We start from the raw sequence: 258,334 nt of genomic DNA, 5'->3' as shown, positions 1-258,334 counted from the left end.
GGTAGTGCCAGGACCAGGCGTCTTTACAGCCCTGTAACTGCCCTGTGACCGGTATTTCTACCAGTATTTAGCTGGGAATCAGTGGCTCCTTGCTCTGTACCCATACGCACAAATTGCTGAGCCCCTGGAGGTGGGAGATGTGGCTCCACGTGCTTCCAGCGAGGTGGTTGAGCTGGAGGCTCAGCTGTCTCATTCAATAGCTGTTACCCACTGTGGCTTGGAAACCTCCAATATTGCTGCTGCCGCCCGCACCACCCCCGTGTGGCCTCAGCGCAGACTTGTGCTGTGGCTGTGTATGTATATGTGTATGGCTATGGCTGTAGTTGACATATGTGCAGTAATGTGACAGATCAGCCCCAGCCAACTCTTAACGCAGGGCTCAGCGGTGAGTTCAGCACCTGAACATACATCCTGGGCTGCTCCGTCGGGGCTGAACCTCACAGCCCGTGCCAAAGTCTCCGGTTCCCCCCATGTATCACGGGCGCACCGTTGCTGGGCAGAGCTTGTGTTCTGAACTCACCCGGTGCCCTTCAGAAGGGGAGATTTTCTGCAGGTGAGCAGGGGAAGGGTCGGCTTTGGCTGGGTTCCTTCCCAAGCTGGCTGTTTTGCCCGTGGTCACATTGGTCAGAAGCAGCCGGGCTGTGGATGGAGTTGGCTGGTTAGTGAGCAACAGCCCCAAAACAAAGCTGCCTCGGAATTGTCAGGGTTTGTGTCCCCTCTCTTGCTTTGATGTCTTTCAGTATCAGATAATTAGTTCTTATAAAGACGTATACGTGTCGTGAACTTGTTAGAATTTTTCAGGTTCTTTTTTTTCTTCCCTTTTAAACCCAAGTGATCAAAATGAGAGACATCTCCAGATGTGCTCCGTGTTAACATGAGGAGAGCGGCAAACCCTGGGGGAGGTCAGGGGTGTATGCCTTTCCATCAGCCAGGGGTTTTTTATCATACAGCATTTTATCCTCTGTAAAGTTCAACAGCGGCACTAATACCTGATTACCAGATTTGTGTCAAAAAAATGAAAGGAGATTAGAAAAATGAAGTGTGGCGTAGGAGTGTAAATGGTCCTTTATGTTGGACTGTGAGAACCCAGGGGCACCTGAGCATTTTATTTACTTTTTTATGTTAATAAGGAGGCTATTTTAGAAAGAGAGTCCTTGTAGTTGGTAATAGAGGAGTTTGTGCTGATCAAAAAGTTCCTGTGAAAACCAGAGGGTTGGGCTCAAGGACGGAGATGTTTTGTTATTCAGGTGCTGGGAGAACTCGTCTGGGGTTTAAAGATGGCCACGTGCACCACGAGTGGGCCTGTCCTTGGCCAACATCTCCAAGAAGTTCCTGCAGGTCAGCTGAGGAATGTTTCCAGAAAACAACAAATATGTGAAGAATATTAACGGTGAGATAATTTTGAATTTGTAAGAACCAACATTTGCGTGGAGAATGCAATGGTAAGAGTTACAATCTTGAAAGAGTAGCACACGCTGGGACTGCTGTGCCCAATTGCAATTAACCCATGGTGCCAACGTTGCAGCTACAGAGTTTTACAACAAGCTGCTCATTCGGCATCTGCAGGTGGAGAATTATTAGCAGGAAATTTCACTGTAGCCTTGGTATAAAAAGAAAATTGATAGTGAGGAGAAGCAGCCTGTGCCTGTGCAGCGCTGCCATGCCCTTGTCTCTCACCATCTGCACCTCCTGCCTGCCTTTTGGGTTTCGTTGTGGTATTTTTAGCCCTTTTTCTTCCCTTATAGCCTTGCTACTGTTGGCAATCCCTCTTGAAAATGCTGACAAGAAAGCAGGAGCCTTTTTTGTTTTAAAGGCGCTGAAGTCCCATCGGCCGGGGCTCGGGGATGCCCATGGAGCTGGGGCTTCCCCTTGGTTCAGAACAATTTATCGAGCAGCTACAGGGAGAGGTGACCTGTGGACACCGTTCATTTTCTGCAAGATGAAAAAGTCCAGCAGCCATCAGTTCCTGTAGCTCAAGAGGCTGCAACCCGCCAGGGGACCTGAAGGAAAGTGAAATGTCAGACGAGAATGGCAACTGGGGGAGTGCCGAGGGGCTGGCGCTCACCTGCATCCTGCTGGAGGGAACAAAGCCGGTCCCCAGGGCCAGGGCGAGCCGGAGGCAGGTGAGGTCCTAAAATGCTGGATTTAAGCACAAATCACTAAAACACCACCTTAACGGGAGGCTTCGTTACATTTTGTTTTCTTTCTCTGAGTTTTCACGCAGCAGTTGTATAAATCCTGCTGGCTCTCGTGGTAAATTCCTCTGGAGCCAACAGGTGCCTCTGCCCTGACGAAACACTCGTACACATCCAAACCCCTTCCCCTGTTTCCCCAAACCTGGTTTTCTGCTTCAGCTGTGCCCCCAGCTAAGGAGAGGGAGGGAAACAGCTCCGGTCCTTTCCGTAGAGGTCTGTTCTGCCCAGGCACCGTGTAGGTTCCCCTCCAAGGTCTGGGTGACGTTCCCGCTCCGGAGCCACGGAGGGAAGCGATGGGGCGGGATGGGCTCAGCATCCTCCCGCTCGCTTCAGCTTCTACCACCACCCGTGGTCTTGAGGCCACAGCGGTAGAAGATGACAGTCAAATTAGCTTCTTTGTATTAAATATTTTTCTCCTACTGAAAACCATGAGGGGATTAAATGCCAAAAAGCAAAGCTGCTAAGCTCTTCAGCTTTTCTTCTTGTTTTTACTGTGCACCTCGCTATACTCGCATAATTACAGACATCCGTGAAATTAAAGCTGCAAATTGCTGATGTAAGAGAGTGGAGGAGCTGTGCGATGTTAAAATTACTGTGATATGACATTTCCCCGTCCTTAAAGGAGCAGCGAGTGATCAGTGAGGAAGAAAAATCCTGCTCAAACTCTGCTGATGACTGTGTTAATTGTGTTGGGAAATTAAAGGTGAGCTCTCGGGGATCACTGCAGCTGGTACCACTGGAGTTTGCAAGTGTGCAGGGGATGCTGCCCTCAGCAAGAAAGAAATTCCCATACTTGCTCCAGAGGCTTTAAAATGTTTTCTTCACAAATTTACCTCTAATTTTTTAGTATAGTCCCACATTTGACAAATTTCCAAACCAATTCATTTGCTGCTGTTAATAATTCTTTTTGTGGTTTTACTGTTAATGGGCTGGTACAAAATTCAGCAGAAGGGTATTTCTTTTTAATCTAAGAATGTTTTAAAAGGGTTTTCTTGGGGATGGGGGAAAGGGGGTGGTTCACCACTACTTAAAAAGCAGTCAAACATGAGCCTTTTCCTAGCATGCTCCGAACTGGAAAAGAGCTGAGTTATCCTTTTTTTAATACAAGCCACCTTATAGCGCAAGGTAGAGAAATCGATAGGCTCTCACCCAGGTTATCAGAAACGCTGAAAATATTTATCATTAAATAGTGGTGATCTAAACAAAAAGTAACACCTTCAGCCCTTGAGATTAAAAGTGGATTTACTTTCTTTTTCCCCAGTATCACGCCGTCGGAGCTGTGGGCAAGTGCTGTGTAAAAATTGCTTGATAGAGATGCAGCATGGAAAAAGTAAAGTTTTTAAAGGGCATTCAGAAGACAAAGTAATTAAATAAATAATAAGGGGGGGGGGGACACAACAAAAAACAACAACCAAAAAAGCCTCGCCTTTAAAGTCACTGATTTATAAGTTGCATTTTAAATTGATGCTGCCAACCAAAACTTCAGACTGTTAGCCCAGAGCAACGTGCCCTTGGTCTGGTTTAACGCCCTTTGAATTCTGCTGTTTTACCAGCTTTAGCTAAAGCTGTTCCTTTTTAGGCTGCTATTCCAAGAATATAACTCGCGCATTCAGGCACCTGGCATTTCGTCCTCTTCCTCTGTTATTTCAAGGAAGCTGCAAAGAACAGGGTTAATTTGCTGATCTCTCTTACTGCTCTCAGAGGCCATCAGGGCTGGAGTCCCCTGGCTGGTGGCACTCCTCAGTGGGGGTCCAGCACCAGGTTTTGGCACACACGCTCCGCTCCGTCCTCCAAGTGTGTGCTTCGATTTCGGCAGCTTTCCCCCTGCACTCAGCATCTGCAGGACGAGGACATTCCCTGATTTTCATTCCAATGGGCAAAGCTGGTTTTTTTTATTGGCCACAGAAAATCGGATTTCTTTAAAATGTAAATTTTGAATACAGTTATATTTTTATCTTTCATCCCTGAGGTATCACAGGCTTTACAAACCCTTTTTAATCTCGGATTGATTGATGTCAATGGGAGTTTTCCACCGGCTTCAATAGATCTTGGACTGGTCCCAGGGTGCAGTGATGCAACGATGGCTGGGAGGGAATGCAGCAGCTGTTAAACCTCATGAGGTGATGCTCTAGGACAAGCAGAGATGCTTCATCGGGATAAATAAAATAGAGGTAGCTCGTGGGTAGGCATCTGTGGACCCTTGAAGTGCTAAGAGGTTGGAGAGGGGTCTGGGCAAAGAGCCTGGATCCCGTTGTTGATACCACCTCCAAGGTTGTCACCTGCGGCCCCCAAGCGCGAGATGGGCTGGAGGACTGAGGCTCAGCAGAAGTGGGGTGCCTGGGGCCTCGGGAGGGCACAGGGATACTGGGGGGAGTTGGGGTGGGCTCCGAGGGCTGTCTGTGGGCTCTGAGATGAGGGATGCTGGCTGAGAAGGGATGAACTGTTTGATGCTCATCTCACAGTTGCGTTGCGTGGCAGGAGAAAATGGAATCTGGAATTGCTGGGGCAGAAAAAGAGAGAAGTGGGTCCAGACCTCGGGAGGAGGGATGGGGGGGGGGGGGGGGTCACTCCACAGAGGAGGGTGGGAAACAGCTCTGGCATTGCCCCATGTGCAGAGCCAGGGCAGGGGCTGTCAGGCCCCCAGTACAGGCTGGGGGTGCCCTGGAATCTCCTCTTTTCCAACCACTGTTTGTAAAGAAGGTGTTTCTCCCACCAGGATTTAATTATACCCTGTTAAATATCTCTGCCCTGTGTTTGCACAGCTAGCTAAAGCAGCGATGCCGGTATGTGTGGGGCACGTACTTGTATTTGCTCAGGGACTGGCTTATAGAAATATCCTAATATGTGGTGTAATATAGACATAAATCACATCACTTTTTTTGAAACGTGCTTGATCAGTCCGTGCTACAGATCCCCCCGCTCCCCCCATTCATAATGATCTGTCTGTCTGCGGTGCGAGATTAATAGTAGCCAGTTGGAGAACATTAAGTTGATATTACCTGGAAAGAGAGCAGACACCATTTGAATTAAGGATTTTAATGGGATTGACATTCCTACTTTATGGGGGAAAGGGTGACCGACTGCTTGAGCCCGTGGCAAAGCCCCTGGTGCATGGATTGGCATGAAATGGTGGCAAGGTGGGGGCCCTTGTGCTCTGCTCAGCGAGCTGGTGGCTCAGCCCCAGCGCCAGGACGGCACCGAAGGGCTGAATGGTGGCACAGCACCATGCAATGCTGCAGGTGGGGGGGGGCACAGCCCCCCGGGCTGGCTGACCCCCGGGATCTCACACGCACGGGACTAACAGGTACCTGCACCCATACAGCCCTGCGGGAAGGGCTGAGATGTTTTCTTGGAAAGATCTGGAAGCTGAGGGGTGAGACCCCGAGAAACGCTTTAGAGCCACCCTCCTCCGCTCACACGCGGCCTCTCGGTGCAGGAATCAGCCTCCCGCTCCTGGCTGCTCGTCACTTCCCAGCGCGGCTCTGAGGACCTTTGCCGAGGGTAACCCCACGACAAGCCCATGTCCTCTACTTGTCCTGCTCTGAACTGTGCCGCTGCAGCTTTTTCTCCCAAGCTGGGTGCTAAAAATACTTTACAGGTAAACCCTGGGGTGGATCCTGCCACCGATTCATCCTCCTCCTGCTTCCTCTTTCCCAGACAATTTCCCGCGCAGCTGAGCTGGTTGTTTATCCCAGTGGACACGTGGTATCGATCACTCCGTTTTACAAAGGGAGGGGAAACACAGCCCCTTTCGTCTTCTCCTTGCGTAGGCTGATCTCCTTGTCCGGTTTGGATTTGATGACGGGAGGGGTTTTAATCCAGAAGGATTGGAAATCTTTACCTGATCAAAGAATGCCCCTGCACGGCGCAGGGCTTCGGGCTGTGGCTGCAACAAGCAGGTGGGAAAACAGGGAAGCAGAAGGGATGCCCAGCTCTGGAACCGGTCTCAGGTGTTTTGGGGGATGTAATTGCAAAACGAGCTCCTCCTGTGGCATAAACCCTGGCACAGGCTGGCTGTGGCCATCTCTTCAACCGATTTCCAAACTTGTGTATTTGTTTTAATTCCCCCCCCCCCCCCCCCCCCCTTTCTGCTTCTTCATTAACTCGGTCACTTCTGAGCGTGAACACCCGAGCTGTCAGACTGAGGCCGTTTAGCAGGTTAGGTGAGCTGTGAAAAGCAGATTTGCACAATTTGCAGATTGCTCGTTGAGGTGAGAGCTAATGCTGCTGACTCACGAGCTGATCTGATGCTGCTGGCAACCCTTCCGCAGCCTCTGGCTATTTCTATCCAGCCCTTCACCCCCCTCAGGTTTTGGCAACATCTGAAGTTTATTCCAAGAACAGAAGTTTTCAGGATCCAGCAAAGCCACCTGTTTTGCCCTCGAATGGTGCAAGTACACCATCGCCTCTTCCAGGCCCTGGCCACAAACGTGCTTTTAAGTGGCCTGGCTTGGGCTAGCGATTAGTATTCAGGCAGGAGCGGCGGCTGCGGCGGGAGCGGGGGGAACGCCTCGGCTCCATCTTTATTCATACCCGAGCAGCGTGCGCGCTCCCCGGCTTTGGGCTGTGCCGTGCCAGAGGCACCTGCTCTGGCTGAGCCGCGGAGGACCTCTCGGGTGCTCAGACGCTGCTGGTTCATAGCATTTCTGGATCATTCCTGAGCTCAGGCTCTCACCCAGCCTGGCAGGGGCAGGAACTCTGCCGGCTCCAGGCTGGCGCCGGTGCTGGGTGGCAGCTGGCACCTCCCTGGGGGCCACTCGCCTTTCCCTCCCTGTCCAGCCGCCTCCTGCCTGTCCTCATCTCCACGTGCTGGCATAAACCCGCCTCCAGGTACGAGCTTTGTGTGGTTCCCGTCGATCCCTTGGAAATCTGTGGCGGCAGCCGGGCAGGGCAGAAGGGCTCCCCCACCCTGAGCATCGCTCCTGTCAACCTTCAGCTCCAGGGCTGCCCACACGGGGCAAAACCCCTTGTTCTTCCACCCAAGGGCCTTTGTTCTGCGCTTGGTGCAGAAATGGCACCCCTTTTTTTAATCCCACTTCTCACTGTGGTTTGCATCCTTCTCCCAGAGGAAGAAAACCACCTTTGTTGCTCTGGAGGTTTAGCGATGTGTCCCAGGGTGAAGCTTGCCCCCACTGTGTCCCCGGGCTGGGGTGTGTTGGAGAAGGGGGTGAGGGGCACGCTGCTCTCGGGGGGCAGGTTTCTCCCTGCCCCCCTGCCTGGAGGCACCGCAGGGTCCTCGGCAGCCACAAGGCAAACGTCGTGGGAGCTCCATCCTCGCGCTGCCCAGGGGAAGGCAGTGATAGATTAATCTGAACAAAGATTAATCAATAATTTATGCTGGTGTTTTCACTCACCTGGGGCTCAGACAGACTTTGATATGATCTGATGGGGTCAGACCCACCTTGCTTTAATTAAAAGCGATGCTGAAAATTAAAAGGAAAACCTATTGGCTACTGGAACTGAAATCAATCTATGATCAGTAAAGAGAGACTGATTAAAGAGGTGATGCCCAGGAACGAAAGGACAGATTCAGCAGGCGCTTTCTGAAGGCCAGATTAGCGGGACATATTGAATGTAAATACACCTATTGGCGTTTTGTCATGGCGTGGCCTTTAGCAGCGAGCTGTTTGCGTGCGGTGATAAATGGCTTTGCACCAGGGAAGGTGCGGCGGGACTTCAGGGCTGCGCTGGCGGCTCTCCCGGAGCATCGTGGGGGTGTTGGCTGGGGATGGAGGGGAGTGGGGGGAGCCGGAGCAGCGTCAACAGGAGAGCTGAGCCCCAGGTACTCACCCTTGCTGTGTGGGGTACAGGTGGGTTAAGGCAGCAGGAAATTCAGTTTGCCTGGGTTTTTTGGCAGCGAGCTGCCTGCCAGCAGGCTCGTGCAAAGCAAGCTCGTGCAAAGCAGGCTTGTGCAAAGACTCATGCAGGACCCCAGGTATGGCAGGGGATGGGCTCTGCAGCCCACTCCTGTGCATGCTCCTGCCTTTCTCTCCAACTGCCAAGCTGTCGTTGGGCTTTGCAGAGGCAGAGCTGCAGGGGCATTGCAGAACACGCTCCAGACTGAGAGCAGGAGGGTGGTTAATGATGGACCCAGCGCTCTACGGGGACTAATTAAGCAGCATTGCATCCGCCTGGGTAAATGGAGATGCTCTAGCAGGAGAGATGCTGTAGGAATGTGATTGAAACCAGAGCTCTGACAGCACAAGACCTGGGGTGGGGAAAACAGAGAGAGCAAAGCCAGTGCTTTCAGGAGGAGGGGTCTTCACCCTGGGAATGGGGCAGCATTTCAGGGGGCCCCAGGTGAGTTAAGGCTGGTCTGAGGAGCTCGTGGGAAGGGGAGCAGTTTTGGGAGCAGATACTGCACTGGGCTCTGCTGCTGTCAGTGAAGATGTAAAATGTCCTGAAATTCAGAAGTGATGCAGGGGAGGGATGCTTTCCTCTCACCTACCCTACCTCCAAGGTAACCGGGCAAGGCACCGAGTTAGCACCTCACTAGAACATGAGCAAGAGCCAGCCCTGTGCAACCTCTCCTGCGAGAGTTGGTCTCGCTGGTGTGACGAGGGAAGAGCCTGGAATCACTCCCGGTCACGATTCAAATCCTGGAGCATCCCTGCATGCAGGGATGTTGCCCATCTCTCTTTGCAGGGCTGGATTTTTCCTCTGAAAAGCAAAGAGAAAAACAAGCTGAAGTGTTTCCTTTCCCTCCATCCCACCCTCTGCACACCAGACAGGGGGGGCGAGCAGTATTTTTCCAGTCCCCGTGTGCCCTTATCCTCTGCTGTCCTCCGCATCTGCAGCTCCGCGAAAGCCACCTGCAGAGCCCTGAAGGGACAAGGGACGGTGGGGATAGGGTCGGGGATGGCTCCTGCCCTTGGCTGCTGCAATTGCTCTTTTTTAACTTCCCTGTCACTTGGCTGGGGGAAGGAGAAGCAGTGGAGGCAGGGGCTGGCGGCAGCACCAGGGTTCAGGAGTTTCAGAAGCTGCAGGTGGGAGATGGACTCGGCGTGGGCCAGGCAGAGCCGGGAGTGAAGCGCCCTCCAGTAGCGCTGCTGGTGGGCACCGGCTTTGGGGGTGAGGGGAGAAGCCTCCCTGGGAACAAGGTGACTTACATGCCTTAAAATAAGCTTTTGACATCAATTATTAATATTGCAGGGTCTTGGAAGGAGCTCAGAAATGGGGCATGTGTGCGGGGCTCCTGCAGGCACCGGCGCTGTGGCTGCACGGGGATGGGGACAGGGATGGGGACGGGGACAGGACAGGGACCAGGGATGGGGACGGGACCAGGGATGGGGACGGGAATGGTGCGAGGACAGGGATGGGGACAGGACAGAAATGGGGATGGGGGACGGAGATGGGGATGGGGACAGGATAGAAATGGGGATCGGGATGGAGATGGGGGCAGGACGGGGAGGGAAGCGGCTGAGGTGCGGCACGCGAGCTGACGGACCCCCAGCTGCTCGGGGGTTTGGATGCTGCTTCCTTCCCTGCCTGCCTTCCCAGGGCTTTGATTCCTCACTGACAGCATGCTGAAGGATTGATCTGAGCAGGGATAAATAATTCATGAGCTTTTTGGGTTTTTTGAGCAGCTGTGAATTTTGAGACGCGAGCTCTGCGCAGCAGACGCTGTTGGGACTAAAAGAACAGTTTGAGGAGAAAGCTGTATATTTTTGTTGTTATTGTTGTCTGTTGCCATTTATAATTTCTAATCTCCTCTTTTTTTTTTTTTTTTTCTCCTTCTGTAATTTTTTTTAATGCCTCCCCCCCAAGGCCTGTTTTGTTCCCCTGGCTCTCAGTGGCAGAGGCAGTATCCCAGCAGGAGTGGGTGGCTCCAGCAGCCACGCTGTGCCGGGGCAGGGTCCCACATCTCGGTGCTGGGTGAAGCTGTAACCTCTGCCTGACTGCCGGGAGCTGCTCCCCAGGAGCACCCCTAGCTCCCCTGTGCCTATGCAGCACCTCAGAGCCACCTTTGACCACCGGCAGCTGCAAAGCCCGAGCTGCTCCATGACCTGAAGTTCAGGGGTTTGGAGAATGCCTCGGTTTCTGCCTCACCATCACCAGCTCCTCTGCTGCTGTCTGCTCCTGATGGGCAGCGCATGGATCCCCTTGGAAAACAAGGGCCGGAGTGGCTCTGGGCACAGGTGGGGGAGGGGATGATTGGAGCTGTGGGCAAAAAACACTTGGGGAGGCTCCAGGGGAGCTGAGGACCTTTCCCTGGTGGTGTCCAGGCAGGAGCAGGGGCGTGATGCTGGAAAAGCTGGACTGCAGCTGCCCTGGGAGCATCTGCCTGGCTGCTCGGGGGGCGGCACAAAACCCGTGCCAAGGTCGGACACGGGAAGGAGAGAAAGGGGCTTTCAGTGCTGTGCACCCCCACCCAACACCCGCACGCTGGCTGCGGCAGCTCCCGGGAAGGGAGAATGTGGTTCGAAAGATTTCATAAGGGAAAATTAATGATAAAAATATTCTGTTGCAAGTCAGGCAGAAGTCGTAGACTCGCATTGCTGCAGTGTTTTACAGCCGGGCTCACAGCAGAGGCAGGCGGTGCGGGGAGGATCCTGCTGCTGCCTCCGAATCTGGGGGGGACCCGCTAATGCTCATCCAAATCAGGGAAACCATTGATGTAGAGAAGTTTATTTAGGAAACCAAGAGCAGGAGGCAGCCCCTGCCCTGCTGAGGTAGGTGCCAGCCCTCTGGAAGCCCTGAGGGCAGCGTGAACCAGTGCTGCCACCAGCCCGCCATGGAGGAGGAGGGAGGTGAGACAGGAGCCCTTCGCCTCCTGCCCCCACATCACCCCAAGGCACCGGCCAGCCCAGAAAGCCCCTTCCCGGGGAGGGGGTTTGCAGCTGGGGGCTCCTGTAGCCCCATGGAGCTGAGACTGGAGATGCCTCCATCGGAGCCCCCCGTGCTCCGTGCAGCCCAGGTCCTCTCCAGGGGTGCAGGGACAGCCCCTCGCTCTGCCCCGGCAAGGGGCTGGGGCCGCAGCCCCGCTGGCTCCACAAGCCCCTTTCTGTCACTCCAGGGTGGGATTGTCTTTGTCACTCCCAGCAGCTCTGGTTTGGCAGAACAGCAAAACTGGTGCAAAACGTCCATTGGGTGGTGGTGGGGGGGTGCTGGGGGTTTTGTGCCGCTTCACTCGACTCCTCCAGGTTTTCATCGTGTTCACTGTACAGCGAGAAGAGCTGAAGCCTGCTCCTCAGGGGGACATTCCCAAGGACTTCGGGGTCACCTTTCCCAGCAAATCTGGTGGGTCCTCAGCTCCCGGGAGCTGGTGGGCATCTCACTTCTGCGTTTCCCAAGAGGAGCGGGTGCCCACACCAACACAGGCGCCTTGGGCTAAGCCTCATCACGGATAAGCGGCTTCAGGCTGATGGAAAGTATTCATGAACTTGGGCTGGATTAGATGAGGAGCTGATGAATGGGGGGGTTGGGTTTTGTGTCTAAATGTTTCTTCATAATACTTAAAAAATGGAGTACCTTGACTCTTTGTTTTGAAATGATGTTAAAATAACTAAATCTAGCCGACATCAATTTTATAAAGAGGGGGAACATCTAAGCACTGTGAGAAATCAGGTTTGGTGGTGAAACATTTCTAGTACTTTTTTATTTATTTTTTTTTTTATTTCTGTTTTGACAAGGAAAGAGGGACTGGGGGGGGGGGGGGGTGGGGGGGTGGTGGTGGATTTGAATAGGTTTTTCCTTTTTTTTTTTTTTTTTTTTCTGAAGGCCACAGCAGTTTTTATCACCTTGCCTTTTGCCGGGTGGGTGGATGTGGTACGGGACAGCAAAGCAGTATTTGCTATTTCATTCTCGGCCTGTTACATACAGAAGGAAGATATTTAAACAACAGTAAGTTATCTCCACCGTGCCATGTGCACTAAGGCTTCCCTGCCTTGTCCTCTGCAGCGCGGCCACCCTAGCACCTTCCTGCAGACCTCGGCTTCCCCTCGCTGGCCAGCAAAGTGACACAGAAGACACCCGCATCAGACACGTGGCTGGTTAATCAGCTAGCTAATTAATCAGTCTCCGGGATCCAGCTGCCAACCCAGTTTAGCTGGGCTTTGTTTCTCTCTTTGGCAGCTTAATGATGTGCACAACAACTTTTCCTTTGCACTGGGAGACAGACCCACAGCAGCAAAAACTTTACGTCAAGAGCTTGATCTGCTCAGTCACACCCGCCTGCCACAAAGGAGGCACAGCTGCGCCGAGAGAAGGAGATAAACACTTGAAGCACGGGATGAAGGAGGCTTCAAACATCTCTGCTGCCTGCAAAATAGATTTCTGCTTCCAACTCCCTTTCTGAAAGCCACAGAGATCACAGGGAGATGCTCAGAACAGGTGGAAATCTGTGGCGAGACATTACTTATTCATAAAATAATGTGTAATCATTCCTGTAAAGCGCTGGGGTTGGAAGGGTCATGGTAATTCAGATGAATCCTCTTCTCCATTTCCATTTCAGGAGTCGGGGAGCCTGGTGCCGAGCGGGACGAGGCTCCCTTGGTGCCGGGAGGAGCAGGGCACTCACCTCTCTTGCAGCTGGAAGAACACAGGGAAAGCTCAGGAAGGGTTTTTCTTGGAAAAAGCTGTTTGAAACATGGTCCCCATTGATGGGGTGAAGGGCAGAGCAGCTGCCCGCTCTGTCCCGCTGCAGAGAGGGCAAAGCGAGCACCTTGTCCTGGAGCTGTACCTACGGGGTCTGCGCAGCATCACTCTGCGCCGCTGCCACACCAGCTGTGTGACCAGGTGCCTCGGAGCTGCCTCCTTGGAGCTTGACAGCCAAAATCAGGAGGGAGCAGGACTCTGTCCCGCGTTTCCTGGGGTACCTGTAGGAGCCGAGAGATGCTGCAGGATGCACGTGGTCCCTGGGTGTGCTCCTCTCCCCCCACCGCTGCTGCAAGCGCCGGGGCAGGGACACTGGCCACAGGCTGTCCATCCATCCCATGGGCAGTGCGATCCCTGTGCTCCAGCTCTTCCTCGGACAAGTTCCTCCTCTTCAAAATTGGTGGCAAGAAAGCCAGTGGGAAATGAGGCATCTTGTGAAAGCAGGAAACCTGTTTCATTAATCGATAGGAGATCAAATGCTCCTCGCCGGAGCACTGCGGTGCAATTACAGTTATGAGATTCGCGGGTAGTTATCACATCACTGCTAATTAATTTGCTGTGTTAGTGTATCCAGCAAAAGGCTGAACACAGAGTGCCGGCAAGGAGTCTTCTGCAATAATTCACTCAATGTAGAAAACGAACTGTAATGAGAGCTGATGGACAGCATCGACGTGGAGGACTTCATCCCATGTGGGAACAGGGCTGGATCCAAGGCTGGAGCTGGCAGCTTCCCTGCACCACATCCCCAACACCGGCGAGGAAGCAAGGAAACCCCTTCTTTGCCAAATCTGTGCCAGTTATTTGGGAAAGCAGAATTTATTTGCTGTTAGCACTTTTTACTTTGGAAACGCTTCATCAACCTGACCAACGCATTGCTGTCAGTCAGACACCAGCACCTCCATCCCGCAGGCGGGGAAGGCACAGTGGTGAAGGTGGGTTCCCCACATCCCCCCCGTGCAGCAAGGGTGCTGGGGATCCCCACACACTCCCAGCATTGTCCAGCCCATGCTGGTTTCTGGCATGGTCACCCAAGATGGGCACTGGGTCTCCATGCCTGAATGCCACCTCCTGGGGACAGCTGTCCTGCGCAAGGTCACCTGTGCTGCACACGCAAATCCTCGAGCATCCCGGCTCCTTGGAACTCCCACTGCACATCAGATTTTTATAATCAAAAAAAAAAAAAATAGGAGACAACTGGTCCTGGATGCTCAAAGGATGCCTGAGAAGAGACTCTCCTGACAATCCCGCTCTTGCACACGCGGCCATGACCTCTCTGGGGGTCCGGTCCCGGGCAAGACCCTCAGCTGGCTGCTGGCACTGGCTCCTCCCGAACAGCCCCAGGTGCTTAATGGAGCCTTGGAAAAGCACCCGGTCTTCTCCTGCCCCATGCCAGGATTTCATATCTTGCAGTCAAATGTTAGCGCTGGTGCTGTGTGCTGGGTTGCATTCCTAGTGCTCCTGCCCTCCCTGGGGCTGCGGGTTACTTCTCAACCTGAATGCAGAGGATACACAGGGGCTCCCATGCAAATCAGTCCAGACAAAAGCCTGAAAGTCCCAGAAGGGACTGAGATACTTCCAGGGATGGGGCTGGAGCGAGGCTCGAGGTGATTGTTACCCTGGGCCGTTGTGCAGCAGCTATCCCAGGTCTCTGGATGAAGCTGCTCCTTCCACGCACTCCTAGAGGCTCGTCCTTGGTCCTTCGATCAACTGAAACACTTTCTGCATCCCCTTGGATGCCAGTAGCAGAGCTGTGATGAGCTGGAGCCCAGGTCCAGGACAAACCCAGACTGTTCTGCAAAGCCAGGCCCTGGGGACTCGCCATCCCCTCGCTGTGACCCGCCGTCCGTTCAGGACCAGGCTGGACCAGGCTCGCTGCCACAGGTTGCCTCCTCACCTTGGGTAGGTCATTCACAAGGTGGGACCTGGGGTGACTCAGGCTGAATGGGGCCTCAGGAGCAGCCTGGGCTCCTCTCCCCTTCTTTTGTGTGCAAAACTTACAGAGAAAAAAAAACAACCCACCACCAAAACCCAACAAATCAAACCCAACTAGTTCGTCAGCTTTATTTGGATGGAGGCCTAAAACGCAGTCTGGCGAGGCCTCGCACGGCGCAGATGGAAATCCTATATGGAGCTACTGACTCACGGCACTAAAAAAAAAAAACCAAAAAAAACCCCCACCTGTTAGTCAACGTTCAAAAGGGTTGGAACTCCCAAAGAGACCCTCCATGGTGCCCACGGGGGATGCTCCGCTTGGGGACCACTATGGGCCATGGACCGTGCCCCAGCAGCTGCATCCCCTGGCGATGCTCCGGGGCTGATGGGTGTCAAGCGCTCGAAGCCCCAGTGGGGGAATGAGGTGGATGCCATCGACCAGGGTTTTCACCTCCCCCTCTGCTGTTTACTGATTTCCCATCCCTCCTCAGCACGCTGCACTTTTTAATCCATCCAGGTCATGGCCCGCTTGAGCGAGGCCAGTCATGGGGTCAGCACTAACGATATGCTAATGAAGCTGGGGCAATCAATTCCCCCTAATCAGGCTATTGATCCCCACTGCAGGTGTTTCTGATCTTGGGCTGTGCAGGAGCAGCATCCAATTTTAACATGGAGGGGCTCTTTGAAGCTGCTTGTTGCAGCTGGACTGGACTTGGAGGAGACTTACAAGGATTATAATTTAAAAAAAAATATTAAAAAAAAATTAGAAAGAGGGTTTGGGGATTAGAACATCCTTTTGAATCCAAGTGCTTATTTTTGGTCTGGTAATGAATAAAAGCTTGATGGCAGCGGTGAGGCCGGGCACACAGGGTCTGGTCCAGGTGGAGGGGAGAGGGATGCTGCAACACCCAGAGCCCAGGGGAGGGGGAAGGCTCCTCCCTGCTCAGCTTTGTGCTATCGATGAGGTCTTGCAGATCTGGCATTTCACACATGCCCATGTGCACCCTCACGTCTGCCCTGGCGATTCCCATGCCTCCCGGTGGCAGCCCCAGCACCTTCCTCACAGGTGTCCCACGTGCAGGTCCCTTCCTCTGCCGTGGGGCACATTGCCTCTCAGGACACTGGGAAGACAATTCCAGTGCTGCCTGAGCAGAGCTGTCCCCAAAGGGACTCCAGAAAGGTAAGAGGTGTCTGGGGGTTTCTCTGCTGCTGTGGGGCTGACAGAGCCTAGTACATGGAGGTGCTTGGAGGGACGGACACAGCCTGTCCTGCACCCACTGCAGCACCCAGGGATGCATGAGGATAGCATCCATGGGGCAGATCCCAGATCTCCTCTTTAGTCAGTGCCTTTTTCCTGCAAGAAGAGCAGCATCTGCTTCCCCATTCCCTTCTCTTTCCTCCATGGCCAGTGAAACGGGACCATCAGGGCGTTTGTTCCCAGCCCTCTTCCCCGCCCCCCCCCCAGGAGCACCTTTGCCAGCATGAAGCTTTTGGGAGCGTTCACACCATTGCTGTCTGTGCCACGGCGTTTGAATCGATGGGGAGAGGCTCTCCAGGATGGGCTTTGCCGTGCAGACATGCAAGTGAGTAGCAAAGCCTCTCCTGCATTATGATTTCCCCTTATTAGTCATGCATCTTTGGGGTGTTTACATGCCTCTCTGATTTAGTTGAGGCAATTGCTTTTAAGGACTGATTATTTATGGATCTATAGTATACGGTGCCAGCAGGAATAAATTTCCCCATCCAGATCAGTTATTTTCCCAGCACAACGCACTCCCCTCGAAACAGACGCACCCACCCTCTCCTCACCCAGCCCAGGCAAGCGGCGGCAGGCACCCACCGGCACAGCCCAGCCCAGTGCAGCTCCCACCGCTGCCTCCAGCTGCTCCACCACATCGGCTCGCCTGGCCGGGGTTTCCCATGTGCTCCTCCCCAAAGGGGTTTGCTGGAGGTGCCCGCCACAAAATAGTGGGTTTTTAGTGGCTTTTAGGTCTCCTGTCTCCCATAGCATCCACAAGCAGATGCACAACAGAACAAGTCAGGGTGTTTGATCCCCCATAATATTTTGTGTTTGAGCCCTCTAATATTTTTTTAGTGTCAACTGGTTTTGGCTCAGGAAATATCTGGAGCCTGGTGTGGTTTGCCCCATCTCTTTGAGCTCCTCATCCACGCCCCTCTTCAGCCTACATGAGGTTTTCTTTCCCACCTGCAACACCCTTGGGTAAGGATTTCAGCAGCTTGGCTGACCCCTTCATGGAAAATCCCATTTCACCACCTCTTCCTTGCAAAGGGGAGTTACAACCCCGCTGCATTGCCCACAGCCTCCTCTCTGCACCTGGAAAAAGAGGCAGCAACGGGAGGGTGGCTTTGCTGCCTGCAAACATGCACACGCTTCGTGGTCGCTGGGTTTCAGCATCTCATTGCATCTGGAAAGGCTAGAACTAAAGCGATGTGGGTGTCATGTCACATGATCCCAGTGTGGGTGGATGGATGTGCATCCACCCTGGTCCTGCAGCGCACAGCTTTAATGGGAAACGCTCTTACACCCAACCCAAACTGCTCCTCCGTGGCCTCACAGGGATGCACAGCCCTGCTCCACCAGGTGAGACAAGTACGTAGCAGGGCCAGACCCGTTCCTCGGCCCCGGCTAGGACTGCCGGCACTGCTGCCTGGCAGGCTCGTTAGGTTAATTAGAGGTGTTGGCATTATGTTTTTGCTTTGGGCAAAACCCTCTCTGCAAAGCAGCCTTGCCACAGATGAACCCAGGCTGTGCTCAGAGCCCTCTGCAGATCCACACGGACGAGTTAACTGGGGCTCAGATCTGGTATTCCCACTGGATTGTGGCCGGTTACTCTAAGGGAAGTAAAATATGGATCAAAAGACCAAAAAATGCACTTAAAAAATGACCAGCATCTCTGAAGTGACAGCGCCTGCAAGCAGAAGGAGCAAACCAATCTCCGGAGGAAAAAGTGCTGGCAGCACCGGGAAGAGATTGGGAGCAAGGGGCAGCCAGGGGGTCCCGCAAACGAGATGATTGAGGAGCCGCTGGCTCGAGTGGCTGAGCCGGCAGCTGAGGTGGTGGCGGCGCTCAGGGCCCATTAGGAAGTCATCAGTATTGCCCACGGCACGGCTGTGCCAGCACCTGGTGCTCAGCATCGCCGGCGGTGCTTACCCTGTGTTGGGGTGGGGGTGGCAGGGGGGTGTTTGTGTTATTGAGGGGCTGGGTGTAGGCAGAGGGATGAATCCTGTTGGACACGGGTTTTGGCAGTTCAGTTGGTTCTGCACCTTTTTTTCTTCTGATAGACCTGTCAATCCAAACATTATCGTTAATTAGAGCGTATGTCCAGACTCAGCTAATGCAGCGTGAGCGGCCGGCTGGCCTGTTGTTAATTCTGCTCGTGGTAGAGGCCAGGGCTGATCCGATTACAGATCTGGCATCCTCACCGGCACAGCCCACACCAAGGGCTTGTGCCTGCCATGCTCGGGTACCTGTAATCATCAGCTGCTCCAGGTCCTGCCAGTGTAACACGGCAGCTCCTGCCAGCGCTGCCGCTGCTGAGTCAGCAGGTTCTTTATTCTGGCTGAGTCAGCAAAAGCACCATCCCACACACACCCCACCGGTGCCGGGCTGAGCCCTAGGGAGCACGGGTGTTGTTTCGGAGGGGGAACACCTGCAGGCACCCCCTGGCAAATGAAGCAGCGGGTGCAATGTTGTTTCTACCAGTTTGATGCCATCTGCAGCCAGATGCTGATCCCAGCATAGCACCAGCACAGAGGTGAGCAGACCAGAATTTGGCCCCACAGGCAGCCTCGACAGCAGGCTGTGCCTTGGCTGGTGCTGTTGGGGCAGTTTTGGTCCCATAACCACAGCCCTGGGTTTACCGCTGCCTTGCTGGGCTCTGAGGTCCTCAGCCACAGACGTGGGGGTGCCACTCCACCAGAAGCTGTAGGGCTTTGCAGGCCAAAGCTACATCCCCACCTGGGGTGTGGGTTCCCCAAACACGGGGGTCACTGCAGCCATTGAGCTTTCCCAGCCTGCTGGGTTCACCTGCACGGAGCTGCAGCCCCGGCTCAGCCCCTGCCCTGGCCAGAAGGAACGGGGTGTTTGGGATGCTAGAGCTGGGCACTGTCACCTCCCCTCCAGCAGCCCCCTGTGCCAGCCCCTCCTTGTGTCACTCCCCACCCACTTCCCTCCAGCATCCTTCTCCCAGGACCGGCGTGCCCCTGGTCCTGGCTGCAGCCTACTGTCACAGCTACCGCCCGGAGCTGGCGTCATCCCTCAAGGTCAGGAGGAGCTTTGGGGTTATCTCTGTGCTCTCCCCAGGCTCCACTTTCCCACCAACGTGCTCCCTTCATCAGCCAGAAAACTGTCTTTTCTTAACACTTACTAAGCCCTAATTTTCATCTTACTCATTACTACCAAGTCATTAAGCTGGTAAGGAATTAAATAAGGTGAAATGAAAAGAACTGAAAGAAGACTGAAGGGTTTGGGGTGGTTGGGTTTTTTTTTAAAAAAGACCAGAAAATAATCTCCCAGGATTAAGCAGGTGAGAGCGACTAACCCTGCGGAAGGGCACGTAAGACTTAGAGATGAGGTTGCTAATTAAGAAGAGGCACTGGTGGACCCCGAGGGGCATCCGTCCGCTCCTGCCTGCCCACCGAGGTGACAGCGAGGACAGCTGGGCACGGCAGCTCCTGGATGGCCAGGCGGCTCCTCCTCAGCCTCTCTGCTCAAATAAAAGATGCTGCAGCGAGAAACAGGCAGGGGGCTAGTGGACATTTGTGAGGCTTCCAGAAAAGGTCTCTGCTGAAGTCGCTGCTGTCGGTGCTGGACTGAGGCCCTGAGCTAATAAATACATATATGGGGGTGTGTGCGGTGTATATTTAAGGATGTTATTTAATATATGAATATGTTAAGTATAAGCATACTAATATATGGGTATGTTTAGGGTATGTATTTAAATATATGTCTGTATATGAAAAGCCATTGCTTTCAGAAAACAATTTTCAGCCTGCAGGGTTATCGACCAGCCCTGGCTGGGTGTTTTCTCCAAGGATGGCTCTGTCAGCCACGCTTATGTACACATGGCGTTTATCAAATGATTTGAAATCAAACGTGGTAAGTGTCTGTCCGTCTGTCTGTCGCCACCCTCCTCTCCATGCACTTGACCTCCAGCTGCCTGCATGCCCCCAGGGCTCCTGGCACAGCCCCGGGCCCCCTCCTTGCTCTGGGATGGGGCTTGGGTTTCCCTGGTGAAAGCCCAGGAGGTGTTCGCAGCCCAGCTTTGGGGCAACCTGAGCTTCTCTGTAGGTGACCTGAGCATCCCATCCCTTGGGTAGGTCATTTCACCCCCATTCCCAAACCCATCCCTGCCCAGGCTCCGCAGCCACCAGGCAAACCGGCGGGATCCGCTGCCACCCAGGCATGTCACACCAGCGAGTGGCTTTTTTATTTTTATTGTATCCTAGACTGAATTAAAATAACAGTTACATAGAACAATGTCAGACCTGCCAAAGGAATCCCAACTCTCTGGTGACTTCATTAGCGCCAGTGCCTCCAGTCAGCAAAGTCACGGGGCTTTATTAGTGCAAGGTGGGTTTTCGTCTCTCACCCTTGCACATGCAGAACCCTCATTAGTGAGGAAGACAGAGCAGAGCACTTACAAGTCCCGTTAAGCATCCATCCCAGCTTGTTTAATCTTCTTTCCTGACACGCTGCCCCACCACCTCCAGTTTCACCAGCAGAGCGAGCCCTGCCACAGCCACGGGGATTTGGGACCCAGCGCCGTGGTGCTGTGTCCTGCCAGGGACTTGGGTCACCCCCTGCTCCACCTGCCCGGCCACGGGGACCCCACCGATGTCTCCAGCCCCACGTTAGGGCTGTGCTCACATCTCTCATCAGCACGGAGCTGGCCGGCCTCTGGTAGAGCCGTTCCTGCTGGGAATTTCCCAGTTCTCCAGCAATGGGAGGTAAGGAGACCACAAGAAAAGGTGCATGTAGAATACCTCTCTTCCTGGTCTGAACTGGTGTTACTGGTCTTCAACCCTCCCAGGCGGGAAGGTCCGAGTTCCCAGCGTGCTGGTTTAGCAGTACCCAGTGGGCTGGGGGTTGTTCCCACCCCGCCGCTTGCATCCCTACTTCACATTCAACACATCCCTGGCTGAATTGCGACCCTGCCGGTCTCCCATTCATTTTGATGCATTCAGGATTGTAAGAGGCTGTTATTTTATGATGGATTAACGACGCTGTATTTGCTTTTAGCCTGTTTTATGGTGCCCCAAGTGCCTTGGCTATAACTCTTCTGTTTATTTGTTTTATTATCCCAGCAGGCTGCTCATGGAGATTACTGCGAAAACACCCGCTTTCCCCACCGCGTGCTCTCCCAGGGAGGCTGGCGGAGATCTCCCACCCCAGGTGACGCAGGGGCCCATGGCTCAGCCTGCCCATGCCCGGGGAATGCTGCTTTGAAGCTGGGCGATGCAGGGTGGGTGGGCTGCTTGCGAGGCAGGGGGGCTGCCTGGGGAGGGAGGGATGGGGTGCAGGAAGCCGTAGCTGCTTTAACTCAGTATTTTTCTCAATGCATCCACCCACGCGTGCGCAGGGCTTGGGGTGGGCACCACCCTGGGGCACGAGGAGCTGAGCAAGGAGCCAAGTGCTTGGGAGAGGAGGTGCAGAGCCACCGCTGCTGCAGGGAGGTCACATCCATCTCCCCTTCATCCTTGCTGCTGGGGACGTTCTCCATCCTCACCAGGGTACAGCTGTGCTGCTTCTGAGGCAAGCCGTGCAGGTGGGTAAGTTTGGCTGGAAAGCAAACACAGGCTGAGGGCTCTCCCCGTCCTTGGGGATGACCCTGGGGGTAGCCCCAGCCCCGTACCTGCTCCCCAGCCCGGGGGCTCCTCTCCCACCTCCCTCCCTGGCGGCTCCAGCACCATCTCACCTCCCCTCACCTTTCCTCCCCAGGGGTTGGTGTATTTTCGCTGAAGTACCCGAGCGCTAATAACTTACATTAGTGTCTCTGGCTGACGGCTGCCCGCACCAAGGGCCAGATCCCAGTTCAGCTGAAAGCCCAGCTGCTAATTTCCAGTGGCAAAGATCAACTGGGAGCTTCAGGGGTTAGAGCAGTGGGTGGAGGGGGAAACAAGAAATGAAAGGGGAAGATAAACATAGAAGTCATACAAAATAAATAGCTGGAAGTAACTCCATTAAATCAGATGTTTTTTAAAGGAAATATTAAAATATTAACTATGTAATGAAGTATTTATTAATTAAAAAGGAAGCCAAGCCGCATTAAGCGCAGCAAAGCCTTAATCATGCAAATTCTTGTTTAGCTCAGCTGCCAGTGCAATGGACTTTGTATCTGGTTTGCCAGGGCCTTGGGCTCAGGTCTCTCGAAGGGACGGGGAAGCAGATTCCCGCTGAAGTTAAAAGGAGCAAAATCCCCTCGGTGTCCCTGTTTTCCTGCTCTCCCCAGGTAAGAGCTGCTCATGTTGGCTCTTCCAGTGGCTCCTTCTGGCAGAGCCTGGCAGCTGCCCAGGAGCTAGGCTGGCAGCGGGGCAGCAGGGGAGGGCAGGGGCGATGGTTTCCCCAGCTGTGCATCGCTACCGTTCCCCCAGCCTTTTGGCAATTCCTCCTTCGGTGACATCCAGGTACGCTGGGACCCATGCACTGTTGTCCTTGACCTCCCGAACCACAGGAGCTGGGTGTGGAGGTGAATCACTGAGTCATGGGCTGGGATCTCTTAGCAACTGGTTTGAGGGAGCCCTCAGTGTCCTCCTGCAAGGAGCCGATGCTGCCAGAGCTGTGACTTTTGTGGCGATGCTGGAGCCAGCCCCAGGGTCACATTGAGCTCTCCCAGCCCTGTCCCGGGCAGTGCGAGCTGTCTGGTGCCTCTGACAAACTCATCTGTCATGGAGAGAGGGCCATCGGCTGTGAGATGCCACAGAAGAGAGAGAATTAAAGAGGGAGAGAGAAAGAGCAATCAATACATTATTTAACAGCGGGAATGCAAATGACAAAAAATTAATGAGGCCTCTCCCCCCACCCCATACCCCTCCCCCAGTCCTCCTTTGCTGTAAGATTGCTGACAAATTCTCTGGAAAATATCAAAACAGCCGGAGGGTGTAACCTGCCAGAGTGATGCACCATTATCTATTATTGATGGAAACCTTGACAAGTTCCCTTTAAAAAAGGAGAGAGAAAGGGAGGGAGAGAAGGGGGGGTGGAAATTGCATCTAATCTTTGTTTTAAAGCTACAGTTGCTCATTTTCTCTTCCCTGAGGGCGGCCGAGCAGCAGAAGTTGTCACCACGGTGTCACCGTCATCGCGCTGTGATGCTCTGGGCTGGGGATGATGGCAGGGAACAGGCACTGGGGTGCCAGCGGGTGTAGGGAGGAAGGGTATTTGTCTCTCCTCCCATTACCCCTGTAAAGAGTCTTTTAGTCTTTTAAGCCTCATTTAAAGATGAAATAGGGCTCAACTGGCAGAGACACACTGGGGATTGTGTCTGGTGAGGAGCGAAGTTAGGGTCCCGGGGTAGGAAGGAGGGAGCAGATCAAAGCAGTAAATCCAGGAGGAGAGGCTGGCTGTGGGACAGCAGGAGGAGGAATTCCTGGTAGAAAAAGTGACTAGAAGAAAAAAATATCCAGCAAGTCCCTGAAGTATATCAAAACCACTCCTGAGCGGCAGAGAGGCAAGAGGCCATGGTGACCAGCACAGAGCCACTATCAAACACGCCGGCAAGTGACACACTGCAGGGATTAATACTTTATAAATGTCACTGGCCTCCTGACAGGCTCCTGTATAATCCTTTTCTTTGGCCTCTTACGGCAAACCAGCCAAGCCCTCCGAACAAACCAGGTGGAGCAGGTGGTCCCCACTGCTCCTGTTATCCCATCGCCCCAAGCCAGGCACCAGCTGTCCCTCCTCCTGCCGGTGCCACCCTCACATCCCCCTGCCATGCGGGAGGCACCTGGGTGGCTTTGGCTGTCCCCCGTCGCCCTGGGGATGCTGTTTGCTGCAGGGCAGTGGGGCAAGCTGGTGCAGCTGATGCCACAGGAGCCCCCCAGCACGCCAAGCATCCTTCCCTCCATCCCTGAGTCCTCCTCGAGTAGCCACCTGGCTCTGGATTTATACTCTGCATTCCTTTTTCTGCCAGGCTCATATTTACACACCTTGCTGCCGACCAGGCGTGCAGCTTTAGGGAGGGAAAGCTGTCGGCGTGTCGCACATGTGTGCAGGAGCCGTGGGCTTCTCTGCCATACGTGTGCCTGTGTTTCAGCGTGCCTCAGTTTCCCAAGGCACACGCGAGAGAGTCATAGGCACTCACCTTGAGATCCAGGGATGAAGGGCACAGCGTAGGTGCCAAGTATTATTATTCACTGTTGCTTTTTTTATGGGTCCTCAAATGTGTTTCTGTCATCTCACAGCCAAGTCCCTCAAGGACGCTTACGGATCTATTCCAGGCAGATGCTGAAATCCAGCTCCCGTTTCCCCATCAGCAGCTCTGGGCCTGTCCTCGGGCTATTTAGCGCCAGGCTGTTGGAGGCGTAGGAAACACCCCCGGAGGTTTGTTTCCTCACCCCACTGTCCTGTCTTCAACGGAGACCATGCCGAGACCTCGAAGGTACGAAACCCTGGACAGGACAGTTTGTATCTTGCCTCATTTAATCCTGGCAAACGCTGGTGGTCCGGTTTCTGCCCACTGGCGTCGTGGGTCCTGCTGAGCTCCACGTTCCAGTAAAAGCCAGTGGCAGGGAGCCCTGCGGTTCTGCCTGCTCTTGGGCTGAAAGGTGTCCCCTCTCCTTGGATTGGATGTCTCCTGTTTTGCTGCTGCAGGGGCCAACTTTTGCTCTCAGGCACTTCCCCTACACCAGCTGTTGCTTTGTATGCCTCTGCCATGCCCTCCTTATCTTCACCTCTATCCCACCCCCTCTTCTTCTTAAACTAAATAGTCCTAAATCTTTTTAATCTCTTCTCATGGATTATTGATACTATTTGTTGCACTTCTTTGGATCTTTTCCATTTCTGCTCTGTCTTTGCTGAGATGAGGGGGTGATGACAGCAGGCTCCTGCTGAAGGTGAAGTTTGTAAAGTCAACATCTTTAGGTTTGCTGCCTTTCCCAGCGTTGCCCAAACCCGCTGGCTGTGGGGAAGGGGCTGCTTCTGCCCATTGCTTTGCACGTTCCTGGACCTGCCCACAGCAAAACACTCAGGCTGCTTCCCTGAGAGCTTATTGCTCAGGAAGACACCATCCACCAGCAGAAGGATCTGTGGGTTTTTTCCATGTGTTTGCATTGGAGTTGTCAACAGCAGTTGAGATCCGCAGTCAGGTTGCCCAGCCCCTGCTCTTTTTTTGAGTTCTCCTTAGCATTGCTCAGCCATCACTGGGACTCAGGCAGCTATTTTGAGTCATCCCCCCTGCTCCAAGGTCTTGCTGCTGCACGGTTCAAAGCCTCTCCGGACCCTCCGGACACAGACACAATGCTGCTGCTCCACATGGTGCCTTAGCATCATCCCTGCGTGACGGGGAGCAGTCGCGTTCCCCCTCCTCAGCTTGCTCCTGCCCGGCCTCCCCCGAGCTCCAGCTCCCTCCCAGCACATCCTCAGCCTCAGCAGCTTCTCCCGTTTGCAAATCCGAGCCCACCGGGGAGGATGCAGGCAGTGCACAGGCTCCCATCTAACTGGGGAGGTGGCCCAATTTATACAAAATTATTTGGGTCTTTGGGAGATCTTGTGAGCTGGGGCGGTGTCAGGCAATGCTCCCATTGCCTGCGCTGTGTGTCCTGCTGTGGGGGTGTCCCAGGGGGGAAAGCCCCTTTGCCAAGGTGTCCCCACATGTTCTGCTCACCTGGATACTTTATTAGTTGAATCAGATCATTTTTTGGTTATTAGAAGGTCACTGGTCTATGATTCCCTGATTTTATCCCTTGGGTCCCCTTCAAGTTGGAGTTTGGGGGTTACTGCTTTTACAGCTTGCTGGGGGGAGGCGGGGGGGTGCTAATGAGAAGTTTATTTTCTTCTTGTCACAGCTGCAAGGAAATGTGTCTTAACGTCCATCTGAAATTTGCTGCATACCGGATTTTCTGCCATCCAGACCACAGCTGTGTCAGTTTTATCAGCAAAGGAGATAAACTCCTTCCCCATTTAAGCTGGGGAGAAACCAGGATTTGGCCCTGTGATAACAGTAAGGAAGGCTGAGGGACCTGCAGGGGTGCAGGGGCTGCTCTCACTGAGAAGCTCATCTGTGCCTCTTCTCCCAGGCCGGAGATGCAGGAGCACCAGGGTCAGCTGCGCCCACTCATCGCCTCCTCGATGGACCACGGTGCCACCCCACAGAGCTGCAGCCCAGGGGACACGGGCCAGCCCGGGGAGCCAGCAGGCTGGGGTTGTCACAGCTCCCTGGGCAGCCTGGCTGCTTTGAGGTGCTCCAGTTAGATGGGCAGAGGCAAAGGGGGGGACAATTGAGGTTCGTGGGCTTTGTGCCTGCTCCTGAGTGCCTGGAGCTTCCTTGGTTAATGGGGACAGGACTGTGACTGCGATTTCGACCCCTCTACCTCACCACACCTTTCACTTTCTCTTCTTATTCTTTGGTTAAATTCAGCCATCCCTAAGCACACGGGAGACATCCCCCAAATACTCCAGCCTGCAGGGAAGCACTGAAGACCGAAAGAAGCAAAACAAGATCATGAAGGTGGTAACGGCAATTAGAGAGGCAATTGCTGAGATGGGGCTGCCAAAGAATTAAGAAGCTCTGGCTCCTGCAGTGGAACCCTCAGCCCAGGTAGCCAGGCACAGAGCTGACAAGGAAACCAGCGTTTCATGGAGCTGAAGGTCACCCTTGGGCCAGCTGTAAGGGGACAGAGGGCAGCTGCCACAGTCACCGTGCTGCTGGAAATGTCATGTCCAGCCAGAGCATTAGTTTTGCTGTTCCATTGTCTGTTCTGCTAAAGAAAGCTTTGTTGGCAAATGGACTTCATGGGAAGTTTATCTCCCTGCTGCTAACTTTGTACAAAAAAAGAGAGAGAAAAAAAAAAAGAAAAAGAAAAAAGCAGTAATAAAAAGAATCCAGCATAAATTCCCAGGCAGAATCAGGAGGTCAAGTTAAAAAAAAAAAAAAAAAAAAAAAAAAAAAAAGGAGGAAAAAGCTACACTAAACAACCCATCAGCCCCAGCCTGACGACGAAGAGAAGTGCTCTGGGCTGAGAAATAATGGTTTGAAGTTTGCATCATTATCAGGGCTACGTGCCCCACATTTACAATGCTGTCTGAAATGTATGCAAGCTGGGACTTGGGCAGTGTAATGGAAGCAGCGTGGGGGTGGGCCAGTCCCTCTTGCAGGGACAGAGGAGCCAAAAGAGAGACCTGCACAAGACATTGCAGCTCATCACCCCACACGCTTCGGAGAGCGACCTCCAAGGGGTTGGGTGAGAATCGTTGGTTCAGCTTTGTACCAGCTGCCAGGCCAGCTCTGCTCTCTGAAATGAGGCCCAGAGGGGTCTGTGCCTGCCTTGTCTAATGGCAAAGGTGAAAGGGCCCTTTTACAAAAGGGGAAACTGAGGCACGGAGAGGCCTGCCTGCCCCAAGTTAGCCTTCTACATTGAAAGCGATGCCCTTCCACAAGCAACCGAGTCCCCCCTCTCCCGTGCACATCCTCTGTGCCGGTGCTGTTCCCTGTTCAGAGGGAGTGCTGTGTTTCCCGAGCCGGGGTCGTGTGATCTTCAGGATTCAGCACATCTCCATCCTGACCCACCACAGCCTGGTTTATTCAGTGCTGGGCTCCCCATGTGGGTTTGCCAACACGGCTTGTTCCTGCCCTACAAGACCCCTGCTATTTCAAACCACAGCCCTCTGCATCTCACCCAGCTCCCTCAGGTTCCTCTCCCCTGTCCTTCCAGAACCGTTCCATCTGCTGTCAGCTGTACGGACCGTATGGTGCTTCAGGAACATGGGCAGGTGACACTTTGGCTTGGGCACAAGGTCTCCCCACCTGGGATTGGCAGAGGGAGGAAATCAGAGCTGGGCTGTCACATCCGATTACATTTTTCTCTGGGTGACCTCTGTTTCCCTAACGCAATTTTTATTATTTGACTTTGGAATATTGATTTTTATTTCCTTTTTTGATTCATTTTGGTTTCACTGTCTCCTGCAGGGAGTGACTTGAGTCACCTTCAACTTCTGCTTGCTCTGTAGTGTGAGGCAGGAAGGGTCACTTGTCCGTGGAAAATGACCTGGAAGAAAAGCAAGGTTTTAACGAGTGCTTGTGTACAGGCTGGGGTTTGTTTATGACGCTCTGAATTGGGCCCTTCTGTCCTGTCCCTCCTGAAGCCCCTTCAGGCTACGTGGTGACTCCTCTTCCTCTCCAGGAGGTTCTTCATGGAGGTGGACAATGAAGCAGGTGTGGATGTGGAGCTCCTCTGATCTTTGCGGGCAGCAGGACCAGCTTCTGATCGAAAGGGTTTGCCACAGAAGTGTGTCCATCTCCTTGTGTCACTTCTTCAGCAGTGACCTTTAATGATGCTTCAGATGAAGGAAAAATTCAGTTGTACCAGGCAGACTAAGATAAATTTCCCACAGACCTGATGCACCGGTGGCCTGTGCTGTGATATGACGAACTTCCCCCTCTGCTTTCTCGATACATACAGGTCGGTCAAAGTTAAGAGCTGCTGGCTGGGGTCAAACACACAGGTGCTGTTTTCTGTGGGTTGGGCAACTTCTCTTTCTGTTTCATTGCCATCGGACCACTGCAACACACGGAAACGCCGCCCAGCCCATCCTCTTCACAACAGCAGCAGCTGGCGGTCTGTGAAAAGTCTCCACATTTTCTTTTCCTCCTCCTCCCAATCCCACCCTACCCCCCAGCCCCCTGTTTAGTTCTGTAGCTCCGGCTTCAGTGCCTGTCTGACTTCTGTGATGCAGAGTGGCACTAGCTGATGTTCAAGCCATCCTATGGGGATGGATTTGGGACCATCTGTGTCTGTGGGAAGGTGCCCTCAGACTTTCCAAGCGGAAAGGACTGCCTAGGATATACCATCCCCTGGGCTCTGAAAGCAAAGAGGGGTCTTCCTACCTTTCCTGTCCTCAGCAACGCAGACGCCAGAGTCAGAAGGGAGCCCACAGCATGCAAGGCAGGACAGGCTCTAGAGTCCCTGCTTGCAGCTGCTTTTGCTCTTCGGGGACAGCAAGGATGGACACACGATTTGGTCAGCGAAGTCAGCAGCTGAGCTCCAACCATGCACGGCAAAGATCTTCATTGAATTACCTGCCACTATCCCAAATAAACCCCGCGAGGATGAGCTATTGCTGCGAACCTGCGCGCACAGTGAGGTGAAGGGACCACCAGCCACCTGACCACCAGGGAAGTGCTGAAAGAAACACCTTGGGGCACCAGCTGGCTTGTTAGCCTCTCCCTTCGGTGTTAGTCAATATATATTTTTGTGGTGATTCACATGCTTATTTTTTCACTGTGAAATATAGTCCCCAGCAGAGGGATAAGATTAAGCCAGAGAAAGAACATTTATAGCCTCTCCTCCTTCCACTCTCACCTTCCTAATTACTTTAAATATACAAGGGGGTTGTCAAAAGCTGTTAATCTCTCTCTTTCTCAGTTTTTCTTTTTAATAATCCCAGGGCCTGAAGCTCTTATCAGCCTTCCTCCTCAGACCCACCTTATCCTCCTGTGGCAGCATGAGGCCAAAAAAATTTTTTGTATTTACCTCCTTTCACAAAAGACCAAGAGAGGGGCATCAAAAAGCTTCACTTTAAGACCACCTAGGTCCAGTGAGCTCAGCATCACTGGGTTTCTGCTCTCCTGTCGCGTGGCTGTCTGTGTTTTACAGATGGGAAGCCCTGGACCAGGGAGCAACACATCCCCAGCAGCCGGAGGATCCCGGTCCTGGACCCCTGAATCCGGCACCGAGCCCAGGGCCGGGGCGTGTTCATGGGGCTTGGCAGCCGGTGGGGATTTGGGGTGAGATTTCCCATGTTTGGTTGTGGTGCCTCATCCCTTCATCTCAACCAAACTAAAAGTTTGTGACCGAGCAGGGAAGGGACAGAGGTGTTTCGGGACTGGGATGTCCCACCTGCAGGCAGAGATGCACCCACTCACTGCCCAGCCCGGGGTCCCCCTACCTCCTGCTCCCCCTTTTTGCGCTCAGGTGCTCAGAGGACGGCGTGTGCCTTTGGTGAACATCCTCACGGCTGCTCCCTCGGGATAACCCGTGCCATGTTTGCCTCCTCCTGGCACCGGAGACTGCTTGGCTCGGGCTTGGCGGGGTGTCAGCGCGCCCCCCCCAGCCCCATGTGCCGGCATATGCTGCCCCCTAGAGGCAGCACCCAAACTTCCCTTTTTTTAAAGGAAAAAGCTAGGAGAGAGCAAATCCTGTCAATCATGTCTCGGAGTGGCCGAGCCAGAGAAGATCCTCGACCCTTCCTCGACCCCCCCCCCCCTGCCTGGGGCTCGGTAGGGTGAGACCCCCGCGGAGGACCAGCTCGTGAGAGGGGGGAACCCCGTCCCCATCTGCCCAGACCACCAGCTCACCAAGTAACAGATTGTCCCCCACCCCGGCACACGGAGCTCCAAGGTCTGTCCCGCAGTGGGGACCACCAGCCAGGTACCGCGTGCTGTGGCACCCAAAAACCCGCAAAACACTGAGGCTGCCTCAAGGAGGTGAAAGTGGGGATGTACCCAACACCAACGTCTCCCATTTGTGCTTTTTTGCTGATAGGAATTTTGATGCAGCCCACATCACGTATGTATTTTTTCAGGGGACTGGTACAGAAGTTTTGCCCTCGCCAGCTGCAGCTCCCAGCTCCATCCCCTTCTGCGTCGCTCTTCTGAGTCTCTCACCCAGAGCCTGTCCCCCATGATCATGCTGCCTCTTCTCCTTCCTTGAACAATTCCTCTCCTTCCCATACACTGGCATCTCAGTACTATTTTTTCCACCACCGAAGACCTCAGAGGAGTTGCATCCATTAACAGGAGGTGAGAATCTTGTCCTTATGCTTTAGTCGCTTCCACTGATGATTTTTTTTTCATCTCTTCCCAGTTGCAAAGCTGTCCATGCTGAGGGCTGAGCCTGCGTGGTGGCAGAGGCACATCGGGTCACTGTGGTGTATCTTACGCTTGGGGATCCTCATGTACTGAACAAGGTGTTTACAGGGAGCTGATTGTGTCTTCACCAAATCGCAACCACACCGACCAGCAACGCTGCCAAGGCCAGTGCAGGTCTGGAAGGCATCGTGCGAGAAAGCAGTTGGCTGAATTGTGTTTCCTTCTGTAATCCTAGTTGTTCTTTGCTAGTGCAGCCTCCTTGGATAGCTGTGTTTGGGGGTGAAGAGCCGTTGCCTCCGGGCATTCCTGCAGGGACGGACGGTGCATCACCCCAGCCCCGGCCCCACAAGCCCGAGGAGAGCAGGAGAGCAAGGGCTGGGGTGGGAGAAGCCGCCTGGGAGAGGGAAGGCACTAGAGGGCAGGAGAGCTCTTTGCCAACTGCATGTCTCCATCCTTCTGTTGGCATTTCTTGCACAATTTCCCCTGTTCAGTGGGTCAGCTGTAAAGTTCGGTGCCTCGTTGCAGGAAACGACCCTCTGTTGTCCTTCCTGAGCTGCTGCCAGCACAGGTGAGCAAGGCTGGAGCCAGACTCAGCTGGAGGGGTTTGCGTGCCTGGACTGAGCACTTTCAAGGGCTGCTGGCAGGATTGCTGCCAGGTAGCTTCTCCTGGCGAAGAAACATTTGGGGAAGCGGGCGCCAGTGGGTGGTCCCCTTCTTGCACGCCTCTTGCTGCAAGGTGGACTTCAGCACCGCACTCTCATCCGATAGCAAAGCAGGCGCATTGGTATGAAGGCAGGACATACTCATTTCTCCTCTTCTTGATGTAACATCAGCACTTGGAAAACTGGCTCTTGGCAGGGTGCTTCGGTTTCACTCCCTCTTGAAGGGATCCAGCTACTGTCCTCCCCTTTCTCCCCAGTGCACAGCAAGGGAGATCCCCGCAGGATCTCACATGAAAAGTCCCATCTCTTCACAGCTCTCCTCCTGCTCTCCTGGCCCTGGCTCTGTCCATAACACCACATTCACACTGATGCAGTCAGCTCGGGGGCATTTTTCCGCAGCCTACTCAATGGGATATTTAGAAGCATCAGGTTTTCCCAGCGTTGTGAGTTACATCTTAATGCAGAAAGCGCAAGAGAAACTCCAGCATCCCCCGAAGGCAATACATCATGGGCACGATGGGGCTTTTTATATCGGAGACTATGAAAAGACCTTCCAATTTAGTAGCTGTTCTGTTCGTATCACACATTATTGCACACACACTCCTTCTTCCTTGCCCAAGTCTGAAAACGGCGGGTGTAAGAATAGCAGCTTCTTACTTCATCTGTCTGCTTCCTGTGTGTACTCACAGCAGGGGCTGCTCGCATTAGCATCTTCCACTACAGCTCCTACTTACTTTGCTCACTAATACCAGTGAGTCAGCACAGCTTAGCGTGGCTACAAGCCAGCCACCTTTTACATCTGTGTGAGAGAAGAATCTGTCCCTCAGTGTGTTCTGTTTAGTTTTATTAAGCAGACGCAGTCAGGGTCTCTCCTAAAGCTTCTAACAAAATATATAAATAAAATTAAGGCAAGAAAAATGCATACCCTCCCTCTTAAGAGATTTCCTCCTATAGCTTGTGCCCAGCCCCAGGTGTGTGAGATGTTTAAACCAGCTGATGAAGTCACTGTAAAAGTTGTGTGTAAAACTTACAAGCCCAGCAGCCTGGTGGATTATTTATTTGATGGAGGAGGAAGCAGACGGCTCGCCGGGCTCGCGGAGTTATTGCTCCGCAGCACAGGGCACCACCTGCCAGACAAGGCACCGCCGTGACATTTGTCCCTAATTAAGTTGTAGCAATAAGATAATTTTCAAATAGGACCATAAGCCTTTTATTGTTGCCCAGGGAGGGCCGTGGCCACCAGCTCTGCGGTCACTTCCAGCGGGAGGGAGACCACTGCCCCGGGGGGCTGCCCGTGGCCCCCGAGCTGAGGATGGGGGGCGGGGGGCCGCGGGGGCTTCCCCTGGGGCACCCGTGGGTGCTGTGGGCGCTCCGTGGCGGCAGCACCCCCGTCCTGTCCCACTGAAAAACTGTGTCGGGGTCTCTGCCAGCTCCCCCCGCCCCGGTCTCCTGTAGTTTTGCTGCGGACCCCCGGGAGGGACAGGCCGGGCCGGAGCGGCCCACCGGCGCTCCCGGCCCCCCCGCGAAGCCGCGGACGGAGGCGGGCACCGGGGAGGCAGAGCCCCCAGGGCCCAGGGCTGCCCCCGGGCCGCCCCTAGGGCCGCCCCCAGCCCCTCGCTGCAGGCCCCGGGCCCAGGGGCTGGGCCCGCAGCCGGTGCCGAGCGTCCCCGCCACCGCCGCTCGGGGCCGCGCGGCTTCCCGGGCCCCGCTCCGGGGGCCAGGCCGAGGGTTTCCCTCAGGAAACCGGCGGCCCCTGCCGGCGCCCCGGGGGTCCCTGCCCGCCGCCCGGGGCGCCGCCCGCCGCCCTGCCCGCCCGCTGCCGGCCCCGCCCGGCGGGCTGTGGCGGCGGGTGCCCGGCGCGGCCGGCAGGCGGCGCTGCGGCCCGGGGCGGCGCGTGTGCGTGTGCGGCGGGAGCCCCGGGCCGCCTCTTCCCCTCGCGGCCCGGCGCGGCGGAGCGCAGCGCAGCGCACGGAGCGGGCAGGGGGGCGGGCGCTGCCGGCGCCGCCGCCGCCGCCGCCGAGCCCCACAGGCCGCCGCCGCAGCGCCTCTCGCGGATCGCGGCCGGCCGGCCCGGCAGCAGGCGGCGGCGGCTGGCAGCTCCGCGCCGCGGCCGCTCGCAGCCGCCTACCTGTGCGGCCGGGCCCCGAGCGCCTCAGCCCGGCTCCGACATGTCCGGCAAGATCGAGAAAGCAGGTGAGCGGGGCCGGGAGGCCGGGGGGAGCCCGGCGGGGCGGCCGCGCTCGCCGCCCGCCTCTCAGCGCCGCCCCGCCGCCACCGCGGCCCGCCGGGGCTGTGCCGGAGCTGCCGGCCGGGGCCTGGCGTGGCCCGGCGGGGCCGGGGGCGGCGGGCAGGGCCCCCGCGGCGGGCGGGAGGCGGCCCGGGCCGGCGCGGGGCTCCTGTCAGGCGGCGCGGCCGAAGGCGCGGCGGGGGGATGCTGTGCCCGGGGCTCCGCGCTGCCCGCGGCCGCTCCTGCGCTGCCCGGCCGCCGGCTGGCTCGGGCTTTTTGTCTCTTCCTCCGCTTTTTCCTCCTGCTCCAGCGGCTCCCCTCCCCTCCCTTTTTTTTTATTTTATTTTTATTTTTAATCTATTTGCCCGCACCCCAGCCGTTCTTCCCCTGTAGCGAAGCATCAGCAAAGCCGGGGCGCTGCAACGCTTTGGGGCCTACACGCATCGATGAATTACAACTTCTCCAACTTTCCTCTTCTGGCGTTTGGGCAGGACCGGGACAGATGAGGCCGCGGGCAAATGTCAGAGGGAACGTGCTCGGTTTTCCCTGCTCCTGCCAAGCTCTCCCCTCTGCCTGGGGTGCTCGCCTGGAGCCAGAGCCGGGGGAGCTGCTTTCACCAGGAATCGCTCGAGCACAGATCATATTGTCTCTCTGTGCTTCTGGAGTCGTGTCTGGTTCTCAGTTGTCACTTTAGATGCTTGAATTGCCCCTGTTTTGCCGTGTAGCGGGAGTAGGACGTTTAAGATTCAGTTAGTGCTTTGCAAATCAAGCAGTGAAGTTAGTTTAATTATGTTGCCTTTCATTAGCAGGGAAAAATCAACGCTGTTTTTGTGGTTTTCGTTGTAAGAAGCTAGGCAGTTCCCTACTGGGGAGCACAGGGTAGCACTCTGAGTCGGGATGCATTCAGGCTTTCCAGGACAGTGGCCACCGATTGAGGAAAGATTCCTGTTTCAAAGGAGTCAAGTTGGCAGCAGTGCTTTCTGGGTTTGATCATTCCATCCCGGTTTGTTCTGGCTTCTGTGCTGCGCTGTATACAGATCTGTTCTCCCGTGACATGGGTTCTGGAGCAGCCTCCAGGGAGAAGCAGACTGGCTGCCTGGCAGCCGGCTTTCAGTGCAGTATGTAGGCATGTTTCCAGCTCTTAGCGCTGAGTTACTGTCTAACAAGTGTGCATCGCATCATGGGACAAATGTTATTCCAGAAATATCATAGGTTAATCTGGTGCACGATCCCTTACACAGTATCGCAACATAACGCTTTGCTTTGAGATTCTGGCTATGTCTTTTCAATGCTTACTGGTGTATCGCTGCAACTGTTTGTCCGGGAAGCGGGTAACTGAGTAAGGAAGGTGCTAGCAGCATATACAGATGTGGGGCCAACTCTAAAATAATTGCCACTTGTTTATGCTAGAGGTGAATTTGGCTTGGGATTTTAGTAAATGCTGATAGTGCTGTAGACAGTAATTACAGATGTATAAATAAGTGATCACATTTTGTTTATTCGCGTGCAGTAAATAACCCTGTGAGAATAGTAAATATAACTCCACACCAGCGAAGCAGCGTGAAGAGTTCAAACGCGGGAAGATGACTCTGTAGACACACACAAACGCAGCGCGGTTCCATAAACAATAGAACAGAAAGGCCAAAAATACCATACAAAAAGCATACGCTGCGCAACCTAGAGACCCGGCCTTGCAACACACTGAACTCCCATTGAAGAACTCAAGACATCATGCAGGATACGTCCCCAGGTCAGTGCTGTATAACTGTACAGTTTTGAAGATGCAATGGGTGAAGCCTTGATGCAGAGGCATTCTTTCTAGTGGGCGTGTATCGTAGTGATGATTTGCTGAATGACAGAAACTGTAAATCTGGGAGACTGTCCTCTTTCAACTGCTTTTACCTTCGTTTCTTTAGGAAGGGTGTTTAAAAAAAATAAAATCTAGTCCAAATGTAAACTGGAGGAGAAGAGACGGGGGCAGGGAGGGAAGGAGGGCTAGAAGCCAGCTGTTCCAGTGCAGTACAGTCTTGATCACTTGTTTCTGAGTATTTGAACTTCTGATTGACACAGTGTGGTTAACAGCATCACCAAATAAACATAGTCTGTAATACCGCAATAATTCTGGGATAGTATTTGTCAAAATATATACGGTAGCAGAACAAAGGGTGCAGAGTCATGACAAATGCGGTGAGGTCTAAGGTCTGCGTATTTGTGTACATTTGAATTTGTTTTGTTCTAATGGGAACGGAAATACATGCAAACCCCATTATGCTGTAAATAAAATAGGGTATTGCCTGATGACAAGCCATCTTGACAGACCTTGGAATGAGCTTGGGCTTTGGTTTGAACTCTTAGGTCTGCCTAGTCAGGCTGCTGGGGAAAAAAAAAGTGTTACCTTATAGGGTGAGATCCCTAGAGATCTTGCATACATCTGCTCCCTGGGTCCTTAAATGAAACACCTTGTTGACACTTCATAAAAAACAATAATAAATGATTAGAGATAACAGCTACCATACTGTCAACCAAGGAAGAGCGGACAAGGCTCCCTCCGGAGCCTCTCAGTACTGTTGTTTAATCAACAGAAGGGTCACTGTAGAGCAATTCAGAGCACTGCTTTGGAGTGAAGAGGAGCCATCTGGTAAATAAAGAATAAGACGGTGTATTTTGTTTTCACTAGTATAAGACCCCCTGTTTTGTTCGCTCCAGCCAGAAGACTTCCAAATACTTTTTCAAAGCAGGACAGGCATAGACTTGAAGAGAAGGAATGACATCCAGTGTTGGTGTTTTTTTACTCTAGAACTGTGACTCTTTGTCTTCACTTTCAGAAAATTTTTGCTCTCATGCTAGTTAGTCTTACAGTTTTGATCTAAAATCCAAAATAAGGATGTCAAGAAAGAGTGGAGAAGGTCGCGGGTTCTGCCTGGGTTTCCTGTTACCATGGCAATATGTGAGTTCCTGTATTTATTTACCTGATGGATTAGGTGCTCCAGGGAATTGAACTATTCTGCATCGTTCAGGGACAATAAGGGAGCAGTTAGACACCATCAGGTCTAAAACAAAAGGTCTTCCATGAAGCAGGTCTGTTCAAGAATGCCCTTTATTAAAACCAAAGAACATATGGGTGCCATACTTTGAAGATTTATTCTACTTGATGTTTTCAATCTTAATCTTGTAATTTCTTGCAGCGTTTTCATATCCCTTGTAAGCTTGCTTTTTAAATAGCTGTCTGCTAAAGGTTGTTTGAGATAACTGTTTCAAGTGTTAGCTACCTGGAGTGCAGTCAGTTATCTCTATTCTGCTCAGGACTCAACTGAATATATTTATTCCATGCAGACTGAAAACGCTGTTGTCTTCACTTTTTACTCATAAACATTTGCCTGATAAACAAATTTACCTCTGAAGTCTCATCCTGTAGTATTGGTGGTATAAACATCTACAGGTAATCCCAGGAGAACTCTGTCCTTAAGGAAAATGGCAAAACAGAAGAAACAATTCAGGAGGCCAGATTATTCCCATTTTATCGGAATTAATGTTTGTCCAGTGTCCTCCATGCCAAGTTACGTGATTCTGAATTGTGCATCAGACACATGTTTTTCTATTAATGTGAAGTTTCCTGGGGATCTCATTTTTGGGGAGGATATATTTTGAACTGTCATCATCTCTTGGATCATTCTATGGAAATCATCCTGCATATTTTTTACACCTGTAGAGTTTTATGCAGTTTCCCTTTGTCTTAAGTTATGCTTAGGTGAGTTACTAGGGAGAACTCTTTCTCGGTTGAGATGTGTATTCACCACTGTACCGTGCTTTTCAGTGTGAGGGCTTTCAAATTAGAAGTTTTGCAGGTGACCAGTATAAGTGCTGCTCTACTGGAGGTTTTCAAACAAAGTAAAAACTGTCTCTGAAATGTCTTGTCCAGGGATCTGACAATTAAACTCTGTTCTAAAGACTCACCTCACAACCCTAAAGGCAATTCAGTTCCAATTCTTCTTTACTTGGGCTTTTAGCACCTACTGCATTCATTGCTGCATGCTACTGGGATAGTGACATTGCATGTATGTTCTATCGTAACTTGTTTAAAAAGCATCAACAATTCAGTCTGGTTTTGTGTAGAGGCAAAATACAGGCACAAGATGAGCATTATTTAGTTTCCTGCAAAGTGGCACAAAGAGCAGAATTTTGCATTTTTTTATAAGTCATTGTAGGCTTGACAGGTGTTCCGTTGTATAGCTTCAAGACCGGAGTGTTCAGAAATGTAGCCTGTGGGATAACTGCTGCAAGATTGAGATGGTCATAGCAGTTGTAAGAAGGAAGTGGACAAAGAGGGGAGAAAAAAAGACAGCTGAAGCCTACTGGAATGTGAAGCAGCTGGGTTGTGCCTTAGTCAGTGAAAAAGCAGAAACTGGAAACAATTGCTAAATTTATTTTCAGTGCAAGCAGTCGTTTTCCTTGAACCGCAATGACTAAATATATCTATTGGTGTGATTTTTATGTGGTGGTAACTCTTACTGGCTCTTGCTAACCTCCTGGCAAGCAGAGAGATGAGTGGAAGTTCGCTGTCAGTCAAATGTCCCTCATCTAGGTCTGTTGCCTCACTTGCAGAGAATATTTCCTGTTTTTAAGGGACTTGTAGGCTGTTAGCATGGCTTGTTGCAATATATTGCATGAGTGGAAGAAACCTGGGTATTTGTTTATAGGGAAGGGAATCAACCTGTAACTACTTTTTCATGTTTCCTTAGGGTTTTGTTCATCATTTTGCAAGTTTTGAATTGTAGTTGACACCTCAGCTGATATCTGAATAGTTCTATCTATAGATGCAGATAGATGCTGATGCAAATAATGTGGGTCTTTTAGGAAAAAAAAAATACATTAACACCTTATTTATTCCAAAGTTGAAAGCCTGTGGACAGAATTGGCAAAATGAACCTTGCTGTTGCCTTACGAATTCTTTTGAAAGGAGAGCATTTGATTCGGAAGCTTACAGCATTTTAATTGCAGGTGGAGCAACATGAAGTGTTAACTTTCTAGAATTCATTTTATAGAAACTAGAGAGATGTTACACCTTTCCTTGGCAGAGGCATTTGATGGCTGATCAGATTTGATTCAAGCACTCGGTCATTATGTGCGTTACAGGAGATGTCTAGGTAGTTCTCAGCTGAGCTACTGAGAGGTGGTAGCTGGGATTGTTTGTTGCCATAGCATCAAATTTGGAAGATCCTTGTACCCCAGCAAAGGTAAGACAATAGATAGCATCTCCTGTCTTCGTGCTAGGCTTGCTTCAGAAACTATGTAGTATATTGGAAACAACAAATGACATGTCAGACCTACAAGTAAGATGATTTAATAGCCGCCTTCCTCTCTCCTGCTCACCACACCTGTCATTTTGCATAGTTTGGATACGTGCAGAAGATATAACTTGTTCCATTTTCCATCCCAACATTTTTCTGCTGAAATTAGAGATCTGGAGTTTTGGGGTCTTCTGCCACTTTGCAGAGCTGTTGACCTCTGTGTCCTGTTGCTTAGCACTGAAATGAATCCTTCCAGCCTTTATTCTTCCTGTGGCGACTTTACCTTATCTGGACAAGAACCTGCGCGTGGAGAGGGATCCTTCAGCCTCTCAAATATGTGATTCAATTAATTAAAACTTATTGTGCTGTAAGTGTCTGAATATTTGGGAAATTCTTTGGTGTTACATCTGTCTTTTTTTCTTTATTAACACTAGGATTCAGCCATTGTCACGGAAGCGACATGGAAGGAGTATTAAAATCACCTAGCTGTTGCAAGAATATTGGCTTTGTTACTTGTCAATTTTGTCTAAATAACCAAAGCTTGGCTTTCATGGTGTTCAGCTGAGAAATGCTGTAGAACATAATGGGATGAGGGGATAGTAATGGAGTGTGTCATTTTCAGTGCTTTAGTAGAGATTAGAGGAGGAAAACTAGATTTATTCACCTTTGCAAGTTTGAATTTGCAGCCCCAGAACTGTGAGGTGTATGAAAAGGTGGCCAGAGAAGGAAAAAGGGACACAATTGGAGAAGCTGATGGAATGGTTGGGAAGACCAGAAAAGAAGTGAGAGGATGCCCAACCCACAGATGTTAGAAGAGGAGGCAATGGTGGGCTAAGTAGCGTGCAAGTAGAGCAGATAGGAAAAGGGCAGACTGATGACAAAAAGGGAAAGTAGGCAAGGGGGAGGCTCCCGGCAGCTTTCACGGAAGTCTGTTCCAAGGCAAAGAGAAATAAGATGAATTTCAGCCATCCGGAAAAGCTGCAGGAATCCTGCAGGTTGGGACGTGCTGCCAAAAGAATGTTCTGCAATTCTGCTATTCACGTTACTGCAGCCTGACAAATTTGCAGCTGTATTACCTGACCTGTAGCATCCCTCCTTAAAAATACATCTCCGATCTCTTCTTGTGGTGCGTGATGTTGATACTGATAGAGCAAACAATTTTATCTATGTGAAGGAGAAATGATGTCCCCACGTATTCTGTGAAGTAACCTGAGAAAGTCGATGGATGAGATTATTTTTATTTTGCATTTTTTTTTATTTTTATATATACTGTGTTTATTTGCATTTCATATTTCAGTTAAAGCTCTTCAGCTTTGAAACAGTCTTTTGATGTGAAATCCGTTTGCTGTTTTAGTTGCTACCATAGCTCACGTTCTGTGGAGTTTGTAAGATAATGTTTTCATGTTGAAAGCAAGGAAGAAGTGAATAGAAACAAGTTTAAGAATAAGATGGTCTGTATCAGAGCGTTCACTTAGTGTTGAGGGTGATAAGATATTGACAGTATTTGGGAGAATCGGTTCTCCTACACTTGCTTTCTATTTTACCATATTTAGGAGAGTAATCTAAAAGACTTGAGAATTGCCGAGAGCTATGTGGATTTTCTAAGCGTTGGCTAGCACTTTGGTTTCATGTTTCTTTCTTTTGGTTCCCCTTTTACGCCACTGAGAGGGTCGACTGAGCATGGATGGCACCCGGAGATTTCTTAATTATGGGGCTGAGGCTCTTTGAATTAAGCAAATGCATGATTTGCATTATATTACTTTACCTGGGTGATGATCTCTGCTGCTTTGTGTAGAGCTTTTCTGCTATCATGAAAATACTGTGCATTTCGTGATTCAAGTTAACATCTTGGTGTGGCCATGAGTGCCTCTAAAGAAATATTAATTCATTCTGCTGAGGGAGGAAGGTTAACGCTTGCTGGCACTCGCATGCTCTCATTCTTTCTCTCTGAAGGCTTCCTGTGGGGATGCCCTTTGTTGCGAACTTAACATATTCACTGAAGCAGTCCCATTTATATTCTAAACAAGATCTTTAATTTCGTCCCTCACATGTACAAAAATCTTGGGTTTTGAAAGAAAATAGATGAGAATTTTCTTTTTAGACTTCTGGAAAGAAAGGAAAAAAAATCAGTAGAGGTTAAAATCAAAGTTACCCATAGCTGGTAAAGCTGGACTAAGTGGGTGCAGCAGCTTGGTTGGTTGATTAAACCTTCATCAGATTTTACCAAGAGACTGACTATGTAGTTCTGCATCTGTTAAACTGTAGTTTGCGGGTAGTCTTTAATAATTAAAATGGGAGCAAAAGGAGTGTGTTCACAACGTACAGCATGACTTGTTCTATCCCCTGCCTTTTGATGTTTTTATTGTGCTTCCCAGTCTACCAATCTGGCCTATCCATACTGCCCAAGAGTGGTGAAGTAGCTTCAGGAATTAGTTCCATATTTAGAAAGTTTCCTTTACGAACCAAACATCATGTAATGAAGGGCACCCAGGGAAATCAATATTTTAGTTCTGGTTGTATAGTACATTCCAATCAATTCTAGATAGCAGTGCTCAGTGAATCTGTCTGACAGTGGGCTTCAGTTAGCAGGGCAATACTCTTTAAAACACGATTTTCCTTGGGTGATAGATTATCCTTTCATTTTGTGCTCTAGCTGTATTACCTTAAGTTTGTCAATTTGAGTGTTGGGAGATAAAGTGCGGATGGTTCCCATCCACGTTTTGCTTAACAGTTAAGTCTTGCATTTCATTGTTGGGAGTGATATATGCTGCAACTTTGATATACGAAGAAATTAAATATCCCTGTTTGGATATATTTTTTCCATAGTAATTTTTTTAAGTGTCTGTTTTCTGCTTTTCTAATTAGAAGAAGCTTTAAACTGAGTTATATCCAAGAATAATAGGTTTAAGGAGCTAGGGAGGTCTATCAATAGGTTTAGTAGAGCTCATCTATGAATTTACAGAGACTTACAGAAAATTTAGTGTATTGGCTCGCGCAGGAGGTGGTTTGTCTGTATAAGTATCCTTGCAAAGGTCACGTGAAATCATATGTTAAGTCTGATGCCAGATTTTTGATGGAGCATGGTAAGAGTGGTGCAGGGGTTGAGTTTACTCTTTTACTGCTTGGAATTGCTTTGCCAGAGCTACTATATGGGAGAAATTTGCAGTACCCAAAACCATTATGCATCTGAAAGTCACATGACTTTTTTTAAAAAAAAATCTTTTCTCTGTATGAGCAATATCTGGGAGAATGTACCTGACAGAAACTGAGGTGGCAAATTTCTCTTGTTTTCAGCTTAGTTTTTCTGTTTGCTCTGTGAATAGCTGTTCGCTTTTTGTCACTGGAAGTGGTGGCACTTCTGTCTCCTGCTCTGTCAGCCTGGTCTGTTGTAGTTTACAGAAGAAACATTTGTGAAAGCTGTAGAACCACCCTGTTAACATGTTTTAGTTAATATAGGGAATGATAAAGTACATTGTTTACAGTGAGCTGGCTCTCTCAAATATGGCCATTTTTGTGATGTTCAGCTGTACAGCATCCCTTTAAAGACCCACTGAGTCCTGATGCATAACTTGGTGTGCCTGCTCGGAACTAAGCTTGATTCTTATGTCAGTACCTCTCTTACTTAATCTGTAGCATCTTTTCATAAGGAAATAGTGATGGCTCATCCATCCTCTGCTAGAACTCTTGACCTATTGGCCAATTTCAGTCAACCTTTGGAGAGGAATCAATGCTAAAATGTGTTTAAATTTCTGCATGTTTTCTGGAGAAGACTGAGTAAAACAGAGGCACCAAAATAGCGCCTGCGTTACGGCAAAAGGGAAGATGGAGCTGTCCCATACTTTGTTTGGCAATCCAGTGTCAACTAGTACGTGTGTCATTTCAGAATTGCTAACACACATGGTGCTGCTTCTACAGAGGGGGTGCCAAGGGAGACGTGAGGAAGCTAGTTTTCTTCTGTTGGAAGCGGATTAGATAGTGTTTCACTAGTTTTACTGCTCATAGAAGATGACTTTTGAAATAAGACCTGGGTAATGTTTGCTGTTTGATGATTTAACTAAGGTTACGATCTTGTGCTTATTCAGTTGCATAGGCATTTTGTCTAAACTTGTCTCATTAGTTTATCCTGCACTGTAAAATTCACAGACGTGAGATAAATCTGACTGTATTTTGAAAAAATATGAGAAAAAAGTGCAGTGAGCTACACTAGTTTAACCTCAACTGGATTAATTGATGCAACAGCCTTCACGTATGGGCAGGATCTAAGAATGAACAGATATAAATCCTTTATTGCCTAGAAACTTCATTTCTTCACCAGCCCACTTGTGTTAGTTAAAAACTGATGGTGTCATTTAAGCTTTTGCCTCTCAATCTACCAAGGTAAGATAAATTCATAAAAGAGAGATTTATGGTGATTTGAGAATATCCTTGCCCAGAATTAGTCAATTTTGTGAAGCTGGGTCAAAATTGCACCTATACTGAAATAGATACAATTTTGCATATAGAAAATGTAATATATTCTTTATTTACATATAATTTTTGTTCTAATAATTTCTAGTCCCTCATGGATTCCAGCAGTTGTCAAACGGATTTAATACTGGTTATATTGGTTTGGAAATGCCCGTCTTTCAGCAGAGACAATAGGAAAAGCCTGTGGTGACTGACTAGCGTAGACCCTAACACCTAACGTTCACCCAGCTACGTTTGGGGGAGATGGGTCCCAGCCTCAGGCAGGTTTTTGTCCTGTTGGAAAGCTGTTCGAAGAGATTTTAGGTATTGCTTGAACTGTTGTTATGTGAAGCTGAATGCATTGATTTAGCAAACGGCTTGCTGCATCTGTGCTTGAGGCAGAGCTGCGGAAGACCTTTTTTTCACTGCCATCCTTGCTTTGGCATGGCTGTTCCTTGCAGCACTAAAGCAAATGTGCTGTTTGGCGGTGGTGTTCACCCCTCAGACCGCCTGACTCTCCAGCGACAAAACCAGGGTTAGAAGGCTCCTTGCCTCCAACAAAATCCCATCTCATGTCCAAGTCACTGCTGAGAACTAGTGAAAGAACCTTATGTACCACAAAGGGGATGCCTGCAAGAGCTCACTTAATATTAACCCCGTTGCTAGTGGCAGGTCTGTGAGCTGGCAGAATTTTTTATCTAATTTGCTGTTAGTTCCCAAAGAAGAAACAGACGCTAGACCTTTTAAAGTTGAATTTCTTTGCTTTCCCTTGTGCTGCACAGCCCAGGGAGACATGAGGTATTGCGTTCCATCAGCTGATGACTTGGCGTCAGGCTGAAAGGTAAAAACACTGATAAAAAAAGCTTTTCCTTTGCTGCTAGAACAAAGACTACTTGAATTGTGAACTGGTTGGCCTGGAACAGGGAATGCTGAGGAGCAAAATCCTTTGGAAAAAAGCAAGTATGTGTGTCTTCTGGGGACAGCTCAGAGGAGCCAATCGAGGGCAGTGAGGGGTGGGTTGCTCTTAAAAGCCAAAGTATCCTGGTAAAAACAGCAGAGCAAATAAACCCTTAAAAAGCATGCAAAGAGAGAATTTGCTTCTCGTGACTGACTGTATATTTCTAGGTAGTCTTTAAACAAAGATGGTTTTGCTTCTGTCTGTCTTGGGTGAAAGCACTTGTATAAATTCTTTAAATATGCATTGGCAGTTCTTACTCTTAGGTTTTACCCTGAATTACAGCCTTGTTCATTAGACCTCAAATCTGAGGTGTACATTTCACTGTAATACTTTTAGGGCTCCCTGGAGACATCAGGTATACCGCAAGTGATACACAGGAGAGCTCTGAGCTTCCATTTGGCTGGCAGCCTGGGGAGCGCCAAGGTTCAAGGGATCAAAACCATCGTTCAGACCAGACATTGGCACAACCAGCGTCGTTGCCTGGGGTTGCTGGAGTTGTTGTGGGTTTTTACTATATGCGTAAGGAAAAAATGCTTACCTGGCAGTTGACTGTAGTTATCTGTTTTCAGGTTTACCACCTGAATTTGTATTTTACATTTTTTGTTCCGGCTGAAGTTAACCTGACAGAGAAGGCAAAACAAAGGAAACATCTGAGGGATTGTTTGTGGCAGCTGGGCAAATGAGTTTGTCTATAAATCCTGAAAGTCTCTGGCAACAAGGTGTGTAAGACTGTTAGTAACAACAAAAATGGTGTTGAAAGGTTGTTGATCGCTTGCATCACTGTTTTGAAACTTCTGAAGTTGTAAGTATTTGGGGCTGGTATAAATAATAGCATCTAAGGTTACAGCTGTTGGTCATCCAGTCCGTTGGAGCTCCACTGGCAATATCCAAAAAAATATTCCCCCATCAAGTGAAAGCATAACTGGTTCTGAAATCATTCCCAGGGTGCATGTGCTGTTAACATGGCTGTTGATCAAGGTCCTGATCTGCGTCTGGCATCCAAAGTCGGTAACTCGTGCAAAACACCATTCTTGGCAATGTCACCAGTGCTGTGGCTTGTCCTGTGGGGAGAGTTAACAGGCTGTGGGTTTTGGTATTGCTATTATTTTCGTTCATTTTTATCATTTAATACTTCTCAGATGAGGTACTTCACATCTAAAAGCTTTGGCAACATGGTGTACTAAGTTTCAAATATTATAATGGAGAAAAAAAGCATGCTAAAAATACTAGTACTCAGTAGGATACATTTAACGAAATTGTTATTCAAAGCTCTTACATCCAGAAAAGTAACACTGGTTTGTGTTGGTGCTGCACACTACGATCTTAACCTTTGGGATGATAACAAAGCACAAAAACTGGCTCCTCCTGCAATCCTGTGCCCTTGAAGGAGTCATTTAGTTAAATTCCTTAATATTTTTGCAGCTGTGGTTGTGGTTTATTAACTGATGCTGCCTTGAAGAGGAGCCTGTGTCTGCAGCAGAGTTTTCATTACTCATCTGTCAATACTTGCAGAGTAAAACAAATGGGTCTGGGTAGAGAGGTTTCTGCTCTTCTGTGTAAATGGTTTCTTTTTCTCCATCTCTGCTACCTCTATCCTCTACCCAAGGAGAGGGTAGAGAATAGTTTTGATACAGTACATTGTTATACTGTATTGGATAGGAAGGCCTGCTTTGTCAGTCAGGATTATTTTAAGCTATGATGTTTAGATTTTATTAAATGGACTGGAGGGAATTAAAAACATCTCTCTTTCCCAAAACATTCTTACTTGTACAGCTGTAGACAGCCCTTTATCCTGAATCATACCAACAGAAGAATCTCCAGAATTTCTCTTTTGCAGGGGGTAAAATAGGATTTTTGACCAGTTCAACAATGTGCTTGTCAGGAGAAATCCAGGTGAGTTTGGTTTGGTTTGGTTTTTGGTTTTGCATAGGCCCTCAAAATTGAAAATTAGGTAAACGAAAATTATTATGTTGCTGTGTTTACTGATGCAAACTGCAAGTTTTGCAGTAATTGCCTTGGCTTCTGGGTGAATGCAGGAGGCATTCTGTGTCTGGATTTTGGGTTTTATTTGCATCATATTTGCAAGTGAAGGGCACACCTTACTCTGAAGCCCCTGCAGGACAGAGCTGTCTGCTCTGAGAGATGGAGATATAAATGAATTTCATGCTGGTACGTAGTATGGGCGAGTGAATGAACTGTTTTTATAGCAGATGAGCAGTCGTTATGAAATGCTTTGCTGGAACCGGGCAGGGCTGTAGCAAAAGGATCAGCTATAATAAGCAGGGGAGAAGGACTTGCAGAACCCAGGGTACTGACTCACTTAACCACACGCTTCTCTTGAGTTTCACGCTTGACTGTGACAAATATTGAACAGAATGTCAGCCAGGCTAGTGAGCAAGTGTGCTTAAGAGCCAAAAGTCAGTGCTGACCTCTTTCTGTGCACATGTATTTTGGGGGGAATACTGGAGTCCTTATCTCCTTTTCCTGTTGTGCATTCTGGTTTTGATTAGTTTTTATCCTACCCCAGAAAATCATGGTGGGGCAAAACCACATGGAGCAGTTCCCTCTGCAGGAAGAAGTAAAGAACTAAGGCCCAGCCCAGTGAAGGCGATTTATAACTTGAAGCCTTGCTTAGTGCCTCTGTTCCTTCGCTGGCAGAGTTGGCTGCTAAATTGGTGCCAGTTTCCTTAGCGTAGACCTGCCTGTTGTCATGGAGTTGCCATCAAATGTATTTTAAAGCCCGTGGGAGACTGTTCTGTATTACCGTGGCCTCCGGCAGGAGCAGAGGGAACCAGATCTCCACCAGACTGAGCTCTTGACTAGCTGCAACTGTGAGGACCTAGTTTGGAGATTAAAACTGATTAGTGGATAATTCCCCCAGAGTGAATAATCTCAGCCTGAAAAGATGAATTGCAGATGGTTTTGGATGAGAGAGACAGCAGGTTTAAAATGTCATTCTTCCAGTAACCTAAATCTGCTGACCTTACATGGCATTGCAGCGATCATTTCAGCTGAGTAAGAATGGGAGGAGAGGCTTGCTGGAGGTGTGTGGCCAGTGCTTCCTGCATTGGTCTGGCCCCCAAGCCCCCAGTGTTATATTTACCTGGTGGTTTGAAAGGGGTTTCACTCCGCAAGGTCAAGGAAAGCTTCCAAAATACAGAGAAGAGCCATTGTAAACTCCCGAAGTGAGGATTAGCATCTAATACGACTTTTTCAATTATTTTCAGCTTGGTTTACTTGTCTTTACCCGTCTTTCACCTTTGCAAAGGTAACAGTACATGTGTGTTTGCCTAGCTCTGCCTGGAAAGCTTGCAAAAAACAAGACTGAAACATAAAACCAAGTTAAGGACTGTATGAGCAAGCTATGTCAATAAAGACCATCATTTTGTGTAGCAGTGCAGCTTATCAAATTACTCCAGTGAGAGACTCCTTACAAATGCTTTTGTATTTTATCTGTTGACTCATCCATCTCAACACTTACAGTAACATTTCAGTACTGTCTTATAAAGCCTATGATTGAAACAAGGCTGTTCTTGGGCTGGTTAATCAACAGATGCAATTAATACAATGGTGTTTGTCCTGACAGCCTGTCCCACTGTGGTGGCATTGTAAGTGGCATTGCTACACGAGGGGTTCTCTGTGGTTGAGGACTCGCTGTACAGGCAGATCACTCAACATTTGAATTCAGCGTAAAGTCAACATGGAAAGAGTTTCAGACCTCTTCTCAGCTGGCAGTCTCACTGGTGCTACGAGCGATGTTAACAAAAGGGTAAATCATAATCCGCAGCACTTCTAATTTATTTAACAGTTTTAGAAAAGGCTGGGATTTTGCTCTGTTAGAGCGCACCAGAAGTGTAAAAGGAAGGCTCGGATGGATTTTCTTCTTGTGTGAGGCTAGGAAGGTGGTGAAGGAAATACAGTTTGGACTCAGATATTTATTCTTTTAGTAGAACAATGTCAGCCCCAGACCAGTGCTTCTTAGATGTGTTTTACCCTGGGAACCTGTACAAAACGTCTTCCCTTTCAGCTATTTCATTTTTAGCTGTATAGAGGGTGTAACCATTGTTTAAGGGAGTGTCGGTGGCATGTGGCCAGTTGATATCTAAACCCTATCATGAATTGTTTTAAAGAGAGTATGATTTTCTGTACTGAGATATATTGATGACTTTTTTCAAGGCAGGAAGTACATGCTGACTCCAGCAGTTGCCAGAGCAGCTGTTCATTATGAGTAAGCCATATGAAAAATCTTGTGAAAGCCTTAATATCAGTAGAAAGCAGCGCAAGCTTAAATGATTGGCACCAAAGTGTGGCTAAGCTGTATCAAGAACTGCTTTCATATTTTCAGTTGCTTAGAATTTTACATTGGAAAAACTTTCTGGTTCTTAAGGTATCAAAATCTGTAGGATAGTTTACAGAGAGGTATTTTAACTTCAGGCTAGTTAATATTTGTAAAGGCTTGTCTGGACACTCCCCAAACTCTTGCTCCAGGGTACAAATTTATTTGATTTATACCATGTTGAGTTGATGTAGCAGGTTCTGGCTCTGTAAGTAGGCATCTCAGCTGGCTCTGCGGCTTTTAGCATTTCCTAGCATTGTGCCACCAGTGTTGCTTAGACTGGGTTTCTACCAAGGCCCGTATTAGACAGAGCACACACTTGAAATGCCGTCAGCTCCCGGTCCTGAGGTCCCTAATCAGCGCGTTGGGACTTTTTGTTACAGTCTGTTTTTAATCACAGAGCTGACTTTTGTCAAGACTGATAAATATATTTCCATAGCTTTCCACCAAAAAATTTGCTTTGAATTAATGACATTTCAGTGAATTTCTGTAGTTAACAATTTCTGGAAAAAGAAATTATTATTTTGCTCCAAAACCCTCTGATCAGTGCCAGCTGCAGGCAGTGGAGGAGGTGCTGGGCTCCAGTGGGCTCTTCCTGAGTACAGGTGGCTCTAGCAGATCTGCTGACCTTTGGCTCACAAGAAAAAAAAAAAAAGGAGTATGCAAGAAGTGCTGTGCTCCGAATATGAACCTGGCTGGAAGCTGAGTATGCAGAGATAAGCTGCTGAAGGGGAAAACCCCCTCACCTATAGCTGACGTATGACACAAGTGAACCCACTGTGATAGTTTCCTAGCTCAGCTTCTGAGATACTTCCAACCCAGGTTCAGTTACCTCTTTTCCTTCTACGTTTGAACTCTGTATTTGGTGTTGTTGCTTGTTGTCTTTGATACCAGGATATGATTTCTTCTTTATCACCTCTCGCTGCCCTTTGTTTCTCTTAGTTTACCATTTTTTTCATGCATGCACTCATGTTGCTTGTAGTGCGTTCTGTCTAAGAGCCTGTGTCACAAGGTTCTGATTCAGCAGGGTTGTCCTGGAGATGTGTAAGGATGTGCCAGCAAATAGTGGTACGTATGTCACAGCAAAGGAACAAACATACACATCTTGCCCAAGCAGTAGAGCTTGGTTTGCTGCTGAATGTGGTCCTCAGGCCGTGGCTCATGAGGGTGGTAGCGATGGGGAACGTGGGACGTTCCAGCTTATTTTGAGAACAAGATTCAGTTTCCCTTGATGCTGTAATTTCATGAATCAAAAAGGAAAATGTGTCATACTTAGTCTTTATCTAGAGCTTTACATTTTTAGAGCTTTATGCAAGCATTTATGCTGTACTTTTGACTTCATGATGAGGGGTGATGGAAAGTGCCGTGAGAATACAGAGTACAGCTCCTGCCCTTGTTTCATTTACTGGTATGATTTAACTTGTTGGTTTGATCTTATGATGTCTGCTTTTCCATAAGCTTCTGTGGGCTTTTCAGTTTACCACCGGGGCTGTATAGCCAGTGAGCGGGTTGTTAGTTCGTGTTTGAGATTTCAGGAGGTAGTGGGAGCGGAAGACATAGTTTTGCATAGTGGTGGTGCCTCTCCATTTGTGAGAGGGTGCAGGTAATGTTGTGTGCACAGAGCATGCCACCTAGAGGAACAGAGCAGGCCGGCAAGGCTGTAGCCATGATTTGCTGGCAAAATTTAGGTAACTGTGCAAATGGCTATGTTGAGACCTTCTCCAGGCAGTGCCCTCTGTGGCCCTGCCTCTGGTACGTTCATCAAGTGAAGTGTGAGAAGGTCCATGCACTGGTAGCTTTCCATCAACTCTTCTCAACCAACATTTCTCAGCTTCTTACATGAGAGTACTGCTCATGCTTTAGCCTCCTGGTTGTGTTGATCCTAATCTTTCACAGAGGCTCAAGGATCTGAAACGAAGTTGTGGATCTCGCCTCCTGTTCTCTGGGAATTAGGATGAGGAATCTAGTACAAGGTGTGATTTGATGGACTAACAGTCTCCCAAGTCCTGTGCTTTTTCGGCTTGTATGTTGCAATTTCTTTTGTGGGAGACTAATAAATTTCCCAGAAGATTATCCTAATTTCCAGAGTCTTAAAGTCTGAGTTGTAATTAAACACTTAATTTGATGAGGGTTTTTAGATGTGTTGCTAGTCTACTGGCAGCTTGGGGAAACGCTTCCATCTTCAGCCCAGCTCCCCTTGTGTAGATTCAAGCTCAGAAAGCTGCTATATATTTAGAACCAGCAGAACTGCAGCCTGCCAGACAGGCCTCAGAAAACTGCTCCAAATCTATGCTTTCTGTGTAGATTAAAGCCAAATTTGAAAGAAGCCTGGCTTTTTTGAAAAAGCTGAAGTTAGGGTGATGGCAGTTTTTCATTAACAAATGGGCAGTGGGAAACTTTAATAATACGTTTATTACTTAGAGTTGCACTGAGTTCTCCCATAGCCACAAATAACAGTAATCAGTACATCCAGCAGGGAAGCAATTATTTTATTTCATGATCAATCGGAGACTTGTGATCATCCAGAGAGTCAGGGAGTTGTGTTGTCAGATAAGCACATGGCTTGACCACGTCTTTAGGACAGGAATTTATTTCTGATCCACATTAGTCTAATATGTGGTGGAATAAGTCATAACCATTGACTTGGGCTCGTAGGATTTAATACACAAATAATGACTGAGTAGAATTCTTCCGTGCTGTTTGAGGTTATGTGTTCTAGTTGCCTCTGATTAAGTTTGTATCATCTGCTGAAGTTTTTCTCTCTGCTATTTAAGTAAAACACCTTTTCTCCCCCCTCTCTCCTGTGCTTCAACTTTCATGCTTAAAACCTCAGGAACAATCTTGAAGACTTTATTACACCGTGCCTTTGAACTGACCCCCATGTATTTTCATCGAGACATTAGGATGGCCTTCCCATTTCCTTCTATTCTCAGTTTAAATGTTCCTGTTATGGGAATACTAAAAAAAACCCCTCAATTGCAATTAGTCATATTTTAAAAGAACCAGACTAAAGCCAGCAGGAAAAGCATCCTCTCAGTGTCAGTGTGCAAGGCCATGTGTTGGTGTGCCATTTCATCTCTTGCGTGCATTGACCACTCGTGTATTTGAGAGACCCGTTCCGTTCCGTGGCTCCCCCCATGTCTCTCTCCTTAACACGTGCCCCTTTTTGCTGATAACTTTCTGGCCTCCAGGCTACTGACAGCTGTTGTCCACTTGCTGCTAATTAAGAAAGCAGCATGAGTGATGGGAATGTGGATTGGAGAGATTGAACCCCCCTCTACTCGCAGCAAAGCGTTTCAACCTGATTAAAAAGAGTCTGACTGATGACTGATCGGCCTCTTTTTTCCTCCTCTGTCTGTTGAGCCTCTCCGTAGATAGCCTGTTTGCTATCAAAACTCGCATGTTAGGCGCTCTCTGTGCCTCCGTATTTTTTAGATCCTGTAACAATAAGCAATGTCAGAACAGATTTGCCATTGAAAAGATGGGCACGTGTGAAATTTAAGCTGCTATAAAGCCACATATTTAACATGCAAAGCGTTGTGTACATCTGTGCTCTTACTCAGAAATTCAAATGCAGGTCATATTTTTAAAATAAAAAGACATGTACTTTGTTGAAGATTTAGAACTAGCTATAAGAATCAAGATCATTATGAATTAATAGCACTGAAGTGGATAGACTGATGATTTCAAAGATTTTCCTTCTTTGTTTAAGGATTTTCCTTGTTTGGTTGGTTTCCTTGTTTTGATTTTCCTTGTTTTGCATCAGGTCCCAGTGGGTGGCGATTTATGTGCTACAGTTACAACGTGATTTTTATGATCCAGCAAGAGAATAGGTTTGAATCTGGAATTCCCTTTCTGGCCTGTGCTTCTGTGGAGGCAAAATGATAGGCTGAGGTTAAGATAATACAAGATTGTTGTTTTAATACGCAACCAGAAGACGTGAAGTCAAGGAAGAGTGATGGTAATTTGGTAAAAGAAGCCTCTTCCTGTAACGCTTGTGCTCTCTGGAGCTGTCTACCCCCAGGAATATTGCAACTCTCTGTATTTCAGATTAGACCTCCAAAATTCAATCTGAATTCTTATCTGCAGTAAGTGGGCTCTGTATAGCCCCTAGCATGCTTTGAAAGCAGTGTCGTTTGCTCTCATCTGGAATATCATTTCTCTTCTTCCTGTTGTGATTTTTCTCATACTTGACTGTTACCTTTTTACCTTGGAGATAATTGTTTCTTGATACAGTAATTCAGCACGGTCAGAGCTTCTCTTTAACAGCACTATGTATACACAGGCGTAAAATGTTTATTTACATTAAAAAATAATAATCACTGCCAGATTTGGCTCCTTAGGCGTGTGAAAATCCTTTTAAAATCCATGTCTACCACAGTATAATTGAACATGTCTAGGGTGAGGAGGACGTGCTTCTGACTGTATTTACCGGTGTTCACCTTGTATGCCCGTCGTTTTGCCACATGATCACTTTCTGAAAGGGGCTTTGGAGCATTTGACTTCAGCTTTTCAAATAAAGAAGTGGCTTATGTTTGTTTGAACAAGAGCTGCTCTGGCAGTCAGTGTTACCATATATTCACCTAAACACTTTCAATACTAAAATGGTAGGAAATGCAAAACACAGTGTGCTTATAATTAACTGAACTAGGCAGGCTCTTTGGGATGTGGGTGGTTCAGGGTGTGAAAGTGCTATAATGTCCTTGGGCAGCTTTCTGTTTTCACATGAAGAGAGCAGATGCTGACATGGTGCAAATAGAAAAGAAATCCTGTCACTAGACTGGCCCAGAGTCCCTGAGCTGTAGTCTGTAAATAAAGTGATTTATGGGTATTGTAGATGAAAATGATGTTTCTTTTTTCCCTCCAAGAAAAATATTATTTCCAAATAGATCATCTCATTATTGGCCTCTGGTTTGGCTAGTAATTTTATAAAATAAGCTTGGTAGAGTTAATGTTAGAAAATTAATGGGATGATTTCTCTACTAGTAAGAATTTATGGACACTCCAAATCTCCGTCTGTCTTGCTGTGGGAGGTAATTAAGAATATGAGGGAGTGGTTTCTTGGTTTGAAATGTTGAAAGCAACTGTAAGCATTCGTACTGTTACATCTGGAGAGCTTAATAGGGATGGTGAGCTGGGTCCTTTGCTGTGAACATTGGCTGTTTCTTTCACAGTAACCTGATTATTGCTTGGACAGCTTTGCCAAAACTGTTTACTGTCTGCTGCCTGTTGACTGGCAGTGTGTTTCAAGCCAATTACAGGAATATTACATGGCTTCAGGATCACAGTTAGTCCGTTTGTCCTTTAATGCCACTCACAGTGACATCAAGAATTGAGCTGCCATCATCCAGGTAGGTCCTCCACCCATACTGACATGGTCTTGTCTGTTCTGCATTAGCTTTTTATGTGACTGGTGGCAAGTATCACTTGCTCTGAATCCCCACCTCTTATCCATTTGTGCCATGAACTTCTGGCTGTGTAAAATGAAAAACCATCACACAGTCATTTCAGAGGCACTGAGATGGCAGTTTTGACATTAATGGGGCAAAAGAAACATTCTGCAAATTTGTATGTAAAAACTAGGTGCCCCTTTGGTGCTAGGTTAGGTTTTATTTAGACTATTGTCTAAATATAAGCCTAGAGCTTTGCTGCTAAGCCTCCAGTTGACTTCCCTTCCACTGGGTTTGTGAATGACAAAGTGTTTCAGTGGAGCTGGCACTTCTTTGTTGAGTTGTTTTGCAAATGCAGACCCGATTCTTAACAGTAGAGCACAAAACAGGAATTTCTGCTTTACAATGGGAAATGTTGGGTTTGTGTTGTTGGAGGAACAGGTTTAGTTCCTCTAATTTCCTGATTCCTTATTGTACCGCAGGAATATCCTTTAAATAAATAAAAATGACAAAATAAAATCACTCCTACCAACTGGGAAAGAAGAAATATACGCAAACAATTTTGAGAACAGGCTGCTGGATTGTAGGGAGCGTTCCTACAAGAAAAATCTCCTTGGAGGTTTGTCATCTACTCCTGTTTGTCAAAGATAGACTTTATCTTTTTATCATTGAGAAACAGCTTCCCATATATATGAGAATTCTCCCTAAATATCGCCCTTTACTGCCAATTTGGCTTCTAATTAGCTAAGTCCATTTCGAAAGTAGACAGTCTTATTCCAAAGTAAAACGGTGTGGGGAGTTAATAGGGAAGAACGTGCATGTTTCCAACCTTCACCTTGATTTGAATTAACTTTCCTGGTTGGAAAAGCCTTGTCATTATAAAGTCTGAGCTATAATGTTCTTGTGGCTTTGAATGTTGGTATGTTTTATCATGATAACTACTGGTGTATTGTAGTTTCAAGCAATCTCCCTGAAAGTGTAGATCCGTACAGATGCCAGAAAACCAGCTCAGCTCTTCTGCTCAGTTCTCTGCCAACAAACGGCAAATTAACTTGACTGTACTTGAAGTATTGAAGTGTTTTCTGTTTTGTTTTGCTGTTTGTTTTTTTTTTAGTTATATTGCAAAAGTGGTTTGAATCTCTGTTGGAAATGTCTTCTGTGAGGGGCATCTTTCAAAGTGTCCATGTGAGCAGGTTCAGTTTGTGACTGCTATATATAGTGGGTTTTTGTCAAATAGCAGCAATCAAGCTGTTATGGTGGTTTTGTACCTATGGCTTCAGTGTAATATCAGGGTAGACATTGAAATGGTATTGAATAAAGTCATATAGACTGTAAGAGCCTTCTGCAGAGGAACTCGGGACTCTCAACACATTTTAATGAAGCAAGTTGTCCCAAATCAAATGCCTTTTCCAAGATTTGTTTGAGACATCTTCCAGTTTTGCACTCTCTGCAATAGATACGTAGCCGGTTTTCAGGCTAATGAAGAATGATGGCACACTTAGTGTATTCAGACTTTTCTGACTGCAGAGTTGCCAAAAATGAAGCAGGAGAGATATCTTCCAGCTGTGATTCTTCTATAGAAATCAGCACTTTAGAAGTAGGTTGTAGCTGAGAGTTTGTTTGCTGAGCTTCAGAGTAGAGTTCATGAGTACACAGAGGAGAAAAAAGGAAAAATTTATTTGTTTGTTTGGGGAAGGAGGCAAATTGAGTTTATTGTGTAAATTTGTAAACGGTGCAGAAAGGAAAGGGAAGTTTCCCCCAAACACATGCTAAAACAAATGAAGTCCAAGCTCAGATTGGAAGTCTCCTTGTGAAGCTGTGCAGGGCTTCGTGGGAGAGTGCTGCTGCTGGGGAGCAGATGTTGCTGAGGCCCTGCAGTCAATGGCGGCACGTTCAGCTCCTCTCAGCCCTCTCCCACAACACACAGGTATTTCTGCTGAGCAGCACCCCATCTCCTTTTCTTCTTCCCCACCCACCCCACTTGCCAGGATATTGCAGATAACAGTATAGAAAATAGAAAGGGCTGTGAGGCTACCAGTCTGTTTGTTTGGGTTTTGTTTTTTGTTATTGCAGAGTCTCAGACCCCTAATCTCTCAGGTCTAAGTATTTTTTAGCTCATGTGGTATTAAATAGCAATTACAAAGCTATGGTTTTTACTAGGCTGCCACAAAGCTTAGTACTAGGTGCTTCTTATGCTGCAAAATAGTAAATGTGGATCATATGTACAAAGTCAGTTCTGTGTTTGTAATGTTATAGGTGGTTCTTTATTAGCTGAAAGATGGTTTACAGTGTTTCTTGTTGCTTTACTGCAGTGTAATTTATTGACTCGTTGGCTGGACCCAGCTGAAGACTCAAAATCCAACCGGGATGGAGCTTGGGCAGGGTGGTTGTGCATTACCATAATATTAAATATTAAAGCACACAAGGTCTAGGAGGTATTTACTCTTCTAATAATGGCACCAAAGGTATTTTTATAAACATCTTTTTCTGTCTTTCTGTAACCCAACTGCTATGACATACTAAATCTGCTGCAGAAACCAGTAAGTTATTGAACGTCTTTCAGAGTGAAAGAGCGTAAAGTTAATCACACTGAAGCTTTGACAAAGCGCTGGGCTTAGCCTGACCGAAGTCAGTGCTCCCTGGGCATGATGGAGCATCGCCCGACCCGACCCACAGCCCGCCCGGGGCTGCAAAACCCGCACCGCGTGTCCTGGGGCCTCATGGAGCTGAAGTTTCTTGTGACAGAGTAGCTGCTGTTTTCCAAATGGACCTCCTCAGCTCCCAAAGTATTGCTCAACGTACCACAAGCTGAAATTATTATTGATTCACCTTTCAGGTCTGGATGGCAGGATAGCCACACGATTGTATATTGTGTTGCAGCAACTTAAATAGCTTTGGCAGTTGTGGTTTTGCAGCTTTGTCAAAACCAAATTAAATATAAATACTGTACAAAATTATTTCTTATTTATAGAATCCTAAGGTTCTCTCTGCCACATAATCTGTGCGCTGGGCTTTCAAGCATGCTTTCTTTCATGGAGTGGATCGGTGGATCATGATTTTTGACTGCGTCTGTGTGGCACCCTGTACCTCCCTGGTACCAGGGGTGGCTCCTGGGCAGTGTCTCACTTTTGAAAACTGATGGGATACGATATGATAAGGGAAGGGGCTGTTCGTAAAAACAGCACTCAAGTAGCTGTTAATTCACCAAGATTTATTCGGTGATAAAGGAATTGTTTCAGCAAGATTGTAAAGAGATGCTGAGATAAGGTTCAACTTTGGTTTTGGTAAAACAGAGTCTCAGCATCGTTCCCTGTAGTTATCACCCCGTTGTAAGTTAGCCTTGAAGGTGTTTCTTCTTGAAATGCAGGCCAGCTTCCTGTATCAGTAGACTGGAAGCTCATTAAAAAATAGAAATGGATTCTTTGTAGGGCCCACTTTTGGTAATTTCCATTAAAGATAACAGTAACTGTTTAAACACAGATAGCCAGGGTGATATAAGAAATAACACGGCATACTAGCAAAGAATTTAGCTCCAAAGAAATTGAACTCAGCTATCCCCTTGTTAAGTAGGTTTCCAAACTTGTCATTAGGCTTGTAGCATTAAGCTACATAATATTCTGAAATAGCTAGGGAATAGCTGCTTTTTCTTCAGCGTTAACAAGTAGAATCTAGTGACTGTTTCCGTACTACTGGTGGCATGGATTCCTTCAGATTCTCTTTGTGTTTCTGCAGACATTTGTACACATCTGCCAGCGTTTGCTTCTGTAGAAGTTCATTATTGTTTGTTTTAAAGTCAGGATTTGCTGAAAAGATTGGGGAGAACTGCAGGTGTTTGTAGCAGTATGCCGTCTTCTTGAAACCTGTTGTCTGTAAGAGCGATCTAACCAGGAGATTTTAATTCAGGCATGAGGTGACAGGATAAGTTGGAAAGTTGTCACAAATAATTGTTTACTGCTAAAGTAACTTTTAATGTTTATATGCAGTAGAGTGAAAGGTAGACATCCCACTTGGACTCCATGAGCTACCTCACGTTTCCTGCCACGATGGTCTAGGGATGTGCTACATCCCCAGATGATCCTGCAGCTCACAAAGACGTAGCTCCCTCCTGGGCTGCTCGGTTCAATTAACATCTCAGTTTCCCCTTGCTGGAGGCACTGATGTTTCAAATTGTGCTTATAGAAGACTAAAATTTCCTACTGCCTGCAGGCAGGCAATAAAAGTGATGGTTTGGTTGCAGATCCTATCAGGTATAGAATAGGGTATGGAATTGAGGGTATGGCCTGCAGCTCCTTAACCCTTGACGCGAGCAGCACAACAATAATGGAAAAGCAGCTTCTGACCTGATTACATCAGAAATTTCACACCTGCAGCGCTGCTGTATCACTTTGCACACAGGCTTGTCTGTATGTGGAGATAGAGAGCTGGCCCTTTGGGGCAACAGTATGGTAGTACTTCAAAGTTTAGTGATTTGCATAGCCCTCCTGTGATGCCTTGTTTTATTGAGTAAGCAATATTAGGGAAGTTTACACTGGTATTGCAGTGCCTCTAGGAGATAGTACTGGCCTGGTTCCTGAAATTCATTTTTCTTTCTCTTGCAGAGATGTGAGCCCCCAGCATGGTGCACTGAAGTTGTGCAGGCATGTTTAATCTTACTGAACCAAGTATCTGCTTTTCAGCATCTGAGCCCTGAGGATACAGTGCTAGTCAGAACAGTGAGAAATGAGGCTTCCTTGCAGAGCAGTTAGCTCATCTCCTAACATGCATGGAACAGAGCTTACATCACATTCTCACCTGGACTGTTGCCCTTAATCTACGGCACTTGCTAAAGAAGGAAATAAAATTGAGCATGTTTAAGCAAATGCTTTCCATGTTTTGATCTTATTTCTTGTGCTCAGCTCCAATGATTGTGGGCAGTGGCTTTTGGGCAGGGGATAAGGTTCTTCCCAAGCCTACTAGAAAAGAGGGGTTAGCTTTGCAATTCAGACTGGATGTGCAAAGAGTCTGTAATCAGAGGTCAGAAATAAAGATGACTATAATTAGTAATGTCCAAAGCAACTGGAAATTGTGTCAGGCAGATCCGAGCCAGCTTTTCTTTTTTTTTTTTTTTTTTTTTTTTTTTTCCATCTTCTAATGAATGAGAGCTGAGGTTATTCTCCAAGGATGAAAGAGGGCTGAGTTTTTCCCATTTGAAACTGGTGCTGGAGGGCCAAGGCAAAGTCAAGACTGTCATTTACAACCTTGTTTTTCAGCTGTTGAACCTGTAGGCAGGTTGTGAGCAGTTAGGCTTTTCCCTAAAGCATCTAAAATAATGCGTTTCTGCTTGCCATCCTTGCAGAGTGCCAGTGACGACATTCCATCACCTTGGAGATGGATAAACAGCTTCAGCAACATCGGGTTATAATCTTTCAGGTCTGAGTTTCAAAGCTGACAGCCGTATGACTGAAACCCAAGCCTAGCAAAGGTTTTTCAGTGTGGAAGGAGTCTAAATGTGCTTGAGTAAAACGAGAGGAGGGGAGATAAAGTTTAAGCTGAGCTCAGTGACAAGGCTTTTTGCTCAGCCATGGCAGCAGCGTGAATGAAACGAATTAGCTTTGGCTTGCGTGCTCCCTACAGCCTGGAGTGACTCAGGTAGTGCGCACACATACTTGTGCCTGCAGGGCTTTATTTTTAGATGTCTGAATCACTGTCATGACTATATCCTCATAAAGCCGCTAGACGAGCGGGGATGCCCACGGACCCCATATTAAGTCATGTTTGGTGAACAGAGAAATTCAAAAGATTCCCTTGCAACTGTTGCAATTTCTGTGCTCAGAGCTGTTTGCTGAAGTAATGCAGAGGCTATGCCTGTAGCTGGATTATTTTTTTCCATTTAAAATTAAATGTTTAGTTAACAGCCATGGTGGCTTTTATGTGTAGAGCAGGGTGACCATGGACCACAGCGGTCATGTTGATGTTGGAGGCTACTTGACTTTCTTGTTGTTTTAGTGTTGCTGGCACAGGGGGAGTTATGAGTTATGTTACCAGTGTTGTAATCCCATTAGTTCTCTCGGGCTTGTAGGGCTGTGTAAAATCAGTACTTAAATGGGGAATTACCAAAGACTTACCAGATGCTGCACACAAAAGTTTGCTAGTGATTCAGTGAACTGCAACATTTCTGCTTGTGAGTTGATACAGGACCAATGTGTTGGAGTGGCTTGCTTTCAGATAAAATTGAGCAAAAGTCCTGTCTGCTGCTTATCAATAAATTACAGTATCTTTTTCAAAAAGGAGTCTCAAAGACAGCTTTGGTGTGCTGGAGGAAAGTGAACTTGGGCAGCAAAGTTCTTCTCCCTTAAATCCCTCCCTGTTCAATTGATGGTACCTTTTTCCTTCCCCCCCGCCCCCCGCCCCCCCCCCCCCCCCCCCCCGGTAAATCAGTTGGGTGGCATTGCTGCAGTTTGAGCAGCTAAAGGATTCCTGGATTATGTGTGTGCATGCGAGGAGATTTCTCTTTTCTGAAATACTTCAGGCTTAGAAGAGGACTAGGAGGGAACATGGTCAGCTGCTCTGAGTTTGCTGCTTGGTCTGATGCATCTTCACTTCCTCGCAGCCTGAAGATTTGCTTCCAAATATGAAGCTGGAAGGAAGAAGAGCTGTAATACTAATGCACCATAAAATTAATGTTGTTGACTGACCCAATCCTTTTCACTGCAGTCGGGAGATGTATCTGAATTGATAAGTTGCCCTCTGTGCCTCGCAAACCCCTTGCAAACACTGTGAGCTCTTTCCATGTGAGGTTGCTGCAGCTGGAGATGCCTCATTCATGGTTGCTTGGGGGGGGGGGGGGGGGGGGGGGGGGGGCCGAGTATAAAAATAAAAATGTGCTCTCTGACAAATAAAAATGTTTTGCTTCCTCTGGAGGCCCCAGAGGGCGGCATAAAAAATAATGAAGCCTGTGAGTCAGTGAGCATTGCCTGGCCAGCTGAGAGGGAACTGAGCCTCCCTTTTCCATAGAAGTTTGTGTGCTGTCATTGCACATCATTAATGCTCGCTGGTTTATGCTCATTCACTGTAATGTTGCCAAAAAAAAAAAGGGCAGTTGGTCTTTCCGCTCCCAAAAGCTGGCTGCTTCGAAGGTGACGTGATGTTAAAGGAAAAGTTTCTTTAGCGCTCAAGAATGATTGTTTGATTCTCGAGCTGCCCTTCCTCCACTGTTTTCCTCTAAAATCTGGCGGCTCTCCTAGCAGTCAGATTCCCTGGAGAGGGACTTGGAGCAGCTTACAACCAGCTCCACCTAAGGTACAAAGGTTAGGGTGGGCAAACTTCCTGATTGACACCGGACCCTCCCTTTTTTTTTCCTTTCTGGGTCCCCTACTGAATCTTTTTTTGTTTCTGAATAGATTCTCTTTGCTTCAGTCTCCGGGGGTAATGGCAAAGTTGGGAGAAGTAAATTCACGGAGATGGAAGCGGTAGGTCTGAAGCTTCTGTAGCACCCATGATGCAGCAGTGATGCGCTTATACGTTTAAAAGGGGTGTTTTAATTCTGTCACATTCTGTCTTTCCTGTAGTCACGATCGCAGTTCATTCTTTTTGCAAACACACAGCAATGCACAAGTGCTGCATATCAGCATTTTTAGACTTCTAAACTTCTCCAGGACTTCTGGAGAAAGAGGGCATGAAATGTAGCTGAGGACTGTTTGCTGCGTAAAGGAAGAGCTGAGTTACATATTGCAGGTGGCAAAGGGCTGGGAACGTATCTGGGGTTCTCCTCGTTTGTTTCTTCAACCCTCCTTGAAAGCCTAGTGCTGGCTCTCGATCCCCATCGCTGCACACTGGCAGGCTTGAACGTTTTGTCGCAAGACAGACAGAGGTGCCCTCCACCACAACATTATTAAAAATTATTTTTAAAAATGCCCCTGCAGTAGTTTTCTGTTGCCCACAGCTGACGGGTGAGTTTCACGTCATGCCTCCTGCATCAGCTCTGCCAGCTCTTCCGCAGAGGAGCTCGGCTGTTGGGAGAGGCTGTTTGCGTTTCAGGTTAGAGCAACATTTCTGCAAAGCTTGAAGGCTTCGATTTTTCTGTCAATCACTATTATTTTAATGTTTGTGTTACAGGAGAGCCCAAAAGCTTTAGCCAGGGCAAAGGCCTCACAGATCTGTGAACTTACAAGTATGTACTTACGGCCCTTCCCTTAACAGTGGAAGGAGGATGGTTGGGAATTCTAGCAATACTCATACAAAATCTTGAAAGACCTCTGCTTTGCAACATGTGTTGTGATTATCCTGGGAAGCTCTCGTGCCCATCTGTCTGTCCTGAATTGCCTGTTCTGTGTTTCTGACAGCAGGATTGGGTCTAGAGGAGCCAGAGCCAGAGCCCCAGCCTCACAGCCTCTCGTAGCACCAGACACATCCTCAGCGAAAAGGTCATTTTGAACTATAGCTCATTATTTTTTCCTTTTGCTTCGGAACTCTTAAAGTCCCTGTCAGCTAGGGTTTAGCTGAAACCTTGCAACTTGCCTTTTGTCTTCCTCAAATGGTGGAGCTGAGCCCAAGGGAACAAATGCCATTTTAATGGGCATCATTGTGTAACTCATTACATAAGTCACCTCTGCCTTCAAAGGACTCGTGGCATAAATGGCAGGAGCGGTTGATTAAAAGTGTGCACAATAGCTTCATTATGACATGGGGAGAGATATCTGCTGTTATTTTTAATCTGATAGCTTTTAAATATGTGCATCCAGTGGAGACCCAAATGGCCTTTGAAAAGGGAGCCATTTGTGGGATAAGATTTTTAGACTCCAGTTTGTTCTTTCTAACGAGCCGCAAGAGTCAGTTCAAGCTGGAAAATGAACTATAACCCTTTTTTAAGGCTTGATCTTCTCTAAAGCTGCAGGGTTTCGGTGTGCGAACACATACAGAGTGAGAGAAGGTGGAGAGTTTAGGTTTTCAGGTGAAGGAAAGAAAAGGTGCTGTATTCTAAAGTGGGTTTTAATGGGAAAAAAAAAAGTCTATTTGCAATTTGTTTGGTATGATTCAAGCACTAGACAAGCTGAACTTGTCTATTAATAAGTTAAATTGTCTGTCCCTGATGCTGGAGCCTGCCTGCCATTGAGCTGTGCCATGGTTACACCACCCCGACCAGGAGGTCCGAAGCAGACGGGGGTTATTTCCCACCTCTGAAGCCTCCCGGGTGCTGGTTATACTGGTGAACAGGACCTGGCAGCTGGGAAGTCTGCTGTGAGTGAGCTCTGTAAAAGGCTGAACTTTCGCTTTGACTTTTAAGTAAGTAATTTGCTGCTGGGTTAGGTTGGTGGAATTCACCAGTATGCACGTGTTTCGACTTAATTTCTGGTGTTCGTTTGAACCCAAGTGGAAAGGGACCATTTGACTATGGCAGTGGTGGACGTTGGGCTTTGACTTGCCGGCTTTCTCTTAAGCAGCCTAGTTTCTTCGCCCACAAGCAGATAAGCTGATTTATCTACCCTCCCTTGTGCCTCTTAATTCACTGTTTAAATTCTGCAGTTCTTTCCTCACCAGATTTAGCTTTCTGTCAGCAAACTGGCAGGTAGCACTGCTTTGCTGGAGCTGGCGGAGCTGCTGGGGGACGAGGTGGCTTCTGGCTGGCCATGGGCTGCCCGACCCAGGGGGCTCTCAGGGTACCGAAAAAACCCTCCAGCCACCAGGCAGTGGGACTGCTCGGAGCAGGCATGTATGAGAGCACTCTCGTGTTGTGTGTGTGGTCGGACCCCAGCCGCGTGCCGGCCAGGGGGAGACAAGCCTGAGAGCTGAGCAGGGCCATGACTCAACAGCTGGAGTGTGTTCAAGCACAACGGAGCAGGAGCCTCATTAATAGGGGGGTGGATTTAGCAATGAAACACGTGACCTATTAAATCTTCCAGTCAGAAATCAAGAAACTCAAATCCATAGTAAAGTAATTTTGAAGGGATTTTTTTATTCTGGTTGTGTGCAGCAGCAGAGCGTCCTGACAGATGAAATACAAGGGGACAGAAAGTCAGTGGTTCCTTCGAGACAGAAACATTTTGGTGAAACAGTGTTGTGTGGTTTTTTTCCCTCCCTTTCCAGTTGAAATCACTCCAGGTTTATTACCCTGTCTTTTCCTGTTTGTCTTATAAATATTCGGACACTGGATGGAAGAATGGGGTGCCCTTCTCCTGCACATCAGAAGGGAGAAAGAGAAGCTGAGAAAGCCAGTGCTGAGACTCCCATTGAACACTGCCGGTTATTCATCAATAAGAGGCGAGGGTAATATGATAGAACAATTTCCAGCGGGCAGACTACCAAACTCAGGAGCAACCTCAATGCTGCATTAAGGGGTTTGGTTACCGTAGACAGGCAGGAAGGAGCAGAGGGTCAGGAGAAATGTTTTGAGCACTGGCTCTGTTTTCTGCTTCTCTCTGTATGTTATCAAATTATTTGATCTGTAAAGGCATGCTGTGCTGTTTCAACTTCTTAACTGGACAGACATAGGGTGTATTAGATACTTAAATTAGGATATAGTGTAAAGAAAGTGACTTTCTCTAAGCAGACCAGCGCTACGCTAACCAGTCTAGGAAGTCTTGCTCAGCTGTGCTTTTCACAGGAAAGTTTCAGTCTTCATCTGTAAAAACTTAGGTAACTTACACCTTTGAGCTAGACTACCTTCCTATTTATTAAAATGCAAACTCTGTATAGAATGCTTGAGTGATGTTTCTGCTTGAAGACTGTAAAGCCTATCATGCCAAATAATGTGTGTTGGCATTCACTGAATATAATCACAGCAGCTCCACCACTTGATTCATGAACATGGGGAGAGGGACGAGACTTGCATTTTGATGGAGATGCTATACTGGAGTCACTGACTCACCCCCTGCTCTGTTTAGACAAGTTTCTTCACCTTTGTGCCTGATTCCCATCTGCAGAGTAAGGTTAAGACCTAACTGTTTTAAGGATGAGAAAGATGTGTTTGTAATGTGCTTGGAAGAAGAAGAGCACTATTTTAAGTTCTTCGTGTAATTGAGTGTAAGAGAATATTGGTTTGTGACTCATTTGTTTAACTGCAAATGCATCAGAAACTTACGAGCAGATGAAATCTGGAAAATGCTTGTTGTAGATGGAAAGACATGGTAGTAAAAAGCTGCATTAATTTGTGATCTTCAAAGCAAGACTTAGCAGGGCTATTCAAACAATAACATTTATTATTTTTGCAAGTGTCAGCTGGTTTACTTCGTTAATACTATTTTAAGAAGTTCCTATTCTGCTCCGGCCACTTGCTTCTGTCTTCGCTCTGTAGGTCTGTGTCCCCTTGGAGTGTGGCATGCAAATAATTCAGTGTTTGATGTGACAAAAGGGTAAAGAGAGCAAAGGGCAATCGTTAGGCTGGTGGTGGTGAAGGGGATCTGCTGTCAGCAGAAGAGAAAGTTTCTGTGCTGACCAGACATCTCCTTTCGGAGATTCCTGACCACGCACACGCATTGGGGGAGCCGTTCATGTGCTTGCCCCATAAAGGTGGGTAGGCATGTCTGATGGGAAGGAGGAAAGGAAACAGTCTTCTGAAATCTTTCTCCCATGTTTCTTGTCCCTACAAAGCAAAATTATCACCGTATGCCACCAAGGGTTTTGTAGGTATTGAGCATTCTCTTACTCAGACTAACAACTTGGATGTCGCTGCAGCCCATGGAGGAGCCAGACGTAATTTGTTGCTGCTACCATTATTTCCCTGTAGATTAATTATTGTCATTATTTGCCAGTTCTTGAAAAATAAATTCAGGGCCATGACTTCTTTTGGCAAGCGTGCGTATATAGAAATTCTCATATGGTGTATGAAATAAATAAATACTTTTTTTTCTTTTTTTTTTTTGGGGGGGGGGGTAGGGGGATGTACGAGAGCATTATCGCAGCAGCCAGGAACTGTTTTCAGTGGTGACCTTCAGCACCCTGTGGAGCCGGAGAGGTTTTAAATGTTTGCAGATCCCCTGGTGGATGTAAAGCAATGACGTAAATTGTTGCTAAGTTAGGGTGCCAGCTGCTGTAAGTGATTCTTCAGAGGCCAACTGATATGTCTGGATTTATCTGCAGTGAGCAAGGTTTTTAGTGCCTCCCTCCTCAGTGCATTAAACAGGACTTTATGCTACAAAGAAAACTTTGAAAAACATTTACTCCTGTAAATGGAGAACAGGTCTGCAGGCTGACTAGATTAGAATCAGCACTGGTGCAGCTTCCATTAATAGAATGCCTGCAAAATTTTGATCTAGGGGACAGAACTAACCAGAGTTTTGGCGCTGGTGAAGGTGTTAATAGCAGGGTCTTAACACACTACCAGGAAACCAAGCTTAAAGGGAGACAGCCTTTACGGGGAGGCAAGCACAGGTTCCTTCCCTTGAGTTGTGGTTAGGCGATTTCTGAGTATGAGGAGCGGTGTTTGCGCTGCAGTGTGGTATTTAGCTTCTGGGTGCTAGATTTGACTCAGCAGCCTTTTCTGTTTGCAGCCTGCATGCTAACAAGGTGGTGCAGTGCTGCATGCATGGCACTGTGTCATTTTGACTCATTACAGCCAGTGCAGTCAATTCCCAAATAATCGAAAAGAAGAATGAAACATACAGCAAAACTGCTTACTTTTCTTGATAATGTAGTTAAAAACAATTTTGGTAACTTCTGCTGAATTATCTGGGTCACTAGAGAGCAGTTCAGACCTTCATTTATTAAAGTGCTCTTTGCTCAAAATATGTTCTAAACTGGTCTACAAGGCAGCTTAGTTTTATTTAGCTTAGTGGCTAAACAGGTAAAAATACATTCAACAGTAAGTCTGCACATAGCATGTTTGCAAACCTTTGAGATTTCTGCTTTTAAATATACCAAACCCCCATGAAAATGCAATTTTTAAGAGTTGAGCAGTTCTGTAATTATGCTCTTTCAAGGATGCCCTGGTATCCTTGGATGCCAGGATATCCAGGATGCCTTGGATATCCAAGGATGCCTCTGTTCTCTGGTTTGTCTGGTACATCTGACGTGAAATCCATTGCAAATGGCAAGGGCTAGGATTTTTAGTATGAGGTTACCCATGGAGCCACATTCAAAGGCGATGAAGTGGGTAGAGATCAGCAGACAGGCAAGGGCATGACATCGGACTGTGTTTTCCTTTCCTGAAGCAGCCAGCAGCCCCGGGTACCAGCAGAGCCCTGCCTGCACACCCACGGTGGCTGCTGACCCCCAGCCAAAACAGGTGCAGGAGCTCTGCTCTGCCAGAGGCCTCTAAGTCACATTCTGCCCTTGACTCAGTCGCTCATCTGCAAAAGAGGACGATGATTACCTCCTTTGTAAAGTACTTCGGGATCTGCTGGAGATAAGTGCTTTTGAAAGGTGTTTTTCTGTTTCTCTCCAAGGCACAGAGTGGTAGCAATCCCCCTGCTCCTGCCTTTGCACTGCGGTGTTGCTGCCTCTGAGGGGAAGCAAATGATGGTGATACTGCAGTTGGAAACACAATACAGAGCCACAGATTTATTTATTTTTATCCCATTCCACTTAATAAATTTACATGGTTGCAATAAATTTACATGGTGTGATTATCTTCCAGATAAAGCTGTAACACAATGTCCCTGGCTTCAACAAATTTACCCTAATCCAGTAATGTATTTCTGTGTCTTTCTAGATTCTGAGCGTTCCCATCTCTCCTCGTTCACTATGAAGTTGAAGGGCAAGTTTCATTCACCAAAAATAAAGAGAACCCCTTCAAAGAAAGGAAAGCAAGCTGACCTGACTGTGAAAACACCAGAGAAGTCAGCGAACAAAGTAAGCAGATGGAAAGACATGTTCTGTTAGTCTTGCTGGTTTCTTGCTAGCTGGTACTCATTTTATCGAAATCTGGTGTGTGACTTGTCCTCTCCCGAATTCTGCGGATTTTTCAGGGATCCTCAGGGTTACTTTATCCATAGTTATAAACTGCACTGTGCTTTATAAAATAAGAGCAACAAAGGCATGTACTTTACTTTGGAGAGCCTGGTGAGACCTCCTTCCATAAACATTTAAATATCTCATTATAGAATGTAGTGTATGGCCTGACACATCCTCCCTTCACGCACACCCTATGGTTATAGTTACAGCTTCCAAATAACTGCCTGGTTTTGGGGTGTGATCCTTTTAAAAAAACCCAAACCCAGGCGAGCAAATCCTTGAAGTTGGTCCAGAGATGTGCTCAATCTCTGATGACATCAGCAGGGAGAGTCAGACTGATGCATTCAAGCAGCTGCTGGTGCCAGCACACTGTTCCTCAGACCCCGCGTTCTTAAGGTCTCCAGGAGGTCATCACTCTTTCCCAGCACAAAATTATCAAAGTGTTATCTCCTCTGCTGTTGGGACCTGATCACGTAGACTGGAGACTACCTCTGTAACAATACTGTTGCTGTCAGGTTTCAGGTATAAATCTAAGCCAGAAGTTAAGAACAATTGAGGTTATTTATGATAATTCAAAATCTTGCCCAGTTGTTGTTGAAAGTCTCATCCAGGGCGCAGCACCAGACAGGCAAATGTTTTTAGGTTATCTCTGCTGAAGATTGTTGTGGTGGTGTTGAGAGCAGTCAGCAAGATACAGTTAGCTTATGCTGTGTGACGTGCTTAACACCCAGAGAAGTCACTGCGGGGCTTCCTAGCCCTATTCTGCACCATCAGGTGGAAGGTGATGAGGCTTTTCATTCCCAGGCTGTAGGTTTTTCTTTTTCCTCAGGAGGCTATGGATATGCTTTCTAGGGAGCCGAGACCTTGCATTGCTGACTGCTATTAAAAAAAATAAAAAAATTTTAAAAGGTCTGAGAGTGCTCCTTGAAGGCTTTTAATTCCACTGATGTTTCAGGATGGTATATTGAGATAATTTGGAGGCCTTCCTTTAAGATGATATGTGACCACAAATTAAATAAAGTAGAAAATGAAGAGCCCTTTTCAAAATGCTATTCTGTAGCAAATATGTATTGACATGTTAATAATACATGAAGTTTTTGCTTTTCTTGATAAGGCATGCTGAACATGTAAAACCTTTTCTTATATATAGATTGGTATTTTTTAATTGGAAAACAAAACACTTGCAATAATTTTTATTACCGTACATGATTATTTAAGCTGTATACATTTTTATACTGTGAAATATTGTTGATTTCTGTCTCATTCCTTATCTGTTTTAATAGCTACTGTCCAGCTGATCAATTAGTTGGATGTAGTAAATTCATTAGCTTTGTGTGGAAGGAGTGGGGAAGGGGATATGCCTGGATTGCCACCAGGTTCTCTCAGTGGAATATAGACATCAGTTGACAAACAGGAGATTTTCTGTCAGAAGACACAGTTGATAAACCAAATATCATCGTTTCCTCCCTCTTAAGTACTTAAGATGCTATTTTTGTACTCTTGAAGTAGATAATCACTGTAGAGCAGAAATAGCAATACCAAAAATTAATGTAAAATCACTACGTGTAACCTGAAGGTTATACTCAACCCATGCAGACATCATCTTCTCCTCTTCCCCTTTATACCTAGATGTGGGCAACATGGGGGAGTGGGGGTACAGTTTAGAGCCCCCTTTTGTCCCCTGGACCCTGTCTTTGATTCTTATTATAGGGCATATTGTAGGAGCTGTAGAGTCCTTCGACAGTATATGCAAAATTGTAATAGGTTTTTCAGTGCCAAAATTCAGGGGAAAAAAGGGACCCTTCCAGCTTTTGTAATCAGATGTATTCTGTTTGGCTCACTGTAATCCTTTCTGGGTCAGCTCTGTCTCATACGTGATGCGTTTGTAATCATTATTTAGGGGAAAACTTCAAAAATCAGGCAAAAATGTCTGTATGTGTCAGGCAGGCAGGGGAGCAGAGAGAAGATGCTGTTTTGCCTGAATATTAAGTTTATCTCATTTAATGCCCAAAAGGGAAATAGGTGAGTCAAGTGGTCCTGCCAGTTCTGCAGCTCCCAGTTACCGATCTGCTCTCTCGCTGGGATGAGTTCACCTCAACTGAGAAATTGAAAGAGAGATCAGTTCAGGTCCTCTCTGCCAACCTGGAGGTGTATCACTGCGTGTTTACTTTGGCTTTAGGGACTAAAATTTTAGGGACCACACACAAAAATGTTTGGTGGAAAAGGTTGGTATCGTTAGTTTTGTGAGATGCAGACACTGGTGTATCTTAATATCCATCCATCCCACTGGGTTATTACTCATTTCTCTGGATTTATTGCTGTCATTCTCAGGCCTCAGTGAGTGAAGCACTGAACATGAGAAATTTCAGCCTCATAGCAGCAGCCAACATTTATATGTCTGAGCTGTGGAGCAGAACCTGCAATCCCACGTAGGATGTATAGGCTTTCTTGGGGTGACTTTGTGTATGCATGTGTATGTGTATGATACCTTTGAACATCAGAAGGGGATCATGAAAAGTGCTCTTAGGGAATTTTACCCAAAGAGCTAGCGAGGAAGTTTGGGGAAAAAAAATTAAAGAAAAAGAAAAGGGATCTGTGTCCCCAGTAGTGTCTGGTGGCTGGATTTGCATGCCTTGATGTGCTCAACAGAAGGTTTTGTGTTTCCACTTGTCGTTCTCAGCCCTTAACTCTGAGTCAAGCACATCCCTCTGACGTGCCAAGAGAGTGTTTAAGCTATTAAGTCACAGACCTTTCTACAGGAAACAGTTGTTGAATGAAGTACATAAACAGCCATCATAGCAGGAACTGCAATCCACAGTTCTTCGCTTCTGTTTGAGAGCTCTGACCACTGGGCCATGGTCATGCTCAGTTGGGGAATATACGGGTGCTCTCATCCCTGAAATGTGTGCTCATGTCATACGAAGTGCAAAACCTTTGTGGGAGGGACTGAGCCTCTCCACATCCTGGAATAAACTGTGCAGTGGTGAGAGCACATGCCTGAAAAAAGGAAAATGTCAGTTTTTATATCAGCCGGGGTGTGCCTCTGCAAGGGAGTTTGGGGTGCTGTGTGCTGCAGACCAGAACCTGAGGTGCCTGGCAAGCAATATTGTCAAAAAGTGGAAGCAGCAGAAGAGTTTGGGCACTTCCCAGATGAGATGGAAAATGACAGGGTGGTTTGCGGATCTTGGATTGGGACTTAGGCTTCTGAAGCTGAAGCTAGATGGGACTTCGGACTCTAATCCTTTTATGCATCTGGCCCCAAATTACTAACCAGCGCTGCCTATAAATTGTTCTTCCTAAAACGTTTTGGGCTGCTGGCCTGATTTTGCAGAAAAGCAGCGGTTTAACAGCTGACAAGAGTATGGGGAGCACACAAAGCCCAGAGGTCATTAATTCTTGAAGCTGAATTTACTGAGGAGATAATGGATGAAACCTGACTCTGCTAAGCTCTTTGCTCCTTTTCTAGAAGTGTTCAGTAGTTAATTTAAATCTCACTTAGGAACTACTTGTGGCATTACAGGTCCTCCAGGCATACTCTGGTAAACTTTTTAAAAATATCCCTGTCCAGAATGCCTTTAAGGTATCATGTATCACTTCTGAATTTCGTCTTCTTGTTTTGGTGGTGGTGTGGAAGTTGGTGACCACAACTCCACTTTATTCCAAAGAATTGTTCCCTTCTGCAACATTCATTCACCGATGCCAAAACTTGGCTTTCACAGTTGGTCCCCGTGGAAAGCGTGTGAGTTCCCTTTTCCAGCAGCATCACAAAGTGACTTAGGTTGGAGGCTGATCAGAATGGAGTTTTTTATTTTATTTTATTTGTGAATGGAGAGACAAGATGTAGCCCATTTTCATGGAAGTAGGCGTATTGGAGTGAGCAGAATTACTCAGAATAATAAGGGTGAGCACAACGTACATCGTTGAAACTATATCAAGGATGGGTATGAAAATGGAGGCGTCTGTTTGGATTGTTCTGGAGTTCTGAAGTTTTCTGATTTGGAGGAGGGGAATGTCCTGTTTTATTTTTCTCTTTCCCCTTGGCTCGTCCACTGCATTTACTGATTAAAAAGATCTTTTGATGGTGAGATGTGCTTAAGGATTTTTATGGCATAAGAGGGGCAACTATTAAATCCAGTAGCTGTTGCTTCTTTTCTTGCATTATCATTCCTGTCTGCACCTGGGGCAGGGACAGGCAGCAGACCTGCCTGCAAAAGGTGTGCCCAGGTGGAGGACCTCCTGCAGGAGGCGGTGAGAAGGCTGTGTAGCATCAGGAAGGCTGAGAAGGAGTTAGATAGTTGGTTCCAAGTGCAGTCTGCAGCGGACCCATGGCCAAACAGCCAAAAACTCCCCTACCAGCACACCCAGGAGGGAGGGCCACCAGTAATGTGGAAGAATGGAAGCTTGCAACAACAAGGACCTGTAGGAGGAAGAGGCTTCGCCTGAAGCCTGAGGTGCCCTTGCAGAACTGCTTCACTGCTTTGCAGACTGGAGAGGAAAGACCCATCGCATCAGGAGAGATGCTGGAGCTGAGCAAGGCAGCCCGAGCTGCTCCCCGTTGATACACAACCAGCCAACTACGAAAAGGCAGTGGGTGACAGTCGTAGGCAACTGTCTTCTGAGAGGTACAGAGGCACCCGTTTGCCACCCTGATGCACTTCTGCTTCCTGGGGGCTCGTATCAGGGATGTTACTGAGACACTACCAAGCCTGGTACAGTCCACGGACCATTATCCTCTGCTTTTGTTTCACATGAGCACCAGTGTACAGCCAGGAGCAGTCTGAGGAGTGTCAGGAAGAGCCCTGGGAGCAGCAGTAAGGGACTCTGGAGTGCAAGTAGTTTTTTCATCAAACCTCCCCGTCAAAGGGAAGGAATTTGAAAAGGCCCATTGAATATGGTGAATCGTCAAATGCTTACAGGACGGTGCTACAGCCAAGGGTTCGGCTTCTGAGGCCATGGGACTCACTTTGAGAAACCTGGTCAGCTGGGGGCTGACGGGGTCCATCTGTCAGAGAAAGGGAAGATCATCTTTGGTCATAGGCTAGCCAAGCTGGTGAAGAGGGCTTTAAACTAAAGTTGCTAGGAGAGGGGAACCTCAATTCATCCCACTCCTACCAGTTTGATCCCAGTGCCAGCAGCATATACCCAGAGCCTGGAGAGGGATCACAGGTCAGCAGGAGATCACCTGAAGAGCAGCACAAAGGAATTCCAGCCAGTAAGTCACCTTCATCAGGGGTCCAATTTAAATGCCTCCATGCAACTGCATGTGGCATGGGGAATAAAGGATGGGTCAGTGTGACCCAGCAACATACACTTGCAGCCCAGAAAGCCAACTGTATCCTGGGCTGCATCAGAAGTGTGGCCAGCAGGCTGAGGGATGTGATTCTCTCCCTCTGTTCTGCTCTCATGAGATCCCACCTACAGTACTGAATTTAGCTCCAGGGTCCCCAACATAAGAAGGATGTGGACCTGTTGGACTGAATCTAGAGGAGGGCCACAAAGATGATCAGAGGGCTGGAGCGCCTCTTCTGTTATAAAGACAGGCTGAGAGGGCTGGGGTTGTTCAGCTTGGAGAAGAGAAGGCTCCAGGGAGACCTTCCAGTACCTAAAGGGGCCTACAAGAAAGCTGGAGAGGGACTTTTTTTATAAGGGCATGTACAAGGGAGAATGGCTTTAAACTGAAAGAGGGTAGATGTAGATAAGATATTAAGAAGAAATTCTTCCCTGTGAGGGTGCTGAGGCGCTGGCACAGGCTGCCCAGAGCAGCTGGGGATGCCCCATCCCTGGAAGTGCTCCAGGCCAGGTTGGACGGGGCTTGGGGCAACCTGGTCTAGTGGCAGGTGACCCTGCCCGTGGCAGGGGGGTGGAACTGGGTGATCCTTAAGGACCCTTCCAACCCAAACCGTTCTATGATTTTTTTTCTTTCAGCCTTGCATTTTGGCATGTGGGTTTCAAAGCAGTGCCCATCATGTCATCAATAGTGTTAATCTTGGCCTAAAACTGATCGAGATTAGCCTTGAGTTTGGAATGCACACCATTTGGGAAGTTGAAGTGTGGGCACAATTTTGCACTGACTATTCTTTTGAAAGAGTAGTAATTCAATTTAAAACTGTTTTTGGTAGAAGGGTTTTTTCTCCAGTCCTCGTGGAATGCACCCCATTCAGTGTTGCTGTACTTCAGGTGAGTTAAAGGAACTTTGCCCTTAAAAATCCTGAGGTTTTTAACATATCTTTCCTTTTTTTCCTCCTCTTTAGAATGTGTCATGGCTAGAGGAAAAGGAGAAGGAGGTCGTCAGTGCATTGCGCTACTTTAAGACTATTGTGGACAAAATGGCAATTGATAAGAAAGTACTAGAGATGCTGCCAGGTTCAGCCAGTAAAGTGCTGGAAGCCATCCTGCCCTTGGTGCAAACCGACCCGCGCATCCAGCAAAGGTAAGTTTCCTTCTTGGGTTTGGGGATGTGACAGACCAGCAGGCTCCCAGCTTCTCCGCTTCTTGTGTCTGAAGAATCCGATCACGCAGGAGACAGGAAATGCTGCAGTGACTAATGAAGGGACTGCTATTTTTACTAATTATGTGGTAGTTTTCACACATAATTTAAAAGCGGATTCCCGGCTGCAAAGAAGCCTGTGCTGTGGAAAGATAAAGCAAATCAGAATGGTTTCAGAGAGGAGGAAGGGATGATTCTTAGCATAAGCTTGGAAATACAGCATTTACTAGCACGAGATTGTCTTCAAGTGCTATACCGTTTCTGCAGTCTGTGATAGTATCCTAAAAGCTAACAAATCCAATAGCTTTTACCTGAAAAAGAGTTTATCTTCAGAGTAATCCCTTTTTGTGTTCAGTTTATCCACCCTGATATTAGAGAAGTCTGAGCCTGTACTCTTAACTGCTTTTTTGGATTTTACTGGATCAGATACAGAACAGAAGTAAATAGATGTACTTTAATAGATGAATCAGTCCAAGTTCATTCTTGCACGCTCTCAACAGATAATTTGTTTTATGTTTTAACAGATTGTGTATTACATTTTAACTAGTTAGACAGTGGGTTGGGAGCCAGGAAAGAAGTAGAAATTTTCCAAAGCAAAGCTCAGCACGGATTATAAGAATTTGTGGAGTTGCCAAGCCGTAGAGATATAGCTGCTGTTCATCCCGTAGATGCCAGAGCAATTGATCTACACAAAACAAGCAAACATTGTTGAATAATACAGAAAGGGCAAAATTAGCCCATACAGAGAAGAACACAAAACTAGGCAGAAAAATGCAGGTGTTTGGTTCCTGAAATTCTATCAGTGGTTGTGCTGTTCCCATTTGCTTTCCCATTAAGTATCCAAAATATTTGTATCACAACACTTATTTCAATTCTGGTGCAAGAAAGGTTTAGAGTAGGGTTTAAACAGCAGTAGGTGCCAAATATTTTGCAAACAGAGACGCTTAGCTGTGTTCAGCCCTAATGCGTAGGCCAGGTTTGTACCTGACAGTACGAAATGAAGGAGGCAATGGGTGAGTATCAGACCTGTGGCTGGGACAGGAGAGATCCAGTTTAGGTTAGATTTGTGGAACTAGGAAGAGCAACAGCTGTTAGAATGGGAACATTCATCAGGCTTCTGGATACAGACACAAAAGTTTCTTCAGTTGCTATCAGGTTTCCCGCAGCCATGAAAGTCCTGAGAAGCACCTGCTTTCACTTAATAAAAGAAAGAACGAACTTTCCCCTTACACTGGAAGAACATGTAAAATGTCAGCAAATATTTTTAGGATAGAATATGTTATCTTTATAGTCACTTGCTTTGATTTATGTATCCAGTGAGTTTTAGCTTGGTGAGCTTTCCTTCCAAGGACATATTGGAAGTAAATATCAACTAAGTGATCTCCAGCAGCAGCAATATTTCAGACAGTTCTAGTCTTCTAATTTCTTATATCCACTCTCTTTAATAGTGAACTAATGCAACCTTGACAGTTGGATATCTGTATCTACACAAACAAGCAGAATTTTCATAGTCAGTCAGTGGTCAATGGAGTCCTCTACATAGTATCTCTGGAAACGATGTACATTAGAGCACAGATTCCGTATGTATGTTCTGCCTCACAGAAAAAGAGGGGATCTGGCATTCTCAAAAAGCCATGTCCTTTCGTGCCTGCCTATATACTTTTATTTCTTTTGAGTAGTAGCAGGACACAAAGGAGTGATTTTGATAGCAAATCCCCCTCAAGAAAAATGAGCAAGACTTGTGTCAGTGGGGAAGAAAGCCCTACAATTGTTGTTGGACTTCTTTTTGCTTTAGGGAAAGCATTTGCATCAAGGAAAAAAGTAATTAAATCTAGCACAAAATGGGCTTTCAATTACTGCCTCCTTAGAAGGAAGCAGGCTGAAGATTAATGGCAAAGAAATCAAAGCCTTTGAAAGAGATGGGGGAGGGCCCTATTTAGGAAATATCTCCTACCAAGCTAATTTCATTTGAAATTAGAACAAATGGCAAGCAGCATGCTTTAAAAAAAACCCACAACAACCAAACAAAAAAGTACTTGCCGCTGTTTGTTTCCCCCGGTTGTAACTTGACAATAGTTTTTTCCCCAGTCCTGCAAAGGTCATTCACCTAAATAACCTCATTGAAGCTTGTGGGCTTGATTTTCTTCTCACAGATAATGAAATTACTGGAGTTAAGCCAGTGTAAAATGGATACCAAAGAGAAACGGGAAGGTTTGGAACACTTGTATCAGTAATGATTGCAAGATTACACCTTTTCTTTTCTGTTTATGGTTTTGATGCAGTTTGAAATTGATTTAACTGTACAAAGAATCGTTGAAGCGTTGCCATCAGCAGTACTGTTAACACACCTTGTTTAGTAATGAAGTAAGTGTTTTCAGAATGGCCAGGAAAATGCCTGTGAGCATTGTTGTTACAGTTAACTTTTATTTAGAGTTGTCATCTTTCCAAAAAATTTTTTTTCCCCGTCAGAACAATAGCTTCAATTCTGTTTCTCATTAAAAACAAAACAAAGCAACACCCTTCCTCTTCCAAACCTGAAATTCATTCAGTTCAATTTCTATAAAGAAGGAGGTTTTAATTATGTGTTTTCAGGCATTATAAACAGTGAGGCAATGATTTGTAAAGGAACGAACACAGTCAGCTCTCAATTATCCAAGACATTTTTGGGGTGAGTTAATAAGGAAGAAGAAAAGCATAGATAATACTGAAATAATGTAACATAAACTTCAATACAAGACTTAAACATTTACTTTTGAAGTCAAGGCATAGGATGGAACTGTAAATTAGAATGGAAAACACATTCTTTCTAGCGTTGCGGTGTTAACCTGCAGCCCAGATAATCCATTATGTTAACTGAGAAAGAACTGTTGATTTTTTTTGTACCATCATACTGTTGGCCCATTTGGTGCTGGAGAATGGGAGAGCAACTGCGGCAGAGGAGAAACCCGGGCTTTGTCACCTGCTAAACACAAGTTCTGAATGTCAGAGAGAAAAGGAGAACAATGTGAAATGGACTTCAAATCAAGCACTCTCATAACATTTGATAACATAATTTCATTTTGTTCTTTTTTCTCGACTGTCTCGTCTCCTGCCATCCAGTTCTGCCATCTCGTCCTGCTATAGCCGTGTGTACCAGAGTCTGGCCAACCTGATTCGCTGGTCTGATCAAGTGATGCTGGAAGGTGTGAATTCAGAAGACAAGGAGATGGTGACAACAGTGAAGGGTGTCATAAAAGCTGTTCTGGATGGAGTCAAGGTACATCAGACAAATACTGTAAAGTACATAATAACGTATTTTAGAAGAGATGTAGTTGAAAGAGGTTTTTAAGTGCAGTTAAAATATAAGAATCCTGTTCTTGCCTTCAGTAAACTACTTAAATCAACTGCTCCGTAAGTGAAATGATACTGCTTGGAGTGCTGGTTAAAGAAAGACTAGCACAAATGGTTCGGCTATTACTCTGTACTTCTGAAATGCTCACCCTGGCGTTTGGAAGAATTGGAAGAAGCAATAAAACTTTATTCAGCATCGTATTAAATTTTCAGCAAGTCATTCCCAGTCTCCCATGCAGATTATAAGACAAGAGTTTGCATATTTTTGTCTAGGCAAGATATAATGGAAATGCTGCCTGTCAATACCCACAGAGAATCAAAGACTCCAGCTCCATCTTTTAACATAAATTTCAAGAGGTTCATCAGTGATACATCACCGCTCGCAGCAGTTGGATTAGGGTGTGGAACAGGTGATGAGCTAAGCTCAGTTTTCTGGAGATTAATTTTACATAACTAATGGAATCGTTTAACAGAAACCTTTGTATCCTTTGTGAGACCTGCTTATAGCATTCCCTCCCTGCCCCACCCAGGGAAAGCTGTTGGCTTTCCTTCTACCTCCCGGTAAGCTTTTTGGTACCATTATTTCTGTTTCCCAGGCTCATCTCTGGGCTGATGGCCATGGAGGCTGCTCATTCAGCTGGCCCAGCACTGCGCTTAGAGCTTTGCTTGACTGGAGCTTAGGGCACCCGTGGAGAGACCGTCATATTTCCTGGGAATCTTATTTTGAAAACTGTAGAGAAATCAACAGCAGGGCATAATCTAAAGGGGAATGTTTAGATCAAGTTCAGAAGGGAAGTTGGGGTGCAGTTTTAAGAACTGCAGCAGGTGTTCACCGGGATTAGTGCATCAAGCACGGGCATCTTTCGCTGCACTCAGACTCACCTTAGTTTTTATGAACTGGAGCAGAATGCAGAAATGAAGGGGGTCTCCCAAGCTTTGGCTGTCCTGTTTTCAGGAGTCTTGGTGTGGTGTTTGCATGCTCTGAATATCTCTTTAATGTTACTCAAATACAGATATTACAATCTACTATTACTTACCAAGCCCTTTAAACAAATAGCTTTGAAACAAAACATTCCCAACACCTAAAGAAGGCAGATTTTCCAGGATTATTTTGCACAATATGCCCTTTAACATTAAGCTCCAGATTTTAAAAGTAAAGCTGGTCTTAAATTTGCACAGCAGGATAGAGGAAAAGAGTTTAGCCTAAAGAATCAGCTGCTGTTACTGTTGGAATTCAGCAGCAATTTGCAGTATGTGAAAGTCTGTGCTGTGGTATCTGAGCTGGAATAGCGCAGCAGATAGTGAGACCATTCACTCTGTTATCACTTAATGAATCTGCACCATCCCCTGAGGAGACGGGCTATCCCCGCATCCAGGATAGAGTTGTGTAGCCTCATTGCATGAGACATGGACACCCACTGTCCTTTCACTTCAAGCCGGATTTAAACCCGCTCTACCCGTTGCCTTCCAGCCAAAGCAGCGTGCCTGTGTGGATGGGTGGAAAATCGTGGCTGCTGGCTCTGCCCGCGTGGCGGGCCAGCCTGGCCCAGGAGGGATGCAGACGTGTCCGTACAGTGCTGAGCCAGAGCTGTTAAGCCCTGCTGAGCGGCGTGGCTATATCGGTCTCTGTTGTTAGACTAAAAGTTATTTTGGTCTGCAGTTGGAGCTAGCTCGTCTGGTCAGCTCGGAGCACGGTTAGAGCAGATGTATGGCTGGCTAGGGGGATGCAAATGGGGCTGCCCATCAACAGGTCGGCGTTTGGAAGCGGCGTGCATTCATCTTCTGCTGCATAGTGAGGAACAAGGTCTATTTTAGAAGGGCAAAGCCATCTTTCAGATCTGGAAGCAGAACTGAGAAGTTGGACACTTCTCTGCTGTGGAGAGCCTATTTTGTTTTTCTGGCAGGTCACACGAGATCCACTTCCACATTTCAGTGCTTGCTTCCCCCTTTATTTTCAGAATTGAGCATAAAGGAGACACTTGTTCGCCTGTGTTAACTTGCTGTTTTGATCTCAAGTTTGAGTGCCTTGCTAGGCATATATAAAAAGAGAAAAAAAAAATCCTTATTTTGATTATGTAACTTCTTAAAAATCCATCTCATTTTGGAATTTCCAGCTTGCTGAAGTAGCATAAGTTTGTAGAGAGGCTTTAATTGTCTCTAATTACTGCTGCAGGAATCTCTTTACTTGCTGATAAGAAATAGCATAATGTGCATCTGGCTCGGTTGCGTGCTGATTGCCTCTGCGTGTACACTAGCGATCTTGGCTTGATTTTCAAATGCTAGTTCTCATTCTGGGATTAGTAGAGAGGAGAAAAAGGCAGGGTTCAGGGAATCTGGTGATACTTGTCAGAGTTTACAGGAAAAAGTGATCCTCTCATGTATTGGCAATCGTACGTTGTCTTGGTGGCTCTGGTAAGTGGTGCTCTGGGATTTTCTTCACAGCCATAATGGTTGGAATCATTCTGAGGTTAGTTTTTGGGTTTAGTGATTGGGTTTCTCCCCTGCTGTAACCTAAACTCCCATATGGGGGACAAGCAGGTGTCCATCATGACGGGCAAACAGGAAAATGAGCACTTTGGGGTGTCAGGGGTTTGTCAGTGCTGCTGCAGCGCAGCGGCCACCACCGCAGTCTGCAGCACTGGCTTGGTTTGGTTTAAGGTGTTAAATGTGGTGAAGAAAGGTGAGGAAAGGGAGATGTTACTTTATCCCTGCCATAGCCCTTTCAGGTAGATGTTTAAGAAGTATTTGGCTTTTGGTGTGAATGCCCATACGTTTTATTTCCCTTGTTAGTCTCTTACACATTGTGTGGAGTCACTGTTCTTGCTGGCAAGTACCTGATAGCCCCACAGGGTCCAACACGGAGTCCATTAAAGTTCACCTCTTCAGCGGTGGAAGTTTGTCCAGAGGGCAGGAAGGTGACAGTCTGTTGTGTCATCACTCAATCCTGATGGTAACTCGGAGCATGCTGCCAGCTGCAGCCAGAAGAGTCAAACGGTGTCACTGTAATTTCCAAATCATCTGATTTACAGAAAAGCCTTGTTTGGGGTTTATAGGCTCCCAAGCCCTATGGTTTTTGCTGTGATGTTCTGTGAACTTCAGAGGGGTATTTCTAAAGTATAAAAGGAATAGCAAATTTTTAATTAAATACCATTCATCCTGAAAGAGAGGATGAGACAGAGGAAAGTACTTTTTTTAAAAATAGTTTCTGTTGCATAACTTTGGACACTCAGCAGAGAAGTCCGAGATCAGAGTCTGTGTTAACACCTTAGTTCTTCTGTGATTGACAGCCCTTAATTATTTTACTTTTACTGTGTAAGGTACATGACCACAATGGAGCTGTTAAGAAGCCTTGTGGTCTGTTGCTCCTTGTTGCAGAGTATTTCCTGTTGGGGGATGTTTCCCTCCTAGGAGGTGGGAGCTGGCCAGGCTGGTCGGCTATGGTCAGCTTGGTGCTGTGCTTTTCTCATCAGGGCACTTCTCTCAGAACGCGCTGTTCCTCAGCAGGGCTCTGGTCTGTCCCGGACAGGAACATCTTCACAGTGTTAGCCCACACAGACAGCTGTGTGTGCCCTGTTTGTGCTCTCTCTTCCTTCCCCACATGTGGGTTTTTCCAGGACAGCTTCTGGAAAGCTGAGTTCTTTGTCAGGTTTTTGATTGACAATGGTGCACATTATTTTTGAGCACAAGCTCACACCAGGAATGTAAGTAGAACATCAAAACCAAAATGAGCTGTGACTTTTGGACTGTTTGCCATCCTTTGCATGTCCAGTGCGGTACTTTATTCCTCTTGCTGTGCGTGTGTTGACCCAGGGACATTCAGCTTTAAATAGACCCTTATATAAAAACATGAGAACTAGAATATTTCCTTTCCTTGGAAGGATGATGATGACGACATTCTAGTTGCGGTTACTGCATTGAGAGAGCAATGACAGTTGTTTCCACACTCAACAGACATGGACATGAAAATGATACCAGAGTGATGACACTACTTCAGACTGCTTTAAAAAAAAAATTCAAAATTGATCCCGTATAGTTTGCCTTGCATATGCTGGGAAACCAATACTGTCAGGAAGCACTGCCAGTTTTCCATCTTGCTTGAAAGAGGGCATGTGTTTGTATCTGGGAGCAGTAGATCTATTTGTCGGCCTCAGACATCCATAAAATGTTCTCTTCATCTTTCTGGTGTGAATGATTGTTGTTTTGACTGCTGGCAGACTTGTAGTTCAGGATTATCATGCCCTTATCTCTTTATCCAGAGCCTTATCTGCCTATAACAGATACACTACAGCAGTTCCTTGAATGATTAAGCCTTCAGTTGCTAACATGTTAAAAGATGGCTTCAGGGGAAGCAGGCCTTTTAATAAAGGTGTTCACTATTTAATTTGTTGTTGGGCGTCTTACAGAAAACTTGCTTTTTGAAACAAATACATACTTGTTTATAAAATATAAAGCAATAATAATTTTTTTTTGCCTGGCCAGGTGAAGTACTCCACTGTGTGAGACTTCTCAGTACTTGTATTTATGTATGTGAAGTCAATTTGCTATTATCTGGGGTGTTGTGGGGACTGCAACGCATCTGTGACAATAGAGGAAAGAGGAAGCATATGTGCAAAAAGGCACATATGTGGGTTTGTGCAGAATCCCCGTAGGGCCAGGGTTTATGAACTTAATTCAGATATGGCTAAACTACTGCTGGGTGCAGGCTGCTCCTTAGAAGCAGTGCTGCATCATTTGTACCAGCCTTACACACAGCTCAGCTCTCTGTGTCTGTGCCATGGTTAATCCATAACCTGGGTAACCAAGAGTTTATGCAGTAGCATCCCTTTCTGTCCTAGGATGTTTGAGTGCAGCATTCAGCAAATAATGACTGATCTTTTTCTCTTCTCCTCTCCATCCATCAGGAGCTGGTCAGACTCACAATTGAAAAGCAGGAGCATCCCTCTCCCACAAGCCCAGTTAAACCCAGTTTACCAGCATGTAAATCTGACAGGTGGGTCACTGACAAGGATTTCTTCTGTGTGCAGGACTAATATAGAAGGGATAATTGCTGGCTACTGGTAGTTGAATTAAAGCATTCAGTTATTCTTCACAGAGGGTAACATAGTGTTCTTTATGTAGCCTCATCCATTACAGTGGGAGCATTTAAAGAGAATATGCTGTGATAGGGAAGATACCAAAATCTGGCAATGAAACATTGCGTGACACATGCCCATTGTATTCTGCATATACATGGAATTCCACCTGCAGATGCAAATTCTGCCTTCTGCCGTAGGTGCTTCTGATATTGCCTATGATTTAAAATATGTATTAATCTGTCAGCATGCTGCATTCCAACTGAGTTTTATCATCTACAATCCATATTCTGCTTGTTGCAGCCCATCAGAACTTCCCCTTACAGACCGAGAAATGGAGATCCTCAACAAAACAACTAATATGACTCAGTCCAACGAGCTACTGACTGACTCCATGGATGAAGAAGTTGCACCTCCTAAACCCCCTCTGCCTAGCATTCGTGTGGCAGAAAACAGGTAATAGTGGCCAAGAATACCAGTGGCTCTTACCGACTTCTTGTTTTTTAAACAATCTTGCAAAACGTGCACAAGAGAGCTCACCAGGAGGGTGAGTGATGCCACAAATTTTCAGTCCTCCAGAGTAATTCTTCCCTGCTCCTGAACTCTCTTTTATGACTCTGTGTTCTCTCTGTGTTTTTTATGACTCTGTGTTCTCTCTGTGTTGTTTTGAGCAATAAACTTCATTATCTGTGTTTTCCTTTCCTTCTTTTTGTGTTAGGATAGTGCCATGGCCCTGAGGTCCATGCATGAGAGGCATCACATAAATGCTTAAGAACGTTATTTAAAACTATGTGAATACCACACTGTGCAACAGTGTCCTGTGGTGGTGTGTCCCATGGGAAATACTCTGTTAACCTCAGCTGGCAGTTATCAGTCTGTCCTGCACATCCAGGTTGTTCTGCATTGCTTATCAGCTTAAGAGTGAAAGGAGCCAATAGTGCATGAACAAAATCTTTTGCCTGGTTGTTCTTACCTTATTCTATGAGTAACCACATGAAAGTTTCTATGTTCTATTTTGAGAAGGACGAGAAAACCCCCAGTTTGCAGGTTTTTGGTCTGTGTTTATGATGGGGTTTTTTCTCTACTACTGTTGCTAATAGATGGTGTGAAAAATACATGTCGTGCTAATTCGAAAACGCAGCATCAAGGGCTGTGGCTGGCAAAAAGAATCACATTTCTGTGTATTTTACAAATTCTCATGGGTTGTATAAGAATTTCCTGGTATGTTGCAGGGGCAGAATATGTGTGCTCTTGGGAACCTGGCGAGCTTGACGGTTACCAGAATTACGTGTCATTAGAAGGAAGAACTAAAAGTACAGTGGTTAAAATCTCACTAGTTACTGCAATGTGTGTATCTGAAACAGATTCATGCCGAAGCATGGGCCCTCACAGTATACGTGGTGAGTGCACCACTGACCGTCTTGTTCCCTGAAGTTCAGCAGGAGAGTGAAAGGGCAGAAGAAGAATTTTCCTGTCCTGTACAGTTTTGAAGCTTTAAACATTTTTCAGACCTGGAAAGTTTGAGGAGGAGAGACTTCTGTGTATGGAAACAGTATTTGAGTCAGCCAAAATATTTATTTGGAATTTTCACCACTTTTATTAAGAATTAATTATTGTGCTAATTAGCGCCATTAAAAATAATTTTAAAACGGCAATTGTTTTTGTTTGAAAAATACCAACTCTTTTGCAACCTTAAAAAATAAATCATTGAACGGGACCTTACCTGTGAGAGCATTCTTAAATTGATATTTGTTAGTGGATACACTTTGCTGAATAGCTCCTGACCAGCTTTGGACTGGTGAACCTGTGAGCTTTGAGCCTGGCACATCACAGGCTTTCTGGAAAACAAGCTCATGAAACCTTTACAAGTCTTTTTGCTGGGAGAGTAATGAAAGCATCAATGCTTGTTGTGTCTTGCAGCCCTCCACCAGCATTGCCCCCTAAAAAACGGCAGTCGGCGCCTTCCCCAACCAGAGTGGCAGTTGTGGCCCCCATGAGTCGAGCCACCAGTGGGTCCAGTTTACCTGTTGGAATCAACAGACAGGTTGGTGTAACCCCTTTTGAAAGGCAAGGGAACCGTGCTGTGCACTGTAGCACAAGCTCAGAGAAGTGCCGTGACCTGCAGCCACACGGTTGCCTGCACGCCTCTGCTCGTCCCAAACAGCCTGCTACAGGAGAGCTCTGGAGCATGAGTTTTAGTGCCAGGAACATCAGTATAATAAATAATGCGAACAGCTTAATTTTTTTTACAGTGGATTTAATTAGCAAATTGCTATAAACTTTGTTGCCTCAAGCTATAGCAGAGTGTGACGATGTGAGCGGTTGTGTGTTGTTGTGTGGAATAGATGAGGGTACGGAGTGGCTGGCCGAGCTTACCGAGGGATCTCACCAAGCTTTACTTACAGACCAAGGGAGCACGTGGCATGTTGAGATCCGAAGTCTCTCTTCATCCAGTCACAATTTAAAACATCTTTTAACCCAAACAGTAGTTTGAGCAATTGCTGTGACCACCGCTGGTGCTTTGGGGAAATCTGGAAATTTTCTGGTAGAAAAATGGAAAACTCGGGACTGTGTGCGGTAATCGTATTCCATCACTTGTGCTAGTCTGGGGTTTGTGAGGTTGTAAATGGCTGGGTTTGCTTTACACATTCAGGAGCTTTACTAACTCAGCAGTGAGGTCCTGAATCATGTTAAACTGCATCAAAATCAAATCTTGTCCTCATCCCCAAAACCTCAGCTCTGGCTTAGGGAGCCTCTGCAGTCATTTGGCTGACCCAGATAGAGCTGTGGCAGTTCTTCAGTTACTAGTACAATCACACTTGGGTTGTTTAGGGAGTGGGAACACTTGAGGGGGTCACTCACAGGTTGATGAGCTTGCGTTCTTAAATTGATATTTGTTGATGGATACACTTTGCTGAATAGCTCCTGGCCAGCTTTGAACTGGTGAAGCTGTGAGCTTTGAGACTGGCACGTCACAGGCTTTCTGGAAAACAAGCTCATGAAACCTTTAAACGTCTTTTTGCTGGAAGAGTAATGAAATCATCTGCTTGTTGTGTCTTGCAGCCCTCCACCAGCATTGCCCCCTAAAAAACGGTGCAGAAATGCAGTTATAGGCACAGAAAACTGTATCTCACTATAGTTTTATATAGTATTATAGTAAATATATCATTTTCCCTTTGCATGCACCTAAGCCAACCAGGTATTTGCTAAAGCAATAAACAAATTTTAATAAACATTGAGATTTATTTAGATTTTTATTAAAAATGGAAATTGAATAGAAATTTATTAAATTATTTATATAGTTATATAATATATTGAATTATTATTATTCTATTAAATTTAATAGAAATTTATTGAGATTTAATAGATCTCAATAAACAGCTGTTTAATGAGAAATCTCACAGTCTGGTTACCTAGTATCAGCGTCTTGACAAGCAGTCGTCAGACGTGTATCATGGTGAAGAACTTGGTCGTCTTCTCAGCTTCTGTGAAGTCCAGCATGGGTCACAGCACACCCTGCCTTGAAGCAAGAGCACATAGAGCTCCCCTGGCATGGGCTGTTTACCAAATCAGAGGTTTTCTGTGGTCCTGATGAGCTTATCTAAGTAGAGAGGGCTAGCAGCACTGGTCCTCTCCCCTCCTGGTTCTTTTTACACAGCTGTGAGGCTGTGAGCTGCATCTTGCTTGCTGGCAAGCTGCCAAGAGTGATGGTGATTTGATTTTTTTTTTTTTTTTTTTTTTTTTTTTTTTTTTTGTGCCTAAGGATTTTGATGTTGACTGCTATGCCCAGAGAAGGTTGTCAGGTGGAAGCCACTCCTATGGGGGGGAATCTCCTCGCCTCTCGCCATGCAGTAGCATTGGCAAACTCAGCAAGTCTGATGAGCAGTTGTCTTCTCTGGACCGTGACAGTGGTCAGTGCTCCCGCAACACAAGCTGTGAAACGTTAGGTAAGTGGGGGGCTCTCCAGGGCCGCTGGCGGAGCCCCCTTTGCTCTAATTTGGGAGCTGCTGTAGCTGTGATGCAGAAGTAAATGGATGGCACTTGCAACTGTCATCCTGTAGTTGCTGCAGGCAGTTCTGTGCAGAGTTGTATTCTGTCAGAAAAAAGCCCAGGGGAATGTATTTCCCTAGCTGTGGATGGTGGTGTTCAAACTCAATTCAGCTCTCAAGTGGATTGTTTTGTTGATTTCAGCCTTGTCTGCAGAAATGTTGGTCCTGGTAGTATAAAGCAATGTTGTTTCTACATACTAGGAAAGAAAAGTATAAATGTGAAACATAAATAATCTCTACAATGATCTACCTGTTGAATTTTTTTCATTTGTTTGCTAGTGTAAAGAAATAATGATAAGAGTTTTATTAAGACTGGACATTACAGAAGGTGTAGCAAGACGGACCCTGCTGCAAGGAAGCACTGCTCTGATTATATGAACTGATTAATTAACTGATGGAATGGGAGGAACAGAATTGAGAAGGGCTAAAGAGTAAAAGAGAGAAACTAATGCATCATTCTCCTGTCCCCTCTGTTTAACTAGATCAATCGGATCACTATGATCCAGACTATGAATTCCTGCAGCAGGACCTCTCCAACGCTGATCAGATACCTCAGCAGGTGCCAGGTATCCTAAGCCCATTGCCAGAGTCCTTGGGTGAGTCTGGCTCCCCTTTCCACGGACATGCTTTCCAGCTCCCGCAGGGCAGCTCTCCTCCACTGGAATTCTGTAGCCCCTCAGGAGCAGCGCAGCCAACAGAGACTCCTCCAGCTTTACCAGAAAAGAAGAGGAGGAGCGCAGCCTCTCAGACTTCAGATAACTCAGGCTGCAGGGTGTCTTACGAGAGGCACCCTTCCCAATACGATAACATCTCGGAGGATGACATGCAGAATGCAGTGTCTGTCTCATCAGTACCCTTCACACCGTTTGCTGCTGTTGTGCCTTTCCAGCAAGGGAACTCTTCAGCACCGGTTGAATTCATTGCTGATTTTGATGCTCCAGATTCTAACAATGACCCAGAGAAGCCACCACCTCTTCCAGAGAAGAAAAACAAACACAGTAAGCAAGTTCTCATATTTGGGTTTTACTTTCACCTTTCCCTTTCCTTGCAGCTGTCATGCTTCTGGTGACCACTAAGTAATGGTGACCCCAAGGTAATGGCCTTGTTTATGGGAGGCTAAGTGTCAAAATCAGTCAGTGTCAAAGATGTGGAAGGGAGGCATCAGTCCTTTGGCAGGCAGGGAGTGACTCTTGGAGCCAGGAAAGAGCCAGGCCCAGGGGAGCTGGCATCATGTGTCATCTTCATTACTATAGTGAGATCATTTTACTTCTTTGTTTACCTAAGTGCGCATCTTTGAGGCACTCTGCCTTGCAGATTTTCCTGGTTTATCCTCCCTCTTTATGTCCATTCTTTCCCCTCACCCCCATTTTATGAATGCTTTCCCACTGCAGAAAAGAGTTGGGTACTCTCCAAAAGCTCAAAGAAAGGGCTGCTTTTCTGTCCAAAACCAAGTGTTGCCAGAGCAGTTATTTGGCAACAGTCATCCACATAGCTGTACAAGACAACACTATTAACCTAGTGTCCAGTACTGCTGTTTTGCTATGGGATCTCGTTTCCTTTGGATGGCTAAGTATTTCCCACATCATTAAAATGAGCGGCCTCTAAATTGAGGGCTCGCTATCCCCAGCCAGACTCCTGGCACACCAGTACTGACTGTGACTCAAGCTCACGACCTTATTCTGATTTCCTTAATATTCATGGCTGAAAACATGTGAAACCTCTTGTCAAACAAGCAGCCATACTGATCTGTCAAGCAAGGCTGCAGACTACACAGTGAGATCCAGCAGATGTTAGTTTACTGGGCACTGGCTTGCTTTGCAGTTGTATGTTGTATGTGGAGGTAGCGGATACAAGACCTGGATCAACAGCGTTACGTTGTATGGCTGGCAGCCCGAGCGAAGAGCTGACTCAGAAGTGCTGAGTTGGCCTTCTGACTCATTTCTGCAGTTTTTAGTCTTTTCACTGAGAAGAAGGTGGAAGTGAGATCTGTGTGGCATGTGGCAGGGTCAGTATTCTGTCCGTTCCTATGGTAGTGTACTGTGACAGTCACTATTTTTTATTTTTTTTTAAAGTGCGTTGGCTAAAAGCCTTTCCATTATTCCTAAGTGACCAGTGTCCCTCTCTGGTAAGCAAGCAGTTAAAAGTTACTGAAAGCAGCTAAAAAGGAGCTGAGATGTTTGTTTGTAGACAACAGAAAAGAAATAAATGCTGGCACAGGGCATAGCTGAGGTCGGTTGTTATGGCTTGTGCTGTTCAAAATAGTGGCCTGTAGTAGCAGCTGCGAGGGGATGTGTTGCAGAACCTCCCTACTGTAGGATCAGGTCCTTGTGGGCTCTGCATATTAGTAATGAGGGCTGGGTCCGAGTGATTTTACACCGTGCAGGCAGGGATGGATTCAGGGAAGTGCACCCCTGTACACACAGGCAGCTTTAGTAGGGGGAGACACCTGGGTGAATCTTGAATGAAAAAGAGACCTGGACTTTTTGCTTTTCTCTTTAAGCCTCATGTCTTTGTTTTCTGTTATCATAGGACATGTCAAGGAATTACTTAAAAGCAATTTTAAAAGCTATCTTCTCCATTATTGCCTGTGCACACTTTTAACCTCAATACCAAGGCCCTGCATGTGAATTTTCTTTAATGTTAGAATAGAGTTAATTGTCATCTGGCACTATCAGAAGCTCTGAGGTTTTGATAAAGCATCCTTGCTGCAAAGCTTGTAGTAGTATTTGGGCTGATACCTGACCGCTACAGAATTTTAAATTGTGTTCATGTGACACTGAGACCTTGTTTTAGATTGTCTTTACTCCCTAGTCTATCACGCAACAGATCTGTGGTTGTTAATCTTACTTTTGTTTTCAACATTAAAAGGGCAGTAAAACATTACTCAGGCTGTAAGGGAGCACCCAGGATTTTTCTTGCCTGGAGGCTGATGCATGTAGATACTCTTGTGTAATCACATAGGTGAGGTGGTGCTGCTTCCACAACCCCAACAAACTCCTAGGATCCAGGAAGACGCATGACTTCATTAGAAAGATCTACAGCTTACACAGATGGGACTTGGTTGTAGTCCCTTTGTTGTGGGTCATCCTTTGGTATTTGGCAGGAAATGTTGCAGCAGAGACTTTGATGGTATTTTGGTCGGTAATACACAACAAATCCAGCTTGAGTTAACCATGTGTATTGCTGTGAGCCGTGCTCGGAGGGACCTCCAAGAGTTGACTTCTGTATAATTTAAACAGAAGAGTCATAAGCCTTTTAGTCTGGCATGAATTACTGTTATTCTACTGTGCTGTAAGAGTACATGTTACTGTACTAAGGGCAAATTACTGCAGATTTCTGCTTGAGCACCAGCATTGTGCTCCAGCTTTACAAGAGACAGACGTGGAGCAACTTCTGCCATGAAGAGCCCAGACACAGAAATAACAAGATCCTTCCCTCAAACAGCTTGGAAACTGGTGGCAATGCATTTATACATGATTCCCTCCCTGTCAGTGGGAACAAAATGCAGCCTGGTGCCCTGTAAGCAGCTGGTATTTAACTGCAGGAACCACGCTGAGGGCAGTCTGGGCTTAGCCAGCGGATAATGCGAGCTCTTTGAAAAACAGCTCTCCTCCCAGAGGTGACAGCAAAGACTGGCTTGTTTGACCTTGACTTCTCCAGTGAGTTGACGTGCAGTATAGCAGGAGAATTTCTATTATTTTGGCTCTTGCCCATGCACACGAATCTGTTGCTCTTGTGCAGAGCCAGTTGTAACACAGCCTGCTGACGCAGTGCCAGGAATCAGGCTGGACCTTCCGACCTCCACGTTGGATACTACTATGCCTTACCTGTACTGCAGGTGTGCCTTATTGCTGATCATCTAGCGATTCCTTGCAGATTACAATAACCACTGCTCCGAGGGTGTTTTCCTGACAAGAGGTCGCTTGCTGCTCTCTCCTCTCCTGCAGCTGAGTGCTGTTTCCCAGGAGCGGTGGCTGCAGTGCCAGCTGCAGGGTGAGCTGGCTCCAGTGCTGCTGGTGTGCTCTGAGCGGTACCTGTGACTTCTCCCATGTGGGCAGACCTGAGTGTGTGCTAGAAATCCCTGAGCAGCTTTAGCTCCTTCAGAAATGACAGGCAAGGCGCTGCAAGCAGATTGCTGGGAAGGTGTTCCTAGCCTCGGTCTGAGATTTTATGGGGGTTTTTATTTCAAATATTTTCTGTCTGGGTTCAGAACTGACATAAGCTGGGCATGTGGTGGGAAAGGTTTCTCTCTCACACCTCTCTTCTCTCCCGGGGTGCTGCCTTGAGACTGTGACACTCCACCCCGGCTGCTCACCGTGGAGGTTGCAGCCTCATCCCTCCCTCTGCACAGAGTCGCTGCAGGGCGTGCAGCCTGATCTGAGCTGGTGATGTAATTTCCCATCTGCTTTTTTAAATTTCTGCCTTGTTAAAAACCATGGCAGGGAGGGGAGGGGCTGGAGGGAGAGCAAGGAGAGAAGACCCTTTGCAAACAGCAGTCTCGGGAGTGATCCTGCTCCCTTACTCTCCTGTGTAAGACTGGCAGCATTTTAATGATGCTTATTTTAATTTGCACTCTGCAGTCTCTACTCCTGAGCCAGGTTTGTATTTCACCATCCCAACTGTTTTTCACTTCACGTAAAAACAGAGAAGACAAAGTAGAAGCAGAGGCATGCTCACCTGCCCTGGACTAGTTGTAACAAGCAAGGCAGGGGAGCTGCCATGACGATGGGATGCATTAGCCTCATAAAGAACCGAGATAAAAGAGCTCTTCATTATTCCCTTGCAGATTGAGTTAAGGCTCTCAACAGCATTCAGGCTTACTACCTTGAGTTACTGTAATTTAATTTTACACAAGTGCCTAATGTGATACCCTTTTCACCAACACTTCCCCCAGTCATAGTGTCATACAGATGTCTGAACCCAGGAACCACAGCTACTGATCCTGAATGTTTTCTTCAGATCTGGATGTGAAGTGAAGCACTGTTTTTCTAAGTAACTCCACGTAAAGGGTTGGTCTGAATTTAGCAATGTCTGCTGCTTTATACCAGGACTGCCAAGCCTGGCGTCCTGGCTTCTGTCCTACTCAGTTGATGAGCTCTCAAAATACGGTCTTTTCCCTCAAGCTTTTGTCCTCTACACTTCTTCAAGGAGTCTTGATCCTTAGTTCACTTTTGCTGCTAGAGAAAGAAATATCTTTCATAAGCCTTCTTTAGATCTTATCCTCTAAAGCTGTTGTATGATACCAAGGCATTTTCCAGGGCACAGGGAGTACCTCAGTCAACTGAATCGCTGGTATTTGAAAACAGTATTTTAGCAATTCTGTATTTTCTACACCAAGACTCCTTCACCATGGTGTCAAATAAGAGAATATTGCAAGAACGTGCTTCTTTTCATTATCAAGACTTAGGCTGAAATTCACATGCATGAGCAAATTTGATCTTGGCTTTAATGTGAGTGCTGACACCAGCGGATGAGCGAGCATAAACACACACCAACACATGTGTGCATGCAGCTTGAAACCTCTGTCACACTCCCTTCAAGAAGGAGAGCTCTGAACCAGCAAGGGTGGTGACTTCCATCTGTGAAGTGGTGCTGGGAAGGCAGGAGGGCGGTTGGGGGAGCAAGAGGAGCAAGGCTCAGGTAGCAGGAGGTGTTAGAGGTCAGAATTTCAGCAGCCTTGGCAGCGCTGTGCAGTAGCTGGCAGTACTGGGGGACATGAACAGGTTGTCCACTGGCAGGACTGTGTGGGGTCACAGGATGGGGACAGCAGGTGTTACCGGTCAGGATTAAAATCCATCAGCTGAGGTTTCCTGCACTCCAATTGCCTCACCTTTTTTTTTTTTTTTTTTTTTCCTCCCTTCTTTATTCTCTTTTTTAGAGGAGGGATATAATTCTGTGGGAAGGGGCAGCTGTGTTAGCTCCATTTCTAAATAGAGTTTAAAATACTAGAGGAAATCTGAAAAAAGGTGCAAAAGACAGGTGCAAAGCAACTCCTTCCTGCCGACACATGTGCACGGCTGCATCCTGTTGGAAATAGGCTGGCCCATGGCACTGAGTTGGCAGGTGAACAGAGGGCTTTGCCTTGCAGCTGGTGTGGGAACCAGCTTCACCACGTGCAAATACTGCACTGGGGTTGCTGTATTTATGGCTTTCACTGAAATCATCCATTCATTTCAGCTGTACAGCTGAAATGCTGGCAGAAGCTGAATAATTGCCACCTAATGACCAGATTTACAAAACTTGACAACTGCTTGTTTATCAGGAGGAAGGGAGGAATGATCACAGAGTATCTTGTGCGTGACAGCATATTTACAAAAAAGCCTTGGTTAGTCCTTTTGATGACACTTAAATAGAAATGCATCTGCTGCTCCTGTTCTCAGGTATATAGAAGAGAGTTCTTTATTTTACGTTTATTGAGTACGCTTCTGATCTTTAATAATTGGGGGGTGGGAGTGTAGTAGTCTTCCTATGGCACTGCGTGTCATTTTCCCCCCTCCAACACTAAAATATTGCAGCAGTAACTAATCCTCTGTCAAAGCTGCATAGGCAGACCCACATGGGATTTTTCGTAGGTTTTGGAAGGATATTGTACAGATGGAAAGGTCCTCTAAATGAGATTTGATCCCATTTAGTATTTCTATTGAACCACATCTCGGAAAAGCTTTTGAATCAGTTAGATTCAAGAACTGGAGATGATAAGATGTTTTAAAAAGAGGTGGGAGCAAAGGCTGTTGGATTTGAGCTAAGGGGGTAGGAAGGCATGGTCAGTGGCACTTTCAGAAGGTAAGTATCTCATACCAGCATTGGTGGTGGTATATAAATAGCTGAGGGAGAGGTACACCCAGTCTTGCAGGTGGGTGTTCTCCGATAACAGTTTTGTCAGCTTGCTAGAATGGGGAAAGGCTGTAAGCCTCCTTGTTCCAGAAATCTTGCTGACTACAGATAGAAGAGTTATTACATAGGCACTAGAGCTATTACGGATTTACTGTCAAGTTTGCATCTCTGTACACAGATGGTTTGTGCCTCTTGGAAAGCAGACTGAAGTTACTCTGTTTCTTTGGTGACTTTGGGCATTAGCTGTTGAGGAATGTTCTCAAAATTGCCATGGGTTACATGGGGAAGGGATTTGGGCTAAGCGTCGGTGAATCAGCCTTCTCAAGTAGCTGTTTGGAGACCTCACTGGTTGCTTAAAGTGTTGTCAGATGTGTTTGTGGCCTGTGATTATGTTTGTTGGGTGCTGGCTTGCAGGATGGGATATTCAGATCCTTTCCCACAAGGCGGCTGGCAACTGACTGTGAGCTACCTGTGACCGCGGCGTGGATGCCCTGCTGCTCCCAGCCTGCAGAGCCCGGCTGACAGTGGCATGGCCTTACTCTTCCTTTATTTTGACAATGAGCATCCTGCCTGCTTGTGGCAGCTGCAGCCTGCGGACCAGCAGCAGTGAATGTCACCTTGCTTTGCATTGCAGTGTTGGCATATATGCAGTTCGTGGAAGACTACTCAGAGCCACAGCCATCCATGTTCTACCAGACCCCTCAGAACGAGCACATCTACCAGCAGAAGAACAAGCACCTCATGGAAGTCTATGGGATCAATGACTCCTTTAGCAGCATGGACCCCTCTCAAGATATGGCACCTCCTCCTGCTCTCCCACCGAAACAGCGGCAGCTGGTGAGTGACATCTGTGGTGCCCCCCCGGCAGGGCACACCAGCCTCCCGGGAACAGCTCTCTTCTTGCTGCTCCTGTTTCTGACAGGCTGTGGTGGTGGGAGGGTGTCTTGCTGGTGTTAGCACATCATGCTCCTTGTCATCTCGTTAACACGGTTTTAGGCATTTTGCATCATCTACTTTGAGCTCCTTTCTAACCCCACATTCAGACTGTTCCCCGCAAGCTCTGAAAGTCCTAAAATTCCCTGAAAATGAAACATTAGTCTTCCACATGGCATGGCTGAGTCTGTGCCAGACGACAGGCTTGTGTAACGACAACCACTTTGAAGATTTTGACACACTGAGCAACACGATTTTCAAGAGATTGCTGCAGTGTTGTTCCCAATGCTGTTCTGAAACTGCTGTCAAGGATGCCACTAATAATAACCATTTAAACATAATAACTCCTTTTACGGCTCGGTCTTTGCCAGAGCCACAGAACTTTGGTATAGCCATTATTTAACCCATGGATGTTCTCCCCCATTAGTCCCACTGTGTGATTCGGGTGGGAATCCAGCACAAAAAGGCCCATCCCCATGGGTACGTGTGTTGAAGGGTGGGTTTAACAGTACAGCCAGTGCCATTCTCCACGTGGAGGATGAAATCCTGGCCTCGGTGATGGCAGCAGCAGTTTTGTTTCCAACGTCAGTGGAGCTGGGATTTTGTCCTGTCTGTTTTTAAGAGTCTTCCTTTTTTTCTCTCTTTTTTTTGAACTCCAGCCTCAGGAGTTTTGTTTATCTGATTTGCTGTATTTGGAAAAAAAAAAGAAAAAGCATCTTTTATGCTGATGAAACTGACTTAAATGGGCCATGGCTTTAACAAAACAGGAGGAAATGTGGGAACAGAGCCATGGTCTTACCAGCATGAGGGCGACTGTTGCAATATTTTTTCATGCTATCTATGCTAAAGTTTGACTGTCCCAGGGTGGTTTTAATCAAATGGGAAAAGCAACTGAGAAATCTCATTTGGGGATTTGCATAACTACATTCTTGTGATGCAGGTAGGAGTCCTAAAAAGATAAAGTAACATTTCCGGCTGCGTTAAACTGAGTATTATGCATTACTGCTTTGTGGGGATGAGACCTTAAATGCCCGTGTCCCATCTGCTTTGCAGGGACACTGGAGAGTCTACAGGACTCCTCTCTGAAGGATCAGGCAGTTCTCCAGAGTCTCTGGTCCCCTTGTCAATGTGATGCTTGCGTTGTCCCCTGTACCTTGTAGTCCCTTGCCCTACCTCCTCCTCCTAGAGGTGGCTACACTCCAGTGATAGTTTCCAGTGGTGACTTGGTCTACATAGTCACAAGAGAGGGTGTGTAAAGCACAGATTTACTGTAGCCATTGTGCAGAAGGGAAATTCTGCTCCTTTTCTGAATTAGTCTGCTGAAGCAAAGCATTTCTTTGCTGCCCTTTAATTATTATCTGGGCAGCCAAGATGTCACTGGTTTGCCTGCTAGGCATTCTTGCAGTTTTGCAAGCTGATACAATCAAGGTGTTGCTTGCAGTTCCCCTGAAGCAAAGGTTTCTTCAAGCGCAGCCTCCCACCCTTACCTTCATTTCTCTGTTGGGAAAATGGTGCAAGCAGATGATGGCTTATTCAGCAACCACTGTAAAAGCCACCAGGTTCTTGTTCCTCTGCTGCTGTTGCTGTGAGAGTTTCCAAAACAGCAAATCACATAGGCATCAGCTGCTCTGGCAGTAGGCAAGTTTTGCTGGATGGACTCCTTTATAAAATAATAATTAGGAAGTCCTTTCTGGTGAGCTTCACATCTTCTTTATGAAACATTTACATTATATTCTGCAAGTCAGAGCAGAGCAAGCCTAGATATACCTTAGCTTCCCTCAGACTCCTTGCTATAGTAGAATTCAGGAGAAAATCCTGAATAGTATTTGTTACTTACAGTGTAGTATCTCCTTCTTGTGCAAATGATACGTAATTTTTGGATTGGACTGAAAAAATGACAGGACATCACTGTTATCCTGCATCTCAGCAGTACCAGTGAGGGCCCATAGCTCACACTGGAGAGACCCAAGTTCCCAGGATGCAGGTTGCCATAAAAACTGGTAGTCTGCAAGAACTGGCTCCTTAAAAGCAAGAGCCAGTTCCTCCTTTGAGCATCTGCCCCCCATGCCATGGGGGAAAAAAGGGCAGTGAGGAACAGCTTGCCTCTCCCCGCAGCAGCTGGCCAGGGGTGAACTAGAAGGGGGAGGCGGGAGTTTATTTTTAAAGGATTTGTGAAACAAAGAAGATTTGAACTGTGATTTTTGTCCTGCCTCTTGAGCTCAAGAAAGGCATATTGGTGTGTCTGGCTCTGATGAGCTGTATGAATAGCTGTTTGTTTAGCAAGCCATTATATGCATTGTTTTACAGTTAGCATTTCTTATCCTTTATCCATAGCCTTTTCTGAGCTCTCTTTCTTTGTGTCTTCTGTCTCTTGCTTTCTCCTTCCTCTTCAGCAGGCCTCCTATGCTGCCTCTTCTTTCCCTTCTGTCTCCTACTGTGTCCAGCAAACTAAAGTGCCCTTCACCCCCGAGGACACCGGTGCCACTCAGGGCCTCACTATGTCAGTCTCTAACTCCTTTCTCAACCGGCACAGCTCCTTTCCTGTGCATTCGGTGAGTTGCTCTCCTCACTTTAACACGTGTGCGTATTTGTGTTGGTAAAACGCTTGTGTGCAAATGCCGTGCTTACGCTCTCAGTTGCAGGTAAAGGTGAAGGTTCTTTTGCGGGCTTTTGAAGTGATGTAGTAATCAGCCAGATAAGACAAACCGTGTGTAAATCTTACCAAATGAAGCACAGGGGAGGTGTGGCTTTCCTTACTTTATATACACGGCGGGATCGACATCTGCGGCGATGGACTGACGAAGGAGAGCTGGCCTCTGTGCCCAGACACACTCCTTTGACCTACATGTTCCCCAGGCTGCATGTTGGGAAAGCCTGCAAAGCCTTTTTGTTCAGCTGCTTAATGTCAGCGATGTGGATGAGTCGATTAAAGGCTGCAGTGTGACCCTGGCCTTTGGAGAAATAACAAGGTGCCGTCCCTGAAATACAGGGATTTAGTCAAACATACGGAGCAGTGGCTGCAGCTCCTTAATGGTTTTTTTTCTAGAAAATGGCCTCTACCAGATCTTCCATCTCGTATTTGCTTGTCTGCTTCTCTTCACGTCCCGAACAAGCTCAGTAAGCTTGTATGCTATGCTGATGAACGAGCAGGGTTTTCTCTCCTACAGCACTCGTGAGCAGTCTGAAGAGAGAACGGCGGGAGGAGCTGAGAATGATTTAGATCAAAATAAGAATAATGTTAGATCACTGCTTAAATCTGTGATCAGCTGGTTAAATTAAATGGTAGTAATAACAAAGTCTTAATATAATGAAATTAAATCTAACCATGGGATTCCGCCAGCTCATCAGTATGGGGCTCGTTTGCATGTAAAACTATGTGGTTATGCTCTGATTGCCATGTGATGACAACTGAGAATAGACTTTTTTTAAGTGACCTGGATGTTTAGTAAATTAGACTTCTCCTGGAGAAGAAATTATCAGAAAAGACTTGAGAAAATTCAGAAGTGTTCAATTAGTAAATTTAATATTAAATGTTATTATATATGAATATATATATAATTTCATTTTATATATATTATATATAAAAATGAAAATATTAAATGTTTGAAAACGGTATCCCCTCACTGTGCCACTGCTGTCTTCCCATTTCAGCACTTAGTCATTCTCTAAAAATTAGCAGTAATTGTTGGTCCAAAGAAGCAGGTGTTCAAGTACTTTACAAGTAGTGCTACTGTGCCAGCAGTGAATAAAAGCTTTTGGCTTCCACTTGTGTGAGAGCGAGCATTATTGTAGTTTTGCTGCACAGATGAAAAGGCTGAGGTGCGGAAAGGTTAGTGCTTGCATAAACTTGTGATAAATCATTTTAAAATTTGAAGTAATGCAAAAGCTCTCTTGTTTGACAGTGATCCCTACAAGCAGAGCACAGAACTGTAAGACTAAGTAAAAGCACTTGACTATTCTTGTTTTAATTGAGAGGCTATAAATATGATACTGTAAAGGTCTAAAAATATGTGGGCATTTCCATTTAAAAAAGCGCCTGGGTTGGATTAAATGGTTGCTACCTACTTAATTGTTCTGATCTGTTCTCATCTTGCTTTAGACCTCATTATTGTGGATATATCATTTTATGAAATGTTAAAACTTTATTAAAAAATCCTTACTCATTTTTGCAAGGATTTGGTGAGTGGAAAATAAATGGCTGGAGCATGAGGAACAATGAGAACAGTCATAGAGTGCACTGTCAAATGCACAAAGGAAATAAGCTGAATTAAAAATGGTGATTTTTCCATTAATGCCTTTAAATTATGGTAATCTTATAGTTGCTCATGACTCTAGCTGGTCTATTTTTTCACCAGCAAAAATGAGATTTTCACTATGACAGTGTCCCTTTGTCTCCGAGCTGCAAAATACCAATGTCCTTACATGCATCACAGCTGACCCATGTAATACCATAACCATGGTTTATCCCATTTTCCCTATCCCTAATAAGACAGAGATGTGAAACAGCTGTCAAGGTTTGGATCATTCCCAGGGTGACACCCTGCATGTCAGCACTAAGAAGGACTAGAGCCCCTCTTGTAATCTGCTCCCAAGTGTCGACTGGAGAGACGGTGCAGTTTCACATGAGGAATGCCACGAGCTGCACCGGTAACGCTTGAAGCACATTGCTCTGCTCCTCTTATTCTCATGTCTTCATTTTTCCTCTCCCACCAGAAAAAGGCTACTCAAGTGAGCTCTGTGGTGAACAATAAACCTGTTGGGGGGGCGGGGAAACCAAACATTAGCTGTCCACCATCGCCCCAGCAAGGGAGTTAATGCTGGGGAGAGCACACCTTTTATGTGCCAGCCAGCTGAGCAGTTGGCTTCTTGTGTGCCCAAATATCAGTGGTGATTATCAAATCTCTTAAAATTATCCGTCTCCTACATAAATAGTTATCCATTCTCTGCAGGAAGCAAAAACCTCCTTAGATCAATACCAGGAAGTCAGAGCTGATAAACGAAATGGCTGTCCATTGACCCAGTGTGCGCAAGGCACTGCAGGTTTGCCAGGCGTAGCCAGTTTTCAGCAAGTGCCCTGTGCTTTTTTCCTTCCCTGGAGACTGGCCTGGAGCGGTCAGCAGGAGTCAATCCCAGAGGGAAGAGGTGGCCCTGTACCCATCTGTTTGCATGCAGGCAGCAGGAAAGCCAAACCTACACCGTGTTTTGCACGTTAGCCCATTAGCTCTGTGCTCCAGGTGAGGGGCTCGTGCCTTACTACTGATTTACAGGGCTTAAAAACCTGTTTTCAGACAGTGTTTTGAAGCAGAAAAGAGGGGAAGTTGTTCAGAGCATCTTTACTCTTTAATGTATGAATTTCTTTTCTAGAACACTGACTTTTGTTCTTGCCCATCAGCACTGCAGATGCTGCTGCAGTCCAGAAGCCACCGCTGCTCTGTCAACCCACTAATCGCGCCTTTCCCTTCTTTGCAGGAAATTGTGTCAGAGGTAATAGCTTTTACTGGATAGAGGCAGATCTTGAGCAACTGGATCAAACCTCATAGGTCTGGCAAGTCGAGCCTGTTTTTTAACCAAGTCTGAGTCGTGTCTGGCCTCTGTGCCAGCAAGGGTCATGTTTATAGTGTGGGCTGATATTTTAAGGACTGCGGCATTAAATTCCCCATCCCATGTACAAGCTGTTAAATTCCACATTCGGGGGGCAACTGGATTGTACTGTCAAGAATCATTCTAGGGATTCCCATCTCTTTTGAAAACACATTCTGTTGCTAAACAGTGGGAAAGGAGGTATGCAATAAGAAAACATACTCGGTGGTGATTGCTGGCAATAGGTTTTCTCTAGGTGATCACCTCCCTCCCTTCTTCTTGTGAAGACAGAGGTACTGTCCTTCGGTTTGTTAACTCCTCATGCTGTTTGACTGGAAGTGGGTGTGCAGGAATCAGATCTTGAAAACTCATTCCTTCCTGGCAGCTGGGGAACTGCGCAGGGATAGAGGAAATCAGTCCGGTGACAAGCTCGGCTCCTATCCATCCACTTATTTTCCACCAAAAACTGCAGAAGGTCTTGCGTTTGGTTACAGCTAGGAAGCTTTTCCTGGTGGAAACAAACACCGCAGTTGTTTCTCTGAGGCATGAACATGCCATTAGTGGGAATTGGCTGTGGAGAAATAACTTGCCTTTCTCAAAATGCTGGTTTGTCTTATGTTTATTTTTTAATTAAGAAACATTTCCAGTAATTTTCCAGAAACCAAATTGGCTGTCAGATTCCAGCAGAAGGCGCAAGTGATTTCCTTACGAAAGCTCCACTTCAGCGCTTCTGTTCTCACTTGTTCCCACCGTTCTTGAGCAAATTCACAGCAACTGTTTTTCTTTCTTGTGTGTGTGTGTGCTAACGTATGTTCAGGAAAAGGAGGGTCAGATAAGTGTTTGAAGATGTGCAAAATGCAGACATGTGCTTTGCATGTTTTCCCCGCCTTGCCCCTGTTCGTGCCGCTCACTTCCAGCCTGCAGCACATGCCGCAGCTCTGGCCCTCAGCAGGGACTGAGCTGTTTCCATTCATATGGTGGGAGCCTCGATCAAACCAGGGCTGAGAAATTATAGTCTGTTAGTTCATTTCTGTCCTGAGCAGGTTTTGGCTCCTTAATTTGGGACAGAGGGAAGAGGGGGAAAAAGATTTTCATCCATTCAACCGGCTGATGATTTCTAGGTATTGTTTTGCCTTTCCAGTTTAGCGTTCCTTCTGCATTTGTGTTCATTTCCACTGCCTGTGGCAGGGCTGGACGGTGGTGTTAGTGCTGTTGCATGCTGGCATCACTGAGTCCTGCTTCTGGAAACTACTTCCTCCAGTGGCTTATACGTTTTTCTTGCAGTTGTAGCACTGTGGGTCTCTCTCTAGACAGTCCCCTGTTGGATCCATAGGCCACACGCTCCATGTTTTCGGTGTGACTGACTTTTTAGGAGTCTTGTCTTTGCCTCCAAGCTCTGCCTTTTAAAGGTCTGCTTGCTGGATATGGTGGTATTGTCTACAAGCTGCACAAGAGTTGACACTCTAGATGCGATCAGATTGAATTCTCCTGGTGGTTTCAAGAGAGAGATCCATGGTAGCATAGCTAATGAATGTTAGAAATGCTTTCTTCCCCCTCAGCCCCCTTATTTATTTTGTTGCAAAGATATAAAAGAATCCCTCCCACTTAAGAAGTTTGGATTTCGCGGGGGGGGTGGTGGTGGGGTGTGTGTGTGCAGAACTTGGGAGACCCTTTCCCAAGGGAACAGCAATCCCCATCCATCCCTCTGCAATGCTAACCATCACTTAAAAACAGTGAGGTCAGCTGTGCTGCCAGGTCAGAGGCTCTGCTGAGAAACATTTGAGCATGAGGAGTTGCTGCCTTTCCTGTGGCAGCGCTTGAAGCCATTCTGTTGGCAGCTTGTGTTTCCAGCCATTCATTGTAGGAGCATTTCCTTCCTCATTAGCAAAAGTACCTGGAAGCCCAGCATTGTGTCATGAGATAGGAAGTCTTTTCTAGTAATTGTCTATGCAGTTATATTCTTGGGGTGTAACGGCTTTGTGTAACACCCAGTTATGTTGTGAACATAGTTCTGTACTGTTGGAATTTGGGCATCCAGTTCTGGCCTGTTGCCCACGTCGTTGCTGTCTTAATAGCATTAGCAGGGGAGATCTAAAAGATTGATCCTTTCCTCTGATAGCTTCATGTTTTGGAAGTCTGATGTTCTACCTGCTCTGGGAGTGTCTGGCAGGATCGCAGATTAATTTGGCAGAAGTCCGCAGGGTGACTGAGAAGGCTGTGCTTAAAAGGTAAAGCTGTGTCTGCTGATGCTGCAGATGCTCCGTCAGCCATATAATTGAATTCAACTTTGAATTTAGGATGGAGACTGCTGTAGCTCACAACCAGCGACTCCCTGCCTATAAACACCCAGTCTCTCTGTTACTTGTGGTCAGCCATGCCTAGAGAATGTAGAGAAGCATCACTCTTGAAATAAGTTTTCTATTAGAGTGCTTATCTCCTGCCATGTAATCCAAATAAATGGCTGTAATGTCGTTGACCTTTGGGATGTCCTGTAACGCTGCTGCTAATGATGGAAAGCTGTTCTGAAATATTGACCGTTGCAAAAAATCAAAGGCCGCAAATTGAAAACATTGAAAGATGCCATCTCTGGAAGACCTCTGTGCGTAATGGTGTGTGCTAAACATTCAAGTCCAGGTGTGTTAGCTTCCTGCTGTTCCCAGGAGACAAGATTGCTCCAAGCTCAAAGCACGCTTTGTGGAAGTACTTCCCAAGTGGCAGATAGTTGTGTTTTTTGGTTTGGTTTTTTTTTTAAATCCACTTTGCTGGTGAGAGGAGGGGTATCTCTCACTTCTCCCAGTGTTGGCCATTTGCCGCAACAGGTCAGGATCACTCGTGCTGGGAGACTGTCTTCTGGTCCTGTGGTGGGAGCCCAGCAGCCTGGCTGGAGTTTGGATAGAGGAAAGACCCTTTCTGGAAGAATGCCGTGCACGCTGCTTTCTAGCTTTCCCAGAGATTATTTTGAAGTACTTAAAGCAAAGCCATGGAGCCAGAGATGGTGTCAGTACAGCCATAACCAAGGCATTGCTGACCCTGCAAGAAACCTCTAAGAGGCAAATTAAAACAAGCACTGATTTTTTTCCGGGATAAACTGTTGCCTGTGATTTCTTGGGGCGAGGACGAGAGGATGACTGGTTTGCTTGTGACAGTTCTGTTGAATGGACTGTCCCCTCCCAAAAGAAGTATGTCTTTTAAAGGATGACAGAGCTTCCAAGCGATGTACAACACCCAGCCCTGTGGAAGCCATCGCCGCAATTCCTGCTGCAGCTGCTGGCTGGGCTGGGTCGGAATGGGTGCCATATGGACATCATTTCCACTGCAGGGTGGTTTTTTCCCCTTTAAAAGTATGCTTCATTCTTGGCTCTTGTCCCAGCACGGCTGCATAGCTGGAATTCCAGAGCTGCCTGCAGGCTCCGGAGGAAGGAGGGGGCTCCCTGGCTCGCTTTCTACAAGATGCAACTTTACAACGAGATTGGAAGTCGAGAGCAGCCTGGCTAATTAATACCAGTGTACCAAAGGGTTCTCAGCGCTGTTCCCTTTGTTAACAGCACGCTGAGAGCATGTCTGCATCGTTAAATGGTTGTTCGCGGATCACATGAAGATGAATGCGTTTTCCTGGGTACCCAGGTCTTAAACCAGCATTTTCAACACATCTCATGCCAAGGAATTGTTTTGAAAGGTGTATTGATGAGGCCGAGGAGAGATGAATGTATAGTGATTGTCCGTAGTAACGTATCTGCATTCAAACTTTTAAATTTTATGCGACGTTATGTTCTGGTTAGGTCTAAATTGCCTTTGAATTGGGATTCGTGTCTCTGAAACTAGGCAGGGCAGAAGCTGTACAGGTTTTCCTGCCCCGGTAGCAATAATTAACCTCCCCGCGCTGGGAGCTCAGCCTGCAGGCAGTGACCAGGCAGCATCCCGGCTGCCGAGCCTCCCAGCCGGCGGTTGGCCTCAACTAACCCTGCCAGCACCATCACGCAGCACGAGAGCTTCGCAGGGTGCTGCCTGGCCCCGAGTGACTTGATTGAGGACAGTTATTTCCTTTCACTCGTGCCCTGCATGAGCTCCACTGCTGCTTTGCAAGAGCCTGACCTTTTCTCCGGGTTCGGCAGGGCAGAGACAAAAACCCGTGGGACTCCTCAGCAGATGATGTCCATCACCTACAAAGTGAAGGACGGCATATGCTGCCGGTCTCACGGGGGTGCAGGAAGCCCAGCTCTAGGGGAGCTGGCACACAGGTTCTGTTTGAGCAAATTGTGTCCTTTACTGGGGCAGAGGATCTCGCTACTGGGACAGCAGTTTGTTGAGCGCCTTCATGAGCCATTGCGGCAGCGGTTGGTGGGAGTACATGTTCTCCATCCACTTTGCGCCAGCTCTTTTTTGGGGGTCTAGCCTGGGACTTGGGGCAATAGTTGGCATAACGCTGGTGAGATCATGGAATACCGGGGAGACAGGGCAGGGATAATGAATCTGCTGAGCCAAGATGATGTCATAAGCCCGGCGTCTTACGAGGGATTTAGTGTTTTGTGCCATGCAAGTGAAAATGAATAAATGTAGAGCATTTATCCAGGCAGAAAGTAAATACAGAGATTAGACTTGTCATTGTTACTGAGGCAGCACCAAAAGCTGACAGTGTCCCTGGAGCCGGGGCTGCTCATCTGGAAAGAAACGGGCAGGAAGAGAGGAGCCTATCCTAGAGCCAGTCTCCTTTTAGCCACAGGCATGTGGTAGGGATTTGCATTTTAATTATTTTTCACTAGTCTTTTAAGCTCTCTTTCCAAAGCATCTCCCTCTGCTTCTCTGTATTATGGCCCGCAATTTGTTTTGGGCGCCGAGAATACACCCAGAGCACTGCCGGACTCCGTGCACAGCAGAGGGCAACCACTCAAGGATTAAGGTGGTGGAAGGTAAAGTCTAGCCATTGACCTTTACGTTTCCTTTCCTTTGTAGTGGAAAAGCTTCTTTGCCCAGGCTTCTGGCTCGAGGCTGTTATCAATTTAGATTTTCAAGCTCACATCTTTCCTAGGTAGAAATAAAAATACCGCTGCTGAACTGGCTGCTGCTGCTGCGGCTCAGGTGACAGCCTAAGCTTTGCTTTTTATCACCCGCTCAACTCGGAGAAAATGTAGCCTGAATTCTCTGATTCACACCTTTCTTTCCGCTTCTCCTTTTGACATCACAGCCGTGTCACTTTTCATCCTGGTTTGAGCAAGCTGTGTCTGTGCTTCTTGAGAGCTCTGTGATGCACCGTCCTCCTGCAGCAGATAGCTCCAACGAGCAATTGCCACAGCTTCATTGCAGCATGGGTTTTTTTGGATGAAGCCATTCTTCCTTCGGTCCACTTGGCTACGACACAGGTCTCGCTTGTAATTGAGCTCTACAGGTTTTAAAATAAACTCCTCTCCAGCAGGTTTAGCAGCATTGTGTTTTGGTTTGGTTTGGTTTGTTTTTTACGGGTGTCAGCTTTGTTTTTGAGTTACCCCGATGGCAAATCTTACTAGCACCAGATGTTAAAAGACAGAGGGTTGCTTTTGTTTTTCTTGGCACAATATATTCCCACTGCACCCTGTTTAGTATTATCTGAACAGTAATCTGATGATTAGGAGAGATGGTGAAATAAAGCTTTGTGCAGATGATCTCTTTTCATCTCTTCAGCTGACTCTTCAAGGCACTGCATTAAACGATCAGTTTGATAAGAAATTCATCGCTCCTGAGGCAGTTATCATTTTCCCTCCCTGTGTTTTTCAAATGGGAAGGAGTAGCAGCATAATCTGCTTTATCCTTCAGCGCAACTTTGAAGGCAGTATCCAGCCACTCCTCTCTGGGAGCTGGAGCTGTGTGTTCTGGAACAGACTTGACACAGTAGCTGTTAAATTACAGGGCTGGAGCAAACGGCCTCTTAAATTTGGATCCTGTGGAAAATCCCAGAAAAGCAATAAGCACTTGGAGTACTTTTCTCTATCTAGATATTTCCAGCGTGCTCACAGTTGCGGTTTCAGTATGCCTTCGCATCCTCTCATCCACTGCAGTGATTTTCAGGATCACTGTCATTAGACATCCAGGCTTTCCCCATGCCTAGCGAAGGCTGGATACCTGCAGGTAAACACCCTGGTGCCCACTGTCCCTCTGTGAGATGAGCAGCTGCGCTGCTGTTTGTGCAAGAACGTGCCTCTCCGTGAAAAAAACGGCTGGTGTGTCCCAGGTAGCGATTCCTACTCTAGCGTGTGGATGATAAAACAGTGCTGCCTGTGTTCAGGTTGGCTCTCAGTGGAGAGGTGCCTGGTTTGAAATGCCTTGTGCTGTCAGTGCTGCGCTACTGCCGATCTAATTACTTTTTCTTTTGTCTGTCTCTTTCCTTTCCCCATCTTCCTTGCTTTTGTGTTGTACGTCTCTGCATCCTGTAGTACAAATCCGTGTTTAGGTCCTACTCCCAGGACTTTGTGCCTCATAACCAAGTCTCCATACCTCCTTTCCTGTCTTCTACCTCCTCCTCCTGCTCCACCCCACCTTTTCCACCCGTCCATCCGTCTCAGAGCTCTGACCTAGCGGTGCCCGCCACAGCCAGCCAGTCACCCAGCACTGTGGATGTGCCAAACTCCTCTTCTCAGGAGAGCAGCTTTAACGGGAATGCTCCTGTCTGCCTTCCTTCTGAAACCTCTTTCACTGATTCTCTCCAGACGCCTTCGGTGAGACTATCCAAAGAGATAATGCACCTTAACGCAAGGCTGGGTTTATTTGGTTTTTAAAAGAAAATGTCTCTTGTATTAATACATGCTAAATATGATCTAGCCCGGTTTCCAAATGTGTATGTGAATTGCAGAGAGGTAATTTCATATAAAAATGGTGGCTAGAAAACATTAATAACCTCAGCAGGTTTGAGAAAACATGAGCACATATGTAGGAAGCCAAATGTCAAATGCGGGTGAAGGGGAGAGGAGAAGTTGCTGCAGCTTCCTGCAATTGTCACACCAAGCTGAGGAAGGTGAAGGAGTGTTTTGTGATGTTGCTTATTTCTAAACACAGACTCCTAACAGTGGTTCACATCCTGCAGTTGCTGCCACGGTAGGATGGGTGAGCCCCAGGAGCAATGGGTGCAGGCCAGCTCTGTCTCTCCTGTGCATAAACCTGTTGCTCTCTCCTGGCTCCTGCTCTTCCCAGTTGCCAGCAGCCCTAGCTGTGCAGTGGCACAGAGCATCACCTGGTGACATTAGGCTACTGCTGGTCTCACACTGATACAGCACTACTAGTTTGAGGTCCCACATCAGTTTTGCAGATCACTGAGCAGGATTGGCCATTACAGCTACTTTTTAACCTCATTTTCAAGGCAGTTCCTCTTTTGTTTGCTGCAAAGCCTGGAGTTGATGGGATTAGAGCTGTCAGTATGGTGCATGCTAGTGCTGCCTCTTCACAAAGTTTGGAAGAGAGACACTGATTGCAGAGTAAATGATCAGATGTTCACACCTTGGACGTGACCTTGCCTTTGCATCTTCCTTGCGTTGGGTCCTTGTTACAGCCCAGAAGCCCTCAAGTTTGGTTTAGCTTGGCGTGATGGCTCTAGTCCATGCTTGTAGCATAGTTTGGGAAGTAGGTTTGGTACCCTCTGGGCTGCAGGGCTGATCTGCATTTAGCGGCAGGACTACAGCGCGGGTAGGACAGGCGCTCGGCTGTCAGGCTGCGAATGCTCAGCTTCTGTAACCTTGAGATCCGCACACGCCTATCGCACCTCTGCACTCTCACGTGGAGTCCACGGCAGCTTTTGCAGAGCAGTGCCTGCTGCTGTCCTGCTGCAGCTCAGGGCCTCAGGAACCAGAAAATAATGGCTCTGGGGAAGGTACAGCCTCGGTGGCCAGTGGTGGCCGCTGAGCTGGAGGAAGGGCTCCCAGTTAGGTGACAGCAGCCGCCAAGAGCGCTTCTCCTCCCAGCCCACGGGCACGTTCTCTCACTAACACTGAGTGCTGGCACGGGGGCACCATCACGTATTTCCTTTCGTCCTGTCTCCCTTAGAGTGAAAACGCCAGTGAGGAAGCTGGTGAGGGTGAATACGTCAATCTGTATTCCTCTGGCCAGAGCAACGGGGAACTCCCTCGCTCTGAAGGAGTAAGTAACCTGGAGAAGGGCCGGACACCGGGAAGGGGCTGCCTGGTGCATGCTGAGTTCACACCGGGGCTGACACGCTTGGCACTGGCCTCTTCTGCACACTGTGGAGCTCCTGTGTCCGTCCTGCCGCCCCAGCTCCCGTGCTGGTGTCCCTCCGCTTGCCCGCTGCTGGCTGCTGGGCTTGGGTGGCCTTCTGCTCTGGGTGGAGAGCAGGCGATGCCTTGGGGGTCGCGCTGAGCCCTGGCAGGGTAGGGATGGCTCTTCCTGCCACACTGTTCCGTTTGCGCTTCGCTGCCTGTTTGGAGCTGCTTGCGTGAGGTTCCCTTCCAGAAAGCTGCATCCTGACCAGCACCATCCTGGGCCTTGTCTATTCTTGTAACTGCTTTGGCTTCCCTATTTTAATACAGAAAACCTTGTGCTCCAAATTTATTTATTTTTTCCTTCACCGTTTGGATACAAAGTCAGTGATTGATTTAGCATTGTAATCGCACGCTGCTTCTTCCTTCACTCAAGCCTCATATCTCAGCTATTTCCTAGAGGAGACAGGGCGTTTTCCAGGGCAGGGAGGTACCATCTTCCTGTTGGGTCATAGGAAACAGCGGCAGAGATCTGTGGCGATCCTTTTGGCTGCCCTCATCTTGGAAGGCACATCTCCCACAGGATGTCTCCGAGACCTTTACCCATGCTGGTGTTAAATACGCCAAGAGATAGCGCTCCTGTCACTTCCTCAGGAGACACATCTGGGCAGGCCCATCCTTTGGGGCAGCTGTGAGCTGGTTCTCCACTTTGAAGCAAAGGGCTTTACAGATACAGTCTGGAAAAATTCTGCAGACCTCAAAACGCCTAAGCTCACCAGTGAGTTTGTTTCAGTCCTGTCTGTTCAGTAGGTAGAATTTCCAAGTTTCAGTCTGCATAATGTTAAATAATTCTGAATTCCATCACTGTTAGATTAATATTCCCATTTGCCATTCATGGCTGTTTGTCTCCTTAATAAATGGCTTAACTTAAAATGCCGTATCTTTGCTCTGAGCTCTCTACCTGCTGTTCTATGCCACGGGTTCAGATGGTTCTGCTTTTTTGCATTAGCCTCATTTCCACAGCCGTGAATTATGAAGTGGAAAGGTTGCATCACGGTGTAACCTCTTCTGATGGGGGAGAAGGGAGGTAGGAGTGGCAGTGTGCATCCACCCACTGAGACAGGCTTGGGGGCTGTGACCAGGAGGGCAGCTGAAACCGGAGAGGTTAGAGCTGGCTGTGTCTGTCTCGATTAAAGCAGAAGGCAAGTATATTTCAACAGTAAGGGCTAGGGGGGGAAAAAAGAAAAGAAGTCATGAGAGGGTTAAAATCCAAGACAACAGTTGACTGGTGTCGCAACTTTCAGCATCATTTCACAATGTTAAAAGCAAACAGTACTAATTACACTGGTCTCCAGAGATGGTCCTAAATTTCCTGTCTGATTAACTTCTGTGTTTCCTGGCATTTGGCGTTAACTTGCATCAATCTTTAACCACTCAGTAGGAATTTACAGTAAAGGGCCATTTAGAGGCAGGCAGACTGTAAATGCAAGGCTAGCTGTGGAGTAGGACCCCACGTAATAAGGAAAACCTTCTTTTTCTTTGCAGGAATCTCCCTCTGTCAAAGATGGACACTCCAAAGACTCCACTTTGAACAGCAGTGCCATGGGGAAGGAAGGCAAAGATGGTGCTGAAAGGTGAGCCTGTCTCCCTTGGTATTCCTGCTTCCCAGCCTGGAAGGGTACAGTCTCACTAGCATCCTGTTAGTAAACCATCCTTGGGGCTGCCTGTTCTGCCTTCAGCCTTCTGGATGTTCTCTAATCGTTAAGCCCCACTATTTTTGCACAGCTGGTGCGTGGTGGGATCCTGGATCCCAGCAAGATGTCATGACTTAACTCGGGGAGCCTGCAGGGGTTAATGCAGCCTATATTAGCCATCCTGAGTCCATCTAATTGGCAGTCCTCTCACTGACACGGGCTGCTCCCTCCTGCTTTCAGGGAAACACGCAAAAAAAGTCTGTATCGCTTTTGGGAAATAGTTTTCCAGAGGGGAATTTCCTCCTAACCCTGCTGGTTAGAGGCTGGCTGAGGCCCCGAAGCAGGAGGCTGTATATCCCTTTTAATGCTCTTAGCTATCATTTGTCTATGTAAATGATGAGGTGCAGGCTGTAACAGATGGGCTTCAGGAGGAGTGGAGCGGGTGCTTCCCTGCTGCTTGAGATTGCTCTTCAATTGCATCTCTAAAGGAAAACTAGAGAAGGGCATTGTTTTGTGCGGTGACAGTCAACTTCCCCCCTCCGTTTTCCTGCCGTTGGTTTGAGGGGTTTAATCGCTGCAGCGAAGGAGACAATGCAGGAGTGCTCTGCAAAGCCCAGTCTGCTGAAAGTACTGACTGGGGCAGGGGGGCTTGGCCTGTGCCTGGGGGGAGCTATAAAGGCCATGGGTACTTCTGCCCTGCCCCCCAGGAATACGGGACAGAGGGCATGTGTCCAGGCACAGGAGTACCAGCCTTTGGGGGCAGGAATACTGGCGCTGTGGGTGTGCACCAACAAAGTGTCAGAGCCTTCTGTTCTGTCTTCCTGCAGCAAGAGAGTCCCCTGGAGCAGCACAGAGGGTCACGAGCTGACTAAGCTGTGTGTGTGTGGAGTATGCTCAGTCTCTATACGTCTGAGGAAGGGCTTAGATTTGTGTGCACTAAAAATTTGGTGGATTAAGGAGACATGGGAGCGTGTACTGATGCATAGTAAAATCCTGTCTGCCAGAAATGCAGGCAGACAAGTGTTCAGGTCCTAAAGGTTCATCTTGTCTCTTTTCAAGAGATGCACAAAGCAACAGAATTAGAGCTAGGCGTTTGGGTTTGTTTGCAAAAGATTTACCTCCGGACTGCCTGTGTACTTACTGTCATTTAATGAAGGTTTGTATGCTGAGAGCTTGGGTAGACCCAGCATCTCTTCCCCTGGATGGGCAATGACACTGATGGATATTTGCCAATTTTTTTTACAGGCAGCAGCAGTCACCAGATGCTTTGGAGTCATCACAGTTGGAGGAAGAGGTAGATGAGCTATCCCTTATCGACCACAGTGAAATTATGGCTAGGTTAACACTGAAGCAAGAGGTAGGTGCATTCAGGGTTTGCTTTCATACTGTTTGGTTTATGCTGTTTTGAAAGCTGATTCTCTGTGTGCACAAGCAAGGCATCAGCTTTAATTTGATAGGAAAAACTAGGTTGCAGGAGAAATGGTATGCAGCTTTATATGTGCAGGCTGTTGTGAAAGTATGAGATGCTGGTGCAGGCAGGGAGCACCAGCAATAAGTGAGGGTTTAACAAAATGTGAGATGCCTCTCTAAAAAACAACACATCTTGTGCCTTTTTCCCAGGCTGCTCCTTCTCACCTCTTCAGCCTGCAACAATCTGAAACGAAGCACCCGAGAGCCTGAGCACAATTAATCCAGGTGCAGCTTTATGGTCTTGGCCTTTCAGTCCGAAGGCATTTGCCGATCAGGGCATTTGTATTACTGATGTGGAAGAGCAGCCAAAGTAACTTTCTGTGTTTGAGAAATGGCTTTCTTTCTAGCCTTGGGTGCACTCCCAGACAGCTTTGCTCACTGTGCTCTTGAACCAAGCCGTCTTTGACATGCAGCTTGAGGGAATATGCAGGCTTTTGAAGCTTTCAGACTGTCAGGGGGCTAGTCTGAAAAACAGAGAGAATGTATCGTTTACTGGCACTTTAGGAGTGTTCTTTGGTCAGCCGAGATGTGCAGGAGAGAGTAAGAAGCTATTATTCATTCTTTAAGTAGTATTTCATGAGTCTTGCCAGAGGGTCACCTGAAAAATTCACATCTTTTAGACATAGCTGCTCCGTAGCTGTAATCCATGTTTTTTTCCAGTGTTTTACATATTGAAATGACAAAGACATTGCTAAGGGAAGCCAGATGTGACTCCAGTCTCCTCTGCAGGCATATTTCCTTTAAAAAACACTTAAAAATTGGTGATTCCTGAACATTTGAGACTAGCAGATCTCTGTCAAGCCTTAACTTCTGGTTTTTTTTTTTTTTTTTTCCCTCCTTATGATCTATGTGTTTGAAACATTATAAAACTGCCCCTGCAAGCTGTTTCCTGCAGCCAGGAACCGCTGGCTGAATGATAGATCAGTTTTGCTTATTTTTAGTTGTGAATTGCAGTAGCTAGAAGAAAGATGTTTTTAGAGAGTGGTAAGGCAGGGGTCAAGCAGTTAGCAGGGTTGTTTTCTGCTCCCCGTTATTGGATCATTTCAGGTGACCTCCAGCCAAATAGTTCCAGATTCAGGAATTAACTTGCCAGGTTTTGATGTTCCAGGAAAGTGTAAGTTGAATGCATGACCTCTCACCCCACAGCCAGTGTGGTACGTGATCCCGCACTTTGAGACAGTTCACACAGGGTTACTCTCAGTTAATGGTCTTCTGGGAGCGTTTGGGATTCTGGGTCGTTTCTGTTCATTCTCCTGTGGACAGAAGGTTCAGCTTTCACTGACATTCACAGCTTGGCCTTAAGGAGTCAGAGAGCTCAAGTAAGGGTCAACCCAGATCCTCATCTGGGACACCAAATGCTTTATCCAAATTCCAGGATTAGCCCAGCGCTGAGGTCCACGTCCCAGCTTGCGCTGTGAGCAGCGCCAGGAACATCGCGTACTCTGCCCGGTTGTTGCTGAGCTTGAACCCAGAGGTGGTAAACCAGGCCAGAGGGAGCTTGGGCCGTGCCGAGCGTGTTTCTTTCTCATTGCAGGGAGATGATGGGCCAGATGTTCGTGGTGGATCCGGAGACATTTTGTTAGTGCATGCGACAGAGACCGACAGGAAAGGTACGGTGGGTGCACCAAAAGAGAGCTGGGGAGCACAGCCTGGCGTGGCCTTTTGCTGCTTGTCTTCTGTGTCCCTGCCGTGTGCGCAGTCGCCATGCGTGGGCCGGGGTGGAGAGGACCACGTTGATGTTGATGATCCTTCGGCTCGAAGGGGTGGGGGGAATTGTGCTTATCTTTGGTGAAATGGAGGTAAGCTGGATAAGCGCCTGTGTGTTCCATTTAGCAGCAGGGATGGTATTAACTCCTCATAGCCCTTGCCCAGATCTGGGAGGCGAGGCACACCAGTGGAGTCGGCGACGGTGCTGTGTTGGTGGCTCTGTACCTGCCGAGGTAGGACACTGCCTTCTGCGAGTGCAGGAGTGACCAGCCTGTTGTGGCATGGATCCTCTTTCAGAGGTGCTCCTCGCCCTTTGAACTGAAGGGCAGTGGTGATGTAGGAGTTGCTGAAGTCACTGATGCATCGAAGTAGAAGAGGAGGGACATTGGTTTGGGTCTAATGCTGTGCCTATGGGCGTCGGGCAGGCTGTTCAGGTGCTAGTCTGCTGACACCCCTTATTTTCAACTTAACTGTGTCACTTGCTAGCCCCACTCTGTACCACTTGCAAGCTGGTAGCCACCCAGACCAGTTCAGAGAGGGAATCCACAGTAAACGAGAGGAGATGTGGGGGAGGAAGAGGGAGGTTAGCAACCCTTAGCTTTAGATTTATTAAAACCCCGCTTTATCTCCAAACCCAGTCACCACCCACATGGAGCAGCTGCTTTCCAAGACCTGTGGCAAAGACAGGCTTTGTAATGTTTCCAGAGAGTGATTTTGAACCTGCCAAACACATTTGTGCTGATGGCCTTAACCAGAATTGATCTCCTTATCTCCTGGGATGCAAGGCAAAATTCGCTCACCCGCTGAACCACTCGGCGCTCCTATTTTAGAGTTTTGATAGTCAAAGGGGAAATATCTTTCATGTGCATTTTTAAATGGCAGGGGTTTTACTGTAGCAGAAGGTGTTTGCAGTTACTTACCAGCACCATTCAGCTAGCAAGAAAATCCTTCCCCTGACAGCTATGTTTCCCTGTTTACACTGGGCATCGAATCCAGGCAGAAAGGGCCAAGGTTAGGAACACACTGGAGAGGAGGAGGCAATCGATTGCACCACAGCTGGATACGCTTATTATAAAAAAAAAAAACAACAAAACACAAAAAAAAAAACCAAACCAAAAAAAAACCCTTACAAAAATGCTGCAACTGGAGTTAGAGAAGCTCTGCTTTACTTCTGCTGTTCTCTGGAACAATTGGAAGACCTTCCCTGCTGTTCCTTTTGACAGCTACCTGGTAAAGGGATGTGTGCTAGACCTCCAGTGCATGCACAGGGAGCTGTGAGGGTGCTGCAGGCAGTGGGGTGAAAGCCATGGAGGAGCTCTGGAGTCTAGGGAAAGCTAGAGCAGGATTTTAAATGTACAACAGTGCAGATGGGGAGAGCGGCTGGGTGGAGGGAGCTCTGCGCAGCACGTTTCTCAGAATAGTCACAGAGCTTAGCCTCATGGGCTCTGCCAAGCTGCTGAGCTGAATGGAGCACGCAGGAATTTGTGCTATGCTAACCCAGTGTTTGGGTGACTGAGAGGGTTAATGAATTAAGCTTACAATGAGAAGAATTCAGGGATTGTAAATCAATCAGCCAAACGGCATGGAGGGGTATAGTTAAGAGGCTTTCCTTTAAAGATGAATTTCTTGGCAGCTTCAAGTGCCAGAGCAGACCAGCTGTATTACCTCACGTTGCCTTTTGGGCAGATGGGAACCCAAAATAAATGTAACTCCACGCCCTGTTGCATGATGCTTCTTGCTCATTTGAGTTTGCTAAAAAGAGCTAAATGGAATAAGGGATAAAGAGAGACTTGTGGTCTTTAGGAATAAAATCCGTGGTCAGCTAAGTGCTCCCAGCCACGTGCACTTGCTGGGAGTGCAGGATTACAGCTGGAGGAGGCCCGGGGCTCCCCCCTGGCGTGACCACCCAGCCTTTGGCTTATGTCTGATTGTCTTTAACCAAAAGGCAGCAGCGCTGTCTGAAAGAAGAGCAGGAGGAAGCAGCATCTCCATCAGGCTGCGGCCAAGCAAACCAGGGCAGGTAGAGAGGCACAGCCATCACACCGTGCCCTGCTCCTTCCCACCCTCCCCACGCAACCGATGGGTGTTGCAAGCCCGTGGTGTGGGGTGCTCCCTGACCTGGCTGAAACAAGATGTACAGGTACAGCCGAGCCTGGGCAGGCACAGCGGAAGCTTTTTTCTCCCTCCGCCAGCAGTTGCAGTGCACCAGGCAGGGGCAGCGTGCCATCCCACTGCACACGCTGCCTGGTTTTATGCTGGGGCTAATAAGTTTCCATTTTGACCACCGCTGTCCGCCTTGCCTGGGACTGCAAATGTACTACAGTCTTGACCTAAAATCTTCTTTCCCATTTGCAGTTTCCGCTTTTTTAAATTCTCTCCTTTGTGCCCGTGACGATGGCCAGAGCCTTTGCGATTCTGGGGGCTGTAGCACCCACCCCTGCACAGTAATAACCAGAAGATGACTACGTGCACCGTGTCAGTGTCTGTTATGGCACGGTCACGGTCATGGTAGTGTCAGTTTTTGCAGCGTAATTTACTCTTCTCGTTGGCTGAAAATAATCTTACATTTACACTGTAAGATTTCCTGGAACATAGCAGGGCTGGAGGGTCTGCGGATCCATATCGTCATGTCAAAACATGCATTCCTGATCAGGAAGGAAGAGTGACCATGTCCTTCTGCAGGGCTCTGCGCTGCCTAGGCAGTAAAGACAGAGAACAGGCACCCAGCTCTCAGATCTTCTCTTTAAAGTATCCTCAAGGTCTAAACCACGTTTTTCCTTGACTGCTCATTGAAGGTTCCTGTCCCACAAAGGTGTTTTTCACTGACTGCTTTGGTGGTCGCATGAGCAAAGCAGCCAGCCTGAGTGCTGCAAGCGGGAGCAGGCGGTGGGGACAGGGCAGTTTCAGTCGTGCTCTTGTGCCGTAGGGTCCATCTGGTAAGAAGCAACAGCACAGCATTTCCGTAAGGTCCCTTCGTGTCAGAATGCAACCATGTCCTCTAAGATTGGATTCAGCCTTGCAAGCACCTTCCTTTTTCTGAAAGCAGGGTTGACTGAGCCTTTCTTGTTTTCCTCTGTAGATCTGGTGCTGTACTGCGAAGCCTTTCTGACTACGTACAGGACATTCATTACCCCTGAAGAGCTCATCAAGAAGCTGCAGTACAGATATCCTTTTGCACGAGTGGCACTGTCACCCCCACCAGGGATCCCAGCCCAGCAGTGGCCATGGAGGGAGCTGGCTGCAAGTTGTCTGGCCAAAGCCTGCTGCCAGCGTGGTCAGTAAGGTGCTTGCCCTGGAGGCACCCAAGCAGCCTGCCTTCATCCCTGTACGCTGCAGATGGGAGATGCTACCGGGCACGTGCAGGCGGGGCGTGCTGGACCCGAGAGTGGTCTTCTGAGGGCCCTGGCAGGGGAGGAGAGCAGTCCGGTTTCTCTGTACATTGCTGGGGAGCTGGTCTTTTATTCGGGATGTCTCCTTTGCAGAAAGGGGATCGTGCCACCTTCTGCCTCGCGGAGGGGCTGTGGGGTCTGCCTGCTTGGGCCAGCGCAGTTTAATAGTAGATGTGACAAAACCATCCAAACCTGTTCTCTCTCTCGTTACAGCAAGTGCAGCACAGGAGATAATGTCCTCTCAGCCTTGTAGTTCTGAACTGAGCTTGTAACTGCCAACGAGGCGAGGGCCCCTGCGTGGCAGGGTGAACGTTAGCATTTCTGGCAGGGCACGGAGAAGGCGTCTTGCTGAGGACCCTGCCTGCAGTTCCTCCCCCCTTGGCTCGGTTCTGGGGCTCCCTTCGCCGTCAGCTGAGCGGGTCAGGGTCTGGGTTCAGGCGGTGCAAAGGCCCTGTGGGCTCTGGTCCTGTGCTCCCACGTCAAAGGCAGCCTGACGTCACCCTGTCCTGTGTCGCAGCTCATCACTGCCATCTGCAGCAGAGCTCCCCTGCCTCCCTCCTGCGGGATCAGCGCGGCCAAGGACGCGGCAGATCTCACTGCAGAGCATTTGTCAGTGAAAATGCTGGCTGGGGCGTTCCTGCGGGCCCTTGTCAATCCTTGCCTTACTGACAACCTTTTTCTCTTTCCCTTTGTTCACCCGACAGAAGCTTTTTCAACCTGTGCTGCCTCCCCTGCCACCATTCTCCTTGCAGCCAAATTGGGCAGTGCGGAAGGGAGAGGTGACACCTGAGATCTGTTGAGACCAGATGTCCCGGACCAGTGGGGGAGATCACAGCAGAGGGAGGAGTGCTGCTCATTAAATGTCACCTTAGAGAGAACAGTTTCAGGGTACGCCTGCTCTTCTAGCGTCAGTTCTGTGAGGTGTAAGGATGGCTCTAATTAAGATGGTATTAAGCCACCACCAGCTGCAGGTAGCTTAATACCATCTTAATTAGAGCTATATCGGTGTCCCTTATCTCCTGGAAATTGAACACCAGTTTCAGTTAAGACAGAATAATACATTACTCTGACGTTCCTCGAGGCAGCTGTTCACAGCACTGACGCTGGACTGACCACACTTAAGTTGATTCTTTAATTTGCAACCAACATATGAGAAGTTTTGCCACTTCCCAGACACGTTTAAGAAGCGGGTCAGTAAGAACACCTTCTTCGTGCTGGTGAGAGTGGTGGATGAGCTGTGGTGAGTTGCCTTCTTGGTTTTGGTATGGGACATGTGGGGTCGGTGACAGTGGCAGTTATGAAGAAGTGGTTTTGAAGCCCCATCTGTGCTGACAGCTGACATCCCCTATAGCGAGACACCTATAGTGCTGAACCCTCCTGTTGGGAGAGGAGGTTCGTGGTGTGTCCTAACTGGGTCAGCGATTTTAAAATAACCAGTAAAAGGGGAATCTCTGGGAAGGGAAGACCTGGGAAGAGGAGGTATTTCAGTCACTGGGTTGTACCTGTAGGGAAGAGTGACAAGACTCGGTACGGATACAAACCGTAGCTCGGTCAGTGTTGTAGCTGTGATGCCTTCCCTGAATTTTCCATCTTCCTCTCAGCTTAGTGGAGCTGACGGAGGAAATTCTCAAACTGCTGATGGACCTGGTCTTCCGGCTGGTCTGCAATGGGGAGCTGAGCCTCGCCAGAGTGTTACGCAAGAATATCCTTGATAAAGTGGAACAGAAGAAAATGCTGAGCTATGCCAATTCCATCAAACCTCTTGCAGCCCGTGGGGTGGCAGCCAGGTGAGGAAAGATGCACGTAACCATATCTTGGTCCTCTGAGAGACAGGGCATCCCTTTCTTGTGGACACAAAGAGTTTTCTCAGTCCAAACTACAAGAAAAAGAAAACGGGTCATGTTTTCTGAGCCTTTGCACTTCATCCTTGTTTCCTGCAGGCCAGGGACCCTGCATGATTTCCACAGTCATGAAATAGCCGAGCAGCTGACCCTGCTAGATGCTGAACTCTTCTATAAAATTGAGGTACAGAGATGAGGGTGGTGGGAGGGGTTCAGACGTGTACCCTCTGCCACCTCTGGCATTCCCTGCCAGCCCTCCCAGGACACTGGTGGGCTGTAGGAGACAGCTGAACTTGTGTCCGCAAGTGGCTCTCAGCACAGACTGTGACAAAATCCCATTTTAACCTGTGGTATTTTCCCACCATCTCCTCTTTTTCCTTGGCAGATCCCGGAAGTTTTGCTTTGGGCAAAGGAGCAAAATGAAGAGAAGAGCCCCAACCTGACACAGTTCACAGAGCACTTTAATAACATGTCCTACTGGTAAGGAGCTCGGAGTGACTGGCACTGAACTGTGCTTAACCTCCAGTGCCCTACAGATATTCAAAATATTCCTTGCAGAGCTGGGTTCCCTTGTTATAAGCAGGACAACATATATTTTTGGCCAGCAAGTAGATGCAGGGCACTCATCAGAGACCCCAGAGCACACAAGAGAGGTCAGGAGGGTTGCGGAGGGCACTGTAACCTGGAGGAATTGTTATCAGTACCATTGAGCCCTTCAAACAAACGTTCCCCTTGCAAATAAATGCACTCTGTGAAGGGTTATTGTAGTCATCCTTGAAATTAGTCTTTGTTGTGAATTAGAGTGCTCCCTTTAAGCTGGAGGTATCGTGAGCTCTTTAGTATTGTTGGCCCATCCTTATCAGTTACCAGTTTTTTAAATGGAAACGAGGAAAGCTGAGATCTTCTTAAGGGGATTTATCTTTTTTTTTCCTGTCTGTTCTTCCAGGGTCCGTTCAATAATTATGCTACAAGAGAAGGCCCAAGACCGAGAGAGGCTGCTTCTTAAATTTATAAAGATTATGAAGGTATCAGCTTGGTTCTTGCTGTGAATCACACACGCTACTCCTTATAGGAGGCAGGGGATTGGGACCTGCTGGTTGGTAGAGCTGTTGGATGCTAGAAGGCTTTCAGATCTGTCGAGTAACTGGAATATTCTCCCTCTTCACAGCACTTACGAAAGCTGAATAATTTTAATTCCTATCTGGCCATTCTTTCTGCACTGGATTCTGCACCCATTCGAAGGCTGGAGTGGCAGAAACAAACCTCAGAGGTGAGGAGCGGTGAGGGCCGTCATCTTCAGGGGGAAGAAAGATAACTGTGGTTGTGGCATGAAGCAGCTGGGTGGTTTTACCAGCTCGGCCATGTCCCAGGGTGGAGGGAGGGGGGTAACTGCTCCCCAGTGGGTGTAACGCCACGGTGCTGGAAGCCTGCAGCGCGGCTGGGCATTCCGACAGCTGCAGGAGGGCCAGAGCAGGCACGGGTGAGAACAGCCTCCTCCTCCTCCTCCTCCTCCCTGCAAACTGCAGGCTGGGTGAGGCTGAAGGCAGCGAGGCTCTGCGATACTGGGCGTCAGGCTGAGTAAATCAGTTGGAAGCGTTTACAGGATGGCATTAACTCCCCGCCTGCCTGGCTGTCTGGGGAGAGGTTACAAAGAACATGGGTTTGCAGCAGTGGTGTCACCGTGGGCTTTGTGTCCTGCCAGGGCCTGGCTGAGTACTGCACGCTGATCGACAGCTCCTCATCCTTCCGCGCATACCGAGCCGCGCTGGCTGATGTGGAGCCTCCCTGCATACCTTACCTGTGAGTTGGTAGTTTCTTTCCTCTGCCGTTACTTCTGCACGTTAGAATGGTTCCTTCAAGGATTTCTCAGCAGCTTCTGCTCAGCTCAGCACTTGCCTTTTGCCCTACATCTCGAATGAGACAGCAGTGCGCCACACCAGCCCACATGCCCTCTCTGGAGCAGTTTGTCCCGTAGCATAGGGCAGCAGGGTGACAGCTGTCTCTTGTAAAGGCGGCTGTTGTGTATTGACTGTGGCGAAGGAAAGATCAAGTGCCTGGATCTTTAGTTGATGCTTTTTAACTATATTTTCTTTGGGACTGTGGGCAGAAAGACAGATTTACCCATGAGGTGCGATGGATCCCACAGCTTCAAGCTGCTGCATGCTCCTCTGTGACAGCTCTGGTTCTGCTGACTGCAAGAGCTGGTAAATGAGGAGCCTGCCTTGTCAAACGTGCTGCGTCATCCTCTTTCTAGATGAAAGGTTGAAGCTATTGCCCTGCTCTTGGAAGAGCCTTCTGATCTAGATACCAGATTTGCTCTGGGTTTACACTGGTAAAACTTCTAGTCTTACTTTCTTCTATGGAAAGAGCTCTGTCGGAAGAGGTTGTGTAGGTACACAGCATCTCATCTGGCAGGGGACCACAGCAGGACTGTGCGGAGATACGGCTGAGTAGGGGGGAAGGGAGCATGGACCCCCTTGCTGGGGAAGCCCTTTTGTATAAAACTGGAAGGAAGGTTTAACTCCTGGCGGGCACTTCCCATCACAGCTTTCTTCCAGCCTGGTCCTCCTTTCCGTGGAGGGTGAAAGTGCAACCTCAGTGCCCATAGTGTGACCATGAGTACCTCTCAGAGATCCCTCGGCTGCGCATGGTGGGTGCCTTGCACCTGGACACCTTTGCATCTGCTGCTGGGGGAGCATTTCTGCATCTGCTGCTAGGGGAGCATTTCTCTCTAGTTTAAAGTTACCATGCCGGTGGTGGCAGCCGCAGGAGGCTGCTAGGTTGCATCTGGCTGCTTTTTGGCTGGTCATCCTGCCCCTGTGTAGCTGACCTCTGTACCTGTTTGTCTTCTCCCTGGCCTGCTGCCCCTGTCTCTCAGAGGCCTGATTCTGCAGGACCTGACCTTTGTTCATCTGGGGAACCCTGACTACATTGACAGCAAAGTGAACTTCTCCAAGCGCTGGCAGCAGTTTAACATCCTGGACAGCATGAGGTGCTTCCAACAAGTGTAAGTGCAGCAAGAGCAGGGTCAGGGCTGGCGCTGAGACACCACGGCGGTGACTAGGGGGGGCGTGGGGTGTTGTGGCTGGGGCAGGGGAGCCCCTGTGCGAGGGGAAGGGAGTCTAAGGCAAAGCGTCGTGATGGAGGTGTAAGGATACCTGGGAACGACAGGGCCCCGGTCACAGTCTCCTTCCCTGTCTAGATTAGATACGACTAAAAGTTGTAAAGACGTTTTTCCTATGTTAATTTTGAGATCCAGCGCAGTAAAAATTTCCCACTGCTCCCTTCCAGATAACAGGTTTTCCTCCAGGTTTTGCTGTTGCTGGTTCCTACATTCTCTAGGTCGTGGAGGCTTTTCTTCAATGCTGTCTTGCAGCAGAGGCAGCAGATCTAACTGCTGATTTAAGTGTGATAGTGTCTGGTTTTTTTCTTTCTCCCTCCAATTCAGCGAAGGGCGTGATGGTTTTTTCCCTTTTTCGGTGTCACACCTCTGCCAGGAGTATTGGGCGCAGGCCACAGTGCTGGATGTCCTTAGAGCCGGGTGGGGGTGGCTCAAAGTTGGGAGAGGTCCTCAGGTAGCCCCTTGTTTAACTGCAGCCCTCCTCTGGTTTTCCAGACATTACGACATCAAAAGAAATGACGACATAGTGACATTCTTCAACGATTTCAGCGACCACCTGGCTGAGGAGGCCTTGTGGGAACTGTCCCTCAAAATCAAACCTCGGAACATTACGAGGCGGAAAACAGACCGAGAAGAGAAAACCTAGGAGGAGGGGTTGTGCGAGCGAGGAGAATTGCTCCGCAGACGCACCGAGGGCAGCTATGAGACTGGAGTTCAATGTTTGTACCTGTTACTGGATGACGCACCCTCCCTCCCAGCGGGCAGCGATCCCTGGGGGTGTGAGCGTCGGGCTCTCGCAGCAGCCAAGCCGTGACCGTGCGCGTCAGCCGCCAAGGGCAGAGATCAGCCGCCGCTCGCTGTGCTCGCCCACCTTCTCCTCCCGTCCTTCTGTGCCATGAATCAGCTTTAAACCCGGGGAGAGAGCTTGTGGAAGGAGGGTCCCATGCAAGCGTGTTACTGGTTTGCTGGCTGATTGCATCCGGGAATACCTGGGCTTTTCCTTCCATCCACAAAGGAGGGTCAGCAAGGGCTCAGCACCCCCAGACTTGTCTCCAGAGTGGCGTTCAGCAGGCAGCAGCCACGGAAGCCCAGGGTTTGAGCCAGCCCTGCAATGCCACCTTAAAACGTGTTCATCGTAGGAGATAAGGATGGAAGAGCCTCCCGCTGCCTGCCGGAGGAGCTCTGCCTTCAGAGAGCTGCTTGTGTTTACAGGGGTCTTCGGTTTACCCCAGATCTCTGGCACCTTCTTCATGGGAGGAAGGTACCAGTCGTAGATACGGAAGAGGCACTGAAAATGTGGGCAGGGACCCGCCATCTGCAGTCATCGTATCCCCCTCCTCCTCTCAGATCTCATTATTTAAGCAACAGTAATCCCTCCAAACCCTGGAAACGTGGACTACCCGAGGTACTGCAGTTCACTTGTCTGTGAACCCGTATCTTTTAGTGATGGTACTAGCTTTTGCACAGTAAATGCTGTAGTATACAAGACTGTAAATATTAGTATTTAGAATCCATTGGGGATTTTTTTGATGCATGTCTCAATACCAATGGGTTTATAGGAAAAAAAAGTGCAAAACAGTATGTACAAAATTCACAACCAGTGACAATGTTGTTCCAAGTGCTGGAAGAAGGGAGGCTCGGGGCGGCCGCACGGGTGCTGGCTGTGGAGCAGGCGCAGGAACCAGGCAAAGGAGCCAGCGGGGCCATTTCTGGAGTTGGAGATGGGAACCAGGAAGGAGCCCTGTGCCCAGCCGAGCCGCCCCGAGCCCTCCGCCCCGCTCCTCTCTCCTCTCACTGTTGCCAAATGGTTTTTCCCAGGGGTGTCTGGCTGACCCTTGGTGCTGTGCTTTGTGATCCGCGCTTTGGCAGGAGCCCCAGCAGGTCCCCAGCCCCAGCCCCGCCGTGCCGGAGCCAGCAGGGCAGGGGCAGCCCGGCAGGGAAGAGCGAGCGGGGATCTCATTTCCCACACATGCAGCGTTAATCCCAATCTGTTTGGTGTGCCTTATTCAGTCCCTCTGTCCCCTCTGTGTCCCACCCAGGGTGTCCTCCCCAGCGCAGCCCCAGCTGGGCCACCTCGCATCCCTCCTCTGTCCTTACCCGATGGTTTACGGTGTGGATCGTGGGCTTGAGTGTACGCTGTAGATTTTAGCAGCCTCATGAGGCCTTTCTCAGCACCATGTCACGTGGTCACAGGTTTTTACACAGTTCAGTCTAACAAAATCCTGCAGTTTTCGGGCAGCAGCTCGCAAGGAATACAGGCAGGGTGTTTCACAGAGCATCCTTAACTTATTTCTCAATAGCAGCTCCGTGTTTGCTAAAGCCTCTGTTTATTCTGGGTGAATCAGAGTTGCAAGTACTTCCTTCTACAAACAGATTGCAAAGTCTTAGCCAGCTCCCTGCAAGACAGCAGCTCTGCCTGGCGGGCAGCAGCAGGGTCTGTAGATTGTACCCAGCTCGATTATTTTCCAGAGGTCAGATGCTGAAGCACAGAAATACCCTCCTGCCTGCAAGGCCACCTTCTGGGGGAGGAGAGCGTGGGGTGCAACACCAGTTCGTGCCGTGCAACCCCGGAGCAGGAGGAGCGGGGATCTTCCTGTGCTGAAATGTGGAGTCCGAGCCAAAACTCTTCAAAACCAGTTTATTTTTACGGCACTAATGGCACTGGGGCCATGTGTCATGTCCGGCCGAGGCTTTGCAATCCCCAAAGGCTTCCCAGCCTTCCACGCAGGAAGGAATGCTTGTGGTGTTCTCCTTTGTAAATAAGATTTTTTTAAAAAAAACCCTGACATGGTGAGACTGTGAAAAGGCAGATACACCCCGTCCCTGGAGCAGGCTCCCTGCAGCCGGCGCTGAGCACCTCCCTGGGTCGGTGTGCGGTGGCACAGGAGTGGGGGGTGCGGCGGTAGCACCAACACCGCAGCCCATCGCTCCGCTTTCCACGGGCGGGGGCGGGGGGGGCACCGTGTTCATGGCCAGGGCTCGGTGCCGTGGGGGAACAGGAGGGTGCACCTTGTCTTCAGCCCTGCCGGGTCACTCCCCTCCTCTCTTGCTGGCCAGCGGGAGCTGTTTGCAGGTTCTGCCCTGCGCTCGAGACCACGGAACCCTCTTAGCAGCAGAGGGGTCTCACTCCCCGCCCTGCGCCAGCCCCCCCAAAGCCAGAGGCTGAGCCCACGATGTGGGGACGGAAGGTCTGCGTGGCCGCAGCACCTCGTCCAGCACAGTGGGGCTGAGCCCCCGGCTTTCCTCCCCTCCCTCTCCCCTTTGCTCTGCTGTCATCCCCAGCCCAGCCGGGTGTCCCGACCTCGGGCTGGGCTCGCAGGGCTGGGGGGGCCCTAAAGAAGGGTCTCCTTGCCCAGAGCAGCTTCAGGTTTGCTGACTGCAGAGACCCCACCCCCCGCCCCCCTCGGGAGCAGGACCCCTGGGGAGCAGATGCCCAGAACGACAGCGCTTTGCAAGACTGGCCATGAGCGTGTTCACGTGTCTTGCAGGCAGTGTCCTTGAGGCCGTCACCTCTCATTTTTGGGAGATGGAGGGGTCTCAATCCCCTCTCCGCGCAGGGCAGGGAGCAGGAAGAAGCAATGCCCCCGGTCACCAGCCCCCTGCCCTGCTCCCAGGCCTCTCCCCCACCCCCAGCTGTTCAGTTGTATTATATATTTACCACTAACCCCGTCCTGATGGTGGCATCTTCCTGCGAACATTTCAGACCTGTAACTTTTATATTAAAGACAAATAAACACCAATAACAAACCTGCCTGACGATCCTGTTTACAGTGCATGCAGCAGTCTGTGGATTAAAGTGACAATCGAATCCACTTCTGGCACTGGTGTGGCCTCGTATTTTCTCATGTGCCCTAAGGGTTTCCCGCTGCCCTTGCCCCTCTTCCCTTTTATTTTTCCTCTATAAATTTCTTCCTTGCCTCCGTCGAGGTGGTCTTGCCCCAGTACAAGCCCTACGCTCGGGCGGGAGTATCTGCTCCTGTCACCTTCCTGCGGGCACCCATGTCCCCTGTGCTGGGGGCTTCCTGCTCCCCAAAACATGTTGGCAGACGCGTGCCCGGTGCAGCCTGGCCGGTGCAGCAGCCACGTGCCAGGGGCTATAAATAACCCCTGTGGCGACCGAGCACGCTCCTGCGCTATTCCAGTCCTGGATGGGGTTCAAAATTCCTCTGGGAGTCTTTGTCATCGGCCGGCTCGGGAGGAGGATGGCCAGACTGACCGAGCACATACCCCTGGCTCACTCGCTGGGGCTGCCCCGCGGTGCCGCATCCACCGGCCTGGCAAAGCGCGAGGGGGCTGCAGGCTCGGCCGCAGTGCCCAGGGGGGCAGACGCGAGGGCGGCGGTGACCGACATCCCTGCTTGGCTCATGAGAGCCATGGGGAGACCCAGCGGCTTGTCCTCCCCGCCCCCACAGCAGCTCAGCCAGTGGCACCCCCAGACCCAGGGCCGCTGCGTCCCCAGCACAGCCCGTGTGGGCTCCCCTTGCCTGGGGTCCCGCTAGGGCTGGAGCCCCCCCACCTGCCTGTGGAGGAAACCCTCATGTGACCAGTGATGGGAGAAATTGACCCTAACTTTTGTGGTGCACAGAGAAAATGGCAGCTTTGGCTACACCTGTATTTTATTTCAATCTGGAAGCAAGAAGCAGGCGGCAGCGTGGACAAAGTTACCGTAGAAGCTAAATTTGTGGCTTTGTACCTTCTCATGTTAATTACCGGTGAGGGCTTCTGGCATGCCCAGGCAGCGGCTGCACGCTGTGGCCTCTCCATCATGCCTTGGCCCATTGCTCCATCTCCAGCCCCAATTCTCCAGGACGCTCCTGCCGTGCTGTGTGGCACCTCCAAGGGACATTCCGTGGTCACGGGATTCAGCATCCTGCAGCAGCGCTCGACCCCGGACACGGCGCCAGCACGGCTTCGGCCTGGGCTCCTCCTGCCTGCGCCACGGCCCACGGGGCTGGGAGCGGGCATGGAGGCACATGCGGCTCCAGAGCGGCTCCTCGCCCTGCCAGGATGTAAGGGCGCTGCCCCCCGGCCCTGCGGTTGCTTCATGGCCGCCCCTTCCCCACGGCAGCCCCAGCAATGCCACGCGGGGGCTGCGGCCACTCCACCTGGCCGTCCCCCCTGGGGCCGCGGTGAGGAGCCCTGCCCTGTCCCTGGGGCTCGGGGTCCCTGTCACAGGTACAGGGCCACCAGGACGTAGATGACCCAGCTGATGGAGGCAAACAAGCCGAAGAGGAGGCTGAAGAGGACCAGCGTCTGGGCCTTTCTGGATGCCACGTTTGCCCAGGCCACGTCTCCACGGCTGAGTGCGGCCCGGGTCTGGCCCGGGGGGAGGAAGGGGAGCGGTGAGAGGGGACCCGCAGCACAGGGTGGGGGATCGGGGGTGCCAGGCGGGGCTGGGGTAAATCAGGACCGCGCTGTCCTTACCTCATGGGAGTAGAGGAGGGCGATGAGGCCAGTCAGTGGGCAGCAGAAGACGGTCACCAGCACCGACTCCACCATGTAGTCCCTGGGCAGGTGCTGCGATGGCCCCGTGCCCGCCTGCCCCTCGTACTGCGACGGGGGAGGGGGGCGGTGAATGCCGCACAACACCCCTGGGCGAGGGTCCCCCCCCCAGGTTGTGCTGCTCAAGCATCGTTTGGGGCACCGCGTGGGACCCCACAAACCCGGGAGGGGAGATGAGGGGGAACCGGGGGGCGTGGGGGATACGTACGGTGGGGCAGGGCAGGGGGGCAGGGGGGGGGCCCTGGGCCGGGGGCGGCCCCGGCTGGTACAGGGCAGGTGCCGGCTGGGAGAAGCCACCCGGGAGCGGCGGGTAGAGGAGGTGAACGCTCTTGGGGTCCGGGGGCGAGTAGGGCGGCGGGTCCCCCTCGAAGGCTGCGTTGGTCACCGCGGCCACCACGGCGGCGGGGTGGGCCCAGCGGGGGCCGGAGCCGTGCACCCCCCCGGCCGGCGCGCTGCCCCCCCCCCCGCTCCGCTCCCCCCGCCGCGGGGCCGCCGGGCGCCTCCATCCCACCGCGACACCTACGGGGACAGGGAGGCCGTGGGCTGCCCGGGGGTCCCCCGATCGTGGGGGGGTGCCCGTGTCCCGGTAACGAGGGGCCGGGCCGGGCCGGGTCGCCCGCAGCAGCGCGGAGCGACCGCCGGAGCCCCGGCTCCACTCGCGTCCGCGCCCGCGGGGTCCCCACCTGCCGGGGCCTGGCCCCCTACGGCCCCCGCGTGGCCCCGGGGCTCGGCCGGGCCGCGCCGGTTAATCATTGACCGGCTGTTTGCGTGGCGCCGCGGGCGGGGCGGGGGGGCGGGGGGGTGCGCTCAGCCGAGCCCCAGCGCAGCTTTTCGGGTGCACGCGTGGGGCCGGGCTTTCCACGGAACACCGCGCTGCTGCCGCGGGGGGGGCGCTGCCCGCCCCGGCCTCGTCTATTTACATGCCAACGTGTATAATTACAGCTGTTAACGGTGAACGGGTGCGCACAGGCCCGTCCCCCGGCATGCACACACCTGCATGAGGCACAGCCATCACTCTACGCTGAGGCGCGGCCGTCTGTAACGAAGTACGGCCACCACCTACGGCGAGGCCCCGCCGCCTGTAGCGGGGCACGGCCGCCCACCGGAGCGTGCGCGGCGCCCCGGCCCCGCGGGGCTGCACCGCCCACCCGCGCTCAGCGCACGTGGCCCCGCCCCCGGGCCCGCCCATCCGCGCCCCGCCCCGGACTACAGCTCCCGGCAGCCCCCGCGGCAGCGCCCCGCGCCCCGCCATGGCCTCCGCCGGCGGCCCCGAGCCCGAGCGGCCGCACCCCAAACCCTTCCTCATCGGCGTCAGCGGCGGCACCGCCAGCGGCAAGGTGAGCCCGGGGGGGCGGCCGGGGCCGGCGGGCCCCCGGGGAGAGGCCGGGCCCGGGGCCCCCGCGCCCTCGGTCCCCCCCCGTGCCTTCAGCTGTCCCCCGGTGCCCTCGGGTCCCCCACCGCCCCCCCGGTGCCCTCGCCCCGCGCCCCGTACCGTCTGTCCCCCCTCTCCGCTGCCCTTATCGCTCTCCCCCAGTGTCCTCCCGCCCACCCCCCGCCCGGTGCCCTCATCGCCCTCCCCCCCGCCCCCCCCCGGTGCCCTCATCACTCCCCCCGCGGTGCCCTCGCCACCGTCGTCCCCCCCCGCCCTCGTCGTCGTGTCCCCCCGCCCGGCGCCCTTGCCCCCTCCCCCCGGGTGCCCTCACTGCCCCCCCCTCATCCCCCCAGTCCACCGTCTGCGAGAAGATCATGGAGCTGCTGGGGCAGAACGAGGTGGAGCAGCGGCAGCGGCAGGTGCTGATCCTCAGCCAGGACCGATTCTACAAGGTGCTGACGCCCGAGCAGAAGGCCAAGGCGCTGAAGGGCCAGTACAACTTCGACCACCCGGGTGAGCCCCGCTGCCCCCCGCCGTAACAGGGCCCGGCCGGCAGCCGGGGTCACCCGAGGGGCCTGGAGAAAAGCAGAAGTGTTGGACAACACGAACGCTCCTTTGCCCGCCGCCGTCCTGGGGCGCCTGGGCAGGGGGATGCTGCAGAGCTGGGGAGCATCCCAGCTGGCACGGCACCAGTGCCGGGAGGCTCCGTAATAAAGCGCAGCGCTCCCCAAACCCCCCGGCACCCCGGGCTCGGGGCGCTGCTGCGGGTGCGGACGGGACAACGATCCACCCTTGGCTAAGGGCCGGTGCCTGCTGTAGGCTGTCGGGGTGGGTGATGACAAGGATTAAGGTTGCCTGAGGTTTTCTAAATTACTCTTACCTAACAGACTAGAAGAGTTGCCCAAAATTATACAATTACCAAGTGGTTTGGAAAAATTATACAATTACGGGGTTCACATTTGGGTGCTTAATTTGTAAGTGGCAAATTCTGCCTTCCGTCTCTCTGGAACCAAGCACAGCGATTATCCCTTGGGTGGGGAGCGCTGGATCACTGCTGCTAGGGAAGGACAAGGCACGAGTCCTTTTTTTCCTGGTGTAACACCGGACAGGGAGTTTTTCCTTCAGGTCTAGAAAATTCGAGCAGCACATTTGATATATAGCAGTATCTGAAACTCTTCCTCTTGCAGATGCTTTTGATAACGATTTGATGCACACAACCCTGAAAAATATTGTTGAGGGCAAAACGGTTGAGGTGCCCACGTACGACTTCGTCACGCATTCTAGGTAGGTTTCAGGTTTGTGCGGTCTTGTCGCGCATGTGGCCATCCCTGCTGTGGTGCGAGACCCATTTCAATGTCCTCTGGGTGTTGTTTCCTGGCAGGCTGGCAGAGACGACGGTGGTCTATCCTGCCGATGTTGTCCTCTTTGAGGGGATCCTGGTTTTCTACAACCAAGACATTCGGGACATGTTCCATCTGCGGCTCTTTGTTGATACAGATTCCGACGTCCGGCTGTCGCGCAGAGGTAGTGCTCAGCCGTCACGGCAGCGTCAGCCTGCTCCTGCTCCTGCTCCTTATCCATCCTCGGCCATGTGGTAAGACTCACGGGTTTTATCTTCCCATTCCAGTGCTGCGAGATATGAAACGCGGGCGGGACCTTGAGCAGATCCTCACCCAGTACACCATGTTTGTCAAGCCTGCCTTTGAGGAGTTCTGCTTACCGGTACTGAACGTTTCACTGATTTGATCTGTGTTTTTTTGGGGGGAGAGAAGGAGTAGGGTCGCCTGGGGATTAGCCAAACAGTAGCTGCAGCAGTGGTGGCTTTGATATTGCCATTACAAGCTGTTTAAGGAACTGGAAGGGTTGGTCCCTTCTGCTTGCAAAACGCCGTGGAAGTCCCTAGAGGCGGCGCACGGTTTTCTCCCTGCTGGCTGCCGTGGCTGTTTTAGCTCGGGCCCCTTTGACTGAAACACTCCCACTCTGCGTTTATTCTGAAGTCCTGCAGGCAGAAAGAAGGGTTTGGTTTCCAACAGGCTGTCCCTCAACAGGGAACGCAGGCGAAAACCTGCAGCAGACCGTTACAGCATCTGCTTGCTACATCATACAACGCAGGGTCAATTTAGGTGCTCATGTAGTCAAATCAAGTTGTAAAAAAGCCCTTTGAGAACAAAATCCTGTACGTGGGTTAAATAAGATGGAAAAGGCTGGTTCAGGCGCCTCTTGCTCTAGATCAAAGCAATTCTGGGATTGTAAAAGTACTCATTAGAAATGCCAGATTTGCCAGCCTCTTTGTAAGCGTGTGTGTGAAGGGGTGAAGCAGGGGCTCTGTGGTGGTAGAGATCAATAAAATGTCATCACAGGCAGGAAGAAGGAATTTCACATGCACACTGGGAACCTTGGCTTTGGGCAGAGATTTAGCAACGGCTTGTGAAATGCTGACTAGAACCAGCTCTTAGCAAATAGACCTCAGCCTTGAAGCAGGCGACCCGTTTGAAGGCAGCAGACTCCTCAGAAGTGTGAAAGCGAGTACTCCACACTTGACCTGCTGCTTCTGCCTGGTGATTCACTGCACAGGGACAGTAAGAACAACCCCTGACCTTAAATCCAGTGCACGTCAGCCTGTGTGACTTCTCAATTCATTTAGGTGTTACCGTGACTGAGAGCTTTAACTTGCAGCCCCGGAGCACAGAACCCCTCTGTCTGCCCCAGCTGTCTGGTGTTTGGGAGCTTCTTCCTAGGGTAAAGCTGACCTTCCCGTTAACAGCCTTCCTGCCGTTTCTGTTTTGCAGACAAAGAAGTACGCAGATGTGATCATCCCCCGAGGCGTTGACAACATGGGTAAAAGGGAGTTTGGTTCTCGGTCCCGTTCCTCTGGGGAGACCACCCTTGGGGCGGGGCAGGGGGCCGCTGCCCGTGTTTGCCGGCTCCTAAGGGAAGGGGTTTTGCTGGAGGGCAGGGAGCTGCTCAGAGCCTGGCCAAGATGCCGGGCTGGAAAGCGGACGTGGGACTGCAGTGCAGAGCAGGACGCCGCTGTTAAAGCTGGTGTTGCCGTCGCTGGTTTCTGTGAGGTCTGACCTCACTGCGGAGGGTGGGCATTGTTTCATTTAAGGGCTCGTTGTTAAAACCCGAGTTGAACAGGGCTGGACGCTCCGCATCTTGTAGATAGCTCAGCCAAGAATTTCTTCATGTCCTGTTATTTCCCGTTCCTCTCCACAGTTGCTATAAACCTTATAGTGCAGCACATTCAAGACATCCTAAACGGAGATATCTGCAAGTGGCAGCGAGGGGCGGTGAACGGACACGGTCGGACCTACAAGCGCCCATTCCCTGAGCAAACGGAGAGCAGCAGCGTGCTAGCGGCCAGCAAACGCTCCCACCTGGAGTCCAGCAGCCGGCCGCACTAACCTGCCAGCATCTCGGGGAGTGGCCTCTGGGCCAGACCACCGCTGAGGACAACTTTGGGGAAGGACTTCAACAGAACGGTTGGTGAAGTGCCCTTTGAGTCATACTAGCAGCGGAGGGGATGCTGGTGTGAAACTTCTCACAGAGGGGAGGGGAAGGAGTTGGCCTGCTGCCCTCTCCCCTCCAAACCCCCTCCCTGCTCTCCCTGCCATGTCTGGAGTTATTACATCACTTGATGAAGTGGTTAAGGCAGTGCTACTTGCCTTTTTTTCATTTTCAAAATGGGATCTAATGCCGAAGTCTCCCCTGAAAATTAAACGCCACCAGGTGATTAGCAGGATACACCCCCTTTCCCCAGTGATGATTTTCCTTTGCAGGAAAATTACCTGTGAAAAAACCTGGAAAATGTCCAAAAGGAGAACCAGTCTCTCTGTCCAAGACTAGCTCGCACCCTGTTAATTTTAACAAGCAGGTGCAGTCCTTACTTTTCTCCACCTTGTTGGCACCTCGAGTGCTGGCAGTGCTCTCCTGCTGGCCATCCTTTCTAGCCTGTAGCAGCGCGTGGGGGCAGGAATCTCTCCCGAGACAGAGAGGAGACAGGGATGTCTGTGACAAATGGGAACTTGCAGTTCATCAGGGAACAGGCTCAGGAAGTTGTGTGATTTGGGCTCCTAACTTGTTCCTTTCCAAGCTCTCGAACCTTGCTACGCTGTATGATTATTTTTTTGTACCCAAATAAGTCTCCTTTACCACAGTGACTGAATGTGTGAGCTCCAGCTGGATTGAGTTGCTCATGGAAAGAGAAACCTGACCTTGTCAGTATTAGTGGCTTTTAGGGCATTTCTGTCCTGCTGGTTGCAGATTCTGCTGGGCGGGATCTGTCCGCTTCCAGAGCTGGGTGGTAAGACCAGCAAGGGGGAAAGCTGTGAATCGGGAGACCCTCCTGATGGCACAAACGGCTGTCTGGGTGTGCTTCTACCCTCAGACAGGGTCACAGCGTTCCCCTTGCACTTGGGCAGTTTAAACTCAAGAATGTCTGGCTTTCTAAAAAGAGCAGATCAGAGGCTGGAAGTATAAACAGTGACATCCCAGTTTCCGCAGTTTACTCCAGATAAGTGATACTGCAGCAACATGAAGCTTCTAGAAAAAAAATTCTGAAATGAAGTGCCAGTTGGGTCTTTGAGAATGTCCTTGTGATAACCTTCTTGAGTCTGGACTCTACGGTCTGTTTTAAGAATGAGGGTGGGTGGGGAAATACTATTAAGAGGAACTTTTTCATATTTGCCAGTTTTCTCAAACCAGGGTCGGGCTGTGATGGTTGTGGGTATGTTACTTCGGCTAATAAACTAATGAACAAACAGTGATCAGAAATGCCCATTTTATATAAAGGCTATTCGTTATTTGCACTACACCAGCACAGAGGTACAGGAAGGAACGCTTCTGGAGTTCTTTCTCCCCTTAACACAGAATTGATAGCTTCAGCTCTGTAACAGCTGAAGCTTTAGAGAAAAACTTTAATAATGCAGTCTGCACTTTCATTCCTATCGTCTTTTCAACACTGGAAATGGGTAAAGGTTTGTATTCTGTTAGCAGTCACCACGGTTCAGTGGCACACTTCTGTAATGCCAAGGAGAAACCAGTTCATTTCCTAACTGCTGCTGAGTGCTGTTTAGCTCAGGGGACAGACTTAGAGTATGAGCTACTGCACCGAAGCATTAGCTATCGGGCTGGATTCAAGTAGGAGCAAAATAGTCACTAAAACCTACTTTGAATGGCTGTGGTGGTTGATCATACCTTCCTCTGGGGGTGGGGGGAGCGCAAAGCAGCCTTGAATAGCATTTGTTACAGCAGTAAGGAACACTGCAGTACAAAGCACCCTTGTCTGTCTGTGACTGCTGTTCTGGGTCAGCTTGAGCTGCACTGCAAGGTTCTGCTGCTGTAGCCATGTGGGGAAAAATCATCAAATGTGGCATAGGTACTACAACCTTTGTTGAGTATCTGTACAGAGCTATAAGAAAGTCTCCGCTGAGCAATCCCCGTCCTTCACTTGCACCTTCTCCTGCTCTCCGACTTCCTCTGCTGGTGCAGGCCAGGCCATGGGCTGAGTTACGATGGGTTTTTACCCTGAACCCATGAGTACCAGTTAGAGCAGGTTTCCTTGTCAGCGGGAGCAGTTCTGCCTTGCTCAGAACTGCTCTTCTATGGGATCTGAGGTGCAACTCCTGCCGCCCAGTACGTACCATACTGCCATTGCTCCTAACAGGCCACGGGCTTCCTGGGAATGCTGCAAGGCCAAAGGATTCTTCTGGCTTTGGCTGACTTCTTGGCCTGCCTGGAGCTTTGTTTTAAGTTGTTCAGCTGTAACAGCAGTTTTTTAATGTCTATATGTTTCACTTCTGCTTAGCTTCATAAAAATTACACTTACGCCAAATGATTATACATAGATAATCGTAACAAGTCATTTATTCTATGTGGAATGAACTATTTATAAACTTAGCTTAATGCTGTAATGAAACAGAGATGATAGCAGAGCATTGGCAGTGGCGAGATACAGCCATGGGATGATGCCGAAGACTACAGAGCCAGTTACTGTTAGTTAAAAGATCTGTAAGCTTTGTAGCCAGCTGGGAAAGCCCAGTTTTTAGGAGTAACAAAGAAGTATCTGATATGTTGGAGAGTTTCCATTTATAGTAACTTGTTAATGCTGAACTGCAAACCAAGGTGCTAGAAAACATATAAACCAGCCCTAAGTGCAATGTGGTGCAAGAAGGAAGAAACCATCAAGATTGTACCCCCAGGAAAGAGGAAGAAGGAACCCTTGCCACGTGCTCTTCCCAGCAAAGGACCTGGGATGCTGGTGGCTGAAGTCAGCAACCATCGGACCCCAAGGGGCAGTGGAAGGGCGAATGTAGGAGGGGTAGAAACTGGGAATTGTGTTCCAAACAGCTATATTACTGTTGAGAGCTTTTATGTAACAGTATTTGTTTATTTTCTTTTCCTGTAATAATTAGATCCGGCCTGCTATCAATTATTTGATCAGATTGTTAGGATTTCACTTATACTAACAATAAATTCTTGGCTTTGCATAAAAGGCGTTTCCTTTTGCCTGTAAGAAGACGGTAATTGTTAGTGTTTTCGGATAAGGATGTTCCAGCTGTCCTTCCAGCGCAAGTCCTTGAGTTCAGTAACGGACAGCGAGGGCTCCCCGTAGGTCACAGGGCTGAACGTGCAATAGACAAAATAAACCGAAGAGAACCAGGCTACGATCGATGCACTGAACATGCTCTTGAGAAGCAAAGATCTGGATGAGAGAGGAAAAGAGCAGTAAAGTTACATCAAGGCTGGCCAAACACTTCATCCAAAAGGAAGGCTTACATATGCCTGTCGTCTTTGAAGGCAAAGGACAAAGTGTGGCTGCTGCTGGGAAAAAATCACTGCTTTCCCTGCAGCGGCTTGCCAAGGTGACAACCCTGGGGGAAAGAACAGTGTCACTTTCCTTGTCTATCTATCTCTTAAAACCAGATACCTGCAGAGATGATCGCCAAGGTGCTGTAATACGATGGGAATCAGGAGAATCTGGAATGTGAGGGCAGGCAGGTAGTGGTACAGGAAAAGTGTTTTCTCCATCAGGAAGAAGGGCAGGTAATTCACAGCCCAGCCTCCAACACAGATCCCCCCGGCGGACACCCAGAGCTGCCACGCACCTGCAGGGGACAGGCTAGATCTCAAAAGCACAGTCCCTGGTAACTGAAAGTCTCTAAGAGGTTGCATACTGTCATGGTTTGGGGTTCCCCCCGGCCCCTCTCCACAGTTTCTGCTAATACAACCTTTAACTTAACCACATTCAGCTGAGGGAAATGGTGACATTTTGTCAGCTTTTATGAAGTGCCCACCAAGCTTCACAGCATGACAAGAAAATGTGCTCCCAGAAAGGTCAGCGTAAAACTGCCCGGCCACACAGAGGAGCTGGTACCTCAGTTGGAACAAACACATCAAAAATAAACCCCTCCCCACACAGCCAGCATCCACCTCTTTTAAATCATCACAAAAGGGCTCAGCAGAATCCACATCTGAGGCCTGGATATTTCTTACATCCAGGGAATGACTCAAATATTATGCTGGTTACTATATTGGCTCATGAGGTGATGGTCATACTGCGATAACCATCATCAGTCTCTTCATGGGTTACTCTAGATGTTTGTGTGTCCTCAATAAAAATGACAGGGTTGGGGGCAGGAAAAAGTGCTAGCATCGCCAAGCACATAGTGCAGAAGTGGGGTTTGGGGCCATTAAGGTGTACCAGAACAAGCAACCAAACCCCCACCTCAACACATACATAGACACACAATGAAATCAGACCTTCGGGAATGTCGTAAACCTTTCTCCTTCGTCGTATCAAGTACCACAGGGACAGGCACATGTAGACCACAGCAGCAATGTTGGCTGAAGCCCAGGTGACAACATTCCCAAGGAGGTGGATCTGGGCCTGAAGGAGAGTAGAGGGTCTAAGCCAGAAGCAGGAACACGCTGTCGTTCTTTTAGGTAAATTTAAGTATTACCTACACGTACTTGCTAAATGAAATGTCAGAATGCGCCTGGCTAGTAACCTGAACAAAGCTAGCTGATAAACTTTGCTGCTTTAAAGCCCTTTTGTAATGTAAGTCATTTAAAAGATGCTATTGGAGATGAACTCATCTTCTAAACAGAATCGATAATGGAAACTATTAAAATGCAATTTCCCTTTACAAAAAAAAGTACAAGACGACATGATTTAATTAAACTGTCAAAGCTGTATCTCATGCCAAAAAAATGCCTCAACCCTCAGGGAAAATACATTTTTAATACAGGAAAAGTCCACCCTGGAGCAGCTCCTTAGCTGGAACTGCAGCCCTGCTCTCACTCACACTCACGGAGCTCACATCTGAAGGCTGCTTTCTTCAGCAGGTTCACGTTTACTTCTACTTCTTGTACTTACACCAGAGGTCGGGTGGAGCCAGTAGGCAATATTCGTGTCCATTGTGATCCAGTCGAGAGCAGAGGAGCTGTACTTATGTTCTGTGTCTTCATTTTTTAACGTGAGTATTTTCCACTGGAAAAAGGGTAAACAGAAGGCTTTCAGAATTGGAACCGTGAGAGAGGCATGGGTGGCCAGCTGCCGATGTAAGATGTTAAGTTTCTAACCTGGGAGTGGAGATTTTGCACATCTCATACTGGATACCGATCGATACAGTTGTTTTATTTTGTTCTTATATAATGCACTTGGTGAATTTCTACAGTGTTTGTAAAGGGCATCAACACTACGACTGCACAAACACCACATTACAGTTCAGTTTCAGATGGCTTCTGGGAGCCCAACTGACCTTCCCCCCGCCCCCCCTCTGTTTTTACACAATCACTTGGGTATTGGTTACTGAGTAGCACAGGTCTCTAAGTGAATCATTCAGAAATACTTCTTTTCACTGAGGAAATCAAACTACTCCATCAGTAAGGAATAAACAATGAATCCTCAGGCTCAGGGTCTGCAGAAATGCTCAAGTTCCTGCTCTGTAGCAGAAGGAAAGATGAAGGGAATAACAAGTCACTCACCTGCAGTTCCGTGAACTTTGCCATGAAGCTTAGGTTTTTACTTATGTCCATCTGCGTGGGAGAGTGGAGTTCCACTTCCCTCTCTTTTTGCTCTTGGCCTGGAAGAAGACAGCACAGCTCAGAAATAACGACCTAAGAGGCAGAAAAGCTAGAAAAGGGGAGAGCACATATAATATACCCCTGGCTCCTCACACTTTCGGGAGCCCTTCTCCAATACACAGTCCAACTGCAAGAGCGCTCTAAGGGGATTTGTAAGGATTGTGTCATCACGACTGAGCCAAACCCTGCTGAACACACATACACACGATACCACCTTCCCATCAACATGAAGCGTCCCCCAGTCACAGAAATGTGCTTTGAGAACACGGCTGAGACATACTTTTCCCATATCTGTGCTCCTCCACGTTCCACACCATGCTCTGGTGGTAGCCTTTGGACAGCTTCTCTCCAACCACCTCCAGCTGCCGGTATCCCCACTCAGGTAAAGATGCTCCACTGAGCTGAAAGTCAAAGACGACTGTAAACTTACAGTCCTGCCCATTGCAGCTTCAGGACAGAAGTTCCCGGGGCCTGCCTGAGCGGTGGATGACAGCAAGGGACAGCTAGAAAGCATGTGAAGAGTCACCACACAGTACTGGCTCAACAAATGCTACAGCCAGAAAGTCAGTGATTCTGGCTAACTCTGTGAAGAGGTCCTTAACTATTCCAGCTGCTGTCACATACTACGCACAGACTCAGCATCGATTTCGGAGGCAGTATTTAAGCCCCAGTTATGTACAGTGGTCACAGCCGCCTGAGAAGCAGGACAGCTCTGCATGCTGAAAAGGAATGCAGTATGAGTATGGCTACCCGAAACACATGCTGCTCTTTCGTCACGTTAAACAAGTTTATTGTTTCCCTTTGTTTACTTACTTGGTTATTTGTTTTAGCACTTTAGGTATTTGGGAGCAGAGAGATCTGAAGTTTATGAGATTACGAGAACGGCATGGAGCAAAAGCTACAGGCAAATAAACACAAATCCACTTGCCTTTAGTACTGCAGAGGTATTCACGTGAACAAACCTCACTTCGGACAGAATTGTCTTCCACACGTCTGTGTCAGACTCTCGATTTACAATTTCCTACAACAGAAAGATGTCTTTTAGTTCTCATGTTGTCTCAGCTGTTTTTGCTGGAACATGAGGAGCTCCTCCCTTCCCTTTGACCACTCACCACTCTCCAGAGGTTTTGGGCTGGCATGGAGATGTTATAATCAATATAGCAGGAAACTTCTTGGGAGTGGGGGCTAAGAGGGGCAGCAACATCATGCCTAGAAGACAAGTAAAGTAAGATCCTCCAACACCACTGCCCAAATTCATATAAAAAGCGAACCCATAAAGGTATTGAACTGGCTTAGACCAGATTCAGTAATAAAGCAAAAAGTAATTCATTTATACAGATTACACTGTTTACTCTGAAAGAGAACACTGCCCACTACCAAGAGCTGCCAGGAACAGGCTCAGAGGAAGCCAACACAGATGCCTGCTACGCCAGGCTGAGGAACAAGCACCGATTGTGACAAACAGAGCCGCTGTTCATTGGGGTTTCCAATAATGAACAAATTAAGTTTGGAAGGGGCATAGCAAAAACCCAAGCTCAGAACAACCCTCTTCCTAATCTGAGTGATATTCAAGTACACGCAGACTCGCGTTGGGAAGCAGTCTTTGCAAAACGGGCAAGAATCCGTGGCCGTCAGCCACAGCACACAGGATTCTCCAACACATCTTCCTAACTTCCAGAGCACATCCTTCATGCAGGAGTAAGCCATCAACAGTTGAGTTGACTTTGGGTTAACAGTCACACAGAATACTAAAGACCGGCACCTGCCTGGAACGGAGGCAGTGAAGGGGCAAGGATGAAGGGGACTACTTATTTAGGAATCTGTAGAATGAAATAATGAGTTGTGAATGTGGGTGAAACCACCACTAGCCCCTCTAAAGGGACTAGTAGAGAAGACCAGAAACAGCTAGCAGCCACTGAACAGTTTGTGATTGGTATCAAATCCCACTGCCAGGTCAACTGCAAAAAATAAATAAGCATACAGCATCCTTTCTCTGGGCCACAGGGATGGCTTACAGAATGAACCACAGGAGGTCCCTGCTAGCTCTACCATTTTAAGAATCCATGAATAACAGGCAGGTTATAGTATATCTAAATTGCAAGGGTCACTGTGCTTCAACCCCTGAATAGTTATTCTGAGAGACAGCGACTCAGAATGAGCAGAGCACAAGGAAAGGACTTACGTGTTGAGGTACCGAGTTGTAATGCCATGGACCAGCTGCACGATGTCTCCGTGCCTGACGGGACGGGGTGGGTTACTCACCACCAGCTGCTGCCTGGTGGAGCGATACCCAAGAGGAAGTGGTTACATTCTTCTTTATATATAATGCAACCTTGTCATGACCAAACTGTTAGGTCAAGAATCTGCAGGCAGGGACAGACATTTAGGCAGTAAGATGAGAAATTAAAGCAATCTATAGACTGTACCAGAATGGAAACAAAGCTCATCAAGGCAAAGGTGAGTTAAGGGCAGAATGACTTAGAAGTAATGGGATACTGACGCCCCAGCCATTAGGTCACTGGTCTGAATCCAGGTCAGTCAGGAGCAAGTTCAGGTTAGTCCCACCACACAGCTGTTTGGTGGCTTCTGTGAAATGAGTAAGTGCTTCAGCAGGCTCTGGCAGACATTTGTACTGCGACCGATGTCACTTTTGGCAGAATTATAAGAGAGATCAATCAATGGCTACCTCCACCATGAAGAACAAACTCTGATCTTGCTTCTGGACAGGGCTAACACATGCTTTGGCAAGGGGGAATGCTGCGGTTCACCTAACTGCTGCCTGCATTTTGCTGTTCTATAGAAGGACGTAAAAGCCAGGAGTCTTCGGTTTGAAGAATTTTAAGAAGATACTGGGTTTCTGTAGAGTCCCTGCCTGAAAAGCTTGCACTAGGTACAAACCTTCTCAGTGCAGGTATGATTTATAATGGCACACAGACCTTCTGGCAGGACTTTATGCAGTTCCCAAAGCAACGTAAGAAACCTACAAAAGCACAAGGGCTTTTACTGGCAAAACTACACGGACAAAGAGTCCTGCTCTCCACTAACAGTTACAATGGCAAAACACTTGAGCACAAACCAGGCCTCCCAGGCACAGGCACCCATTTGGAATCCCTCCCGATGAGGCAGGTTCTAAAGCTCATCCCACACTTTAAATACAAAGAAATACCCCTTCTGCAAAAGTGATTTCTATTCTCTTCTGAGCCTCATTCAAGTTTGATAAAACTCATCAAGGTGCTCTAATGCCAAGGCTCACACGTTTCAAAAAGCAGAAGTTCCCTTGCATGCAAAGCACCTGAAGAATTCCCACCGGCCTCGTGAGTCTTTAAATTTCCCCTTGTGGCCAGCCCAACCCCCATTCCAGCAGGAGCAGTTCAGACAGAATTTTTGAGCACTCAGTAATGCTTTTACCATATTGAGGAGGACTGTGCAAAGAGCTGCCCTTACTGACCCTGCAGCTGAAGTTAGTTGCTCAGGATCACACACAGCCCCTATGCCCATTAGCAGAGAATAGTCGTCGAATCCAAACTATGCCCTGCTTATGTTTTGGAAGCATAGAAACTATGCTTACAGCAACTCGGCATTTAAATCTCTTGCATACTCACATTCCAGGATCTTTGACAATCCACCAGTTGTTCACATCCTTGAAGGGGTAGCAGGTCACCTGCTGTTGATGGGAACTACCTCGGCCATTCTCGTACCTATACAGAAGGTTGAAAAAATGCCACGGATGTACAACAACACATTTCTGTGCTCAACAGTCACAGCAATACAAACCAGCACCAGATCACCGGCTCCGTTCCTGCAGAGCACAGAGAATCTGTGCGTCTGCAGTGTGCTAAGAACATTTAATGAAGAGATTGCCAGCAACCAAACCAAGACACCTGGACTGGCAGGTGAAGAACCAGAGCATACTTTTACCCTAACAATACAGAGCCAACCCAATTCCTCACCTGATGGGGTAAGTATTCGTGTGAGAATGGAGCCAACACTGCATGGGCTTGCCCAACACGTTCCGCAGAGTAATCTGAGAGCCGTAGGCCACCTCTAAGGGCTGACCCTGAGTGATTCGAGCCAGCCCACCCTGAGAAATGTAACGATAGGTTAAGTGGAAAGAAGAAGAAACAACCCAGAGGCTATCTAAATTCTATTAAGAGTCACCTGTCACTACCATAGCAGTATCTCAGCACAATGGCTTCTCGATTGGTTGTATCTACAAAAATCAAGTCTTGCAGCACCACGCCCATGAGACAGTAAATACAACAATGCCTGAAAGACTACAGGGACTTAGGCAATATCCTTACAGCCATGCTGTTCTAGAAGACAGGCTAAGCACTCTTCTACAGATAATCATACTATCGTCCTGTAGTATACGACAGAATCGCTTGGGAGTTTAGTCCTGTATGTACTTCTTTAAGTTTCCTGTATGAAGGGACAAATCTTCAGCAGAAGAGTGAATATATTGCTCTTGGCTCACTAGGAAAAGCTTTTCCTGTGTTATTAGGATTTCAGTCATTATTATTTCATTTTAAAGCAGTACTACAGCAGTAGTTAAATGTCATAAAAGGAACGAATATGCAGAATCAAAGGAACAAGCTGGCACACCTTTCTTCTAATAGTGAACACAAGACAGATCTCACCCTCTTCTCCCCTAACGGATTAGTTTCATGACCACACTTCCTTTACCTCTAAGCTGGCTTGGAAAGCACTTGTCATAATCTGGTCATGAGGCCCAGAGCGATACAGCAAAGTCAAGTGAACATAGAAGAAGGACAGGTACATTGACACTGGGATGATGATGAGGGCCAGTCCCCTAGCTAGAAAATGCCACATCAAGGAAACCTAGAAAAACAGAGAACTCACTGGTTTCATGCTCCAGCTATTAAAAATACCAGTGCACTTGGCTTGTTTTGTTTGTCTTTTTTAAGTTTCCCCAACCACCCTCATTCAGTTATGACTTCGTGGACAGCTGGAAAACTTCCATGGAAGATTTGAACTGGAGTTAGCCGGAGGTATGTGAAACAGCATACACTTTGAGCCACAAATCACCAAGACATGGATAGGAACAGAAAAGCCAGTCACATACATACGTTTTTCTTAAACTTAACTCCATTTTCCCCAGCAGCTGAGCTGGGAAACTGTTCTATGACAGGACGGTTTGCAGGCTATAGTGAGGAATTTCAGTACAAAAACTAGCTACTGTCAGCATTGTTATCTGTGGGCTTGCAAGGGTCCTGGCTGGCTCCTGTCCTGGAAATTTACACATGATGTATTTTGCATGTTACACTACCTACATTTGACAAGTTCTGGTCTCCTATCATGTGCCAGAAGTGGAGTCCTGCAATGGCCAAGAGCAGTATATAGGTAAACAGCCCCATATATTTCACTCTGAGAAGAAAGTGCATAAAAAATAAACGTGGTTAAAAACTGCACAATTACCTGATACAAGAAAAAACATTTGAACTTTCTCTTGAATGGATGCATTACAGTTCAAGGACTTAGATCCATGACTGGTTTGGTACAACATAATTAAGCCTCAAGGCTTTGACACCAGAAGGTATCACTTGTTTGGCAATTACATTAAATAACTGCAGTGACAAAGAATCTTCTCGATAACAAAGTGGCAGGTGACAAAGCACTGAGTCCCTAAATTCAGACTTACTGAAGCTTGAGGTAACTAGGAGGGAGGGATGAAATGCAGATGCAAATCTGTAACATAAAGCCATCTCTGAGAAACGCTTTTTCTTCTTCCCAGGACAGTACCCTCTAATGCCTGGTATTGTCCACTGTGAATTTACATCCCCTCTACAGAAACAAATCAATTCATTAAAAAGTCTGCTCAGAATAGCACCAAGAATCAGTCTTCAAAATCCAAAGCCCCACTGACACCTCAGATGGCAGGCAGGAAAGTCAGCTTTCTAAACCAAAGTAAGACATCATCACTTACCCAACTGCACAAGAACAAGCTACTCCAGTCAACAGAAGCCAAAACCACCAGCTTCCAGAGAAGAAACTTAAAAAGGACAAAGGAAAAGATCTTATGGTGAGATCTGAGCGCCTTCTTAGGGTCCTGAATTCAGGTAATTTAACTTGCAAAAATCTTGCAGGATTCCGCTACTCCTTATTTTACTCAGAGTATCAGAGTACCTCATTCCAAACCTACCATGCCACCAGCTCTCAGCCCCGACCTACAGGGTGCTGCTAAATGTATTTCTCTGTATCCTGAAAAGCAAACCTGGACACTACCTGCCTTCTGATACCACAGATAAAAGAAATGTATTAAATCACTTGCTGGGCTCAGTTTAAAGATCATTTTACTTTACAAAGATTACTTTGATCCTCTGCAAGGATCAGAGAGCATGTGAAGTCACAAGAAAAGTGACAGAGATCTCTAAATTCAGTGCCTGTAAACAGTAACAAAGGAGCATTAAGTGACCAGTTATCATCACTGTTTCTGTGCACAGAAGGAAACCTTTCAATAAAAAGATCTGAGTGGGCAAAGGAGTGCTCCCACAGGATTTTATTTTTATTGTAAAATAAGAAAAGACAACCTTGCTGCCAGTTAAAACAGCCTTTAACACTGCTAAGAAAAGAAAACTTCTGGTGTAGCCATATGAGAGGTCAAAGCATCACATTTTACAGACAGATGAAGTAAGCTGCAGAATGGTGAAGTGACTTACAAAAAAACCCAACAGAGTATGTGACAAAATAAAAGTCACCACAATAATATCCAAAAGACTGGGAGACAATCCAGTTTTACCTGTGCCTTTGCAAATTGTAGAACTTCAGGTAGGACAAAACTGCCAGTAGGATAAAAAAAATCAATATTGATTCCAGCAGCATGAACCTTGACTGAGTGATCAAAGAGTTCTCTGTTGGAAAAAGAGAGACAGACATAAAATTAGAGAAACTTATGTATAGGCAAGTGCTACCTCAGATAACTGCGTTATTATCCAACAGAAGGACCTGCCCCTTTAAGGACAGCCAATTCATTTGCAATCTTACTGCCTGTAATAGGGAGGTGTTGGGTTTAAAGGGACAAAAATCTTCCGTCAGGAGCAAAGTACATGGCCATAACTGTCTCCAATGACAAAGAGGTGGGAAAGCAGTAAAATCTGTCAGGAGGCAGATAAAGGTGCTGTGCTTGCCTACAAAGGCAAAGAAAATCAATGCTGGGAAACCCAGAGAGGTGCTTCTCAAGGTAAAGAGAGCCAAGGCAGTGACCTCAGCAGGCAATGAGCATGATGACAAATCTTGAAGAAAGGGAGCTGCAATGAGCTGCTTTGTGCAGGATTCCCTGAGCCAGAATCAGAGCAGCTGGTAGCTAGGAGAGCTTTCTCTTACCAGGCTGCTAAAGGGCTGTTTGAGAGGTTCTTTCCCTTTCAGGCAGCTGCCAGCAGAACCTCAGAGAAAACAGGCTGAGTTATACACACCAGAACAGTGTCAAATCATGGTGCTAAGGACACAGACTGGTTTGCTGCAGTTTGGAGATGAAGAAATTTGATGAGCTCTGACTGTAAGTAGGGTCATCCTTGCTGTTAAAACCAGTATGTTGTAACTCATCCTGTAAAGCTCTGAGGAAGAGAGTACGTGTCTCCTTCGATGCAAGAAAAGTGGTTTTCTACATCCCCTGTATGAAGAATGAGGCCCAGGAGAATAATCTTACCCAAGAGAATCAGAAGAGCAGCTCCAAGTGCAGCACAGTGGGAGAACTGCAGTTCTACCAAAATCTGGTATGCTAAAGGCACACAGAGAGCACCAGCCAGTGCTGGCAGGAGTCGCAAGGACCAAACAGGAACGTTCATGCTGTATTCTGAAATAGGAGACAACAGTGATGCACAAATTTGGAAACTATTAATTGCAGAGAAGACGGATCAATACAGAACTCCTTACAACTACAACAAGTTACTGAATCTAACTCCTGCTCTTCCTAATTTATTGTCCATCTTGTACTGCTTAAACTGTTTTAACTGATTTAAAAAATCTGTGCTACAGAATCATACTGCCTTAAACTTCTGTTAGAGACCTGCACAGGAATTTAAGAGGAGAAGTGAAAGTGTCAGATAAAGTGTTATTTCCACTAGTCAAGCAAAAAGAATCCGTCAGCCGCTGAAATACTGCTTATTTTCTGAAAGCAACGAGAAAGTCAAAATCAGCTCTTACCAGCTCCAATCCTGTTCCATAAAAAATTTCCATCAAATCCTCCTAAGTAACCTACAACATAAACAACAATTCAGAATTTCCAGTCTCAAAACAAGTATAAAAACTGGTGCTAAATTGGTCCCAGAACCATTTCCCAAACACACAGCTTTCCCATGCATGAAAGCCCACTTTCCCAAAAGGGTCTCCTTCATACTGTTTTGCCCACAGCAGAGCTTAACAATGTGCAGAGGCACGAAGAATATAAATTGGGAAAAACAGATTCTCAGTGACAAAATTACACATATATTTAATCTTTCCTTCCCGTACAGACACTTCTATGTTGGGTATATCTCAGCTACAGAAAGGAACTCAGGCCTGAAAGTCTGCTTGTTGCCTACTATTTCTAGTCACTGGCAGTTCTCACCTTACATTTCTCTTTATCCAAAGGACTGGCTAACAGTGAGGTAATGGATACGTGGCTTCATCACTTTCCCAGTACTCATGCAATAGACCCCTAACAGTACTAAGTAAGAGAAATCCTAATTCTCGCCACATCAGAGTCTCTCATCTGTCCCGTGCTTTTCCCCAGTAACAGGATCTGAAAACTCGTTTCTAATCAGCACTCCTCTCTTCCACAGGAACAGGCAACAGACACTTCTCAATTTCAGGAGCTGCCCTACCTCCCAAAGCTAGCAGCATATGGCCAAAAGGCGGGCCGCTGTCATCCACAAAGAAGATCCTCTTCATGTAGAGTGAAACGAACTGGCCATAATAAACTTCATCAAAACTGAAACACAAGAGGCAGTAATATATCAAATCTAATGGGAAATATCCTGCAGGCTACAGGGATACTAAGAAAGAAAACACTGTTTTGTTGGCAGAAAGCAAAGGATACAGTGCAGCATGGTGGCCTTGCCCCTTTGCCTTCCCTCAGGAGTATCTATTAGGGAAACACTATCACTGTATTTACAAAGGCTGACATCAGGCAAGCTCTACACTCCCACTCCTGCATTCCTGCCCACAAATGTTTAAAAAACAAAAGTCTGTGTCATTCAAGTAGAAAATAAACTATTCTACTCACACTACAGCCCTTGGATAGGAAAGCCCCCAAAGACGGCTTAGTAATCCCATCACAGTCAATGCTATGAGGTTCATATTTATCTCTGCAGTAACCACAATCGGCTTCTTGAGAAATCCCAACATCCTGTCAAAAGGTCTGTCCAAACCTTCAAGAGCAAACAGAGAACAGCAACAGTCACCCTTCCACTCAAAGCTAGCTGAAGATCATTTGACAAAAAGCAAGCACCACTTACTAGCAGCTCACAGTAACTGATCTTCCAAAGTTCTCTTGCTTTCCACATTTATGTGTTTTCTGCTGTACCTACAGGAATAACTATAAAAATGAAGTTATTAAATAACACACATAACTTTTCATCTGCCCTGCTTCTACATGCGTATGGTTCTCTGCCATCAATAGTAAGTTAGAAACTCTGCTTATTCTTACACTGGTTCTGCAGAAACACAATAGCTTCATTCAAGCCTATATTCTGCTTTGCACAAAGCAAACCTCCCAGCCCAAATTGTGATGTTAGTGATAGGCAAACCACATGCTCAGGCACCAGGCTGCTCAGGTAGCTTAAAAAAACCAAAAAACAGAAGAAGTGTTACTTCCTGGCAAAATGAACATATTTCTTGGGGGGGGGGGGGGGGGGGGGGGGGCAGGGGTGTGTCAGAACTTGCAAACATCCTGTCTTAAAAAGCTGGCTATTGGAGCATGGATGCAGGTGCTGTAGGGCTCTAGCACAGCCTAGGGGGAGCAGCGCTGTACATTCTCACCTCAATACAACTGAAAATTACTAGAATAAATCCATCTGCTTAGCTTTGATCACGGCAGAACAAAGCAAGAAGCGAGCACATCGCCACCATCAAGCACGGTGCCACCGTCCTTGTTTCTCACTACCTACAAAACAAGAGCGCTGGGTGGAAGACCTTTTAAGAAACCCCTTGCAAAGCTGTGCTCTCCACCAGCACTGAGGATGCCACACCACTGCCCCAGGTGCAGGACCCAGGAGCCAGGCCATCACCTCGCAAGCCCTGGGACCCCAAAGAGCACCCTTGATGGGTGCCATGGGACCCCTTACCCTGATGGAAAGGACCTTGCTTCTCCCTGCAGCACAGGCAGCTCCTGAACCCTGGGGCAGGAGTGCTGCAGCACCCCCCACCAGATTGCATACACCTCCTCAACAAACCATTAAGCCCTCTACCACGCTCTGCATCTCGTTCTGTGAGCCTTATGAGGGGGGTGTAGGACCACTAACCCCACCCCCAGCCTTGTTCCCCCTTTTGAGCTCCGGGGGGGTGGGCAGCAGGACCACTGACGCCACGCCCAGGCCTCACCCTTGACACTTGCAGGGTCAGCAGGACCCACCAGCCACCCTGTACCCAGCCCTGTGCCCCCCCCCCCCCCCCGAGCGATTTTTGGGGCGGCACCGCACCACTAACCCGCCCCCAGGACCCCACCTCCCCGAGGTTTATGGGGGCAGTGGGGCCACCAGCCACCCCCCACCAGGCCGCGTACCCCGGCCCTGAGCCTCGCGGGGGGGGTGGGGGTGGGAGGCAGTTAGTGGGTTAGCCCCCACTAACCCTGCCCCCAGGCCTCGCCCCAACCCTTTGGAGCCTTACGGAGGTGAGGGGGGCGCGGGACCCCCGGCCCCACCGTGCCCCGTGGGAGGCCGCGGGATCCTCGGGCCCTGAGGAGATGGAACCCCCCCTGCTCACCGGGGGTGGGCGGGACCATCCGCGCGCCGCGCCGCGCCGCCGGATGTGGCGTCAGCTGCACGCAGCGCCGCGGGGGCGGGGAAAGGGAAGAGCCCCGCTGCGTTACCACGGCAACGGGCGCCATGGCGGCCCCCGCAGCCCCGGTGCCAGCCGCCGCGTCCCCGTCATGGCCGCGCACCGGCCCACCCCCATCCCTGACAACCCACCCCACCCCCCAACAAACCCCGTAAGTCTTCGACCAAAAGAAGCAGGCCAGGGCCACGCAAATTTGAGAAAAGCATAACCTGCTTTATTTTTTTTATTTTTTTTTTATTTAAATAAGGAGAATTCTTTCATATGGAAAGAGCTAATACAATCACATATTTGAAAGGAGAAACAATAGGTACTGAAACGAGGAAAAAGGGCAATAAGAGTGTGCCGCAACTGGCCTGGTGATTCCGTAATTCGAGTTCCGGTCCAAGTAAAAGTTTCCAAAAAATATAAACAGGTTGCACGTTACACAATTATCCATCGTCTGCCCTTTCAAATATCTGGTCTACATGAAAAGACAAAGAGAGGAAAGGCCAAAAAAAATTTTACTATACAGGTCATGAGGTTAAAAGCTTTAAGGAGCACAATATCCCCTTGAGAAACAACAAATGCAATTCATACAGAACCAGAGGAAGGATTCCAGCGAAGGACAACGCCTTGAGACATGCTAAAGGGTGAGCTGAGCGCCTCACTGCTGCTGCTGTGATTCCCAGGGGAACGGGCAGGGCCCGCTTGAGGAGCCAGGACAAGCCATTCAACCCCAGGGGGTGTCTGTGGCCACTAGGAAAATCTGGTGGTCTTTGGATTAAAATAAACAACAACAAAATAGTAGTTGGACGGCTGCAGTCTGTTCAGACAGCAGTTCCGCTGCTTCGGCAAAATGCACCTTTTTCTGTCGATGGGCCACAACTAAGTACCCTGATGCCTCTTGTAAAGTGATTTGTATTCACGAATGCAGCTTTCTCACAAGGAAACTGGGCTGCTGTACTTGGAAAATAACCCACGCTACAAGGAATTAACCTGTGCTTAACCAGCCACAAGCAAAACAGAAGGTTAACAAAATGCAACAGAACAAGATCTTGGCATGCAGTGATGCTTGCTTGAAAGTGAATATAGTAGCCTGCCAAAAGGTGAGACATAGCAAAAATGCTAGGCTCGTTTTTTAATATATATCTATAAATACACAGGAACCACAGGGCAGCTTGTAGCTTTGCAGCATTCTTGCAAGGAAACTGTTAAATGGAGTGCCTCTGCATGAACACAAACACGTATGGGAGTTCAATGGGCTGCAAACACATTCAGAGTTACCGACGACTGTACAGCTGTCACGTGGCAGAGCCAGGAGCGAATTATGGAAGATCAACAATAATACCTGTTGCACTGGTGACTGTGCTGCTTTCGCTCGTCATTTAAAAATATACTGGAGCACTTTTTTTTTTTTCTTCTTCTTTTTCCTTCCCTGATTTTCTTTTTGCTAATTTTCATTTTTTTTTTAATCAAGAGCTAAAAGTAGGCTGAACCAGAGAGGAAAGCAGCACTGAATGCAGCTGCTAGGCCGTGAATCACTGCGTACAAGAGAACCGATTACGCATGTGCTTCAGACCTTCAGCTGAACAAAAAGCAGTGAAGTCAGCCTCTGAATATTTCTGCTTCACCCATTGTTGCTGAAAATATGGATTCCACCTCTCCCTCCCACTGCACACTGCACCTTTCCTAGCAGAAGGAGCCTGCAATTTGGTAGCTGATTTCCAGTCAAAGCAAAAGCAACCTGCAAAGGACTAAATCATCAGGGCCTGGCCCTTCAGCAGTGGAGACAGCAAGCAGAAGTATCCCCCTATAAACCATACCCACATTCTATATGTCTCCGTTCTCCTCTTCCCCAAGCTGACTTTTTGTATCAGCGTACCAGCACCCCTGGCGTTTCTGCACCTTGAGGATCAGAGGCTTTCCTTTTGACTCAAGAGCACCACAGACTGCACTAACCTTGTACTAGCTTTAAACAAACAAACAAAAACATATGCCAGAGAAGAAGGATATTGCACCATAGAAATCTGGGCTCTGAAACTGCTTTCCATCACACAAAACTCTGTTAAGTGAAAGAGAGTCTTGCCAACTGCAGCTGACAGTCACGCAAAGGTGAGGAATGGAATGAAGCTCACATGCATTTCTTGGCCTTTCCTGCACAGAATAATTCAGACATAATATATAAATAGAGCCGTGAAACAATTACTTTTTCACCTAGACCTACAACATCAAATACGTATAAATAAATTCTAGTGTTTTATTCTGTTGGGGGAAGGAATGGAAGGGTTAAAAGAGAAAGAAGGGTGACCTTTTTCAACAGGAAGTGTTGTACTTCTGATGGCATTTACACCAGAGGGACTGCAATAACTTGTATCTAGCAATAACCCAGTTTCTCCAACAATTTGACCATTTTAAAGTCATATAGGTGGGAGGAAAGAGGTTAGTGTCTTTGTAAAGCTTAAGTAGTGTGTCTAGGGTAGGAAAGAGATGAGAAGAGGGGGCTCGGATAAGTCTCTTTAGCCATTAAAGATTCTGGGCTGCTATTAGCTAGGGCCAGCTGGGCAGAAGGATAATTAAAAAAAAAACAAACAAAAAAAACAGACAATTCTGTTGTTCATGGTATTCCAAGGAAGAAAATAGAAAGGGGGGTGAGGTGACTTACTGGTGGAGCAATCTTTGGAAAATGTTGGGAGCAGGACTAGCAGATGAGGATGCAGGTCTGGGAGATGTCTGAAGGCTGGGGAAATATTTGTCACTAAATCTCAAACCCTGTACTTTAAGGAGGACACTAGAGAGATGCTGGCACACTCTGCTCTGAAGTTATAATCCATAAAACATGAGGAAGAAAGAGCTTTTATTTTTCTTAAAGTACCATCCTATCCCTTTCCCTTTGGGTTCTCTGCCATTGTCAATGGGGACACCTGTGGAGAGGGGACATCACTATGTCTAAGTTAGTTTAGGTTTCTAAGCTCTTTAAAGCTACTGTATAAAATTCTTATTTATACCTAGCTTAAAACTTAAAACGCGTCCCTAGAAAGTTATGAGGGATCTTTCCCAGAAATGGGGGGGGGGGCGGGGCGGGGCAGGAAGCAAACGAAGAAACAAGAGCACCTTTCAGATTCCCTTCCCAAATACATTCTTTGTTCAAAGTATCATCTTTGGAACCATCACCAAACTACTTGCTGCCACCTAGCAGAGGCAGACGGCACGGCCAGTTAGCAAGCTAGCATCTCCTACAAAAAGGTTTTCTTTCCTTCACTTCAAAGTGACCAGCCTACTTTACATTTTGAAAGAGCTAAACAACACAAACCAAGTTAGCTGAAAGTAGTTTACTTCAGACTATCGCCAGCTGAAGGACTCCAAGCACTTTCACAAACTTGTAAGTCCATCCTAAAAATCTACATACACGCGCACGCACGCACACACACACACCCAAAACCAAACAGCCGAAGAAATAAAACTCAACCCTCTCCCACTAGGACCTTCCTTTAGAGATCAAGTACTGGGGAGGAAGAGTGAGGTGACGATACTGCATACACGCTATGCGCAACTGCATCGAAAGTAAAGAACCCTTTGCTGTTCATCTGGGGAAGGAGAGCAAAAGGATGATTCCAAACTGCCTCTATAACCATGCGCTTCCAACACAAAACGGGAGGTTCCAAGTGTGCTAAAATGGCTGCTTTGCAGGGGGGCTCCCTTAGCAATGCATTTCTACGCAAATTTTACAAAAGGCCATGAGCTAGAGGAACGGAAAGCAAGACTCAGGGGAAAAGGGAGAAGAGCAAAGCTTGGGAGAGCAGCTCCAAGTGATGAACACAATATAGAACAAGTCTCAGGAGACATGAAGAACTGGAGTAGCCAAGGTAGGGAGCATAAGAGAGCATCACAACTACAAAATGTAGTCCATACAGACCCGTTGGCTCTAACCAACTCTTCTGACCCATGTGCGGTGAGATTTTTTTTCCAACAGATTTTTACATTTTGTAAATCTATGATTTACATTTTGTTGTGTGTTTGGCAGTCACCGAAAAATCCCAAACTCACAAAAAAACCCCAAACTAGATTCAGATGAGCTTGCAACAAAATTTGGTGGGCTTTTTTTTTTTTTCCTTAAAACGAAAATGTCGTATTTTGTTGTGCACAAGGCACCCCAAAGCTACAATTAAAGTGGTGCAAGTTTCAAGATTAATGCACTGATCTACTATATTTAGTACACATTTACTTCTAACGCAAGCACTGCTTCTAGCTTAAAACAAAAATACTGAAAATTAATGAATGCTGTAACTGTCCTGTTATTTTTTTTAATCACATAATCTGAAAGGCTGAATCATCTGGGGAATATATACCCAAACAAACTCAATTTAGAAGAGTCATATAACTCTCAACGTAGCACAGAACTGTATATAAAACTAAGCAGAGATTTGTCAGAATATAATTTTAGCTGAAGGGAATTCTCTTCTGGAAGGAATGAGGAAAGCAGAAAGAAGGGGGGAAGAAAATGAGAGAACATAGAAAAGTTCTACTATAAACAAAGATATAGCTTTTTCGTAAAAACCTCAGCTGCCTTTAAAATGAAAAACCTCAAACTAACCCCTCTCCCCCAGTTGCCACTCTGCTGAGACAGAAGTAGGGAAGGAGAAGGATGGGCTTTGCCAAGTGAGCAATCACAGCTACCTGTGGATGGGGCATGGGGGGAAAAAAAAAATGGCTCAAGCCACTTAGAAGTCACATGGTTGGTTTGTTTTAAAGCAAGCAGGTCAATGTCATATCCACTGTTTCAAACTGCTTTGTTGGGAGAGGGGCTTGGATGATTTTGCTGTAGTCAGTCAACGTGGGGTGGGGAGTAGATCTGGTGAGATTTTCAGGAGATCCAGTGGGGTCCAGTCTAAGCTGCAGGGTCTCTCAGGCAGCAGGACCAGCTGGGCATCAGAGGTGCTCCTAGGCCTTGCTTTCCTCCACTTTGACTGCCTGAGGTTTGATCGCTCCCGTGCGCACTGGCTTCATCTGGTTTGCGGAGGCTGTTTCTTGCAGCTTTACTGCTCCCAGATTGGCTTTATTTTCATCCACCCGCTGCTTTGCCTGCTGACATACAAAACCAAAGCATTAGCTAGCACAGAGACCTGTAGGCGAGCATCATTCATGCCAGGCATCAGATTTGCTACAACATTCATGTATTTTGTATATTGTGTCACCCTTTGCTGTCCTGAAACACCTCACATGTAAGGACCTCAAAGTGTCTCACTTGTCTGGCAATGCAAATAACCCATAAAAACTCAACAACAAACATGGGCACTGTAAAACAGGTAATCCTCTAATCTTTCCTGACTTGCAAATCACACAGCATTACTCTTGGACTCAGTACACACCCACCTACCCACTCTCCCTTGCAGGGAAAACAGCTCCCACGTATAGTTTCAGCACACAGGCCTTTCTGCCACTCCTCTTACGTTCAAAGCACAAGCATGACAGTGTAGAAGAGCAGATACTGCTGGGTCAAACAAAGTACTGATGTACACTACCTGTTGTACATAGTGTCCTTGCACAGAGCCCATACTAACTGCTGGTCCAGATGGCTTCCCGCTTGGGCTGGCAGAGCTAGGCCTGGAAATCGAAGAGTCGACAATATTCATGGAGTAAATTCTACAATGGAATGAGAATCTTATTCATGTGTGAAAGAAAAAAAGCAGCAGAAAGCAGCAGTAGACAGGGCACAAGTCTGTGCTGTGCGGATCAGTGAGCTCCCCAGCCCAAAAGACAACACACGAATTGGTTAGGAGAAAAAAAAAATAATAAAAGTAACTGCATGTCCCAAAAGGTTCCATGACCTGAAAGTTTGGTGTGTCTAGACATGAGCACCTCTCACTTTGAGGTAACTACGCTGGAGCTGAAAAAACATTTATTCAACGGTCCTCAGATTTTCCACCTTACGAAGAACGCACAAAAGCACACACCAATTCCAGTTTAAGACTCAGTAAACAAGTAACTTTATGCACTTCCCCCAGGCACAAAGGGCCAAGCCAGATGCTCACTGGCCCACACCCAGAAATGAAAGCCACAATCATGCATTTTGATGCAAGTATTTGGATTACATTTAGGCACATTCTGCACATGAGAACTCCAGTGAATCTCATACAGGAATGATGCATGCACCATGTCACTGCAAATGGGGAACGCTACTTCCTCCCCATTCTGACTACAGAGGTTAAGTTTTGTAAATGTTTTACCTGTACGCATGTGGGGATGGTACAGACCCTCCAGAGGACATACTCTGTTTACCATCAGAGAAATGAAATCCTTTCATTTCCATTTGGGAGGACTATAGAAGAAAACGAGTGAGAGAATATCATCTTTACAGTCACAAATCACTCATTACTTCATATAAACACTTAAGCCAAATCTTTGCCCTTCTACCCATCCTGCCCATTAAAAGAATAAACATTTTTCAGGTGAAGAAAGTGAGGCTTGTAAGTGAAATAATCTGCTTGTATTAAACCAACAAGCCAGCAGCACAAGCAAATACAGAACCTGGAAGTTAACTGCTGTGCTCTCTCCCCTATAATAGACAAACTTTACGAATCCATCAAACCAGACATGACATTAATATACCTACTCAAATGGACAAGCTTCACAACAGTGTGAAATATCTGGGCAGTATTCCAACTGTGTCTGGAGTTCACCACCCCTCAAGCACTCTGGGGAAACCTGTGTAAACATGTAATAAAACTGGAGACTCCAAACTGGATCAAGGCAGGATGCGGCTCCCTGGAAACAGAATGATGACCAACCAGCAGCAAAACCTGAAAAACTGCTGGCCTGTGCGTTGGAGATGAGGGGAAAAGGGCTCCTTCATTTTAACACCAATCCTTGGCTTTGATATTCAAGGATCCCAAACAAGCCAGTCTCCCCTTTAACGAGCAAGATTAATTTGCAAAACTTCAGTGCAGGAGGGGTTAATGAATTGCAAGATGAGCACGGAGGAGTTAATCCTTACCTCCCTGCTGGTAGCAAGGACAGAAGGCTGGGATCCAGGAGGGAGGATTCTTCGGGGTGCTCCTACAGGCAAGTTCTGCCCTTGAGGAAGCTGGATGGACTGTGGCAGAATCAGGGGCTGCTGGCCAGAGCCATAGCGGGGCAGAGGAAGCTGGGAGCCAGGCACAGGCATTGTTAGCTGTGTGATAAGGACATTTAATTAACTTAATGGCAGTAACAGCCTTTGATACACTGTCTCCTAATACCCTGAAAGCACAGCACTGCTGAAAGGAAGCTCACACTGCAGTCTGGCACAGAATAAATGCAAATCAACGTTAGCAGAGGGACATTCACACTGAAATGCACGTTCTGGTAGTGCTGCCAACACCCTATCAGCTGGGCTTTTAACACTGCATCGATTCAACATAACTGCACTCAGACACAGGGCTTTCCTCCTTGCCTAGAACCTTCACCCAGTTTTTTAGTCTTCCTCCTGGTCACTGCATGGGTGTGTTTTCTCGATATGATGGCAGCATCAGACAGCTCAGTGTGAGGCATTTTGTTTGCAGCTTTGATGCCCAAACCAGAAAGTCTGCTACACTTTCATGCCAAAGCATTTTGAGGACTGGATCTCTAAAGAAAGTGATGGTGACCTCAGCTCTATGTTCTGCAGTGAGCTTCAAACTGATGATGGTAGTAATTAAGAGTAATTTAAAAAAAAAAAAAAAAAAAAAGCAGCAGCTCGGGAATTAAGAGCCTCCTGTTCCCTCTTGATTCATCTTGCAGTTCTCACAACTGCTGAAGTTGGGAGGTTCTATGACAATACTTTGTAATATATAAATAAATAAATCTAAGGCTGGCAAAAGAGACCAAGTTACTAGCTTATGATGGATAAAGCATTTCTTCAAATATTTAGTTTGCCAGCATTCTCCATATCTTCCTCTCTTCCTCAGCTAAGTTACTTTCAGGATTAACTCTGTGTCAATCACAACATACAACCCCCTCTCTATACAAAAAATAAACCTTAACGTGTTGCACAAAATAAATGTAAGATGAGTTTAATGAAAGTATCAAGCTTGTCCAGAGAATCAGAACACAAATCCACAAATAAGGCTATGTGCACAGTAGGATTCAAACTCTTTATCTGAACCATGCTTTACAAAAACTTTTTCACACAATGAAATTTTTGTTAAGATGTTGCCAAATACATCAGCAGAAGTTGTAAATAAGACCTGGGTAACAAATGAATTAAGAAGATAGATGAGCTTTTAACAGAAGGTGCTAGTTACCCTGGAAGCAGAGTTACATCTGGAAATGACTGGGATTTGGCTCTCAGAAGAGGCACTTTTAGGAGAACTACTGGATCATGGCCTCCTATGCATGAAGCACTGCAAGGTCTGACCTACAGCAAACGTCTAGATTGAGGGCAACGACTTCCAAGTTACAAAACAACATCTCCGCAGGGACAGACAAGTAATTACCAAGAATCTCATTAAATAAGGTGCTGCGTGTTTGAAACAACAGTTCACAGAACAGAGTCTCTTGGGGAAATCTTCTGCCTCTTTACAAGAAGCTCAGTTCACACAAACACATGACTCAGCACAAACACTAGTTTCTGAGACTGGATTGAAACAAGCGGCATCTGAAAAAGCCTGTACAAGGGAGTGGCTTGCAAGCCCTGCTCCTAACCTGCGTAAGCTGAGAGTCCATCATCTGGGAGGCTCCCATACCAGCCGCCTGGTTTATCTGGCCTTCATAAACCAGTGTCTGGCTTCCGTTCATGGGCTGATAGGGTGACCCAGACTGGGTTTTCACCACCTCCAAGGGCTGCATGCCTGGGAAGGCGGAATACGGAGGCTTCAGAGCAGTGCCTCCTGTCAGGACCATGGTGCTGGGTTGAGACAGACTGGGGTGCATATACACCTGAGACCTGGAGAAGAAAAACATGCTCAAGTCATTACACACAAAACCTTTGGAGGCTATACACAAGTACCCGCTGGCAAACCATATCTGGACTGCAATCAGCAAGCAGTTCTCAGACACAACTAAACTGACAGCTTAGAAATAAGCTGTGATGCCACTTTTCATTTTAGTTACACTGTTTTTTACTTCCACTTCTAAGCCCTTGCAACCATGCCCTTTGTTGCAGGCATATTCAACAGAATGACACTGTCTCCTATCCAAAGTTTATGTTTCAGTATCCTGCACAACAAGCTCTGGTTTGGTAGTTAAGGGAAGTCTGCAGCAGTTTTGCAAAGCAGAAAAGAATCAGAAATTAAAGATTCAAATGGCTGTAACAAAAAGGGTTTTTTTAAACCTCAGTGTCTATGGTTTTGAGGCCTTGGAGGATGACTTCTGGTCATTCACTCTCATCTCATGCAGGAAAGGGGGTACAGAGTATGATTCCCACAGCCAGCCTAACTCTGAAGTGGATTGTCTCAATCCTTCAGTTCTAGCGAGCAGTTCCTGTAGCCAAGCACTGCTGCTGTTACACTTGTGTTTGATTTTCTAATTTCAATTTTACAATTTTTTTCTCTAAAGTGCAGGCATTTATTTTGTTCTTATCAGTTTGTACCTAATAAAAAGAGGTATTTCATTTCTCTATCCAGGTACTTGGCTCTGATCAAACTGTCTCTTTATCTTCTCTCCAGTAGTAAACCAAGTGAGCTGTAAGCTCTGGATTTCTTACTAAGTTGGCTTGCCAGCCCACAAACCTCCTCCTTCTGCATCTTTCCCAAGATTTGCCTCCCTCTTTGACAGGGTAGGCAGTACAACTGAGAAACTTTGCAAGGGTGGTCTCTGCCATTGTCCTACAAAGAAACATGCTACAGAGAGCCTCATGTGCCCCGATTTCCTTGCTCTCCACCCCAACAGTGTTACTAGGGGAAGAGAAGACGAATGTGGAGTATCTGATCAATGTGCATCAGGAACGTAAGAGATCAGGCCACAAGGAAATGAGAAACTGGAAGCAGTTACCTGAAGGGCTGTATGGAGCTGTACATCTCCTGGGACTGGGAAACTGGCAGACCACCCCTCAGCCCAAGCTGAGCTTGGGCCTGTAATGATGTGTGGAGGGAAATGGGAATCTGTTGAGCAGCAGCAGCCTGCAGAAGAAATTAAGATGACTAAGAGTTACAAGAGGAGCCAGAATCTCTCCCAGGCTGTCAAAAATCCATGAGTCAATCTGCCATGACAATTACCTACACTGCACCTTTACCCAGCCCCTGCATCATTCCACTGAACAGCAGCACACTGGCAGGCACTGCATAGGCACCCAAGAGGGAAGACTGGATGGACATGAGAGGACCAACGTGCTCCACACACAGAACAGGCACTGACAATACCAGCTCTCATTTGCCTGCACTCTTACCTTCAAGAGGCTCTCCCCAATGCTATCAACATCCTATTTACTAAGGCTAGTGAAACTGCTCAGTATTGACTGGCTGCGGAATTTACTGGAAGTCAATTCACCTCACACCTACATCTCAGCATCTGTTTAACCCAAAGGCACTGATACAAAAGGGGGGAAAAAACTCTCTCAGTTCCCTCCCCTCAATTTCACTGCCTGTGACACCCACTGTGAAGCAGCATTCAAGGAACCTAAAGGGAGCCACATCCAAGCTCCTCTGGGCTATCAGAGAGATAAGTGACTCCTCATTTCTTAAATGCCACCCTGAAAACTCCTTGAGAAACCACTAGCTAGCTGTATTTCTCCCTTACCTGCTGGTAGCTTTGCTGCTGAGGTATCGTCTGAGGGACCAGGCGGGGCTGACTTGCAAACACATGGCCATCCAGATACAAGGGTGGAATATGGTTACCTAAATACCAGAAAAGGCAGGCTGTAAATGCAAAGAACAGGGGAGATACAGACACAGTACGCTGCAGAGACCTGCAAGTCAAGAGTCTTTCCTACCTCTCAGCAACCAGCTCAGCAAGTCAACAAAAACATAGTACCTGTTCAGAAGAGCCCGTAAAGATCCTAAGTCCACACACCAAAGCCAGCAGCCCACTTACAGTAGCTGGCTTGCTGAGAATGAATCATACCCTTCTGTAAAAGGCTAAATGTAAACCCACGTTTCCCACCTCCACAAAAAGAGTCAGAGACACTAACAGGTCAGGAATTGGTAAACCGGACTCCAAACTGTTCCTAAATGCCAGAAACCTGCTCTGCAGCCATCTCATCTTTGCAGCTAGGAGGGACAGAAAGAGCAAATATGGTGTTTGAGACCTTCACATAAGAGATCTGAAAGCCATATTCACCCCAAGGGTGGCACCAATTACAAAGTGCTGTGCCTCTCTTGTGGTTCTCTGCAGATCTGAACCACAGGATCTACAAGGAAACTTAGGGTGGGTGGGGAACAAAATCACCTGACTTGGAACAATCTGTTTTCCAAATAGAAACTAGTAACAGAATCACTGCAGTGCTCCACTCACTACCACTTCTGCCCAGCATATTCCACTCCATTCTTGAAACGAGGAATAAGAGGTGTAATGCATGCATGAGAGGTTCTTTGGGACCCAGGATCAGAGTATCCACATACATTTCCTCTTTCCAGATGCTCTCCCTAATTATACATACTACCTACCATGACTCTGCTTAAGCTTTTCCCCTAACTCAGGGACAGCAACACCTTCCCACCTCCCGGAGTTCTGCAAACTATAATAAGCAAGTTGTTATTACATACAAAGAGCAGAAGGTGCTCAAAACCTGTGACTTAAATAGAAAAACGAGCAGAGCAATGGTTGACACTGGACTCCTGAAGTCTCTCAGCCACAGGTTTCTTCACTTCCCTTCTGTTCTACTGAGCACACAGCGAAGGGTAAGCAGGATCTATTGAGACATCACAGAGACTTGTCGCTACAAAGGGAAAGTCAGCCCTGTGCTAAGCTTATACCAGTCACACTCATGTAATATTCTTCAAAGTAGGGAAAGGGTCCCTGTGTCTTCACTGAATTGTTGTTAGCACTCCATTAAATACCAGCCAGGGAGTTACTTCACAGGGAAGCTCTTCTCACCACTCTTAACTAGTAGAATCAGAGGATGACTCCTAGATACCAACCAGACAATACAAATACTGTTGCCATGGTTTGCAGGTACCTGGAATAGATGCAGAAGGTGCTACAGATGCCACAGGCATAGGAGGCATTGAAACTCCACCAAAAGAGCTGTAGCTGACACCGTTGGAAGCTCCAACACTGGAAGGAGGCTGGATGCCTGAGCCTGCACCTCCTGGCGAGTTCTGTTCTGGCAAACTAGGAGAGTTTTCCCAAGCTTTACGAGCAGACTCCATCTATGGAAATTAAGGACAATAACTACAGACAGTTCAAATGGGGAGGACAACAATGAAGCCTAGCATTGCTCACCTATGACATATTAGTTCAAATTCAAGGTAGTCTAGCCACAGTGCAAAGCTGGCAGGTTTCTGGTCAAGCGGTTTCACGCCAATTTCCAATGGGCAAGCACCCTTCACAAAGAGTCAACCTCCCTTGGAATGTGCTGAGCTTTTCGGCTTTGGGCTGCCGGTGTTTTCTGTTTTGGTTTATTCTGGCTTGCTTTTTTGTTGTTGATGTTTGCATGTTTCATTCTTAGTTTTAGTTTGGGTTTTTCTTCCTTCTTTTTTAAACTACCAGGCACCTAGGATCCCCAGCCATCCTACCCAGCTACTGAAATAATAGGAAAAGCTCTCATGCACTTGTTCTACAATTGGCAAAGAATTCAGCATCCAGGACTGTTGAAACACGTGCCCTTCCACCCACGCTGAACAGCATATATGCACAACTTTTACAGAAGCTAATTAAAGATTTAACAGTACCTAACAAAATGCTCTAGGAAAGCTCTCTCCACCCTCACTAAACTCTGGCCATGGAGACATGGGATCCACACCAGGACACATGCCAGCTTGCTTACCTTAAGAGTAAGGTCTGCAGTGGGGAAGGACATTGGGTTCAGGCCAATGCACCGCTGGAGGTGGTGGTCTCTTCGCAGAATGGGAATGGACTGTGTTAACCCTGCCTGAGGGGAGATTTGTAAATGGTCAATACTTTATAAACTCTTACAGGAATATCATGAGCTACCAAGGCTGACAGAGCCTCAGCTGGCAGCTCTAGTAAGTACACTTCAAAGGATTCAATCCCCAGTGGCAGCGCATGAGTTAAGCGCCATATTAAACTGTGATCCATTCCACTGTTGGAACAAACGAAGCTTTGGTTATGTGCAATGACACCCTCTTATGTCAAGTTGCACCAGCTTCCAGTTAAAACATTGATATGATCCAGTAACTTCAATTTGCAGAAGAGTTCCTCCTCCTGTCCCATGTTTGGAATCTACCTAAATTTCAGACACAACCTGTTTCTGAAAGAGCACTTCTGATAAGAAACACCCTTTAAGATAAACCTCGAAAATCAAACAGCCTACAAAGCTGAAGACATTTCAAAAGAAGCTTTACAAGTTTCTTACATTGCTGTCCACAGCTGAGCTACCAGCTGGGTTTCAGTGTGCTCGCTCTTTCTACGTATGATAATGAAATACCCAGATGGCTGGAATAAGCTGGGAAACCTCCAGAAGGGCCTGACTAACAAGTTACAGTTCTCTGTCTTGCTGTGCCAGATGAGACCTCCCGAGGAAGCTGGCAACCCAGGCCTGAAAACACCACTATCTGCATCACGTCCATTACCAGCACTCTCTTGTGTCTCAGGGGAGGAGACTGGTGATCTCAGAGACCTGCACTACCTCTTGCTTTACACAGGTCACAACAATAATGGAGTTGCTCTCTATATCACTTCTGAGCCAGTGATGCTCATTTTATGAAGGTACCTTGAGGGCACAGTTTTCCATTACGGATTTTAGTCATGTGTGCTGCCTAAGCATTAAGTGTGAACTCAACTGCAAAGAAATATGCTTGGTCTCTTTGGAAGCACCTGAGGTTTAACTAAGGAGTATCTCCAGTGAATCAATGCAGAGGAAAACAAGAAATACTTACATTACTGGCCAAGGCATCCTGCAATTTGGTGACAGGGTTAGCTGCAGTACCAGAAGCAGAACCAGGTGGCAAGCTGAAGTCAGAGTCCTGAAAAAGCAAAACACACAAAATTCAAATCCAGGGCCAAGGGCCACCCATCTGCTTCTCATGGTTAATGACTCTAGCCTCAATCATGACACTAGAAACTAAAGATTGTCCTCCAGTAAGCCTTGCTAGAAGAGAACAAAAAAAGACACTTCTCAGCACTCAGCAGCAGGCAACCCCCAGAGGCACACAAAGGCTTAGATGGCCATAGTTTTGTCCCTCACCTCTGTTACCACCCCAGCTGGTCCTTGGGACAGTATTTCCAGGAGGGTATTACGTGTTTGCCAAGACATCTTGAGTACCTGGTTTGCGTCAGTAATGAAATCTCAGGCAAATCTACAGCTGGAAGCTTCCTCTAAATAATACTTCTGCCTCAAACCACCTTTCATATCTCAACAAGCTCAAATCACCAAGAAGATAAAATTAAATTCAATCCTCACTTTAGGATTTACTCCAAATTCAATGGGTGGCACAGGAAGTACAGAATCCACGTGAATTTCCACCCCGTTAACAGGGGGAATATTCCCTTCCAGCCGTTCCGTTCCCTCCGAACCCTTTCTGTTTTTCAGGGAGCGTTCGTTGCCGATTGGTCCAGGCTTGTGTTCCTTGTTCTGTCCTGAGCCTTGATCTGAATCCTTAACAGGAAAGCAGAGAGGCTGAGACACAAAGACTGAATAACCCAATCTCAAGCCTTAAAAATGCTATCAAGAACAACACAACCACTTCACAAGGTCTCTCACTATGTGCTCTGGCTTGGCTGCAAATCCAGATTACCTTTTTATCAGATTGCTTCTGCACTTGCTCCTTCTGGCAGTCAGGCTTTGGGTCCACCAGGCCAGCCCCATTCATCTCCTCTGGTTTGAGGGTGCCATATGGAGAACTGCGCTGAGAGGAGGTAGCGGAGGATTCCCGAGACTCCGCGCTCAAGTCAATGCCACTATCCCCCTGGCTGCCTTTAAAACCCTGCTATGCAAAGCACGAAATGTGTTAAAGCCCCGGACTTCGACCCAGCTCCACAGAGGAGGAAAAAAAATCCCAGAAAACAGCAAGACTATGTCCCCTTTTCAAATCACATTCTTGGTTAAGTGCAAAGGAGTTGGGCCTGACCTGCAGCATTCCTTGACTGCTGCTTCAGCTCTACGCAACCCTGAGACAGGTTAACCAATGCACCAACCGGACCATGGCTTTAGAATAAGGAAAAAGTGTCCCACATGGCAACTAGGCTGAGATCGCCAAACTCATTTCACTTGTGACCCAAACCAGATTTGAACTCTGGTCTCCAAAGGTGAAGCGTTCAGGAACCTCCTCTGCCCTCCCTGCATTAAGCATACAGCTACACACTGCTCACAGGCACGAGGTACACAAACATGACCTACAGGATCTCACCGACCTCGACCTAAGTGCTGCATCCACTTAGGAGCATAACCCTGGAATAGCTCTAACAAACAGTTACTCCAGATTTATACCCACGTGTAACACCAAGCAGCGCTTGGCCCTCTAAGTCAAGATTTAAGCAGCATCAAGCTCAAATTAGAACCGCAAAGTTTAAAATTGCACAAGCAGAGCTGAGTGTCGCTAAGCACAGATGGAGCAATGAGAAGCATAAGCCACCTACGTTAATATTTTATACACACTATACCTGAATGGCACATTAGGTGCCACTTACCTCAGTGGTGCTAGATTCAGTACCATTAAAGGTATTTACAGGCTTGCTCCAGGAATCACTGCCAGGAGACTGAACGGAAAGAGCTGGAAGAGAGGGCAGGGTTCAGCTGCTTGAAACACAGCTGTGAGCACACCTTGTACACCGTGCATGTTACATTATTACCTTTCCATTTCTAGAGATGACATAGGATATTTTCACCACCTCAGAAAGCTAGTGTTGCCCAGTCAGCTGAGACATGATGTAGCACAGAGAATACAGGGTATGGAGAGCAAGGGTAGAGAACAGGGAAGACATTTCTTAGGGAACATGACAACAACAGGAGGAAGAAAGGACAGAGACACAAGGGAGGCACTAGCTATTCAGTGCTAGAGGAAGAGAAAACAGAGGAAGGCAAGACATGACAATGGCTGAAGTAGACCCAGCCCAGCAGGCTAGAAAATGCTATGTGGTGGGATCTTGATGTCACACAAAGACTCAAGAATACATCAGGAGACTGGCATGGTCAACAACAGGAGGGATAGCTGAACAGTACAGCTTTGAACAGATGCTACCCCAGATGTCAGCTAGCACTCCTCCCACTTCCAGCATCAGACAAGAGAAGGTCATCTCCCCTTGAGCATAGACACCCCAACCTTCCTACACACACCAGAGGATTCCCCAGCTCTGTGAAAACGCTTCGGAACAAAGAGGCCCAAACTTACCAGGGCTGTTGCTCTCCCAGATCTCTGTGCCCAGGCTGTTTCCAGACACTGTTACATCACTTTGCTCCAAGCACAAGCTGTTCTGCTTCTTAGCAAATCGAGGAGGAATGCGAGACTGAAGGACACGGGCCTTAGCTGGTGCCTGAGAAAGAAAAGGCTCAGGCTGTAAGACCTGTCAGTGCACTCAGCTAGCACAGCCTGCTCCTAGCAAGTTCAAATTCTGGATTTCTAAATGCTGCAATGTGGAGAGCCCCCAACTCATGTAACAGAACCATACAAAGTAATTCTGACTCTTCCCCCGATCCTCCCCATCTTTTTTTCAATTAATGGACTCTGTGGCTACTGGGAGGTTCTCCCACTCTTAACAAGGCAATGAAAAAAGCTGCCTTTATATGTATTTTTTTCTTTGGGGGAGGTGAGGGAATAGGATACAAAGCAAAGCAAAATTAACACTACAACAGGCTTGCTCTGCACAATTCCTCTCCTTTACTCCAGCAGGATCAATTAATAATTTCACAATGCAGACATGGCTCTTCGGCAGAGCCAAGATCTAAATAGAAAGAGAAGCTTATCTCAAACTGCAAGACCTTTCCCACTGCATGTTCACACATTGTCTTCAACCTGATTTTAAAGATGCCAAGCAATCAGGCTTTTATAACTTTGCTTGCAAGACTCTCTGAACCTACCGCAAGCCCTCCCTGTCAGAAAGCAACGATGCTTTTCATTTGCATTTAGTCCTCCAGATTTCACTAAGTCTCCTCACATGTCAAAACATTCTCTTATCCCCCTAGAATTTGTAGTCTTCCAGCACACACAGACAAATGTCTCCCTCCTAAACGTTACTTAAATAAACTATCCATATTGCAGGCTTAAATCTTTTCTCGTAAACCAACTCCTTCATCCTATTACGAACACAAAATTGTCAGAGCTTCTTCAAGTGTGTTCATTTCTTTCTGGTCAGGTGGCCCAGACACAAACAGGACACCTCCAGCAGGGAAGCTACCACATCCTGTTCCAGCAATAACACACGGCTGACCCAGAGTGCAGAGGTCCTCCACTCACTGCTGCCCAACATCCCACCAACTACAGCCAGCAACCGGCTTAGTGAACCAAGTTGCCTTGGATGAGGATTCACTTTAGGAAACCTTCCTTAACTCACAATTAACAATTCTGCTAGAAAACAAGAGTCAGAAATCTAACAATCTTCTTCAAACCAATGGTCCCTGCCAATCAGAGCCACATTATGCTTCCAGGCCTAATACCGGATCTGTACTACTTCAGCCAACTGCATGTTTTTCTGCTCATTCTGAACATTTTTTGGGGGCTTGTGTGTCTGACTGCAGCCCAAACAATGTATCAAGTTAAGCTTTTTTTACCTCCCATTCCTCACCTGAGCAGCCTGCTCCTTCTTCCTTCGCTCCTCTTCCAGCAAACGACGCTGCTTTTTAGTTAGAACCTCAATAAAGCCTTCACCTGCCACAGAACCTACTTCGTTCTCTTCTGCTGTGTTCGACACTCTATTATCGATGATGGTACCTGAACAAAACATGTATGGGGAAAAACACAATGCATATATGTACATACATAAAGCTTTATAACTGCAAGGGTACAGTCCAAATAGGGTCCATGCTACAGGCAAACAAGCTCAGCCAGCAGCAGCACAGCTAAGCTTTGAAAGCTAAGCCATAGTAGTCTGCTGGCATCTATCAGTCACTTTACGCTGCAGGGCTCTGCTTTCCTCTGCCTCAAGATGAGCACACTCCAGCTGGGGAAGCTTGGGAACGTGAACCATGTGGTAACTCAGGTAACGTTAGGTGTAGTACCAATTGAAACAAACCTCACACCTTTCCAAATATTAGCAAGGACAAAGCAGGCACAGGTACTTTTGAAAACACACCCATAAGCTCTGGATGTAAAACCTCAGTTTTACAAATGGCAAAAAGCTGAGTCACAGCCTAATGCCAGTGGTTTCAGACATACTAATTCCTTGCCTCCCTGCCATGAGCTCAGACTCAATATTCCCCACTCCAGATGCTCTTTCAACCTCCTTCACACTACATAAGGTATTTTCGCCTTGAATTTTAACATTGTAGATAGAAATATGGAAATCTTCACCCTAAAAACCAGACTTTCTATAGAAGAAATATTAGAGACTGTCAGATCTGACTGAAAAAATGGGTTTAAAATTTAAGACCATCTTTGTCTTCCATGTTTTCCCTGTTTAGATACACTAGAATCTTCTTGTTTGTGTAAACAAATGGAAAAAAACTAACCTGGTATTTAAATTAACACTGGATTGAATCAATCTGGCTCAACATCAGCCACAACGTGTTACCCCTTTAAAGAAACAAACGAATGAAGAGACTCACTTCCATAACTCAGTTCAAACTGTGACAAGGCCTCTCCCTTCTCACTTGCTCTTTGGGAGGTGGATTTGGGCTCCTTCTCTGGCTTTTTACCCGGCCCCTCAGCACTCTCTGAGTTAGCATGGGAGGCCCTATCCAAGCTGTAAATGGAGTGGCTGCTCCCACCACTGGTGTTGCCAAGGCCCCCTCCTTCTTCTGGAGACCTAAAAGGAAGGAAGGGAAAGGAATTAGGTTTGTCACTAGAAGACGAGTAAAAGTAGCAAGAAGAAAACATATAGGCTCTATTTTCTTTACCAGTTTTCTAACTGCACCTCATCCTTTCCCAGCCTTTGCTCAACTGAAGTAGAGGTTAAATTCTAAGCACACAGCCCACTAAAAGGATGTTACTGGGGAAGTATGATGGAAACAGAACAGCACCTGTGTACTCATGAGTCAACCAACATACTGTCCCCACAAGAAAGCTAATACCCTGGCTTGCCCCTGCGAGGAGGGCTCTGTGCTTCTGTAGTGTTTTCTACCCTCCTCTGACACCACTCCAGTAACCTCCCTGCTCCTCTTCCAATTAACACACATTCCTTGACAAGCATCAGGTGAGGGGAAAGGAGATCGAGAGAGGCTGGTGACACTGAGGGGAAAAAAATAAAAATTCCCATTTTGTTTCTCCCAAAATTTTTTTGCCCATTTGACCACCACCCACACATCATTCCCAAGCGTTCAACTTACAAAAAAGGCTTGGTTGAAGGAGAGGCAGGGACAGAAGCTTCCTCCTTCCCTTACTTTCCCTTTCTACCTCCATGCATCTTTCCAGACATCAGCTCTCCTCTCCCTTATTCCTATATAAGCTACTATTAGGTACTATATCCAGGAGTTGGAGCAGATGGGTCACAAGAGGACAGAAAACAAAGAACAAGTTGCCTATTTATCGGTGCTTAAACCCAATACAGTGCAGCTGCACAAGACTTTTATCCTGTCCCTGTTAAAGGGTAACATGGGAGCTGTCAAGCTGCCCCAGGACCAATGCCCACCTAACCCAGTGTCCTGCTGAACATCAAATTTTTCACAAGACACTCGCAAAAGAATACTTAGTCCCTAGCGTCACGTTTGTCTAAAAATACTCCGAGGAAGAATTCCTCCCACCAGGCTAGGAACACATAGCACTGCTTGCCATTCATCAGCAGCCTCCGCTAAGGTCTAAGAAAATATGTGCTCAGGCAAAGCTAGGTCTGGCAATGTCACGCATCACTCACACCACAACCACCCTAGGGAGAATCCAGCTGCTCAACCTGCACAGCTCACAGGAACTTCTCCCAGGAAAACCCAACCCTCACTTCTGTGCTCGACTACATCCCACTGGGGACCCAAGACAGGAGAAGGACAATAGGTTTGGAGTTAAGGACCAGGATTCCCTCCACTATCTTTCACACCTCTAGTGAGAGGCAGTCCAGAGTGGAGCGCTGTCTCAGCCCAAAACTAAGGTAAAGAGCAGTGGCATGTGTCATGCCCACAGTGTCTCAGCAACCTCCACAAAGCTGGATTCCCAGCACAGGAGCAAAAGCATCAGTTGTAAAACAGACAATGATGAAACTCTTGGATGTCCTCAGGCTGGATAAACAGTACTGGAAGTAACCTGCACTAGATGAAAAGAAACACAGCCAACAGCTCTTCACCCACAGCCCAGCCCTTCACTCTTCTCCAATTATCTGCCTAGCAGATGACAGGCTGGTACATCAGAATGCAACTTTACCTTTTGCTTTTTATCAGTGTCCCGTTCTGCTGGCTCTCGTATCTGGAAGCTGCTCCTACACCAGTCCTGACAGACTGCTCTGCAAACCCTGCTGGCTCGGCCTTGCGGTTCTGCCGGTCGACAAGCGGCCTTTGGCTTGAGAAGCTCCTCTTCGCTAGCTCCCTCTTCTCTCCCAAGCTCGCACTCCCAAGGCCACCCTCCAGCTGGCCTTCACTCTCTGAAACGCCATCTCGCCTCTCCCGCCGCTCGCTGAAGTCACTGCTTTCAGATGCTGTCTCCCACTCTTCGTTGGCATGGTCTGATGAGTTCTGGTAGGACAGCTCAGGAGACCGTCTGCCCGAGATGCTGCTCTTCTCTGTGGCGCTCAGCTTGGGTCTCCCAGGCCACTGGCTGGGCAGCAGGTTGGGGCCTCCCTCCTCGGGGTTCCACTGGCCAACCGATTCCCTCTCTTGCCTGAGGCGCCTGAATCTTGGGGGCTTGTCTTGGCGGGGGGGACGCCGTCTCCTGAATGGTCTATTCTCTATGTTCTCCTGATCTGCTGAGTAATCCTCCTGGAAAAAGTGCCTTTTGTCATCCAGATGACTCTCATCAAAAACCCGGCTGGAGAAGGAATCCACGTGTTTATAAGAATCCTGAATGTAGTCCCTATCAGCCTGCTGCCTGCTCCCAAAAGTGTCCGACTGAGAGGTGTGGCTGTACTCCTGCCACCCTGCTCCCCCGCTCCTGCCTTGCCACTGGGTGGGCTCCTTACCCATGAAACCCCTTCGCCCATAGCCAGAGTTGCTCAGCCTTGGCGGCAGTGATCTCCCAAAAGCTCTCGGAGCCCTCATCTTCGGATCCAGACTACTGTGATCATCTGAATATATTTTGTTGGACCTCCAAGACTCTTTGAAGTCTCCCTTTTTCAAATCACTGTCGTCCCTGTCCAGCACAGAGCCTTCGTTGCTGTTTTCTGAGCCCCTCTGCCGGCGACGCTTGGGGAGCTCTTCGTATTCTGACCCTTCACTGTGCGTCTCGCTCGCAATCCGGCGCCTTGGCTTGCCTCTGGGGAAGTCCTCTGGCTGGTTGAACTCCCGAAGCCCTCGCCCTCGGCTGCTCCGCTGGTTGTTATAGACTCCCCGGCTGCCCACAACAGTACCTCGGCCTCTGAAAGTGAACTCTCTGAAGCCTCTCCCTCGCCCACGCCCTTGACCTCTCCCGCCAAAGGCTTGTTCCTCATCAATGAAGATCCAGTTGTTTCTTTTTGTGGGAGGGAGATCACCAGACTCTCTGGATAATTTGTTCTCCCAAGTTCTTTCTGCCTTCTCTTCCTCTTCCTCCTCCTCTTCTTCCTCCTGGGATTTCTCAGCCTCTCGGGCAAGGCTGGCTTGGGAAGAACCTTTGTCATCCAGCAGGTAACGTGTGGAGTTCAGTAAGGCTGCAGAATCATCTGACTCACTTTCTACTTTCTGAACAGCCGCCTTCTCCTTCAGCGGGCGCGAGGTGTCCTCTCCCTCTAGTTTAACCTTCTCCATCTCTTTCTCCTTCTCTTCTACCTTGAGGGCTTTCAGGACTGGTTTTTTAATCGGGCCTGATCGCCGTGTCCTCCCCATTTGCTCCTGGTGCTGACCACTGGTGTTCCGGTTCTCAGGAGCCCACTCTGTTGTTTCTTCAGTGGGCTGTTTGGTATTAGCTCCTTCTTTCTTCCATGGGTCAGCACTGAACGACTGCTCCTCCCTGGACACTTCTTCAGCAACTTCCGCTGCAGTCTCTGCAGGTTTCTGATGGTGGCTGATATCCCAGCCATTATATTCGGGCTTCTTCTCTGCTTGGATAAAATCAGGCTCTAGGGGTGAACACCTCAAGTTTGCATGGCGGTTGCCAGCAGGACACGTCTCCTGCACGGTCTCCTGATGATGAAACAAGAGATCTTGGCCTATCCTCTGAGAAGACAGGCAGCTGTCAAAGTCTGCTTGGGCCTTCTTGTCAAAAGCATTCAAGTATTCCTCCCCTCTGTCCTCAAAGAGATCTCGCTGGGTGCTCAGAGTCTCTGGCCTTCCAGGAGAAGCTGAGTAACTGTCATTCCTGAGAAGGAAACAAACAAGAAAGTCACCTAATGCAAAGCACAGCATGTCTCGAAGGGCCCAGGCTGGGCACAAGAGGTGGAAACAAATAAATAAATTGGGGTTTGTTCTAAATCATGAGGCAATGGGCCTATAATTACCTGAATGATGGGCAGATATGCTGTGGCCCCAGGCTGTACTGCCTGGTTTGTCAAATCAATGGATGACAAAGAAAGCAGTTCCTATGACGGGCAGCAAACTTAAGAAATAAAGGCAGATTCAGCCTCCAACATATGTGGAGATCTGAAAACAACGAATTGGTTTCAGGTAGTCCCAAAGAATTAGGAGACAAACTAGAATGTATCAGGATTTTTGACTCACTGTCTTCTGTACCTACCCACGTAGGTGACAAGTGCCTCTCTCCTACCAAACAGTCTCCAAGCTGGTCAGCCTCGACTGGCATCAGTCGATACAAAAACTCTGACTAGCTCAGTCTGTAAGCACCTCCACAACATAAACGCTCAACAGCATAAGGATGCTACCAGATCAGTACCTTGGCCTGTTCAGAGATATCTTTAGGGTCAACTCTACACCTGCTTTTCAGGAGGAGGTGACTTATGGTAGCACCTCCCATCACAGCACGCATGACAGGGGAGTTCTGCACTCACCTGGCATGCAGCCCCTCCATGGTCATGTTATCAGCCTGTTTTTGATGTGACAGGGAGTACCCTTTGCTCTGCAGAGATGCGTAGCTCTCCTGGCCCCACACTGGCACAGGGTCCAAAGGAACAGTTTTCCTTTCTGCCTGACAATTCTGATCTTCAGACCGACAGCTACTCCCACCGATGGAATCCTGCTGAATCATGGGCTTCATAATTCCTGGTCACGACAAGAGTTCATACCATTAAACGCTAGGATCTCATAGCCAAGAAGAATTAACAACCCACAGCTAGCTTGACTCTCCTTCCTTCCAGGGCAGCAGGTGACTGCAGCCATGGAAACCTTTCTGGTAGCAGGAAGCCTGTGCTTGGGAGAAACACCAGGAGTGATACAGAGGTGATGCAGCTTTCGGAGCCCAGCCTGCACAGAACACTCACACCATCGCTAGCTTGGAAGCAAGCAGGTGTTTGAAAACAATCTCCTACAAACTCAAGGGAATTATTTATACACCCTGATGTTCATATTCATACCTCTGAAAATCAGTAACAAGGTAGAAAGGTGCTAGGAGCACACAGCTCAGGAACTACAGGATTTCTCCATCACATTTCTTGAAGGGAGTCTATTAAAGTTTCCCATGATTACAGTAACTCTCAAAGTGATCCTTCTCCTCCAAGGGACAAGATCTGCTTTTACATTCACTAAGGCTCCCAGGCTGTTAGGGGAGATCTCCCCTTGCAGTGCAGGGGATGGACAGGCAGGTGACCTCCCTCCCAACCTCCTCTGTTCCCTCACCAGTTCTCACTGCAACCAACTGTCATCCCTAGAGAAGGCCAATCACAGCCAGCAAACCCTGGACAGAGGTTAAGATGGGTGAAGCACAGCAGCTTTCCAGATATGGGCTAAATCAACAGCCACGATAAAGGGAAACACTGAAAACACCTTACCTGAAGGGTGAAGAGCTGAAGGGTAGAAATCCACAGGGGTGCGACTCTGGGCCATGCGAGGGTCCATGTAAGAGGGCATCATCATCCAGCGAGGATCAAAGCCAAGCATCTGGGGGTGCGGTGGGTAGAATGTCCGTTGGGGATGGGAATGGGATGGGGGAGGATAGACTTGCTGCTGCTGCCAGTGCTGCATCTTGTAGAGCTGCTCCTGCAGGGAAGAGGATGGGCTGTTTGACATGAACGGTCATGGTGCCAGGAATCACGCTCACAAACTGACCAGCCAAAGGAAACCATATTCCATGTATTAAAGGCTAAGAACAGATCAGATGGGAGGGCAGAGCAGATAAGGAGATAAGCAGATAATTCACTACCAACTGGGAACGTGGTAGTTGTCATTACTCTCTAAATACCCAGAACAGCAAGAATATGTTGCAGTCCGAATATCACACCACTATGGGCCAGACTAGGCAGTGAAATGCAAGGGCATCAGCTTCAAGACTGGAGTTTGCATTTACTGATGCTTCCATGGGACACAGGACAGCTTCCTGTCAAACACAATTTCCTAACTGGAACCAAATACTTCAGAAGATGTTGCTCCTTGGAGGAAATGCAATTATAAGTTGTTTAGTGTGCATATGCATTAGTTCTATTCACGTTAGCTGAGCAGATTAGATAAGAACAACCTAAACTCAATTAAGAAAGCTATTAATGTCTTACAGTATTTCCTGTGCAGGCTCCAGAGATGGGTGGACCCTTTAGGGCTGTTTCCCACCTCCAACGTGGCCAGTCCACCTTTGTTTAGCTGAGGACTGTCATGACGTTAATTTGATTTGACATTTAACTTTTGCTAAAGGTCCAAGGACCACCTGTATTTGAAGGAGGTTTTGTGTACCAAAAAAAGCTTTCAAAAGGTAAACAGCTTCAATTAATATAGAATACATCTATTTACCTGTCAATCTTTCCACCACCTTTTACTAAGCTTACAACAGTGTCAGATACTGTAACTGTTTATAAAAAAGCCAATCCCCTACTGCAGAGCAAGAGAGATACCCTTAAATCTGAACCTGACATATCATTGCAGCAAGAGAGAAACTCCGATAAATGCAAAGATCATATCTGAATTATCTAGTGCTCCAAATGATACAAAGACTATTTTTTATTCTGTTCTTTTCATGGAACCGTTGCTACCAAAGCAGCAACACAAGCCAGTCAAAATACACACTGCCTCATACATACTAACGACAGAGAGGGTCAGAGGAAATAAAATTAAAATTTCATGTTGTTCCAGTAGCAATGATCTGTGGTATTATTAGCATGGCAGCAAAGACGTCCAATTCTTTTTAGTTTAAGAGCATCTCTTTTGAAGAGTAACATTAGCAGCGCTTGCTGCTGTATGTTTGAATCATGAAAATGTCAACTGCCCAGCAACAAGCACAGGGGAACATCCATAAAGGAGCAATTACTGAGCTTCCAAGCAAAAGCCAAACATGAACTCTTCACTAAGGTTTGCAGCAGCATTGATTATACCTCATTTCAAGTAGTTATTCTATGAAGAATGGCAATTAACTTTGCATTATCTCAAGCCTAAATATTCTGTCCCTTGGTTTGACTCGGCTGCCCTAAGGAGGCTCACTGCATCTCAAAGATGAGCTGAACAACATGCACGGCGCATACAGCACTGTAAGGCTGGGCAAAATGCAAGACATACAAAGCAGTGCAGGCTGTCTCAGAACTCCAAAGGTTTTCCTTTCCCTTGGCCTGTATATTCAAATCCCCATCACTGCAGCAGTGTTGAAGAACAGCAGCTCTCCTCTTGTACCAGGGAATAAGAACCAATGTCCACCAAGTTCACTGCCAGCCAAAGGCATGAGAGACTTCACTGGAGCAGGCCTACAGCAAGCACCAAGCTAGCCACTGCTACTCTCCTGACTCTGGATGTGGGAAGGGGAACACCCCCAGCTTCCCCTGCAGACACATTTGCAAACCAGGGCTCTGCTACAAACCACAGTCCTAGGATTTCACATTGCCAGGAGACACCCAGACAACTGGGCAAGACAAGTCAACGTTTCTGACGGCAGCGTCTAGTTTCTTCCCAGGCAAGTGACAAACCTGGCTTGCCCACACCTCGCCCCAGACACAGAAAGCCCCAACCGCAATAGCTGCTGCACCACAGGGTGTGCATAAAATTCACATAATCTCACAAAAGCCCTTTCACCCCTGTCAGACAGGATGCACCTGCAATCAAAAGTACTGAAAAAGGCCAGGGTAAAACCCCCATGCATCAACTCCCAGCCTAAAGACAGTTGGTTAGTTAGTGCTGATGGTGGTGAGAATAAAGCAAACAACGGTTTGGGGAGGGTCCAAAGGAAGAGAGGTGGGAGCGTCACACCTATTACCTGCTGCTGTTGCTGCTGCTGCCTCTGGAACCGTGGGGGAAGAGACTTCTGGTATTTGTTGAATTCTTGTGCTGGGGAGGGAGCTTCTCTGAGCTCCTCCTCACTGTTGCTTTGGGCTGCTGCTGCTGCTGGGGCAGGAGTCTCCTCTTCCAGATAGCCCACAGAGACATCCTGTGTGTGAAACTCAGCAGTTGCTGCAGAGAAGAAAACAAGCTTTGAAGAGCTGTGCTTGCACAGGGCTTGTGAGTGCACCACCACACCACAACACACACGGGTGTGGGCATGCCCTGACTGCATTACATGGTTGAACTCAATTACAATCATATACAGTGCATCACACCCAATCTCCCTGATTTGCCTTGACAGCTCTAGAGGGCTAAAATACCTTATTTTAGTGATAAATTCCAAGACCCTCCTCTGCCATCAGCCTTCTGCTTAAGCACTGGGGGGAATAAAGTCCATTTCTCCTGTTACTCCTTAAACCTTAAGCACTTACTGATAACCCATTTTCTGATCTGTGGCCCATAAGTACTTTTTTAGTATCATCATCCAATCATAAGGAGATCAAGAGGCCTGTTCCAACAAGCTCTCTGCCAACACAGATGACTGAGCACGGATAAAGGCAACCAAAGAAGTCTACAGTTACTTTAATAGGATTTTTTTTTAAATGAACCTTCATCACCAATCCAAAATACTCTGCAGATTACATGCAGCTGCTCTCTCAAGTGCAGCTGAAGTACCCTCTCAACACTCCCTCCCAGGAACTCTCCCACACTTCAGGTAAGAGATCAGCACAAGAGCAAAAAAGCAGTGTTTATAAGGCGAGGCAAGCGATGTTTCTGTACCTCTACGGAAAGCGTGGCCATTCTCTTGCACAGCATTTTTCTCTGTGCTTGGGGGTCGCAGGTCTTCATTCTCTGTGTGTTTCTGTGTCTCCCCACTCTTCTGAGCCAGTTTGCATTTCTGATCAAGTTGCTTCAACTTTGCAGCACAGGCTGCCAGCCGCTCCTCCCTGGCTCGCCGCTCCTCCTCCTCCCGCCGCCTCCTGGCTCTCTCGACAGCCTCAGAGATCTCGGAGTGCACAAACTTCTGTCTCAGTGGCACCTTTTCTTCTTTATCCTCGAGGGACTGCTGTCTGAGAATACTTCCCAGTGGGGGCTTCTGCCAAAGGAAAAACATTCCTCAATAAGCATGACCCACACATCTGTATCTTCAGCTTTGCAACCCAGGCCCAGAAAGTCCCCTCCCCTCTGCCCTCATGCACACAAATCCCCCTTTTGGTGGGGGGAGTTACTGCTATCTGGTTCAATAGCTCCATCTTCTCACTGTCTGACAACCCCACTGCTCTGGACTGGATTAAATTTCTTTTCTCTAGTGTGAGTGCTATGCAGATGTGTAGTAGGTTTGCATGGCAAGGGTTTGGTAGCAGGGAGGCTACAGGGGTGGCTTCTGTGAGAAGATGTCAGATGCTTCCCTCATGTCCAATGGAGCCAATGCCAGCCAGCTCCAAGACAGAAACACCGCTGGCCAAGGGCAAGCTAATCAGCAACAGTGGTAGCGCCTCTGTGATAGTATATTAAGAAGGCAAAAAAAACCATCTGCGCCAGCAGGAGAGAAGAATGAGACTATGCAAGAACAACTCTGCAGACACCCAGGTCAGTGCAGGAGGCAGGAGATGCTCCAGGTGCTGGAGCAGAGATTCCCCTGCAGCTTGTGGTAAAGACCCTGGTGAGGCAGGCTGGCCCCTGCAGCCCCTGGAGGTTAACGGTGGAGGAGATATCCACCTGCAGCCCATGGAGGACTCCACAACGGAGCAGGTGGATGCCCGAAGGTGGCTGTGACCCATGGGAAGCCCGTGCTGAAGCATGTTTGCTGGCAGGACTTGTGGACCCATGGAGAGAGGAGCACAGACTGGACCTGGTTTGCTGGTAGGACTTGTGACTCCGCAGGGAAGCCACGCTGGAGCAGCCTGTTCCTGAAGGACTGCACCCCGTGGAAGGGACCCACGCTGGAGCAGTGTGTGAAGAACTGCAGCCTGTGGGAAGGACTCATGTTGGAGGAGTTCATGGAAAACTGTCTCGCATGGGATGGGCCCCATGCTGGAGCAGCAGAAGAGGATGAGGAAGGAGTGGCAGAAACAATGTGTGATGAACTGACTATAACCCCTGTTCCGCTGCACCACTTGGGAGGAGGAGGAGGTAGAGAATTAAATTAAGCCCAAGAAGAAGGGAGGGGTAGGGGGAAGTTGGTTTTCTAATTTGAATGGTAACAAATTAAACAGATTTTCCCCAAATCGAGTCTGTTTTGCCCATGACTGCAATTGCTGAGTGATCTCCCTGTCCTTATCTTAACACACAAGCCTTTTATTGTATTTCCTCTCCCCTGTCTGGTTGAGGAGGGGAGTGATGGAGCAGTTTTGGTGGGCACCTGGCATTCAGCCAGAGTCAAACCACAAGATTAATTCCTCTCCAGCTGGATACAAACTAAGAATTGAGGAATTCATCAGCATCCCGCTTTCAGTAAAACATCAAACTGGCCTTGAGGACAGTGATGCATCACACCCAGCCGCACAAGCCCACTTACGTGAGTTCAACCTACCTGGTATTCAGAAGCAGAGCTCCAGCCATTCACCTTCCTGGGAGGCTGCTGTGAATCCTGCACTTTCCGGACTGAGCGGGACAAACCGACTGAATCACCCCAATTCTTTCCTTCCTCCAAGGTGTGTTTGACATCTGCACTGTCTGCAGAGCTCAGGGACAACTGTCTTTGCCTTCTGGGATCCCAGTTGTTCCTGTCATAGAAACAGCTTTGCTATTACATTTGCTACTTCCCTCAAAAAGCACTTGCAGTCTTATCGAGTGACAAAAGGCAACTAACTGTAACAGAAAAGAAAGACCAAAAAACCAAAAAAAACCAGAACAACCAATGTACAGTCCCTCTTAAGGTACATAAGAGTTACCACCACTATTGTGCAGCAGGATAAAGGTGAGACACAGAAAGGGGAGGAAGAAAAAAGCCTGACATCCAGGCACTCAGCCTCAAGGCTTACGCACATCCTTGAAGCCCACTCAAACAATGACCAGTGGAATCAACAAAGTCACAGTATGAATCAGGGGGATCAAGCCTCAACATTTAGAACAAGTTTTAGAAAGATCCTGGTATTGTTTACTTTTACTGGAACAAATGTAGGTACAAATACAGCCCTTCTTACCACTTCTGTCGTCCATCTTTAAGAGTTTCTTCCTCTTCCTCATCTTCACTGAATTTCAGTTTCTCAGAGTAATCCACTTCATCATGAATGCCTACAAAGGCAGGATTGGAGAAGGGATATAAGACAAGAAAGAAACAGGTCCCTTGTCCTGATAAAGCTTACGCCCACTCTGGCACTAAATCAGAGAGTGCACAGGCTTGGCATAAACTACTTGGAAAACCCAACATCCACTACAGGTACTGGAAACTATGTGAGTAGTATGGACCCACAATGCTGAACAGTTAGGCTGGTCCCAGAAGAGGAGCCACAAGCAGTCTGGGAATGGGGGCTACAAATGAGGAGACAGCCATCAAGCTAGACCGTGTGTAACTGGATACTAAAGGCCATGCCTGAAAAGGTAGGACTAACCCTTCTTCCCAGCAGCCACAGTGCTATCCCCCTGCTGTTTGGTGTTTTCAGCTTTTAGGAGTCTTCAGATCCAGTTCCTTGAGTACAGTGGATTGGAAAGATCAGAAGGATCCATTGTGTCATCATTTACACCAGCAGCAATTTCACAACTACACAGACCACTCTGCTTACCCTCCTTTCTGGGGGAGTGAAACAGAGCCACCAGAATATTCTGGCTATTTCATGCTTCAGGGAGGAGTAACTCCTTTGCTTCACCTCCTAAGTTGTTGCTTGAAGCTACAGAATAGAAGCACTTTACCTGCCCATCCATCATCCGCATCAGTGTCTAGTTCATCTAGCCCCTTTAGGTTCTCCGCATTGATAATGGTGGGCCGGGGCGCTCTCTCTACTTGCTGCCGAACTGGACGTGTTAGGCGAGACAGGTTGAGCCTGTTCTCTTTTCTACAGGGAAATGCAAAGAAATGGTTAGAAATGGCAAACAGTAAAGATAAGAATGTAGAGCTACGTTTGTAACAGTGAATCAGTCCTTTTCTACAACGCACTCATATAAAATGGCTCCAAGTTTCTCATCCTGCCCAGCAAAGCTTCTTTCCCTTGTCTACCTAGTACCCACTTCCCAGGGCCTACAGATCAGAGCTGCAGCTCTTCCAGCCCGGGATCACACACAACTACTTCTCATGTCCACCTACTCTTCAGACACACAGTGCTTATAGTCCTGCAATCTTTCAAATGCTGCTGTAGCTGGAGCAAAGCACTGCTCCTTTGGGTAAAGCTCAGGTTTCCTCTGTGGCTGCCTGCAGCTTCACCCACACAACTGGATCCTTGGCCCAAATTCTTCTACAGTTTAAGGTCCATGTCACACCCTGAACCTGCCTCTCAATGGGACAGTCATGGCAGCCTTACCCATCCTGGTCATTCATCTGGTATTGTCTGAAAGGTACCCGGGGCTCAAGCCGAAGCTGAGGAAGGGGGAAAGACCCTCGGTCCAGCGATGCAGGGGTCTCAGATGGCTGTTGTGGACACATCTGGAACAAGGCAAAGCAGAATAGTCTGCTTTTTCTCCTTGCCACAGGAATGCTTACCCAGATTAGGTTACAACATGAGCATAGTAGCTACATCTGCACAAAGGGGAAACAAACATTTCACATCTGGCTGCCTAACAGGCCACGTGCTAATGGTTACCCTCTCCAGCTCTAGAGGGAAAGCAGCGACTTTTCCTTGGGCTGAGCAAGGCTGCGCTACACTAGTCTAGCATGGAAGAGTAAATGCACAACAGACTAAACCAAAAATAGCAAGAGAAGGATCCTTGAGCAAGCCCTGGGAACCAACTGAGAGTCCAGAAAACAAGTATCTCAGCTGACTTCTTGAACCCACACACACTTTATAACAAGCAAGGACATTACACAGCTACAGGGAAAGAGCAACTTACAAAAGCAGGTAGCATGTCATGGTATGTAGGTGGTTGGTAGACATTTCCCATGAACTGCGAAGCCCCTTTGCGGACAGGCTGAGCTGGGCGGAGAGACGGCTCCTTCGGATCGCTGGCACTCACTGAGGAGGGGGCTCCGTCTCCGGTGCTAGACGTCTTGCTGCCCAGCTCAGCAGGGGAGGCGGTCAGAGATGTGGCAGAGGTTATGTTCCTCCCACCGCCCTCCCTCCAACTGGTGACATCTGGAAAGGAGGTAGTAATTATGTTAATATTTGTGAATGCAAACAGTCACTCTGCCAGAAAGTCTTGAAACCTCAAATACTCTTGTCAAGCCCTAACTACAACAATCATGTGGAAAATCAGGGATGAAGGAAAATTTCCAAAGTGTTTGTTTTTCCAAGAGACTAGCAGCACCAGCCATCACTAAGTAATTGCTGCACCAGTGGTTATTTGACAATAACCCTAAATTCCAACCATCTCTGCTCGCCATTGCCACAGTCCGTAGTACCCTGCAGAATTAAGGGCAGTTAGATCACGTACAAAGAGAAGCCACGTTACACCACCTGCTCATTTCACTTATGACTGCCCTAGCCCAGCAGGAGGGGGCCTGCTTTGCAACATCACAGAGCAATTTTTATTAAACAATGTAGATGGCAGTCCATACTTGGCTCTCTGGACCACAGAACTCAGCCAGTGAACATCAGCACTACATGCAAATCTGTGGTTATTTGCTAAGTAGCTTGACACGTGAGCTCATAAGAAGATAAAAGGAAACGTAAGGATGGAATATCTGAAACTCCTGTGAACCGGCATCCCCCTGACCAAAACACTGTCTATGGGATTATGAACTGGGGTAAGGCAGAAAGACACAATCATTCCCTTACTCTGGGGGCGGAGGCTTGGTCCTGGCCCATACGACGGATCTAAGGCGCCCTTTTCTTTGCCAACCTTGTCTTGCTCGCCAGCTGCTTTCAGCGTTGGAAATTCCTCGGGAGAGAAGGATAACAGTCGGCTTGAGGCCCTTGAACCTGTCAGACAAGTAAGTGTGGGAGTCAGAGATCTTTCTACTCTTTCAATTCCTTTATAAGATGAGCCTGGAAATGCGATTCCTGAGAATCTGGGCCTCCAGCATATTTAAACCCAAATTACTATCATACCAGCACCTCAGCTCACATCCAAAACACTCTTAGACGCTGTCACCAACACAACACCACATGTCCTAACCCAGTACTCCCACACTCTTTAACTTGGGATCTTCATTTAAATTCTCACGTTCAACAAAGTCAGACTGAACTTTCTCAGTCTACAATTATTTTTGTAAAGTGCAAAATTCAGACTGAGGCAGAGATATACATTCTGCAAGATTGCTTATAGATGATACCCTGTTATCAAGTATTTGACATTTCTATTCAGATTCTTCCTGCTCAGATCTCACTCTACCAGGGAAGTCTATTATTAAGATTTCTGGCAATATCCTCAGTGAAAGACCACAGATAAAGACCAACTGCTTTATGCTATATCCCACACTCCACCCTGCTGCAGCATTTTTAAGATGCAGATCACTGGCCAGATCAGGCCAGATTCATTTCCAGTCATCGGCAAATTGTTTTGCCGAGTCATCGGCCACCCTAGAATGACAGCTTTCTGTCCGTTTTAAAGATCTGTCAGTGACTGCAAAACAAAACACAGCAATTCTAAATCTGTTGGCAAGATAACACTGAATCAAAGGAAATTGCCAGCATCACTGCACTACTAAACATTAAAAAAATCACTTTTTTGAGAACTGTTTCTTGCTGTTACTTGGCTAATGATCTTTTTAAAAAGGCATTTCAGAATTACCGTGTTAGAAGTATCAGCAATGAGTACTGAAGACCTGACAGGAGATTCACATCTATCTTTACCCTTCCTTGCCCTAAGGAGTCAAGAAGGATTGCCATAAGTCGTTTTCACTTTCTAGAACTTGCATACTGCACAAGACCTCCCACCTGAAGATTTCCAGGGAAGGCACTGCAAATATTAGACATAACATCTTCAAATACTTTGGTCAGATTAGACATTTCTCAAATACTCGACAAAATACACAAGATGTGCCAAGAGTTCTGATTTCTACTGCATTATTCTACTGAACCAGAATGGCAATAAGAGTATTAACAACATGTAAATGTCCTCCAGGGGAGACTTCCACCCTCCAGGAAAGGCTGCACAATGCAGTGACTGTTAACGTGCAGGCATCAACAATTTGCACTCTAACACTAGATAGCATATCACACCGATAAAAGTTCAGTTCATCTTTTTTTTCCTCCAAATGCTCCTTAATACAGAACACACAGTCATGGAGCAGTTCATGATTAATTTACCAGATGGCATTTCTTCAGGATACGCCCTCCAACAAAGATTTTACAGCAGCAATACCTAAACGACAGCAAAGAACGAAAGACTTTCTTCTTTGTCAATAAATTAGAAACTGCTGTATTAGCTTAGAAGGAAAACCAATTGTTCAATGCCACTGGAGAAGAGGTGCAAGAATGGGATGGCCTAAGAAGTCCTTTCTGCCAGATTTTTGATGCTTCTGTGATTCAATTACCTTCTAATTAAGCTGCTTTTAGCCACATATGCAACTCTCTTCTTGGGTTGAGAACTCTACATTGTGTGACCTAGAATGAGTTTTCAGAGTCTTTTAAGAACACTGTTAGACAATCAGCTTTCAAAACGACTGTACAGGAGGTCCACACAGCAACAGTCTCAAGAAAGTACCAAATAAGACACAGTCTTTGCACTGGCCACCAACCTCAGGCAAGCACAAGTCTCTGCTTTTAGCCTTTGAGAAATGCTCTCTCATTAAGGGACTCATTTACTTTAGGATGAACTTGTCCCCTCCATCTCTGCAATCTGCAGCTGTCTCGATTCTTTCAAATCTCTGCAATTTCATTCAACAATGGAATGGTTCCAGGTCTGTTCACATTGAAACAGTGGAACGGAGCTATTACTCTCACTACAGTTTTAATGATAGTACCCAGGGCAGCTGGAAACCACCTCCTGTGTGGAAATGGATGCATCTGAAGACAACTAAACTCCCCATTTATGTTAACACTGCTTCAAGATCCTCGGTCAGAGAGAAGCCACTAGCAGCACAGTTACTCAGGGAGACCTAATAGAAAGGCTTCAGCCAAGGTGTAAGCAAGTGCATGCTGCAACAGCTTCAACGCCACTTCCACCCCTGACATTGCAACACCCTTGGACCAAGGATGCTGCATACAGCCTTCTCGAGTATTATTACAACCTCACTTTTGACCACCTAATTAGGTGAAGCTCTCCATGCGGCTAGCCATGGAGATCTCTACATTTCTAGTCTCCAGTGTACTCTTCTCCTTTCTTCTTTTGGTCTACACCAATCTCTCCCCCCTCCTACTCCGTTTTCTGCACCTTCACTACATATTGCTCTGGGCTGACAGAAGATGCTTATGAGGCGGCAAATGTTTCCCTTCTTCAAAACCTTCACCTCCCAGAACTCCCTACTGCTTCCCAAGTGCATGAATCATCCTGGTTCAAGGTGGCAATGAGACACATTCTGTTCAAGCTATGTCTTGCACTGGCAGACCTGAACAGATGCAGTTGCATCATTCAAGCCAACACAATACACAGATTGAAATCAAGACTCGTAAAACCTCACTGCACTGTAAGCAAGACAGCTGTGTCCCATTCCACACCAGCCTAGACAGGGAGGGCAGGAAGAAATGGAGTCCATCCCATATCATGCCTGTCTGGGAGAAGCAGGCACATACCCAGCTCCACTTCTGTTTATCATACTCACCACCTTCTTGTCCTGCTGGCTTTCCATTCAGCTGTGCCCATGACTTTGGTCCACCTGGCACTGAATTTGTACTCTGAGAACAAAACAAAACACAAAAAAGCCCTGATGCCCACAGATCAGTGAAGTCTCGTAACTGTTTCTCATTTCCTGGCTGGCACCTGCTACAATTCAGACCTCTAGGTCACCCCAGATGTCACTAGATACCACAGGTCTCCCCATCTTCTTGTTGGGGCTAAAGTTAGCTGCTCCCAACTATGGTGTACTATGATGCTATAGCAAAAAAGTCCTCTCCTCTGTCCTGCCTCTGATCTCTCCTCTGCTCACCTTCACCAACTATTTTCTCAAACTATTCCTTGTGACTTCCTCCCTCTAATCAAGCTTTCCCTTTGTTCTGTTGCATTTTCCCAAATGGTCCCTCTTAATCTTCCAGATTTGTTCCATGCTACACCTCAGCTTGAAGGCTACCCTACTTTCTCATGCATTAACCACTCTTCTCTTCAAAACAGAACTCCTGTCCTGATTTCCCTGAACCTCAAGGGCTGGGAAATTTTTTTTAAAGTAAAAGTGTGAATTCTGCAGCACAGAGGGGCCAGGTCCCTGCACTCTCTGTGGAAGCTTTCTTACTTGCCAGTAGCTTTCTCAGGTCCTGACACTGGCTACTTCTCCCACATGGTCAGATCTCTTATCAAGTCTCATCAGGCTGGAAGCAAGAGCTGGATCTGTTGTCACCAAGCTTGAATCAGACACTTGAATTAGACCCAAAGTAAAATAGTTTAGAAGCGCTAACCAACCATCCCACATTCCAGCCATTCTTTCTAGACTGAAGGTAGACTTTCTGCACATACTTGAAAGGTACAGAGGTAACATGCACAGAATTATACTCTAACTGCAGCACAGTCCTCCTGGGACACAGTAACTTTGAGTCAAGACAGCCAATTCTACAAGAATTGATTATACAGGAGCTGTTCTGTAAATTACAGTCTGCTGAGTCTTGTGCAAGGCAACACGGATAATTAAAGAAAACCCTCAAACTGTCTGGGGACAGGGAAAGCAGGGTGACAGTCACAGAAACCGCTTGCACCTACCTCCTGACTGATTGACTGTGTCGGCTTCTGTAAATTGGAGACAGATTTCTGCAAACCCTGCTGCGGCAGCGACTCCTGCAGCTGTGCAGCCGTCACACTGGAACTGAAAAGAGACAGCAGAGGTGAGATCAAAGGGGACGGCAGGCAAGATGACAGACAACAACTGGCAATATAGCAACTGCTAAAAGATCAAGCAAAGACTGGCTGTACACTGGCATGGACAACAGAAAACTGATCACTGTGATGTCCAACCCACAGCACAGCAATGCACAAACTGCTGCTGCTTGCCTGACAAAACTTAGCAAAGAGTAGTTCTACCTACCTCTTTTGGTCTGGCTGATCCTGCTTGTTTGCCCATCCTGTACCGTCCTTGGGTACTATAATGATGTTGGGGTCGTTTCCTTTGTTCTCAGACTTCAAGCTAGGCAAGTTTGCAGGAGGTGGCATGCGCCGGGCAGCAGCAACTTTCCCAAGACTCTGTAAGCCATGTCTAGGAATAACTAGTGAGAAAGGAACAACAGCAGGTCACAAAGGGCTATACCCAGCTAGATAAGTAACCTTAATTAGCATACTGTGGCTGGGTGCAGTTCCAACAGAACTGCATGACAAGCAGCACCACTGCTGCCATGTCTATGGGTCATCTCCCACAGGACCACAGCAAGGCAGTCGTCTGTTGTAGCAGCTGGCTAACAGGCAGCCTCTTACAACACTTGCAAGGGAGAGAAATAACTCTCCCTAACAGAAAATGCGCACAGTCTTGTAGCTACTTGTGCAGATACTTCTCTTTCACTTCACCAAAGAGAAGCAGCATCACCCTTTTGCAGCCTGGCGAAGCAGCCACCCAAGTCCCTCTCTTAGCAGACAGAATGGTAATCTAACCCAGGAGTCCCAAGGTCTAGATTTTCCAGCTCTGCCCACTAGATTATATTTATTGAGATGGTATTTTATCTTCTTTGGTTTTCTACCTGCCCACCAAATCAAGAGCCAGTCCAGGCAACATTTCCATTTTTCTGACCCCAACATCTACTTTTGGTTGTATCTCTGCTGCAAAACAAATACAGGTTCTTTCCCAGAGGCCTTCAGTCCTTGCCTCTCACCTCACACAAGGTCTGACCAACTTAAGACACTTCAGTCAGCTTAGCTGCCCCGTCTTAGCATAGCCTAAGGCCCTGTCTGGAAGGCTTTCACTTAAGTTTACACCCTGGCCACTTTGCAGCAAGGGCACAGGCTAAAGGAAAGAGCCAACAATCCCCCATCTGTGTTACTGTAATTCCTCCATGTCCCTACGATAACAGCAGCACAAAGAATCACAGACATTCTCCCTGAAGTCCAAGTGACACACAAGCTTAGACACCAGCACAAACAACTCTGCAACCCAGCTGCTTCCACTGGACATCCTGCCCACAGGGCCAACAACCTGAATTAGCTCTGCAACAACACCACTCCTGAAGACACCAAAAGAAGTTCTCTGAAGGCATTTCTTACCTGTAGTTCTGATAGCTTCTATTGACTTTCCTTTATACTTATCAAACAGGCTGAGAGTCGAGTACTTGCTTTTCCCATCCTTTCCCTTGGTTATTTGCCCCAAACGATCGGACATTGCGATGAAATGTCATCTAGTAAGGAAATTTCTCTGCGCCGCTCCCGATCTGCCTTTTAACGAAAGAGAATCAGGGAAATACTGTTAAACGGATTATTTAGCCACAGACAAGTTAAAAGTAAAACACGCACAACTGCTAGAACTGCAGATATTGAGTGAGCTGACACACTAAGTTACAAGGTTTTAACTCCCTCCTCTTTAGTCACAAGAAGCTTGTGGGATTTAAGACTCAAACTGAAAAGAACTGCAGGAACACACTTTCCACAGCACCATTTTTTTTTTTTCTGCCACTCCAGTGCTGAAAAAGGTGAGCTTCTTGAAGTTTGAGAATACGAGAGGGTGGTCAACATAGTCCTTGCTTTAAAAGAGTAAGTCTAACAATAAGCAGCCATACACAAGGATTCCTAAACATAAATGACAGAAAAGCACTGTATCTTATACCATGCACTGGAATTTATCATTGGGTTTCCCACTGAAGCACTAGTAGCTGGGTTTATAATGTTTAGGATTATGGTTCCACACTAGCCACAGTTAACAACTTGTACCAGCAATTAATGCTTTGAAAGTATCACTTGAAGGCAACAGAATTACTTCTCCAAATTCCCTTTTCCCATTTGGTGCCCGTAACAGAGTTAAGGAGTCCAAAAAACCTGCCCACATGAAACCAGTTCAGACTCTTAAACCTATGGGTTCAGCAGTTCTACTACGAATCCTGAAAACATGTTATAAAAAAAAGATTATGATTCTCTGTTGCTGGCACCATTTTTAGCTATAAATATACTTTTCACAACGGATGTGGTTGGTTAATTTTTCCCTCTGATCTTTGCTGGCACAATTTGCTGTGATTAACACCCTTCACGAAGGCAGTCCCTTTGCTTTCACTTGTTGGCTCTTGGGGCCTAGGACGAAGCTGAAACATGAGGAACACACACACTGTAGGTCAACTTTTATGTCAGAAAAGAAACTTCGCTTACTTTCCATGGAACTTTCATTTTCTCAAGCATAATTCTGTTCCAAATTTTCTCAAATCTAGAAGCTTAATCTAACCTTTTTACATGCACTTTAGATTTCCAGTTTTCTTGTTGTGAAGCCTCCCAACCCTAAAACTGCTAGGTCCTACCTTAGGGTTGCAACTATCTGTTGGAGTAACAAAATACTATGTGTCTTGGACCTCCCACCCTTCACCCTTTCTGAAACTCATCCAGCTGAGAGCATTTCAAACACAGTCAGAAATTACTTTTCTGAAAGAAACTGTATCTGACCAGAGGCTACAACCTCCACCTGCAAGGTCTTATCAAACATCATTTGCAGATAAGAGGATTAGTCCATCATGCATTATGTACAAAATAAAAAGCACACACCACAAACATGCTGGATACAGCCAGCTTGAGAATGTACAGTGATCTGCAACTAGCCAAGTAAAGCCCATCTAAATGCTGCTGCCAGGGGCAAGTTTCTGACCGACAAACCCCATACCACGCAGCGTTTGCTCTTGCATCGCAGGATTTAAATGAGGCCTGGCAGGAGCAAGAAGCTGCAGACGCCATGCTGGGCAGCAAGCAGCGTGGTCAGGGATAGAGGAAGAAAAGCATTTTCGGTCTCTCAGTAACAGCATCCACAGGATGCTCAGGACAAACGCCAGGCTCCACAAGAAGCCCCTCACAGCCACCTTTGCTGGACCACTGCACAGGGCTGCAGGCACAAGGCTTGTGGAGGCAACAGGCCTGGCCAGCGTTCTGGAGGGACCTCTTCCTGCGGAGCAGCAAACAGATCTTTCGCTCGTCTGGTTCAATCTTTGCTCAGATGTCACCCTGTGCCAAAGAAAACAATAGCTCCACCCTCACTTGCCCACTTCCACTGTATTTTATTAGTAGGACAGACATAAAAGAGAAAGGGAGAAAAAAACCACTGATTAGCGCAGACTTGGCAGGAAAGCAGAAGCTGGACTGAGAACAACGACCTGTTTGAACTGGCACAGTTGTGGGGAGCCCCAGGGACAAGAGTGAATAACGGGTGCTGCATGCCAGCCCTCAGCTGTGTGGGCAGGAGCACAGCCACCTGCTTTTACAGGTACACCAAGCCTTGCAGTGGGAGTCTGGCTCAGGGTTTATCCAGACCACATCACCTCTGTACAGTTAGTACACGCACAATCCCAAGCAGTAAAATCCACTCTGAGATTTTTGAAAACCGAAACCAGAAAAAATCAGTGGGCACTGGAGGGGAAAAAAAACCCCAAACCTACCACATCAGGTTCAGGAGTTAGCTGGTTAAAAGAAAATCCCCGAGTTCCTGAAAGTCAGCATGCAAACAGCATACAGGGTAACTGTGCCAAAGAGAAACCCTGACAACAGTTATGTAACTGGGTCTCAGCTGCCTCTTGATTACATCTTCTATCATTAAAAGGATGAGCGAGGAATAAACAACCACTTCAGAGCAAAGGAGCTTGTGGCCAGCAGGTCAAGGGAGGTTATCCTCCTGCTCTACTCAGCCCTGGTGAGGTCACATCTGGAGTACTGCGTCCAGTTCCAGGCTCCCCAGTTCAAGAGAGACAGGGAACTACTGGAGAAGGTCCAGCAGAAGCTATGAGGATGATGAGGGGACTGGAGCGTCTCCCTTGCGACAAAAGGCTGAGATAGTTGGGCCTGTTCAGCCTGGAGAAGAGTAGTCTGAGAAGGGAACTTATCAATGTCTACAGATATCTTAAGGTTGAGTGTCAAGAGGATGGAGCCAGGTTCTTTTCAGTAGCGCCAAGCAACAGGACAAGGGGCAACGGGCACCAGCAGCAACACAGAAAGCTCCATCTGAATATGAGGAAAAAGTTTATTTTGAGGGCAACAGAGCACTAGAACAGGCTGCTCAGAGAGGTTGTGGAGTCTCCTTCTCCAGAGACGTTCAAAACCCATGTGGACATGATTCTGTGCAACCTGCTCTAGGTGACCCTGCTTTAGCAGAGGGTTGTACTAGATGATCTCCAGGTCCCTTCCAACCCTAACCAATCTGTGATTCTGTGACACATCGGGATAAAGCCCCTTGGCAAACTTTCTGGGACAGCCACAACTGCTGTCACAGTAAGTGAAATGTATTTCAAACTCCTTCAACACTTTGAAGCTGAAAACAAGAAACAGAGCTTTGTTTCTGTGTTATGTGTGCATTCCAAAGGGGAAAACAAGTCCATGGAGAGATCCAGCAATTTCCATACGGTCACTGTGCAGAGCCTGCAGCAGCACTGAGCCCAGCTGGAGCCATCCTGCAGGCAGAACCTTGCTGCTCATCCCTCCTGGCGGCAGCCAACTGCAGATCTGAAATAGTCCAGGGGTGTTACTGGCCAGGGGGATCACTCAGCACCCAGGTCCCCTATAGCACTTCAGAGACGCCACAGAGCCCCCCAGAGCTGTCATGACACTGGACTATCCTCCCATCACACAGTCAAGCAGAGAATCCAGGCAAGAAACATCAAGGCCTTCCAGTCTTGCATAGCGCAAAGCCTTTTATGATAAAATAAAGTTCATTAAGAATTGAACTGCCAGCCTGCACACTTCTTATTAGGAGAACTAGAAAGAAGGTGCATGCCAATGCTGACAACTGAAAACTGACAGCCTCGGCAGAGCCTCTGACCTGTGCTCAGGGTTACCATGTCCCATATCTGACCCTGAAGGAAGCATTATCCCATTACAGAAGGGGAGGGAAAAAAAAAAAAAAAAAAAAAAAAAAAATCAATTGCCAGCATTTCCACAAGGTTTCTCTCTGGGTTTGTAGAGGTCTTTGGGGGAACATTCACTATCAGTTTTAGCATGGAGCTATACTCTTCCTGTTCTCAAGACTAGCAATGTCTCCTGTAATACCCAGGAACAGCACTGAAGTGCAAAACACTGAGTGTCTGAGAGGAATTAGCAAATACTGCAGTATGACCAGTTATATTAGAGACCCCAGAGTACAAATAACTGCACCAGAATCGCTTCCTGGGCAGAGAGCTCCGCTACCCTGGGGGTCTTCATGTCCACATCATGTTGCCCTGGATTTTATGTTTGGGTATTGACCCTGTCTACTGCATTTTAAAGGGATACGTTCTAATCCATAGTGTAACAATGACATTTTAAGTGCCAGAGCATGCAACTCCCAAAGCTACAGCTGGGACCTACAGACCACAAGGAGCCCGTCTTGCAAAAAGAGCCATGTGAAAACCTTGAGTTACTGGCACTGGTAACAACTAGAAACCCCTGAGCTGAAAACACAGCCAAACGGAGAGACTCCTGACGAACGCAATTGCCTGCAAAGCTCTTTGTCAGTCTATTTATGAAGGAGGCTGGGCTGCTGGTATTTTATTCACAAGCCTTCAATGGATCTTGAATACCTGGAAGTTAGCCAGCCTTAATTGAGCAGGGCAAAACAGATTTATGAAAGGTAACACACACACTAGGAGGAGTCACTTCAGCTACTCGCACACCACGGAGCTCTACACTGAGCACAATCACTCAAGGAAAGGACTCAAGACCACTGCAGACCTTCAACTCCTTGCTCACTTCACAGCAGCAGTCACAAACACAAAACAAAGCAACCAGATGGAGATTAACGTGAAAAGACTTTTCTCCAGAAGCAGGAAGATTTTTGACATGAAATTTTATACAAATCGTTGAGAAATTCACAGGCTGCAGAAGCTGAACTGTGCTTTCAGAAAAAGAGAAGTGTTTGGAGTTGCTGTTAAGCTGAAATCTACTGTGCTTTCTAATGTTACAAGTAATGTGAAACCTTTTTAAAAACAATAGTATAGTTTTACAGAAGATTAGTGATGCTCACTCTTCTTTAAATACATACAGTAAATTTTGCTGGTACTTCTCATAGCTGTCAACAGGGAGATATCACTACTTCTCATGGAACACATCCCACCAAGAATCACCTATCTGTGAAACAGCCACCATCTGCCTCAGCAATGAAAGACACCACTGGCTGCCCTCGGAAGAGCTCTGGTGAAATTGTGACCAGCTGCAATAGGAGCTTGGTGCCAAGTGCACTTATATCTCATAGAGGCCCTGTTTGAAGAATCCTGCAGAAGCCCAGGGGTCATCAGATTAGTGGAGAAGGGACCAGATGAGAATTCAGTTCCTAGAAGAAACTCCTTAGTAAAGAGGAACAACAGGAGAATATCAGCATTCAAGTATAAAGTCAACAGGATCAGTGCAGAAGAGCTGTGCTGCAGGCAGAGGCTGTAGCAAGAGTCTAGGCCACAAGAAACTGTTTGCTGTCATTCTACTGCATTGTTTCCAGAGAGAGCTGCCAAGGTTTGTTAGTACACCTGAAAAGGGGCCTACCGAGATCCTGAACGTGGCACCAAATCCTGTCAGACAGGGAGAAGCAAGTCAGCAGTCTGCAGTGCAGAGAAAAGATAGATACCCCACAGCCAATATCCTGATTCACAAGGGGGGACCCTCCTTGCCTAGCTGAATAGGTATATTTGCCCGTAACACGTTTTTTTTTTTTAATTCTGCACAATTCCAGCTTCTCTCTGCATCTCCCATGAACCTTGTCTCCTTGTAAAACCAGGGAATGGGAGTCCAGGATCACATCTCCCATGACTTATTACAAAGGTATGCTGTTAGCCAAGTAATACTGTTGGAGGCTGTCTGCCAGAAGACTTGCCCACTGGCCAGCCCCATCATCAGGCCTCCCTCAGCCAAGCCACCCTGGATTTGAGACACGCAGCAGGACCATGAAGAGGAGAGGCAGTCTTCTGAACAGTGTACCTATCATAAACTCTGTGGCATGGAGCTCTACAAGCAGAGATAAAACATGACAACAGGGGGGCAGAAAGGGCATGTCCTGCCAGATGACCTCACCTCCTTTTCTCAGCTCTGTCTTCATCAAGCTCACTTGTTGCCCCCTCTTATCCATGTACCAAAAGACTGGGAACACAACTACCGTTACTGAAACGCTGCACTTTTCTAGAGGAAACAAGTATTTATAACCTCAAGTTTGGCCTGTAAATATAAAAGTCTCACCTCTCTGCTAAACAGCTTTCCCAGTGCTGGGAAGGCAGGCAGGAGCAGCCAGAAAGGGTGGATTTTAACTTGCTGTGAAACAGATAAAGCAGACTGGAGTCTGGAGAAGAGCTCAATTTTATTCATACAAAAACATGACCGAGTTCTGTGGTCCTTTCTGTAAGGGCTGGACAGACAATGCCACACCATGGAAAGGAGCCCTGACCTCCAGTAATTGAGGATGCAGACAAAGAAATACTTCATCCTGAGGATGCAAGACTATGGTACAGAGCAAAAAAAATCCAGTCAGAAAGCTGGTCCGCAGCCCACAGAAAGTACTCGCAAGATCCTGTGCTCATGAAACTCCCTCTCCTTTTCAAGCAGCAAAAACCCCAAGATGTGCAATTAATTCTGTCCTTGAAAGGAGGGTCCATCTTCAACAGCCCTCTGAAGAATTAAAGACAGTTTTCTGCCCATCTGCCCCATCATGCTGTAGAGAAGGAACTGATCTGCTGGTGCCAGCTTGTCAGGAAGGAATAACTGTATCCAGCCCAAGAGGAAGCGCTACAGGTCATTCATAACCCTCCAGAATCAATGACCAATTACTGCAGAGAGGCACCAAGGTATCCCACATGGAGCAACTTGGTAGCTCCAGCTACCAACAAGGCACTTGTTACCCTCTCATCCAGGCCATAGAGGTTTTAAACGAGACGAGACCCAGCACAAATTGACTCTGATGCACCTATACATAAACCTTGCCAGGCTCAGCAGCTGTGGCCTCCTGTAGACACTTCTGTGGCAAGACACAATAGAAATAAAGAAGCCTATTACTTGCTTTTTCACATTTTGGAGACAAAACTCACAGAGGATAGTGCAGCTCAGTTTAGCAAGAACCACCTGTGGTCTCAACAAATCCAGGCCCCAATTCTCTAGTGTAAGAGGAAAAGGAAGTGACCTAGTGATCTTCACAAGCTGCCTGCGTAATTTAAATGCAAATCTTTACCCTTAGAGTTGTACTTACGCTCTGGCTCCTTCACAACCAAGTCCCAGACTTGAAGCACACTACCTACAGCCTCCAAGTTATTCTGCCTTCCACTCGGCCCTGTTTGGGTTCCTCCTGCCTTCCCCTCTGCCCCACTCGGGTTCCTCTGAGATCTGAATGTCCATGGAGAATATGCAGATACACCTTGTTCCCTCAATGCCAAAGCAAGAGGCTGATCATGAGCAAGCAGTTTAAATCCAAATACAAAAGAAATCACTGGTATAATGCTCTGTTGGCAAAATCTGTTCAAAAAGCTCCTGGCAACGTTCAACTAACTTAAGGTAAACTGGGCATTTGGGTATCTAAGCAACAGTAACAGACCACACATAGCTCATCGGGATCTCCTGATGGGTAACAGGGCCAGTACTATCAGTCCTACTTTACAGGCTGGATAAGGTAGAGGAACAGTTTGCTCAGCTAACACCACAGACAGCATTAGAAGTCCCAGAGCTCAGGTTTCTCCCCCAGCCACCTAAACTTGCCCTACCAAGACCCTCAAAGAAAATGTAGCTCTTGATCACAAAGCAGCAAGTTGTAAAGAGTCATCAAATGAGGAGGGAATGCATTACAGCAGCACCCACCATGTCTAGAACAACCTCTTCCAGTGGAAGAGATTGTCCACTGGCACAGAAAGCGGACCTAACCCTGTCACTGCTCCAGAGGGGCTCAAGAGGGCAGGAGGCACCCACACAAGCGCAAACTGTTGTCAGGCCAGTGCACCAGGCCTCAGGACAGTGCAAGGTAAAGATTCCTCCATCACTGACAACTAAAAGGACCACCACTGTGTTTTACGGTTGTGAAATTCCCTTAGTCCTACACTTCTGCCACACAGACTTTTGAAAATCATCACAGTGATGATACCCACGTAACCCAGGTGAGATACAGCAAGAGTTGCATAGCGGAAACACCTGTGCTGCCAGATCCAGAACCCAAACCTAAGTCTCCAAATTGTTAGACACAGCTCACCTTGGAGAGCCCTACACAGCCAGGGAAGAAGAAGCGGAAGGACCATGACTGACTGCTGCCAGAGAACAGATGGATTCTGAGGACTGCCCAGAGAAATTCTTCCAGTGAAGTCACTAAAACTTCACAAATCCTTCACCTGGTCCCAAGCTCAGCAACTTACTCCATCTCTTGGCAATAAACGTAGTTTTTGGAGCAAACAAGTCCAGAGGACATCAGAGATGTCACAGCTCCAAAAAATGAAATCAGAGCAAAGCTTGCAGTCTTTCGGGTTAACAGTTCTTTTTTCAGGAATAGATACGATTCTTTCCACACAAACGCCATCAGCTGTTGAGTAAGCAGCTCTGTTTTCTCTGCAGTCTCAGGAAGGATCACACTGCAATCGGGAGGTGGGCGTTTACCTTGTGCAAATGAACCTCACTACCAGATTGGGGCTTTGGTAACACTGCTCCACATTCTCCGGCTGTCTGCTGACTGACTTCAGAGCCTCAGCCCCTACTCAGGTTATTGCCCTGATTTTGGCTGGGATAGAGTTAAATTTCTTCTTAGTAGCTGTTGCAGTATTGCGTTTTGGATTTGGTGTGAGAACAATGTCAATGACACACTGATGTTTTCAGTTGCTGCTAGGTAATGTCAGGGACTTTTTGGTTTCTCAAGCCTTGCTAGCCAGAAGGCTGGAGGGACACAAGAAATGGGGAGGGGATACAGCCAGGAGAGCTGACCTGAACTAGCCAAAGAGGTATTCCATACCATGGGACATCACAGAATACAAACAGGGGCCTGCTGATCGTTGCTCAGGGACTGGCTGGGGAGCAATTATATTGTGCACCACTTGTTTTCTCCCTTCCCTTTAGATTTTGTTCTTCTCCCTTTCTCCTTCCTTTTCATTATAACTGTTAAAATTTTTATTATTATTGAGTTTTTTATTTCAACTATTAAATCGTTCTTATCTCAGCCCCTGAGTTTTACATTCCTTTCCAGTTCTCCTCCCCAACCCTCTGGGTGAGGGGGGGAGCGAGCAAGCAGCATGGCACTTAGTTACCAGCTGGTGTTAAACCACGACAGTTACGCACAGAAGGTTACCTTTATGAAGAAAAAGACTAGAGACAAAACCCAATGATACTAATCAGCAAATGCCAATCCCTCACTGCACACAGAAGGGAGAGGTTCCTGTACACCCCTGCAGAGCAGAACCCTCACGTCCTGTTCCTCCCCAAGGCGCTGATGGGAGCTCCTCCAGCAGGCACCTTTACAGCCAGACAGGCCAGCACCAGCACACACACTGCAGGGTACAAAGCTGCCCTGGCAAGAGCTGAATACATCATTCTCTACCAGATTTCTCCGATTTCCCACAGCCACCAAGACCGACACAGCCGGTTCAAACCATTAGGAAGATTACAAGCACTTCAGACAAGCCTGCAGTTCATAAACACTGCAGATGCTGAAGCTTCCAAGGAAGTATTCCTCTAGGTTCCTCAATTTCAACAACACTAGGGCAATGCAGCATTGCACAGCAATTCTTCTTACAGGAAGCCTATTCATAGCAGCCATTTGTGCTACACATGAATGCCAAGGATGCTAACAGGAATCTGATGGGAAAAAGACACAGGCACAAGGGTGGCAAGAAACCATGTTACATGTGGTGTGATTCAGTATTCTGAAGAAAGGAGCTTTAGAGAGCTTTAGGTAGCTTTAGCTTTTCTGGAGAGCTAAAAAACTCAGACTATGCACAGGGCATCTGGACTAGACAGGAAGTGAAAACATTTCACAGATGCTTTAATTTACATAGATATTTACAGTGGGTAACTGACAAGGTGTGTAAGCATCATCACTTCTATTTTGCAAATAGGAAAATGATACCACAGGACTCTGCAGCCATGCTGAGTGGCAGAGCAAGAAACAGACCCTTCATCTCCCGCTTGCTGGAGCTGGAAACCACCCTCTGAATCACACCACCCTCCTAACGCTGTGGGGCCAGCAGCAGCATGAAGAAGCCCTGCTTCAGAGGCGTTCTGGAGGAACAGGTCTGCATGCTGGGACGGGGAATGCCACGATCACCTCCTAAATGAACCATCCCATACACCGTTTTCACTGCAACAGGATCACAGGCACCACTAAAGCCAACATTTTGCTCAGATGCAGAAGACAAACAACATAACATTCAGATCTCATGAATTTGCTAAGTGACGGTCTGCGAAGTTTCAACTGCTAGGTGGGAGCTTGATTTTTTGGTTATTTCAGTAAAAGATAAAACCATACTTCATACTATTCCAGCCACGAAGAAGCTGGAGAGGTTTCTTGAGCACCTCCCTACTCCCCTGCCTGCTTCACAGCCCACTCCAAACTCTGAACAAGAGCACTCAAGGCTTTTGTACGGGCTCCCAGCCCACATACAGGTAGGAACAGTTGAAGAACCTACCCCACAGCAGAACTCTTCCAAAAAAATCACCATATTCCCACACAAGAAGTGCCTGGGGGAGGCAAAGTCCCCATGCATAGTCTTCAAACCTGTCTCTATTCACTCCCTGCAGCACCATCACTACAATTCCTGTCTAAAATGTCTCAACAGCTACCCAAGGAGGATTCCTCCACCAAATCTCTTCCATCAGGGTGCTAACTCTGCAAATAGTACACAGTTTACCCCTCTTAAGTGCTACTCACGTGAAATACAAAGGCTACCGAGGATGTTCCCAACAGCTAACTGAAGCCCTGTGGACATCTGAAGTACTACAGTCCAACACAGTGGTCCTCTTGGCCGGATCCCAGGGTGCTGTTAGCAAGTCCTCGCTTTCTGCCTGGTATTTTCCTGTATTTCTCTGCACTTCAGACTGGCTCACCTTCAGCTCCTCTTTCACTTTTGCTTGTTTACTACCCTCTTCCCTTTCACTCAAGGTATGATAGGTTTCACCAGTTCTCCACAAATTAATACCCATAGTCTCTTAAAGATGTAACTTTGAACTCTCTCGCCCCTTCCGGTTTACCAGTACTTTCCTGGAAACTGAGGTGTTCAGAACCAAAATACAGACACTGCGTTTTGGCTGTAAGTACAAAGACCTCCTGCAGAACGGCACATATGCCTTTTAACACCTCAAAACCACCTTCTGTCCTCACAGATCCCACTGCACTGCAAGTCAAGCAGCTTCACAACCAATCAATGCCAGAGGTAAATAGAGACCAACCTCCAGTTCACTTCAATTATGGTTCCAATCCTCCCAGACCGAAAAATAATAATAAAAAAACTGTATCAGGATTTTCAGCTATACACATCCAAACAGCTCTGCTCCAAAATAAATGGCTCAACCTCAAGTTTCTTAGTTAGTTCTGCACAGGACACACATGTGCACACAGAGAACTTCCGCAGTACTAGTAGTACAAGTTACAAACTAAAAATCAGTCCAAGCTACATTTCAGTGAGGCTTAACATTGTAATACCATCTGCTTTAGCCCCATTTTTTCTTCCTGTGAACAACCCTTCAACCAAACTAGATGGGTTTTGCATGTGTGTGCAAAACCCCCTTCAGAGAATGCTTTTCAGGAGCACATTGTCATGAAAGTCACTTAATGTCAGCAGTTAGAAAAAGATGTTCTGCAAAGTAGCAAGCTGCACCTCCTCAGCCTTTACCTGTTCACTGTGCTTTCACCTCATTGTCTGATACCTGACAGTATTTCTTCTGTTCCAAATGACAAACTAGTGATAAAGAGCTATGAAATTATCGACCTATTAGGAGAATGAGTCAGTGCCAACTGAAAAACAAAGCCCACTTACAAGGCACAATTAGCTGAAGAGCAAGGCCCACTGAGACAACAGCCCCACTGCCAACCTGCAGAATAAATAAGGAATCTAGTAAAGGAGCTGGGGTGAGAGGTCCAGCCCTCTCCCTCCCTCCCCTAAAGTTACCATCCTTCATTCAGTAAGTTTCTCGTGTTCATATTGCTTCTATTCCTACAACAATAAAACACACAACTACAACTGAAAATGCCACTATAGAAAAAATCTCTTTGTACATCCTATCATTCTACAAGAAAATAAAGAAATGGCTTACTATTCTTTTCAATGCAGGAACACTTAAAAGTTAGCCTGGCTCGCCCTTAAATACTTTCAAATAGTTAAGTACAATGAAGGCCTTGAGCAGCCAACACTTTTGAATCTTGAACAGTCAGGTAATTCTGTAATGGGTGCTCTAACAGGCTCTGTACTGTACAGCTCAGGCAAACTGGAGGCACTACCAGACATGCCAAAACCATGGTTCTCATATTCCCCCGTTACACCTCAGATGCAATACCCTGCAGGATGAGGAGGATATGGTATGGGTATCAGGTGCTACGCAACAGCATCAGTGCCACACACAGGAGGACTAAGGATTGTTTGTCTTTATAGCATCACTCAGGTGCGTAAGACAAATATGGACTCTAATGCCACCCCTACTTTTAGAAAGGGTTTGTTCAAGTAAATTAGCCTTTGAAGTTACCTTTTACAAAGAGCGTTAATAAAAGGCTTTATTAAAACGTCACTGCAAAGTTAAATCATTTCTATAAAATTTAGGAACATTACTCACATTTAGTCAAATTAAAATACTTTTAAACCCTGCATCTCCTTTCCAGCATTTGTGTGGACTATTTACTTACTTTTGCAGCTTCAGCCAGTTGGCGAAATTTCACTTTTACGCTCTCATGCACACACAGGAAAAAAAGCCCACAGTTCATAAAAAAATGCACTGTAAAACCAAATAAAAAATTTTCTCTGAATTTAGAAAAAACAAGGCACCAAGGCACTACAGAATGACAACTTTGGAAACCTACATAAAACTCGTGGTTTACTTTTGTTTTAAAAAAAGAAAGGTATCCGCTCAAGTCATGTAGAAATATCTTTTATCAGTGAAGACTGCTGAAAGAGTTCTAAAATCCAGTCTACTCAAGCCACACAAAAAAGCAGACCAGACCAACCAAAAAAAAAAAAAAAAAGAAACCAACTTCTATTCAAAATACATATCAAATTAAGCACAAACCCAAAACACTGCTAACAGCAGATGTACTCATACTGGCTTAGAGAAACACGTGTTCAACAAAACTACACACAAACAAAGCAGCAATCTCAAACAGCATTTGCTATTTGTCTTGATTTTTTAATCTGAACTTTTTACCTGTGAGAAAAATAGTAGAACACTTCAATGAGGTCATATGGGTGAGGTCTTGTTTATCATACCGCAAAACCAGACTCTGCTAACTGGGAAAAACCTTAGGCCACAGTCCTGAAAGAAGTAGCATCACCCATGATGAACCTACGAAGATATCAGGGACCCCAGATGTGCTCCTGATAAAACCCAGGCCCACTTACAATATGTCATTCGGAGTGAAAAATGCAGGTAGCCATTCCAACTCTACAGAGAGAAGTCAGCCCAAAACCTCCACTTTCTACCCCCTCTTTGAATTCCACTTCCAGAATCTGGTTATCAGCCTCCTCAGCTCTTCCAGGTGACTTTACTCTCCAGCCCACGACCAACAGCAGTAGATTTTAGGGCTCTTGGGTTTAACTAACCCCAGTGCCAAGTGAACGTGGAAAAGGCAGGTCCAAAAGTAACATCCTCGCCAGTTTACATCAGAGAAATCTACTCACGAGGAGTCGATTCTCCAAACTTGGGCTCCCTAAGACAGGGACCAGCTATTTCTGAAAGGGCCCGTTCCAGTGGGGGCCCCAGGTACATCTGTAAGACAAGGCTTAACACAAACAGAAGTTCCACTACAAACCAGTCCTGGTTCAGCCCTGGAAGGGGCAGGATGCCACCCCCTCCTCAGCAGACTACAGCAGATGATGCAGACACTGCAATATGCTTATACTTGATACCTGTGCTTAGAAAGATACAAAATTACTAAAGTCCTAAACGTTTATCATATGTTACCACCCCAAACGCCAATAACATCAATATATACATATTTGATGAGTTGATACTCAAAACCATCTCTCATTCTTTGCAAGTTCAGGAGACGGAACCAAACCAAACCAAGTTTCCTAACAAGCCCCACGACTCCTAGCTCATTCAAACCCCTTTTGCCAGCTCTGACCGGGGGAGGGGGGGGACGAGTGGCTTTTTGTCACCACCTTAACGAAAACCCCCTCCTAGTTCACCCCCAACACCCCCACACCACCCACCCCCCCGGCGAAACTGCCCAGCACTGTGTCCCAGGACCCGCATTAGCCCTTCCCCAGCCTGCCAGCGCAGCTGCTCCCACAGAGATGAAAAACTCCTTCCTCACCAAAACACACAAACAAAACACAACCAGCTTTTCCAACCTACCTAACAAGCCGGCCCAGCACCGAAGCACACCAACTCCATCCCGCCCCCCCGCCCCCGCAGCCGCCCCCCGCCCCAAGCCCCAAGCCGCAGTTCAGCCCCAGCAGCCCCTTTGTAGGCTCCCGCACAATAACAAACCGGCCGAGCCTTCTGGATGCCCCCCCCCCCTTGTTTTCCTCAGCCACACACACACGGCGCGACAAAAATATCTTTGTGTCACACTCCAGACGCTGAAGAAAAACAACCTGCCTTTGCGGCGGGGAGCTCCCCCCTGCGCCCCCCGGCCCGGGCTGCGCCCCGCCAGGGAGCGGGAGCGGCTCCAGCCCCGCCGCACACGGGGGCACCCACCCGCCGCCCCCCCCGGGCATGAGGCCGGACAACGGGCCCGGGCGGCCCCCGCCAGCCCCCCGCGGGCCTTGGCGCGGCCCTCACCGGGGACGGGCCCCGCCAGGCCCCCCGCGCCTCCATCCCCGCGGCGGGCGGGGGGCGCACAATAAACACAGGCGGCTACGGCAGCCAGGGAGGGGGGGCCCGCCCCCACAGGCCCCTCCGGCCCCCCACCGCCAGGCCCCCGGCCCGGGGGACCCGCCTGGGCCGCGCCGCCGCCTCCTCCCCCCGCGCTGGGCCGAGCCGGGAGGCCGAGGGGTGCTGCAGCCGCAGGCAGCCGCTGGCTCCGGCTCCATTTTAGGGCTGCCTCGTCCCACCTTCCCTCTCCCTCCCCTTCCTCCTCCTCCCCCCCGGCCCCACTCACCGCCCCAAATATCCGCGGCCGCCGCCGCCGCCGGCCCCCGATACCCACCTGTGGTGGTGGCGGGGAGCCGGGAGTGCCTGGGGAGCCGGGTGCGGAGGGGCGATGGGCGCGGGGCGCGGCGGATGGCGGCGGATTGCGCGGCGGCGGCGGCGGGCTGCGGGGCGATACGGGTTCTCGCTGCCGCTCCCTCCTCCTCCTCCTCCTCCCCCTCCTCCCCCGGCCCGGCCTGTCAATCCCGCGCGGGAGGGCGCCGCGCCGCCGCCCTCCGCACAGCGCCGCCTGCAGGGCCCCGCCGGCGCCGCAGGGCCGGCCTAAGATGGAGCGGGGAGGAGGGGGATGCCGAGCCAAGAGGCAGAGCCGCGGCCATGGCGGCTGCCTCCAGCCCCAGCCCCTCTCTCCCCGCACCCCACGGGCCGCAGCAGGCGCCCGGCCAGCCCCGGGGGAGGATGTTCCCCGAGAGCGCCGAGGCGGGGTGGCCGGCCCCTCACGCAGGCGTCGGGGCTGGGCGGGCAGCGCAGCCCGGCTCCCGCCAGCCCAGAGGCGCCGCGCTCGGCGCTGAGGGAGACGCCGAGCTCACGGCTGCGGGGTTCATCCTCCTGCAGCCTCCCCAGCTCCTGCCACCGCGCAGGGGGGGCTCCTCCCAGGGGCTTTTCCCTCAGGATTTTGCCCCCCTGTGGTGTGGTGGGCCCGTGGGGTGACCAGCGGGACCAGGAGGTACCAGTGAAGGCTCCCTGCGCCCCTCCATGGGCTCGGGCAGCGGGTCCAAAGGCAGCCCGGAGGAGCTGCCCCTTGGAAGGACTTCAGTCCAGAAATACCCTTTAATTTGTTCTCTCGTTAACGATTATGGAAGTGAATGCAGTAGAGCAAGGCAGTCGCTCCTGTCCCAAAAAACTCTACCAAGCCATAAAACGCAAGTAACCTCGCGGGGCAAAACGGGCCCAAAAAGAGCTTCAGGGAAAATGAGAGCCACATTCCCAGCAAGAAATTGGCACCACAGGTGGTGGTGTAGAAGTTGCTGTGAAGTGCAGTTCCTCTGCCCAGAGGATCTCTGCTAGCTTGGGAGATGTGGTCTCCTTACACTGGAGGCCAGGCCAGTCTCCCTCTAATTCTCCTTCCCTGTCCCCTTGCAGACTCACACCAGTGTCTGTCAGCGTGACATTTTGCATTTTGTGATGAAAGGCCAGACTGCAGCTATGCATGCATTTATCTCGTAGGGACTGTGCAGCAGTTTGCAAAAATGGCGTGCACACATACACATAATATATACGTGTGTATGTGTATAATATATGTGTGGGACAAGCACCTGGGCAATAGCTGGCTTCCTGCAAATGCACTCTTCAGCTTGCTCATGGGTCACCAGCCATGTGCGGTCACCCTGCGTGCCCTTGCCCTGAAGGGAAGGTGGCTTTACAGGGATTTTGCAGCACATTTCCCTGGTGCCTCAGGAGGAACAGCCCCCACCTCTCCCCAGGTTACAAGAACAGCATAAGGCCCAGCACCTGGATCGAGGCTCATGAGGGATGTGTCTGATCTCAAGCAGTCATCAAGAGTAATGCAGAGGGAGGAAATGCACGAACAGCTTTCTGGACCATATGGGATGTTCCTACAGTTGATCTGTGCTGCTATCGAAGTTGCCAGGCACTGAGCTACCAAGAGACACACCAGCACTGCTGAAAACCATCATCTGGTTGTCAGATCCCCTCCTTTTCTGGATATCAAAGTATTACACTCTACTCCTGCCCCTTTGGTGTCTCATCTCAACTTTCCTGCATGTTTTTTCTGTCTAAGAGCCAGCACGCCCGTGCCCTCCATGTCCCTCCTTATAGCCTCTCGCATGGAGGAGCCCCCCCTCGTTCCTGACATTAGCAAACTCCTACTTACACCGACTCACTGGGCAGCTGGGGCATTAATCTGGCATATTTAGTTTTTCTTTTCTCATCGGTCAAGTACACACATGCACACACACACAAATAGCTCTTCTAATTTGCTTCCTGCCCGTACAAACCTCGCTGTACTCCATGAGAGAAACTACGGGTCAGTCAGATTTCCAAAGAGTGCCTCTGATTCGGGCTGCTGCTTTTCACATTCAGCCACCCTACTCCGCAGCACCGTGCCATCTCACGTCAGCTGAGCAGGAAGGCGAGAGTGAACCATCTTGTCCCACACGCTGTTGATGCACAGTAACAAGCACCCGAAGGCATTAAAGCTGCCCTTTGGCAGCTTTGATCAGGCAGTGTGGGATCCCCTCAATTTCAGTGACTCATGCAGCCACCTACAACCCACACCATCAGCAGGTGACTCACACAGGCTTGTCCAGGTCAGCGTTATGCACACCTGCTGCTGTAATAAGCAGTTCTTCCAAGGTCTCTTGTGCATCTCCAAGGCAACAACCCAAGGCCAAGGGAATACACATGTGCCAATTAAAGACAAAACTAATGCAACCTGTCGTGGAGATCAAAAGGCCAAAGTAAACAAATGAAGGCCAAGCCTACATGCATTACCAGGTGTGTACACTGCAGTCCCCACAAACTCATGGCTTTTCCACCTGCTCCCAGCAGTGTGCCAAGGCCAAGTTTATGGAGCTTTGCAAGTGTTATGGCTCAGGGCTGTGGTGGGGCTGGGCTTCTCTTCATCTCACTGTTCAAAACTGGGCATGATCTCAACAGTGAAAGGACACAGTCTGTCCCCACCACCAAAGGGAAGAGCGTGGCTCCACTGCAGCCTGGTACATGGGGACACCACCAGACCTTGGCAAAAGGTGATCAGTTCCTGTGCTGCTCTTCAAATGACCTGCACCATCTTTTGCCTGCCTGTGTATAAACCAAAACAACTGGTGTAAGATGAGAGACGGTGGGATTAGACCCACAACACTGTGAGGGAGGAGCGTTGACAGCGAGAAGAGATTTGGGCAGAGACTGATGAACAGTCTTCACCTGGATGAAGTTCAATGCACAACTCTGTGCAGGATCCATTCTGAAAGGACTGCTCACCCACTCTGATTTTTGATCTGTTTCAGAGAGCAAATTATCCTATGGACAAGAGAGTCAAACTCACTTGGAGCAGGAAGAGTCCTGTTTCCTCTTCCCAGGATTAATTACAAGTGAGAGGAGAACCCTGCTATGTGCTTCATCCTTCCACTAATGACGAATCCTGTCAAACAGAAAGTAACCATCGCAGAGGGCTTACAGCTCTAGTATAGAATTAGCATTTACAGAAATATCTTGTGGTCTAAGGCTTGCTAGAAATAATAGAATTACTATTATATTCTACAGCTTCTACAAAAATTTGCTCTGAATCTATAAATCCCTGACCTTGCATCATGCAAGGTGATTTACAGTAGAGCCAACTGAAGGCTAAATGCTCCTGTGCCATTTTGGTAGCACTTCGCTCAGCTGTAAACAGCAGCCTGTAGCATGAGACAGGGCCTTACTGCCCTCACAGCCGTTCACAAAACTCCACAATCCCTTTGGAAAAAACAAAGTGATCCTACTCAGTTCCCCATCCAGAAGCCATTCAGCCCACACAAAGTACACATTTACCTTGCTGGGTCAGGCCACAGTCCTAGTTTTCCATCTATCTCAGCCAGCATCAGCTGCTGCAGAAGAAACATGAGGTGGTCATGGAGTAACCTGTCCATGAGAGAATATGCTTTCTAATCCCATGAGGTAGGAGCTGATTTGTGCCCTGAAACATGAAAATCAGTTTCAGATTCAGTTGTGTCTAAATCAAGAATGCCTCGTGCCTGCACTGACTTCATTAGCTCATCTGAGACAGCTACAGAGAAATTCAAGCCTGCAACTAAGTGAACAGGGCCTTCGAACTCAAAACCCAGTCAGTAAGAGCATCAGTAGAGTTGAGCTGTCACATATGAGGTGGGAGAGAAGACATGAGTAGCCCTGGCAGTTCTCTGTAATCCCATGTATGATGTTGTGTTATCCAAATATAAAGAAATTCTTTGAAAGCTAGACTTCTAATAGAACAGAGGGACATTGGGTCTCAAATATAAAAGGTTTATTTCACTCCCACCCCCCTTATTTTATTTTAGTTTATAATATTTATATATATTATATATTTTATCTATATTGATATCTAATATCAATAGAGATGTTTTCATAAACTTGTTTTTGAGAAAAATAAAGAGGTGGTTATGATGAGGGAAGCTGAAGCCTCTGACCTTTCTAAGCTGAAACGGAGTATGAAATACTAAGAATGGGAAAAGATGAAAACCCGGGAGTCTTGGCTTTTACTCCAGACTGGGTTAAATGTGATCTGGGAAAGCAAAGACTGCAATACTACACTCACTCTCACAAACTCATGGCATGATCCCCTTTGTGCATCTGCTTTAAGTATCTGGTGTCTTGCAATGCAATTGTGATAGCTCTGCTCTCAGAGACAGTTTGTAGAGTCTCTTAGTTTTTTTCCCCCAGCATTTGTTGAATAGCTGACCAGTTCACAGGGTATTGAATCCATCTCTGGCCTTGAGATTGCTGAATCATTATATATATACAAAGATTTACTTTACAAGCAGGTGTAAGAAAAAAGGGCTTTAGTTAAGATGGTCCCATTCTCACTGTCCACCAAGTTTCACCATCGAGGCAGGACAAAGCCACCAGTTCCTTCGTACAGCAGAGGAGACTGGGTGCCCGCAGCTGCGGGCTTGTTTGCTATTTTTTCCCCTGCCCCCCAATTTCCCAAATGAGAGCAGATTCAAGTAGTTAGTTATTGCTCCTTGTAGCTGCTGGGTCAGATAGCAGCCATTTCTTTTCTTTATTCCTTTGCAGCCCATGGGAGTTGCAGGCTCTGTATAAAAACGAGATGCCATTGAAGTATTTCTGTTTGCCAGATTATTGTTTGTCCTTTTAAAGTCTGCAGACCCACACCATTCTTCGTGAGCGAATGCTGGCTGCCTGAAGGACAAACCAAAATGACTATTTAAGGCACTAGAAAAGGAAATAATTTAAACCAGAGCTGATTAAAAGGAAGAAACTATTCTTCCAATAAGAAGCGAATTGCTTTCAGCTGGCTTTAGCGCTCAGCTTTGTTTGCAATGAGAACCAAGTACCAGTTGTCTGATACTGCAAGTATTTTGGAGACACTTCATCAGCCATGACTTTAGTTTTTCCTTGTGTTTTAACTGCAAAAAACCCCTGTGTTTTAACTTTTTTTAACTGCAAAACAAGACCACTGCTTCTGCTCATCCTGCCTTGGTGATTTTTCCATTGGCTGTGCTGTTCAGAAGCTAATAAGTGCAGCTTTTAAAGCCCAAGCTCTTTCTTACTACATCCACTTGGAAGCCTTTATACAGCCTTGGATGCCTAAATAGCAAGGGGTTCAAGAAAAATTCAAGCAGCACTTTGCATCTTTCTCATAACGTGACAGTTTGTGTTCTTCAAAAGACTCCAGAGGTTGTTGGTGACATGCTGAGTTTTCAGCACACTCAGAAAAGAGGAGAAAACAGGGAGGCAGAGGGGCAAGTACTAAAGTTTTTCCAGGTGAAGAGCTATTTTTTCAATGCAATACTGCCTCCCAGAACACACGAAAAAACACCGTTAGGAGCATCTGCTTTTGTAGCTAGCACCTTTGTTTGCTCTGTCAAAGCCCCCTTTTTCAAAGGCCTAAGAAAAAAAAAAATCAAGACAAATAAGGGAACCCAGTTATATGACATAGGGTCCTAGAAGCTGTATCTCAAACCACATGGAATATTTCTGAGAAAGGCAGCCCATGCCTATGTTAGATCAGCCTGTCTGACTTCATAGCAATTCATAGGCAGACCGCTGGAGTAGGCAAATCATAGGTAGGTACATCATAGTAAGTACATAGTAAATCATAGTAGGTCCACAGTAAATCATAGTAGGTACAACAGCCTTATTTCACTCTAAATCTGAAGATCAGCAATTATCCCAAACAACACTAGAGACAAACCCATGCAAAGCTGATCCGGATATTTTAGCAACAAACCCCACTCTCCTTTGAAAACACCATTTCATTCACTCTAGTACATCCCATCGTGAAAACAGCAGCCTACTTTGGGGACAAACTCAGCCAAATATTTGAGGCTGGAGTTAGTCACAAGACCTGCATTGACAAAGATGGGGGGAACCTCCCCAAAATGGAAAAGAGGATAGGCAAATCCATACTTTCCCCAAATTTATTGAAAGGGTTTTAAGGTACTTAAAAGTAATTGATTTTGCAATGCCGCATATACAGTCCAGGTTTAAACTAACATATAAATATTTTTTTTGCTACCTTGAAACCCTTGTAATGACCACAGATGTGGCAGGAATGTGAACTCACAGACGTGTTTGGGTTCAGGGTTCCAGCCTCCAATCACACCCATTCGATCCCTCCACTCCATGTGTTGCGAGACAGCTGTTGTTTCACAGTTCAAAAGTATCTTGCTTCACCCTGCCAAAGGGAACGATGAAGCTGATGAGAAGTAGTGATTTTGGGAGAGCAAGCAAGCAGACTCTCGCTGTCCCTGACAAGCTTGACTTTGATCTGCGACAGGATGATCACAGCCCAGCCAGCCTGTGAATCCTGCTCATGTGCAGAGACAGAAATGTAACTTGCAATTAACAGGGGCTGCAGGATTCACTTCCAGAGCCCTCAAGCAAAGGCTGTGGTTTGGAACATCTCCAGAGCTGCAGCATTCCCTTTTTCTTGGAGAATTTATAAAATAATGCTATGCTTGAGGGAGCATTTTTTTCTCACGACTGGATTTATCCCTTCTGTCTCATGAGATCACACCAAGTCCCTTTGGAGTTCAGTCTCTTCTTTAATTATTAACACAATTCCTCAATATTTCAGTGGGCGCTCACTACCGCAGCCTCAGCCCCCGGGGGTCCAGGCACCGCAGACCCTTGGCTGCCCGCGCCGCGTCCCTCGGGGCAGCCACCGGGCGCGGGGTGCAGCTTCAGGGGGGGCTCCCCTGGCGTGCGGGGCGAGGGGCCCCGCTCCCCAGGGCTGTAACACGGGCATGGGGTGCACCGCGGCCCGGGGCGCCGCTGTCCGAGGGGCTGGGGCTCCGGGCCGCCCTCCCGGGGCCGGGATCCCGGGCGGAGGCGACATCTTCCCGCGTCCCCACTAGAGGGAGCGACAAATCCAGGCTGGGAGGCGGCAGCGGGCGGGCTGCGGCCCCAGCCCCGGGGCTGCCAGGCACCGTGCGGCCCCGGGGGGCTGCACCCCGCCGGCAGGGGTCGGGCAGCAGCCAGCCCCGTCCCCTGCATCTCTCCCCCGGGGGCAAAGAGCCTGCTCGGCTTATCTGCGGTTGCGGTGGTCCTGCACCCGCTGCTGGTGCTGAGAGGCCGCGGCGTCGAGTGGGTGCTCGTGCTGTGGGCTGAAGCCCTTCACCCGCTGCAGGGCCGAGATGGGGGAGGACAGGGGTGTAGAGGAGGCGATGGGAAATGGGGGTGAGAAAGCCGGAGAGGAAGGGAAAACAGGAGGAGAGCTCTGGGAGGGAAATGAGGAAGGACAAGGAGGTGAAAGAGCAATAGGGAGAGATGAAATGAATCCACGCTGCAGCGAAGTTCCCTTTTCCATCCACATGGCCTCATGATGGGGCACAGCAGGAGGGAAACAGCCACATCAATGGCAGGGAGGCCAGGTGCCCTGTCTCGGGACACCAAGCGGAGCCAAGGTGCTGGGGCAGCCCAGAGTACAGGTGCAGAGGTTAGTGCTGTCCCCTTCCCTGGCTCCAGTCCCCTTCCCAAACTCTGGTCCCCATCAAGAGCAGGGACAAGTCTGCATGCTGACCTCGGCGGGAGAGCAAGAGAGGAGGAAGACTGGGAAGGTAACAAACCATGGATGGAGCTGTCAAGGCTCTGGGAGCTTCCCCAGGGCTCAGCAAAGAGCTCCAGCTCTGCCCATGGGCTGCAGAAGACACAGCCTTCTTGGGGGTGATCAGAGGAGCTTGGGTCACTACTTCTAATGCCAGGGGATTTATGATAGCGGGAGCAAAGCCTCCACCTCTAAACGTTGCAGCCTGCAGAAGACACAGCCTTCTTGGGGGTGATCAGAGGAGCTTGGGTCACTACTTCTAATGCCAGGGGATTTATGATAGCGGGAGCAAAGCCTCCACCTCTACACGTTGCAGCCTGCAGAAGTCGGTGAGGAGAGAAGGAAGAACTAAAGCAGGAGGGAAGGAAAAGGAAAAGTGCTCCAGCTGCAGCTAGGGCTGCCCCAGACCTGGAGGGCAGCTCCCGCTTTGCTATTTAAAACCTACCCAGGGAGTGCTAATGAACCTGGCTAATGAGCACCAGCCCTAGTAAACACAGCCTGGCTCATGCTCATGCCGAATCACCTAGCAGCTTCACTGAGCCCTCTGGGGCCAGTGTTGGTTTTTTAATAACATGTCAGAGATGTGGGTGTGTTGCAGCCCACCTCAGGCAAGAGGAGACCTGAGCAGCTCTGGTTTGTGTGCCCCAGGGCTCGCAGTGACCCCCAGTGCTCAGGGATCCCCAGAAGGCTGCTTGCAGCCTCTGCACTCCCCCTGGAATAGCCCAAACCCAGATGGTATTGTCACCACAGTTTTGCTGAATGTGCTCTTCTTTACTGCCCCGGTCCCAAGCATAGCAGCGGGGTCTCCAGGGGACCTGTGGCTCCTCTGTTGTGCCCTTGCAAACCTGTGAAGAGGAGTGCAGGCAAAGGCTGTGACCAGAGGTTCAGCAGAGACAGAAGGAAACCTGGTGGCTGGCAGACCCCACCCTGTCCAAATGGACGCGGGAGCCAGGTGTCACTGCGGTCTGCGGCAACCTGGGGACACCCAGCATGTCCCATCCCAGGGAAGGGGCAGGCGGCGGTACTGATGTTACAGTCCATGAAGCCCAACTCCCTTGCCCTTCAGCCTGGCCCAGGGCTGATTTTAGGTGCAAGAAAACAAAGGACCTGGGACGAGGGTGCAATGAGGCTAATTTTAGCAGCACCAGGAGCATCTCCTGTGCTGGCAGGAGGTGTAGGGGCCTCAGGGTCTCTCCAGAGCTCTCCACAAGCCTCACACCACCTCTGTCCAGCCCTGTGGCTGGGGATGGGGTGTGGGGGGCAGCGGGAAGGAGCCCGTGTCCTTGCCCAGGGTGTGTGTCTCATCTCGCCTTGCCGTGGAGGAGAGACAGGCAATGCCAGGGCTGGCAGGCGCTGCCAGGGGGTTATTAATAACCTGCTGAGTCAGGGGGGGCTCTTGGGTTTCAGGATCACAAGACACAGACGCCGAGAGGCTCAGATGGATCCCCCCCGTTCCTACTTTTTACAGACAGGGACAACTGCTAAGCTGGGTGGGGGCTGCAGCCAGAGCTCGGCACCTTCGGGCCTCGCTCTCTCTGCAGGGCACCCCAGCCCCATGCTGACGGTCACTGCACCCAGCAGGGATGCAGGGCAAGGACTGGAGCTGCAACATCCCCAAAACACGAGACCTGCCCTAAAGGAAGTAAGCAAGGAGGGCTGGGGCAGAGACACACAGCACTGAACAGCTGTGTCAGGGCATAGTGGCTATACCAGCCCCATTCCCCATCAGCATAATCAAATCACATCGCCAAGGTCCTTGTAAGATGCAAAGAGACTTGGAAGGATCCTGCAGACACGCACATCGCAATGTCTAATTTCAAGAGTTTTACAGGGGATGATAGGCCTCAGGGGATGGGTCAGCTCCTAGCTAGCACAGGACTGGAGCAGACCTCCCAGAAAGCACATTGTCCCATTCTGGCTGCCGCAGGGTCACCTGTGTTTCCATTGAAGCACTGGGCATCGTCACACAGACATGCTGAGGTCTGCTCTGGGATGGCAATTCCTTATGCATCGCTATGGAAAAGTAGTCGGTGATGTGGAACAGATTAACTTTCAGATGCAGCAGCCCGTGGTAGCAGCATGCATTGCCAACACGCAGTTTCTCTAGCAACTACTGTGCAAGAGCAGCTGGAGCAGCAAGAGCCATCCCCAAGACTGAGCCAGGCCCTTGGCAGTGCTGGCAGGGCAGGGGAGGTGCAGGGACCTCACATGCAATGTGAGCTCCCATTGCTCACTGGTCTGTGCACTGGGATCCAGACACACCCACTGGCATGGGGTTGCTTCTCTGTGGTTTTGCTTGGCCCCGCTCCCCTGTGCCCTGGGTGCACTGAGACAGTTGCCGATCGGGAGGGAGAGCACCCCTGCTTTTGCTGGCAGCATGCTCCAGGCTGGCACCCAGCACCGCCATCTATTTTTCCACCCAGGACAGAACCAAAATAAGCCTGTCTTGCCCCTCCTCAGCAGCTGTTATGGACATCACCCCAGCCACGGTGGTTTCCCCTGGCCCCTCTGTCATGACAGCTTTCAAACCCCGGCATTTGCAATTGCTGTTGCTGTAGCTGCCACTTGCAGTGGCTGAAATAAGTGCAGTGCTGAAGCTCTCTGCTCGACTTCTGCGTCCCCAGAGAGGTCTCGCTTCGTTGTGTAAGGCTGCCTGAGCAGCCGAGCCCCATTCATTTCAATTAGCCCGATAGCTCTCAAATCCTATTTACCTTTATGGATGTGTTAGCATCTTACTGCTTCCCACACCAGTACAGATTAAAGGGTGAGCAAGGAATATGTGCGATGCGATATCACATGCTGACTGTTAACCCTCGCTGCACCCCTTGCAAGACTGACCCACAGAAGTATAGTCCCTCCAATGTGTAAACTGAGACGCAGATAAAGCCATATCGAAGGGACACAGTGAACCTCGCAGAGCTGCGAGCAGCCTGCAGCATTAACCTACAGATTAGCCAGAAACCCAGTCTATACTTTTTCATTTTAAACAAATACTTTATGTTTTAAGCGATGCATCTTTTGGCAGATAAAAACCGGGAGACCCCGGAAAGGCTGTAGTCCCACAAGTCTCTCTTTTGACTAGATGCTGCCTCCCAGCAGGACCTGTCCTTAGGTCCATGTATCTTACTTGGATTTTAACAATCATTTACCATCGCAACACATTCCAGCACTTAAATGAGCTCCTTGAGAGGGAGAGATAAGGTATCAGCTTTCCGGTTCATCCTGCCAGTCTGTCTGCAACAGATAAGCATGTTGGGCAGCAGGAAAAAGGTTATCTGGAAAGGAAGCTGAGCAACGGTTGCTGTTATTGCAGGAGGCTTTGAAAAAAAGCAACCCCACCAGGAATCCCACAACCCATACAAGCCCTTCCCGGCGGGACATGATTGATGGTTGGAGTCCAGCTGTGCCTTCCTCCCAGGGTGGGAGGCATCTTCCCGTAAGGTGGAGGGGAGAGCTGTCGAGGCAGTCGTGCTCTCCCAGGGAAGGTCACAAGCAGAGGCAGGTGCTCAGAAACCTGTTGCTTTCCCTCTCTTGCTCGTCTTTTCTGCTCTGCCCTGAGGAGCTGCAAAGGAGGGGTTTGGTTTAGTGTCCCTGCTGCCCCTTCAGCACATTTTGAATGTTTCTGGGCTGAGGAGTCTGCAAGAGGGAACTTATCTACCTAGAACTAGGGCACTGCTGCTCTGGGTTTGACATGGGGTCCCTGAAAACAAGCACTGATCTCCCACCTATCACTGAGGAACAAAAGTGGGAAGGGGTTTCTGACAATCCCCAGCCTTTCATAACCCAAGTATCACCTTGCTTTTTGGGATGGGAGAGGAGAAACAAGCCACATAGGGGCCAGGGGATGTTCATTTACAACCTGGTGAAAGCATGCCTTTCCTTTGGATGACTGCTTGTTACTTTATCTTCCGGCCTGTGGTTTGTTTCCTTGTTTGCAGGTGCAGAGATGATGTATGTAATCTAAAAACAAACAAACAAGCAAAAAAACAAAACCCCCAGCCATTTCCAGTCAAATTTGCAGATCCCCCTTCTGACTTCTTGTGATCACCCAGGAACAAAAGACCACAGATCACAGCAACACTGGCTCAGGAAATGTCCTGAATCGGGACTGCGGAACAATAACTGGAGCAAATCCTGCCAGGAAGCACTCTGAATCCGCTCAGCCGCCCTCTGGACCTGCCAGCTCCCTCCTGTCTCCCCCTCCCCAAGACATCATCGCTGCAGCCCTCCATGTGCTCCTCTGTTTTGCTGATTCTCATTAATCTGTGTTTTATGTAACCCCTGGCTTGCACTGGACACAAAAGCTATGCATTACCATGCTGTTAATACACTACTTTAGGTTTAGGATTTAAAGCAAATAAACCCCCTTTGCTGTCAGTGGAAGCAAACCTTGACAGACCGGCGCTGGCAGCTCCAAGATGCAAATCCCAATGGGCAGAGGGTACCAGCACTGGGTGCATCACAGCTCCTGGCAGTGGACTTGCACCCAGATGTCAGAAGCAGATTCCTTAATCACCAGAGCATCAAGTGTGTTTAACTATTGCACAGGTCCTTGGCTGGAAACAAACATCACTGAACGCTCAAAGCACTTTGGTCTCTGGGCAAGTGTTCCACAAACATCCATCACTGTAGCTCTCAGCTTCTCTTCCCATTGCTATTATTTTAATTAATCTCTGCAGGTCTGACTTTCCAGCACTGATGGTCTTGCACAAGGTTGCTGGTCCTGGGAGAAGTGAGAAAGTCAGAGAGGGTCCCATGGGCAAGGGTGTATTGGAAGGATGCCAGCTCGACCAGTTTGAAATTTGTCAGAAAAACTGGGAGGGATCCCTGTGCAATGCCCAGGTACCCATCCCCATCCTCCAGAGATGCTCAGAGGAACCACACTATAAAGGCAAGAGCATTGGCATTTCCAATGGCCCGGAGCCTGTAATACCTTGGCCAGCAACATTTGCCGCAGGGCTTCCCAGTTGCCGAGACCTGACCTACTCGCCGAGCGCTGTGGCCTCGCCTGGGCATTTGAGCCAATTTGTTCCAACACCACAATTAGCAGTTCATCATGGCCAAGCTGTGAACAAAGCGGCTGTAATACCGCCCAGCTGGAGAGGCCTTTCCTGCTAAGAACCAGGGATTTTCTGAGGGAAACCCTGCTTTGGGGGGGCTGGGGAAACCACTGGCCCCCCAGGCCATCCAGCATCTCCCCGCTGCAGTGGGGCTCAGGCACTGCTCGGCCTCGCTCAGGCTGTGAGAGGTTAATGGTTTTCAAGTGACTGCTGAGATTAACTTTTCCTAAATCTCCAATTCTTCCTTGCCTACTATTTTTATAAAAAGAAAAGGGGGGAGAAGGCGGTATTTACAAGGGATTTTACTCAAATAATGAAATAAATGTGATCAGCCAAGGGACCTTTAATCCGCTTCGACTCTTGTGTCCTGGGGAACGAACACAGAGATCTTTGCTGCCTCTGAGTCCCAGCAAGGCAGGGAACGAATCAACAACCCCATCCCTGCCTGCCTGGGGCACAGAGCCCACAGCACCACCCTAAATCCAGTGGTGTACTCACACATGGGCACATCAGCCAGGAGCTTTGGGGTCAGTATGGGAGAACACATCTTCCCTGCTCCCACCCTGCAGCCACCTTGTCCATGCCTCTGGCTGCAGCCCACCATACCAAGGCAGGAATCAGCCACATCTTTATTTCAGATGACCAAACACACGTAAAAGGCATCAGCTGTGTTCACACATCTTGCACCTGCAGCATCCCCCGCTCCAACAGCACCCTCCCCGGTGCAAGCACATGAAAGGGAGGAACCATCCCATTTCTTTAGGCTTTGCCCAATATATTAAACTTTTAGCCTGGAAATGACATGGTTAGTTATCACTTTCATACAAAAACTTAACTGAAAATCACACAGATGATTCTCCCTAACTGGGGAGAAACCTTCAAACCCCAGAAGGGAGTTTGTGGCTGCCAGGGCCGTCCTGCATGGCTTGGTGCTGCAGGGAGCGGTGTCGGGGCTGTGCTGGGAGCTGGTTAAGACCATGGGTCCCTTCACTCACCTCAGAAACACTCCCAGGGAATAAAAGGAGTGTGTTTGGTCAAGAAAACCCAGCACGGGGTGAACCAGAGCCACACCTGTGCTACGGCAGGGAGACCTGTTACACAACAGCCTTCCTAATTCCTGCCGAGCCCTCAAATCCGCCATCCTACTCGCTGGGTGCCAGCCAGCACCCACGCTGCCCTCCCCGCTGGCTGCTGCATCCTGGGGGACACACACGGACCGAGCCACCCCTTCCTGGGGGGTAGCAGAGAGGAGCCCCTCAGCAGCCCCATGGCAGGGAGGGCAGCACAGCCCTGGTGTGGGAAGGTCCCATCTCCATTTCAGCACAGCCCCAACCACAAATGTACAAACCAGCTTGTTGGAGTAAAACACCAGCTTAGGTTGGGGAGGGGGGAACTAAACACCCCAGACGTGACTCTCCCATATGCTCAAAGATATAATCCAGATTTGCTACTTGCCCTGGCACCCCTTTTGGTTTTTTTTTAATAAATTAAAATCTCTTTTTGCTGCTGAGCATAATCGGCATTAGGGCAAGGGGAGGGGGAATCTTTCACTGTATGCAGCAGAGTCACAAATGAAATCACCGCCACTGTAGCCTGGGACTCTCCTGGCTGCATGGACCCATGCGGTGCTGATGGCAGAGCCCTGAACCCATGTGCTGCCCTTGCTTCCTCTGGGGCATTTTCTTAATTAATCTCTTAGATAAACTGAAAGGCAGAAGATGCCATGGTCAGGGCTTGTTCATTTCTTCTGGGACGGAGAGGTCCTGGCTTGGGAAAGACCACTCCTCCCCAAGCCTCACACTGAGCCCTGCATGGCTGAACCTGGGGATCTGAAGGTTTAGGGAAGATACTCACATTCCTGGGAAATCCTGAAGGAGCTGAAACCATTTGTCCTTTTGCCGCCCCACAGCCACATCATGGCCGTGGCGAGCATCCACACAGAGCAGCCCTGGTGTCCTGCTCAAGCTCACCCAGGACAGCCGGGGCCAAACTTCTGTGTGAGCATCAGCTTGAGCACCAGAAGAGTGGAGAATGAGGCACAAAAATTATTGGCCTCAGCCACTGGTTTATGAGTAACACACACATGCAAGGCCCACTGACGTTTCTTACAGCCACTGCTAAATCAGGCTAGTGGAGAACACAGCTGGGCAATGCCTCCAGCACATTCCAGGAGAGCCCATGGTCCGGCAGTGCTGCCGGCACTGAGCCCCAGTCCCAGCCCTCCAGCACCCTCTGAGCAAGGAGAACACCCTCCTCAGGCTGCAGGGCTTTTGGCAGAGGCGTGCTGCATCCACGCTCCTCCTCGCCAGCAGCAACTGAGGGCCGGAAGGCAGATGGCACCCGCACAGGTCGAAAGCCCAAAGCCCAGGGAGACTGTCCTGCCCTTCGTGTTGCTGTGCCCTCCTCGCCTCTGAGCAAAACCACTCAGGATCTGGCCCTGGGTGCCTGTGAGTGCAGCACAGTGTGCTGAATCCCGCACCATGCTGCCTCCCGGCTCCCTGGCACAGCCCAGGGTAGTGTTGCTTGGACCGAAAGCTGAGGACCATCCTCGCAGATTGTCCCTTCTCAGTGGAAAAGCCTGGTTTTACTGTCACTGCTCCCCATGTGCCGCTGCCCATGTGGCTGTGTCCCCAGGGGGGCTGAGCTGGGGGTCTCCTGCCTTCCCCAGGAGGTAATAGGTAACCCAGCCACAGCCTGTCCTGTTTGTTGGGTGACAGGGATGGGTGGGGACATGGGACACAGGCCAGGCAGCCCCACGGTACTGTCATCCCTCGCTGTTGCTATAGAGACAGAAGCTGGTTTTCACCGCAGTGATGCTGGTTGTTTCTGAGCGGTACCCTCGGCATGGCAGGCAGCCGAGAGAGGGACAAGGATCGCCTTGCCGTGAGGGCTGGGCATGGCCGAGGCAAGGCCCTGTCGGGTCTTTCCTGGTGCCTCTGTGCCCAGATCTGCACTCACCTTTTGGGGGCTCCCCCAAAACCTTCCCTGCAGCAAGCACGTGAGCGCCAGGGCTCCCCCAGTCTGGGCACTGAAGTCCTGGGGAGCGAAGGGGGCAGGCTGCGTGGGTGCCAAGGAGAAAGGCTCCCCAGAGAAACTCTGTGTGGGAGCAAGCCCTGTCCTGCGAACCGCAAATTACCCTGGGGAGTCACCCCAACTCACCTCCCCCTGCTCTCCTGCCTTGCTTTGCAACTATGTGCGGGGATGAGATGGGCTCAGCTGATGTTGCGCACCAGAGCAGCTTCTCCAGGCCACACTCTCCTGACTGCACCAGCAAGGACCAGGAGTAACTCCTCCAAAGCCATCCTGGATGTACCAGGAGAAGACAACACAAGTGCAAGGAAACCTGGACCCAGTGACGTGGCTGTAGGTGCATCCAGCCTCTTTGCAAAGGTTCAGTGAAACCCAGAGTTACAAAGCGAGAGCTTCCCACAAAGCAGTCAGGGAAATCTTCCCCTGCTCCCTGCCTCTTCAGGTACCCACCACCTCCAGCCACGCAGAGGGGCGTACACACGCCATCAGAGCTGCTGGAACAGGCCTCCATCCTTCCTAGGGGTGAGGATCAACTCTGCCAAGTGTAATAATGCCTGGAAGAAAGAAAAAGCACCGTAGCTCGCTTCTTCACATACGTCTTTGCAGGAGGAGGAGGCTGGCAAAGAAAAGCCTTGATGCGCGGTAGCACATCTCTGCTCCCACCCGCAGCAGCGCTCCCGTTGAAACAAGCAGCAGCAGGGGAGCGGGGCAGCACCAACCACCCCCCGCCGCTCTGCCTGCTACTGCACCAACCTGCCGCCCTCCGGGGATAGCCAGCAAGACCCAGAGCTCTGCCCTTTCCTGAACACACTCCGTGACAGCCCTTCCCGAGGGACCCTGGCACAGCTCACCCCTGGGGAGCTCCATGGGAGGCTCGTCTTTAAAAGGACACGGTAGCCCTCCTTACCGTGCTTCTGCTCCAGCCTCGGAGCCGGCAGTGGCTCCCAAGGCTCTGCGCTGACATCCCAGCTGGAGATGCATGCCAGGGATAGATTTTCTGTTTAGCTTCTTTTCATATTAAGTTATCAAAGAACAACAAATGTTAGCAGGTTGCAACAGTCATTACCTGCATGTTTTCTCCTCACCAGCAGCCCCTGTAGGAAGAGGCTCCCCAACACGCAGCGATAGATGAGAGGACAAGACCCAGCTGCTCCCTGGCCTTGCACACCAGGTGCATTTTGCTCACTTGGGACAGACAGGAGGAGAAGGATGTCAGGATCCCTTCATTCTGCAGGACACATCCAGCCAGGGAAGGTGCAGGTAGTGTCCATCACCTGCCAAACATCAACCTCTCTTCTAAAGACAGAGAAACCACAGGGGACTGGAAAGTCCTGTGCAAAACACGGGATTTTCTTAGTTGTGAGGGGTGATCTGTCTCAGAGACACCACGCTGAGCATGGCCATCACCTGAGTAAAGATCAGCCAGGTCTCAAGATGGCTCCTTGTCAATAATGGGAAGCAACAGCACCATGTCTGGGCATCAAAATATATTCAGTAATCTCAGACCGGTTCACGGGCATCAGTTACCTCAGCCTTACAATCAAGGAAGGTCAGGAGTGCTCTCCTCGTTTCATATGGGCTAAGACATAGAAATGTTCAGAGTTTACCTCTGTAACGAGGTTACAGCTAAGCAAGCAGAGGCAGGGGTACTGGCAGTGCTGCCTCCCTGCCCTCTAGCTCACTGGCACAGCTGCGTGTACCAGAAAACAGTCAATGCTGTACAAGACTTACCTTGGAAATTCCCATCCACAGCATCGTTTGGCATAATTATAAAATCATGGCCATGAAGAGAAAAAAAGACTCTTTGCTGTGTATCTAGACCTGCTTTGCAATATCACCATGATCCAGCACAATGCCTGTTCAATTACTCCCTACTGGGATGAAAATGGGCAACTTGTATTTGTCCTTTACCAGCCCAGAACATCCCCCACACCCTCACAGAGCAGGTGTTTGAGCAGCAGATGAAAGGCTGGCCTCAGCGTGCCACCTTCAACATCCTGAGCACCCATCTAGGTCCACCCCATCCAAAGCAAACCATTTAAGTGATCTTTTGCTTCTCCTTGGTCAGCAAGGCTGCAGGACCTGCTCCAAGTTGAACACATATCTCAAAGCTACACTGAACGGGTTTTTGTTCCTCCCCTCATGATAAGAACCAAACAGGGCAGGATTTTTACGATTATTTATTATCTGTGAAGTGCCGGCAGTGTCCTGACTCTGTACAAGACACAACTGCTGGGCTTACAAAAAGAAAAAGCACTGTGGCCAAAATCATTTAGCCTCAAAAAAGTTAATGAAGATGTTCTCAGGAAGCTTTCAGGCGCTGCCCATCCTGAAGACATCTCAAGGTGCCAATGTGAACCCCCTAAACTAGGCAGACATGTAGCTCATTTCTCTGACCCGTAAAGCTTAATTAAGTTGCTGTCCAAACATAGCTTGAGAATAGGGCCAAAACACAGGTACGGCCCTTGACTGCTAAAACCCAATCCATTGTAATAAACATATATTTTTTTTCCCCCAGGTGGGGAAGCAACATTAAAAAACGCCACTACTCGTGGAAGTTACAACTGCTTCCAACAGACAACATGTAGAAAATACTGGGAGGGAGACTCTTAAAGTATCCGCTAGTTTCCAGTGGAAAGGTGTCAAGTCCCCCATGTTCACCAGATGGATATCAACATCTGACACGTGTTGGAAGACATCCATATCAACTCCACCAGCCTGAACTGTAAGTAGCCAAAAACAAAGCCAGAGAGGACATCTGTGATGTGGTGCCGGCCGATCATGACTCGGGAGAAGCCCACGCAGAGGGCCCAGAGGACCAGCAGAATCCGGAGAGGAATGGCCAAGACCAGGTGGTTGAGGAAGAACTTGGAGAGCATGGCTGCTCGGCTGGCGTGCCCAGCTGGAAAGGCGTAAGTGTCCATGGTCAGGTAGTCCAACAAGCCAGGGTTGACATCATACGGGCCCTTCCGCTTGGCCAGCTTCTGCAAACCAGCCACAATCATGATGTCCAGGAGCAGGGCTACAAAACAAGAGATGAGGAGGAAAAGGTCAGAGACCAAAGCAGAGTCAAAGGCAGCTTTCAGGGCAGAACATTCAAGGATTGTCACTGTCTTTACATAAAGGTTTGGGTTCAGTTCCAGCCAGGTGTCCATGGTTCAGCTGTGCACAGCTCCTCCCCACCCTCAGGTCACCACCCAAATGTTAATTAACCCTCCCAGTTCACCCACGGAGAAGGCAAGTGCCATTACCACCATCCCACAGAGGAGAAACCCAAACCGCAGAGGCAAGCAATCTGCCTGGGGAGTTAGATAGGAACTGGTAAAGCTAAAATTAAAACTCTTCTGGCCCTCAAACCACCGGACCTGGGTGTCTCTGTTTCTGTCTCTACCCCCATGCTTTAGGAACCCTGTGCAGAAAGGACATATCCCTGCTCGGGGCAGCTCTGTGCTGGGGTGCCCAGGCTGCAGTGAGCAGTCAGTGGGAGGAAAGGTGCCCCACAGCACTTGCTGGTGTCATCCCTTGTCCTCCCCCAAGCCCACCACCTCCCTCCTGCCCAGAGCCAGCCCGGGGGGTTGCGCTGCACCAGCAGATTTCACTAAGGGAAGAGCACTAAGAGGCAGCGAGCCGAGGGGAAAGCCGTGCAAGAAAAAGGGCTTCTGCATTAGAAACAGCTCCTTGGTGCGTTGAAGCGGAGGGTGGGTGACATTCTTCTAAATGCCCCCCACCTGTCCCTCTTTGTCGAGGTGCTGAACACCTGCAGGCCGTTTCTTGTTTCTACTGGCCTCTTGCTCCCTGTGGCTTTCTCCCTGCGAGTCACCCCATGCACCCCCTTCCCTGCACAAACGTGACTGGGGGGTAACACGCCCCCCAGCCCCCGCAAGCTCAGGCTTGTGGCAGCAGAGGGATCATCACTGCAGCTGTAGGTCTCAATTTGGGAGTGAAACCCAGCAGCACTCATCTCCATCCTCCTCCTCTTCATCCCACCCCCCTTTGCCCTAGCCGACAGGTACTGTCATTTAGATTTCCTAGCATTGATTTTGTTTTTCTTTAATCCCTCCATTTGCTTTTCCCCAGTCCTCCAAATTAGAGTGCCGATTTCAGCTCCTCGCAGCAATGACAAGGAAATATATACCATCAGGAGCACAGCCTGCTCCCTCAGCAGGAACGCGAGGGGCCAGTTGCCTGGTTCCCAGGCCCTGATGAAGACCATTCCTTGATAGCTGACAAGGTTTCAGGAGGATGGATGGAGTGCGGCAGCGGCAGGGATGGGAAATGAGATGGCACATCCAAGGCAGGCAACTCCTCCTGCCTGCTCGGCACCTGGCAGGAGCTGGGAAACACGAGCTGTCACTGTCACGGCGGCTCTGCTCGCCCTCCCACAGTGTGCCACCCCTGCGCAGCCAGCCCCCGGCATCGCTTCGGGAAGGAGCTGGTAGTTATCCTGAACAAACTCTCTCCTTATGGGAGGGCTAGTTTTCTTCCTTGTCTGCAGGACATCTTGCATGGGGAAGAGGGACAGCAGGACCTCCCTGGACCTCCTGCCCACCAGGTCCTGCCCGAGCCACCCCTGGGCTCTCGGAGCTGTGGAGGGGAGATGGAGCAGAGGAAAAGGTCTGGGCACCAGCTCCTCGCTGCTGGGAACGGCGGTGCCGGCAGCAGCGGGATGCCAGGTTAAACACACCAAGAGGCAGGAGGCTGACACGAAGGAAAGGTTCATAGGTGGCATCTGAAATGAGGTGGCGAGGCTGCAGGTGGCAGGGGATGCCAGGAGGCTGGTCACACCACCAGCCCTGGAGCAGTAGCAGTGGGCTCAGGAGGACAAGGACAGCCAGGGACCCTGCACAGAGGCTGCCTGCCGTGACCTGCAGATGGGGGAGGGGGGGCGGGGAGCAGGGGAGGTCTGCAGCCCACGGCGGGGGACCCTAGCACTCAGCACAGCAGTTCTCTGCATTTTGAGATTTGCTGATACCTTTTTTTTTTTTTTTTTAGGGGCTCACTGGCAAGGAGAAAGGGAGAGAGGAATTTCAAACAGGCTGCAGAGCCGTGGAGCAGCCACTCGCTGCGGGTTCCTGTTGAGGCCGAGTGCCGGCAGCTGGGCTTGCAACCACCAAGGGCAACAAAGTGCTGGGGCTGGCTGGCCATTACGGGGCCACCTCGCTGCAGCTGGGTGGCCATATGGCTCTGCTCATGCCAGGCTTCCTAAATCACCCCCAGCTCGGCTCCTCACCCCACCAAGGTGACCCCCCTCCCAGTGCTTCAGGAGCTGATTTTCAGAGCTCATCAGCTGCGTTGCCCACCAGTCCCATCCCACCCTGGACAAGAACCGGGCGAGAGCTGAAGCTCTGGGATGTGATCTTGGGAGCCCAGGCTTGCGCAGTTACGTCAGAGAGACGATGCACCAGTGCTGCCAAGAGAAGACTCTGGCCCAAGCTGCTGCTGCTGACTTCAGCAGCTGATGGCATCGCTGAGGAGCCCAGCCAGGGCTCAGGAACCAGCCTGGGCACCCCAAAGGATCCCCAGTGTCTTCTCCATGGTCTCCAATAAACCCATTACAGACAACTGCCCACCAAATCTGCCCATCGGTCAGTAGCACAAACATCATGTGCTTTAGCGATGCGTGGTATTCATCATCGTCCGTCAGTATTTTGCACTTACAAGATTTTTTTACGGTCAAAGGTGATGTCAGGGCAACTTGAGGGATGCAGGCATGTATGCATGGAGATGTTCAGGGCATGGAGAACAAGCCAAAGAGCTGTTTTAATAATCCTTTCATTCAGAGGATGAATAAAATGGGCCTTCAGTACTGTTAGGTTTGATTTTTGTCAAGTGATGCACAGAAAGCAGAAAGCCTCGTTTGCCTACATTTCAAGATCTGAAGGCATGACAGCATTAAAACTGGGGGTTAATTTGCCGTTAAAAGAAAAAACCAAAGATCCCTCTGTCTGGTGCTTTTTCTGTCACTTCCCCTTGCACTTTCTGTTCCTTCCATGAAGCAACTTATTTATGAAACAGCCCCAGAAGCCTGCCCTGCCCTGGCCCCCAAGGCACAGGGGGGTCCCACCGCCCTCGCCCAGCTCTGGGTCTCAGCAGAGCCCCCACGAAGCCTCGGGGAGCTGCTGCACCCCTGCCTGCTCCTGCTGCTGCTGCTGGCGGCCAGGCGCTGCCAGAGTGAATCAGCACGCAGCACTGCTGCTGACAGCGCTGCCAACGGCCCATCCTTCAGGAACAGAGACAGTGCCGGCACTCAGCACCCCCAGCTCAGGCCCTATTCCCTTGCAACTCCTTGACCTACATAGCCGCTGCGACTTTGGCTCGCTTGCTTTTTCCCCTTAATGCAAACCAAATCCTCCCCCCTCAGGCGGGTACATCCATGCTAGCATCACGCAGCAGCAAAGGGGTTAACTTTCTTATAGGTATCCTTGGTGGGTCCAGCTGCAGGTGGGTGTCTGCACCGGGAAAGGTGCCTGCTGGCTACCAAAGTGGCTGTATCGGTAGCCCCTTAGCCTTGCACTTGCCAGCACAGCCCCAGCCACCTGCAAACTGGTATCGTCACCTTCGGTGTGCCCTTCCCCTGTCCCTAACAGAGACGTGCAAACCCGAAGGCTGGAGGAGATCAGAAGGGAGCCTGCAGCTGATTTACCAGCCTGCACTTACGCAGCGCTGCTCTCTGGAGACAGACAGACAGGGCTGTCATTGGCGTAGCAGAGGTGGCAGAGTGCCACCTGACCGAGGGACGAGATGAGCAAGAAACTTTACTTTTAAGCGTTTTTTCATCATGCCCTTCCCCCAGATCCAGGTAGATTTAAAACAGAGGCAGTGCTGGATGTAAAATCCAGGTAGCATTGGATTCAAAAGAGCAAAGAAAAGATTAGCTCTGGTCCATCGCTCCTTTCACATTTTTCTGAAAAAGATCCAGAAGTTCCCCTTTGACCCGGCGTTAAGGGAAACAATCCTCCAGATTTCCACTGCAAAACCATCCCATCACAAAAAGCTCTATTAACATCTAAATATTCCTTAAAGCACAAAACCAAAGAGCAAGTCTTGTCTGCCTGTGACAATTTTAGCATCAGAGATCACCTTGGTATTGTAAATAGCCAACATCTGGCATCAGACGCACAGTAAATGAGCTGAAAGTGAGCCCCCTGGGCAGACGTTTTATATCTATTAATAAGAAAAGGAAAACAATTACCTGCCTTGCTCCGACCACCAAATGTTAGGAGCCCATTAAAAGCGGAGAGGCGAGTGGAGCGTCGAGCCGAGCGCAGGTAGGGCGCAAGGGGGACAAACCTGCAGCATCATCATGGCAGAACCAAGCCAAACCCCAAAGCCCGTATTTAAGAGAAGTTGAGACACGTAGATGTCCCCTGTCACCGTGAGGTCCTTCCTGCCCCAGCGCGCACGGTGTCATCTCTGTTGCCGTCCCTTATGGAGGGGGATATCGAAGAGGTTGAGGATGGGGTAAAGCAGCATTTGGGGGCATCACCTGCCCCAGTTCAGAGCCAGGCAGCGTCTCCAGGGACGGAGGCAGATTCCAGCTGAGGTGTTCATATAAACATGTTATCAAAACCACAGCTGGAAAACAATCTGGGGGCAGCGCTGAGGAGGAAAAATGGAGAAAGCCAGAAAAGCCCTTGGCCTTGGCTGCTGCTGCAGCAGCGACTCACATGACTTCATGCACATGGGGCTGCTTGGATGAGACAAGGCTGATCTCCAGAGCCCAGCCTGTAAGATCAGAAACAGAAACAGAGCCACAAGCTGGACTCAGCTTCCCAGAACGGTGGTTGAGCAAGCGAGGAGAGGAAAAGAGGGAGGTAAATGCCCAGGAATGAAGAGCAAGCCCATCCCCTGAGCTCAGAGGCACCCAATCGTGGGAGCAGATGTGCATTGGGAAAACCGCTCTGCCCAGCCCCAGCACCATTTTAAAGCAGAGCCAAGCTGGCAATAACGCATTGCCTGGGCTTCAGGGCCTGCAGCCTGCTCGGACCCGCGTCCTGCCACGCTGGACACCACGCCAGCTCCGCTGAGATGGCATGTGCTCCCCATTGCAGCTGCTGGGGCCACAGGTAGGGCCAAGGCTGGCTTTGGAGGTCTTGTATTTCCCAGATTAGCCAAACACACTCAGCAGTGAGCCCTGGACAAGGTTTCCCAGGAAAGTTTCTTCTGCTCCATAATTAGATTTCATAATTTATTCCCATTTTTCTCTTTACTTACATGCCACCCCCTACTGCTTCTGAACTTCCCAAATCTCCCGCAGGCATTAGGCTCCGCGACCTGGAAAATGAGTCGTTTGCAGCATTGACTAGTTGACATTAATGAAAGATGCAGGTTTCAAAAGCTCCTTCACCTTCTCGCTGGTGGAGTTGGTCCACTGGTTGGAGTTGGTTCCACAGCTGGAAGAGGTCCACTCCTCTGGAAATGAACTCCTCTACTCCATTTCCTTCCCCAAATGTGGTACTATTAGGTGTAACAGCTGACAAAAGGCACAGATGGCATGACACATTGAAGAACCAATGAATCAGACACTGTGGTGTTTTGAGGGAAGGTTATTTTTTGGCTGAACAAGCAGCAGCGTGGGGTAAGTGGCCACAGGGAGGTGAAAAAACGGTGGAAAGCAGCATTGTGCAATTAATTAAAAAAAACACAAACCAACAACTAAAAATAGACCCGCTATATCCTAGATGATTAGAAACAGCCCTGAGTTCAAACGCAGGCTGCCTGGAGTTCTCCCCTTGGAAATAAGGTGCCCCAGGAGGTGGGCAATTTGTGTATCAGCATCAGTTACTGCGTGGGGCTGCCTGGCTGGGGCTGCAGGGCTTGGGGATGAGACGTAGGTGAGGGTGAGCACAGAGAAAAGGGCTCGTGCTGGCAGGGAAAATGAGCTGAGCAGCACCCAGGACGGTTCAGCTGCCACTCCCTGAAGGGCTTCGATAGCTCCCAAAGCCCCTGTGCACGATGGCAGCAGCGCAGGTAACATCAGCACGTCCACACTCACAGGCACAGCGGCACCGTGCAGGATGAGCTGGAGGAAGAAAACTGCCCTGGGCTGATGACCAACAGCATTTCCCACCCACAGACGCTGGGCTCCTTGCTCAGGCTCTGTGCTGCTTAGGCCTGTATTTACACCCCGCTGCCTTCAGTAAGGCAAACTGGAAAAAATAAATAATAATTGTGACTGATGCTGTGGTGCTCAGAGAGCCTCCAGCCATCACCCCTCACCGTGCATTAGACCTGGATAAGGTATGCCTGCCAGCATCCCTGTACAGACGGAAACGGAGAGCAAGACCAGAGCTGTGTTCCAGGTGAAAACATGAAGATATCTTCTTCAGGGGAGGAAAAAGAGACGGTTCATCTGATTCCCCTCTCCCAGCCCCATCCTCCACCATGCCTGGCCCAGAGCAGGATACCCAATGGGCTCTCCCTGCCCGCCACTCCTCCCAGTGACTCACTTTGCTGCCCAGAGCTCCTCCACCTTCCCCTTCCCAAGCCCTGCTCCTGCCAAGGCTTGTTAGAAGCAAACACACTCACCCATTGCTTGGCATCTCCCTTTGGGCCAGAGCCTGGCTCAGCTTCTCCAGCTGGGCTGGCTCTGCCTGAGCAAAACAGCTACTGTCCCCTCCGAGCTCCAGGCAGGGGCAATGGGAAGCTGTTCCCAGAGTGACAGACAGCAGGATGACTCATTTCCCATGTTTATTCCCCCTCTTCCCATTCAACAACCCTCACACTTCTTTTCTCTTTCTCTCTGCATTCAGACTCTGGAACATTTTGCCTGCTCGCTCCCTGCGCGAGGGCTGGATTTCAGCTGACTGCAGTTTCCCCAAGGGCTGCACGCTGATGGCTGCAGGGATCACAGCATCCTCAGCACTGAGCAGCCGGCCAGGACCTGGGCTCCTCGATGCTGCCCACTACCAAGAGGCTGATCAGACCACGGCTCTGATAGAGACCCTACACAGGTCCCTGGAAATACCCTCCTGCCTGCGCCAGCCACACTCAGCTGGGTCCCAGCCTGTCACTGACTGTCCTTTATCTGAAGGGACACTGCAGGCTTGCAAGCCTGCCCTGCAGTGAACGGTATGCGTTTGCTACAGAGGAAGCAGGCGAGGAAGGGAAGGGGGGCAGGGAAGCCAGGAGAGCTGGGCATCACTCGCTGTTCAGAGATGCCTGAGCTCATCAGCTGTGAAGGGTTGAAGCGTGAGGATGGCACCCACCAAAGGACCAGGATCTTTAACTACTGTGTCTGGGAAGGACAACCAGAGACAGATTAACAGCCTGATGTGATGAAGAGGGGAATATTTAGTGCTATGCTGGACCTTTGTCTAGGTGCAGGATGCAGGGAGTGGGCATCTGTGTTGTTCCCTCTGCCTGGCACCCACCGTGGGTCAGTCATGCTGGGTTACTTGGCATTTAAACGTTCCCACCTCGCTGGGCAGACATGCTGCAAACTTGCTGAGACCTCAGCGGACACTGGCAGGGCTGGGAGGGGAGCAGGACAGGGGCCGACCCTCCCCCAAGTGCCAGATTTTACAAGGAGGGGATGGTTCATGCAGGGCGCCAGCTCCCGAACCGCTCTCCCCTACCCTGCCGAAATGTCATCTGCCCTGTCTAGCTCAGAAAATCCTCAGCCTCACAGTGGGAAAATGAAAGGGGAAAAAATAAGACACATCTGGCCCAAAACCATCTCTGGGGCTCTCAGCTTAGCAAGCTCCACTGCATACGGACTGATCCATCTGCCGTGCAACTCCCTGGCCTCTCTGCCGGGTCTGGGCTGCCGAGCCCCGAGGCTTGACAGGATGAGCTTGGCTGTGCTGCCTGGGCATTTAATCTACTCAGTGACCTTTACCAGCAGCGGGCTGTACAATCTGGATTTTCACCACACAGGCTCCAAAGAAAGGCACGACAACACATGAAGCACCTCGGCATTGTTAAGGCAGGGTCAGTGGGGTCTCGAGGGGCCTGGTGAAGGCATTTCTCGCTCCCTTTCCTTCCTAACCCACCACCTCCCTGCCAGTTTGGTCTTGCTTTGGAAGCTGCTGGGGTGGGACTGCAGAGTCCTGGCCATATCTATGTATATATAAATATTCATATGTATTTTTAAATAAATATATGTATGGCTTAGGATAAAGTCACAGGTCTGCAGGGGACTATGCCTCAGAACATCACGGCTTAACTCCCAGCCAGCCTAAAGCCAGGTCAGCGTTCAGGGAGAAGGCTGGAGAGAGCAACAACTGCCTCTTGCTGACCTTCAGGAGCAAAGCGTCCCCGGGTTCCCCTCCTCTCCTCCTGCTGCGGCAAGCCACCCACCCTCAGCCTGCCACGCCGCTCACAACCATACGTCCGCACCCCGCGGCACTGCTTTGCTTGATGGCAATAAATGCTTAGTGACAGCACCAACGAGCCAACCTGCCCCTCAGAAGTAGGATGCAGAGCCAGCCGGGGGACGGCCGGGGACTGGGACTACTGTCACTGAGGCAGCAGCCAGAGACGACCAGGGCTTTCCCTCCTCCTGGGCTGAATACCTACTTCAGAACGCCATGGCCAAAGCAGAGCCTGTTAACGGCTGGTGTTTCAAACCCAGCACAAATACCTATTTTATGTGCAAGGGTTAAGCAAGCAGCTACCTTCTGACAGTGAAGGCGTGCAGCCGGACTGCAGATAACTAAACGAGGTGGCAATTTGGCTCTAAACACAATAGGTGGACTTCACTGGAGCGACCGCTTTGGGTAGCTGACCGTATCCCATTGCCATCAAAAGCTGACCGTATCCCGTCCCCATCAAAAGCTGACCGTATTCCATCCCCATCGCAGTAAGAAAGTGCCTGGACCTGGAAAGACCATCAGTCTAACAAGATCAATCTGATTAGCTTAATAAATAGGAGGTGAAAAATGACTTGAGCACTATCCAAAATATTGAAAGGCAGAAGAGATGTTGGCTAAAAGAGAAATTCAGCTGAAGAGACAAGGGTATGCAGTCGCAATGAAGGGAAGAGTCAAACTAAGAGCAAGGCGCTTGTGAGAATACCTACCACTGCAGTAATACAGAAATGGTTCTGACAAGTTCACCCTCACTTGTAATTGTACATCAGTTTGAGTGTTTGGGTTTTTTCCCTTAACAAATTGAACAGGAATAAATTAAGGGATGTGCTACAGCCTGTATTTTGCCGTGGGTTAGATCAATGATCCAAATGTTCTTTGCTGGCTTTGCAGTCAATGAATCACTAAATTTGGATCCACATCCTCACCAGATGGATCAGAACCAGAAACTGAGGTACTGCTTCCCCCAGGGTTTAATGGAGTTTCTGTCTGGTGCTGAAGCAGATCTGGGAATTTTAGTGGAAGTTTTATATGTTTTCCCCTTGAATGCCCAACTGCCACGTTCAAATGATTTTTGAAGCACCTCAGTTTTCATAAAGTCCTTGTGATTGCAGAGGTAATCTGGAACTGTCCTAAAAGTTCCAGCACTGGCAGACAAATAAAATGAACTCTAAAACCCAGTGGGTTTCCCGAGTTATGATTTTCTCAATTTGGCGGGGGGGGGGTGGGGGGGTGGGGGGGTGGGGGCGGGGGGTGCAGACTTTCTTCCTGACTCTTCAACAGCCAGGGCTGGCAATGCTGAGATAGTCTTCCTGAAAACACATTCTGGCAGAGGGCTTTTTACAGTGGGCACAGATAGCTGATTTCTTCCATCTTTTCAGTAACCAGCTGTAAGCGTGCTTCTCTGGCTGTTTGGCATTCGCTGGAAAAGATTACGATGAGACGGAGAATCAATAAATTCCATCACAGATGACAAACATGGAGGGAAAACATTGCTTGGGGTTGCTAATCAACATCTGCAGTTGGGATGGACGGAGCATCCCTGGGTCAGAGCCCCTCACCCAAAATGCTCCCCCATGTGTTGGCAAAGCTCCTGCCAAGAGCTCCTCAGGCGCAAGTGCCCCCCCTCCATCCGCAGTGGTGCTCCTGCCAGGTTCCCGGTCCCATTTCAGCAGTCTCCTGTCTCCTCGCCTTGAAAGCCTGATTGCAAATCCTAAACAAGTGCTCTATGATGGGCTGGCTCCCTGCCCAGAGACTGCATCAGAAATTCTGCTTGATGTATCAAACTCAGCAAGCAGGGGGAAGGGAGGAAAGCCAGGGAGGTGAGGAAGGGGTACCATAGATAACCCCAGCTTCCCTGCTTCCCTCTTCCCAGCAGACCTGGGGAAGCACCAGGAGGTTCCCTTCCCTTTGACATGTCCCTACCCAGGAGGGCTTCACACCACATTCTGATGGATTTGAACCACAGAAAAACAGCAGCAAGAAGGGCCAAGGATGCCGATGCAGCAGTCACGCTGTGCCCTTCCTACCCCCACAGCAGCCCACTTCTCATGGGACCTGTCCAGGTCCACCAGCCCCATGGTCCCCAGCCAGGTTCCTTCCTCCACCAGCAACGCAGGTATCACAGCAGCAGCTACTCGGATATTCAGAGTTTCTGCCTGCAATCTTAAATATCAAACCAAGGCCACATGCACAGCAGAGATCTGCTCTGTGGGGTGACACCAGTCCTGCTGAGGGAGCTCTGACAAGAGTCTCAGGGCACCGTGGCCTGTCCCACCAGTCAGTGCTGGCTCCTCGGAGGGCAAAGCGGAGCTCTTTGGAGGCTGCCAGACCGATGATCTGTCAAGCCAACACTGTCAACTAGTCCTTCAAACAATTTAACTATTTTCTTTCTTGCTGAGCAAAGAAGAGGGATGGCAGTAGTGTATCTAGGCAAGGAAGCCAGACTTCAGAAGGCACCCGAGTTGTCCCCAGGCACCACATTTTTGCTCGGGAGACCTGGAGATGCAGGTAATGGTGCAGGGCTGAGCTCTCCTGGCGACCGCCCGATACTCAAAGTTTTAGCACGACCCAGAGGTGGCTTTATATTTGGCCTCCTCACACGGCAACAGAAGGGCGAGAAAACCTTTCCGGGTTTTAGCCAAAGGTGGCATTAGCTCTGTATAAGGGTCTCAAATATTTTGGAGTCAAAGAGGTCAGTTTTCAGGCTCTAAAACCATCAAAGGCTCTCGGGTCAAGAGACACCTGGAAACTGTGCCGGTTGATGTTAGTCACCCACTATTTCATCCTCGTGCCCTTTTAAGTGGAGCTTCTTTTCTCAGTGAGAAGTTGACCCAGCGCACCGAGGAGCCCCTGGAAGAACTGCTGACGTTGGCAAGCTCTGCATCACGCCGATGCTATTCTGGCTTCTTCCCCGTGATGGCCTCCCTTCATTAGATGTCACAGCACGAGGACAGCCTCTTTCAAAGGCAGAGGGGAGAAAAGACAACCACTGTGCTTGTCAAGCCAGTTCAGCGCAATCTTCACCACCTCTGAAGGATGAACTTGTTAAAAAAACAAACCAGGGCCATGTTGCAGAGCAATATCATGCTGCAGTCGGTCCTTGCGGCCTTTCCTGAGGTGCCTCTGAAATAAAATGTCCCTATGTCCCCCCAAAAGGCTCCCTGAGAAGCAAAGGCCTAAATCCAGTGTTTTCAGTTTCTCTTACCAACCAAAAGCGGGAGCTCTGATGGCTGTGTTTTTGGGGTGGGTGAAACACCAGGGTGGCTCACAGCCAGATGAGACTGTAATTAGTCACAAGGAAAAAATACGATAACTGGGCCCCATGCCAAAGGCAGAAGAGGAGAGCAAGGTCCTCGCGTAGACATGGCCAGGGTGGGTTGAGGTCAGGATCTGAGGCAAGTCATGCCTAGAGCTCAGCCTGGTCGCTGGTGGGACATGGGTCCACACGGGTGGGATGGGCTCTGCTCAACTGGGAAGGCAACTCCTTTGACACATTCCAACCTCCAGAAACAAGGATACTGACCACTGCACGAGAAAGGACTAGCAAGAAAGCCAGAGAGATCCCAGCCCACCTGTGCAGCCTCTGGGTCAAATTAGTACATGGAAATGGGGACAGCAGCAAGAAAGTCCTCAAGGGAAGGAGGATGCGAGATCAAACTGCAGCAGGGAAGGAGACAGGACTCCATCACGCGGTGGCTGAGATGTGGAGCCAGGGGCTGTTCAAGAAGGTGGTGAGGGGATGGAAATCTTTTTTTCCTCAAGGATATCCTCAGGAATTGATCAAGATACCAAAGATTAAAAACTTCATGTTTTCCCCACTTATCAAACCACCAAGGCAGATTAAACAATAGACACCGCTGCTGGTATCCACCTGCACATCACAGACCTTTTCTTGGTTTGACTGGACAACCCTGCCCCATGCAGGACCGGGGACCTGCCCCTACTCCATGGCTGTCACCAGCTACCAGGATTACTCCATCCCTCTCAGGTAACTTTTTGCTGCACCCATCACCCATGGTACCCAGGACTGAGACAGCCAGTAAGTGCAGCATTCACCCAAAGGTCACTCCCCGTTTCCTGACCACATCCGTGGCTGGGAGCAGCCAGAGGAGGAGTCCCAGTGCCGCTGTCCCTTGTGACCAGGGCTGGGCTTTCCCGGTGGGAAGGGAGGTTTGACACTCACCTAGCAGCAGGTTCATGAGGACCTCTTGGCCGGCCAGCGTGCTGCTCTTCACCAGGCAGATGAGCGTACCAGCAATCCAGGGGATGCCGTGCCCCGTTATCCCCAGGAGGTTGATCATGGAGCGGGCACCACCCCAGGAGGAGGCTCTGTTGGCACACACTCCCAGCCTCTTGGACATGCAGATATCGATGGCCAGCAGGGAGTTGAAGGCGATTCCCTTGAAGGAGGGGTTGAGCTGCATGCAGTCCTCTTCGGGCAGCTGCTGCGACTGCCTGCGCTCCTTGGGGTTGCTGTTCTGGGCACCAGCCGCTCCGGCCTGGCCGCTCTGCTTTCTGCCGGAGCTCCTGCTCTCCTGGTTCCCCTTCAAGGGCTGATTTAGGGAGAGGAACTCAGCCCTGTTGAGGACGTTGTTCCTGTCTCTCGCCCTGGACCGCGGCTGGGATGCTGGCATTGCAGTCTCCCTTTAATGCAACCTGCTTTGCAAATACTGGGAAGGAGAGAAATTCCTCTTCTCCCTGCAGAAAGCTTCCCCCACTCCCACCCTCACGAGCTGTGAATTTGGGAAGCTACGAAGGTTCCCCTCTGTTGCAGTTGCCCCCAGCACAGACTGCAGCTGTTAAATATAGAGTAAGGAATGCACATGGCTGTTTACTTCGTGGGCCTAGCAAGCTTGGAAGGAAAATTAATGCCAGGCTTGGCAGCCACTCCAGTGCCAGGGAAAAAGGTTAAACAGCCAATAGATTGGAAGAAGAGGAGGGAAAAGCGTTGTGCCAAAGGTTGGTTGCTTCTGGCCTGGTCTATTTAAATCTTCCAATTGCTTATTCCCCTGGGCTGCAAGGGAAACTGGGAAATGTAGTTTTTTGCCTGGCAAGTCATATTTCAAGAGGACAGAGTCAGAGCTGGAGGAGATCACTGCCCCCCCCCTCCCCCACCCCACCCCCCGGCAGCTGGTGCTGCTCCTAGGTGGGCTGTGCCACCCAGCATTGCAAGCTACATGGCTGGATGTTGCGCGGGGGGTTCCCCCAGTGGGGGTCTCCCAGGGTATCTTCTTGATTTGTCCGTTCTGCACATCCCACCCCTTGCTAGGGCACCCCTAATACCACCTTCCTCTCCCTGGTATGGAAACCTTTCAAACACCACCAGCCCCATCCGCCCTCCCCGCACAGGGTGCATCCCTGTAGCACCTTCCATCACTCACCCTGTTCCAGGACCAAGGAGGAGCATCACCTGCCTCCTGATTAAAAAAGACACGGCGCCACTAATGAATTCCCATCCTCCTGCCCCCGGCGCTGAGCGTGGCCTCAATACCGCACGTTCCTGCCGTGTCATCCAGCAACGTGCATCCCACGCTGAAAGCAGGTGACAGGCGGTGCCTGCGTCCCCGCAGCAGCACAGGTACCAGCGCAGGCATCGCAGGAAGGGGCGGAGGAAGGCTCAGGCCAGGCTCTGGGGAGCCCTCCTGCAGAGGACAGGGAGGACCTGCCATCCCTCCTGCCACAGCACATCGTGCTCCATCACTCTGTCCGTGCACAGCTGCTGTCACTTGCCTCCCCACACCCCACCGCAGCTGGGGCAAACCCCTCCGAGAATCCTCCACTCGCTGCTCACCACCGAGCCCTTCAGAACGTCCCGTCCGTGCTCGCCGCTCCAGTTTACAGACCTGAATGATCTTGCTGCAGTCCCTGAACTTCCATATCCACCTGCGCTGCCATCGCCCCGTTGCCTTCCCTGGGCAATGGGCTGTCGTGGCTCCACACCATCCACACGCTCAAGAAACTGGATTATTCCTATGGAAATAGGCTGGAAACCCTCCATGGGCAGAGAAGTGAAGATGAACATCGCACTGAGGAGCAGAACAGGCACATCTTGTGATGCCACGGACATTTACCTACACAAATGTCCAGTCACAGAGGTCAGTATTCGTACAGGTAACCCTGGGAATCAGGCATCCAGGTATCTTCAAAAGTCTCGTCCAAAATGTACTGGAGAGCTTAAGTGCTAAACATAAGGTGGTTCTTGGCATTCTAAGATAATAAAAAAAAAATTGCACTCTTTGCACTTTTTTTCCACAGTCCTCAAAATCCTCTGGGCGACCCATGCATCCAGCCTGTGCCCAGCTGGCCGACAGGCCGGCCAGAGGCGAGAGCAGTGCTGGGCCAAGCAAGTGCCAGAGGTCTCGGGCAGCCCCTGCTCCTGGGCTATGCTCATATTTCCGTTCCTCAAAGGAAAATAATATACATCAATTTATTTCTGAATCACACCCTCCAGGAACCTACTCTTAGTCTGCGATGATGATCCCAGCTGGAGAAACAGCTCGTTCTCCCGTCAGACCCCCACCCACCCCAAAAAACACAACCCCGTTAAGCTCAGGCACCATTTTGGGCTGCAGCAGCCCAGGAGCACGCACAGATGCTGCCACATCACCGACACCCACCGGCTCCCCTCTGATCCCCCGCTGAGCCACAGCATTCTCACGCTATCGGGGAAGTCAGCACCCTGTCCCTATCTGCCGGACCTCATCCCGCCGCCTGGCTCCCAGGCATGTGGAAAATCTCAGCCTACCTGACACCAGGCGGGGAGATACCCGAGATAACCGTCGTCACCGCTTTCACTTGGCTGTAGCCGTCACCTCCCAGAGGGATGGATGGATGGATGGATGGATGGATGGATGGATGGATGGATGGCCTCCCTCCTGCTCTCACTCCGTGCAGGGCTGCTGCTCTGCGGAGCTCTTTGCAAACAGAGGGTTAAAAGCGCTGGTGGCTGGGAGCCTGCAGGAACAGGGAGACTCATCTCTCCCGCCTGTCCAGCCGCTGTGCCGGGGATGCTGAGCTATTACTGAGCATGTTCCTCAGGAGCTGTCACGGGGAAAAAATACCTTGAAAGCCCTGGGAGTTAATATAATCTGGTGCCTGTCTCTGCTGCTGACACTGACATGAGGGAATTTCTCTGCCTTACACACAGAGCTGCCCCAGTCTCCCTGTGAGAATCCGGCCTCGCACCCCAGCACAAGTCCCCAGCGGGAAGGGGACGGAGCAAGAAGGGCAGCACAGCATGGATGCAGGGCCAGCAAACCCCTCGAAAAAGCGCAGTGGTTAAGGAAAACGATTTGGTCTCTCCTGCAGCCAGACAGGCTGTCACTGCTGGTCCCAGCTGGAGAAACCGAGCCCGGGAGGGAAACATCCCAGCTCCCCACAGTGGGGCCATGGCAGCACCGTCCTGCTGCGCCGCTTGCAGAACAGCCACACAACTGGGGGTTTATAAATATCCCCGCTAAACCTGTAGACAGGCTCCCTGCTCCAGCAGGGCTATTCCAGACCTGACACCTGATCCACAGGGTCATGAAGCACCTGGGAGGATGCCCAGACGGACAAATTTGGACAGACGAATCTGGCATGTTCCACGTGCCCAGTTCGCTCGGCCCTGCCTGTGCTCCCTGCCTGCCTGCCCACCCCTGTCTGCGCATGGGACTTCGGCCCCTGGGGCTGGGGGCTGCCGGCACATTTCCCCATAGACCTGCAGCCACGCACGGCATCAGCAGCCAGCACGGCCACACTGACCACACTGGAGAGGTGGGTGGGACAGGAGGGACAGCAACATCCCATTTCTCTGCAATTCAGTGGCAGCTTTGGTGCACCCTAGCCCCTAGCAGCGGCAGAGCGTCTGTGAGCAAACCTGCAGTCTTCCTGGGTGGGATTCTTCTAAAGGCAAAAAAGACAGCTTGGCCAAAAAAAAAATATATATATATTATTCTGCAGCATTTACAGTGCATGCAGTGGTGCCGGTCAGGCCCATTAGTGCAGCATAGCATAGCCTCTGGTGGGCTGCTTTTATTTGCCACTGCTCAAATGGTGCGAGGAGCAGCCTGCCGCTCAGCAAACCTGGGAAACCTGCTGAAAGGATACAGAGGCACGGTGCAACAGCAGGAATGGAGTACAGCCGTGCTACGGTGAGACATGGACAGGTGCATCAAACAAGCAGCACAAGGAAACGCAACTCGCGGCATCACCAGACACTCCTAATTCTTACTTATCGCAGCTTGGCCTCATGTCTCCAGCAATTCCATCAGCCAGCACCATGCTCCCGGGCACAGGAACCGTTCTGCACAGGGTTTAATGCAGCCACTCCAGGGTGGAGCATGCTAATGCCTTAATCACTCACAGCAGGGCGATGGAGACGGGGATGACCAAAACCCAAATAAAACTCCAGCTGAAGAAAAGAAGCTGATTTAATTAGAATGAGATAATGCAATTTCCTAGTTGACCAGAACACCAGAGGCAGCCAAGCTGAAGCAAGACCTGGCTGAAGCTTCAGTGAAACGAGAGTCGCAGAATGTGCAGTTTCACCAGATTCAAAATGCTCTGAGAAACTGTGACAAGCTTGTTTGAAAAGTGTGAAAGAGTCTTGGAAATGTCAAGGGATTTCAGCACCTTCTGGAGGCTGCTGAAGCAACTGGATATTTCGTTCAGAGATGCTCTTTTCACTTTTTCTTGTACTACATGATAGGAAGTTGTTTGCTTGTAACTTGCGTGTGGGTTTAGTTTTTATATCTGTTGTAGGGCCGGTGACTGTAGTTGTACTCTTCACAGAGATTGGGAAGTTTAAAAGAAATACTTAGACAAGGCTTTGAGAGATGTGCGGGAGAAAAATGTAACGATAGACTGTGCCTTTTCCACCTGCTGTGGGTGGAAAGAGGCAAATCTGCCTCCCCTCGTCCTGTGGCATTCCCTTGTCAGGATCACCCAGTAGCTCCGGTCTCTCCTACGCGCCTAGGGCAGGCAGCAAGCACAGGGTGCTGAAGCACACCAGGCACTGCCCGGAGCTGATTCAGCCCGCTGAGAGCACAGGATGGGAAAGACTGAGACATTTGCTTAGCTCTGCACCGCCATGCCATACCCCGAGTGGCACCGGCAAAACAATTTTTACCTCTTGGCTCCCCAGGTTTCCTATTTAGAGACGAGGGGGAGGACAGGCGCGCTCCCTGTGCAGGTGCACAGCAGCTACCAGCGCGGAGCCGGACACCTGGCCTGGTGCTCAGCTCTGCAAAGCTGGGCTCTGGGCTGGCTGATGGTCAGCAGGACCAGCCAGCAGCGTTACTCCTAAAACTGCCCGTAATAGGAGTTTACAACTTCCCCACAGGCCGCTGCTGCCTCAGAGGCTTCTCATCCCTCTTCCAGCTGCTCCTCAGTCCCTCCGCTGCCACGGAGAGCTGCGCCTTGCTGCTTGCTCGAGTCACAGCCCTGCCAGCCTAGGGCAGGATAAGGGGACCATCCCCTTTCCCAAATCTACTGAGCAAGCTCCAGCTGGGAAACGAACATCTTAATCTGAAAAGCCAAGAGAAAATACACTGCAGTGTATTTAAATATATATATATATTATTTTTTAAAAAGGGGGGGGGGGGGGGGGGCGTTTACAGCCCTCAAAACTACATTACCCACAATTCGCGGAGCCGTGGGAGGAAATGCTGGTTTTTGCAAAGGAGGTTTAGCTTCGGCAGCTGCAGTTGCACAGCGAAATACAGGGGAGGGCGCGGGGGGGGGGCGGGGGGCCGGGGGCGCGGGCCGGGCCGCGGCAGCCGCTGTCGGGCGGCCGAACCCGGCGGGCGGCGGGGGCGGGCGGGGGCGCCGCGGGGCCGCGGGGCACTTTCTGCCAAAGTTTGACCCGGTTGCCTTTGCGATGCTGCGGCGGGGAGCGGAGCCGGAGCCCCCCCGCGCCCCCCAGCTCCACCAGCGAGGCTGAGACCCGGCGCCGTCCCCGTATGCATGAATGTATTGCGAGAGAGGAAGCTTGCGGCAGCCAGGAGGCGGAGGCACCGATCCTGCTCCGCTCACCTCCCCGGGCATCTAGCAAAGAGGCGAAGGAAAAAAAAAAAAAAAAAAAGAAGCGAGAGCAGGAGCCTCCCCCCCCCCCGCCCCCCCCCCCCCCCCGCCGCACCTCGCCCCCGCGCAGCGCAGGGACCCGGCGCGGTGCGCGGCGCCGGGGCTCGGCGGCGCGGCCGGTGCTGGGCGCTGCTCCCCGCCGCCGCGGGATGCTGTGACGCCCTGCGGGAGCGCGGGGCCCACGCGTGGGGGGCAGCCCCGCCGGCCGCCCATGAGCCCCGCCGGCTGAGCCGCAGCCGGCCCCGGCAGCGGGAGGAGGACGGTCGGGCACCCTGCGGAGAGCCGCTCGCCGAGGAGGAGGAGGAGAAGGAAGACGGGGAGCCGCGGGGCCGGCGCCCCCCGGGCCGGTGCGTGGCGGCGGGATGTCACGGGCGGCGGTTCCGCGGCGCTGAGCGGGCGCGGAGCGGCGCGGCCCCGGGCGCGGAGCGGGGGAGGCTCCGCCGCCGCCTGCCCCGCTGCGCAGCCCCGCAGCCCGCTGCGACCGGCACCGCGCCGCCGCGCTTCGGGCTATTGCTAAGGAGAAAAAAAAAAAAAAATAATTCCCAAAGCCCTGACAGCGCTGGCGGAGGAGCCTCCAAAATCGGAGATTTGGCTACTTTTGGCATTTTTCACCCCGTCGTTTCTTTCGGTTATTATTGTAATTTTGTGCGAAAGGAAGTTATGAACAACTGCAAGTCAGGAAGTGGAAATCCACACCGGTTGTGACAAGCTGGGGCTAAAAACTATTTCATTATTTATATAGATGTGTCTATCAACATTCTGCTTTTCATCCAAAGAATAAAGGGAAATACCGGCTAGCCCTATGTTGGACGGTGAATGACAGACCGCATCGGAGGAAAGGAAAGACTAAACAGACGGCTAAGAACGCCACCGTTATTTATTGAACTCCAGAGACCTTTTTTTTAACCCAAAGACTGACTGAACCAGAGGTTTAATGGGTCAGTAAAAGGGGGGGGGGGGGAGAATTTTAAAGGCCCTTTTGCTTCTGAAAGTGCAGCTAACCTCAAAAATAGGAGCAGTACTTCTAAGACAGAAACTCAGATTAAGGCTTCACATGATGAATTTTCTATCCTATGGATATCAGTTTTGAGATTACAAACCAAGAAGATCTGTAATTGATCTAGCACCAGATAATTTCAATGCCTAATATTCCCCAGGATTGCTGGAGTACCCTAGGAGCTGCGTCGGACTGTACTCGGGGTATGCCATGGGCTGTATTCAGAGTATTAGCTGCAAATCCAAAGTTTTCCGGGAGAGTATTTCAGTGATTGAAGTCAAAGCCTCCATTGATCCCATTCCCACCAGCATCGACGAGTCCTCCAGCGTGGTCCTGCGCTACCGGACCCCTCACTTCCGAGCCTCTGCACAAGTGTTGGTGCCCCCCATTCCCAAGAAGGAGACCTGGATCGTGGGCTGGATCCAGGCTTGCAGCCACATGGAATTTTACAATCACTATGGGGAACAGGGAATGTAAGTATTTCCAACAGCGCCCGCGGGTGCGTTTGCTGGGCGGGAAGGCAGAGCGGGAGGACCATGGCCTGGCTGGGAGATACTGGATTAAGCTAAAAATTATAATCTGGTTGGTTTGACTTTAAAATACAGCTCTTCTGAAACTTGACAGGACTTTATCACATATTTAAAATACAGGAGAGCTTGTCCCTACCATTTTAAAGGGGTGGGTGTTCTGTTCTAACGGGAAGGTGCCCAAGCCCTGCTTAAAACCCACTTGTTTTGGGAGGAACCCCGGCGCAATACCATACATTTCACAACAGCTTTTGAACAGCACCACAGATCCTGAAATCCCTAGGATTTCAGCCCCACCACCGCAGGCACCCCTGTTTCGATAGGTGTTTTACACCAGGGGTTCCCCCTCTCACCAGCCCCTCTCGCCTGCATCCCTCCCCATCCCTTACAGGGTCAAACTGCACGTTGCCAAGCCCCAGGGCAACCCTGGGGCTGACACTTGTGGCATGCTGCCGTCCCCAGCGTGCTGTCCTGCTGCTGCAGTGGGCCGCGGCTGCGAGCTCGGCAGCCCACCAGCTTTGGGAGCACGTTTAACGTCACAGGAGGAATCCTGCTTGCTTTGCCCACGGTAGCAGGCAGCCCACAAGGAAAGCACAAGATGGATTTAACCCACTGATAATTAAACCCTCTGCATCACCTTGGAGCAGGGTGAAAATTTCACATTGCCCCTCCATTCGAGTAATGTAAGAGTGGGAATAGATAGATATATGTGTAGGTAGGGGGAATCTAGGGGCTGCTTGTGCACCAAACCCCCCCCGTGTTACCGGTCAGACAATCATAGTGAGGCAGGAATGAATCAATTAAAATGTCACCCCCCTACCGAGAAAACTCATCTCTCCCCAGTTCCCCACCAGTTTGTTCACCAAACGTTGTTGCAGGCTTTGGCCCGTGGCTCAGTCAGCCCTGGCACCTGATCTCCAGACGCCTGCCCAGAACAGCAATTCTGCAACTCATGGTGCTGGGCAGCACCAGGTGCAGCCTCCCGGTGCAGCAGAAATCTGTCTGTCCTGCCACGGGGACAAAACCTGGCCGCGGAGCGCGGTGCCGGCAGATGGTTTGGTGGCTGGCGGTGCTGCTGCTGCCCAGACTCTGGGGGCAAGGGAGGAAGGACGGCAAGGTCAGGTCTCAGCAACCCTCCCGCCTGCTCATCCAAAGTACCCTGTGTCGGGGGGATGCCAGCTCTGCCCCTCAGGGGTCATTCTAGCGGGGCTTAAAAACCGGTGAATGAGGAGGGCTGGAGAGCTGGAGAAACTGACTCGATGCGACGCCTTCCTGACAGCGCGAACATCTGCCCGTGTACCCTGGCCCTCCTTCCCCCCCTGCTGCCTGTGAGCCCGGATGAGGACACGGCTTCAGCATCTCAGACATACAGCAAATACATGCTGTGAGCTGTGGAGCAGAGGGAAGGGCATGCCGAGGAGCAGCCCTAAGTGAGACCGTCCTCCCCTCCTGTCCCCACGTCCCCTCTCTGCTCAAGCAGAAAATGCCTTGAGAAGCGCGCTGGCACCTGGCAAACACCAGCAGTGAGGCTCAGCGAGGGAGCAGACCAGCTTATCTTGATTTTAAAAGTACTTACAACAGGCCCAAAATCTGTAGGCTTTTTGGCTCCAACACCATCTTTAGCAAGGACAATTTGTTGCTCAGATGTTCCCAATTCCAGGCCTTTGGGATTTGCATGTGTAATTCTCAAGCTCATTTAGAAATCCTCTCTTGAGCGACCAGCTGCAAAGGAAAACAGAAAAGCCCACTGTATATAAATACAGCACACAGCCACCAAAATAGAGGACTGGGCAGAGAGCTGTGCTGCCAGTGCTGCTGTGGGCTGCAAACCTCACCATGTCCGCCCTTTCTCTGCACCTGAGTTTCCCTGTGTTTAAATTGAGCATTTGGTATGGTCTTCCCTCGCCGGAACGCTTTGAGACAAAAAAAAGTTGCATCTACAAGCCAAGTGCCATAAACAGGTAGTCAGAATCAAACAGTGCAGCTCTGTAGGAGGGCTGTTAGCCGGAAAATCATGGGAACAAAGAAATTTCCCCCCAGAAGTTCATTGACATTTAACTGATATTCAGAAAGGAGCTACCCAAACCAAAGCAGGATTTGGTCTGCTCCTCCACTCCCTTTCTATAGACCCGTCACCATCTGAAAGCTATAAATAAAGGTGTTTGGGAGGAAAGGCCTCTTTCCATGCCATTGAAACATGCTCTTGGAAGACCTTTAGAGAGAGAAACAGGACACAAACCTATCCAAAAGGACGGGCCAAGCCTTTAGCTGGTGTAATTCGGCGTAACCCCCGCTGACCTCCACAGAGCTGCATTGATTTATGCCAGCAAGAGTATTCGTCCCAACTTTTCGTGATGAAGCGAGACTGCTGCAACATACATATTTTTAATCCCTGTGGTGACAGACAGACAGAAAACTCCAAATAATCAAAAATCAGTTGGTCCACTGGAGCATCAATCCTTACAGCAGGCTTCGGATTAATTTTTCACTTTTATGCTCTGAAGTTGTTAGCTGTGTATAAGCTGGCCATTACGTTGAGGACAGAAACAGCTGAGAAATACTGGAGCAGATGGAGCTTGTGCATAATGCTCCTGTAGGGACGTTAGCTACAGAGGGGATAATTTTGACATATGCGTTTAGGGTGGCACTGACAATTTTGGGGGCCAAATGCAATGTTTTTAAAGCTAAAGGAAAATAATTAAAGCTCAGCTAACACGTAAATGCTGGCATTATTTTACATGTTAAGTCGGTAGATGTGCTGGGAACATGAACACCCCCAGGATGAGGATGTGGACGTGCTCCCTGGCTCTGCTCCATGCAGAACTGGGGCAAATCCCTGTTTGGCCCCAGGGTGGTACTGCCCCTCCCCCCCAGCAGGGTTTTACCCTGTACCCTTAGGGAAAGATGGGAGGCATCAGGATCAGGCCACAGAGCTCTGACCCCTGCGGGAGCCGTGGAACCAGGTCCCTGCTGGATCTCCTGGGGTGGGTGCTGCTTTCTGCACCCAGTTGTGCAGCACTGGTGGGACCCGTGTCAGCATCTGGGTGATGCCGGAATGGCATTATCCAGCCTTGTTTCTTCATCTCCATGGAGATGTACAAGAAGTGGTGCAGATGGAGATATGCAAAACAGAGATAAATAAATTGAAGTTTGAATATGATTAGCCAAGAATCTGCAGAAGTTTCAGGTAGATATTTCTGCCCTGGAGACACGATGGGGCAGCTTGCAGCATTACATCATCACTCTACCTTACTGGGCATCTCTTTCTTGCGAGATTAAATCTTCCGTGCCCTGCAGCAGAGACACAATGAACTCGAGAAGTCAGCTTGTCAAGAGAATAAACCCCCAGTCCTCGGGGAGGGGGAAAACACAATCAAAACCAGATTCACCAAAGGAGAAAAAAACAGGTTATCCTTTGCATGGGAAGTGAGGGGAGCTCAGTTCACCGCGGGAATTTACCCTTCCAGGGGTTGAGAGGGAAAGGTTTCACTGCCCTGGCACGGCCCCTGTGCTGTGAGCGCGCTCCTTGGCCCATTAACTAGGTTGTCCAGCCTGCCTTGAGCCTGCTCAGCTAAACCAGCGGCAATTCGCCCCTTTTCCTTCATGCCCATCTTCTGCTTTACTCCCTGAACCAGCACGCATCAAACCGCTGCCGGTTCAAGAGACGAGGCAGGAACATGCAGCTGGAGGATGGGGGAAGAGGGACCACTGCAGCATGGCTGTGGCCACCACCGGGGATCAGCATCTGGGATACCCTTCCTGGTCAGCACTGTAACCCCGGCTGGACTTGCTTTGACGTGCCAGAGTTGGTGAGAGAGGCGCTGTAAAAGACAACTGAAAATTAAGCAGGTTTTCTTCAGGTTTTCTTTCTTTCCGCAAGGCCCCAGCACAGGCAGAGCAGCAACGGGAGACAGGTAGGAGCAGGGATGCAAACTAACCGAGATGGCTTTTGCTGCGCCCACACGTGGCACTGGTACCTGCGCCCAGCGCAGTCTGCCTGAGCTGGACGTCTCTTATTTAGGGAGCTGCTGGAGAGGAAGGTGTTGGAAAGCACAAGGTTACACAAGTCCATCTGGCCTGTGACTAATTAGGAGCTGGCTTCAAAGAACTGGGGCCGAGGATGCAATAGTGCCTGATGCCTGTCTGAGGAGGTGGGCTGGTGTCACCGCTGGGTGCACAGGGCTGGGGGCTGCTGTGCTTGGGCTTGCTGTCGCTGCACGGGCCGCTGTGGTGATTGCCTCGGTTGGTGCCGTGGGGCAGCCCCCTGGAGGGCTCGGGATAAGCTGGGGGCTTCGTTTCATGTGACAGGGTAGGAAGGAATATATCTGAGCGAGGACTGGGAGGCTAAAACCTACATAGAGCTGCTTGGCTGTCAGCAGCAGGGCTACAGTTGTGCCACAAGAAATATCTCAAAGTTCCTTCTCCAAGTAGCGAGAAGACATTTGTTAAGAGAGATTTGTTGGCAGCTCCAGTCTGTGGCGGTGCCCATGCTGACTTTGAAGGTTTCAGAAGCAGCAGAAACGAGCTTGTCTGTATTACAAGCCAGAACCTCTTGATTTTGGAGCCGATCTGCTATAGCTAATCCATGAAACCATATAGGTTGGTTTCTTTTCATGCCTCTTCCCTGCTATTGTCAGCAAAGTGTTTACTGGGCACTTTCTGGTCTTTCCTTGGCTCGACACCACCACAGAAAGATGCTGATGCAGCCAAAGATCATTCCACAGCATTCTTTCCGAAATCATCCAACAGGCCAGTTGTTGGCATATTATTTAACCCGGGCAGACGCTGCAGGCAGAGGCTACCAGCCTGGCTGGCACACAGGCTTTGCCATAGCAGCTGGCGAGGGGCAGCCAGCACCAGCAGCAACCATCGTGCAGCCTCTGCTTTTGCTCCAGTCATGGGACCGTCACAGGGCCTCGTTTTCCTGCTTGTTACTAGGCTGTGCAGATGAAGCGTGACGTTTCTGAAACCTCAGGGTTAACCACACTCACTAGAATTAGGCATAGCGTGCTCCATGAAGACAGACAAGCCAGCTTCTTCTTCCCCCTTCCTGCCCACGCCTTTTCTTAAGCAGGGTGCACTTCTGAGCCGTCCCAAGCACAGCCACGCTGCTCACCAGCCCCCTTGGCTTTGGGGGGGTTCTCAGGCTCTGCAGGCAGCATCCTGCCCTCAGGGACCAGCCCGGGCCCTGACACAGCTCCATCTTTTTGCTCTCGGTTAAACCCTGGGCAAATCTGGAGAAGGTCCTGCAATTCTGTGCTGGTCTGGGGTGAGATACGCCTACTGGGAATGGAGATAGGGACAAGCAGGTCTTAGCTGACCTGCAGTTTCTCGGCATCCTCTGCCTGATTCTCCTGCCATTCACCCATCAGCTGCTGATCCAAGCAGGCGGGAGCAGCTGGGGAGTGTTATCAGCCTCTTGTAGCATCTCAGGTCCCAGTTTGGCACCTCTGTACCTGCAGAGATGTTATGGCTGCACCTTAGCACCATGCCTGTCACAGAGTGAACCTCCAGGAAATTGTCACATCTCATCCCCAGGTGACAGCCAGGCTGAGTACCGGCCACTGTCTCAATGGAAAGTAATCTTAAACCATCTGCTGAAAGGGAGAGAAGAGCCCCCAGATGGTATTTCAGAGCCGGGCTGTGGGGTGGGGAGGAGGTGGGGGGCTGCAGCCGTGACCTCCACTCATCCCCTGCCGAGGGCTGAGTTCATCCAGCATCCCAGAGCCTTTCCCTGCTCAGCTCTCCCTGCACAGCGTGGGGGACAGCGAGCCAGGATGACTCCGGTTTAAGAGAGCAGAGCGTACAAACGCCTCCCCAGTGGATGGGGGTCCTCGCAGCACTGCTCAGGGATCTCCTTTTGGCTGCCTTCGCTACAGATTTTCTTCCAGGCAAAGGACTCCCTCTGCCTGCTGGCTATGAGCTCAGGAGAGGATTGCTGCAGCTGCGGTGCGTAGCGTGCGTAGCTGACAACAGCCCATAAATCTGCACGGGGAGATGTCACGCTGCACGGGGAGATGTCACGCTTGCATAACCCCGGCTGCTGCTAACCCCTGGTCCTGCTGCTCGGAGCATCCCTGCATCCCCCGAGCAGCCCATGCCCTACCTTGCACTTCACCTGCCACGCTCCTGCCAGGCCCCCCGACCCACAAACCCGCCACCTCCCACGCGGTGCAGCCCTGCGCCCGCCGTGGCACAGCGGGGACTTTTGTGCAGACCCCTGCTCGCATGAGTAACGATAAATGAGACCTTGAAAGCCCCCGCGGTATCTTTTCGCTCCAGCCAGACATTTACAGCTAACTGCTGAACGATCCAGTGGTTACCAACATGGAGGCACTTCACGGTCATTAACTAATTAACCATCAGAACAGCCTTATGAGATGGTCACGTTGGTCCCAGACTGTGAGGGGAGCAGCTCGTCCCGAAGCTGTGTCAGAGCCGGCCGGCCGCCGCGTGCCCCCCGCCTGCCCGCAGCCCCTGCTTCAGCCGAGGGGCTATTTTAAGCCACAGCACCGGCCTTAGGAAAGGCTGGGAGAGTTACCAGGGCAGCCTCGGCGTGTCCCTTCTGCCTCCCCTCCCCCCCAAGATACACCGTGTTCCATGTCCCACAGCTCAGCCCACAGCAGGGAGCTGGGGGGGACTGGTGCAGAGCCTAGCATCCCAGCCCCACCGCAGGGTCAAGTGTGAATGTCACCCTGGGAGTGAGCTGCGGCTGCCACTGCCACCATGCAGCCCCTTCTGCCACTTTGATGGCCGGGCCATCGTCCCCGAGTGGCAGCGGGTCTGGGTTGTAAGCAAGGGGGTATGTTAGAGCCACCTGGCACGTGCTGAGCACACAGCCTGCAGTTATGCCATCGCAGTGCCTTTACTCTGCAAACAGCTAACCTTTTTTCTGAGACATTTACAGCACTTTGCTTCTACTGGCAAATCTAATCTTCAAAATTAAATTGGAAGTTAATAGAAAAAAAAAAAAAATCCAAGTTGTGCATCAGCATTACATGGTGACGGAAGACCATTTGCACTTACTTTCTTGCTAGAAAGACCGACCTTTCTGCCCGTCTTCTCGCAAGCACAGTACACAGCGCCCAGACGAGCAGCTCAGGCAGTTTTACAAGCTGCCTGACCTCGGTTTCTCTGATTACTGTAACACCATCCCAGTCCGGAGCCTGGCGTGCAGCCTTTGAACTGGGTCCGTCCCACGGCTGCAGCAGGCTGCGTTACACTTCCAGTGCCAGGCAGACAGCGGGGAGGGACAGTGGCTGATCCAGAGGGAAAATGAGTATTTGCAGGTGGGGACTGGAAAGAAAAAGCAGAACAGGGCCATGGGAAGCTTTATGGTGCAGTGAAGTTCTTGATGTTACTTCCCCCCCTTAGGTCTTCTGTCACCTGCCTCCCAGCACCAGCTCTGAGCTTGCCCACTCTGCCTGACACGGGAGATGTTGTACTTTTGAGAGAAAGAAACTCAGCCCCAAGCCCTGTGCTCACCGGCGCAAGCACTGGGGTGCTGAGCCCAGGAGCAGGTCCTGGTGTTCAGCCCCACTCAGGCAGCCAAGCAGCCACACAAAAGTACCTGCAGTGCTGGATTTTCTGCAGGGCTGGAGCTTTCCCAAGCATCCCTTTGCAGCCTTACCTAAACACCAAAGTATTTTGAACCACTCCAGGTAGGCACCGGTCCCCGCAAGGAAAGCCCCGGCCCTACCACGTGGTCGCTCCTCGGTGGTGGTGAACAGCAGGACAGACCTTCAGGATCACTCCTGGAAATTCACAGTTTTAGCGGCAGGGATGAGCTCATTCAGCAAGGTGGCATGAAAGGCACCAATTCCAGTAAAAGCTGAAGGGGGAGTGCATTCACAACTCCTTCCTTTCCTTCCGTGACATCCAGGATGTGCCTAAACAAATTAATTAATTAATGCATTAACCATAATTTGTTGTTGATTACTGCAGGTCAAGTTGGGAGCTTCCAGATCTACTGGATGGTAAAATCCAGGCCATCAGCGACTCCGATGGGGTGAACTATCCCTGGTATGGAAACACGACAGAAACCTGCACCATCGTGGGTCCCACCAAGAAGGAGTCCAAGTTCAACATCAGCATGAACGACAACTTTTACCCGAGTGTGACGTGGGCAGTGCCCGTCAGCGAGAGCAACGTGGCCAAACTCACAAGCATTCACCGGGATCAAAGCTTCACCACCTGGCTGGTTGCAACCAACACGGCTACCAACGAAATGGTGACCTTGCAGACTATCAAATGGCGCATGAGGCTGGGCATCGAGGTAAACCCCAGCAGACCCTTGGGGCAGCGTGCCAAGCTGCAGGAGCCCTCTGCTCAAGAGCAGCCCCAGGTCCTTAGCAAGAATGAGCCAATACCACCCAGTGCCCTTGTCAAACCCAATGCCAATGATGCTCAGGTACTCATGTGGAGGCCAAAGGATGGACCACCACTTGTGGTGATACCTCCAAAACATCGATAATACAAACCTGGCGTCCCGGCACCAAAAGGGAGAGAAAAACAAACAAACAAACAAAAAAACAATCCGAAGCAAAACAATCACTTAGGTATTAGAACACACGCGTATAATCTGAGCAAAATCAAAATGCACTTTTTATTCATTCAACAAATGCAACCATTCTACCTTCTCCCATCGGGACGGATTTCACTGTGCTAAAGCTAAAGAGGAGACCTTTGACTGGGGTCTGTCTCATCACCGGATTCCTAAGGGAAGAAATTAACACTGATGTCTACCCGTAGAGCTTTTTTTTTTTTTCTTCCCTACTTTAGTTATTTGAACTTTAGTCTCATTAGCTTGTCCAGACTGCCCAGAACAACACAAACATTTTATTTGGGATTTTAAAAGTTGGGTGGTTTTTTTTCTTTTTGGTTGAGAACAAAACAAGATCCTGGAGCAAAAAGTTGACTATTTAAGATAAGGATATATTTTTTTTGAAGCTGTAAGGTTCTGAGTTGCAAATCCAAGTCATGCGGCCTTATGTAGACTTTGCTTTGCATTGCCAAACTTTTGCCTTAAAGCTATGTTTGAAAAAAAAAAAATATAAAAAACCAACAAAACCACCACCAGGCAGAATGTCCTTTCTACAGAATTTTTAGGAGAAAGTTTTGGAACAAGGCATAGATTGTCAGTGTGTCATGGGCTGATGGATGAGAAGGGCACCAAATGGGAAGAAGAAAATCTTCCTGGTTTTAAAACCTGGAACAAGGAAGCGTGGAAACAATCTCAGTTTCAAAGCAATGCAAATAACAACCCTGCTGTAGGATGTCTGGAGCGGGAGCTCCTGGGCCATCTCCCTGCTTTGCAGAAGGGGGTAGCGAGCAAGCTTGCGCTGCTTACACTGGGTGATCCCAGCCTCCCGTTAGCACTGTGGGATAGTCTCACAGCTGGAATCGTGGCCCTGGGAGTCAGCATAAACGGAGAGGTGGGGATGGGTTTGTCTTTAGGACAGGCAGGTGTTTGCCCTGCCATCCCCAGCCTCACCTCCTGCTGGCGTCAGAGCCGGCGCCCGCGCCCCGGCTGGCGGGGGAAGCTCTGTTGCCCCGTTTCCCATGAAGTCCAAACGATGGTGCTGTAAGAGCAGCAGAATATAAAAGGGATCCTACTGAAGTCACTGGAGATGCATGGGTGTCAGCGAGGGCAGATCTCACCTACCAAGTCTACCCAGCAATATCCGTAATTCAGGAACAGCCATGTCAGAAAATAACAGGCACCCGTTCCTAGCAAACACTGGAAGCAAAAGCTATGAAAACCTCTTCTTCCCATGAAAAAAAAAATCATGTTGGGGTTAGTAGATGATTTTCTTCCAAATGACCTCACGATCTACACGACCGGCAGGACCATGACACCGAGCCTGTCCGGCCATGGCACCAACACCTACGTATCGAGGGGTAACGCGTGAGAAGGTGCAAGGGCAGCCCCCCACCCTTGGGTGTAGGTCCTCCAGGGAGGACAGGGCGCCCGGGGCAGGAGGTGGAACCAGTAGGATTTAACAAGGCCCGGATGGGTTCAGCTACGAGCAGCGGCGGTTCTGCGGGGGGAGGCGGCACGGAGGCGCCGTTTGCGACGAGGGGCAGGTTTGCAGGCAGAGAAGGTTCTGCAGCAGAGGTGGCATCTGGGCTGGCATGCAGTCCGGGGGTGGCAGGACTGGGAGCGGAGGATCTGCTTCCTTCCAGCACATGGCCTGGGGCAGATCCCTTCCCCTTCCCCCTGCAGCTCTTTCCCCTAGATAACGTTTCTTCCCCTGGTTAACAGTTTGCCTCAAGAGGTAGGGCTGGGAGAGCTGGGCGTGCCAGGTACAAGCCTGGCCCTGCTGAGCCGGCCCGAGCAGGTCTCACGGCCGCACACCCGAAGCTCACTCTCCCCTCCGAGAGGCACCACCTGGCTGCTGTCGCCAGCTGCACCTTCCACGCAGGACGTTACCGGCAGGAAATCCTCCTTCCCCACTTCTCCAGAGCCACACCATCAACTTCTACAACGGGTTCACCACAACCACCTGGGGCAAGCACGCCCAGAAGATATGCCCCTGCCCCCGTGACAGTCTCAAACCAGCAAACAAGCAGCCTTGGTCCCTGCAACTATAACCCCCTTCCCAGGGGAGACCGCCTGCCTGCACGCACCGGTTTGCAGAGATGCTCGGCCATGGAGCTGCTCTCTTCAACGGGCAGCGAGATCTCGGAGGTGGGAAGCCCAGCATTACCAGCAGCCTGCAAACACACAGACTGGATCAACCCCAAATCCATGAGCCAAAGGTTGCCTGAATCTAGGCTTTGGGACTATAAAGGATGAAGCTAGGGAGACTTTGACTTGCACAGTCACCCTCTGTATTAAAATCCATTTTCTTAGCTGGATTCAGATCCTAACTATAGCTCTACTGGCACAGCCCTTTGGGACTTGTCTGTATTTTCTCCTAGGCAATACATGCAGAAGAGGACAAAATGTGAGCTGCGGGTGAATAGCTGTTAACGCTTGCACGCATCTCGGCTGCCACTTAGATGCTCTTCTGGGCAGCCCCGTGGGCGGGAGCAGCAGGGGTATTTATGTCTGGTATTCACTTTGTCTCCAGGTGCTGAGTACTTACAGTTCTCACTGATGTCAGCATGGGTCAAAAAAATCAGACCCAGTTGTCTTAATTAGCTGCATGAAGGAATTCCAAGGAAAGATTTCTTCTCAGTCACCAAAAACCACATTCAGGGAACACCTACGTCCTTTTCCACTTAGCTTTGTGTTGGACTTAGTCTCCCAGTGCATTAAGTCAATCTGGTTCCTCCTGCTCCCTCTACCTGGTGGACTGGATGCATCCATGCAATTTGATAGTAACCTCCCGGCTAATTCGTCCTGTTGCACTGAACAGACCCAGCTAAGCAGTAAACACAAAATTTAAATTTCACGTTGAGGTCGGCTTTGCATGGACTTCTCCCTTCCCAAAGAATGCCTTTATCCCGTGCCTAGGTTGAAACGTGCCCCTCCACCTCCATTCGCATCACCAGACACAGCAGAGAAAAGTGATGCTGCCTCTTCTGAGATTTCATGCGTTGTAATTAAATGTGATGTTTTTCCAATGCTGCTTCATTACAAAACTGACAGGGACAGATTGAATATAAAAGGACGGGTGGCTGGGAGTAACAGGTGCTATAGACATCACTATCAATACGGCTGGTTAATGGCCAGGTGGTTAGAACGGGGATTGACAGGGTCCCAAGGGGGACTTAAATGTCTGGGGACCTGGGGCATCCTGCACAGAGGAAGGTGGTAAATAAGCAGAGGTAAATAAAGCTCCTTCTTTGGCAGCTTTTTGCAGAACCAGGAGTGCACGAAGGATTTGCTGGGGAGGTGGCGGGGGCACCAACGTGGGGTGCTGGTGTACGTGAGCCGTCTCTGCTTCACCTCTCCCATCGGTGATGCTCAGCTCTCTATAGCCCCGAGCCACCACAGGAGCTGAGAGCATAGCCTGACCATCCCTGTCCCAATCCCGTAGTGGTCCAGGGTGGGAAGCAGCAGGGGGAGCCCTGGCCGAGACCCTCACCCGCACCCTCTCCCCTGCAGCCAGCCGTGGGGGCCGGGGCTGCCAGCCCCCACGGAGCACAGCCACATGCCGCGTGGCCTCGTGGACCACTTGGTTCTCCTTTCCTACCCTTGGCAGTGAGAAGTGAGATGAGCGTGGCAGGAGAGGGGCAGCCCCTCGGAGGGTCCGTACGATGCTGAGTGGGATTGGGGAGGGGTAGACCCATCGAGTCGGTGTGGCAGGGAGCAAGGCTGGGTCCAGCAGCGGGGTACGGCAAGAGCTGCCCGAGCCTCGGCCCTGCCGTCACCCTGCCCTGGCTCCTGGCGCAGCAATAAGAACCGTCCTTGGTCTTGCAGAGATACTGTGAAAACCAAACCAAGATGTACCGAGTCTGGACACTTATGGAGATGTAACAAACAAAACCCTGCTTTTATAACAGAGAGAAATAAAGTGAAATTTTCAAAAGGGTCTGCCTGGAGTCGTTTGGGCGGTGGCTGTTTTTAAGCGAATGGCTACACCACCCCTCCGCATGCAGTTTCAAGGCCGCGATAAACACCCTGTTTACCATGAGCACCTTTTCTCTCAGTTTCAGCCCTTACGCCGCATCAGATCGAGCACAGAGGTTTCTGGTTAAAAATACCAGCCGACATCCTGCATTTTTCATTACCCGGCTGCTGTGCATCTTGTGATGGCAGGATGGAGCTGAGCAGCAGCTGAACTTCCGCACAGTTCGGTTTCCTGACACTCTTTGCTTATTTAGCAAAACCCTTGTCAGATGTTAGCTGTAAATACCCCAACTGGAGAGGAGCAGCCTCTCAGCCAGGCTCCGGGACCCCAGGCAGCAGAGCACAGCCCTGCCCCTTCAAACCTGGGCAGACAAGGGGTTGAAAAACGCTGGAGTCTACGACTGGTTTTCAAATGCCACGTTGTATCCATTTTGTTATTCATCCCCCCCCCCCGAAAAAAAAATAATTTCATATTTAGGTTTTTGTTGCTTTCCAGTAAATGGCTGAAATTATTTTGGGAGAGCAAGAGGGTGCCTGGCCAAGGGGCCGGCGCAGCTCCTGGGCAAACCCGTTAATCCACGGGGCCCAACCCTGGCACCTTCCAGCCCCACGCTCCACCTGCTCCTGCCATGCCCAATCCCACCACAAGCTCCAAGACTCCCACCAGCCGCGCCCCAAGGAAGACACAGGGGGGTTGGGGTTTTTTTTTAGGTTTGGTTTTGGGGTTTGGTTTGTTCTTCCAGGAGTTTTGCTGCACTCTGACCCAGCCTGCAAAGCTGCCTTGAGGCTTCTCCAAAAAGTAGCAGAGGAAAAGCCCTGCTCCGCTGCGAGCCCCTGCGGCTGCTTCAGCTCCTACGCAGCACCCCGGGACCCCCCTGCCCGCTTGTGCTGGAGAAGCCATACCAGGCTCGGCGCTTTCCCAGTGTGTGCCCTGAGCACAGGGGCTGGACCCTTGCCTGTGGGGCACCCCACCGAGGCGCACCCCACATTGGTGTCTCCCCTTCGCTGCACCTCCACAGGTCCTGCCTGGAGCGAGCGAGAGCCCGTTACAACCCTGCTCTGCCCCTTTGCAGGTCAAGAGCCTTTTGCAGGTCAAGAGCCTTTTGCAGGTCAAGAGCCTTTTGCAGGTTGCTGCTGGGCAGGGGGGGAACGTGGTACCGCCACCCACCCCAGCGTGTGCCCACATGGAACACCAACACCCATGGAGGCACTTTGGGATGCTCCACCAGCGCGTAGCAGTGACACGACACAAACCCAAGTGCAGGAGGGGAAGGGGAGCAATGAAACATATGGGAGGTCATGGCTGGAGAGAAGGAATGTGCATGGATGGAGCCCAGGCAGAGGAGAGGACAGGTTCTGAGCAGGATTCCTTTCCACAGTGGAAACTCTCCAGCCTCATCTGTTGATAGCAGGTTAAATTTAGATGTCCTAGATTTGGAGGGAGGGAGGGGTGGAGAGGGGACACCAGCCAACTCACAGCTGTTTTGGATGACACCTGGAAAAAGCTGAAAGCACCCGGTCGCTTATTGTCTGCAGAGAGACATTGCAAAACCCCCGGCAAGGATCAGGAGGCGGGTGGGAAGGACACGGACTGCGGCGCCCACAGAGCCTGAGCGGTGTCGGATCCCCATTGTGGGGCAGCGCCAGCCCTTCGTTGCACTGCATTTGTGAATGCTGAGGCTACAAACCAAACTTTGCCTTTCTAGAGGTTGTATTGCTTGGCTTCATGATTTTCTAACCACAGTTTGAAGCAGACTGAGGCAACAGCTCCTTCATTTGAAGAAATACCCCACAGTCTCTTATCTAAACTTCTTGCAGGGACTTCCCTCTGCTGATGCAAATCAGGTTTTGTTTCCCATTTCTTCTCTCACATCTTGTTAGGCTGCTCACATACAGCAGCTGCAAACACTCATTTTATTCCTTCGTGTTTTCAAGTTTTAAAGCGAAATATTTTTAGCAATGCACTGAAGAGCCTCAAAGCATCTATTAAAAACAGTTTAAAATAATGTGTCCTGTGTTGCATGCATGTAATTATAACAGAGCTCCTCAGACAATCTCCATCAAGCTCTCCAAGGCTGCCTTTAGTAACACTTTTGTAAATTAGTCCCCACAAACCTGTTGGGTACAGAGCGCCGGCAAAAACCCCAGAGGACAGGAGCACTGCAGTCAGCTCCGACCCTGCCACGATTCACAGTTTTGGGATTGTCCCCCCATTTCCCCCTCAAAAGAGAATAACAGCTAATCTCACCGCTGACACAGGCTGCCCGGGCACCATTAAGCGTGGCCCCTGGGAAGCACGGCCGCTCGGGGGCCCTTGGAGCAGGACTGCAGGTGTTCTGCGAGGGGCATGGCCCCGGGCGCGCCTGGGCACCCTGCTCCCCGAGGGGGTGCGAGGGGGGCGGCCCGTCCGTTCCCACGCTGGAAGGGGATGCTGTGACGGGGCAAGACTGCAGCCTGAGGCCGGAGCATCACCCCAGCTACGTGCTCCCAGGGACGGCACCGCAGCGCGTGACCTCGTGCTCGGGGAAGGGCGTGAGTGCAGAGAGGGGCACCGGCAGCGCAGAGCATGCCCACGTGGGACAAAGGCACGCATGGACCCCGGCTTGGCAGCAGGAGCCAGGGACACGTTGGCAGAGAAGCAGCTTTGTGACCTACTCAAAACTGCAGAAAAGTGAAGCGGGGATGGTGTGAGACAGGGAAGGTGCCAAAGGGAACTGCAGGGCCTGGGGGGGGGGGGGGGGGGGGGGGGGGGGGGGCAAGAGAAAAGCCCAGGGGCCCGTGTAGGTGTGCAGAAGCGAAAGATGTGCCAACACGCCCAAGCTCATCCCTCAGAGAGGAAGCGTCGGTCTCTTCTCAATATCCACAAGACCCTTGGGCCTCACTGCTGTGAGAAGGAGAAGGGCCAGGGCTGCTCTCGCTGCCCGCCGAGCACGGGCTCAGCCCTGCCAAGCTGCGGCCGCCTCTCCCCAGCCCCTGGGGCTTGGCGCGACATTTATCCAGGAACAAAAACTCCCTCGGCACTACCAGATGCGCTCACGCCAAAGCCTCATGCAGGATTATTCTTGCTTGTAAGCAATGCGCAAGGGCAGGACACATGAAAACTAAGAAGGAATAAATAAAATGTCACTTCAACCTCGGGGCCTGCAGCAGCAGGGAAACGTACACGGGCTGACGGGGTGGAGGAAGGCGGCTCCGCTGCTGGCGAGGGGCAGAGACCCACTGAGGCTGTGCCCCGGGTCCCTGGGCAAAGGCGGGGGAAGAGAGGCAGTGCCACCGCCTGCCCTCCTTTCCACTGCCTCGCTCCCTGCTCCCAGCAGCTGCAGCAAGGGGCTGAAACATTCAGCAGCACTTTTCCAACCTCCGTCATCTCTCACAGGGATCCCGCTCATCCCCAAGACTCACCACCAGCCCGTGAACACACCTCGCTGTTGAGGCCGAAAAGCCCACCTGGAGCAGGACGCTCATGTCAGGAAGGCGCCTTGTTTCTCCCACAAGCATCGCCAGGGTTTTGGTCACAGCACGTCAGCACTGCCGCTGGCACCGCTGGGGCAGGGAGGTGGCTGTAAGGGACAAGGCGAGCCCAGGGATATAACCCGGCAGCACAGGATGAACTTCAGCCCTGCGATCCTCCTCAGTTTGACAGCAGAGGGATGCCACTGGCATTTGTCCTCTGGTTGCCTCTCTGCACCATGGCACTGCGACACGAAGGGCCAAAGAAATGATGTCCTTCCCTCCCAGGAGACAGGTCTGGACAGCAGGGTATGGCCAAGACCACCGGTACTCTGCAAGACACGCATTTTCTGGAATACCAAGTGTTAGACAAGTAAAATCCTTTAAAACTGGAGATTAAATAATTGTTCTTTTTGTGCCTCCTTGTGACGAAGCTACATTTTGCCCCTTTTCCAGAAGGTGGCTCTTTTCTTTGTTGCTCTTTTAGACTTTGAGGAAGCAGAAATCCCTGGTCTGGTCTCTCCATGGGTTTGGGGAGATCCTCGCCACACCTCAGGCTGCCCTCTGCCCACTGAGCCTGTAACACCATCATTGGTGCTCCGCCGTAGCAGAGCATCACCAGCACTTGGCTTTCCGCTGCCTCGAGGCCATGCTGTAGTCTCAGGGTAGTGAAAAAATAAGGGCATTTTTCAATTAGAAATAATGAATAATCTACCTTTGATAAAAGCCTTGGAAGATTTCTTCTCATACTGAAATGGCAGGAGCAAAAAGGCACCACCACATTAGCACAGATAAAATAAGCTCCTTCAGAGCAGTTGCGGAATGGTTGCTATTAGTTATCTGAGGATTAACCAGCATGGACAAGACAACTACTGAAATGAGGGCTCCAAGCCCGGTTAGTCCTTGGCTGCTTTACTGCCGAGACGGGGGCTTTCTGTGTTAGTAGCTTTACTCTTTGGTGGACATCTGTCCACAAAAAACTGGACAGAGGCCATGAGATCACAGGCCACTTAACACAGATGACAGACTGTAACAGCTTCTGGCAACCACCAACCGAGTGCCACACGCACTTGCCAAATCCTTGAGTCATCTAATGAAAATGCAGATTTTTCAAAGTCGACTTTGCTATGTTTTGTGCATATTCCTGTAGGCTTGTGGTCACGATCAGCCTCTCCACACTGCTCGGCTCCTCCAGCAGCTACTATGGAAACCAGGAGCAGCACCCGTTTCTCAAGGGCAGATAGTTCAGGGGGTTGGGTGGTTTCAGCCATGATTTCACACATGAAAATGCGCGTTTGGTCAGGACCTGGAGCAATTCTGATGGCCCTTCACTTGCAGAGCGTAAAGGGAGTTAAACAGGCACCAAGCAGCACAGCAGGGACAACCCCCAACTGCTCCCATCATTCCAAAAAAGAGACTTTAAATGGCTCAGCATGCCAACATCACATTCTTACCAAGCCAATCTTCTCCATAGCAAGAGGTTTATTAGCTATCTGGGGGAGCACAGCTGATACGGCCTTGCTAGGAGGTGTCGCATGCCACAGCAAGGGGAGATTAATGCAAAGAATTTAAGGTCAACAGTTTGGGCCAGTTGCTATTTATAAAGAGGAAGGAAGGCAGCACAGCAGTATCACCTCCAGGCCTTAAGAAATGTTGTATAGTCAAGGAGAACATACTGGGAGGGCACACTTCCACCCACCTTCAGCTTTTTCTTCCAACTCCAAATCAGCAAATTTCAGAAAATGTTCTCCTCTGTTCTACTGCTGTGGTCCCAGATCGCTAGCACTTGCTGTCTTCCATTAGAGGGCAAGAGAGGTTATAAACAACCCCCCGACAACAGTGCCGTCTCTAATAGGAGATGCAGCGTGCCAGGGTTCAGAAATCCAGGGCATATGTAAACGCTTCGGAGCCTACAGCCTTGCAAAGCC

At 49.0% G+C, this 258,334-nt stretch overlaps 7 protein-coding genes, 1 long non-coding RNA gene and 1 other non-coding gene across 46 annotated transcripts; 3 read left to right on the top strand and 6 right to left on the bottom strand.

Annotated features, from left to right (window-relative positions):
• The first annotated feature begins 33,053 nt into the window (after positions 1-33,053).
• On the top strand, positions 33,054-125,438 carry RAPGEF1 (Rap guanine nucleotide exchange factor 1). Of its 9 annotated transcripts, XM_055719807.1 has the most exons (27): positions 33,353-33,627; positions 35,172-35,411; positions 67,704-67,843; positions 74,197-74,375; positions 77,532-77,688; positions 82,664-82,752; positions 83,138-83,290; positions 84,755-84,878; positions 86,598-86,781; positions 87,366-87,881; positions 94,352-94,554; positions 97,044-97,202; positions 106,635-106,916; positions 108,235-108,327; positions 109,950-110,038; positions 111,344-111,455; positions 113,103-113,178; positions 116,355-116,443; positions 117,816-117,904; positions 118,266-118,451; positions 118,605-118,689; positions 118,891-118,985; positions 119,452-119,530; positions 119,674-119,775; positions 120,208-120,305; positions 121,384-121,512; positions 122,122-125,438. In XM_055719807.1, exons 2-27 carry the CDS (start codon positions 35,393-35,395, stop codon positions 122,270-122,272), a joined length of 3,678 nt encoding a protein of 1,225 aa, XP_055575782.1. In that variant the 5' UTR covers positions 33,353-33,627; positions 35,172-35,392; the 3' UTR covers positions 122,273-125,438. The 9 variants fall into 9 exon arrangements, with proteins under 9 accessions (XP_055575783.1, XP_055575782.1, XP_055575781.1 ...); XM_055719808.1 differs by lacking the exon at positions 35,172-35,411 and having other exon boundaries at positions 33,054-33,627; XM_055719806.1 differs by lacking the exon at positions 35,172-35,411 and having other exon boundaries at positions 97,047-97,202.
• A 766-nt stretch (positions 125,439-126,204) lies between these two features.
• PRRT1B (proline rich transmembrane protein 1B) lies at positions 126,205-128,103 on the bottom strand. Its single transcript, XM_055720159.1, has 4 exons — positions 127,812-128,103; positions 127,337-127,647; positions 127,051-127,176; positions 126,205-126,942 (listed from the first exon to the last, which is right to left on the bottom strand). Exons 1-4 carry the CDS (start codon positions 127,879-127,881, stop codon positions 126,796-126,798), a joined length of 654 nt encoding a protein of 217 aa, XP_055576134.1. The 5' UTR covers positions 127,882-128,103; the 3' UTR covers positions 126,205-126,795.
• A 206-nt stretch (positions 128,104-128,309) lies between these two features.
• UCK1 (uridine-cytidine kinase 1) lies at positions 128,310-133,262 on the top strand. Its single transcript, XM_055720158.1, has 7 exons — positions 128,310-128,465; positions 128,854-129,013; positions 129,688-129,784; positions 129,882-130,024; positions 130,128-130,222; positions 131,290-131,338; positions 131,717-133,262. The coding sequence occupies exons 1-7, from the start codon at positions 128,379-128,381 to the stop codon at positions 131,902-131,904; spliced, it is 819 nt and encodes a 272-aa protein (XP_055576133.1). The 5' UTR covers positions 128,310-128,378; the 3' UTR covers positions 131,905-133,262.
• Positions 133,263-134,336: 1,074 nt separating this feature from the next.
• POMT1 (protein O-mannosyltransferase 1) lies at positions 134,337-148,533 on the bottom strand. Of its 10 annotated transcripts, XM_055720149.1 has the most exons (23): positions 148,409-148,533; positions 147,563-147,686; positions 147,231-147,361; positions 147,040-147,119; positions 146,808-146,952; positions 146,407-146,513; positions 145,748-145,798; positions 145,251-145,397; positions 144,345-144,456; positions 143,532-143,597; positions 142,879-142,972; positions 142,271-142,426; positions 141,538-141,668; positions 141,190-141,285; positions 139,770-139,862; positions 138,700-138,796; positions 138,516-138,608; positions 137,868-137,988; positions 137,489-137,586; positions 136,878-136,991; positions 136,262-136,388; positions 135,429-135,606; positions 134,337-135,203 (listed from the first exon to the last, which is right to left on the bottom strand). In XM_055720149.1, exons 5-23 carry the CDS (start codon positions 146,927-146,929, stop codon positions 135,029-135,031), a joined length of 2,178 nt encoding a protein of 725 aa, XP_055576124.1. In that variant the 5' UTR covers positions 146,930-146,952; positions 147,040-147,119; positions 147,231-147,361; positions 147,563-147,686; positions 148,409-148,533; the 3' UTR covers positions 134,337-135,028. The 10 variants fall into 10 exon arrangements, with proteins under 10 accessions (XP_055576124.1, XP_055576125.1, XP_055576123.1 ...); XM_055720150.1 differs by having other exon boundaries at positions 147,040-147,361; XM_055720148.1 differs by lacking the exon at positions 147,231-147,361.
• Positions 148,534-148,771: 238 nt separating this feature from the next.
• PRRC2B (proline rich coiled-coil 2B) lies at positions 148,772-201,938 on the bottom strand. 15 transcript variants are annotated; one of them, XM_055719712.1, is made up of 32 exons: positions 201,721-201,938; positions 186,540-186,707; positions 185,377-185,554; positions 185,055-185,157; positions 183,970-184,042; positions 181,043-181,186; positions 180,159-180,400; positions 179,633-179,754; positions 179,028-179,170; positions 178,322-178,412; positions 177,709-177,901; positions 175,956-176,271; positions 175,111-175,304; positions 172,715-172,922; positions 171,779-171,989; positions 169,069-171,132; positions 167,328-167,527; positions 166,349-166,494; positions 164,959-165,100; positions 164,258-164,340; positions 163,366-163,557; positions 163,032-163,226; positions 162,508-162,594; positions 161,436-161,540; positions 160,626-160,818; positions 159,248-159,345; positions 158,504-158,631; positions 157,217-157,457; positions 155,550-155,726; positions 154,783-154,874; positions 154,078-154,198; positions 148,772-153,640 (listed from the first exon to the last, which is right to left on the bottom strand). In XM_055719712.1, the coding sequence occupies exons 2-32, from the start codon at positions 186,652-186,654 to the stop codon at positions 153,497-153,499; spliced, it is 6,741 nt and encodes a 2,246-aa protein (XP_055575687.1). In that variant the 5' UTR covers positions 186,655-186,707; positions 201,721-201,938; the 3' UTR covers positions 148,772-153,496. The 15 variants fall into 15 exon arrangements, 13 of the variants coding, with proteins under 13 accessions (XP_055575687.1, XP_055575686.1, XP_055575692.1 ...); XM_055719711.1 differs by having other exon boundaries at positions 201,673-201,879; XM_055719717.1 differs by having other exon boundaries at positions 148,772-153,637; positions 201,673-201,879.
• LOC114016654 (small nucleolar RNA SNORD62) lies at positions 160,291-160,378 on the bottom strand. Its single transcript, XR_003561256.1, has one exon. It is a non-coding gene; the product is annotated as a small nucleolar RNA SNORD62 (small nucleolar RNA).
• A 6,832-nt stretch (positions 201,939-208,770) lies between the features above and the next one.
• Positions 208,771-212,264, bottom strand: LOC129736747 (uncharacterized). The gene is made up of 3 exons (XR_008733768.1): positions 212,160-212,264; positions 211,382-211,461; positions 208,771-210,293 (listed from the first exon to the last, which is right to left on the bottom strand). It is a non-coding gene; the product is annotated as an uncharacterized LOC129736747 (long non-coding RNA).
• Positions 212,265-219,702: 7,438 nt separating this feature from the next.
• PLPP7 (phospholipid phosphatase 7 (inactive)) lies at positions 219,703-248,373 on the bottom strand. Of its 7 annotated transcripts, none has more exons than XM_055720331.1 (4): positions 242,272-248,373; positions 242,013-242,158; positions 233,034-233,403; positions 219,703-220,560 (listed from the first exon to the last, which is right to left on the bottom strand). In XM_055720331.1, the coding sequence occupies exons 2-4, from the start codon at positions 242,130-242,132 to the stop codon at positions 220,196-220,198; spliced, it is 855 nt and encodes a 284-aa protein (XP_055576306.1). In that variant the 5' UTR covers positions 242,133-242,158; positions 242,272-248,373; the 3' UTR covers positions 219,703-220,195. The 7 variants fall into 7 exon arrangements, 6 of the variants coding, with proteins under 6 accessions (XP_055576306.1, XP_055576308.1, XP_055576305.1 ...); XM_055720333.1 differs by having other exon boundaries at positions 242,676-248,373; XM_055720330.1 differs by having other exon boundaries at positions 242,013-247,732; positions 248,067-248,373.
• On the top strand, positions 238,961-252,007 carry FAM78A (family with sequence similarity 78 member A). Its single transcript, XM_005442054.4, has 2 exons — positions 238,961-240,382; positions 248,381-252,007. The coding sequence occupies exons 1-2, from the start codon at positions 240,120-240,122 to the stop codon at positions 248,907-248,909; spliced, it is 792 nt and encodes a 263-aa protein (XP_005442111.1). The 5' UTR covers positions 238,961-240,119; the 3' UTR covers positions 248,910-252,007.
• The last annotated feature ends 6,327 nt before the right edge of the window (positions 252,008-258,334 follow it).

The sequence above is a fragment of the Falco cherrug genome, chromosome 9, assembly GCF_023634085.1.
Source record: "Falco cherrug isolate bFalChe1 chromosome 9, bFalChe1.pri, whole genome shotgun sequence".
Classification (NCBI taxonomy): domain Eukaryota; kingdom Metazoa; phylum Chordata; class Aves; order Falconiformes; family Falconidae; genus Falco; species Falco cherrug.
This window is presented reverse-complemented; position numbering and strand designations above follow the sequence as displayed.

What these genes read in the sequence shown, in the direction of transcription:
- UCK1 (XM_055720158.1), top strand. Translation starts at nt 128,379, where the DNA reads ATGGCCTCCGCCGGCGGCCCCGAGCCCGAGCGGCCGCACCCCAAACCC. An exon ending in GACTTCGTCACGCATTCTAG is followed by an intron (nt 129,785 to 129,881) that starts GTAGGTTTCAGG and finishes GTTTCCTGGCAG; the next exon opens with GCTGGCAGAGACGACGGTGG. An exon ending in CCGAGGCGTTGACAACATGG is followed by an intron (nt 131,339 to 131,716) that starts GTAAAAGGGAGT and finishes TCCTCTCCACAG; the next exon opens with TTGCTATAAACCTTATAGTG.
- PRRC2B (XM_055719712.1), bottom strand. Translation starts at nt 186,654, where the DNA reads ATGTCCGATCGTTTGGGGCAAATAACCAAGGGAAAGGATGGGAAAAGC. An exon ending in GCTCTGCTTCTGAATACCAG is followed by an intron (nt 176,272 to 177,708) that starts GTAGGTTGAACT and finishes TTCCTTTGGCAG; the next exon opens with AAGCCCCCACTGGGAAGTAT. An exon ending in AGAAGCAATCTGATAAAAAG is followed by an intron (nt 163,227 to 163,365) that starts GTAATCTGGATT and finishes TTTCCTGTTAAG; the next exon opens with GATTCAGATCAAGGCTCAGG.
- FAM78A (XM_005442054.4), top strand. Translation starts at nt 240,120, where the DNA reads ATGGGCTGTATTCAGAGTATTAGCTGCAAATCCAAAGTTTTCCGGGAG. An exon ending in CACTATGGGGAACAGGGAAT is followed by an intron (nt 240,383 to 248,380) that starts GTAAGTATTTCC and finishes TGATTACTGCAG; the next exon opens with GTCAAGTTGGGAGCTTCCAG.
- PLPP7 (XM_055720329.1), bottom strand. Translation starts at nt 242,132, where the DNA reads ATGAGCTTGAGAATTACACATGCAAATCCCAAAGGCCTGGAATTGGGA. An exon ending in CTACAGATTTTGGGCCTGTT is followed by an intron (nt 233,404 to 242,012) that starts GTAAGTACTTTT and finishes TCCCTAAATCAG; the next exon opens with CCCTTGAAGGGGAACCAGGA. An exon ending in CCTCATGAACCTGCTGCTAG is followed by an intron (nt 220,561 to 233,033) that starts GTGAGTGTCAAA and finishes CTTGTTTTGTAG; the next exon opens with CCCTGCTCCTGGACATCATG.
- PRRT1B (XM_055720159.1), bottom strand. Translation starts at nt 127,881, where the DNA reads ATGATTAACCGGCGCGGCCCGGCCGAGCCCCGGGGCCACGCGGGGGCC. An exon ending in CCCCCCTGCCCTGCCCCACC is followed by an intron (nt 127,177 to 127,336) that starts GTACGTATCCCC and finishes CCCCCGTCGCAG; the next exon opens with TACGAGGGGCAGGCGGGCAC. An exon ending in CCCTCCTCTACTCCCATGAG is followed by an intron (nt 126,943 to 127,050) that starts GTAAGGACAGCG and finishes CCCCCGGGCCAG; the next exon opens with ACCCGGGCCGCACTCAGCCG.
- RAPGEF1 (XM_055719808.1), top strand. Translation starts at nt 33,603, where the DNA reads ATGTCCGGCAAGATCGAGAAAGCAG. An exon ending in AGAAGCTGCAGTACAGATAT is followed by an intron (nt 116,444 to 117,815) that starts CCTTTTGCACGA and finishes CAACCAACATAT; the next exon opens with GAGAAGTTTTGCCACTTCCC. An exon ending in AACTCTTCTATAAAATTGAG is followed by an intron (nt 118,690 to 118,890) that starts GTACAGAGATGA and finishes TTTCCTTGGCAG; the next exon opens with ATCCCGGAAGTTTTGCTTTG.
- POMT1 (XM_055720150.1), bottom strand. Translation starts at nt 146,929, where the DNA reads ATGTTGGGATTTCTCAAGAAGCCGATTGTGGTTACTGCAGAGATAAAT. An exon ending in ACGAATACTTACCCCATCAG is followed by an intron (nt 141,286 to 141,537) that starts GTGAGGAATTGG and finishes CCTTCTGTATAG; the next exon opens with GTACGAGAATGGCCGAGGTA. An exon ending in ACAACTCGGTACCTCAACAC is followed by an intron (nt 138,797 to 139,769) that starts GTAAGTCCTTTC and finishes CTTGTCTTCTAG; the next exon opens with GCATGATGTTGCTGCCCCTC.